The following is a 279680-nucleotide window of genomic DNA, read 5'->3' as shown; positions in this document are numbered from 1 at the left end:
TGATCCCGTCTCCCTTCTCCATTTACAAGCGTGCTGGATTCACCAGTGTGAGAGCACGGCAACACAAACTGAACACACCGTACTCAACGATACATCAAATGTATAGACAACACACACGCAACCCACAGTGCTTTGCATGCTACATTCACAGATCCAATGGAGCTCACGCTGTGATCAGAACTAGTGGTCGTGTTGTGGCGTGCACGAAGCGTGCACTGCCTTTCCTTATGCCACTACTGGCCTAAAGACAGTTGTATTTTGGATCACTAGGTTGAAAGGCTGCAGCGTTTCTACTCACATTAGGAGAGGAAAAGGAGGAGTGCTAAATGTGGTCACCTCATACACATCATGCATCTCTGGCTCGCTACCTTAAGCCTGAGGCTGCTGTCAGGTGCTGCGTGTCTGTAGGTCTTTGGTAAACCTACTGCAGCTTCGCTGGGATGCGGTTGGGATACAAACACTCCTGGCCATGGAACTGTGTCAGGCTCCAAATGTAGGCGGTACAGAAGCCAAATTTACAATCCAGCTGAGTGTAAAATAGCTGCCAAATACATAAAGCAACAGGCAATTGCTATCACACACCGCATGGATGCCTGAACTAATAACGAGATCACTAATTACGACTGTAAATGGATTATTTTCTGCAGTTATTGTTTTAGCTGCGATGTGATCAATCAGATTAGTTCTATAGCCGTATCTCCGGCTTTGTTGATGCCCCTTTAGCTGAACTTATAATTACATTATTTTTACTGGAAAGAAAGTAATGAAATCAAAGCAACAAATTAATATTTCACTCCAGAGGTAAATGTGCATTAGTTACAAACACAACATACAACCAACACGTCAACGACCAAACCGAAAAGATGATTTCAGGCTCTTTGGGACATTTTAAAAAGCACACTGATGATGATAGAAGAGGAATTGCTACGAGCAGGGATGCGGACTAGACTCCATCTGCATGATCTGGTCCAACATTGGCATTGTGACCGTGCTGTCCTTGGTGCTGAAAGACCGGTGTTCCTGGGCCCCCTCAGGTTCAGCCAAATCTGCATCAATCATTCAGCCACAGCACGAACAAACACCCGTCTTTATTTTCTGCACCACCTTAATGAGTAATGACTTAATAACAATGACTGAAGTACGCGACCATCAGCCAGTCCTTTTAAACTTCTACTGCCCAGAGCAGGAGCACTGACAAAGTTGTGACAGGAGATAATTACAGCTGAACTGGCAACTAGTAATTAACTTGAGATAATTCTCTTCTGAGGGAAATTTCTGCGAAACTCATTATAAAAATGAGAACTGTGGAAGTAACGAAGTGAAGCTTGTAGAAAATATTTAGCACCACTTATATTATAATCTAATCTCTCATCCTCCAGACGGTCATCACGTCCACTCATAAGGCGGTTATAGTCATTAAGTTTAAATAAAAGATGCAGCCTAATCAAGTAATAATGTTATGAAGAGAAGGTAACATAACTAGCATCAAAACAAAGACGGCTGTTTAAGGTGGAATACTGGTTCTGGAGGTCAGGATGTGGACAGGGACGTCAATCAGACAACATTAAAACTTTAACGTTAAATGAAATAGAAGCTCAAATACAGAGTTTTTGCATGAATATAAAAATTAACCTGGCTATGAACGGTCCGGCTACACGTACCCACCTAGCAATGATGTGTGATTGGGTAATGAAAGCTCACCGGTAACGACACAAGAATAAACTCCTGCGTTTCTTGGTGAACACACACATGTCCAGAAACACACTGCAGCCAGGATGCAGCAGTGGCTGGGGCACTGTAGTGTCAATAGGCAATAGAATATACCTATTTATGTCTTTGGAAAAGGGTTTTTTACTTCCAGAGGTGGTGAAGGGAACCATCTAATTTTACCAAAATGTAAAACTGTCTTTAAAAAAAAAATCTTTGTGACTAAAAGCTTTAAAGACTCCTTCCTAGCAAATGGATTTCTTTCAATTCAATACAGTGACTGAGGTACTAAACACGGACGCTTCTAAAACTACTGCTCAAACATGAACTTTTAGGACTGGACTTTATGCTTCATGATCGGTTTTGGGGTTGGTTTTTTTCCCATTTCCGTGTCACTGTACCATAAACTGTGTTGCTGAGTCTATTTATTGTCTATTTATTGAGAAGCACAACAAGCGTTCAACCGAGAGAGAGAGAGAGAGAGAGAGAGAGAGACGCTGGTCACCTGGTCAGTGGGAGTCAGGAACTCCAAGCCTCAACGCTGCGCTCTGCATATAATATAAATGGAAGAGAGGAAGCTGAGATGAATCATGGCTAAAGTTGCATTGATTTAACATTACTCCATTTCAACAGAGAATGACACTGTTTCATTCTACTCTCCGCAGGCCCAACAGATATAAAGAGAGGTTGCAGCAAGCAGAGCAGATTAAGAGGTAGCATTAATTCAAGAGGCTGCACACGCCAGTGAGCGCCGGGGTCAGGTGACCTGACAGCAGTCACAAGTCATGCATCTTGCTGTCCAGTGCCACCCGTTTACCCGGGAGTCCCACTACAATCCACAGGAATTCATTTTCATTCTATTTTTCTTACCTTCCTGCCTCATGTAATATTCAAAATGACAATTTGGTTTTCTTCTTAATTAAAGCCAAATTAAACATTTACCTCTGAAACATAACTGAGCGCACGAGGTATCAAGTGGCATCATGTTGTGTACGAAGGCCATATAAACCCCCCCCCCCCCCCCTCCCTATTCGACACTAAATAATACATTTCTTCCGTGCTTCTTAAAAATGTATTAATTGTTTCTCACAGTGAACACGGAGCCGTTTGTTGTCGAGGCAATTACAGCAGCTCCTCGGGAAAGGGGGGGGGGGGTGTATTGATCCGTGTCCTCTTTTTCCCACGCACTGCCATCAGTATGCAGGACCGTGACTGCAGGGCCACCACCTATCTGGAGAGCAGAACTCCACACTCACAAAAATGGGAGTGATTACCACGTACGCTGACAAGGACGGGCTTATTGTTTCATTATGGGATGGATGGATGGATGGATGACATCCTCCCAGAGCCGAGCGTCCAGCTTTTGCCATCCCAGCCCTCACAGTGGCGCAAAGTCAGTCATTTTCTTGCCACCCGAAATCAAACGTGTGACGTTATAATGGGAATGTTCTCACGTGGAATGTTATGATGTGCACACACCAGCACTGAGCAGCCAGTGCCGATAAAGAAGGAATAGAGGAGTCAGACATGGAAATGATGGAGGCAGATATCTTATCATGTTACAGCTACAAAGATGGGGGGGTGGAGACCGTGGCCCTCTCAGACCTGAAACAGTGCTGAGGCTGTAAAGATGGCTTGCTATTTATAGCCACACTTTTTTTTTTTTTTTTTTATTCAAGAAGGCTCTGCTGTTGTGCTTTCTCTCACGCCGGCGCTGCATCCCTCACCTCCTCTCTCCGCTTTACTGCGACGCTTCGCTTTAAATAGGTTCAACGCTGCAGTGTGAAGCTTCAGATGCATGAAGCCCAATCAATAGCGTGCACTAAATGGCATCTTCATTAAACGGCCAGTTAAGAACCACTGCTGTCTTTGCAGGATGTCAGCCTTATGTAAGCTGCCAGGTCCCCACCCCCCCCCCCCCCACTCACTCTCCTTCCTCTGTGACAACGTTGCGGAGTGACGTCTACCTCTCAGTGGCTTTCCATCAGCACCAGGCCACCTCCATCCTCCTCGCTCCCTCCTCCCACAGAGCGACGCAGTGGAAGGGAATTCCTCATTAGCTCAGCTTTAGCCTGACTAAAACCACTTTATGTCCATCTGCAAAACCTATAAATCCAATATCTTCATATGCAGGCAGGAGTTAGGATACTGCCACCTATTGATCTATTATTATTTATTTAATCATGCGTGATTATGAACTGGTCTATAAAAATCCAAAACAGTCCCACTTCCTCTCATTTCTGCAGCTTTTGCAACATAAATGTTACGCAGAGCACTAAAAGGTGCGAAACACGAGCCGCTAACGTCGCTGCAAACGCTTTCAAATGGAAGCAAAAATGGGGAAAATGATCGAAGCGCAGCTGCCGACCCGTTTGGAGCGGCACCAGGCAGACACGCAGACACTCACATGCAGCTGTAGTCAAAGTTCAGCTCTTCGGCCAAGTTGCCTCAGACGTCCCACAGATGGAACCGCTGCACGACCAGCAGCAACGGTGACAGACCCACACTCTCAACGTCTACCATCGACTGCAGAGTATAAATACCTCAGGTTAGGGATTAGCTCTGGCACTCTTTTAGCTCATTACACTTGCTCTTCATTCCTGTTCCTTTCTCGTCTGTAGGCACCAGCAGCCGTGTTGCGTTCATGGACCTCCTGAAATACGGCTGAAAACCTCTGAGGTCTTCTAAACGATGCTCTGACTCTGCGCTCGCTGCCTGGTTCCCCCTCGTTTATGCTATCAAGCCCACAGTTTGCGCGGCTCCTTCCTCCATCCCTCCCTTTCAAGTGGATTCTCTCTTGCGCACTCTCTCTCTCCTCCTCTCGCTATAATTGCAATGACGGCCAACCTAGTGCTCGCAAGGAGCCCAGCTGTTTAAATGGCCGCCAGGATCTGCCTGGATGTCAACAGCGGCGCAACAGCGAGGGTTCAAAGAAGTTCACAGCTGTCACAGTCGGCAAAACCATTCTTTCATGATACATTTGAGGGACCAGAAAGGACTCGTTCCAGGTTTTTTGGAGACAATCTGGGTGGGCAGGAGGGAGCAGAGCTAATGGAGGATCAAAAATAAAATGGGACACACTGAAGCAAAGAGTCGTGGAAAGAAATGAAAGCACCTCATTAGCGAGCAAAAAAAAAAAAAAGGAAAATCTTTATCCCACAAGACCCACATTTGCATCTTGCTCCTGCAGGAAGGAGCGTGCAGCCTCCTTATGGCAAACATTAGCTCAAAGCTGCAGTGGGGAAGAAGTCAAGAGTTCAGCATCAAAGGAAACGTGAGCAGGAAACCCCACACGTGAGATCATCCCGGGAGCCATCCAGCTCGGATAGCCACCGACCCTCGAACATGTTTCGGTTCTAACATATCGTCAATGTTGTTTATGCTGCTGTAGAACTGTGGGGGATATTCAGGCCTTTAAAGGCCCCTGAAATGCACAAAACACTCAACAAACTCATCAGAAAAGCCACAGCTGATGCTTTATGCCCCAGGACATAACGTGCACAGGAGTCAGATGCTCCACCGGCATCCAGGAGGTTTCCAGGACACTCACAAGCCGCGACGCCGCGTCCGTCCTCAATCTGCACGTATGTGGACCAGTCGATGCCCACGTCCGCCCCTGCTCGCACCGCTGGTCTCGCTAGCTCAGATTTGGGCATTTTAAGACGGCCGAAGTCTCAGTGAACCGGCACGGTTGGAAACTGAGAGCGTCTTGTGGCGACCACATGACCGGGGATGAGGGATGGCTCCCACTAATGCTCCCTAATGCCAACAGCTTTAGCCACCCCAGAACGGCCAGGTAGCCTCTTCCTCCAGAGGCTCAGAGCACAGCAGAGGGCTTTAAATGAGAGGATGGGGGGGGATCAGAGGCCAAAAATACTGGAGATTAGTGATTCGCGAGCGCGTCGGCCAAGTCAGCGAGAAGCGGTTGTGAACGCCCCTGGAGGACGGGAGCCGAGCAGCGGCTTCTGCCGGCCCAACAGGCAGCAACCAGAAGAACTGTCTTCCTTTCCGTTTGAACCATCGCGTAAAAGCACCCCGGGTCGGCGCCAGTCACAACCAAGCCGAGGAGAGCCGCATCCAATCCGAGAGCCCCGGTTTGTGGCTGCGCGTGCAGTCTCCTCCCTTCCGCTCTGATCAATAATTCACATCAAAGAGAGAATGAAAGAAAAGAGGAAGGAAGGAAGGGGGGGGGGGGTGAAACCCAGGGAAAAACCTGCGAGGAAGACACGAGGCGAAGGGGGAGCGGGGAGGACCGAGATGACTGCGGGGAGAAAAGGCAGAGGACACGAAGATGGAGAGCGAGGCAGCGGCAGCAGCACCCGGCGCCGTGTTCCGCCACCGCGCTATAAATAGCTCCTCAAATCACTCCACAACGGAAGGAGAGAAACACTCCAGCGCTGCGCTGCAGCGTCAGAGACGGAAGATGGCAGGAACAGAGCAGCAGCAACGCTGCCTTCCTTCGCCCGTCTACATATTTAACACGGAAATCCACCGACCTTTGACCTGGATGGTGGTCAGCGATGATCCCCATGAATAACGCACGGCGTGCTGTTGCTATAGCAATAGAGTCACGTTTTCCGTGTCGCGCGGCATAAAGGAGAGGAAAGGGAAGCACAGATGTGGCGGGGCGCTTCAAGTTTCTGTAGGTCAAAGTTCAGCTTTGGTGTGCAACAAGAGGCATTTTAATTACCCCCCCCCACACACACACACACACACACACAGGTGGCTCCAGGATGCACGTTGCCCCTGAACGTGGACTAAAGTTCATTTAAGTCGTAATAAATAAATGAAAGGAACGTATAGAGGAGCTGAATGCATGAGCGCTTCCCCTTTGGGCGGGTGAATGTGGAGACGGCGAGGGAAGCTCACGCCACCTGTCAATCAGGCGCCGTTCCGGCCGGCATGAGCACGCAGGTGTTTATTGAGCCTGCGACTGGTCCCACGCCGCTGCGGCCGGGGGGGCTATTTTAACATGGCAACGGCGTATACGCTGCATTTTATTTCAGGACCCCTCTCAAAACTTTCAAGGTCACTTTCCAGAGGCGGCGAAGAGCCCAACGGTGGGACGGGGAAGGCTGCAGGGGAGCCGGCCGTGGAGCGCCGGGGTTGGGAATGCTGGCCGACACGTGCATCAAAGAATCAAAGAAAACGTCCATCTGGAGTTTTTAAAATCCCAAACCCCCCCTCTCGCTGTGGCTACATCCCTCAGCATCCCTCCACGGAGGCGACGGCGGCGGAAACGAGGACGAGGTGCGTCACGACTGTTCAGACTGAAGTTGCGTAACGTCTGACTGAGGATGATTGGAAATCAAACGAAACAAGAAATTCCGATTTCGTGTCACTTGTGCAGCTGAGTCAGAACCACCGGGCGTGGGTCACCGATGTGGTTTTTCCCTGCAGGGAGAACGTAGTCAGAAAAAATCCAGTATTTCAAAAAGGGAGGGGGGGGGGCCACGCCATTTCTGAACAACGGCGGAGGGCACATGAAGAAGAGAGGACCTAGACGGTAACCCTGAGGAACGCCGGGCCAAACAAGCAATCCCCCCCCAGAACAGGGCAGGACGAGAAGCACCCCGGGAATCTTTAAGGACGGAGATCAAAACATTTGGGCTAAAGGAACCGTGGACCCGATAGAACCGGCGCCGCGTTCAAAAGCTCAACGGAGGCACTCCGCAGAAGATGGGCGCCACCCCCGCATGGTCAAAGACTCGCCGCTCGTGTGTCGGACTCCTCCGATCCTCGGGAACGTCCACGCGGGACAAATCCCACCTTCAAATGTGTCCTCACCCCACTTTCTACGGATAGTGATGCCGGTTCGGACGCAGCAGGTGTCGTAAAGGCGGCCGGCGCTCCGATCCCACCTGGCCCGACGACAATCCCAACATCTATTCCCAACTCAAGCGTGGAAATCTGGCGTTATTGCCACGGAAACAGGCTGGTCTGAGTCGAATCTGAAGACAAAAACATGGTCCACATCACGGATCTGGACTCTCGGGCACAATTCCCACCTGAATCACGCACAATACAGCCCCGGCCGTGCGTTTGGGTTGGTTTTTTAAATAGTTTGCCTCCATTTCGGACGCGCAAACCTCCAATAAATGGCTAATGGACCGCCACACTTCTCCAACCGTCCGATTCTCTCTCAAATCCACGCTGCTCTTCTCATTTCGAGCCACTTCAGTCACAAATCTGCTCGCCTGCTTTTAGGAGACCTTCCAAAACAAGGATCGGGCCAAATGAAGTCTTAGCGTGGCCATGTCGTGTCAAGCACGGGGAAACGTGGACTTTAAAGATGGTGTTCAGCGTTGCGTTAATAATCCGGATCCAACCAACGATCACTGGTCATCGATTGCAACTTACCTCGATTCTCACCGAACCGCTGGGCTTATGTGGCGAGCTCCTGCGGAGAAAAGCCTCAAATCGTGTCTGTGGGGAAAAGATCGTAAAATACTGAGACCTATAACTGGGCAACTGGGTGAAAATATTAGCTCGTCCATTCGCTAACAATAGCTAGCTCACGGCATTAGCTCGCCTTCTCTGGAGTATAATTAGCCACCTACGGCACCTAGCCACCTAGCTAAAGTTAGCCCGCTAGCTAGCCTTTTCTTTCTAGTGTACGTTTGCCATCCTACCGCAACAAAACATAACATTAAAATTTCAACGGGCTACTCAACAAAATACCTTACGTTTAGAATATGGCGAACCCCGCTGTAAACCTACAAAAGCGCTGTCAGGTCTTAAACTCAGGAGCGCAAAGTGATACTGTTAGCTAGCGCTCCGAATGACTTACCAATGCTAATATAATGGTGCTGCTAGCTTGAGACGGCTCGCCGCGACCCCGACTGTCAAAATAGCGCCGCGTGAGGGGAGAGCGCTCCGGACTTTAGCGACACATAACAGGGGCCGAAGAACAAGCGGCTCGGATCCGTGACAGGGGCCACAGCCACGCAGCGCCGCGCTGACGGCTAAACAGGCACAAATTAAAGAAAAAAAAAAAGAAACAAAACGCTATTCCCCCTTCTCGGCTCCGGCTTGGCTGTGTGTCGGCGTCACTTCAGCCCCCCCACCGACGGTTTACGTCAGCGGCGCAAACTTCTGATTCACCTCCTTCTCCTTGTGGTAAAACTGGTGATTCAGCAAAGGTCACTTCCCAAAAGTGTGCAAACGCATGCCAGTAAAACTGTTTTACTTCTCTCACATTTTACCCAATAACTCATTTGTGTGACGTCGCGCGCTGTGTTGCGCAACCGACGTGGCGAATAACGACAGCAAATTTCTGTCTTCCTGCTTGAGTTTCGACCCGATCTAATAACCAAATACTGGTTTTTGTGTGTGTGTGTGTGTTTTTTTTTGTGGGGGGGGTGTAATTTGCATACCTGAATATAATAATTAGTTTGCTGTAGTTTCTGTGACGCACCACATGTCGGCAGGCAAGTTCTTCAATATGGACGAAGGCATCTCAGACCTCCTTTTACTACTACTATAGTGGTAATAATAATAATGATAATAATAATAAAGATTTCTGCGCGTCTAATGTATTACAGACTGTAAAAATCTGTTGTTGCGTAACATGCATCGCGTTAAAATTGGATTGGGTCTGTGTCTGACTTCCTTGGTGTCCTGCGGACGCGCACTTCCAACGTTTAGAGAAGTTGCATTGCATTGCAAGTTGCATTGAAACGTGTTCAGTTGTGTAGTATTGATGAGGGGACACCACGGAGACGAGACTGCGCAGGCCAAGACGCGTCATTCCTGGACTCTGCACGCAGAGGAACCTCCTGTCTTCCGCCTCAGCCTCCTTAAAGTCGCTTACCAATGTTTTGTTCTATTAGGTTTTTGTTTTTTTTATTATTATTATTATCTCCCTCCTGTGCTGTGGACGTGACGGTACCTGTTGAAAAGGTTCTCCTCTGCCCCCGCCTAGTACCCGCCAGCACTTGTATATTTTCGGCTGTTAGTGTTTCCAAGGGTTCATGGAATGAGGTTTTCTCTGCAAATTCGTTAAGAGGCTCCGAATTTCAGCCTGAAATAGGGTGAAGTCGGGTTCCAACCCCGGCGCAGACCAGAGCGGCGATCCAAAAGCAAGAAATAGCACACTGGTTGCTTGTGACATTATTATTTGGACTCAGCATTAATCGCATCTTATCTGGACCCACGTGTGGGCCTTTTTTTGTACGTGTGACAAATGAGGGCTGACAGACAGATGCGCAGTCATTTTCGATGCCCCTGCGCTCATTGGTGCGTCCCTCTAACGTGTCACAAGTTTTGTTGGATTACCGCAGATATCTTCACCATCAGGAGGTGAAACTCCAGTCATTTCTCTCAACTCCTGCCTCCGAGGTGTCCGGCCGGAGCGAGGAGACCTGCGGCATTCACAAACCAACTTTTTGGTTTTAATAAAACGGGATTTGCGTCTTTTACTTCTCCGTTTGACGCACGCACGGCGCCAGCATGCGTCTGTTTACTCGCTCGCCCGTCTTTTTTCCTTTTTCCTTCCCCACTTTTCTGCTTTTGACGCAAATGCTCGTCAAAGGTCTGTGGGTCAGCGGCTCTCCGCGCTGCGCGTCCTGCGGCTTCCCGGCGTTGACGAAAGACGCGGAGGAAAAACTGATGATAGAAGTCGCCAAACAGCAACTTTTGGATAAACTGCACCTGAAAGAGAGACCGAACATCACTCAGGCTGTGCCCCGGGCGGCGCTCCTCACTGCGCTGCGCAAACTGCACTCGGGACGCGTCAGACCGAACAGAACTCTTGAACAAGAGAACAATTTATCAAAGAAAGACCAAAGCTACGAAATAGTCAGCTTTGCAGATATACGTAAGTCTTGAATTCATCTTTCTTACATTAGCTTTATGACACAAAACAGGGATTTGAGGCAGTTTTACGCACAACGTTCTCCAAATTCCGCTTTACGCACGAATGGGGTCACTGATAACGGCGCCGCGTTAAGCGTTTACGCCTGCTGTCCTGTCACATTTCTACATTTACTTTCAAAGCATCATTTAAAAAGGTCAAAATGTTCAACACGTTATGCATTTCTGCAACATTTATTCATCTGTGCTCCTGTTGTTGCCATGTATCCACAGACGAGGGAGACGGTGGCGCTCAGGCGAGCCTCGGCCTCGCCTTCCGGTTTCTGCAGGAAAGTGGCCAAAGCATTCAGGTCCTGCAGTCCTCTCTGTGGATCTATGCCCGTTCCTCTGAGAACCCTCACAGGGCCCCTCGTCTCACGGCCCAGGTCTTCCTCTCTGCTGATGGAGGGGCCTCGGGGTTGAACCGCACGCTGGTGATGGAGAAGATGTTGGAGGTTCACAAGGGCAACTGGCACACGTTCCCCATTACTCGCACCCTGCAGGCCTTCCTGGACAGCAACCAGCATCAGCTGCGACTGGAGGTCACCTGTGACGAGGACGGGAAGAATCTTTGCTCCCTGGACGGCCCCGCTGACTCACCCTACCAGCCCTTCCTGGTGGCCCAGGTGCGTCTCCGGGACAACCATTCCAAACACTTGGTCAGGAAGCGCTCCCTGCGCTGCGGCGACGACGTCACCGTGTGCTGCAAGCGAGAGTTCTACATCAAGTTCAAGGATATCCAGTGGCATGACTGGATCATCGCCCCTGAAGGGTACCACATGAACTACTGCATGGGTCAGTGCCCCCAGCACCTGTCCGGCTCCCCAGGTATAGCGTCCTCCTTCCACGCCACCATCTTCAGCCAGCTGAAAGTCAATGGCATCAACACAGCAGTTTCTTCCTGCTGCGTTCCCACCGAGCGTCGGCCGCTCTCCATGGTGTACTTCAACTCACAGCACAATATCGTCAAAACCGACGTCCCCGACATGATCGTGGAGTCCTGTGGATGCACATAGAGGGAGACGCCTGTATGAGGACACAAAAATCTAAAAGAAACCATTTCTCTGCGTTCTATAGCATGTTAGCGAGGTAGCATAGCCACACAATGAGAATTTTAACAGCACGATTTAGGATGTCTAACAGTCATAACGGCGAATGTCTTGAATTTAGATCCAACGCGAGTATTCATGAGGAGCGACTGCATGATTTAAGTTCTTGGAATGTTTTTTTTTCCTTCAGATTCTTCATGTCAGAAAGGCTAATGCAAAAAAACAAAAGAAACAGTGAAACCAGCTGATCAGGGAACCTAGTGCAGAACAATTCAGCGGACGCCTCCACAAATGTTCTGGGGTGTGTTTTTTTTTTGCATATTTAGGTTATTTATTTTGCTCTTCCGTGTAGGAAAGGTTTCAGGGTTTTCAGGGATATTTGTACATATTTGCACAGGACTTTTAAGACGGTGCGACACGCTTTTACGCCGCGTAATTAACTACTGTGGGGTCAAAGCGAGGCTTTTGCAACAGTTTCGCAGATTCTTGTGTTAGGGTGTGCCTTTGTTATTAACCCTTGGCAGCAGAGTGGACTTTTGACACTGGAGCCATGATTAAACAGAAAAAAGAGGATCTGTTTGCTCTGCAACACTACCTGTTCCAGTCATCTGATGAGGACTTGATACTGCTGAATGCTCTTTTAGACAGCTGTCGCCCTGCGGTCAGTGTTCCTCTGACAGGACCAGCCAGAAGCTGGGCTGGCCTCCGTGGTGACTGCCCCTGCATGTCCTCATCTGTTTAATCAGCATCTCTGCTCTGGCGCTGACACATGTCAGCGAATCAGTTGGGCAACATTGTCTTTGACAGTGGATGAACCTTAGGTCAGGTCTCAGCCATGTGCGCAAACATTTAGCTATTGCTTCATCCAGGTAATGTGAAGGTCTGCAAGGCTGGCAGGTCAGCAAGCGACGTGACGCTCATCCAGTCAGGGGAAATGTGGAAATCTTCCCTGCAGGGTTCGAGGCCACTTTTAACCCAAGTTTGGGTTGATTTTATTCGCATTGTTGTTTGTACTTCCACATCAGAGGCGCGACAGCCCGCAGCACCATAGGCTAAATTCCATGTTCCATTTTCAAGGCAGCAGTGTGAGCACATGCCTATAGTGCCATTACAGGTCTGGGGGAATTCTACAGGAATTCCCATCATGTTTCGGTTTTAAGCCGTGTCGAGTCAATGAGTTGACCTGAAACTGGAAGACGTTTGCAGCAAGGACTCAGTCTGGAGATTCGAACAGCATCACAAAGGCATTTACACACTTCCGACTCATCGTTTCATGTCAGAGAGGCATCGAGGGGCCGTCCTGATCGAGCACTTTATCGCCCCACTGTACGTTGCTTCTGCTCCTTCCTTCCTTTCTCTGAGAAACTGGAGCTTGACGTGACCAAACTCAGGCGAGCTCGGCCTGGAAAACGCGAGCGCACATCAAGAGAGTAAATGTGCCGCTGAACGGCCTGAGCTATTCGCGTGCGTGCACACGCAGGCTTTCTCTCTGCTGCAACGCCTAGTGGAGCTGTAGTCAAAGCTTGAATGGTGTGGCAATTTATTTTTTAAAATCACAATTACTGTCTATTTTTTATATGAAACTATATTTTATTGTGTCAAGCCAATGTACACTTCTAATGCTGGTTCAATATGTTGTATATTTTTGAGCGAATAAATAAACACTTTTTTTTGGATTGAGCCAAGTTTTCTTTGTGTCTAACCTCCGCAGGGATAAGGGGAACAAAACCCCAATCGTAAACATTTTGGAACAATTTCAAGTGCCATGTCATCAGATTACCTAATTCCAAATTGATCTGGCAGGAAATTCAACTTATCAGTCAAAGACCATGTTTGCTTTCACCGGTAGTGGAGGCGACTTTCTGGACTGTCTGTGTTTGTTTCTCCAGGCTCAGGTTCATTATAACATCATGCACAGCAAGGAAGGGTGGGGGAGGGCTGCAGGATAAATAATGTACGTCTGCAACCTCACACCCTCCAACATCAGCTGCTGCTGCACATTTACCTGGTGTAACCTTTAAAACGGTCCCAGCACGCGTCCCAATCATCTGTCATCAAATTCCAAGGCTTCACAAATCAGCCAAATGTTCGCGCAACACCCAATAAAATGACTATAATCTGTGTCTAAGGATGTCCTGAGACTTGATTTCTCATCCGTTGCTTCATTACAAAGTGTTTAACCACGTTCTTGTCCAGTGTTCTGCTGGACGGACACGTCAAGGTGGCATCAGCAGTACCGCATCCTGAAGTTTTGGGACCTGTGTCGTTATTTGTGGCTTCTGTCATCGATGTGGACCTTAGATATGGTTGCAACATGTTGACAGTCTGACCACTTTCATTTCAATAACTAATGACTTCATATTCATGGCTTGCTTTGGTGACATGTGGCGTCCATTTGATGCTGCAATATTTGCAGATTAGGATCATATCACCAAGAGAAGGACAGACTGAACCGCTTTAACAGAACATGTTAACTCTTTTAATTAAGTTGCCCAATTTAGGTTTAGGTTTAATATGTGAATCAGTCAGCTGGGACATATATCAGATACCTTTATTCCATCTCTACTGCAGGAGCCAACCAGTATCACTCTTACACAATTCTCAAACTGCATTTTCTTTTGTTTTAGGTGCAAAAAATAAACTTTTTTTAAAATCTGACAGGCCATCGGCAAATGCTACCTTCCATAATAATTCAATTCAATTTTAAGTCAATAAACTTGAGCTGCATGCAATAACAAAACAAGCCAAAAGCTATATTTATGAAAACCTAAAAATAAGATTGTTTCAATACAAAAGCAGCAAGTTTCTATACATCAGTATAGATTGTGACAACTACCGTAGTTATGTTGTTGCTTTCAATAGACTTTGTCCAAACCAGCTTAGCAAGTCATTTCAACAGCTCCAGAGTTTATAAAAGGACACTGGCAGTGGGACCACTCACTGACAGCAACACAGAAAGCAAACAATAAAGAAACTCAGAGAATAATTATTGACATCATATAAAAAGAAGAGAAAAGAAGAAGAAAGGGAAGCTACCCTACGAGGATGGGAAGGTAAGTTTTATGCTAGCTAACAAGAGAGTCTAAGCCCAAACATTGTGGCGGCTTTAGTTCGTCCACAGAGAAAACAATATCTTCCATGTGTGTTAGGATAGAAAGGTACGAATAAAGAGTTGACATGTGATTTCGATCTGTTACCACCACGATTGAATCTGGAAGAACTCTTAGCCGGTCTGTAAATCTAGAATGCACGGACACTCTTCTACAGAAGCCGTTTCTCTGGCCTTTTCACACTAGACATTGGTTATTACCTACCGCTGCTTCCAATACAAACCCAACAAAAACGGTAACTGTTTTTCTGAGTTTGATCTTAACATATGCATATTTTACTGTTGTCAGCTTTGACTCACTCCAGGTATCCAGCACCCCCTTCAGGAGGGAAGATAAACTGTCAGAAAAGGCCTGAATAGCAAAAGATTTTAGATTTTTTTTTGTTATAAGTATATGGTTATTAAACAATCTTTTTTTATATATATACTCTTGACCACAGAATCGCATCAGAACCAACAATTCTGATTTGGATATGGATATTTGGTTGTTAGTCAAGTCTAATTATTGACTGTTACCGTATAAGATTCTCAGCAATAGGTTTAGTAGCCAGTGTTAGCATGAAGCCCTGAAAGCAATACTTGAACAGGAAAAATGTTTGGTGAACCTTGCTCTTTGTATGCTCATTATCAACTATGTGACCGTAGGATCTGAATAAATAATAAAGTAATAGAAATTTACAATGCAAATGCATTTTTCCACGTGAACCTTTTCTCTCTCAGGATGCTCTGCAAACAGAACAGGCTCGAAGTAAAGCTCTGCACTCGGGATGGGATTGGAGCACACAGTTTAAGCATCAGGTGAGTGCAGCTTGACATCACAGAGCCAAAACACAAAATGAAAAGCAAATAGGTGACCTACTGTGGGAAAAATAAAAGCCTACTGACTGACTGATACACTGACACACTGACCCATAGACCCACTCTCTGCTTGTGCCACTAAAACCCTAATCCATCACTCCAGTCACAATCCCACAAATCCTAGGAAGGTTTAAGGTGACACACTGGGACTCGTCCCCTCCACTGTGTCACGACTGCTCTCACACTCTCACCTGTCCCTCACCACTCCTCAGGGCAAGTGGACACTATTGCTAGTTATCTGGAATAAGTCATCATGATTGTATTAATAGAAACATTAGTCATGAGGTGTCATATGGATGTGTAATTATGATGTCAGCAGTAGGTACATAAAGTCCACCTGATTTGCAGACATTTCTTCATACTCAACCTGGCCTTGGTCAGCTGAAATCTTTTGTGGACAGATCAAATCATTTAATTAAAAACTAGGCTGGCCCAGTTAACGCAATGTGCCTAGAATGTCCTGTACCCAAATAAAACGTTTTACATGCAACTGACCTCTGAGTTACTTCCACGCATATAGTCTCAGAATTTATTTATAAAGATTAGAACGGGATGTTCTGGATTTACAAAGTTATTTCTGTGGCATCATATCCAAATACCCTGGACCCTGTGATTTTCAGGAGGCTAGCATTGCTGAAAGGTCTCAAAGTGTGCTTGTTTAAAATGTCCCTTCTCTTGCTGTGGGATAAAAAAGTGGCAGGACTTTTATTGTTGTCTCTGCTCCAGTGTACGTGGTAATAGAGATAACATTTAAATCCGCAGGGTGATCCCATTACAACAGACCTAGTTACTGTTTATACCTCACTGCATTACATCAGAAGTCTTCAGTGACAGAACAACATCCGTCATTCACAATGTGACCTCAGGCCGAGCTTTAACACTTGACACTGTGTCCACCTTCAAAGGGGGCATTTCACTTCAATGAAGAGTTCTTTGACCTTGTCCAATACACTCTAAAACCGTTGGTGTTTTAAGTTACAAAAGAATAGAAAATGTAAAATGTCTATGTCCAATTAGAGTATTGTCTGGAACACAGATCAAAACTATATTTCAAATTATTTGTAAATGTTACTCTTTTGAAAAAGCTCTTAGAATATATCTTGTTTCAATTTCAGCATAAAGGGTCACAGTTACTGTCTGTTTTTTTTTTCAGACGTTCATTTTTGGCACCATAACTATAACTTTCTGCCACTTGGTGGCGATGTGTCCGTAATAGGCTTGAGGTTCACTACGTAGCTTTACTACAAAAAGAAATCCCATTAAAATGAACCCTAACTCGGGGATGTCGTGACACTCTATCATCCCGTTTGCACCCAAAAATTTGTCAAATCCAATACTGGAAGTTTCTGGAACAATGGGCAGAAAAATTTAAGATAAGTAAATTCAGGACCAATCAGTGTCTGTATTTTTATCGCATTTGTAAGTACCATATTGAAAGAAGTGCATGTCAAAGAACAGATGAGCAGCTTAGCCTAACCAAATGATACCATCTTCGTGTTGTATTCAGTCACTGTGGCCTACACAGTCAATGGTGCAAGCCATAACAGTGAAGTTACAATGGGGAACACTGAGTTTGTAACAATTTGACACTTGTAACAATTTGAAAAGCTGAACAACCCACGGGTGCTTGGAAATGCTCCCAAAATTAGCATTCACGTCAATTCAGCACACATCCCTCTGATTTTTAAGAAAAAAATCTGACCGTTGGGAAATAAGATGAAAAAGTTGCATCCCCAATGTAAATGGAATTGTCGCAGTGTTCCTTCTTTCTGCTCCTCGTGTTTCCATTGACGCCTTTACTGTAAAAACTTGCTTCAGAAAGTGTTTGTAACTCATTGGCTTGTTTCCAAATGTTTTAGGAGGAAAAATGGGGAGCATGCCAAACCAGAATATGCTCTTTAAGCAAAGGGGAAAAGTTTGTAGTTATAGTTAGGAATCCTGTGTCTATCCAAGCCTGTGCATGTTGCTAAACCTGTTTTATAAAAACCCTGTTGTTAGGAGGGAAGGAACATTTTGTAACTATGAACTTTGTCAGGAGTTATGGACAGTAATAGTGCAATGTCCTATTCAATTGACATACGCTTCAATCAAAAGGAAGGATTTCTGTATGTGCAAGCAGATATTGGTATTATTGCCTTCAATTAAAAGATTAAAAACACCTCTCCCCCGCTTTTTTTTTTAATATTCTTGGAAACCTGACTAATCTCAGCCTAGGGCATGTCAGAGTCGGTGCCTGAGAGTCTGGTTCAAACACATCAAAATATGCTCATTTGAAATTCCTAACACGAATATCAAAATGAATTGGATTGCTTTCAATCCACAAACAGTCTTATGCTGGTTTGACTATCACTTATGAGCTGAAAGATTTTACCTTGACGACAGAATTGTAAACAGTCCCAATAAGGACCGTTGCCAGGACGCAGATCAGCAATTTCTAGAATGAAATGTTAAAATCTACTGGGCTTAAATTCAAAAGCTACCAAACTTGAGAAGTGTCCCTTGTGTCTTTGTCATCAACCTTTCAGTGTAGCTGAGGTACATTTGTGTCTTTTGCATCTGAAGATCATTTCTGTTAGTGTTGGTAACAGGATCTTTGTTGGATACACACACCTGTTTGTGAGCAAGACTTCATGAAGTATCTGTGATATTATTTGCTCATGCACTTCCTTGGGTTCCATGGTTCTGGTCATTGGAGCCTTGGCAAAGCACCTTCCTTGTCGAATGTTTGGCACTGTTCAAGAAAAATAAAACATGCCTTGTCACCAATCGTATCTTTTAAGTCTTATCCTACTGAGTGACAGACAGAACTGGGTAATGTTTGCTGCTTAACAAGCCGGTTCATGTTGCGGCCTATGCTGCCAATCATGTGTTGCCATTGTGTCACGGTCTAAAACAGTCAAAAGAAATGACTGAACTGCAATATTTTTTCACATGTGCCAAATGAGAGCGACATCAAGCTGATGGGACTGTGTTCTCCAAACGCGCCTGTCATTTTGGTTTTCCCTTGTAGCAAGTTGCATGCTGTGAACCTGACTCTTGCGTGCAATTACGCATCATCAACTTTCTTACAATTATTTCAAGTATTGACAAGAATCCCGCTTCGGCTTCATCCAAACTTTGTTAAACTTTACTTGAACATTGTTACAGAACATCTTTGGACCCAGTGGAAGAATTGTGCTATCCAAGGATGTCATGTCTACTACCAGACATGGACATCCTGATTAAATATTTGGAAGCCATCACAAATGTGACTTTCAGATTCAGTCATACCCAGAGGTCCTAACCAAACACGCGCTTTCATGGCAACATTCTAACTTTCAAATGAACAAGGACGTAATTGGATGCTTTTGAGCAAGGATATACTTTCGGGTGGTTGATGAAGATTCCGACTTTTACTTGTTTTTGGGCAACCTCACAAAGAATCTAAAGGGTTATGGATATGATTCCCACTGTAAGGTATACAAAACCCTCCACAAACATAAGGAAGCTTTAGTAAGCAAGTTGCGTACATTCAGCTTTATACGAACATCCCTACCAAATACCCGGATACACGCTTACCAGAGTTTTTGGTTGTGGATACCTCTATCAAATAGTTGGAATCTTTATTGGGCAAGTTTGCTGCTTTCAGCTCTATATGGACATCCTTAACAATAATTTGGGGTGGGGGGATCACATATGATGCGTTTAGCTACTCGCAGAACTACTTACCAAATATTTGCACGCTATGGTATGATTATCCACCTTAAACTATAGCCAGACATTCTTACTTAAGGTATTGTGCAACTTTCAGCTATGCATAGGGACACAGTCATTCTAACTCTTGGAGACAAAACATTTTGAACCCAGTAATGGACAGGATTCCTACTTCAAATCTTTTGATTCCTAGTTGGGTTTAGGGTTACCGGTAGGGTTATGGTTCATTCGGTTGCAAGGAGGTTTCTTGTGCCTATAGCTGAAGTATTTGCTGTAGTAAAATGTGACCTTTACCAATGTGAACATCTGGAGAAACATGCAAACTCCTAAAAAGAAGCCATGGCCTCCTCAGAGCCACCATGCCTCCAGTTAATGCTGTCACTTTTTCTTTTTTAAAGAAACCGATAGTCTCTGTGGCCACAGGTGGGCAGTAGAGTGGAGCAGTAGGTGAAAAATCAACATACGATAATTACGCCCCAGTGCAAATGAAGCGATAAATGTATTCACAAATGGGATTCGCAAATTTACAAATTGTTGACAAATCCTGGAACATCTCTGACAAATATTCTGGGTTGTCAATCATTCTGAAAAATCCTGAAACATTTACATTGCAACTTGCATTAGGAACTGTTCATGCCGATAGCAGATAGATAGAAGATAGCATATATTATAAATAAAAATAATTTTTAAAAATAATAAAATTATATTATATATTATAAAGAGGACAGGGCAAATAATTTTCCACTGCTTCATACTAATTAATTTATTGGAAATTACATCCTGAAATGATTGACTTCTAGTCTGAGGTTACTATAACGATCTCCTCATGAATTTGTGGATGTTAATATCTTCGTGTGTAATATATTTAAATCGCCTTTAGAGGGATATAAAGGCCTTCAAAGGGTCAGTGGAATTTAATTTTAAATATAACTTAGGCATGACTATGAGCACTTCTACTTAAAATGATATGTACTTTCTTTCAACCCTGGGTGTACCCATGATGCAGCAGGAGCTTCCATCAAAACAGCTCAGGGAATTACTGTCACTTGTACTTGGGACTTACAAAACACAATTTCCTGTTCCTGTTGTGACCTAATTCTGTCAACAATCCATCCAATCAGATGATTATATGTCCTCTTCTACTGGAAGGCCTGCTCTCCCAAGTTCTTTAAAACAAATTAATGAATTGGCAAAGTCCATAGTGTCCTTAGTGATTTCTACTAATATATACTGATAAATAATTTCATAAAAGTCAGTTTACTGGCAGGATGAGGTACCTTTTATTAGCTTTTGTAATTTTTTTAAGCAAAAAAAGTTTTATTTTAGCAGGTTTTGACACATGGAGAATTAATCATTTCATATTCAGTTAATCTTATGATGGATTTTAATGACACCTTTAAAACAAAATGTGGTTCAATTAGATCAACACTGCATACATCCTGAGGAAATATACAAACACACAAAAAAATACAATACGATACTTAACTATTAAGTAAATACATACTCAAGGAGGTGTGCAATGTATGGTCTTCATTTCTGGTCAACACAGCAGCTTCTGCAAAGAAAATAATAAATAAAGACAGAAAATAATAACATCAGTGTACAAACATCAGTGCAATATTGAGAGGAAAATGTGGAAAAGCATATCCTATTTGACAAATACTGTATATATAGCACTCTCAACATCTGAACAGTCACATTCATCATAGACATTGAGGCTATTCAGACAAAAAAAAAAAAAACCCAACAGACTAGATATTATACCCCCATCTGTCTTCTTGTGTGGACTGTAGAGCCCTTTAGTGTGTCCAGGTGATTCTTGGTGATTTGCTGTGTGATGATATCAAGCTTGCATTGTGCTGCCCTCTGGTGGCTGTGACCAAACTAAACACACTGCTCGTTTTTCCTGGAACCCTCGAGAAAACATTTCTCTGCATTAAGATCTTAAACAAAAACCATTTTAAATAAGCACACACACACGCACACACGGAAAAATCAGCATGCAATATATCTGCACTACATTCTGGAATTTCAGCTATTCACAAATGATATGAACGCACTGTCTGGATCTAATCCAGGATATTCAAACTATTACCCACTGATAACACAAAACAAAATGTCTGTCAGGGAAAACTTTTCATATCATTGGTCTAATTACACAATCTGAATTCATAAAATTGATTAATCTGACCAGAAATCAATTGGAATGTCTTTGCACTAGTAAATTTACAATATTTTATTTTTTTAGAAAAAGCATACCGCCTGATAGAAGTATTCCAATTTGCATAATTATTTGAATAATTAAAGTATAAAAGGAAATAAAAAAATTATGCCTGACCTTTGCATATCTTTTTATATTATATTATATAATTCTGACACATTTTTACTTGTGACTCTACACCAAAAATCTACATTAAATCAATTATATGCATATGTTAAAATAAGACCAACAGATTAATACAGTTTGCTGTGCACTGTGCACATGTATTAGTTGCAAAAGCTGCAAAACATATATTTTTAACATGTTTATGACCAACAATTAAAAAGCAGTAATAATCTAAAATACTCCATCATTAGCTTCATCTGTAGTATTGCATTAAGTGCATTGCAATAAATATAGAAATTACAGATAGAAAACTATGGAACTTTTACCTGTCTTCTCTCCCTCTTGTGTGGCATCCAGTCTCACTGCTCGTATTGGCTCTCTATGCTGTGCAGGGCGTCTACCGGCACCCTTTTATGCGGTACCTGCAGCCCAGCTGAGACCCTGGGCCAATGAGGAGAAAATGTGCAAACTACCATCTGCAGTGGAAAAACAAATCCTGTAAAAGATTGTGTGGATTTTGCTGCATGAAGGAATGGTGTCCAGCTGCTCTGAGCCTCAGTGACAGATGCTTTCTTTCCCTGCTTGGCAAACGCTTGGTGCACATTCGCTTGTGTCCTCCAGTGCCTTTAAATAATCTAAACCCGGATATTCCTTCACTCATCTCATCTACTTTAAGGGTGAAAAAACTTTCTAATACTCTTGTCTCTATACACAACTGAAGGTGTTGCTTTATCAGTAATCTGACATTACAAGTCTATTATCAGAGATTGTTATGAGACAAAATGAAATTTATACTTTGGAAAGACAAGCAATAACCATTTCCTCTAAATGACTATGATTAAAGAACATTTTTTCTGATGACATGCAGATTAAGTAAAAATAAAAGTGTCTGAAATAAAGTGCCATATGCAGCCACCATGATCACTTCAGCTTTTACTCTGCTCTACCTGCAATAACTCTTAACTCGCACTAATCTCTGTAGCACTGTAAGCCCTCTATGAGCTTTGGATAGAGAGACATCTGTAACTTTTATTCCTGGGCCAATTAGTTTTCTTCTCCAAGCCTCATTAAGGAATTTGGTCTTTCTCTTTATCAAGATGCAGCAGAGAAATCCACAAAACAGTAACATGTGACTATTAAAGCAGATGCATACATTTGTCTATTGAGCTTATGTGCTCAGTGTGTTTGGCAGGAGGAAGCAACACTTATGGATAACAACAGTTAACAATTAGTTTTATTTCTATTACCACAGTGAATGCTTCAGTCCTATTCAAACAAATCCATCCATCTTTGACTTGTTGCATTTGAATAGCTTTGAAATAATTGTACTCATTTTCATATGGATTTATTTGGCTTTGCGCTTCAAACTTTCATTTTCAACACTATCCCAGACAGATTAAATCGTCAGTGTAAACGTGTAAATTACATACATGTGTTTTCTAATGAGATAAGGTAGACGAATATCTACACAAACCAGTCGTGAATGATCCTCTCAGAATGAGGCTTGATGCCATACTGATAATCCCCTTCCATTGATAAGATCACGTGAAGCCTGTGTTGGATTCCCTAAGTCAGATGGAACATATGGCTCCAGCATCTGTGGGCTCATCCCACATTTCTATCCTCGGCCAGTGGCTATCTTTGGACTAAAACCGCGACTTTCATTGACAAAATCTGTTTTAGCCATCGACCGTATGTTCTCAATGGGCTCCCGCTCCCTCGGTTCAGGTCACCAACTGTTCCGAATCAGCTTTCATTGTTGCTTCATGCCTGTGGATTTGTTACTGTCTGATACAGAAACAAATGCTGTCAGTAACAATATTTCCACCAACCAGCTGCATTTGGTGCATCGTGTGCGCACACACACACCCACACCCACACACACACACACACACACACACACACAATAACAATAGGTTGGCTGCTGTAAAGCAAGTGTTGTGAAAATTGTGCACATGTGAAGAAATCTATATTTTTGATGGTGGAATGGACTCCTGACAAAATCACTCCAAAAGAGCTTAACAGAACTAAACAGAACTTTTTATATCCGCCCTGCTTTTGAAGAAAGATATTTAAAATTCAACTCCATGTAACAAACACATATAAGTGTTAATGTTTTCTCTAGAAAATGCTAATGAAATAGAAAATGTAAATTCAAAACATTTCCTTGTCTGTGTGTGTGCGTGTGTGTGTGTGTGTGTGTGTGTGTGTGTGTGTGTGTGTGTGTGTGTGTGTGCGTGCGTGTGTGTGTGTGTGTGTGTGCCACAGCGGTTCTGCTCCAGGCCTTGAACTCCAGTCCGGGTTTTGGGGTTGATTTTTGATGGCAGGGCGCAACAATCTGCAGCATCCACACACGTATCCAGCCACACACGCTGTCCGGAGAGTGCTATGAAGTTACACCAATAAAGTAAACACTCACGCTTATAGATAGATTATCCCAATTACTGGATAAGAGGGGACTTTATATAGAGTCAGCCGTGCCCGTACGAGTAGTTTGAAATACCTTCATATAAAGATGTCTTTATATAACTTAATTACGGTGCTGTAATTGCGTTTGAATTCACGGACACGGGGAAAACGTTTAAGAACCGTGCGTGTGTACACCAGGGTGAGCGGATAGTGTGTCGCGCATGTTAACTTTGGGGAGAAAACTGAAGCAGCAAGATCCTTTTTTAAGAAAAACAAAAAGTGAACTTCCTGTTTCGGGGTGGTCCACACAGACTGGAGGAGAAAGGGAGGGAGAAAAAAGAAGGGGGTGCGCATTCCCACATTGGCTGTGCAGCCAGCTCCGGAGAGCTTTGCGGGACTCCACGGCCGAACATGGGGTTCACTTTTGTCACCGTTTGCGTAAAGTGACTCTAAAGAATAGAAGTCTATGGAGGAAGGAGCTTCTAAAGCGGGATAAAGTGTCGCCGTGTGCGTAAAGTTATCTCCATCCGTGTGCGTCCGCCGGTGTGAAAGAGGGGAGGCTTTTACTGGAAACTCAGACTTCCACACTCCTTGGACACGCTTGGCTCTTTCGGGGACTCTAAGACACAGAAAGCTTCATGCTGAATACTCCTTCATCGACCTGGGGTGAGTAATCCGGATGATTCGTCCTCTCTTTTGAAATCACGGACAGCATGTTTGGAAAGTTTGCTTGGTTACGTGGGTACAATCCTGTGCGGTTCAAAACGTGCAGTTGTGTTACTGAAGGCAGCAAAAGTTTTGTATGGATCCTCCAGGCAATCGTGCGTCATTGTGCGTCTCAACAATTTGCATAAAAGGTAGAAAAGCCTCAAAGGTCGCCGGCGTTTGTGGATTCCCTTCACTGGGCACCTCTTCGGCGCAAACGAGCGCTCGCCCCGTAGGTCGTTTCTGCACATTGTGAACTAAAGAAGGCGCTACGTTTGTATGGGATTAAACCGAATGTTCCGCTGGGATGATAAACCTCTATAGAAGCTTTCCTTTTACAGCTCTGACTACAGTTAAACATCACCTGGCACATCCGAGGAACTCTCATACAGCTGTTTCTTGTAAGCGCGAATACTTAAGATGCCAATATCTTTTCCAAATGTTGGTTTCAGTCAGGACACACACGCAGAAAAGACCATCGTTGACCGTTAAGTGAGGCTTTAAACCTGCGATAACTCAACATTCGTGTGTCTTTGCTCTCTGAGAAAACAAAACAGCACCACCATGAAACGCTCCATCGCTAATCCGTGATAGATTAGTGATTGATTATTGAATGTAATCTAATAAACCCAAGAAGAAGTAACTCTTGCTGTTAATGTGGGAAGATTAGGTTGCTTGTGTAGTGGCCCTGGACTGAAGAGTGTCAACACTACACTCAATAGAACAGTCAAACACTTGTATCCTCCAAAATGACAGTAAGAAGTGCTGGACACACACTCAGACATGCAGAAACTTCTTTAATAGTATTTAAACAGGCACTATCTATCTCTAACACACGCGGGAGCTTTTAAAACATTAAAGGTCAGACAATAACATTTAGGTGATCAACCAAATAAATGTAACATCAGTAAAAACCCTTTTAAATCAAACTGAACATTGAAATGTTCTGTGCAATTCTGCAGACTGAACAAGAAACAAACAAGGAGATATCAAATAAAATCCGTTAAGACAGAAACACCCAGACCCTTCTCAAGGTTTGGGGATGGGGGGGAGTTCAAGGGAGAAAAGTGCACTTGTCCTTTGGCCACGTGTGAAAAGCTCTACAGGGGAGCTTCCTTGCCCTCCCTGGTCTTTATCAAGTGTGTTAAGGCCAAAAGGCTCCTTAATGGGAATGCTCTTAAACAAATAGGCCTTACAGGAAGCAACCGTCCCACGAGTCAGTCACAGGAGAGGACTGATGGGAGCTGTCCCTGCCTCATCAGAGTGCTGATAAGTCTCTATCAGGGTGAATACAATTGAATTGAGCAGAATGTCCTCCTCCCATAGCAGCATAAACAAAGGTTAGTGGAGGGTTTTGGAGGTGATCTGCATATGCGACCTGGACTCCAGAGGCAAAAAATACAAAGAGTGATCCCATTTGTTGAGTAAGACGGCAAATATCTGTAGTTTTGCCAACAATGTCTCTGTGGATGACATCTCTGCGTTGGCACCAATGGCTGCCACCCAGTGGCAGGCAGCAACAAGTGGTGTGTTTTTGTCCAGATTCCATTTTGGTCCGCTCAGCAAGAAACATGTGTCACGTGATGCCTACAACACCCCCTCCTTCCCAATCCTCCCCCTCCTTCCACCTTCCAGCAAGAGGGAGGTGAGGAGGGGGAGAAGGACCACCCTCATTGGGATCACAGCCCCTCAATCAGGCCCTTTCACACCCTGTGAACCTGAAACAATCGGGGTTTAATAGCAGCTGTCTGCCTGTGCCGGCTCTGGTTGTAAACGTGGAGGCTCACAGCAGCGAGGCCCGTCGGCTTCGGACCGTAAAGGCGGGCCAGGATGCTCCGGAGGAGTCTTCGGCACAGGCCGACACAAGCGATCAGGTTTTCCTCGGCTTCTACTTTTGTTTTTCTTCATTCCTGCCATACGGCTCGCTCAGATCCGTGATGGCAGGGGAATTTCTGGAATTCCACTTTATTTGGCTTCACGGTTGGTTTTGGTTCAGTCTGTGCTGCTCACAAGATGCACAGGGCCGGATTTTAATTAAGAGGATTGCGCGTGAATGATTTGTGGGCACAGTTTTTACAGTTATCATCAAGGAGGCGAGCATTTTGCAACACATGTATCCACATACCGCAACAGCAGGCCCCAATTATCATCCAGGTCAGATATTTGTATTGACTGGGAGTATTTGCATAAGATCAAATTGCACTAGTGTGCTTCATTGTTTCTATCTCAATCCCACTTCCTAATGATATAACATTGAACCCAACAAGTGATGCTGAAATGAGGGTGAGTGACACCAGAGGGCAAAGGCATTAGGCCCTTTAAAGAAGCTTGAATTGAATTAACCAAAGGGCACAGACAAAAGAGAGAAATGCTCCAGTCATGGGAAATATTCAGAAAAATCATTGTTCGTGGTCATCGGGAACCTTCCCACCCTTTGGACAACATGATAGACAAATTGCAACATGGGAGATTAAAAGGAATAACCCGCTGAGACAATCAGTTTAAAGCAATAGAAAGATGGGTGGTCAACCGCCTTAGATGTCGGAGGAGAGACGTCCCAGCTGTCTCTGTAGGAGCACTGTTGTAAAAAGGATTTCTGATATTTAGATGATTCGGGAAAAATCCCTGGATACTTTTCAGGCACATCCTGGTCAGGATAAAGTTGAACAAAAACTTTTGCAAAAGCAAATAAATGTTGGGTTACCGCACTGTTAGTGTTGGGCAACCAACACACTTTGTTAAGGGTTTGAATTTAAAAAAAATCTTGATAGTCTGTATGAGCACAAAATCTCCACTCTCCCATGTAAATGTGAAATTCAAGCCGTCGTCCTGACCTCAGGCCAGGATTTATCAATCCGTTTGCCTCTTTGTCCCTTTAGTGATGACAGCATCTCCTCATCCAGAGGAGCTGCATGATTCCCCCACAACCTTTGAAACATTTTAACACAACAAAGTTACAGTTAATAAATGAATCGGAATATCGACCAGTACAGGTGGAGCAGGATCCAATCTAAAAAGGGATGCTAAATCTTGGGACTAAAGCATTATTGGTCTGTGTCTAATATGGATTCAAGCATGTGGTTGACAGTAAGAGGCGGGGTCTCTCCCTCCCCCATCACTCCCTCCTCCTCCTTTGAACCCCGGTGGCGGTTTTACGTTTGTGTGTGCGTGGAAAAAGCAGCTAGACGTGCAGTCTGCCAACTGTCGGCTCATGTGGTTAATATTAGAAATCAAACTGGTGCTAATAGGATGCAGGTGAGATTGGGAATCGCTTTCATATGCACAAACAACCCACAGTGATGCTTAATCATATCCCACTGGTACATTAGCAAACAACTGGCCCTCTTTTGGGGGGGGGGGGGGTTAACATTAGCATTAATCGTAGAGGAGTGAGAACTAATAGTTTTGATCATTTGGCACCGCTGGTTTGAACACGGAGACAAATGCCTTGCTTACAGGTGTTCGCTCAGAGTGTTTCCTGCCCGCTTGTGTGAGGTTCTTCGCTTGACTGTGTGTGTTCTCTGCCTGCGATGAGTCATGGCGCGCTGTCCTGTCGACAGGAAGAAAGTGCGGAGGAGGCAGTGTTTGTTACTCCACCGAGTTGCTATAGCCACAGCGCATTTGTTCGCCGCTATCCTCACTTTTAATCACAACGCAGCATGCAACAACCACGCCCACGCCACGTTTCTGTGACGTCTTCCATGACAGGTCTCGTGAATTCTGCCCCCCTTTGGGGCACTTTAGAGACGGCGCGCGAGGGCAACATCCAATCATTTTCATTGATTTCCTCTCCTTCGAAAGTGCACTTTTCCATTTCATCCTTATCTACAGAGGACAGACAGCACCATAACAGTTTTGTGTGTGACTCGGTTTGTGAGCAACTGTTACACATCACAGCTGGAATTAGTTTTTCCAACTTCCATGAACAAACAGGATGACAATTGAGAGTTGGGAGCTCAGATGAGACTCTGCAGAAGTGTGTTCATTGCGTGTGTTTATGATGAACCTCCTGGACAACTTCTTTTCTCCCAACATTGAGATAACTTATCAAGATGGCCTGGGAGATGACTGTGGGGGAAATTGTATGTCAACATTCCACTGTGATATGTTAAAAGGAAATTTCAAAATGCATAAATATGTTGCTGACACTGTCCCGTTTCAAGCCTTTAAGACCCTAATTCAATAAAACCTGAAGCAATATTTCTGGTTTAATGTTTTCCCATGAAATGGCTAATGAAATAGAAAATATAAATTCAAAATATTTAGTTGTCTGTATCTGTGTGTGTGTGTGTGTGTGTGTGTGTGTGTGTGTGTGTGTGTTACAAACCAAGTGTTAGCCAGTGTATGAACCTACCCACATTAGCTTTGTTGCTAAAACTGCCCGTTTGTGAGAAGAGAATAGTGTGGTCGTCGTACGTCTTATTTTTTGTAACTTCCCTTCTAAATGTTTCCAGTTTTGTACGCATCCATCATCTTTTTCAGCATCTCTGTTGTTTCTTGTGTTTCCGCCACTGGCGTCCTTTTTCTATTCCTGTGTCTCTGCTCTGTAAGTAAGTGACAGTGGTGAGAATCTATAGAGGTGTTGTGCTGCCATGTTAGCCAGATCAGATGCTATAACAGGAAGTGGCTCCCTGTGCATGGATGAGCGCAGTGACACACGCACATGACTTATTGCCACTGCTAGCCAAATGGAGGCCTTGCTGTCACCGATACACTGACACGAATCCGTTGCAGGTCAAAGGTTGCTGCAGTGCCCATCAAACAGGGCGTCATATTCATACTGACACGTGTGACACGACTGGGTATTTTGTGTCGAATTCAGGAAGAACTTTAGAGAAATTATTAGTTGCAGTTGTCTTATAGGAGAGTTCTTCTCTTTCATCCCACGTAGTCCAGCACAATAAAAGGAACCCAGTGGCGTAAATTGTGTTGAAGCAGAAAAGAATTCCCTTCTGGAGACATCAAACTAGCGGAAAGCTGTGCTTTGTGAGAGGTAATTTTGTTAAGTTTGTTTGAACAAATCTCCTTTTACAGTCGGAAAAAAAGAGAATCAGACAGAAAACACAGTTCCTCTGCATTTGCTTGATTCTTTTTGCTTTCTTCAAACTGTATTAAGCCTCAAGAAAAATAATGTTGCTGGCATGTCCTGAGAAAGACCTTTCCATTTTCATTAACAGTGGAATTTGTTGGAAAGGAAAGAAGGGCAGAACAGAGTGAAGGGTGAATGAGAGGAACATTTCATAGTGAGTGTGGAGGAGTGAGAGAGAGAGAGAGAGAGAGAAAGAGAGAGAGACATGCAGATTGTTTTAAATCCTCAGCGAGTCAGGCTCTCAAATTTATGCCCATGGGCTGCTTCTTGGGTGGGCTGCAGGGAGGAGCTGCAGCAGGGGAAAGTTGCCGGCTCCAGACTGCTCGCCTTGCTCTGGAGCTTGGCTCTTCCTGCTGGAACACATTTACAACTCAACCGTCCTGACTGGCTGACTGACTGCCTGGCCATATCGACTGTCTTAAATACTACTTGTTGAGAAAGTGACGCTGTCCTAGCATTAGATTTCAACAGGCCGTCCTGTTGGATGACGCCTCCCCGAGCCTGCGTTTTAAACCAGGGAGAAATCGCCTTATTTAAATCCAATGAGAACTAAAATGAAGAGGGCTGATTTCCTCCGAGGAGGAGTTTTTACTTGTGAAATAAGAGAGACGGTTCAAATCAGATAAGGCATAATATGACTCCTGTGTATGACGTGCAAGCAGCGGGTGTTTGTTTTTGCTCCGGACCCTTCCACAAGTCTCCCTGATGTTCAGGATGTAGGTGTTCTTTCGCAAACCAGAGTTCAAAGTCGAGTCCTTGCAATGATCATGCCGCTGTCAGACTGACATCCCAACTATTTTTGTTATCTGCTATGATCCAGACCAGAAAGTTGCAACTTAGAATATAAAAGAGACGTGGCACCAGCCTTAATGCTAACCTGCTTCTGTCATTGATAACGCTGGTCTGCCTCTCTCAAAGGTCACCAGGGCATTTAGGGTATTTCGATCCTTGGTAAAGGGTATTAAAATAACTAACGTGCACTGTCCCAGTTCTTAGCACCCTTTCGTTGGGTTAAGAAGAACAGTGGAAGAGCAGACTGCAGCATGGGTGGAGCTAGACACACCGCGGCCTGCTGATTGGTCAACAGCAAATCAGAATAAAGTAATTATTTACAATATTTTGCCTAATTAGAAAAAGCCATGGTTGTTTTCAGTTCCTACAGCAGATGGAAGGATCTCATCCTGCCAGGGTCGAGGTTTGGAGGCTTTCTTACTCAAAGCTGAACGGCAGAGGGGATTCTTTTGTATAAAAAAGAAAGTGACAGTTCTATGAAAGCGTCACACTCCAGGCATCCGTTTGAGTTTTTTTGTTCCTCACATCTCGTTGCGTTAAAACACTGAAAGGCCTTTTGAGCTTCGAGTTTCTCTCAACTTTGAGAACAGGGAGGTTGTCTCTGCCTCAGGACGGAATGCACAGCGAGGGGGTGACATCAGCGGCATGTAAATCAGCTCACTGAGGAGCCGTAATCTAAACTTCAAATTCAGAGGTTGGCTGCTTAGTTGGTTCACCACAATAATGCACACACGTTCACACACTCACATATACACACACACACGTGCCCATGTACGCATATGTTACACACTTGAACAATAAGAGGTCAGAAGGAAGCAAACAAGTAGCTGCTTTTTACATGAAAAGCGCTCATTTATCTATAGATTTAAATGTTTGTTAGGGGGCTTTAATTACGAAACAGTTTAGCTTTGAAGAGGGGAAAAAGTAAAACACGTGTTTCCTTTAAGTGAGAAACCTTTGAAAAGAACGGTCGCATGTGGGTGTATTCTTCCCCTGGAGTCCTGTTTCAATCCAGCCCATGTGTCTGGCTGCTTTGTGAGCTAATTCGCTCTGAAGGTATTACGGTTATTGGAAGGCTTGTAAACCATTAAGTCTTTATTTACAAGAGAAAGAAATGAGGGTCTGGAGAACTGCGCAGGGGCGAGCTGGGTCTTGGTACAGCCGCTGACCCCACTGTACGGCATCACGCTAGCTGAGCTTCTCAGCTGGCAGACCGAGCAGACATCTGGTGCTATTTGCTGCTAAACCCAGACCACTCCTCAATTACATAATTATGCCCATTAATTACATGGGACCGATCATCATTTCCTGTTTGCCAATAACGAACAAAGACTCAGAGACGCGCGTGTGTGTGTGTCTGTGTGTGTGTCTGTGTGTGTCTGTGTGCATGTGAAACATGAAACACGGCCCGCTGTATTTCAGAACAACCCAAGGTTAAAAAAAGCTTCGTCTATTTGCACTTTCGGCTTAATATTATATGTGTGTTCATCCAAAACCCACGTAAAACTTCATTTTCTTTTCTGGAGTCCAGTTTCAAGACAGAGGTAAGTGAAGTGGCCACGCAGCTGTGTGTGGGGAGACGCTGCTCTCCGCTGTTAAACTCTGGAGGCAGGCTGGTGTTTCTGCAGCCACTGTTTGTGACCACACACATTGGCTCCTCCAGGAGGAGACCTGGAGAAGTGACTCACCTACATGTGTTTCTCCACGGAGATGTAGGTGTGATGGCTTTCACACCGTGACGGCGCTCCTGCCCGCATGACGCGTTCACGCGCTTCAGAGAGAACAGAGAGAATCTCAGGACCGATGTACAAATGACTCACGAGTCTGTAATTATGGAGAATGCACCCAAGCCTGGACTTTAATTATGCAGAATTCAGCCCGGTTCAAGTCGCCCCTCCTCTCCAAACCACATTTTTGACCTTGCTATCCTGGCCTTAGGGCGTGTCATATACTGTATATACTCATATATATATATATATAAGATAGCTTAAAAAGGCAGTTACTTGCATATAATTAGCTGTCAGGAACCAGAAGGTGTGACGGCTAAATTACTCCAGTTCTGACGTGCAGAGTTGTAGACAGAGGAGGTAAAGCTCCAGCTGGAGGGACAGCGCAGGGAAAGCTTCAAGGCAGGATAGATTTGATTAGGTTGGATTAGGTTTGAGAAGACGACGCAAAGCGGTGTTCCTGGGGGTGCTCACGCTCTCACGTTCTCACGCTGGGAGCTGACCTGCTGCCGCACTCGGCAGGAGACAAATGTTGGAATGACAATGTGGCTGTCGCAGCTGTTGTTTTTTCAGATCCAGAGCTGTTGTCCTCCGCCTCCTGTTCCTCCTGTACTTTCTTTCTCCCGAATGCACCTGCTAGCAGCAGCGTGAGGGGAAAGTAATTGGGGGGGGGCACGTGTTATGGGAGCGAGAGAGAGAGTTTAGAGGTTTAGTTTCCTGGTCGTGGACAGTGGGGACGATCGTGGTACCACGCTGGGCATTTATGCTGAGGCTTATGGGACGAGACTCAGCTGAATACACAGAGGGTCGACGGGGATCCACGCTCACTTTTCTTTTCACACAGAGTCCAGCTCTGTGAGCTCGGGGCTGATCCAGATCAGCACAGCGTGGACGTGTCAGTAAGAAGAGAGAACGAATGAATGAAAAATGGCTGCGCTCTTCATCATGTTGTCTACATCTTTCTAGTTTTAATTATCACACTTATCACCCTGAAGAAGCCACATATTCAACTCCAACCACTCCCAAACTGAGAAGGAATATAGCCTAAATGTACAGCCCTCGCCTGCAGATGCACAAGAGTTCTTAATTAGTTCTCTATTCTTTACATTTTGTAAATCACCTGTATTGTTCTTTGTTATTTTACTGAAGCTCCTTCCACTTTAGGCACAAATATGCGCTGTTGTCCTGCTCTTGGAGGACCTGCTGAAGGCAGCTGCACGACACCATCAACCGTAGCGGTGGTGCATCTGCTGAGAAGCTGCCATAGGTTACAAATCTGCTCGGCTGTTTTTGGACAGGGGCAGGGTTATTTATCATCAGCATAGACATGACTGGATAATTGTCTAATTCAGGTCACCTATCACCTAATTAAGCCCTCTGTTGCCTCATTAGCTTCACTTGAGAATGGTTTTAAGTATTTCTCATGGAAAACTCTGTTTATTTCATCTGTTTTGAACAGTCATCTCACTTTCTGCCAATGACTGCTAATCCTGCCTCACTTTGCAGCAGGTTTTGACTTTTTCCGCCATTCTTTTCTCGTTATTTCTACTCAGGACGGGTCGGGCAGTTGTCCTACTGCAGCCATTTATTGGCCCTTATTAGCCAGCACCTGTAGTCCATTTAAAGCCCAGCCTTGCTGACCCGACAGATACAAACTGTCTTTAAGCGCTCGGCTCAGAGAGAAGAAGATAAACGTTTGGGAATTTACTGGACTGCAGATGGCAATCCATGGAGGTTCACAGACTGGAATGGTGAAACCAGCAGGACACGAATCGAGAGGGAATTTTATCAGTTCTTGTCTTCTCCTCCAGCTGGGGGCCAAAAAATCGTGGTGAGCATTTGTGTATCTGTCTGAATGTTACATGGTGGGCACCTCTCTTCGGCCATCAAAGGCGACTTTTGGCAGTACGCATGTGGCCATAATCTAACTGGAAACGAACCACTTTGAAGAACACTGGTTGTCTAGTGACAGGTTTGATCTGGATAAATAGCGTACCAAAATAGAGGCAATCATAAACATCACTTTAAAAGCTGCCTGAGGTTTGAATATTGATCCTCATTATAATCTTTGTCATTATATATATACGTGTGTGTGTGTGTCCTGTACTATATTATAGTAAAAGATGAGAACATATAAAATAGTCTAATGTGGAGAAATAACCCCATCTACATGCACCATTTCTGGACCTGGAATCTAAAATTCCAGTAATATATAAAAGATTATATTCAGACTATAGATTCTAGTTGCAGTTTCCAGCAATTTAAAACACCACAAACAATTTTTAATATTAAAGATAAATGCTTTAGTGGCATTCTTGGTTAGTTTTGATTAACGGTAAAGCCTATTCCCACTCTTTATGCTAAGATATACAACCCTATTTAGTAATTACAATACATACTTAATCTTCTTATCAGTCTTCTTATCTAAACTGCATGCCAGAAGGCAAATAAGGTGTTTCCTCATATACCTCTATCTCCATTAATTCTCTGTGGTACTCAAAAGTCAGAGAGGCTTATTTCCAATTTTAAATGACAACTGTAGTAAATCACTATTTTCCCTGGGTGGGTCATATCATTTTAAGTGTCCCTACATCGCCCTCTTTACCCCCAGTTTTGTGTGACTGCAGCTTCTTGTGTTATAGAGCCAGGCCTTGGGGCTGGGGGGGGCGTCTTTTAGCAACCTGCTGGATGTGTCACACATGCTGCAGCTTGTCAGTCTCAGTTTGGGAGCGTGTGATTGGGTCTCGGAGTGAGCGTCTGCATGTGAACGTCTCTGTTCTTGTGCAAGTCTGAGTGTGTTTAGATTTTTAGAGATAGCTGCGCTTCCTGTCTGTGGGTGGAGAATACTCGAGGACAGGATGAAAATTCACTCATGTGCGTTCTCAGGTTACCAAAACACAACTTTTGGAGTTTTATCTTGGGACTGGCAGCTGTAGATCAGCTACCGTCACTGTACATACAGGGTCACATTAGCTGTTAATGCAGTGGATTGTATGGTTGAGGGAATGCTTATATTTCATGAAAGTGAGGTGACAATAGCAGCAACTTTTACTTTCTGGATTAAAAAAAAAAAGTCCTGGTAAATCATGTGTTTTGCATTTCAATTTATAGTCTTGTTTCAAATATTTTTGTAACTTTTCATGAATTGTTATAGGCTCCGTGCTACTATTTAGCTCCGTTAGCTCCCATAGACCAGCTCTTATTCCACAGGCTCACTTTGAGCTGCTGCTTGGAAGAGGTTTTTCCAAATACGGTCAAAAGAACCTGGACATCGTTATGTATCCCTTTCTAATAGTTTCTGTTCATTTGCTCCATTTCCAATTTGATCACAACACAAAGTGAAGCTTGCGGAAATGAAATAAAGGCTGCAAGCGTGTTCCCCCCATCAGCATTCTACAGAACACAGAATTCTGGGTAATCAGGAAAGTCATATGACTCTACTAGGGGGAGATTTGGGTTGAGGGAAAGTATTTTTCTCCTGGCTGATATTAACTAAACACACTGAGGCTTTTTTGAAATACATGAAAATGATAACAGTTCCTATAGTTTTTAAAGTTATACTTTATAACATTCATATATATAGTCGATATGATAGCGGGCGATTCGCACTGGATGATCGTCTGCTGATTTTGTGTACTTGAGTAAAGCCGTCTATAAATTGCATATCTGTATGCACACACAAACCTCGGTATCGCTGGCTGCTGGTGGTGCGTCTGAGGAGTGTGGTTTACCACCATGTCATTGCCCGCATGGCCCTGTGTTGTCACCTGTGCACACAGAAACACACAGAATGAGGGTAAAACTGCCAAAAACCATGACCATGCATAAACACCATTACACACCAATGCAAGTGTGCCTGCAGGACAGTGTGCTAGTGATGTAAAGTAAATGGTATCCTTGGATCTTCACATATAGAGAGGCAGTGAGGTTTTAAAATGAGACATATTTATCAGTGATTTCTGGCCGATTCTGCGTAATAATGTGAAGGTTTTAAACCCGTGTGTTATGTAAATGACTACTGATGTCAGCTCTTTATTCTGGCCAGCAGGCCCCCGCTCACAAATGGCTGAACCCTAATGTTCAAGCCCCGTAATGGCCCCAAATCTCTCACTTTTACCAAAACAAATACAAAATCTCTTTCCAGTCGTTACCTCCTCACAGGCGTCTTCAGTCATGCTGCACATTAGCTAATGAATTTACCCATTCACTGGTCTGTGAATTCAACCGATCTGAACCGCTTTTGATGTGAGATATGTGCGACCACTGGATGCGATAATTAACCTCTCCCACTCTCCTCTCAGTAAACACATTGAAGAGCAAACGTTTTTTAACTTGGAGTGTTAGCGCCAGAGCTCTTCTGCTAACTGACCCGGTCCTCTGAAGTGCAGCACATAACAGGCGCCCACATTGGCTTTTGTCTGCAGGAGGGTCTTTACATAACCCACGTAACCAAGCACATTGTCTAGCAACCAGCCAGCTACTGAAGAGCCTTGTAAATGGCGGAGGGGGTCTGTGAGAGGAGGCCAGTAGCTGAGTTGAGAGGCAAGGGGAGCTAAGTTAGACCAACACTAAACATGAGTTTGTTAGCTTGATATTAAATGTAGGGAAGTAAGAGGCCCCTCAGAAGTAGAAGATCTAATCTTAAAAAATAATTTGAATATTTGAGTTTCAGTATTGATTTATCAAAGCTGCTATCAAACCTTTTTCAAGAAATGTATTTAAAAGGGAATTGGTTTTTAGTTTTTCAACACCCAATACGCTCCTGACCCAGCTCACAAAGCGCGGCCTTCTTCACCTAGTTCCCAGCCTTTGGGTCGGAGCCAGAATTCCCCTGCAACCGCCAGGATGTTGAGGTATATTTTCCCTCCCCTCTCCCAATGATTAGTTTTTTCAAGATGTTTTCTTTTGGCAGAAGAAAAATGTTTACACGTCTCCCTCATTGCACTGCCCAGATCACACCCAAAAGGCTTAAGATACGTGTAATGGCTGGAGGCATTTTCAAATAATTTCAGAGCGGAAAGGAGAAATTATCTGGATTATTATTATAGAGAATGAAGTCACTGTTACATGTTTGCAGCGGTTGGACTGTACCACAGCAAAAGTGCGGAGCGGTGGTAATCTCCAGACCATTCAAGTGTTAATAACTCTGAAGAAATGCCAATTACCCTGAAGCAGCTGTTGTTCAGTGGCAGGACAGCAGGCTCCCAATAATAGGTGCGTTTGACAGGGCGCCTCATTATCAGATCCACACTTCATCTTAGATCACATGATAATGACCCATTTATCACTGACACTTGATTCTGCTGTCATTCCTAACAGCTCCCTGCCAGGGCAGAGGAAGCTTTTACTGATGTCTGTGAAATGTTGCAATTGTTTCCCAATACACAAAGACAAGGTGTCCCAATGGCCCCTGTGTGAGTCCCCCAATGGCCCACAAGTTGCACCACTGAGGATTTTCTCTCCATTGTCACCCCCGCTGCAATCACGGGGTTTCTACCAGACTATGCGGGTGTGGGGGAGGTGAACGAGACTTGTGCCGATGCTTTTGAAAAGATGTGTGAAATAGGAGTACGGGTATTAAGCGTCTTGGCTCAGTTGGGGGTCTATTGTGCCAGAGGTTGAGTCCCCTACTGGCATCCATGATCTCTTCCATTGACATTGAAGCTTTGCTCCGCTCTCCGTTCCTCTTTTACTAAGTAGTCTCCCTCTTCTCGTCCCCTGCAGCCAGTGTGTGCTCATCTCCCACCTCCCATTTCACTGCTGGTGTCTGACTGGTGTTTGGCCAGGCCTAAACTGGCCCAGTTGTGAACCTATAAAGAATCTTTCTGGTTTCCCGCAGCCTTGACTGTGAATACAAATCATTAAATTCCTGCTCAATATTTTAAAATGTGCCAGATTCTAAATTTCATTACTTAGATGTATATTTGATCTTGCGGCACAACTTGAAGCCCTGACGAGGACATGTTAATATTGGTGATGGTACTCCAAGCTTCGATGAAATAAAAATTCCTTCCTGTTTACAATACACTAAGCACGTATTTATGTCTCTGTCCTTGTTTATTCTGAAGAATCCAGAGGGTTCTATTTTATTTCATATCACTGCTCAGCTATGTCCCATTGCTCTGGATTTGAAATGTATTTTTGCTTTTATGGAATCATTAATCATTGCAGTATCATCAAAAGTAATATTCCCCAGCTTAGCCCTGAAGGAAGAACATTTTAGCACAAGTAAAAGATAACCAGGAAAAGTTTTGATTTCCTGGTGTTTGTAGTTTGACATATTTGTTGTGTTATGTAATTTAAACCCTGCACTGTTGTGCAAGAAAAGCCTTTTTTCTGATAATTATTTTAGATTTCATTTACTGCATCAGCGTTTTTAAATGCCTGAAATTTTTATAGAGGTCATTTGTTGATGAAAATAATGATAACTATGAGCGTTTGTGGATTTTATGTTTTATAGCAATTAAAATGAGAGTAAGATTTGAAATATTTGTGAGGCTACGACAATCTGTTTGCATCTATGAAACATACGTTCCTTCTTTTGCTGCTTTCTCTGTAAGCATGTTTGAGACACATAGGGAATGTGTGTACATACACGTATTTGCACAGTATTATCCAACTTGTGTGAGGCCAACAGGAGTCACGCAATTGTCAATAGCCGAAGTCAATAAAAACCCAAAGTTGACAAAGAGAGAACAAACAGCTGCAGTTTGTTCAGGATTTCCTCACAACCGCTCCACAAGCACGACCAGAGAGGAACAGAGATGTTAGAGGGGAAGATGGGAGTCCTGACTACAGTAGGCCAAGCAATCATGCCTGAGTGTCATCGTTTAATGGTCCCGGTTAGCGTGGTGCACCTACAAACCCACGCAAATACAAAAATAGAGCTTTTAAAGAGTATTTAGATAAATGGTAAAAACCCTTTAAATCTACTCTGTTTTTAGACCAAGGTTACAAAGTTGCAGAAAAAGGATTTTTATTTCCTCTCAGTCCGTCTATTGTTGGTTTTATTATGTTGTAAAACCAGCAACATCCTTAAATCACTGTAGTCATGTTTACATAATCCGGCATCCAGAAGATCTTTGGCACAACTCCACCCTTGATCATCACCAGAACCAATACATAAATACATAAGTTGGTTGTGTCTACCAAAAAATGTTTTCAAAATGTTTTCACGGAATTGCTGGATGACCACAAAGTTCAGAGACAAATCACGAACAGCGTTGAAATAAAAGAGTCTCCTTAAATTGAGCTGTTTTTGGCCTCATTGGCGTGTTCTGACCTTCTACTTCACATACGTTACAATCGCTTCCTGTTCTGTCTTTGTGTGCTCTTTTTCTGGTTGTTGTGACAGATGTAGCATCACTTCTTCGCTACTTTGCTGAGGTATTCCCATTTAGTGCAGCACTCAATTAGGAAATGCGGGAAAGGGGAACAAAGACGCCGGTGTCCCCGCTGGACTGTCTTTCAGGATAAGCCAGCACAATAGCAGCGCAACAACAGAGCCCTTGTGTAAACAAAGTGTTCTTGAATGAAGGAGGCATTTAAAAATGATCGCTCTTCACAAACAACATGCGACCCTCCTCTCTCTGTCCTGCTGTCACCCTCCTCCCCCTCGTTCTTTAGCTTTCTCGCCCCCAGTGGCTGCCTCTCCATCCCCATTCCCTTTAAAGTTCATCTTCCTCGACTTTCAGTGCATTTTTTTGTCTTTCTTTTTTTTTCTTTAATTTTCGGTTATCTGGGTCCTTGTGGTGTATTGACGGATGCAGTGGTGATAAGCTGGAAATGGAAGTAAAATGGAGAGCCGCATAGATCTGAGGTGGAGAGTGCAGTGATTAAAATTCATCCCACGCTGCAAACAAAAAGAGGAATGAAAAAGAGGGAGAGAGCAGGAGAGGGTATTGGAGTGTGTGTGGTGGTGGTGGTATTTGGGGGGGTAAGCCTTCAAAGATCCCCGAACACCCCTAAAGACCACTACCGTCCCCTCTAAGGGACTGCATTTGAGTAACAGGGCCGTCATCCTCCAAGAGAACACAGATCAATGGAAGGGGTTCATGGATGGATGGAAAGATAGAGGTACAGAGAGGGGGGGCATCGAGTATTTAACATGCACTTTCCTCCCATGATTTGTAGAGGCAGCCTGAAAGGAGGGTCAACAATCGACTCAATTACAAGACAAACTTTCTAAGGGTGCTACACCAGCACTCAGCGTGGACCCTGCAGCTCTCGGCCAGGCTGGCAATTGTTATTTTTGCCCTCCCTTTTCTCTACTGGTAAATGTTTGCCCCTCTTCAGGTGCCCCCTGGCAGACGCAGGAACTCCAGCACCACGGATAGACTCCAGCCTTTTCAGCCCCTGAACGATTCCCTCTCCTTTCTCCATGAAGAGCCAGAGGGAGAGGGGGAATGAAGAGGCAGAAGAAGGACTAGGTGCCCTCTCTTTGTCAGGCTTTATGGCTGCTAATGAATAAAATTCATTCCCACAGCACAGGTGGCATTTTCTCTAATCCAATTCGGTCTGGCTCAAAACACAGATGAGATAAATCTCTTTAAGTTATGACTGGACAGAGCTTTTCTTTTTAAAAATGTACTTTAAAGAATGAAAATGTGGCACATAAAAGGCCAAGAGTTATTCAAACAAATCCACGACTGGCTACGCAAAGGGGAACATATTCATAGCTAGCCATAAAGTCTCTTCATCCTCCATCATTTTAGGATTGTAGCATCTTTAATTGAATCCGCTTCTTTTGCAACATTTGCTTATCATTACTCTGGGCATTAGTTACATTTAAGTCTTCCCTACATGTTGTTATAGTGTAGCACATGTAGCTGTTCACAAACCTCTTATAATGAAAGTCATGTAAGGATTTTACACAAATATTATGTCTAGCAGTTCACAATTTTGAGAAAATAAAAGTGAATCATCGGCATTTAGCTCTATAGGATGGATCAGTATGTTCCACTGTTGCACCTTACAACTGTATTTTCCATTTGAGTACATCCTCCATTCTTTCACACCTCAGGTGTTTTCCACTTGGAAATGTTGTGTCACTGAGGAAACCCCACACACACACAGACACACACAGGTTTGTTCTCACTGGTTGGCCACCAATGCCATGGGCCTTTCGTAGAACTGAATGTGATAGACAGGATATTATGATGGCATATATTTGGCAAAGCCAGTGCTGATATTATAAACAGGAGCCGCGTGTCCGCCAGGAACACCTGTGTTTCCTGTGCACAAATGACACTGACTTAATGAGGACTTGCGGGAGCGTTCAGCATTGTCCCGGTGACGCTCCATTGATAAGGTCAGACAATACAGTGAGGAATGAGATTCCAACAATAGGTCTCCAGTCCTTCCCTTCCCAGTCAAAAGGACTGGTGAACCATAGTGCCGCTCAAGGCTGTGCTCATATTCTCTCTCTCTCTCTCCTCTTTCTCTTCATTCTGTAACTTCTTTTCTCCCCTCGGCAGTCTCTGTCTTCCTCTCTCTTTCTGTCCCATCATCCATCCCTCTTTTCTAAAGGAGAGGGGAAAGCACGAATACCACACACACAGACTCTGAGTCGCCCGCTGCTCAACAACATAACTGCCGCCAGATTTTTTTTTTCCATCTTTTTTTTCCATCTCCAGTGAATCCCTCTGTGTCCCTCCCCTCTACACCGGAAACAGTGGAAAAGTCGTTCTCTCTGTCTGTCTGTCTGTCTGTCTGTCTGTCTGTCTGTCTCTCTGCCTGCCTTACAGTATTCCTTTGTGTCTAATAAAATCTATTGTGTCTTCTCAATAGTAACACCAGGCCGGTAATACTGCCGGGTCTCATTCATATATATCATAAACAAAATGAAAAAAAACATTGTGGAAAATTTTCAATGGGGGGGGGGGTTCCATACTACCTGGTGAGAGAAATAACGTGTTTGTATGCATGTGCGTCTTTAGAGCATGTGGATCCTCGCATGTATACAAATGAGCCCTGTGTATAATCTGGTTTTAAATCCTTGAGACTGAAGACACATTGAGATTGTGCATTTAAATGCATTTGTGTGTGTGTGTGTGTGTGTGTGTGTGTGTGTGTGTGTGTGTGCGCATCAGTGAGCACTGCACGGAGATACAGGCTGGAATTTAGGGCTGAGACCGGGTGAAAGGGAGCCCCTTCCTCCAGCGTCAGATAGGATCAGTGTTTACTTGCACCAATAGCAGAGAGTTCGAACGATTGCGAAACATCTCCGACACTTTTGTAAACAACATCGGGACGACAATCAAGTCTTCATTTGGAGTGTTTAAGGACATTTGAAGGACATTTTATATAGTACAGGGACGAGTCAAATCATAATTTATACATTTAACTTAATATTTCAATATGAAATTGTTCAACTTCAGAAAACTACTTAAATGTTTGGCACATGTTGATTCCTGTGAATCTCCCTTATTTAAAACAGGCAGATTTGGAGTGAAGTCTGATTTATACAGGCTTACAGATTATTCACACCCCTTGTGAATGTTCTCAATCCTTCCAGTTCACATTATTCTCTCCAGGTTGGAAAAAAGTGGTGACTGAAAGTATTGATTGGAAATATTTGAGTGACAGTTCTGGGGTCAGTTAGAAGTGTTGTTAGGTGTTGTTGTTGTGGTGCCACATGACACTTTGGTAAAATATGTGGCAAAACTGTGTTTGCTTAATGTGTGAGGTCAATTACAGAAACACGAGTTTGTAAAATAAATAATAGATTTATTGTTTCAGAATTATTGCATTCGGTTGTTGATGCAACTGCTTTCTGCTTGTGTGTGTGTGTGTGTGTGTGTGTGTTTACAACAATTATTTGCACATGTTTTAAACTTCTCAGTACTTTTCAGTTCACAACCAGCTGAGTTGTTGATTTGTTGCCTTTTAGTTATGTTAATCCCATTAAATTACAGTTCTGGTGGGAACTCTCTCTCTCTTACACACACGCACACAGATAATTATCTTGCTGGTGTAGATATGTAATTTGCTATCAAGAGGCGTACTGTTAAAAGATCATCCCTCTTGTTTGACTGTCTAGTTCCCAATTCTTTTCCAATCACCACTTTCATACGTTGGCTGTAATTTGGACATTCTGCGCACTTTCTCTGACATGAATGCACAGACATTAGTCTCCGCAATCTTTAAACGCTCACAGCCTTCTGGTGTGACCGCAGCATTAGAACTAGTGCATAGGGACGTCTGTCAGATAACAGCCCAGTAAACCAGCTGGAGAAATCACAGGATAAACGGAAATACGCAGTTGTTCTTTGTGTGCACGTGTCTGTGTATGTGTGTGTGTGTGTGTGTGCGCGCGCGCGCGCGTGTGTGTGTGTGTGGGTGCATGCATGCGTGAGTTGCCAGTTTTTGTTTAGTTTGTACGCTGCCTCTGACAGCATGTTAGCGTGCTGCCCTCAGAACCCAGCCGGGTCTTTCATTTAGTTTAGGACAAGAGTCTGTAAAGGTTTGTGTGTGTGTGTGTGCGTGTCACATGATAATCCCCAAAACATCAGATTCAGGACCCCGGCCAATCAAAAGCAAGCGCAGGCCCAGATGCCTCTGCCTTACCAACATCTGGGCGTGAAACAAAACGCCTGCTATTTATTAGTTATGAAGTCAGCAGCTGTGAGACGGACCACACAGGAGCGAGCCGCACGTTTCACTGTACGTCTCACTAACCCAAATAGCTGTTCTGTAATCTTTGCTGTGTAAATTGATGGTTGAGCACAAGCTGAATGAACAAAAGAATGAGATCTGAAAAGAAACAGCTGAGAGATGAAGATGTCATTTCAAAATAGTAGACTCCTGGAGGAGGAGGAGGAGGAGGAAGAGGGAGCGCCGGTCATGAAAAAGATGAAGGTATGAAGACGTGCAGAGGTGTATATACATCCGAAAGCAGGCAGATGCACACAAGTGCGCTGTTTAAGTCAAACAGCTGGGAAAAGGTTTGAGCCATTTTTCACCAGTGTGTTCAGCTGCTGGGATGTTTACATGTAGAGGAGAGTCGGAGGGATTTAGTGAAATGACAGATGCTGGAAGTCGTGTGTGTCTGATTGTCACGTTATGGTGTGTAGCTCTATGATCTGACCTGCTCTTGAAATGAAACCAGCCATGGAACGTTTGATGTGTGACAGCAAACAGGATGTTTGCAACACCAAGAGTCCATTAAAGTTGAACGCTGCTACTGATGTTAATAATATTGCACTAAAAAGAAAAGACATTGTAAAGGCAAAAGTGCAGCGATGATGAGCAAATGGACTTCTTCTGCTCTCTTTGTCCCAGTTCTTTGGGTTTCCTGTGGCTCCCGGAGCTCTTGCGTCTGTCTGGAGGCCCGCGGGCCTCATCTGCAGCCGTGGCTGTTTGGACTGAGTGCGCACACACACGCCTAACACAAACACACACATGCATAAACACATGAAAAACACCGTGTCATGTTGTGAAACGACACACACTCTCTCTCCTCCTCTATTCATCCTACTCTCATCGGTTTTCCGGCTCCTCTGTCTTTCTCGCTCCCCTCGCTCCACTTCCAGCTGTGTGAGGCAGCTCAGGAATATAAGTCGGAGCAGACAGGCTATAAATATCGTCTGCCCACCCAAGATTGTTAGGATCATTATTTGACTTGAAATCGCTGCGGTCTTTCTATAAACTGAACAAATGATTATCTGGTCTTTGTTTCCTGAACAAACCGTGTTTTCGGCGGTTAGCGGACAGCTCCGCTGGATTTCTGCTGTCCCTGCCGCTGATGTCAGACGCATGATTGACTGGGAAAAAGGATTCATGAGGGCTTGGTTTGTACTTGAGCTGCCAGACTGACAGCGTGGCCTCAAGAGTGGACAAAAGCCAGGAGAGAAAATGATGTAGGAGAGGAGCTGCGTGCGGTTGGATGGTGTTTAGCAGCTCTGGTGAAGGTAAAAACGAGTGCTGGGCTAAGTTTATAATGAAAAAGCTCCGGTTTTTTTTTCTTTCAAAAATTGGGGGTTGGGCTCCCAGTTGTTTATAGTAGGAGTCATTCGGAAAGCCGCCGTAGGTCTACAGCTGGGAGCCAGCTGTGTGAATCAACCTTTCTTCATCTGCTTTATCCAGGCCTCCATCCATTTCCTCCTCTTCCACCCCTCCTTAAAAGGGGTTCAAAGACATATATGTGGTCGGGGGATTAGCTATACAGCAGCTAATACACAGACACGCAAAGGTTCTGCAGAAAGAGTCGAAGAGCGGGGAAACACAGGGAGGAGAGGATGGTGTGTGGAAAAGAGAGAGAGAGAGGAGAGGGGATCCAGGAAACCACAGGTATGTGAGCTGTAGTAGGAGGGTGGGTGGCCTGAAGGGGAGACAGTGAAAAAATGAGATTGTGGAAAAGTTTTCTTGGCGGGGGGGGACTCTCCTGTTGACAGTTGTTGGTTGGATTTGTTGAACTGATAGCATTTTCTAAGGGTGAAACACACAGCTGATGTAAACATCAACACTGTCCACCCCCCCACCCCACCCCCCTTACTGATTAAACATCTGTAATAAACACAATGAAACGGCTGCAGCAGAAAAAGGTGGGGCCAAACAAATGACTCCAGTACATGAATGTAGTTTTGCACCGACTAAATCTTGTGCTCCAACTAATTATGGTTGTGTCTCAGCACCTCCTAGCCAGTCTGTCCAGCAGGGGGGGGGGGGGGGGGGGCAGCAAAAGGCTTTCCAGGCCATAGGTCTCAAGGGGAGGGATTAAAGGCACGTTTCCACTGCGGGACTTCCTGGTAAATACTCAGGGGAGTAACTTCTCACAAGAACCTGCGGGGCAGGACCCCTCAGTGACGTCACGTGTTTGATTGCCAGTTTCGAGGCTGAGGCTGATATTGAAAGAGAATTGAATTTCCTACAGTGATTGGAGTGCCAGAGTGGGGGGGGATGCCGTGATGTTTGGAGGGAAACAATTTGAAAACGCCAGTGAAAATGAATGTTGTGTGTTGTCTTCAGGGCTCATTTCCATTGTAAAATGATGCAGAATCTTTTGTTGTTCATGTGCCAGAGCATCACCGGCATTTGCAACAATAATAATGCTTGATTAGGTTTTGACTGCTCAACAGCCCCGATTTCTAAGAGTATTGTGGTTATTCCAGAAAAGCTTTTCTGCTGTGCTCAGTTTGTGCCGAGGCCCCTGCCCTCTCTGTCTGTAGCCGTGTTGGCGTGCTGCAGCCCAGCCCTCTAGTGCCCCCATGTCTGTCATCAGTCACTCTGACTGTGTAGCTACAAGGGATCAACATCTCATTCTGCCATTTCCACAAGGTGAGAACCTCAGCAGTGAGCCATCAGCACCGCAGCTTCTGCAGTCTTCACTTTACAGGCGATGGTGTTGACTCTATTAGCTCACAGCATTAGTCTGCAAGTTTGTTTGCAGGAGACTCGTGTCAGGGATTTTCTGTGAGCTCACAACGACTACAAATATAGCATTTCACTCATCAACCCAATAAATCTTATTTGTAAGGTTTTACCATTTCGATTAAATTAGGACTGGCTGTATTTCTACAGTATTTTCAAACTCAGCACCTTCATCCAACCAAAACCAGCACTACACTGAACAAGAACTTACGTCTTGATATTGCAGTTAAAGGTAGCGCTTCCCTAGCATAGTTGTAGCTGAACAGTTAGTTTGCAAGACTGTGAAGGATAAATTCATAGCGGAATGGCAAGTTATAGCAAAACAAGTAAAAAGAAGACAAGCTCATCAACATGGCTTAACGAAGCTGCAACTCACTTGATGACTTTTCGAACATGAACAGGGTTTAAAACCATAGGAAACATTTTTGAACATGACCATCCTCCCACATTGGAAACATCGTGATTTGGCCCGATTCAACAGCTATTAGAATCAGTTTTATTAATTGTAAATGAACAATCACTTTTTGTACGACATCCGATTTCATGAGATCAACCCTGCTGACAGCTGACAATAAGCTATGTGTGCATTTGTAGCCAAACCTGGTACTGCAATCACATTCAAAGTACAATCGAGCCTGGTACTGATGTGAATCCCACATCACTTGTCTGGGTAAAAGGGGCAAAAAACTCAGCGGAGGGTTAGTTGGGGGGAGAACAAGTAAGGAAAGGAGGAGCGTCTGTGTTGGGTGGAAGGGTTACAAAAACACAGGCAGAATCTAAAAACAAAGTTTACCACTGAAGGAAAACAACGGGGCTAGCAAAAGTCAGTGGGTGAGGAGAGAAAGAAAAAAAACGGAATAAAAAGCGAGGTAGTCTCGGCCTGTGGTTGGCCAGGGTCCCGGGTCCCGCCTTTTCGCTCCCTCCCTCCCTCTTTCCCTTGCGCTGTCTCCAGCCTTAACACAACAGAATCCCCCCACAAGCTCAGCCACATCAGGAACGGCTGGCTACATTATAGCTGCCATTATCGTCTCTCAAGTCATAACAGCCAGAGAACACCCACCTCGATGCAGCCCCGGCGGGAGGGGGAGGGGCGGGGAGCGCAGGAATGAGCCGAGAGACGGCGAGAGAGGGAATGGGGGAGCGAGAGGGTGGAGGCAATGGGGCAGAGAAGGAAGAAAGAGAGCTGAAGATAGACTTAAGAGATTGAGGACAGAAAAGACATGGGAGGAGGAAACTTGAGAAAGGGTGGGGGTGAAGGTCCCAGTGTCACATGGTGTTTATCTTGTTTAATAGGTTATTATGCAAACACAGAGCTGGAAACATGAACATATGAGGTGTGATTGCATTCCTGTCAGGAGTACAGGAGCAATGATGTCACTTAATGCTGCTTGTCCTGACTGTGGACTGTGGAGCGAGCTTGGGGGTGGACACGGATGAGCCCCAGTTTAGTGTTACTCCCCAGGGAGGACTGTAGAAGCAGAGGATCAGGACCTGGATCAGGCCTATTGTACGACCCGGCCACTGACCCGTGGAAATATCTCTAATTCCCTGTTGGATCCATCAGTGGGAGGAGGCTCGAAATGGCCAAACTGTAGAAGACTAAACAATGATGCTTTCTCTATACACAGCAAAATGAATCATCTGAGAGATATTAGGGGGGGAATATCATAATGCCAGCAAAGCCCAGCAGGAGAGACACAAGCAGTCTAGTTTTTGGTGTATTTGTGTAAACGCTCCCATGCTGTGAACTTCTCTGTGTTTTAGTGGCCAATAGACTTCTTTGTCTTTTGTTTCATAGTATGTCAAAGATAGGAAAGAAACGAGATGGCTCACTACTTTGGTACTTTTATCTAGAAAATAACTAGTTCAAAAACAATTTGATGTCTGTACCATCCCATGAAAACAGATTCCCTGGGAGTTAAGCTGAAGTCTTTCTGCCCGACTTGATTTTGTGATCAGTTATAACCAATAATCACCATCCATGTCTTAATTGTGGCTTCTGTGCTAATTGTGAATCAATCGTCTAATTGTCGGTTTGTGCATGTTACAACCTCCCATTTTTTAAATCTAAACAGCCACTAAAACCACCACTAATGTCTGTAACTGTCACTTTGATTGAGGTAAATTATATATTAACCTTTTTTTTATTTGTTTGTGTAATTAATGCTAGTACTGTGCTTTAAAGCACAAATGGCCCGGCTAATATTAGACACTTGCTCATACCAGAGTAAGTCTGCAGCAACAAATCTCCCTTGAGTTTTAAGCTCATCGGTTGTTGTTGAATGTTTGGGGGCTGAGTTGAATGGCCCTGTAAAAAAGTCAAAAAAAATATGAAAATATAATAATAATAATATTAAAATATATAAAGGACTGAGAGGAAACTAAGTCTTTGTAGTCATCCACAGTCAAAATCCCTTAGGCTTAAACATCTTTCACTCAGTGTTGCTTCTTTCCTTTCGGAGACAAAAAACATCCAAAAACTTGACTTTCGGGGTAGTTAAGGTTTCTCCAAGGCTGTGAGTTTCCCTTCATTGGTGACACCAGTCAGTGTAGGCATGTGAACCTGGAGCTGAAAGTGGCGGTTGTGCCTTGGTTTCTGCCCGGCTTGTTATGCCACCACGGTGGAGCCGAGTTGTTTAGCTTGTCATTTGATTGATGGTCTTGGGGTTTTTAATGTGCCTCAGCCCCAACCAGCTAAAACCAAGCTCCACAAAAATGACACAAGGGAAAAAAGTCCCTGAGTTTCTCACAAAACACTGGCCTAAAATAGTACAATGTCCCAAAACACCTGATCAAGAAGATTTATCATAGAAACTTGTCAAATCTGGCCAAAGACATAAATTCAGGATAGTTTATGTAGAATAAGGACATTTTAAATGCCAGCTATATTTTCTATCTATAACATCTATAAGATCCATAACACACACAACACTGCTCTGGTATCTTCTGGTACTCTCTCTCGCTCTCTCTCTCTCTCTCTCTCTCTCTTCTCTCTCTCTCTCTCTTCTCTCTCTCTCTCTCTCTCTCTCTCTCTCTCTCTCTCTCTCTCTCTCTCTCTCTCTTGCACACACATGTGTGTACTTCTATCTTTGTGGGGATTTTCAGAATGCATTTCCCATTCTCTAACGCTAACCATCACAACCAAATGACTAATCCTTGACCTAAACCTCTCCTGAACTTTAAATTAAGCCTGAACCTTAAATCCAAGTCTTAACCCTCAAACTGACCTTTATAGTCCCCCCACCCCAAATAAAATGGCCCCAAAAACTAACTTCCTAACTTCCCTAAAATGTCATCACTTGGCAATCTACCCTCCCTCGTAGCACGTTCAAGAACACACACGTGCATTCCATACTCATATGGTGGCTACAAGAATACTACACCACCCACTGGCAAGCCTGACATGGGTTTGTGTGTGTGTGTGTGTGTGTGTGTGTGGGTGTGTGTGTGTGTGTGTGTGTGTGTGTGTGTGTGTATGTGTGTGTGTGTGTGTGATGTTGTCTGACAGCCCCCTTCTTGGTATTTATTAGTTCTGGACAGCTGACGTGCTCAGCGAGATCTCTATTTAGCACTTCCGTCTGATTGTCATACACACATCCAAAGGCAGTGTTGGATGTGTGTAATTAGCCTCGGACCGCCCACGCCATTTAGCCACTCACTAACTTTTACATTCCAAATCCCCCCAGTGACTTGTCGGCTTAAATAGGTCCCTGCTGCCCTTTTAACACTTGTGCTACCGCATGACAGACCAGGCAAACCAGTTACACTCACATCACAATACTTTCACCAGCACGAAACAGGAGCTTTCCCAGTTTGGCCTTGGAGACAACAGAAACAGTGATGGGTTGTTTTGACTCCACCCGCATGTCAAGAACTTAAATAGCTACAACACACACATTTAAAGGATGTTGGACTTATAAATATTTAATTTTGCAGGTTAAGGCCCATCAACACCTTCAGGATTAAAGTGGTAGATTAATACTAAAACCTGATGATGGCAATTTGGAGGATGCTAAATAGTATAGACGAAAAGGAATGTGTATGAGTGTGTGGCGTGAAGCTATAATAAGCAAATGTTCTCAAAATCTCAGCTAGAATTACCTTCCACATGCACTCTTGCTGAGATCTCAGAGTTCTATACAAAAAGTTGCTTCGTCCATGTTTTACCCTTCATTTGTGTCACTAATGTCCCTTTAAAAGTTCTTTATTTTGCACTTTAAAGCCAAACCGAGACTGTCCTCTTCCGTCTATTTCCCCCTCAATACTCGGTTCAGGATGGGAAGGTGTGGCAGGTTTTGGGCGTCTGTCAGTGGAGTTCGAGGTCCATGACTCTGTTTAGAGAAGGAAGATTACTAGCAAGCCCGCTCTTTTTGTCCTGGGGTTTGGGATAATCTGTAGGAGTGTGTCGGGGCACATCAGAAGCATCACATGACCCGTTAAGTTGTAACAGTGGGTGAATGGAATGGACCAGTCCTTTAGAGGACAGTCAGACTGTAAAACAAACCAAACCAGATACACTATAGTGTATCTATAGTTAAAGGTTTTGATATTAATAACAGTCTACAATTCAGATGTAGTCTATTGAAATATGCACTAATCATTGCTTTTTCAATGTACCTTTTAAAACTCACCTTAAATATTACAAACATTTGATAAAAAAAAAAAAAAAATTCACCTTTACAGTGGCTTTACCTGGCATATCTGCTGTAGGTACTGCCAGCGAGTTATATGTATTAATAACAGTTTTAACATTCATTATCAACCCAAACCTGTTCCTAAGCTCTTATTAATAGTATATTTTCTATCCTTGCCATGCATGACTGGTTTCATATATTTGCATTTTGGGGCTGTTTGTTTTATTTGCTTTTCCGCCCTGTCTTGTTGTGTTGTTGTGTCAGGTTAACGGCCTAAAGGGGCGAGTTGTTCCTCGGAGCTCCAATGCCAGTGGACATGCAGCCACACCAGGGGCTGTATCACTACGACTCCTCGCCCGGCCAGCCCTCCAGAGGGTAAGACCAAAGCTGGCCCTAGCACAGTTGCATTTCACCTTGTACCTGACATGATGAAAGATGAAAGTAACATGATGAAATACACAAACCACATGAGAGTAAACTTGTCTGTGATTGTGTTCAGCATAATTTAAGTTAAGAATATTATTATTAATCATGGGGCTTTTTCTAAATGCAACAGTTATGTGCACTTCCACTCCAGTCTGATGTGAAATAGTTCCAGTTAGTCTTCCTCAGTAAGAGCCAACACTATATGATCCATTTTGATTAAATTAATGTTATTGATAAGAATCTCTCGGAAATTCCAGCAGTAACACAGCCACATAAAAGGTATTGCAGTTATCAGATGCACTATGATTGTAATGGACACAGAGCTGGCAAGCCCCCCCTCCCCATCCTGGCTGCCCCTCCTTCCTTCCCTCATGCCACCCAGGTTGCGGGTGGACTCGGCCTCTCTCTGACAGCTGCTAATTACAGGCTGACCAGGCCCCGCTGCGCTCTGCATGACTGCATCTCGCCCCGCTCAGGTTACCCAGAGAGAGGGAGAGACGGAGAATGACGGAGAGAAAGGTGGCTTGGCAGGACAGAGAAAGACGGGGGAGGGAGAGAGAGGAGATAGAAAGTGGCAGAAAGGACAGAGGGGGTGAGGGAGAGACAGAGAAAAAGAACAGAAGGGATGAATGGGAGAAGAGAAGGGGAGAAAGGAGGGCGAGCGGGAGGGAGGCATATTCAGGGGGAACCAGCACGGTGGATTAGAGGGAACAGATTAAGCTCCTGTGTGGAATACACGTTGTAGTGAAAGAATTAAAGAACTGAAAAGGCGTCTTAGGGGAAGGTGGGTACATGATATACTGGCCTTTCGGAGCAGAGCAGAAGGAACAGAGATCAGGGAGGGACAGTTTTTAGTGACACCAGTATGGCTGTGGAAAGGTCAGCAAATGCACAAAATGAAACTCATGAGAACTGGAAACTTCCAGGGCTGATTCCGCTTTCCATTCTTGAAGGGGAAACCCCTGAAGAGGGTGATTTATTCAGGTTAGACAAACACGGACGCTATACTCTATCTAGTGGTGAGAATCAGACATCACAGCCAGGCTGCGGAGACGAACCTTGTTTTATTAGCTAAGAATGAGTTTGGTACCCCAGACAGTTGAGCTGGTGATTCACTGGAGCTTTTTAATCAGTGACACCACTTACTGATATAGGATATCTGCTAAATACAGCCAATTAGTAATCAGCTATTGGTTCTCTTTATCAAGAGCTTGCACAACACTGCTTCAACAAAGACCTCTTTCTACACCACCTCTGTTTATTTAAACAGAACACGATGTGTCATAATGTCAGAATGTTGCTGAAGCACTTAAAATCACAGACATCTGTGTATACTTTTTACGTAATTGTTGCTTCTTTGATGTTTCTGCCTTTTGCAAAGGCAGGTTTTTATGAATTACACATTAAAATATGTTACTTATTACACGCAGCCTAGTCCCGTCAGACCAGTCTCCGTACAGTGATGTGTCCTCCCTGCGTGCACCATTTCTCAACGGCCTTCCTCAGGACTGCAGAACCATGTATAATCCTATGACGTCCAGCATGACTCATGGCTCAGGTCCAGGGATTGGCCTCTGTACGGATCAGTACATGAGGCCCCCTCAGGCCCTGCCGCCACACAGCATGATGGGACACAGAGGCATGCCTCCCCCCGAGGGTGAGTCATCTTTTATATCACCTTTATCCTATTATATACATCACCTTTAGAGCTGCTTCAGATTTTCTCATAATTGCATGTGCAAGATTAATCCTATCTTACCTTGAGAAAGACAAGAACATATTATCTTTGAAGCAAAACTTGAATTCACATGTAAATGTCGATATTTATAAGTGCTTCTACTCGCTGTAAGTAAAACATCTGCTATTTCTTTCCAACAGGGGGAAACAGCACCCCCTACTGTACCCAGAGCAACATGATGCCCTCTCATCATAACTTCTGCCAGGCTCAGGGGAACTCTGATCTGATTGGCTCGGGCGATGGTCAGCTGACACGACTCCATGTGTTGGACAAACACAAAATCCAAATCAACCTTGACCTCTTCCCATCTCCTGCTGTTTAGGCTCCAGGTTCTCTACGCCTCGGTCCATGTTGAAGCTGAGTAAAAAAAGAGCCCTGTCCATCTCGCCTCTGTCTGACGCCAGCGTGGACCTTCAGACAGTGATCCGGACCTCACCGAACTCGCTGGTGGCGTTTGTCAACTCTCGGGGTAACGCAAATGGTGCCAGTTCTTACGGCCATCTTTCTGTGGGCGCCATGAGGTGAGTATTGAAATATTTTTACTAATAGTCTAGTTTTTTGAAAATATCAACAAATGAATGGAGGACAGTGGAATCCTGAAGGTTCTAATTTGCATAAATCACCGTGAAATAAGAAGAAAACTCGAAATAATCCCACTTTCTTCTCCATCACAGCCCATCGCTTGGATATACAGGCAATATCAGTTGCCAGTCCAGGCAACAAGGTTCCATATATGGAGGAGGGGGAGTAACGCCTCTGGGTGGACACACACCAGGCCCTTGCCAAGGTTCCCGCTTACCTCCCCACAATCCCCGGCTGCATGCACCACCTAAGCACGGACATGTAAGGCTTTCCTCTGGTTCAATTTAGGAGGGAGAAAGGGACTCTCTGGGCCTAGGATAGCAAGAATTAAAACCTCTCTTAATGGTCTGGAGATGACAGGCATAATGAGGGCTGTATTTTGGTTTGCAGCTGAAGACCGAGCCTGGCTTAAGTGGTGTGATGGATGGCATGAACGTGAAGAGCCTGGAAGAGCGATCGGAGGGAGACGTGGCCAGTCCCTCTTCCACTGGCACTCAGGTATGCTCATAGTCTCACAAGTAGGTAGACCAAGTAAAAAGTACAGGCCTGGACCACTGGAGCAGTCAAAGTATATAACATGCTGTCCTGGTATTTGACCCAAATGGTCGGTGTATTCAGTGCTTTCCATGACTGTGTACACGTTTCTGTAGTTATTAAACAAAGGCTCTTATATGTCTGGTCAGGACCCTCTCCTGGGTCTCCTGGATGGCAGAGATGAGTTGGATAAGGAGGACGGGAAGACCGAACAAGAGGCCATCTATGAAACCAACTGCCACTGGGAGAGCTGCAACAAGGAGTTTGACACACAGGACCAGTTGGTTCATGTAAGAGACGCAGGCCATTCTAAAAAGATAGGCAAAGGAATTGTTTCTAACCACTCACTTTATCGTCATTGTTGGTCTCTCCCGTCTCACCGCCTCACAGCACATCAACAACGAACACATCCACGGAGAGAAGAAAGAGTTTGTGTGTCACTGGCAGGAATGCTCAAGGGAACAGAGGCCATTTAAAGCCCAGTACATGTTGGTGGTTCATATGCGCAGACACACGGGAGAGAAGCCACACAAGTGCACTGTGAGTGGGCGGCATGTCATCAAAACTGATATTTTAGTTCCTGCTCTCCTGTAGCTGCAGTGTTGCTGTAACAGTTTTTCTGCTGTAGTTCGAAGGCTGTAATAAGGCCTACTCTCGTCTGGAAAACCTGAAGACTCACCTGCGCTCTCACACTGGAGAGAAGCCGTACGTGTGTGAACACGAAGGCTGTAACAAAGCCTTCTCCAATGCTTCAGACCGGGCCAAACACCAGAACAGAACTCACTCCAATGAGGTACAACTATGAAAAAACATTCAGGATTTCTCCCTTCACCATTTGCTCATAATTAGGGCACCACTGGGACAACGTCAAATTTCTTAGGAAGTATAGCAGATTTGTTTTTTTCATAATTTATTGTTTTTTTAGAAAGTTGAAATTTTACATCGGGACAGTTTACTTACAACTCTTACCTCCTCAAATTAGACATCTGTCAGAGGTCAACGGGGTCAAACACAAAGAAAGGGGTGACTGTAAAATAGCCTGTCCTTGCATAATAAGACTTTAACTTTTCTTTGGTCTGTCAGCAACATTATGTCTAAAAGGCCAAAGAAAACAAAAGTCTTATTATGTGCGTCTCCTTTCAGAAGTGACTATAAAATTACTTAGTTGTTTTTGGTTATTTGGAGGACTTCTGTCATCCTTGGACTTTTAGGTGTAGCACAGCTCTATTACATAAAACTGACATATATTTATGAGATTTATAATGCATGAAGCATTTGAAAATACGGTTTGATATTTTAGGAAACCTTCACATCGTTTTCTATCCATAATTTTTTTTCATGGTTGATCTGAAGAAATCAACATTAAAAAACATGCACAGATGTTTCTTTGCTAATCACGATTCTATACATTGAATTTTCCCCCCTCACTGTTTCTCTTTTAAAGAAACCATATGTCTGTAAAATCCCCGGCTGTACGAAGCGCTACACAGATCCCAGTTCCTTGCGTAAACATGTGAAAACTGTACACGGCCCTGAAGCCCACATCACCAAAAAGCATCGTGGAGACATGGGGCCCCGACCTCCAGGTTCAGCCATGACTCCTGGAGGCCAGAGCTCAGAGCTTCTATTGGAGAAAGAGGAGACACGCAGAGATGACTGCAAACTGATGGCTCCAGAGACTTCTCTGGTGAGGGATCTACTGAACGTCTGTTTGAATAAAATAGTCTATGAATCATTTGCTTTATAGAGCGTCACAAACTTCAGATCTCTACCATTTAAAGGATTGATTGTTTCTAATAAATGATGGATGACAAAACATTTGGAAACTTTTCTTCAGAAGTCTCAGCCGAGCCCGGGCGGGCAGTCATCCTGCAGTAGCGAACGTTCTCCACTGGGGAGCGCCAACAACAACGACAGCGGAGTCGAGATGAACCTGAACGCAGCAGGCAGTCTGGAGGATCTGACGGCGCTGGAGGATGGAGTTGGGGGTGGAGGAGGAGGAGAATCGGCAAGCGCAGGGGGAACCATGGGAATGTCAGCGCAAGCTCTGAAGAGGCTCGAGAACTTGAAGATTGACAAACTGAAGCAGATCTGCAGGCCTTCCCCTCCTGCACGCTGTGGCAGTAACAAACTACCTGCACTTCCTGGTAGGCTTTATTATCAACCATGTAATTAACAGTAATAACAAGCTCAACATGGATATATGACTTTGACATGGTGTTCAAGACCAGTAAGCTTATTTAAAACATAAAAACAATACTAAATACACGGTGATAAGTTAATGCTGCAAAGATAAGTTTTAATACGCTACTTGATTTCTAGGTACAGGGGAAAACTTGGGAATGTGTGTACCTTCTCCGCTCCTCTCAAACCGGCGAGTCATGGAGCTTTCCAGTCATGAGTTAGGAGGCAACGCTTCAGCTGGCTGCTCTAATGACAGAAGGGGAAGTGGCACCAGCAGCCTGAGCTCTGCCTACACTGTCAGCCGTCGCTCCTCCATGGTGTCTCCTTACCTCTCCAGCCGGCGCTCCAGCGAGGTCTCACAGATGGGAGGAACAGCGGGGGGAGGATGCCACGTCTTTGGGTCCGAGCAGATTGTTGCAGATCCCCTCTCTCCTGAGACCAATCGTAGAGGAGCTCCATGTCCAGGAGCAGGATTACCTGGACTTTCAAATTTAACACCTGCCCAGCAGTACAACCTAAAGGCCAAATATGCGGCAGCTACCGGTGGACCACCTCCCACTCCTTTACCCAATATGGAGCAGATAGGTACCACTGCAAGAAGGGGGGGTGTTCTGAGTGAGTACCAGGGACAACCACTGCCTCCTTTCCTGACACAAGGTGGTCCCCGTAGGCACAGCGCCAACACGGAGTATGGTACCGGTGTTATCTACCCTCACCAGGCTCCAGGTAACAATACAAGACGAGCCAGTGACCCGGTTCGATCGGCAGCAGATCCTCAAGCTCTCCCCAAGCGTTTCAATAGCCTCAACAATGTCGCCCTCATGGGCCGAAGGAATGCCCTGCAGCATCGTGGCTCTGACACCAGTCTCTCCAGACACTTGTACTCCCCTCGCCCCCCTAGCATTACAGAGAACGTGATGATGGAGGCTATGAGTATGGATACCCACCTCACCCCTGTGGATTCAAGGGATCATTCCATGATGATGCCTCCTGGAGAGAGAAGTTTCATTGGTTACCAACATCAAGCCCACGGAGGCGGAGCTTCTCTTTCGAACCAGCTATCTCCAAGTCATGATTCCTTGAGCTGCCCTGACCAGGCTTACATGCACGGCTGCTATCAGAACCCAGGAGGGGATGTCACTTCCAAAGATGGAAATTCAATAGGCCAAGCAAGACCCCATCAGTCGGAGGGGATGACAAACACTCTCCTCCAACAGACGGAGTACAGTATGAGCACCTGCCAGCTCAGTCCCTCAGCTCCTCATTATCCCAGTATCAGTCAGAGCGGGAATGCTGGGGGTCGCTGGGGCAATAACCACAGTCAAATCCAATCTTCACCCCATGAGCTGCAGAGCCAGCAAGGAATGCAGTACACAGACGCAAGCTTGCAATCTCAACAGACACACTTTAACAATCAGCCAGGTCTCTACAATGGTCCAGGCGGGACCCACAAACTGGTCATCAAGCCCGAGCAGCAGTTTCACCCAGTGATGGGAGGCCGGGATGCCTGTCAAAGCGCTAAACTCCAGCAGCAGAGGATGCTCCTGCAGCAGACTCAGGGTTACCCCCAACAGACGGGTCAGGTCATGATGAGGAACTCCAGCAACTCCAGCTGTGGCTTTCCTGTGCAGAACCAGAACACGTTTGCCAGCGGAGGCAGCGTCAGCCTGGGTTGTGCTGGTAAAGCGCTCTCAGATGGACAGAGGTCAGAGACCCCCATGATGCAGGTGAAGGAGATGATGGTGAGGAGCTACGTCCAGTCCCAGCAAGCACTCATGTGGGAGCAACGGCAGGAACAACAGCAGCAAAGTGGAATAAAACCAGCTTTGTCTGATAATGTGGATCTGGCTGCCCAGACTGCAATGATCCAGCACAGTCCACAGCACCAGAACCAGAACCTTTACCCCAACCAACCTTATCCATCCTACCCCAATCAGAACATGATCATGAGCCCCCCAAGCCGGGGACCTAGTTCTGTCCCACCCAAAGACCAGCAGTTGACAGGTCTACAGGGCTCATGTTATGGTCAAGAAATGGCTCCCCGACCTCCTCAGGGTCGGAAACCTCTGAGCCGTCAGAACAGCCTGTCACAGGTGGGAGGAGTCTACATTGGCAGCTCGCCCCACCTCAGCCCTGTCCACTCTTCCAGCCCCAGACGAGGGGTCCGCCTTCCTCCTGTGCAGCATCCACAGCACCCACAAAACGAAATGTTCTCTCCTTCAAACAACAACAACCTATACTGTTCAGGTCAAGTGAACTTGGACAAAATCATTGATTCGCAGAACGGACCTTGTCTTAACCAGCAGCACGGTATGGGTTCTGGTCTGGATCCAACAAGTGATCCAAAGTCGGCCCCCCTGGGTCCCTATCCAGAATCCGGTCCCATCTCCAATGCCTTAGAAAACCTGGATCTGGATAACACTCGCATAGATTTCACCTCTATCATCGACGACGCTGAATCCTCCTCGTTCGGCCCGGTCAACAGTACCCTGCAGGGTCAACCTGGGTCTTCCCCTCAGGCCTCATCCCACCTCACTACCCCCCAGACCTCTATGAGCCTTACTGCCGGCTCTGGCCTGTCCAACATGGCTGTGGGTGATATGACATCCATGCTAACCTCTCTAGCTGGGGAAAATAAGTATCTCAACACACTGTCTTAGAAAGGACTGGACCATTTTTCTCCCAGACTAACCTATAGAACGACTTTATCCAGGTCCAACCAGGCATCTGTTTTCCCACAAACTCGCAACTTTCATTGTCTGGATGTCGTCCCCATACATCCCATAGGAGGCCCCCCAGTAAAAGAGAGAAGGATGCATGTAAATAGGTTAATATACATTTATATATGTTGTGTATAGGACATTGAGGTGGTGGACACGTCATCCCGGCCTTGTGAGGAACTGTCGGCATTCTGACATCCAGAGCTGAAGAATCAATTAAGTGCTTTTAGTGATGGCGAAAAAAAAGCTTCTCGGTGCTATGGAATATGAATTGACATTGTTGAGGATTTTGTCCTTGTAACGATCAACACACTCTTTTTTTGTGGCATATCAGTATTTCCACAAGTGCAGACTCAGACACACGCGCACGCGCGGCCTCCACCCATGGACACTCAGGGCTCGTCAGTGCTTGGATTTCTGCTGATCAGGTGCTACAGCATGGGTGTCAAAAATCACCCTTTCACCGGGTTCGACGCTCCCCGTGTTCACCTTAGGTGCGCCTGAAGCAGCTGCGGATTTCATCTTTCTTTTCTGGTTTCTAACAGCAGAACAGAAAAGGCCTTTTATGTTCCATGGTACGTGTTGCTTGTGGTGTAATGAGGGCATTAAGTTGTTGAATGAAACCCGAATCAACTGGCAATAGATGCCTGTTTGAGGTACATTTACACAGCGTTGGTGCACTTTGGCTCTAATCCCAAAGAGGAGTTGTTAGGGTTATTATTCAGGACAGGGATTAAGAAGTATTAAACAACATGTTTGTTTTTTTTCGAAGTACACTGAGGTACTTTGGTGCAACTGCTGAGCTGCAACATGCGGAAGAGGCTGCAGCTCCTGTAAGACAACACATTTCAGTGTGGCTTTGCACCGACAGTAGCGCTGCAATTGTTTCTGTCTCTTCTGACTTTTCACACGAAACTCTCTTTGATAGCAATAATGAATTTTTGGTATTTCTGGACTACTCATTCAAGAAGACAGCCGAGCACGGCTGAAGGCCACAATTTAAGCAATGCTGAATCACCTTCTGTGACACTTCAGGTTTCAATAAGGGCACCTGAGCTAGGACTCATTTCTTAAAGACTACACTACACCAAAGACAACGCAAAATGACTGAGAAAAAAGGATGCACAAATCGTCTACATTAACACATTAACACTAGCAACACAATGACTGATTCTGTGCTGTTCTTTAGAATGTACAATATAAGATGTGCTGTAAAAATGATCTCTTATATTAATTGTCTTTATGAATGCTGCCTTTCGTTTGTGTGTCTGTGTGCGTGTGTGTGTCTGTGTGTGTGTGTGTGTGTGGTTTTTTCATGACTTTCAACTCTCATTCTGACTTTTTGCTGGCAAAAGAATATCAACTTTAGCAACAGAAAGCTATAATAGTAGCATTAACTAATAGACAAAAGCCAAGTGTTATATTTTGTGTACAATTTTCTACATTTTTATACAAATGTGCTATATTTTACCAGTTTATGAATAAACACATTCAGAGAGATGGTTGCCGAATGTTTGTGAAATCATTGGCTGTGTTGTAAAGCGGTCTGGTTTTGTGTTTTATTGCAACACCCTGTTGCTACAAACACCAACTTGTCGGACTCCACATTATGAAAATATGATTCATAATAAGCGATTCGAACAAATTATCATGTGTCTTTGCTTGCCTGCTCGGTTAGGTTTGTTTTCGTGCATGTTGAGAAGGTGCAATGACCCATTTGATCCAATAGGTGTCACCAAAGCTCGTTTCGAGAACAGATCAAGATCTCTGTTCTGTATAATTTTCTTCCGTCCTTTTTTTAAATTCCGAAATCCTTTTCAGTCCAAACAAATGACATTTATCCACATCCCTATTTTTCCTACCTGCACTCATTCTTATAAACATGCATGAAAATGGCAGCAACAGAGATCCACATGGCAGCTACAGTAAACCATTAACAATGGCCACTCACACTGACGCGAGTGTTTGGACAGCAGAGGCCGAGGAGGAGAAACTACACAAATCTCGTTCATCAAATAAACTCCACGTGTCTTTCACAGAGTAATCTAGGAATGTTTGTAAATGTGTGGAGAAAAATGAATAGGGGCTGTTTGTAATGCGGTTTCAATGAGGCTGTGCAACACTTGAACTGGTTACTGTTGAGTATATTTGTGGACTGCAACATCACAGAATGAAGCCGCGCGATAGTAAAAAAGACAAAATACTGAAACAACTACTATCATCACTTTTATAACGTATTGTTTTTAGCCTTGCAAAGCTAGCGCTGCTGTAGGCCTGCATGATGAGTGCTACATGCAGATGATTTACGGCCAGTTTATGCAGTATTTTAAAATGGCCTCATCACTTTTTAAAGCAGCTGGATCATTTTGGCCCCTCGTGTTGTTGGATTGTACTGGTTTTGGTGTTATGGCACCGTAGATTCACAGCAGCCACCAGCCACAAACTGGCGGTGATGTTAAAGTTGACTCATTTGCTCCAAGGCGAGGGGGAAGTTCTCCTGATTTACAATCCGACATGCCCCCAGTTGTTATTTCAAACAATGCGTGAATCTCCACCGCTGAGTCAAACGGAATTTGGTTAGGACGAAGAAGAAAAAAAGCACATTTTCCGAAAGAGTGCTGCATTTGAAGAAGATTAGAAGTGGAAAAAAAATCAAAGGTTTTTCTCATCAGAGGTCAGTGAAAGAGAGAAAGAAAGAAAACACTGTTCTGACACATGAACCCTCCACTGCACACCTCAGATCTCCGGGTATTTAAACTACATTCCTGTTGAATGGCGGATGCAGAAAGTTGGACGACACCGACGCAAAGATCGTGTTATGGACTCTTCCCAGTGTGATCTCTGCTCCTCAGTGGAGTTACAAATGGAAATGCCAAAATAAGAACAGGGGTTTTCAAATGCAAAGAAGTGGGCAGAATAATGACTTTTCTCTTTTCTTGCCTCGCCATTCACACGGAGGCTTTTCTTTTCCTTTGTCACTCAGGTTGGCATATAATTAACTCCTGCTTAATATGCTGTTTAAGGGCTCTCCTCCCCATGCAAGAAGCTTTGAACCCATACACTGCAGTCAGGGACAAAACCCCAGTGGGACCGCTTCCTCCTCACTTTAACAACAAGACAGAGGAAAGTTCCACGCAGCAACGCATTTCTGGGTTCTTATTTCTCAGCACACGCTGCTACAGTGTGCACAAGTGTCACTTAACGCGATCTCGTCGCACGTCACATATCAAGGCTTCACATCAGGCTTCAGATCTTCAGACCAGCATTAAAGGTCGCATGAAGATGGTGAGTGTTCTGCAGAGAGAGAAAAGCAGCTCCCAGGACCTCTGAAGCACCTCTGCACCTCTGTGACCCTGGTCTGCACCAGCATTTATTGCCCCCTCAACACCGCTCGTCCTCCCTCCTTTCTCTCCATCCCAGCACAAAAAAAAGCCGTGATGACCCCTCTGTCCCCCTCTTTCTCTGGCCCGCTCCCTCCCCACCTCCAGGATGCTTTCTCTTCCAGAATCCATTAAGACACCCCCCCACCACCACCACCCCCCTTTAGTGGTGAACGGATGAAGAAATGAAAAGTGGAGGTGTGGTCCTAATTTTGTCTGTTTGTTAATAAATATTATTTGCTTGAATAAAATAACATCTGAGCAAACTCATATTGATCCAACCACATCAGAGAAGTTTCATGCAGTTTTCTGTTATTGACGTGCTTCATTCTGGCTTGTTTACTGCACTTTTGCAGCAGGTTTTATTCCCCGTGAAAGGTTATCCGCATTATCCCGCGGGGGGGCGTGGGAGCGCGTAAGAAAGCCAAGGTGGGGGTCCTGTGCGCCGCGTAAAAGTTTTGTTTCGGATGTTTTTTTCAGTTGCAAAACAGATTACGGTCCAGGTTGCAACACAAAGGAATGTCAATGCACCACTTCCTACAGGCGTTCAGAGGTGAATGGGCCGCTAGACGGGGGTCCTCTCCGGGGTACTAGAGCGCAGGTGTGACGCGCATATTACAGTCAAGCCATAAACGACGCGGGAGGGGGGCCGCGCACATACCTGCAGTCATTAACCTGGTGGCAGGATAAAGTTATCAAGTCATCATCAAAGTTGCTCACACGAAACAGCTGTTACCCTTATCTGATCGGACCTGGTCTGATAGTGAGTTTTCTCACTAATTGGAGCACAGTTGTTAAAATTGTAAAAAGAAATGATCCAATCCGACATTTGAATAAGCTAAGATGCGTTCGGTGCAACAGCATTAAAAATGTAAAAAAGTTTTTCCCTTCGGAGGAGGAGCAAAATCGGGAAAAGTGTATCGATCAGTGATTAGGGCGCTTTGGCAAAAGGCGAGAGGGCGACGCGCGTAAACGGTGCCAAGTGTGACCTCGAGGCCAACCTTTGCTGCTGACATCACTCCTCCTCAGCTCGGAGTCCCATCAAACACGGGAACGTCCCGCTGTGACTGAGGGCGATGCCTCATCACCATTCATTCTCCGGCAGTCACTCGGGACGAACGCGCAGACGCGCCGCGATCCTGGACAACTTTCGGCCGGTGGTTTTTTCGTCGTATTAAAGCGCGATGATGACAGAAGAAAGTCGCGGCAAGCGTAGGAAACAGGCGAACCCCCGGAGAAACCGAGGTAAGGAACCGCTGCAATTCTGCTTTTCTTATTTTATTTTGGAAGTTTGTAGGTGATGCGTGCCGATGCCGGAGCTGTGCAGACAGGATTGAACGCCCGCAGACAAACTTATCACTTGTTGCTTTTCACGGTTTTGTAAATTTCGCAACAAACGAGGATGCCAGAGATCATATTCACAACTTTGGTCAGGTTGGCATCCACGCGGATCGTTCTGCAGGCTCAACATCAAAAGTTTCCTCTAAGAATCTGCGGCCGCACTAAAGGAAATATCGTGGCCACTTTAAATGTAGCTGCAACTCACCAAAAGAGTCAACTCACCGGTGGAGCTCGGACACGCCAGCTTCAACACCGTGTCGCCTATTTAAGCATCTTAAATGTGAACATTTTTGGTTGATTAACTGCTCTGTAATGCCCTAAACGTCTTTAGAAGATTTCTGTGTTTGGTTTTATTGTTTCATTTTACAAAAACCAAACGTGGGCCAGAGGCCTCCTCAGACTAGGATGGAAACTCTTTCAATGAGTTTTATCACTGAAACAAATGTGAATAAATCATGTTTAAGAGTTAGTCCAGGTTAAACAAATGGACACGACGGCCTCTGGGTTGCTCAGCATTTTAAAAAAAATCAACTGTATTCGTGGGCATGTGGAATTAATGCTGTTAGATTTCTTTTCAAAATATTTTGATAATCTTACATGACATCAATAATCTTATCAAGAAGCTGAAAGCTTTATGACTTTACATCCTGATGCAGTGCTGACTGGGATGCCTGGGCATCATGTTGAATTTAAAAAGAAAAAAGGAAATCTGGGACTTTTTTCTTCATTGGTCTGATGTTTGTATGCAGATCTGAACTCAGAAACAGCAGCGCGTGCACAAACTTCTAAACATTTGTTCTTCCATCCTGCCAACGAGCGCCGAAAAGTTATGTCAGAAAGAACCCCCCCACCCCCCCTCCCCGAATCCGAACAAGCCCAAGTTTTACATGCTGGGTCTGACTCGGACGGTGACATCAAACCCTTAAAACCAAATTGGCTGAATAGTTTTAATACCGTCGGGGTGCGTGGGTCATTTCGGAGCAACCGCTGCTCCACATTCATCCACGAAGAATGGCCGAACGCCATCAGACTCCATGAACAAACAACCCATTTCCCTAAATGTAAACACAACCGTAAAGCCAATGTAAGCCACTCGGGGTTCTTCGCGTTGCTGTCAGTTTGCCCAGCTTTTGTCACCGAAAAAACCATGCGCGCGCACAAACATCGCCGGCTATTCTTAACTGACGAAAGCCACTGGGAAGCGTGCGGCGTGCTTGTTTGTCTCCGAGCTGACGCACGGCTGTCCTGAACATATTTACCCGGGGGGGCCTGCTTACTTATAGTTTCATAGTTTTGCTCTAAGTGTTTCCTCATTTTATTCCGAGAGGTGTGAAGCTCTGCAGGAGTGTCACCAGGGTGAGATCTACTCTGCCCGCCTAACAGTAACGGGTAGCTGAGTGTGCACACACACACACACACACACACACACACACACACACACACACACAGTCTCACCTTCTACTGTCATATTGCAGTTTGTCGACCAACTGCACTTTGTTTCACAAATTGGCACCATCGCACCGACGTGAAAGCTGTCAGCAGAAAGCTGCACCGCTCAGAAGGTCCCGCAAGCCTGAAACAGGAAAAGATTAACATCTCTGCACGTTTTCCCTGTTACTTCTACCAGCAAAGGTGTTTTTAAAGTGGCTGTAGTTGTAACAAAAAAACCAGAATGTGCGTCAGAATGTGCATCACAGCGTTTTCCCTCCTATATTTTTTTAGTGAAAAGGGCTGTGACAGAGTGTTGGATGTCACAGACGAGGGTCCTTTGGAGCTCCTCGGGATTTGGAATGCGCAGAGCTGCACGAGCAGGAGGTTAAATGCTGATAAAACCCGGATGAATTTGGCAGGCCGGGTTCGTTAGACAGTTTTCCCAACTGGGGAGAAAGAGGCGTAGCGTCGACAATATTTTTGCAGTCTCCCAGGCGCCTATTGATTAGGTGACTGTCTCCTCGCATAAAGCTGTCAATGCTAATCAATCAAAGCAGTGGAATTATTAGTTCTAATTCCTGTTAGACTGGAAAACCTCTCAGTTGGCAGGATGAATTTTGCCTGTTTGGATTTCCGACCTGTGCAGTGCGTGAGAGTTTGAGTTTCAAGGATTGTGAATTAATTTGCTGGTGTAATAGCCAAATGCTGCTCTCCCAAGCCAATTAAATCAAAGTTTTCTGACACCAATATCAAGAGGAATAATACTGGTTTTAATTTTCCCTCAGATAGTAATAAGTGCTTAATGCACACCAAGATCGCACAAGAAAACAGGAGACGATGTGAGTGTTTTCCTCAAAGATCGCAGCCATCGCTGTTGTACAAACAACTTTACTAAGAGATCGCTTCAGGTTTTTTGAAGCCATCAAACCAACTTTAACCACTTTGTCTCCAAATTCCCCCATTAGAGGAGGCTGCTGCGTATCTCTGCAGGCTCTCCTCTGCCTTCAGACTCAGCAGGTATTCTCACCAGGCCAGGCAGCTCGGAGTCATTCAAACCCTCAATCAAGCAGATCACCCCACCCCACACACATTTGGTCCCGTGCCTCATGCCCCCTTTTTTTGGAGGGGGGGGGGTTTCATCGAATTAATGTTAAGAGTGAACTTTCTCTATGTTTCCTTCAGTCCCTCCTTCTCATTTTTCTTCTTTTTTCAAGTGCCAATTTATTTCAACTCCTTTCCCCTTTTCTTCTTTCTCCTTCATTGATTTCCAAACCCCTGTCTTTGCGTGCAGCTGGGGCCCAGCTGTGTGTCTGTGACTGCATGTGTGTGTGCATACGTGTGTGCGTGTGCGGTTGTGTGGGTTTTTTCTGGCACGGTGCTGCCACACCGAACATAGCACACTGTACACAAAGGACTGGAGCGGCAGAAAAGCGAGGGAAAAAAGAAAGAGGGGAGAACAGGGAGGGAAAAATTTGGCAGGATAGGTGTACCCGGGCTGGGAGACGAGGGGCAGAGGCAGCCCTGACCGGCAGAGGCTCCGCAGGGACATTGCTGCGGCTCCTCGTGGGGCTACGGCTCCAGGCGTCGGAACCAGCAGATGGTGGGTGGGAGCAAAGGTGAGGAGCTCACTGAGCTGGGGGTGGGGGGTGGAGAGACGGGGACATGCTCTGAAGGGCTGGGACACAGATTTTGGGAACCACGCGCCCACAGAGTCCCAGATTTGTCCCACTCTGGTTCTCCACTATGTGTTTATGCCAAACATGCAGAGTCCTTTGATTGAGGACTTTTTCACATGTTAAATCTTTCACGGCTCGTGTGTCACCAGGGAGAAACTTTCAGAGAGCGTCCCGGCAGCTCGCTGCTCTGCTCCGCTCTCTCGTCAACACCATCATTCGATCCCAATTTTTCTTTTTCCCACTGCGACTTCCATCCCATGCGTTGCAACAAAATAAAGCAGTGTGCTTATGTAATTCAACGTTAGCAACAATAAGCAGTCAAATCTATCCTCGCTCCCTCACTGAGTCGCTCCTGCTGATGCATCAGTGTCCGGCAGCAGCATTGTGAGCACATGACCGAAGAGCGGAAATTACTTTCAAGCCTCACACCCTTTTAACTGTAATATAACGCTAATACCACACAGCTCATGAGGTGTGTGTGTGTGTGTGTGTGTGTGTAATTGTTCGTGCACATGTGCATGTCTGTAGGTGCGAAAAAACGAATAGTTATTTCTGTGGCTTCTCGCTCATTTATATTTTCAAAGGTGTTTTATCAGACGGAGACCCTCTCCAGAACTAGCAGGCCACGACGCCGCATCGGTGCCGACTCGGCTCTAAGACGTTCCACGTGCCGTCTTATTCCTGCTTTCCTTTGTCATTGCTTTGGCAAGACTTCTCACCGTTAAGTCTATTTGCGGCGCTTCCTTTTGTGCAGACGGCCTGGGTATTATGCCTTTGATTTCCTGCACATGTTTGACTGAAGAAAGAGGTTGAAAAACGATCCTCATACAGTCTCTCAGTCTCCCCAGTCTCCCCAGTCTCCCCAGTCTCCCCCAGTCTCCCCCTGTCTCCCCATGTCTCCCCCAGTCTCCCCCGTCTCCCCAGTCTCCCCCTGTCTCCCCCAGTCTCCCCCGTCTCCCCAGTCTCCCCCGTCTCCCCAGTCTCTCTCCACACTAGTTATAGATATGCAACCTTTTTTTTTCCTTCCCTAAATCGCACTTCAAATTAAATTTTTGAAACCTGCTTCAGCTGTCATGTGTTACAAGGCCCAGATGGGTGACAGAGGGTTGGGGAGAGGCAGGACATGAGATGTGGAGAGAGAGAGAGAGAGAGAGAGAAGCTGGGGCCGATCTTCTCCTCTGGACCAGTTTGTGCCAGTGTTTGCCAGTGGAGGAACTGGATCACACCACCAGATAATGATAAAGTGGCAGCACGTGTGCGTTGCAGAATAGGTTCTGATGGCCTCCGAGGACAGAAAAATTCAACATTTGTTTTTTCAGTTTGTTTTTCTTCTGCCATTTTCTTTATTCCCTGAAAAAAAACCAAAGCCCACACGTAAATGTCTTCCTCCAAGGAGCCATATCTCTGGGTTTCCCCTTTCCTCTTCGCTCTCTGCTATTCCTCCCTGGCCTTTAAAATTGGCATGTCCTCGAGTCCGATTCTCACCCCTTTTTTCTCACATCCGTGCTTCCCGCCTGCACGGAGAGGAGGACAACGCAGCAGAACGGAGGAGCTGAGAGCGGCTGTTAAAAGCCTCCACAGGCATCATTTATGAAGAACAATGAAGGAGTTCTTCCTCCGACAACACACAGGGGAGCGTGTTCGTGAGTGTGTCCGCTGGAATAATTCTTACCTTCTGGAAAGGTCGTGACAAATGTAAACGTAATCACTCCAGCATATCAGCAGCTCCTTTGTTCTGCTCCTCAGCCTCCGTCTCATCATTGCATCCCCGTCCAGTATGAAGATCAGACCCGTTGTTATGGTCACTCAGCAAGTCAACGGATGCAGATACTTATTTTGCTACATCGATACGTTTCAGTCAATCCTCTGTAATTTACACGGCAATTTACGATCATCAGGGTTTTGACTTTTTGCAACATAATTAAAATAAACAGTTTTGTCCAAATGTGCATGCAGGCCACCTCGTCTGACATGTAAATATGTACATGGTTATATATACATATATATATTTTAAAATGACCTTTATTAACCTTTATTTATACAGTACCCTTTAAAGGCTCAGGGTTTAAGGTGCTTCACTATTTAAATGCCAAAAGATTAATCATTGAGGAAGGTTGAGTATAAAATCGAAGGCCAGGTAGTCCTCAAAGGTTCTGTTGTGTGTGCTGCAGCTCAGAGCAATTGGCTCGTTCACGTCCATCCTCCAGGTGAGAGTCCAGCAGAATTTGGACTGGCAACAAGAAAAGCAAAGGTCGACTCCTCTTCCTTCTTGTACCTGTGATCACCTGGTACCAGCAACTTCATCTGACCTGCTCATCCCACTCTGCCCACACACACAGATAGTGCACACACACACACACACACACACACACACACACACACACACACACAGATAGTGCACAGGTACCTGGAAGGGAGTGTACATTCCATCACAGAGCAAACATGCTTCACTGGTTTTAGGCCCACCTATGACGGGTTTTTTTTGTTTTGTTTTTTTTTATTTATGCAGTGATCATGTGACTCCCCCTTCTCTCTGTGTGCCTGATGATTTCTCTGGCAACGTCCCACGATGGCTCATTTCTGCTTTGTCTCCAGCAGCTCCTTTTAGAGGCAGCACCGACACGTGCAGCAGTAAATCTGTTTGCTCGTTCCATCGTTCTATCTGCGCCGCATATGGACTTTCTGAAAAAGCCTTTATTGTAGTGGCTCGTGACTTTAAATTTAGCTTTTCAGGTTGTTTTTTTTTTTCACATCACCTTGAGCTCTCAGGCCTCAGACAGCAGGCAGATGTGGCGGAGATGCTGGCCGGCAGCTCGCGTTTTAAGATTGAAACAGTGTTCAGTAGCTCAGGTATGATGAGGAACAGGAGTAAAACTCCGGACATACTTTGCACTAGAAAGGAAGCGACGAAAATATAAATGTGTGAGACTTCTTATCTGTGTCATTTATCAGCACAGCAATCTCAGAGATAGCCTTATTTATCCTCCCTGAAAATATTTCACATGCTCGTTCGTCTGTGGGTATTGCAACATGGCAGCGAGGAAAGGAGCAGCGTCTTTTTAATTTTTTTTTCTCTGGAAGGCAGCATTTGTCTGCTAACGCTGCGGCCTCGTGGAAGCGGTCGTTAAAAAGGCCTAATAAGTTGGGAGGTGTTACAGGGCCCAGGTTCCATCCTCTGCTTCTCCTCCTTCCTTATCTCCTCTTTGAACCGTCTTTATCTGAACTCCTCCTCCCATCCGCATCTGCCTCTTTCCATTTTTATCCACCCCTCCCTTCTTCTCTCCCTCCATCTTCCCCTCCACACTTCCCCCAGCTCTATACGACTGCCATCAACACCCCCTCTCCCCACCCGCTGCCTTCTCCTCCTCCAGTGCGTCTCTCTTGTCCCACTGACACCACACACTGCTCCCATCCCCCGAAAACCACTTCAAACAGCCAGCACCATCAAAGCCCGCAGTCAGCCAGCCAGGCAGCCAGTTCAGCCAGCCAGCCAGCCCTTCTGCTTCGACTTAAAATTACTGTCGTCCCAGTCGCAAGGCTGCTTTCCTCTTCTGATACACATCAAAGATCCTCTTAAACTCCTGAAGTTCCCTTTTTAAATATTTCTTCTCGTTGAGTTTTTATATACATTATATCACTGGGTTTTGAGGGTTTTTTGGAACGCTCGCTCGCTCTGTAATGACATGCACACACTCTCTTGTGCAGTTCTGCTGCCTTTGCATTTTTATCCATGACTTTAATTAGTTTCTTTCTCAAGGCGTTGGTTCAGGCTTCACATGCGCAACACACATCCTCTCTGTGTGTGTCTTTCTCTCTCACTCTACCTCTCTCTGTTCCTCTTTCTCTCTCGCATGTGCACACATTTACTGTACATTAATTTCCTGGTGCCTTACCTTAACCGATTCACGCCATAACATGAAAGTTATAATATGAAATGAAAGTTTTTCACCCTAATCTGTGTGATTTTGCAAGCAAATGGAATCCAGTTTCCCACTTTGCGTAAACACAGGAATACACACACACACACACACACACACACACCCACATGCGCACGCACACACACACACGCACGCACACACACACACACACACACACACACACAGAAACATGCAGACTCTCTGTTCATGTCCAGTTTAATTTATCCGGTTAAATACCATAACTTTAACTTGACCTCAGTTCATACTTAAATTTTACTTTTCATTTTAAATCTGTTAGAAAGTCCTCACAGTATAAATGAAATCCAGCATGACTGAAACCCACACAGGCCCACACAATGGCTAACGTCTTCTCCCACTAAAAAAACAATTTAGTGCGTCTTCATTCGTGTCCGACTTTATTTCTTTACACGCCAAAAAGACGAAAAAGAAAACCTAGCAAGAGGGATGAAGAAGATAGTAGATTGCAGATGTGAAGAACAACTGAGAAAGGCACAGAAAATAAAAGCAGAGTGACACATTAGAAAGGCATCTCTTCTACAGTGTGTTTCAAAAGCATGGAGGTCACATGTGGTCGTCCATCAGTGGAGTTGGAGCGTGCAATACTCGCGTGTGCCACCGGAGGGCGCCCCATGACGTATTTTACCCATACAGGAACTTCCTGCCAAGTCTCATCCTGCGCCATCATAAATCAGAGGTTATTCTGATATATTGTTATTACAACCAATAATTTCCAATTTTACCGTGAGAGTTTAAGAGCAGCAGTTTGATGTTTTCTTTTTCTGACTATCAGGACAGAAAATGCCTTTAGTGGCAGGATTGAAGCTGTAAGAGCTGTCACAGCAGTAAATTGATGTTGCTGTGACTGTATAATGAATACCTTCACTCAGCTCAGATCTTTTATAACGTGGGTTCCTCGGAATTCTTCTATCTTGTGTTTCAAATTAGCTGTGTGTGGTTGTATGAAGACATTTTGGGCTTTAATGCCCTGCATTGTCTTCTCAAGGAGACCACATCTTGCAAAACACCTCTAACAGATCTTATAGGGATACCAGGCATATTTGTTTCACCCTCACAACAAATCTCCTGTGGCAAGTAAATGAAAGTTCTAAGTTGAGTTGAATTAACCATATCCCACATAGAAGTTTTATTTAGCATTAGCCCCTATAAAAAAAGAAAATCTATTAAAATAAAAACACTTCAGAACCTCTGCTGTGACAGAGAAAGTTTAATATTCAAAAGGAGCCTCTATTGTGTGGTTTCTTGCGCCGACGTAAGAAATAAAGAACCACATCAGAAAGCTGGAACGGCCCTTGAGCATTTTCATGTGTAAAGAAAAAGAGGGAAAACAAATTTGGAGGGGGGAGACGGGAGTATTTATAGAGTGGTGTGAGAGTCTTTGCAATGACAGGAGCCTAATGAAGTGCAGTTTTGGGTTTTGATTCACAGTGTGGTGAGTGTGTGGGTCTTTCCGCGACCGTGGCGGCATTCCAGAGCTGATCCCTCGCTACACGGCAAACCGGCGCGGGCCGCAGGAAGGAGGTGGAGGGCCGACCTCAAACGAGTCCTCCGCAAACTAGCAAAGCCTTGTCATCGGCATCAGCCCCGTTTTCTCGAAGGCGATGAGACCTGAAGGAACACCAAGAAATAAAAAAATTAGTTCCGTATAGAAATATTTGCACAGCCACCACAGTGGATTAAAAAAAGTCACCCAGCATGTTGCCGCTGTTGATAAAAGATGGATAAAGTTTGTATAATTCTTCCAGTTTGTAGCAAGAATAGGGTCATTTGAAATGTCTTACACATTAACACTGAAACGCTCTCACACTTTAGAGAAAAAAAAGAAACAGGGAAGTTCAGAATGATGACAGGCGCTTTTCTTTCCTTCTGTTTAACTTTAAGGTCAGTGGAACTTGTATGTTCGTGAGTTTACTTGATGAATAATGAGGAAGTGAGAAAGAATTAATAAATGACATGGCAGGGTGTAAGTCTCATACAGAAACAACTTAAAATCTAACAGCATAGATGCCACCGATTAGTGATCAAATCCTACAATGCCTAACCAGCATTTTTTATTATTTTGCTTTAATGTGGTGATAATTTGATGCGAAGAAGGAAGGCATCATGCTGCTTTGGAGGTAGAGGTAAACCAAGTTTTCTTTGTTTTTATGACTAAAGCTACTGTGATGGTCTACAGCACAGGTAGATGTGGATGCAAGCATGTGAGCAGCAGCAGGAAACCACCGAAAAAAAGAACCACAGAGGCTTTTTTTTTCACACCTAGTCTCCCACCCTCTCACTTCTACTGCGCGGAGAAAAACCCGATTAGCGCAAATTTCTGGTGTTATGCAGGAATTTCAGGTGCATTTTTAAGCCATTTATGGCTACATATGGGGCAACCATATTTCATTTCTAATTTGAGACATCTGTTTTAACCATATGTGAGTATGGGCGTGCGTGCATGTGTGTATTTGCCTGTGTGTCCCTGCAGTGGAGTGGCTCGCATTTGGTGTCACTTACATGGCATTTATGTCTCCTGGAACTGGTGTGGTATGATTACCAATGTAGTTTTCGGGCCCATTTCCTGTTTGTCTTTGCTGTCACTTCACCAGTTTTCTTCCTTTCTCTAAAATAAGCTTCTTGGTTGTTTGTCCTGTCCTCTATTTCATTCTGGACGAAACCCACATAAATCTCTTAAATTCTGACTTCCAAAGGAAAATAATCACTTATGGGAGAAGGTAAGACTCATTAATTTATAAGGCTTACTGCTCTTTCTTTTTTGAGTTTTTTGCATTTTTTTAAGTGTAACCTTAACCACACCATCTAACAGATGTGGTATTTTGTTTGGCTCAGTGGCGCGCCATGTTGATAGAAAATAACAGCTCGGCGCTGCTGGCCCGAGTCGATGTTCAGACGCCCGGGCCTGTTTCTCAGCATCTCGGTGTGTGTGTGTTTGATTTGATTCGCTGATGCTCCTGTGAAATCGTAGCGCGAGCCCCTGCTGCACGTGAGTAATGACAGTCGCTCCAGCGCACAGCCCCACCGAAACTGCAACTCGCTGACAAATCAGCACTGCAAGCGACATTTAGCGATGACCTCGGTGGTGTTTAACTCCCAAGCTGCCTCAGGACACTTGTGTTTCTGCATCCACGTGGGCTCGAATTGAGTCATTTTGAAAAGCCTCACGCTGTAAAAGTGAAATACTCAGACGCCGAGTGGGGCTCTGCCCGCCGCTGCTGCCACGCTTTTATCCTCGCAGGGGCCTTTATCAATACGCAGAAATTGACTTGATGTTTATTTGTTGACCTGATTGGTCTGTGTGCCTCGGCGGCGTATGATGTGCAGATGTTGGCCTTCTGCTTCGCATTCTCCTAATGAGCACGACTCAAAGGCACAGAGCTGTAACTGTTTTCTATCTCATACTTCAGATATTCACATGCTCTTTCTGTCCCCCCTACGCCCCTAAAACACACACACGCGCACACACACAGCTATTGTCATATATTCTTTTGGTGCTCATGATACCAATTGTGTTCCTTTCATGTGTGGGGGGGGGATTTTCCCTCTGCAGCGTGTACTGTTGCTGGAGGATTTGTGTCAGAGACAGTTTTATGCTCTCGCTCTCGCTCTCCGTCTCTCTCTTACTTTTCCCCTCCCTAATTGCTCCAGCCTTTGTCTTTGCGTGCCCCCTCTCCAGCTACCGCCCCCGCCTTGCTTTGCACCGCGTCCGTCATGCTACGCCATTGCCGCGCATCAGTCACACTCTACATTCGTCAACAGCCCGTTCCGCCACGAGAATGCTGTCACACACCGCGCCACACATCTAAGCGTTGCTTCCATCACACCAGCGTGACCTTTAGAAACCTCACTGCATTCACTCGTTCTGGCTTCCATTTTCTGATCAGTGTTATCAGACAAGAACAAGTTCGCACCTCCTCTCCTTTAGCCTCGGAAATGCCATAAAAGTAGAGCATCACATGAGCAACAAGCAGTTCAAATATTAAATATTTAAATTGACTTTCAAATGGAGAAAAGATATCTTATCAGCCATTATGACATCATGTGTTGGACGCTTGATCAGGAAAAACCTGATTTGTGCGTGGTCATCGCTGTCAGCTCAAATCCAACTGGGCTAAAGTTAGAAAGAAGCCTCACCCTGAGAGAGACTGCAGCTAAGATGAAGGGGATCAGGTGGGAGGTGTTTCTTCTTCGTTGCGGTCCTCTTCTGACTCATCGTGTGAATGTCATTCAGCAGCCAGCGCAGTCAGAGTTCTGTAGAACTGGCATGAGTACGTGGAGACAGGCCACCGCTGCAAACATGAGCGTGCCGGGCCGATGAATATGGACGCTCCGGGTCTCTCATAGGTACCGTAAAACTAGAACACACACATCTTCCTATACATGACTTTTATTGTTTCCTGTGTGTGTTTCTCTTTGTGTGCGTGTGTGTGTGTGTGTGTGTGTGTGTGTGTGTGTGTGTGTGTGTGTGTGTGTGTGCGCTGCTTTTCAGTGTTTCCTTATATTTAAAAAGTGTGAAATATTTACCTAAAGCACATTTGACATGCTGGTTTTGGTCATGATGTATTTTATTGCCAAATATGGCGGATGAAAGCGGTCTCACGCAAAACACTGTAGTCTTCCTTGTTTTGACTGTTGTGTGTCATGGAACATTATTCCCCCTTAAAGAGCTCAATTATTCTGGATCATCATAAAACAAGCTATCAAAGAAAAGAACAAAACATCAGGGCAAATACATGTAAGTGTGTGTTGGTTTGGAGGCAGACGCTTTTTTTTGTTGTCGTCGACACAAGTGTAACATTTTGGGTCATTTTCACTGAATCTTTTGGCTCTGATTCTGTTTGCTTTATTACTATCTGTTTGAAGGAAGGTTTCAGGTTTAAAAAGAGGTTATTTTAAAAATCAATAAATAAAAGGCAGGGCTACTATTTCTATTTTGCAGTTGGTATGTTCGTATATGGTTCGCCGCTTGTGTGGCGTCGCTATTGATTTTAATGTAGCTTAAATTGTAGAATTAATCGGAATAATCAAATTTATGCTGCATGGAAAACTGAGCTAGGCCTTGTTTGTTTCCGTTTAAAACCAACAGAAACAAACAAGGTAATTTCTAGTTAATTACTGCGTGTTTGCCATCCAGCCACATAATTACTGAGTTGTTACCGGATCACATGTGCGCATCATAAAATAAACTGCAGCCCTCCGTGTCACCGACTCGGATGCCCTCTGGGACCGAATTAAACGCCCAGACGACCCTGGCAGCCATGAGAGCCGAGATGATTGACACCTTTTTTTAAAATTGAATGTAATGTATAGTGGCTTTGGTGTGGGTTCACATTTTAATGTGGCTGTGGAAAAGAAATAAATCAGCGTTTCCATATGATGCGCATATGTGCTGAACTTATTCAAGCGCCCGTCTCTGTCTGGGAAAAATGACTGTGTAAATAATGTTGCTCGTTGGCCTCGGGTATCAAATGGCTTGCATCCTGTTCCACTGTCAGTTACGGGGGGTGGGAGAGAGGGGGGGCATCAGACTGAAGCTAGAGCTGAACGTAGCACCGCTGTCACACCTACAGACACGTCGGGCAGAAAGACAGACCCATCAGCATCGCCGAGCATGATGCAGCACGGCTTGGTTCTCTCTCTGGATATGAGTCACGGTCTTCCCACGTGTACGCTGTGCAGATGATACCAGTCGCCTCAGTTCTGTGGTGCTGTGTGCGTTGTTTTGCGCTCTTGTTTTACAGTCCACGACTTTATCACCTCCATTGTTCATCATTGTAGCTCCTCCGCTCCAGCATCAGAGAACCTAAGTGAAGAACGCAGTTGTACTGATAAAATAAAGGAATCGTAGGACTGAGAGTCCATTCCGGGACCGCTCTCACAGCAGGTTTATGAAACTTTATTCAAAGCAGGCCAAGAGCGCGTTTTTTGTTTTGTTTTGTTTTTTGCTCCAGGGTTCAAGGGTCAACCCCGTTGTTTAACTGCATCGCGGTTCACGTCCAATGACCAATTTCTCTCCCCACAGGTACCAGAGCAGGTCGGCGCGCAGCAGCCTGCTCGGCCCGTCTCTGGTGAATCAGCGCATTTTATTTTTATGGGGGTGTAATGAAACCGAGGCTACTGATACAGTCAGATACAGATTTAGGCCTATTTGTTAGGTGTGTGTCAGCACTGTAGGCAACTCTGTCCTTCCATTTGCCCTTTTCACTCACAGAGGAAGAGTGTGTGTTATCTGTGTGTGGGCGTATGGCTCAGACGAGGTGGAACAACTGCTAAAACATTTTGCATTTCTTATATCTTGATATCAATCTAAACAATCCAAAAAAGACAACAACCTCGGTGACTGGAAACTGATTTGAGAAACACATTCTTGGATTTTTGTGTTCCAATTTGAAATGTGAAACCTGAATTTTGGTGGACAGACGATGAAGAATCAGGAGGGGGTTGCACTTCGACCTTTATCAGAGAGTCGAGAGGAGTTTTCCCTCCGCGTGTTGGAGAAATGTTTGGCTGCTTCTGCTTTTCCTCCAGAGATGTGAACAAAGAGCGTGTTTGTCCTTTTAAACGGTCCTTAGTTGGTTGTGATTAGATATTGCCAATCACCAAGAGGGAAATTGAGAGGCTTCAAGAAAAGCTTTGGAAATCAGAGCCTACAGATGAAATCCTCAGCATGTGTTTGTGATTGTCATTTATTGTCTTTGCCATGGGAAAAAAGAAACGCGCCTCTCTTTGTTTAGCTCCAGCCTGGGCATAAAGGATACGCTTTAATTGCAATATGTTATTTATTTTTCCTCTCACTGATGCTAGATTATATATTCTATAGTGCACATGGGTTAAAAGCAGACCTTTCTGATCTGTTCCTTGAGCTTAGATACACCTACAGACAGCTTTACAGGAAAATTCTGGCCTCGGGAATGTTGTAATTCACAGCAACATATAGAACAATGTACAAAATAAGACATTTTTGCTTGTACCGCCGCTTCGTTGTTTTTTTTACTGCCAGTGTTCTCAAAATGAAAGCCACATTTCCACTTTTCACAAATGCCTACCGAGGACGACGTACTTTTGGGATTTGAATTTTCATGCTGGTGATTTATTTCCAGTTGCAGACATATATGTTGCATGTTACGTCTGCTTGTATCAATAAAAATCCACACAAAACCATAAAAATACGGCGCGAGGAAGAACACATTGAAGACATTCACATGTAGAGGACTCACAACCACAGGAAGCAAAGTGAAAACCAGTCACGAAACGGTGCCATATTTGTTGTCTGTATATTACATATACTGCAATAGGTGAAAGATATTGCCTTCAAACGTGTCTTCACCTCCTTAATAAATCTCTTTCCAGTTGACGCTGCTCAAGCAAGCTCACTGGGATCTGAGGGGGAGGATGAGGCTGGTCTGTGGAGCCTGGAGCTCCAGGATTGCCCGGAGAGCCTGGACAAGACGAGCTTGACACCCAGTGAGGGTACAGAGGAGCCCAGCAGCCCCACACGCTCCATGCAGCCGCTCAGCCCAGGCCACAGGAGCTACTGGGGACAGGCAGAACCAGAGGCATCGGAGGACTCCGCCACCCCATCTGCCACCGACAGGGAAGGAGACCAGGAACCAGCGAGGATGTACTGTAGGTTGATCCCAAATTCCCGATGCGATCTGTTAGAAAGATCAGCCAGCAAGGCAGCAAAGCAACACAAAATATGAGACAGCTGTGTGTCACAACTTTACTGTTTCTCTTGCCTGATGCAACACCTCTCTGGTTTCAGGATGCTTCTAGAAACACCTTCATATCAGCTCCTCCTGAAAGCATGCCTTCTCTGCAAGCTGTTCCTTTTTTTCCTGTTCTTCACTCTTCTCTTTGAAAAGACGCCCTTCTGAAAGCATGACAAAAGAAGTCATCCCACACAATGTCACAATATTTCCATACATCAAAGAGGTGACGTTACGGTACTGAAATCAGCGCTGCGCGACGCAAGACTTTCCCTTTTATTTAAGAGAGATCAAAGGCTGGCGCCCCTTGCCTACTAACAATCACTTAGCTCCCTCGCCTCGTGCGTTCTGGCCTTCCCTGACGAAGGCCGGCGCTCTTTTTACAACCCTCGGCCGCACAGGCTCTTTCCTTCAGCACGTTTTTTTTTTTAAAGTTTTAAATATGCCAACATCTGCAAACATTTGAAAAATCCTTCTCAAAGTGGAGCTGAGTGACTTGATTTGCGATAAGAGGCGCAGTTTCTTCTCCTCCGAGGCTTCGCCTGCTCGACAGCGCGCACGTTACAAAGAATATTCACTTCACATCTTGTCAACAGCTTCCCTGATCATGTTGTTTCATCTGTCAGTCTCCAGGTTCACCAGTGAGTTCTGTATGATCTGGATTTACGTCTCACCCTCCATTCCCACTCGTGCACACCCACATTACTACTCACATTATTACATATATGATGTCATGTTTCCACCATCTCTTTGCCCAGGTAAGAGCTCAGATTCCCAGAACGCCTTGGAGGACCTGGCCCACTATGAATTTCTGGCCCATCTAAGAAAGGCAGCTACCTCAGTCAGCCACTTGGACCATCTCAACCACAACGGTACAGCCGGGTACCACCCGGGGAGTACCGCCGATGACCTGCCACCAGCTATCTGGTCACCAGGAGCTCAGCATCACTCACCAGAAGAAACAGGTCAGGTGACTGTTAGAATAAAACACACAATAAATGTAATTTATTCATTATTTAGCAACTATGGTACATCAATGCTACTGACCACTTGTTCTGCTCATCACATTTTGTGTGAAATGTCTTTAAGGGCCTAGGAAATCAGATTGCTAAGACCTGTATGTCTGAAAATGTAACCTCTGTGTCAAATCAGTGTGTTTGTATTTAGTTACAAAATAGAAGAACAATAAAATGTATTTTCTGTTTAATGAGGAAGAGAGAAGGCAGTGGTGTTTTATTACATGTCTGGAGAGCATCTTAACATGCATGTGTGTTCTATTTATGACAATTTCTCCCTGGAATCCAGATGGGGTCACAAACAAACAGGCCTGTCCGTTCTGCCACAGGACGTACCTGCCGGGGGCCGCGTTCAGGGACCACATCAAGTACTGTCAGGTGAGGGACCACACGACCCCCTCCCTCCATATAGGACCCACTGTCAGGGTACCAGGGTGGGAAGCGGCGCTGCGTCTTACCTCATCTTAACAAAATTCAACAACAAACCAATTAAATGGAAACACGCACACAGCACATATCAGCCTGCATATTAGGACCAGTCCTTTAACCGATCAAAGCAGAGAGGCTGTGTCAGCTGATCAAACTGGAAACCCTGCTTTAAACTTGCCCTCGGGAATGTTGTGTGTATAATAAATCACAAAAAGAATCTCATTTTCCCAGAGTGCCATTGCCTTGGATCAATCCATGGAGACCAGGAAGTTCAAATGTCTGCAGTGTGGGAAGGCCTTCAAGTACAAACACCACCTCAAAGAGCATCTCCGTATCCACAGCGGTGAGACAAAATGACATCAAAACAGTTACCCATCAATTTGCTATCGCTTCCTTAACTGCAACCTTTACTTAACCTGTGGTACTGAAATTATACCCAATCGCATGTAATGACACGTTTCGATAATTTACAGCCGTATAATACTTACTAATGTGAGGAGCTCACACCCAAGCTGACCCTGTGTTCACCTTCTTTTTGAGGAATCCTCTCTGCGTGTCGCCCCCTTTAGGTGAGAAACCGTACGAGTGCTCCAACTGCAAGAAACGGTTCTCCCACTCCGGCTCCTACAGCTCACACCTGAGCAGCAAGAAGTGCCTGACTGGCGGAGGGAACACAGGAGGGGCCAGCAGTGTGTTTAACGGACACAGTCAAAGCTCCTACCAACACTTCTTTCCAAAATCTCCCTCTGCAGTCAACCAAAGAAACAATATCGACAACAATCCAGTCATGGATTCAGAGAACAATAACAATGGCAGGCCTTTGGTTCGAGTACTTGATGGACCTGTGAAGCTTTCACCCCAGGACCCCCACCGCCACTCGTTAGGCATCCCTAAGGCTTCAGATTTGGCACACATTTGGGACCCCTTGGCACAGCTCTCTATGCATGCTGGAATAAAAGGCACTACCTTGCTGCCTTATGTGATGCTGCAAGAGATGCTTCACAGAGAGGTGAAGAGAGATGAGAAGCTTGAGCGGGATGGAGGCGCAATGGAAGAAAGAAAGACCATTTACAATGGAAGGGGGCTGGACAAGAGCCGGGTGTCACCTGACAGAAGAGGTGCGGTGACCTCAGGAGAGACGGGGGTGATGTGCCGCTGGTGTTCGCAGCTCTTCCCAAATGCCGTTGTGCTCCTCCAGCACGAGCGCTACCTCTGTAAAATGAACCGGCAGGCTGCAGAGGTGCCCGATCATCCAGCTTTACTGCTCTCCAGAGCAGATGTCAGAATGGAGAACAGAAAGCCACCTGAAGTGACCCACAGCCTTCCTGGAAGCAACTCACCATTAAAGAAGCTCGGCTGGCCATCTCCCCAGCCACGACAAGCTAACCAGTCACACCAAGACAAGGGAAGCCCGGATCAACGAATCAACTGTTCGGAGCAGCCGTCACCTGGAAGAAGAAGGAGAGTTCCCTCTTCAGAACAGGGGTCCCCTCAGACCGGCAGCCCTTGGTCACAGAACGAACCTCTGGACCTCTCTCTGCCCAAACAACACTCAGACCAAGAGGAGAAAAGCCAAATTGGGAATGGCAACTCAGGTCTCGAAGAGAGAAGAGAGCTCAAGAGGCCAAGTCCCACAACGCTCCTGCCCGTCCACAACCACTCGGTCTACAGCGGGGCTGGCGCTCCAGTCTTTCCAGGTTCTATATACAACGGATTTCCACTCTTCAGCCAGTCGGGTTTGGGACTTTCTAGTCACGATGGAATCACAGCCATGCCGTTCAGTCCATCAGCTCATGGACGGGGCTTTCTACCTCCCATGGCTTACCTGATGGAGTCAGAGGCAGAGGCAGCATACAGCAGGATCCATCAGGATAGGCAAGCGTTCATGGTGAGTAAAGGCATCAAACCCAGCCAAAAGTAACAGTTAGGACTACAACAGAGCAGGAACGCTCCAGCACACTGATAAACCCAGTCCCTGTTGTTTCTGTAGGGTGAGGTGTTGAGCCGAGGAGCCGTGGACTACCTGTCTCTAATGGACGAAGGGCTAGATGGAGACGGAGGTCCAGGAAGGAAGCGGCTGAAGAAAACAGACGAGGGGCTTTACGCTTGCGACATATGTGAAAAAACCTTTCAGAAAAGCAGCTCTCTGCTCCGACACAAATACGAGCACACAGGTTCGAACCTTTGCTCATTACAGACAGGAAATGATGTAGAATAAAGAGGTTTAGGGCACCACTTTGGTCTTATCACATGTTGTAAATGTTCATATGGAGTCTCTGCAACAGATGTTCACGTAATGGGAAAATTAAGCATTTTTTTGAAAATAAATCTAAAGCGTACACCAAGTTTAACTACTGCTGAAGTCCTTAATATTTCTGTGCACACCCTTATTGGGTCTGTTTAATTCCCTTTAATTCCCTTGTTTTCAATACAGGCAAGCGCCCCCACGAGTGCAAGATCTGCAACAAGGCCTTTAAACATAAGCACCATCTGATCGAGCACAGCCGGCTGCACTCTGGGGAGAAGCCTTACCAATGTGACAAGTGTGGCAAACGATTCTCCCACTCCGGCTCCTACTCCCAGCACATGAACCACCGCTACGCCTACTGCAGCAAGGACCTGGACCCAGAGCAGGAGCACGAGGAGTTGCCCTTCAGCACAGGCCCAGGAGGCCTCCTGAGGAACCCCCTCACCGACACCATCCCTCATTCCTCGGAGGACACGCACACCCTAAACTCCTTCCTCAGTGATTCCAGCCTGGACGGAGCTACCGAAGCACTGAAGGAGGAGGAGGAAGGGGAATATAAGGAGGGAGGGGTCAGCGATGGTCAAGTGGAGGAGGCACTGGGTCCAGTAAAGGAACTGGGAGGACGGCATGTCCGAGAGCCCCCGTCAGGAGGAAACCAATCAGTAAATGAGAGAAACAGTTACAACGAAGGACAGTGCGTGGACGATGAAAAGAGAGATTTCTCAGACCGAGAGACTGAGGAGCAACTAGGAGAAGTGGACAAAAGTAAAATGAGTCTGGGTCCAAGCGATTTAACCAGAAATAAAATGTACAGATGAGCCAGGACAATGCAGACAAACACACATATATATATGTTTTTCTCATTACATTTTTTTTTCAACTCATAAAAAAGCACAGATTTGCCAAAAAAATCCACCCAGCCTTAAAGAGGAAACAGCCATACAATGAGGTTCATTTTTAATCCTTCAAAACCATTTTTACAGATAAATAATTTGCAATGTCTTTCATATTGCAGGAACTCTACAGCTATGCTTGCTGCTATAGCCGACACGGAGGCCTTTGCATTTCTACAGTCACCAGAATTCACTTTATTCTCTTAAAATTCAAAAACTTAATAATACAAAAAAAAACAAAATAATAAAAATCTACTTTAAAAAAAATCAACAAAGAAACCTTCCTGTAACACTTCAGGGTAAAATTCTACAGATTTAACAATCGTGATTTAACCACCACTATATTTCACTGTACAGTTTGAGTGAGTTTTATGTCCATGACAGGAAAGGAAAGCAACATTTTGAATACACACACACACACGCAGCTATTCTTCTCTACCATTTTTGTATTATTATTATTCATACTGTGAAATCACAAGGTTTCTTTTAGAGCAGTTTAGAGAGGAAGTAGTAAAAAGAGGAAGAACTGGGAGGTGGTTGCATATTTATTTCTTAAAAAACCTGTGGGCTGCACCTTTTTTCCACTTACTCTTGTCATTTCTGCATTTCTGGCAGGTTTGCAAGGAGCCAAAGATCGAGGCGTTAGTCCTAAGCTTGCACTGTCCACCTGTTTGTGCCATTACACAAGCGTTAAAAAAGCCACTGAACGTCTGATGGTTATTTTCCCACTATGTGCACATCTGCCACATCTGTTGAGGATCGCGCCAGAGTGTCGGCTTCCCTTTTTTTGATGTCTGAAGCACCTAAGATGACCTGGAGACAGGCAGCCTGGGTACAGTGAGATATAATGGTGGCTCCAGAAGTGTGACTAAGCTTGGAGCATTCGTGCATATCAGCATGCACCAAAGGTACTTCTTGGGTGTGTAGTCAGCGCCTACATGCATATGTGGCATGCTAATTGCCTCTCAATAGTGTGTTGAAAAGTGCGTTTTTTTAAAAAGGGAATCTTTTTTGTCAGATGTTGACTTAAAAAAACATTTTTTTTACTGGTGTCTTACTATGCAACTTGTAACAAGCTTTGCGTGTTTTTTTTTTTTGCATGTCTGTGGATATTTTTTTTAATTAAACTGTACATATGCGACACCTTGTATGTTACTGTTTTTCTCCCTCAAACTAAAAAATTCAAATATTTCTCAGTTTTGTCTGTTCTCTCTGATCTAATCTAAGTGTAGCCAAGGTAACCGGGTTCTTTTGAATCAGCATCAGATCAAATGTTAATTAGTCAGTTTTGTCCAAGCAGATATGCTGACGGACCCGTTTCGGTTCCCCTCCTCGGCTTGAAGATGAATGTCAGTCTGATTTGTTTGTGGCTTTGCTTGTTTGCATGATGACTCATCCCTTTGTTGTACCTGTAAACACAGTCATGCGCATGGCCGCGCCGTGCACAGGGCGAGGGTTATCTGTAACAGCATGCTGGGAGAACTGTGAACTACCCAGAGCATTAACAGAGGACGGAGTGTGATGTGGGTCAGAGATGTTTGGCTGCCCAGCAGCAGCAGCAGCATTTTATCGACCAGAACACCGACAAGGATGCTATGATGTTCTTTTTTTGGAGGGGGGTTACTACAGCCTTCTTGTCTAATTGTGGAAAGGAGTTTCCAGAGTCAGACAGCAACGTCAGCATCAGCATTTGCAACATGCTGCAACCTCTTTCGTAAGCAATCTCCAACGCGGGTGCTGAGCATATTTCGGTTTCCAGACCATCACATCTTCTCCCCCGTGTGAGATAAATGTTCATCCGGATCAGTAATGATGGGCGCTGTGTTCTGTTCGCACCTGGCCAAGGAAGACCCTTCCCCCTCAGTGATACCACCACATCCATCAACACGCTGTTCTTTTAAAGTGACTCATTTCCATAGAAGAAGCTGTAAAAATGATTTAAGACTCCGTAAGAAAGAAAGAAGGAACCATCACGCCAAGTCAAAACTAACTACAGCAATGTAATAACAGAAAAAAAACAGAGTAAAACCTCAACCAAAATGTTGTGTTGATCTCCCCGTTCATAAATTAATATATGTAAACAGCGTAAAGTAAGGGCGCATGCTCCAGGACACACATCTGCCTGAAAAACGGGAAAAAAAAGACCCAAACCAAACCGACCCAACAACAGGGAAACAGCAACACTGACTGAAGGATAAATACTCACATAAATTGTTATGGCTGTGTGCAGACATGCATTTGGTTCTGATCAACAAAGGCAGATCTCTGTCAGCAGAGGACGTTACCCAGGTACGACCCCTGAGACCTAGAACATGATGATCGTGTCTCTTCCCCCCCCCCCCCCCGCCACCCCGACAGGTTTTGCATTAATGACATGATAAAACCAAACTATAACGTTGACTGCGTGCCCTCATTCTTTGTTCCTTTTTCCTGTTCTCGTTCTTAAGCCAAAGCCACAGTCAATATAAACTTACCAAAGCTGCAGAGCAAGAAGGTTTTTGTTTTTTAATGTGATTCCAGTTCCTCTTATGTTGCCTTATTAAAAGCAGCGTTTGCACGGGTGGCTGGGGACACCTCCACCACACCTCCTCAAGCATTTTAACAACAAAACAAAAGGAAACATCAAATCTTAGTTCAGTCTTTTATTGCAGGAGAGTCAACAGGTCCGAGCGATACCGCGGCGACAAACTGCGCGTTTGAGTTCAGTTTGAGTTACAAGTTTGGGTCGCATAGAGTCACTGAGGTGCTACAAAGGTCATATATCACACACTATATACAAATGCATATTTTAACATAACCTAGGGGAGAATGTGCTATTAGAAATACGAGATAAAATCCAGACGCAGACAATGGCAGAAGTTCAAAGGTCCACACACTCGAAAGATCTACAGTATTTGGTACGAAGGAATATTTGTTAGCGCCTTGGCACATCCGTCCCATCACTGAATTCATGCTCTTATTTTATAGTTTCCTGTTGGACGGCATCTTTGAACACGATAAAAGTGGAGGTCGGGCACATTTGTTTTGTCCTCATTTGCATGTTTTAGAGTACACGCTGTCCCCTGACGGTGGGATGTGACCGTCCCTGAGGTGCACGTGCTTTCACAGTGACATGGCTCTGTTTCGTTTCAGTGATACGTTGTGGAATACATCCGTCCATCACTGATAAAATGACACAAATCAAACCAGACGAAGGAGATTTGACACATTTATGGCTTTTTATGTTTCCTTAAATATCCAAAAATCTAAAAGGTCAAGAAAACGTGTCCGTTTGGGCTGTAAAAGAAAATCACCTGGGACCAACCCAATTAATGCAGCTAATCCGGGTTTTTTGAAGTTCACACGATGATCGTTTGTCAGTCGTAGCAGCGTTCTGTCCCTTTTTTTGTTGCGAGCGCGCCACGAGGCAGCAGCAAAAGAGGACAAACGGCGCTCTGCTTGTACTTCAGTCTTGTCTGGAGGAGCGTATTTTTTCCCCAATTCAAGATCAGGACAGGCCTCTTTTCCCAAAGACGTGGTCAAACTCCTGGAGGATGAGCTCCACCGCTTGGTTCTGGTAAATCATGTTGACCGCCATGTTACCGTTGTCCCGCTCCGGACGCATTAGAGTGGGTCCGAACACGATGCCGATGTTCTGCGTGGTCATACGGTTGGAGTCTGAATGCTCCAACACTCTGCAGACCCACGGGACACAAACACAGAGAAAACGAGCTTAAACAACCAATGAAACCAGCACATTTGGGGATTTGGGAAGTATTTTGCTGCACATCGATGCACCCATTATATATACTGTATATATATACACACACAAAGTATTTTAATCTTTCTTGGGTATTTTCCTGAGGTTTCCTGAGATTTCTCCTGCCATATGATAATGTATTTAACGTATCTAATATGACGGTACTTACCGTAATAGATGACCTGTCTATTGTCTTTTGATCTGGACTTTAAATGTATTGACGTCATTACAGGCCTTCACGTATTAACGTTCTATCAAAACATCTTTTCTACTTCAATTTTTAATGTGATGGAAGATTCTGAATGTACTATTGAACCCGGAAGCAATGTAATTAAGGTTTGGCCCTGGAGGCTCTCCTGGGTGAGTTTAAAGCCAGAAACTGCGGTTCAAGGCCCCAGCGAAACAAATGAAGAATGTATAAGGTCCACTACTGCGGCTAGGACTGGGGAATTGGTCTGTGGGGTCTCCAAGGTAGTTTTCTCTGTCAACTGGACTGGGACTGGGAAACCCAGTCCAGTTGACAGAGAAAACTACCTTGGATACAATGACCTGGATGACTGAGAATTTACACAGACGTCTGTGGGGTCGCTTCAAAATAGGACATGCGTCTGTACTCCAGAGGACCCACCACTCATAGTGGGAGTCTGTCAGGAGTCCTGTCTGACGGAACAATAAACCAGCCTGGACTCTTCTCTGCAGCGTCACCGTTAAGTGCTAAGCTAATGCAAGTACCGTCCTAATGTGCCAGACAAAAATGCGAACATGAGGAATAACACACAGTGCCTAAATGTGAAATCAGCATGTTAACTTCACAGATATGCCAGCGTGTTTGTAAACTGGGGTCTGGTTTGAATTCCTGGTTGGGATCACGGGCATAAAGACGACTCCTAATTGCCTGTGCAGCTTTACTCTTGTGGTTGGCGAGTGACATCTTTATAATTCTTCCAAACTCGGGACTGTAACTAAAAGCATTTACATCCTCCAGCATATTGCTTCTGCATGTATGAACATGAGCAGCATTTAGATTTTTACAATCCAGATTTGTGCATGAATGTGCCAAATTCCATCTCCAATGTCCACCTATGTTGGGGTGTAGGAGCATGTGTGTGTATGATGGGGGGGGGGGGGACTCGGGAATGGATCGAAGCCATAGCATGAGGCATTCTTCTAAAAATGCCATTCCCACCAAACCACAGAAGCAGCTAGCAATTGCTCAAAACTTCCACATTAAAAAGAGATGAAGAAAAAAAAAATTTTAAAAAGGGAGAGAGAGAGGAAAAGCGAGAGAGCGAGGGAGAAAAGAGCGAGGTTCCAGTGGTGGCGGCGGTGGTGTTGGTATGCCTTCCAGCAGACAAACCACAGGGCTCCCAAGGGACCTTTGAGGCAAGGACAAGGGAAGAGGAAGAAGGAATATATGCAGAAAAAACATCAAGAAAAGGGGAGTAAAGGAGAAGGAAGAAGAAAGAAAACAAAGAACGGGTTGCAACGGGTGGGCAGGGAAAAAATAAATCTGGGAGAGAATGACGGCGAGATGAGTGTCCGCGGAGGGGAAACATAAGAAAGACATAAAGTTGATCAATTCGAAGGGCCCACCCCACCCTGGCACAAACATCGTCCTCAGAACATGAACGCTCACCCCTGTTGTGAAAGGAAAAACCATAGGCAGTAAAAAAGAACAGAGGGGGAAAAAAACACATTTTATGTACTGTACAGTAAAAGGAACTGGTTTCACAGAACATTCATCTTCATCCAGCCCTTTCATCTTCACAGGGACCCAAACTTAAACAGTGTGATCCTGGTACGTGCTACGAGCCAAAGAACCCCTGGCAGAAAATTCCTGACCATGAGGAGGGGAACAGCCCCCTCTTGTGGTTATATTTGGTTTTAGGTTTCGTTATTTTAACAGGAAAAGTTGTTAGGATTTCATTGGATCGGTTTTATTCCTCTACAGGGAGAAAAAAAATCTGCCATTTTAAGGCGAGACGAGCAGAAAAGCAGCGGAGGTGAACGCACGAGGGATTCACTGCCAACCCCTCACCGTTTGAGATGGCGACACATGAACTTCAACGTGTCGTGGTTCGGAGGAGGCATGTTGAGCACCAGACACTTCAGTCGATCCACTTTGTCCATGTAGTCCGACATCTCTACAAAACAAAACAGCAGACGCGTGGATGGATTAGATGGATTAGAAACACCCGTTTTTGCATTTTATCAACATCTGACTCATGTCCCATTTACTCAATCGCCTTTAAAAGCAGCAATGGAAAGCAAAAAGGTCAAACATTTGTCACCTTTGAATCAATACGAAGGGTTCCAAATTAAATACAATTCATTTCTGAAAGACTGATAAGGCTTGCTAGCGTTTCCCTTTATGTTATGGAGGTTGACAACATGTCTGATAACACCGTTTCCATACAAGCCTCTGAGCAAAGTGCAGCTAAAGTAAACACTGTGTTGTTTTGTATTCCTCTAAATCATCAACAGTAAATTACAACTTTGACAGTGTGTAATTATTCGTCTATTTCCTGTTTTGGAAGCGTCGCCTCTTTTTGCCGTGCATCTTCCATGATATATGCGTGTGGTGCCGTGAAGCTTACAAGAGGTGAAAGAAAAAACCTAGTAAACTTTTAAGATAATAAAGGAAACAGCATCTACCGCAGGCTGACATAGTGTGAACTCGCCCAAACGCAGAGAAGAGGGTGGGTGGAGGTCTGTCACCAGGCCAGGATGGGTTTGACTCAACAGCAGTGAGCAAAAGCGCAGTAAATAATGAGGGGAGATTTAAGATGTTTTCTGTGTGGTATCACGGTGGCGGTGTTGGCGCTTTGAGCCCGCCAGGGACTTTCCTCCGTGTCATCCCTCCTCGCTGGTCGTCTCCAGATTACAGAATCAAAACTGGACGCTTTACAAACACTTTTCACAGATGAAAACAGCGAGGCTTTTAGTTTAATGGCAGGACTTTGAGGCAGCCGTGAGCTGGAAACTCTGTCACCCTGCATGGAATAACACTCAAGCCCTCTGACTTAATGACATATAAAGCAGTCTGGATGGGGATGAAGACGTTCACTCACTGACTGTCTCCACGATGTCAGTGAAGAAGCCGAACGGCACCAGGGGCTCAGGTAGCTCACGGAAGAAAAGTTTTAAAGCTCCCGTGACGACGTGGATGTCCTCCCAGTCGCTCTGGTCCAAATTCAACTTTTCCTCTGGGAGGGAGAGAAAAATGGTTGATGCTGTGATACTGACACATCATGCGAAATACCGTCGGTAATGTGGAGTAAATAACTGAACAGGGTTCCTTGAAAAGGAAGGAGACACTTCATGTTAGAAATAGCCTTTAAATGAAATACAATCATCAATGTAACATAGTCTGACAGTGATGCCAGCAGGTGGGAGTGTCTTATAACACATAACATGTCTATTACATGTGTAATCTGTGTAAGGCTGTAAAAAACCTATAGATATATCCTGTATTCAAATTATTCTAACAACATAATGTTATAACAGTGGTTATTTAACCTGGGTTTCTATAGGATTGTATGTCTCCTATCTGGGAAAGCTCATCAGGAAACAGGCAGAACACACTGAGCAGCGCTGAAGATGAGCAGAGGAGAGCGTGTGACGGCGTGACGTGACGCGAAAGCTGGCGGCTGCAGCTCAGAGACGGAGACGCTCGCGGGGACAGGAAGAGCAGACAGAAGCTGTGAGCTTAGGAGGAGCTGATGCTCCGTTTCCTCCACTTGGTGGCAGCTGCGGGCTGCATTAGCGCGTTATTACATCAGAAAAGAGAAGGCGCACAAGCCGCGTGTACAGTCAGCCAGTGGCAGCACGGCCACGAGGAGCCGTCGACACCCGTGTGTGGGCGGGTCCTGACAAGGTTCTGGCGGGTTAAAGTAGGCGGGTTAAAGATAAACATTTAAAGCGACCCTGATCCGAGAGTCTACCTTGCACCAACTCTGCTGGGAACATGTATCTGCCGTCAGTGGTCACTGCCCGCTCTGCAAAAACAGACGTTCGGTGGAACATTTAGAGGTTTGGGGGCCTTTGTGCTCACTCAGTTATTATATGTAGCTGAGAAAAAGGCACCAGATGACATTTGTCTTGACTGAAAAGAAGAGTGAGCTATTAATAATATTTGGTTCTGACAGTTGGGAGAAGCCCTCCTGCCCTCCTTCCTTACCGTGGTTCACCAGGAAGCGTAGCTTCTGGATCACAGCCAGGTTCCCGGAGACCCTGTAGATGCCGTCACTGTCCAGTCCTGCAACACAGCACACAGAACCAGTTCCAGCTGATGCTCCTCTGGGTTGGCAGGGGGGTCTACGTAAGCTAGACTTCCAGACCCTGGTCCAGAGGCAGCCAGAGCCGATTTTGTTGTTTTCCTGCTCATCTTTTACACATTAATAATTAAGCGCACCCAGGACGTTTGCTTTAATTGCACCGGTTAGTTGGGGAGGATCACATCAGGCCCAGCGGCGAAGCTGAACTTCCTCCCAAAATTTTGTTTTATGATGATGACACTGAGTTTCTGCTTCTTTCCTGTTGCTTTCAGACCCAAAGTTGGAGCCAAATTAGGGGAAGTATTGATCAGTAACAACCTGCAGGCGCTAAAGCGAAAGGAAAACGCTGAATGGTGTTAAATCCTTAATAATGATTAATAAGACGTGCATGCGCTTATATCCATCCTGCAGTACTTTATACATGAGGTTTGTGCTTTGTCCTACCTGCTGTTGTGTTATTCCCTATTTTAAGTTAAAGTTGGATACAAAACTTATGCAGGTTTAATGTGATTTACTCATCGAAAAACAGACATTCCTCCCCGGTGTCTGCAAATCTCTGAAAAACTCACTAGGAATGTTTAATTTAATGCAGCTCTTCTGATCCAAAGTTTTTTCCATGTGTATTAAATATTTATTGGCAGTATTGTTTCTAAACAGCCCAAACAGGTCAATTTTCTCTCATTTAGATCTGTCTGCTGCTGGCAGAAACATCTCTTCTGATAAATTTTTATCATATTGTTTCTTTTGATGAGCCTCTGGGTGAGGATGGGTTTGTCCTATGTGTGTGTGTGAGTGTGTGTGTGTGTGTGTGCGTGTACCGTACCTCTCTTCTCCACGGCCTCTGTACAGAGTCTGACGAAGCGAGGGACAGTACTCCTCTCTCTCTCACAGAGCATCTCCAGGCGACAGCCAAACACCTGATCTGAAGGGTGATGACAGGAGGACAAACATGCGCGCATGCACACACACACACACACACACACACACACACACACACACACACACACACACACATTGTTTCTAAAGTCTATTTGAGGTAACAAATGATGTAAGAGCAACAACCTTACATTAATCTGTGAGATGTTCACGTTTATTCAGGAAGAAGACCTTCAACTCTAAGCAGAGGTGGAGGTGTGATGATGCAACCACCAACTGTACTTCAATGTATTTATAATAAAGGGCAAAAAGATCACATACATCCCTTCACTGTGAAGCACGCTTCCACTCCTTCTTACTGTTTTAGCGGTTTATTGCTCTGAAGACTGTGATGAACTTGAAAATGTTCCCCAGCAATCACATCTAATCACTCGTGGCTCATGTTTTTATTTAATATATTTCCGGTAGATCATTTGAAGTCTCAATATTTTGTTAGAAATCCATGTATGATGCCATCCTTTTAAACGTCTACTGTGCCTTGTGTTTTAGGCCTTATTTACAATCTTTCTGTAGGACCACAACTGCCAAAAAACAAACCAATCACAAGATTCAATATCACATCTTCACATTGAATACAACCCGTATTTTAACATCTCCTCTAAATCATAATAGGAATTTCCATTATCTGAGGTCAAAAGGCACATCCTCTCCATTGATCTGGCTTAGGGAAAAGCATTTCATTTCATTAAGCACAAAATGATTTGCACGTTTCTGTTTCTTTGCAATTTAAATTCTGCTGCTTTTATGAAAATATAAACACCGATTTGCTACGGCAGCTAATGAGCAAATGTCGCCCTCTGGTGGGAGTTTTACCAGTCCGGGTGGGAGGAGTTCTCATGGACTTATTTTCACTGTTCAAAGAAATGAGAGCAAGAATAAAAGAAGAACCTCCATCCATAAACTGAAATCATTGTGTTGCCTCTTCATTATTATTACATATTCCTCTCTAACTATTAAATGGAGACAATGTAAAAAAAAAAAAAAGAAGACCAAAGAGCAGATTCTCATTTCACCTTTTAGGAGACAATTTAAAAAAGTTGTCAAGCCAAAGTGTGTGTAAACCTGCATTAATTTGAAGAAACTCTTACTGAGCAAGCAAAGGGGATTGCGGCACACATTCGCTTGGGGACGAGGCAGCACCTCAGGATAAATGCTGAAATATCCTGACAGTCATCGCAGCTCAGCTGCAATTCGCTTTGATGATTCGAAGTGATTTCACTTGCCAGTAGAAGTCCAGTACAGTCTGAGCTGTGAAACTGGGTTTCCATGAAGATAACATCTAAAGGAAGAAAACACCCCCCTTCCCTCGTGGCACACCATCACATGAAGGGGGGCAGCATTGACAACGTTTCTCACCTTTAATGAGGCCCTTCTCCTGGAGCGCCTGCAGAGGAGGCCTCTTCATGATCAGCTTCTTCAGCCGGGTCTTTACCCGCTTCCTCTCTGTGTTCTCCAGGTTTGATGACGAGCGCGGGACTGCAGTGGGATGGGAGGGGGTGCGGGAAAGAAAGGAGGAGGAGGTCAGCGTCGGGTGTTTAGCCACGGGTCTGGACAGAAGATGAGCTGGGATGGTGGTGAGAATGAAAAGCGGGAGGGCCGGGCGGCGGCGTAAGTGAGACAGGACCGATGTAGGGATGATTTGCCACGGGGGATGTGTGAAAATATAAGTGGGCTGGATGGAGGAGAGGATAGACGAGAAGATGGAGGGATGTAAGAAGCCTGTGCAGAGGTTTAGAAAAAATGAGTGATGGCAACGATGGAATGAGAGGACAGAAGTAAACTGAGGGGCGGAGCGGGGGTGAAGTTATGTAACGTGGATTTGTGCCCGGTGGAGGTGAAGAAGTGATGAGAGGTGGGAGAGGACTTACGTGAGGTCTGCCTGTCGTCCTCATCTCCACTGTGCTCCAGCATCTCCACGCTGCCTGCTCGCCGCAGAGAGTACAGGAGGACATTGTCTAACGGATTCTCACGATCCTAAAAAGGAGATCATTTGTGTTTACTGCATTAGCTGCACCGAGGGGAAACATTATATAGTGCTTCTCATCTAATATTTGTTAAAAATTGATGTATGATGGTAATCGGCCATAAACGTGGTCTTCCTTTAAAATTGTCTCTGTCGTTGTTTAAATACAGATCTCTAAACTATCCTGTTGTGTCCTTCTCGTGTATCCAGAGGCAAGATGAAACATTTGGTCCTTTTCATTATACTTGAAGAAGAGTTGTTTAATATCTGCCAATGTCGCTGAAAGTAACTGCAATGGTTTTTATTTGTCCGCGTGTGTGTGTGTGTGTGTGTGTGTGTGTGTGTGTGTGTGTGTGCATCTCACCAGCCTGTCGATGACACTCTGGATGGTGTTGAACCATTCCCTGATCAGTGACTCCGTCTCCGACTGCAGCAGGAACTCGTTTCCCGTCACCGTCCGCAGCTACAACAAACATGCTGCCAAACTTTAGCGCGCGTGATGAGCTCCTGCTCCAAGGCAGTTCTTTTTAAACTTTGCAATTTTCAAATTTTCTTTAACTTGTTCTATTTTAACAGTAAAGTTAATCATAACATTCACGGTATCAATACAAATAATCAAGTACTGAACACTAAAACTGTCTATTAATATATTCAGGTTTCTTTTATCAATCTACTATTTGCATTTTCTTATATATACACTTATGTATTTATTTATGCTGTTCATACGATTCCAACCCTTCTACCTTGAAGACGTTCTTCTTGCTGGACAGGTCATTGGCCCAGTTTAGCTGTGCGCCCCTTAAATCCACGCTGCTCTCTGGGCGACTGTTTCCTGGTTTCTGGTTTCAATAAACACAACAATATTGATCCAGAAATAATGTCTGAGAATTTCTGTTGCGAAAATAATAATGATACTGTCACTGAAAACACAGAGAACTCTTACCCAGCTGGACGGCGTCTGTGATTTAGGGTCTTTAAAGAAAACCAAGCTGTTTCCCACTAAAACCACCCAGGACAGGCTCCAGTTCTTCCTATAATTAGCAAACAGGCACACGCTGCTCAGACAGCAGTTGCCTCAGCAAATATACTCAGCCTAAAAAAAGAATCTCATTTTAATCTTCAACAGGAGCAGCCTCGGGATGCCTCACCTCAGTTTCCGGCCTCCCTCTGCAATCTTTGTCTTGTTCAACAGCCCGGCTTTTTCCAGCTCCTGAGGATGAAAGAAAAAAAAAGAAAAAGACTTTAAATACCGATCACGCTGATGTTATCGCTCAGCGCCGCCGTAAACATATGGGGAGAGCGTCAAATGTCAGCAGTAATGTGCGGCAGAAAGCTTTTCCTCTGTGTAATGTGCTGCATCCTGAGCAAACCCATTTAATGGGACTGTTGCATCACTCCAGCGGGAGAGCTGCTCTGAGATCTCCCACTGTGGCGTGGCCTCGTTTACGGTGCAAGAGGAGAGAATTAATCCCAACAATGTCGTCTGAATACAGGTGAGATGAAAGCAGGGCTCAAATTCTATGATCTAATGGAGGTGGTTGCATAAATAACCTGTTTAAGACAACGTCAGGGTCATTGCAAGAGAGATCGCCATGGCTGCCCGTTCGGCTACAGCCGATCAGAGCGCAGAAAAGGAAGTGAAAATAAAGAAGAAAGCAACACTAGGTCTTAACCCCCAGATCTGTCAAGATAGTTTAGAGACCTACTGCCTCTCATGCAGGCAGAACACGACAAGTAAGAGTATGAACGCAAGCCAGAGCCCAGCGCTGACAGTGCCAGCACCATTCCAGCTCTTCTTATACACGTCCCAAAATAGCAAACTGCCCAAAGTTGCAGAGTTCTGAGTGCTGTTAGAGAAAGTTAAGGGTGCTTTGTTGATTGAACCAGAGACGGTTCAACTCGTCCATTATGGATGATGTATGAAAGGCTATTACTCCTCACACAAGCACGGAATACACAAACTATACAGTCTTGGCCCACGAGGGCCCAGGCAGCAGGAGAGTTTAAAGAAGTGGTTGCCTGCCTAGAGCTGCTGATTTATAAGGAATAGCAAAAGAATGTTGAATATTATCATTCCCAAAGAGGTGTGTTTGCTCACCGGTGTGCAGCCGTCGCTGTCTGGGGAGCTCTCCGGGGATGGCGGCTCCACCACAATGTTGGTCATGTTACAGGTGTAATCTCCGCTCTGTTCGACCACCTGAAAAGGCAGGAAGTCGAGTTAAACGGTGTTCAACAGTCCTGACTGTATGTTGATTTGTTGTTTGGTTCTTTTTGTGGATTTGTTCTGTGTCTGCCAGCTCCAAAGCCGTGCTTGGGGGACCAGTACCTTGCCATTCTCTGGCAGGAACATGGACTGGGAGTGACTGAGAGGCTGCCTGACACCATGCTGGGGATCAGAGTTATGGGAGCGAGGGACTGCACTGCTCAGCGCCACCGTGTTCAGGGTGTCGGAGGAGACGGCGCGCTGCATGCTCTTCACGGTCAAATACAGGAGGGATGTGCAGGTGAGCGGCGGAAGGTGGAATGAACAAAGAGAGGAGGAAACGCTGATTTATGGCATGCAAAACAGGCAGCAGTGGAACAATCACGTGTGCAGAGAGAACTGCAGAGCATTTTACGTTCTGCTGCTCTGCAGAAGTGCAACAAGCATATAAATAAACCCCCGCAAACAAGCAAGACAAAGCTCCAAAATAAAGCGTGACACTTTTTAATCATCTACCTTTTTATAAACTTCGCTAAAATTCCATAACATAATAGCAAAAATGCAGATAAAGTCTGTTTCATTGCGTCATACCAAAGAAACAAGTCAGGAAGTCTGAATACTGGCAAATTGTGCATTTTCATGATGTGATATTCAATACTTTTCCTGACTCCTGTAACCTAGTTTCTGCAGCCAGAGCGTAGATCCCTCCTATGTTCATTATCTAGGAGGATTAGCAATAACAGCCAAGTCTGCTGCTTTGCAGGGAGACGGGACGCCTTCACAAAGGCGCTGAACAATGTTCACCCACACCCTCGTTGTGATGCAACATCTTGCAGTAACAACTGCTTGGGTAACAGGCTTTCTTTTAACACCATGAGTACGATTTTACCATTTAATATGCATAAATGCTGATCGCTGGGAATCTAAAGAGCACAGCTGGCATTACTTTAATATATTCTGCAATAATACAGTGAAAATGCAGCTTTTGCAAATCTGAGAGGCTCAAGATCATTGATTTTCATGAGGAAAACTCCCTCTTCCAGAAAAAAGCCCTTTAAGCAGTTGTAAAACACTCTGGATCATTGTTCCAGAAAAGAATAAAATGATTAACCCTCTCCCTTAAACGAATATGCAGAACTTAGTCATGTTTATATGCATTTAACAGCAGCCCTGGTGTGGAGACTAGGTAGTAAACAAGTTTCCAGATTAACATGGTTTAATGGTCATTTAGAAAAGCAAACTGTTGTGAAAAGATCTGCAAATGATCAACAGAACTCATCTTCCATAAGAATTATCCTTACAAATATTACTACTACTAATAATAACAACAGTAATAATTATAATGCTGCTAATAATGGCACTTTACCGTTATGTGGTTTAAATGTGGATGCAAAATAAACAGGTAAGGTAGAGACATTGCAAGCAGGTGAAATTTTACCTGGTTCATCCTCCAGCCACTGTCAGTCCTTTGATAACTCCCAAACAGGAAGTCAGAAGAAAACTAAAGAGAATGAGAGAAAAAACAAACACAGGAAACACAATTATTATTTATGTTGCAAAATCAAGCGCAACCCTTTGCAATAGCATGTGACCTGCATTTATTAAAGAACGATTATTTCTAACAGTCTTCCCCCATTTTTCTGTAAAGAACAGCAGCAGTTTTACACCAAAATGAAAAGAAACAACCAACACAGGATGTGTGCATTTGAGATCAGGGACAACTGCAACACAGAAGCCACCACAAACGCTTTAAATCCTTTGACTCATCGCCAGACCACACGCAAAACACGAACATGCTTGCCACACGCTTGACATAGCAACGTGTGTGAGTTTGTGTCATTGTAAGGTCGACTCTCAACGAAAAGTCAAGAACATGAATAATTAGAATCAAACCCAGGCAGGTTATTCAGCGCCCGGTGCCAGAGATGACGTGCCAACAAAAGGTCACGCTGGAAGAAACTTAAAAAGGGAACTTACATCGACGCTCATCATCAACCAGCTGACGGGTCCAGCCTTTCTATTCCTTTCCCTGTTAAGTCCTCTGTTCCCTGTAGCTTCAGATCAGAGTATTTTCATTAACCCGCATTACAAGCTTCATCTCACCAGCTTCGATCACTCAATCGTACTTCCTCTTTCTAAAGGGAAGCTGGCCAGTGCCATAATGTCTCATGCAAAGCATCTGAAAGTAATCCCACCCTCATTTCACTCACCGTGACACATGAACTGCGATCAGATCTATTGTTTGTCAGCAAACATGGAAGCTAAAGTAAGAGCATCACACTCTTTATCCAGCATGCCATATTCAGCCACACATAAAATCACCAAACACTGAAGTGTGTCCAAAGCCTTTAAATAAGACTGTTTATGTCCTTGGGTATTACACCTTGAGCTCTAAAAAAGAAAGAGCTGAAAATGTAAAACTCATGACTATATTTGTACTGATAGTAAGTTGAGGGACTTTTTGGTCATAACTAAAAACTGAGCAGAGAAGAAAAGTGACTCATATGTCTCACTTATATTTTAAATCTACCAAAATGCAGATCTAAGTGCAAAAGGAGGTGTATCACGCAAACCAGTACTAGAATTAGTCACTATCAACTGACAGTTGTGCCTGAGGTCACAAAAAAACAGGAAGAAGTTGTTGAGTGGCGTAAGATTTTTCTATTATCACCGAATAGGAATGTGGAGACTACACCAAAACAGGCACTAAACACATGGCTCATTATTTCAGAGGCAGGCAGAATGCATTATACAGTATATCGCTGGTGATGTTCCTGTACAGGAGATGTAGGAAAGAACCAAATGTGACACATGTAGGTCAACAGAATGCATCTCCCACTGACAAGCAGGTATAGTTGCTTTGATCATGTTTTCTCTCTTTTTTTTTTTTGATGAGCAGCATTAAATTTAATACACTGATGCAACATTGAGGCAATGCAGTCCAGAGATGCAGAATGATCATCTCTGACACTCACTGGCCATTGCCTTTCCAGAGCGGTCCATCGCTGTCCGTCCGCTCAAAAGCTGCGGTTTCAAAAAAAACAAAAAAAAAAACAGCAGGAGTGTGAGTGCTGCAGCATCTGTTGATACGTTTTAGCAAGTGGTTTGAATCTAGCAGCGTTCGCAGTTTAAGAGTGTTTCCCGTGTTTAATGGCTTCTGCTCATCTGAATCAGACCAAGAGGCATTAACTTGTTATTCCCATCAGATTATCCAACCAAAAAAAACAACATTTGAGAGACAGCATGCGCCGGACGTCGTTAATAAACACAGGAACAGTCCGTTTGTAAGGACCTAAGCAACAATGAGGGTGCAATCCCCCATTTAATTTGGACACTGCTCAAATCTGGAATTTCTGGATTAAGAGTACACATCAGTGAATCCATATATTTAAAGATGAGCGTGTTTTTGTCTCGCTGTAGGCTTTCTGCCGCTTCGCTTGTGTTCACAGCTGCCGGGGCACAGCTGTCTGCACAACAGAAATCTGCTTGTTCTTAATAAAACTGATCACCGAAAATGTACCGCTCACATCGGGGACTCACAAGCACGCATCAAGAGACTTTTCAGTGCCTCTTTGTGAGAAGAAGATGTGGTGACAGGTGTAAGCGTTCACAAAAGAACATGACTTTACCTGTTTAAATAAAGTGGAAGTGTTAATCCCCACGGTTATTGACGAGAAAATACAACATATGTACTGACTTTATTTATCAGGGGTTAGAATGCAACAACATTTTATTCATGCAATGGTGCTTCTTTTATTCTCACACTTTGCTGCTGAAAACAAGAGATATGATCTCAAAATTCTGATTTTATAGCTTAAACTTACCCACTTCGGTGGGTTTGATATGGCAATAGGCGGCAAAGAAGAGCATAGCCTCCAGTGTAGCACACCAGAGAACACCATCAAAGCTCACACTGAAGAGAGATGAGCAATGGTAGGTGTGCGTAACAGGATCTCACCTTGTGCATGTTTCCCTTCCCTGCTTCAGGAAGTGGTAGCGAAAGGTGGTTGGTTTCTCTGGGGGACGTCTGTGTTTGTGCTGGACCGGCCTATCGTAGACAACATGCATGCGGTTGTTAAACCCACATTGAGTCAGTTTCAACATGAGGTGATGGGAAAGTGCAGCGGAGGTAAAATTACACTTTTACTGGGAATGCTGCTGCCGTCTCTGCCAAAGATGAAGACGATTCCAATAAAAATTCAGAGATCTGCACCTTAATCTAATGCAGCAACCCAGAGGTGCTTCTGTCTGGCTGTTTTGTAAACTTATCAAAAAAGATAAGGTAAAAAATGATGCACTTGCACTGGCAAACAAAAAGACTCAACACTAAATTAGGACATAACGGAAACAATCAGAACCATCAGTTATGCATAAAACCAGTGGGTGATACAGAATAATAAGAAGCTCTGATATGAAAAGTTGTTGTCAGATATGAGTTTCCAGCAATGAAAGTCATCATGAGTGCTGATGCTGTGAAAACAAGTGAATTTAAATTGGAATCACATTGTTGAAACCCATCAGTGCTAGCTGCATTACCTTGTTGGCGCTGCGTCCCCGAGCACGTCGAGGGGGTTTCCACGATCTCTCCTTGGTGATGCTGTTGACGTAAAAGCTTCTCCCTGTGGACGGGTCCAAGTACTGCTCCCACAGCTCCAGGACCTGATAGGGCTTTTGACCCGGAGCGGGGCTGGGAGGCTCGGGCTGAGACTGAGACTGACGCTTCTCCTGCTGCATCTCGGTGTAAAGAGGGGAGTCCTGCCAGGACAGCTGGGACAGATACGACTCTGTCGGGACCTATTAAAGTGGACGGAGGGACAAATGAGGTAATTAGGCACAAGCACCAAAGAGGCCCCTAAAACAGCTCATGGAAAAAGCGGCGACCAGTGAATGGCACTAGGTGTGTTTGTTATATTTGTTAATGGAAAGTAGACTCATGTGTTGTTCCAAAAACCAAATTATGAGTGTTAACAACTGTAACACATGTTTGTGAAGGTCACTGCAGGATTGTGCTTCATCCTAAATTAAGTATGGCTTTGATTAGTCCCTCAGACAGGGAAATGTAGAAGTAATGTACCGTAGGAATAATGGCAAAACAGTTCTTTGGAACTCACTGCACGATGAGAGGACAAACAAGAAAATCCCAACTTTCACTACAGAAAAACAAGTCCGGATTAAGATGAGCTTACTGAAATGTTTCGAATCAATCAGTCAGAGAAGACGAAAGCAGCAGCTTCACACGTCAAATCCAATTAAATTAATTGAAAAGTTATGTATGGAAGATCATCCTTCCAGGAAAACACAAAAGAGTCATGATTCATGAATTGACCGATTGACGAGCTGGCTGATCCCTGCTGCCTAATACATGGTTCAGACAATGATCGTGAGAACGCGGTGAACGTGTGTGTCTGCGTACAAACAGCAAACTCACTCACTCACTCACTCACTCACTCACTCACTCACTCACACTCACTCACTCACTCACTCACTCACAGATTTTCTAGCATTTTTACGCACCCCTTTTCCCTGTGCCCTTCCACAGGCTGAAAACATGCACACTAGTTTGAAACGGAAATTGCCTCTAGGTGTGAGTAAGCGAGCGGCGTGTGTGTGTGTGTGTGTGTGTCACATGATTAACTGGTGATTTGTCCAAGCCTTTTTCCCAAATCTGCCGAGTGACGGCTGGGATAGACTATCAAACAACCTAATTGAGAACATGTGGTTGATGGATGGACGGACGGACGGACGGACGGATGGATTACACTGCACAAATTAAGAAAGTATATGACTTTATACATACAGCTTTGCAAGCATGTGTGTTATTAACTCCAGGGGGCAGCACCAATTTCCTCGTTTTTAACATTTTAGTTTATCTAATGTTCCTTTCTAATGTTTCTAACATCACAACTACATGACCATAACCTAAATCTATCACCAACACACAAACACACCAGAGGAAATTACACTTTATCTCAAAATTCCTCATCAAACTGGACATTAAAAGTGAATGTTGATCGTATAAATCTGCCATAAAACATGGAGAGTTATGACCCAAATGTGACTGTAATAATCCTTCTTACTGGCATTAAAGGGTTGAACAGGGAGAGGGGGTGGGGTGGAGGGCAGTCATTTTCATCATTTTTAGCACAGCCTGCCAATGTCAAAAATAGCCCCATGCTCACATGGTACAAAACGCCTTTGGAAGGAGCTGGATGGGAGTTTCCTTCAGCTGATCTATCCTTTTTCTCATTTCGCTCGTGTAATCCCCTTTGATGTAATAAGGAGGCGCCTTGACGTCATGACAATGTGAACTTGATTGCTGCTTTAGAAGGATTACTAAGGTCGGGTACAGATTAGATACAACTTCTGCTGGTATGACTGAGACACAGATATTTTTTATTTTTAAATTTGTAAATCAACAACACAGAGAAAAAAATAGTTAATCTTGGATCTGTGTGACACTCACAACCACCTTATTTCACCCCTCAGCACTAAAATATGCACAGGTTCATAGGAGACTCTAAATTCGCTCAATTTGAACTAAATGTGAGTGAATGGTGTGTGTGTGTGTGTTTCTGTTTGTTTGCGCTGTGATGGACTGGTGACTGTTCCCTTGTGAAAATAATCGCTGGTTCCTAGAAAAAAGATGGATGAATGGACAGTTGGGTTGGACCATGTTTCCGCCATTTTCATACATGTCTCTCATTCATGCACAAATGTCCATGTTTGACTGGGACCCTTTAACATAATGTAAGCAGGTCTATGGTCCAACTTTGTCTGTAGATCTCATTTTCTGTCTTTTAACAAGGGTTACTAATTATAGCGACAGCAGCGACACCACCCCCTGGTGGTGTAACTGCTACCTATTGAAAACCTGTAGGCCTCTGCCTACCTGCAGATGATTGTTCTTCCTGGATGTTCCCAGCATGTCCCACTGGCTACACGACTTCTTGGGCATCCTGTGGTTGACGTGACTGCCGAAGCCCCCGCCCACCTCGTCGTACGGGTTCTCCATCACGTTTTCGGGGAGGTTGCTGGAGCTCTGGCTCCGAGTGATCATGGGGACCACCCTGGGGTTCCGCGGTATTGTTTGGGATGTGAAGGCTTCAGCCGACCCAGGGACCGCGAGGTGGCCAGAGGGGGTACTAGGAGAGTTGGGCGTGAACGTAAATCCAGAGAGGGGCAGGGTCTGGAGGCAGGCTCCACCTGCGCTGGTGTGGTCAGGGAAGGCACTGTTGGAGTTGAGGTTTTCCATGGAGCGATAAATGAATTTGTTCACTAGAAAAGGGAAGGTAAAATAGATCAGTAATTCGATTTTTTCAACTTGTTTCAATGACAGCACTGTGTACATTTTAGGATTCGTTCCACATTTATACAGTTTTTATAAAGCAGAAACGCGTCACCTTGATGCTGCTGATTGCAAGTGGTCGTTGGGCTGGGAGAGAGCGACACCCTTGGCAAAATTCTGAGGTTGGAGTTCAGCGACGCAGACATGACCAGGCGCTTGGGCGAGGGTATGGGTGCTATGGACACCTCGGTCACATATGTTGCAGGGACATACAATGGCTTTGCTTTGCTGGCTGCGCCAATCCTTCGCACCTGTCAAAGATTTTTGAGATTTCAAATGTATTGCCTTTAATATTAATTATTGTATGGATGTAATAACACTTCTGATGGTGTCGTAGGGATATTGGGGATAGGAATTGCCAGGAATCGTCTGACAACAGACAAAATCAAAATCTAATAGGTTTGATGACTTAACCCAATCGAAAATGTAAAATGCCTTTCAGGTAATGGAAACAAAGGATGAACCTTTATCTCACCTGCCACCAGTCAGCATTAGTCTTTTTCAGGAGAATAAACCGCTCTCCCTCCCTGATGCAGACCTGCCGTCCATCATTCGCCCTGTAGTTGTAGTCATACTGGGCCTCCAAAACCACTGTACGGCTGGGGACGCCGCAAACTGCAATCCCACTGGACGACTCTGCGGGAGCTGCAGCCGGCTGCTGGTGTCCCACAGAGCGCCGCCAGGACCCTGAGAGCATGACTTCAAACGGTCCAGTTCAGCAAGATGTGCAGGGAGTAGGCTGACAGTGGACACTGGTGATACTGGTGGAGTTAGCAGCAGGAAGGTGAGGCAGGAGCCAGGCCAGGGCCATGCTCTGCAGAGAGATAATGAGGGAGAGAGATTAGCTTTCAAAGAATTGTCACAGAGATGTGTGCAGCTGCAGTCACAATCTTGGTTGTGTCCTTGGTTGATTGCACAATTGATTGCATATCACTCATAAAAGACGGGCTTAATGGAGGTAGGCTCATGGGTGGTTGTTCCCAATAACAGATATGAATGAGGCGAAAACGTTACTGTAGCTATTTATACAACACTTTTCGAGTGTGCTTTCATCCTCGCAGAACCAAGAGACACGTGTTAGTGAATAACTCATGTGTCTGGAGGAGAGCTGTGTACCCAAAATAGCATCTGACTCCATCTCTCCACCTGAGCCTTCACCCTCAAGCTAAACCCCTGCTGTAGCCAGGCAAGACCCGTTTACATAACATCATATCAACATTTCTGCGATGGGACCCTTCCACAATACGCGCCTACGCAAGTACGAGAATGCAAACCCACACTTTGGTGATTGACAACAGTTGTAAAGTCACAGTCGCAGCCCACAGTTTATAATCTGGGTGAGAATGATAATGTAAATAATTGTTTCTTACTCTTGATACAACTGAGGACGTATAGCAGCAGGTATGGCATGACCTGATATCAAAGGGCGAACAAGGGAGAGTTTAATACTGTAAATACAGAGGGCAATCAGAAAACAATAGGATGGATGGATGGATGGAGCTGTGCACCACATGAAAGCCATGGAAGGTTTAGGGCTTTTATAATCCTACTGTGAATCTGTGACCTCCCACAGAGAGAATTAGAGTAAAATCCCCCTGGTACCAACATATGGGCAGTGTGACAGCCACAGTAGCTGGTGGTAGCTGGTGTTTTCCAACTATGACGCCAGTTCATCATTATTGTATCGCCATAAACGCCTCCCATCAATAATAACATCCAAGTGAAGGCATAATTCACATACATTTCACGATGTTCAGCATTTACGGCCCATCCTTTTAGCACAGGCTCAATACTGCAGTCCTGTAGAATCTGCACTAACATAAGCCTGCGGAATTTGTATAAGGACCTAATGCGTAAATATGTGGGATTTGCAAAGGATGTAGGGCAAATATCAAATACTACAGGGAGCAACCTGATTAAGTACTTGCTACACAGGAAGGTATTCACAGCTGAAGTGGATACCAGCCAGGAACAAATGCTCTTCTCTCATCAAGGCTCTATCTCCACTTTTCTTCCTTGGCTGGTTTGGCTGAATAGTGCAGGGCTGTACAATATAACAGATCATCTTATGTTTTGCATTTTTCTTGTCCGCCCACAGGTGGCTAAACCCTACAAGAGTGGAAAAAAAAAAACAGGAAACTGCATACACATATTTAGGTTCAACCACAGTTTGGGTCATATCCGCTTTAACTCACTATTTGTTTTCCCGGCATGAAACACTTTAGTCAGTGCATTAGAAACGACAGCAGAAGAGGAAGTTATGCTGGCATTCTCTTTTATCAGTGGCATTGAGTTATTAATATATAGTGTCAGGCAGAGGTTGACAAAAGAAAATCCAATAGTCCCCATTCAGGTTTATACAGCAGCTTCTCTACTACTGTATGCATAGTATGCATACAAGTGACTGCTCAGATGCTTCATCTAACTCCACAATATTAGACAGTTCTGAGTTCATTTCTTTCAACCACAGACTGTGTTACATGCAAAGTCACCTGCAAACATACATGCAGGCGAGAATATTGGTTCATGTAAGCTACTACAAAAAGCGTTTAATAGCCAGTAGGTTATGTCTGTAATATAATATCATTAGTAGATAATCAGTTGTAATCATATGTTTTGACAGCATTAGCGAGAAAATGAGGCCAGCCTGTGTTTCTCTTTTGAAGTCAGATGGTAGTGCAGAGGGTATTGGCGTCACACAACATACAGAGAGGGCCATATGGTGTGTACTGGCACCCTGTCCTGGCTGATGAGAGGCAATGTGGCTCCATACTCAATTCAATTAGAATAATGCAGAAACAATGGAAGAACCAATGTAATTCAAATGTAAAAACAACCACAGGAAGTGTGAAAAATGCAGAGCAAACTTTCTGATTCTATCTGCCTGTGATGAGAGCCTACACACCAAGTGAGAACAATAGCAACTCACCTGGTCCTGAAGCCAAACTGTCTCTAATGTACATCAGCCAGGTCAGCTGCTCGCTTTCCTTTTGGCTATATGTGTGCATCCCTTAGATTAACCTAAAAAATAAAGAAGTATATAAGAAAGTTCTTGAAATTGCCTCCAGCTTGACAGGTGAAGAGCAAATAGTGAAAGGTGGGGCAAAGTACTGTATGAACAGCAGCAGAAGCTAGCAACTCCCTTCTGCAGAAAATATCTCTTGCTTTCTCTCCATTGCACACTCACTTAATCCTGAGCAGCAGAGTGATCCTCCCTCCACTTACTGAACCCCCGTCAACCCTGCATTTCCACATTTATCCAGCATTTTGCCTGGGAGATAAAAGCAGTGAAACTGGCAGAGCAGGAGCATCAGCTGGCTCGCACACACGGATGCGAATGAAGCATATTCAAACCACAGAAACTGCGTGGACGGACATGTGAGCCAACTAAACAAACGCAACCAGCAGCTCAGGTTATTGACTGGGCGATTGATCCATGCACAGAGCTGATCAACAGCGGCAGTAAACATCACAAATCCAAGCAGATGCACAAATCCACTGAGGGTACACAAAGCAGAGGACAGTGTGTACATTAAATCCATCCAGCCCCAGATAATGTGTCCCCTAATTACATTTAACTCCAGTGACAGGCCCACAAATCATGCTCATGCAAGGTGAAACATCCAAGTGAAAAAATAATTCAGAGCATAATTTGTTCCATTCTTAGCAGCTAGCACAAGGATTTATTTTAAAGGTTGCATGCAACTTTTCTATGTGTTGTTACTCCAGCGTGTAAAACAAACAAACAGAACAAAAAGGCAAAAACATAAAGTACAGAGTTTAACTGATGCATCTAGGCCAAAAAGGAGACGCTGGTCTGTGATGTTTTCTGGTCTGTGATGTAATAGGTCAGCAGGAAAAGGTGTGACGCCTGTAAAACCACCAAACTGAGTTAGAAACGCCAAAAAACCACCTCCCATCAGTGCATGCAGACCCAACATAAACAAAAAAACATAAAACGAGACCTCCGACTCGCTCCCACTATCTGCACTGTTGCAACTGTACGTCAATAAGTCCAAACTGCAATACGATGACATCGTACAGATCCACGTGAATGGCGCGCAGAAATTTTATCCATATTCATTGCACACGTTTGAAGTGGAACGAGGGCGCCTTTAATAATCATGGCTACATGGTCTTCAAAGAAGCTGAGACACGGGGAAGAGGAGGATAGAGAATGAGAGGCTTCAAAGGCTTTTGGCCTGCACTCCCACATCAGGACACGTGATAAGCAGACACACACACCCACACGCACATTTGCACGAAAACCGTGCTGTATTTACATATGAATGCCTATATGCAAAGGCTTTGTTAGAAATTCACCATATGCTACAATACTTTCCAGTAACTTCAGATTCACGAGTGTAAATGAGTTCAATTCAGCAGGATCAATGGTTTTAGTGTGTGTATGAGACTAAATGGGTTATCTGAAGTCATTAATTAGTTGAGTCAGATGAATTCAGTGGGGTGAAATATTGACTTGGGGATCCATGGTAGGTGGAAAACAATGGCAGCTTCTTTAGGAGAAGAAGGTCAAAAATAAAATCTCTGATGATTCGCATTAATTCCTTCCAGTTCAATAACAGGATCTTGCATGTGTAGATTCCATGCAGACATTTTCTTTCTCCAAACTATGAAGCAACTCGTAGCATATGAGATGCGTGCATTCACATTTTACTTTAGATCATAAATCTTACCAAGTTACAAGAATCCACACCCCCAAATAAAAGGCTCTCTTAGTTCAAACATTTTTGTCTGAATCAGCTCACACTTGATGGCTGATGATCAGTTGGGGGTAGACATGTGAAGAAACACTCACTTTGTAAGTGAATGTACAGTTAAAACTGCTACTGCTGATGTCTCTCCATATGAGAAACATGCCTTAAGCCAAAACAGTCTTTCATCCTCCCAAAGCCATGCATTATTGATGATCAGACGAGAGAAAGACTCTGAAACACAGTGGTTCCCAGTGTGACGGCTGGTAGCCCGTGTGTGCGTGTTTGTGTGTCGGTGTATGGGTATGTTAGACTGTATAAAACTTAATGGGTGGATTTGAATTGATCCAGTTAGATCTATGAATCAGCACAGAGCGGACCACGGCTATGCAGCAGCTACTGGTGCATTGGGCCGTGCACTCCCCTCTCATTTTGACAGCAGTCTGTGACTGGCTGCCATTTGAAGCTCCGCTTCTGAAGTCTATTATTTGTCCTGTTTTGTGCATAACATCGTTTCACATGATGCCATAATTTCGAGCCTTTGCTGACGCAACACTGGTGTTTAGAATAAGCCCTGCAGCGTGCATCGACAAATAACAAACTTCACTCGTTCACTTTTAATGTTCAAGTTCTAATTTCACACAATTCAATATAAACAGGAAACCAGGCAGACCAGTTTGGCAAAATAGTGCGAGATTGCTCGGGGCACACTCTCATTACTTGAAAGAATTTATTCATGCATCATATTCTTAATTAGCTGCTGCACGAAAGGTGAAAAACACACTGCTTTTAGTATACTTCCAGTTAAATCGCAATGAGCTTGTTTTTACCGGAGAAATCAGCTTATGTCAAATGCCTCCTTTTTTCCCAATAAGTAGCTTGTCTTATGTATAGGAAATACAATATTGCTCATTGTTCCAGGGCATAAATCATATGCTGCAATTAAATTGCAGGAATTTCCGGCACAATAGTTGTGTCGTGCATGCAGTCTCCTCATAGCAAAAGGTGCCAGGGTTTGAGTTTATTCCTTTGTGAGAAGTTTGCTCCCTCTGAATGTGAGTGCCTGAGTGAAACTAGGTGGTAACAGATGATGGATGGATGGATGGATGGATGGATGGATGGATGGATGGATGGATGGATGGATGGAAAAATAAAGACTTAATGATATAACCATGCAATCCATGCTTAATTCTACAAAAAGAAAGACTCTATTGGAAAAAACACAAACCTTTCCAGGAGGCAGGGGAGAAAAATAAAAAAAATACATTCCATTCTGGATAAATCTACCCAAAGCATGTGGAATGGTGTGTTGTGGTCTCATGGGAGCGAAGCTTTATGCTTTAAAACCAGAGAAGCATTGTGATTTTGCATCTTTCACTTGTATTTTTTCATTTGAGGAACATCACAAAGATCAGGAAACTATTGACACGCCATGATGCTGAAAAGTTAGTCCATGCATTTGTTACTTCCAGGCTGGACTATTGTAATTCTTTATTATCAGGGTGTCCAAACAGCTCTTTCAGAAGCCTCCAGTTGATCCAAAATGCTGCAGAGTTCTGACAGGTATTGACAAAAGAGATCACATGACTCCTGTACTGGCGTCTCTTCATTGGCTGCCCATTAAATCTAGAATCATTTTCGAAACCCTTCTTCTGACCTACAAGGTCCTCAGAGGCCTAGCTCCATCCTACCTGGAGGAGCTAGTGATACCTTACCAGCTCAATAAACCGCTCCGCTCTCAGAATGCTGGTCTACTTGTGGTTCCCAGAGTCTCTAGGGGTAGAATGGGGGGCCGAGCATTTAGCTACCAGGGCCCCCTGCTGTGGAACCAGCTCCCTGTCCAGGTACGGGAGGCCGACTCCATCGCTACTTTTAAGATTAGGCTTAAAACCTCCCTCTTTGAAAAAGCTTATTGTCAGTAATTCTGTAGTTCGAGTTATTATCTTAGACATGATTATCCTATTTATTAGGTTAACATCTTAGTTATGCTGCTATAGGCTGAGGCTGCCGGGGTCCAGAAACACAATCACCTGAAATACCTCTGTCACCCTGCTGGGTCATGGCTGCCTCTCCCCTCCCCTCCCCTAAAGCTGAAATCATGAGAAACACATATTTCTGAACTATATTCCTGAAATATTGAACATGAGAGACTAACTACAACAGAGAATCCCAAAATAAAGCTTCATTCTCTGGCTGGGCTCACTGGACTGTTGCTGAGGCTGTGGGAATGTGCGGCCTATTGATGTTTCTAATGAAGAGCACTGAGCTCCATTGATCCACTGGGGATGAGAGCGGACTGTCAAAAGCTATCAAGCAAGTCAAAGACCCACTTTCCACCCCGTGTAGCTCGAGCCGGCGTGATACTGCATGGGCTGAAGAAGGAGCTGCTGCACCTCCTCAGGCGAAACGCTCGTGTGCAGCTACACTACTGATGCCACTGTGGGGTCAAGAAAGACAAAAATTACAGGTGTCAAGTGTTGCTGAAATACTTCGTTGTGATATATTTAGGTATTTATGGTGTAATGATGTTGACTGGGGGTGCCCTAGCTTTTGCATGACACTGATTTTCCTCAAGACTTTAATTTTATAAGTCTGTTTCTCTCCTCTTTCTGCTCTTCTCCTCTCTCTTCTTTACCCATCTGTCCATCAACAGGCAGCCCCCCATGTAAGCTTGGACTTCCAGTTAAAAGGTTCCTGCTAAAAGGTCAGGCTCTGGGTGTCTATAGAAGACAATCTAGATGGTAGAAGTTGTTATTTAAATAAAGTTGAACTGAATTTTTGAATATAATTATTAAATGGACCTGTAAGTCTGAAATGTTTATCATGAACTTAAAATGTTATTATGTTTATCTGGATGTGATATTTATCTGCTGTTTATATTGTTGATCCTATGGGCAAATTTCAACTATGCGACACTAATCATTGTTGAGACACTTAAGGTAAATGGAAGATTAATGGATTAAAAGAGAGCACATATGCACATGTAGCTGGAGCTCTTGTAGAGTACAGCACAATAGTTGTGACACGTGAGGCGGATTTCAAAGAGACTACACAGGAAGCAAATCAGAAGATGGAACTCGGCTTGCTGATTAAACGATAAAGTCCTGGAAAGCAGCCATTGTCCTGGAGCATTACTGTTCCTTCCTAACAAATCCATCCAGTTCATGACAATGTATTAAGCCATGTAGGTTGAGAACTGGGCTGAGAAGTGGAAGGTTCGTGGTTCAAGACCTGGAGTGGACAAAAAGGGGAAAGAGTAAGGGAAGGTGCCAGAAAACCTTCACAGCAACGCTGAGGTGCCCTTGAACAAGATACTGACCCCCAATTGCTCACAGAGGGCCCTGTGATGAGCTGACGACTCATCCAGGGGTGCACCCTATCTTTGCCCACATGCAGCTGGGATAGGCTGCAGCACCCTCCCCGTGAGCCCAAAAGAGTTCTAGTGGTCACAGAGAAGTGATTTACTGAAGCAGTTCAACCCACCATATGTAACATTTACACCACCATCCATCCGTCCAATCATCATTCCATCTATGTCTAGTCCCTAATCATGGTAATTGGGGGGTCCTGTACTAGCTTGTACCTGTGTAGCTAAGGCTAACACAAAAAAAGCAAGCTGATTTGGTGCTAGTTGGGTGACATTAGATTGTTGCCTGGATTAATTATCCCGAGTTAACCTAACGTGTCATGACAAGCTTACTCCTCAAGTGTTAATAGCTAGGTTTTTGCCTCTCTGCTAGCTGTAGTGTGGATAAAGCTAAGGGGTTGTGGCCAGTCTTGTTCAATAACCGATTACGGCCTATTTTCCCTTTCCATCAGTATGTCTACAGCTGTCACCTCCACCAAAGGTTCAGACCAGCTAAGGAGGATGCATCCCGCCAGTGTCCCACATCATGTGGTGATTCCGTCTCTGGCGGGGACCCTCACCCAATAATCAATTTAGAAAGAGAACATTACCCTGGTCATCTGTTCACTAGGGGGAGCTCAATCTCCTCTTTGACTCTACCATCACGGATACACGTCACCCAAGAGCAATGTAATGGGCTCACTGGCACAGCGGGTGGAGCAGTGGTGCGCCACACCTTCGGTTGTTGGTTACAAACTACAATTTAAATGAAATGAAGTGTCAGCTAAGGTCCTGGAGGAAGAGATTCTGACGTCATAAAACAAACAAGCAAACAGACCAGTTCCTGATACTTCCTCATTCCAAGAAAGGAAAGCTCATTCCTGCGATCTCTTTTGGACCTTCATGTATTGAAGGAATTCTTGGTTTAAGACAATGTAACTAGGCCATGCGTTGTTCTCTTTGTCTCTCAGAAAAACACCCATTGCCCACTGTTCTTCTCCCTTCCAGATGGGAGCACGCCACTAGGTGTCGATGCTCTGGTCCACCCATGGCTAAATGTAGTGGTGTATGCCTTGAGTAAAGGAGCAGGGATCGTCACTAATTTGGGTTGGTCCTTGGTTATTTTCCACACACTGAATACTACCGATTCTTGCAGGGATCTTCTTTCTCAGGCATGAGGCGAGATATACCCCATACACCCAGACCGTTGTTATCTGTGGGCCAAGGATGTAAGAGGTTCAACTTGAATGCAACGTAGGATAGGGTATAGAGGAACTATTCCTTTTATGCAATGTTAGCTTGTCATTTGAGTTTTGGTAATAAGTCTCTAGTGCAACACCCTTTGGTCAGTTGGTTAATGAAGGCAGCCCGTCGAAGTTGGTGCCATGGTGGTATTTGTTGCTGGTTCTGGATGACCTTTTGAACCATCCATTTTGAACAACCGTTGAGGTTAAAATGTATTTTGATTAATATTGCTTTGCTTTTGGCTTTAACTACTGCAAAACAAGTGAATGAATTACAGGCTTTCTTCATCCTGCTTGTTTTTGTTGGCCACTGGACAGGCCAAGACTTTCCTACAGCCTAATCCAGCGTTTGTTTCAGCCTCTACCATTCTCCTCGTAAAAGGACAAGTGGCTTCGTACCCCGTGCCATGTTCGGGCTCTGGGGTTGTATGTTGGTAGAACAGCTGGGTTCAGGAGGACTGATCAGTTGTTTGTTTCCTGTGCTACTCCTCTTAAGGGTAACCCCTTTGTCCCATCAAAAGCTGTGCAGACTCTTTCTCTTGCTTACAGATGTAGGGGCGTTCAACCTCCTTTAGGCGTGAGTGCTCAATCTACCAGGAGCATGGCCCCTTGAAGGGCCTTATTCAGAGGGCTGTTGGTCAGGATATTTGCACAGCGGCAAGTTGGGGTACGCCTCACACATCTGTGTGCTTTTATAGCCTTGACCTTGTTCGTCAGGTTTCGCTGATCTATTGTAAAGGTCTCTGGTTTGTTGTTAGTGGTCAAGGCATCAGAGATTCGGTGCAAAAATAGGGAGCGGGCTATATGTTCCATAGTAAAACACGGAATACACTTAGACAGACAACACAAAGTTAATTGGATAATTGATGGTTCTTGATAACAGAGTGAGATGTTTCACCAACATCGGAGGAATGAAAGAACCCTGGTTAGAATGAGTAAAGAGGAGTCAGTCAGATTGATATTAAAAGTGGGAGTGGGCTCAACCAGTCTGTCAGGAATAGACAAGATGTCACAGGAGCTCGTGTAGATAAACATGCCCAAGTGCTTTCCCATAATGACAAATCTCCCTCTTAGATGTAAAAGTCTAAAACCTAATTCCATTTACAGTTTTCTCAACAAACAATAGAGCAATGTTTAATTTGAGAGGAAAATATTGATGACCAATAGACCCACAAGACTTAAATATTGTCCCCAGTTCAGTGACACAAATGCTATTCTGCTACAGTAATGTTCTGGCAACATAAGAATGAATGTGTAAATACTGGCCACTAAGATGTTCATAAAAGCAAAAAAGGACAAGTGCAAAACTTACTACAGCACAATAAACTAACTAGTAACAGCTCCTGAAGCAGAACATGTCCATCTTCTTTGTTTCTATTGCATCCATGTCAGCGCCGCTCACTAGCAATTACAGTGAACTTGTAACTCCCTGCTAATACTGCACATGGTACAGGGCACTTTTAATCATGTTGCAACTGGGGAATAATCTTTCAAGCATGTGTCGTCAAAGGTTGGCAAAAAGGGGAGCAAATCTCCTGCTTTGCATGGACTTAAGAAAGATTATGAAACACCAAAAATGAACCGCGTCAGTCAAACTGTTTCCATCACAGCCTGTGGTTAACCTGTTCATGCTATACCAGCGAAGCATATCTAGACCAAGTTTGCAGCTGCTTTCCACTGTATTGTGTAATAAGTGATTCTTGTCAAACAGCCATTTAAAAGTAGTTTAACAGATTTGAATGGGTCATGACAACATAGAACAATACATAATACAATGATCAAAACATTCCTGAAAGCAGACATATATGCAGACAGGAGGCTTAACAGGAAACTGTTAAAAAGTGGTTTTATTTGAAGTGCATGAGTATGGCTCTGCTGGTGGCTGAAAGTACGGCTACACATGGTTTGACATTGTAGAAAAATAATCATCTTTAGAAAGAAAAAAACATACTGAGCACAGAACTTCTGAATTTTGAAATTCATAATTTGGATATCAACAGTAGTGTTGAACTTTTGACACCAGCTCACAATATTCTATGAATGTGTGAATTAGGCCATTAAAAATCTTTAGATAGATTGATTGATTTGCACATACCACATAGTATAAAATCCGTTATACGAGTTGTCTATGACGGAGCAATTTGTTTAAGTGAATGTTGCACCTTGCAAAATAACTACATTTTAAATATACTGTATATACTTGCAACAACACTTGATTCAAGCATTGTAAAAGAACTACCAGCAACGCCTTTAAAATACGATAAGTCTGTTGTTATTCTGATATTTCATGTGAATATGAACGCGTTATAAACATCTAATAATTGATCCATCCTCTTCTTACGAACCAGGTAAATAACACTCACCTTGCAATGGCGTAATTAAATGATCGGAATTGCAGAAAGAGCCTCGTGAGCGTCTTCTGTCGTCATGAGAGTAAAAAATTGATGAGTTCACATAATTCAAGGAAGGGATGCACAGAGTGAGAACTTGGCCGTGCACTTTGCAAAATTCACAATCACGCATGAGCAGAAAGCTTCTCACTCAGCCGACCTCCGACCGTTTTAGGTGGAATTAAAAAAAATCGCTCTTGTTGTGGTACTTTAGTGATTTTTGATTGGCTACAATCATCCAATAAGGTTTTTTTATTCAGCCAATGAACTCGCCGAAGAGTCAGTGAGGCCGTGCGCGTGCTTATCATTTTGGCGTCGTCCGAATGGACAACACACATCACAAAAGCAAGTTTCCGCCCCTCGGTCTAATACAGTAGAACAAAGCGACTCAACCCTAATGCCGTAAACAAGAATGCGCTCAGGATCACTAGATGGGAAATGTAGTTTATTTTGGCGATGGCTTTCGTTTCAATAAAGGGCAAAATCACTTCTGTAAAACTACATCGTCCGCATTTACGACAGAAGCGGCGCCGCTTGCATCAGCGCATGGAAGCCACACACCGGGAAAGTTTCTGTCAGTAGCTGCTTGTCTTCTAATGAGTTAAACTACTTCTGTCATTAGATACAGTCCATAGAACAGGTTTAGCGGCGGTATATCCAGCGACCAAATGAAGCTCTTCGTAAGCGAAGGCAACCCCCACTGCCTGAAGGTGCTGGCTGCTCTGGAGGAGACTGGAGTTAAATGTGACGTTCAGTATGTCAGCCACGAAGGTAAGAAACCATGGTCAGCATTTGTGCAAGATTCGGGGTTTTGCACACACGTCTCTTCGTAAATGTTAATTATTTAGTTTGTGTTTACCTTTGCTGTTATAAAAGAGGCTAACCTTAGTGTAGTATTGCGTGTTCAGGTGAACCCAATGTTAGAATCACTCTTCATTGAAGTGATCAACTGTTGGACTATTCTGTGTTTGAGAAGCAACTGGAAAACTGTTGCAATGCTTATTATGCGCTGCCTTTTTGTGTACAGCTTCAGGTATCATTTGATTTTACATGAACATAGTTGCTAGGGTTTGGTTTTCTTTTAATAACTTGTGAGCAGTTCCTTAAGAATGGGGTGTGTTTTAAAGACAGTCATATCTTTTCTGATCTAATATATAATGTTGATATTGCTGCCCAGCTGGTGCAGCTGCAGCCAGGCACTATTATCTGCGTGTCTATATTCATCACAAAGGCAGACTCCCTGTGTTGGCATGGTTCGGTGACTTTTCTATGTTTCAAGTGATATATTGCGTCTGTGCATGTAACTGTGGAGGAGTGTTCATGATCAGGTCAGAAGATGTCTTGAAAATTAAAACCTGGCTTTTCTCATGTCTTCTGTGCACTTTATTCAAGTAAATTTACCATTTACCATTGAAACACAGAATGTGAACACAAGTTTATCCTTCCAAGCATTTGAAGAGTTGTGTGTTATTACAGATCTCTAAAGACAAATGTTTTATAGTAATGGGAACCTCTGTGCTCATTGAAAAGAATTGTATCTCCTGTCTTGAAACTCAGCAAACAGATTACTTATGAATAACTTGGTTTTTATTTCTTCCACAGAAAGAGTGGTGCCTTTCATTAGCCGTCCCGTGTTGCCAGCGCTTCTCCCTCCTACCGGACCGCACCTCTTTAGTTCTAATGCAATTTGCAGGTGTGTAGATTTGATTTTATATTTACTTTTACTTTTATATTCTTTGAATGCCACTGCCATGTTAGTTTGAGCACAGGCTGCACAATAACAATCCCATTTGAAATGACTGCTATAATGAATGAGCTGTACAGCATAGAGAATGTTAAGTTGCATGTATGCATGTTGAGTTTGCAAATATCCTTATATACTTGTTTTTCTTTCATTTTCCATATCTAAAAAAAACAGTTATCTGTTTGAAGTTGGTGGAAAAGACTGCAGTGACCTATGCAATCAGTGGCTTGAATGGGAGACCACAGAACTTCAGGTAAAAGCCACATTAAAGAGCAATAAACACATGAAGGATGGCAATTTAAATGATTACATTTAGCTAGGGCAATTAAAATAGGCCAAAGAGTAATGGAATGAATAAATTGAGCAGTGGTTTTTTTTACATTTTATTTTCACAGCCAACGTTGCTACAGGCCCTCCACATGGCAGTGGTGCTTGAAAAAGGATCAGAAGTGTCCAAGGTCCTCCAGGGACCCCTGAACTACTTGGACCAAAGCTTGAGCAAACAGAACACAGCATACCTAACCGGGGTACAGCATCAGCATCTATATTATTCGGTCAAAAGTTTAGGAAGCTCCTTATGGATGCTAAGCTCTGCTTAATTAAGCATCTGAGCTACATCAACCCCCTCAGGCAAAACTACTTTTTCCTCTTTCTTTTGCTATTTTTAGCTCCTGATCACGCAAGTGTTGCACATTAATGTTTAATTACCTATCCGTAGAGGAGGTCCCCAGAATTGCCTGGGGGGGGGTCATGGGGTTTCAGTCCTCACTGTCAATTTTTCCACTACAGAAGTCAGCTGCATCTGACAACTTGTGCAAAATGTGTGAAGGGTTTTGGTGCCTCATGTGGTTTGAAGAAGCTCTGATGAACTCAATAGGACTAGTTTTGCATTTGCATGTTAGATGTGTCATCTTATGTGACCCCAGCAATGAAAACAGTACAAATATAAAAAGGATGGCCACTTGTTCGCACAAAAATACTGTTCATTAAATTGCAGGAAACTCTTTCCGTTGCTGATATTGTGATGTGGGCTGCACTTTATCCAATTTTGTCTGGCTCGTCAACAATACTGGGTAAGTGCAAAAACTTATTCCTGGATATATTTACAGAAAGTCTTTTAATTTTAATTCATCCCAACCGATGTGTCACGTTCTGCTGCAGTAACAAATCGCTTTAATTTTGAAGGTGAAAGGAATTCTGTAAAGGCTTGGTTTGAGCGCGGGGCTAAGCTGCAGAGCATCCAGTCTGCTGCCCAGAAAGTGCTGCAGGGAAAAGGCCTGCAGGGCATGAAGACATTCTTGCAGAGGCAGCCCAACCCTCAGAGCAAAGAGATACAGACATGCACCAGCAGTCCTGCTGAGGTATTGGATAGATCAAGAAATATTAGTTTTAAAGCACTCGTAGAGCATTTCTAAGAGCATGTAGAGATCTCCAGTCAAAGCGATGCTGTTGCAAAGCTTGAATTCACCTCATTTGAATGATTTGAGACTCTCTTGCAAAGCAAAGAAGCATCTGTGCAGCAACTGTTCACTGACAGCAACGTGCAACTTGTTTGAAATGTATGTCGGTCAATTAGGTTCGAGATCAAATACTGCACAATTAAACGTAAAATGAGCTGTATTTTATAGCACCTACAGTCATACTCAACAGAAGACATTTATTTATGCATTTAGTGCATCACCACCTGATTATGAATTGCCATGAGTAATAAATTGCTTATTTTATTTCACACTTATTCTGTTGCCTTTAACTTTCAAGCATTCATCAAAATAGGTGACATCACCATTAGTGGGAAAACTGAATTTAATATAAGAGAAATGGCAACATCCTGAGATTTGCTCTTTAAATATTTGTGCAGGCTGAAGAAAGTGAGCGAGTGGTGTCAGAAGAGGAGATGGAGGCAGCTGCTCTCACATGGAGTAAAGAGTTACAGGACTGGCCTTTACCTGAAGACAGACAGCACCCCATGTGAGTCCCTCACACTGGCATTTCCCACTCTAGTGCTCTGAATGAAGAGGTAAATAAAACATAGGATAGTCTTGACATTAAAACCTTTCTGTTAATTTTTCATCAGCTTGCCACAGGAGGACAAGAAAAACATTCTTGTGACCAGTGCTCTGCCATACGTCAACAATGTCCCTCATTTGGGCAACATCATCGGCTGTGTCCTCAGCGCCGATGTCTTCAGCAGGTAGAAGAATCACGCTGTCTCTTTACTACAAAATAGTTTTGTCATTACAAAAATGCTCTTTGAGCGTCTTGCTTTTTGTATGGGATCTTTATCTAATCGTAATCTAACCTAATCTTGTGCGTTACTGTCTCAGGTACAGTCGACTGCGCGGCTGGAATGTCCTGTTTGTGTGCGGGACAGACGAGTACGGCACGGCTACAGAGAACAAGGCCATAGAGGAGGGTCTGACGCCACAGGAGATCTGTGACAAGTACCATGCCATTCACTCCGCCATCTACAAGTGGTTCCAGATTGACTTTGACTTCTTTGGAAGAACCACCACTGAGAAGCAGACAGTGTAATGTGTAGTATTTTCTTTTCTGGTAGTAGATGCATAATCTGCTGTTACGTGAGATTTTTGATCTTGGTATGTTTGGGGTTAAGTGTGCTGATACTGACCAGCTTTGGTTTGAAATGGGCACGTTTTCAGTCAATTACTCTCCAGTTACGCAACATGGGATTACTATAATCTTCCAGTAGACACTAGTGTGGATGTCTAGCCATCTGAACCACATATTCCACCTACTTAATCTCAGATTATTGGACTACATGTTAGTTCTTCCCATTTTCTGTTGAATAATGTCGGTGAAATGAAGCAAGAGTGTATCAAAACCTGTCAGCTTCAATTCAAACCCTTGTTTTTTAACCATTTAATTGACTTTACCCTCTGTAATCTTCCACAGGATAGCCCAGGATATTTTCTGGCGCCTGCACAAGAATAATTTTCTCCTGGAAGACACAGTGGAGCAGCTGCGTTGTGAAAACTGCCAGCGCTTCCTTGCTGACCGCTTCGTTGAAGGAATCTGTCCCCACTGTGCGTACCCCGAGGCCCGTGGTGACCAGTGCGACAAATGTGGCCGACTCATCAATGCTGTTGAGCTGAAGGTGAGCTCATCCATCCATCCATCCATCCATCCATCCATCCATCCATCCATCCATCCATCCATCCATCCATCCATCCATCCATCCATTCAATATAGTTTTTTTTGTAAATATACTGACTCTTAAAGCTAGACTATATTTTTTCTGTAAAAGACTTGTTTTTGGTTGAAACAATGAATAAACGCATAACAAAAGCTGTTATAGATTTGAAATACAGTTTGATGTAGTCTGATTATTGTTTTTAAACCGTTTTCCTCTGCAGGAGCCCCAGTGTAAGATCTGCAGAAAGACTCCCATCATCTGCTCTTCAAAACATCTGTTCTTGGACCTGCCTAAAGTAAGAGTTTAGCCAATGTTGCACTTTACTTGGTTGCATTTTCTGCATTTTAACTTGAGCTTTAGGAATAAAGAGACTTGGTTCATTTTGAAAGTGAAACCATCAAGAGTGGAAGACGTCTTTGTTCTGTGTACGTTTCAGCTTGAGATCCAGTTGGAGCAGTGGTTGGACAAGTCGACCAGCACAGGAGACTGGACAGCAAACGCCAAACAGATCACTCGCTCCTGGCTGCGAGATGGACTCAAGCCCCGCTGCATCACTAGGGACCTGAAGTGGGGAACTCCAGTACCTCATCCCGACTTTAAAGAAAAGGTCTGCTGCTGCTAACTATAAGACTGCAGATATAACTGAAAGGGTCCAATGGAATACCCTCCTACTGAGCTGGGAGACTTTAGTTATTGTGTTTAAGTGTGAAATGATGTTTGTGACTTTTATTTTATCTAATGAATTATGCATTGAATGCTAATTCGATTTCTTTCTGCAGGTGTTCTATGTGTGGTTTGATGCCCCCATTGGTTATCTGTCTATCACTGCCAACTACACCGACAAGTGGGAGAAGTGGTGGAAGAATCCTCCTCAGGTGACCTATCTCAATCACATTTATGACTGGTCTCCATCTGGTACATCTGGTAATGTATTTGATGTTACGCCGATTCTTCGTTTCAAGCTGGAAATGTGCTAATTTGCTAGTTGGTTCATTGATGCGAAGTTCAATCTTTTTTACATCTTTATCACTGTGAATGAATCATTTTCATGTGAATGCCAGGAGTGTGTGTGTGTTTGTGGGTGCATGTGTGTGAGAGAGGGAGAGAAATAGGGGTTGGGGTGAGCTGATAAGTCCTCTTTGAACTGGATGATCTCATGATGATCTAATATGATGTCATCCTTACGCTGCACTGTTGCTTCTGCGCCACCAGGTGGAGCTGTACAACTTTATGGCCAAGGACAACGTGCCATTCCACAGTGTGGTGTTCCCCTGCTCCCTGCTGGGTGCTCAGGACAACTACACACTGGTCAACCATCTTGTTGCCACAGGTGATACTGGCCTCTGCCCCGAGTTGATAATGGATCAAAATATACACACTCACTATTTTGCCATCTCCATCTATGCCATGATGTAACTTTTCCACAGAATATCTGAATTACGAGGACACAAAGTTCTCAAAGAGTCGCGGTGTGGGCGTGTTTGGAGATATGGCCAAGGAGACAGACATCCCGTGCGACGTGTGGCGCTTCTACCTGCTCTACGTGCGTCCAGAAGGACAGGATTCATCTTTCTCCTGGGCTGACCTGGCAACAAAGAATAACTCTGAGCTGCTAAACAATCTGGGCAATTTTATCAACAGGTTGGACATTGTTCCAGATTTATACTCTATACTTATTCTTATAAAAGCTGTCTGAAGTCTCTGTATTAGGCCTCGTCAAGTTTTACTTGTACGCGTACAGGAAAAAGTCATCCAGGCCAATTAACTACTCGTTTTTCCGATTGTTTCACTCAGGGAAAACAAAGTCTGTCAGAGCAGTAACTATTACGAGAGACACCCTACTTTTCTAAATGTGTTTGGGATGGTGTAATTTAGCCTCAATTACATTGCCTGAAATGATTTTTAAAACGTCGGGGTTAAATTCCACATCAAAGATTTTTCTCTGCAGCTTTTTTTTCAGGGTACCTTGATCTTAAAGTTGGTCCCAGGCAGCGACGTTGATGCCTAATTGGTTTGAAAATAACTTTCAGTTTGCATCCAGCCTAAGGTGTTGGCTGCTAGAACTGATGCTGCGTCTGAAAAGGAATTTTGTCCTCGCCCGGGTCCAGATAAATTGAATCACTGCATCATTAGCAACTGTGTGTCAACCTCAAGCAGCTTCTTTAAAATCATAAATAATTCTGGCCTGTGGTGTGCGGCTAATTGCTATGCTGTAGAGATTGAGTGTCACCTTGACAACCCCAATCAGGGAACTGTTAATATTTACAAATGGCCAAACGGCACAGACACAGTAGAGTTGTTCATCAAATGTCCCAGCATCATTCAAATTGGACGTAAAAGACTAAAATGCGCACATGCACTCCTAGAATCAGAAATGTTCACACTGAAGAGCCTCCTGACTTACACATAGAATTCATAAAAATATCTTAAAGAACAACAACTGTACACTGTTCTGTCTGTTTACAGAGTTTTATTAAAAGTGCCAACATTATTTATAATTAATGAGCAATTAGCAAGCCAGGCATCTGTGTCATGTTTCTCTGGCACGATCCCCACGTGTTTCCCTGACCCTCTGTTTCAACCCGCGTCGCCTCTCTCCCCCTCAGAGCCGGCATGTTTGTCACCAAGTTCTTTGAAGGCTGTGTGCCTGCGATGGTGCTGCAGCAGGAAGATAAAAAGCTTCTGGCTCTGGTGGCCTGGGAGCTGCAGCAGTACATCCAGCTCATGGACAAAGTCAAGTAAGGTTCCTAATTCTGTCCAAAGGTTCATGCAGGGCTTTCAACATTGGTTTGAATGTAATTAAGAGGGTGGCATGATTAAATGTATTATTTAGGCTCGTTACATTATTAGAATCAATTAACACAATTTTATAATTTTGCTCTACTCAACATCTTAATATTAAAAGTACCATAGGGCTGCTTCTGTAAAGGACTGTATTATAGGTTGAACTTGCTTGTCATTTGATTCCATTTTTTTCCAAATATTTCATCAGAATCCGTGATTCTCTGAAACACATCCTCAACATCTCTCGCCATGGCAACCAGTACATTCAGGTCAACGAACCCTGGAAGAATATAAAGGCAGGAGACGCGGAAAGGTGATTTGCCCTTATCCGGTTCACTGTCGTCCGTACCTTTTTTGTAGTTTTATTCCCAATTACAGGAAGTTAATTTTTACTAAAAGAAAATGAAGTGATTACAATCTGGTGATATCCAAATGTATGCATTTAGATTAGAAACCTGAGCCCCTGACAGATCTCTGTCGCCCAACTACAGGCAGCGTGCAGGCACGGTGACGGGGGTGTCTGTTAATATCGCCTGCTTGCTGTCGGTGATGCTGTATCCGTACATGCCCACGACCAGCCAAACCATCAGGGATCAACTCAACTGCCCCCAGTCTGTCATCGGTACAATGCTGCGAGGCAACGGCAACTTTGTGTGCGCCCTGGGCGCCGGCCACCGCGTTGGCGCGGTGAGTATGACCCCGAACGCCACCTGTGTGTGGATCGCGGGTGACACAATACGAGTGCAACAGTCCGTCAATGTGTCACAATCATGAGGATGTTTTAGTCCAGTAAACATACGTCTAAGAATGATAACTTAAACCGCAAACACCGCTCAGGCCAACTGTCCCTTCAGGCTGAAGAGTGTGTGAGTGTGTGTGTGTGTACAGGAAGCTATAAATCCTTCAGTCTCACGGCCTGCCATAATTTGACAAGTGGGTTCTGTACAGCCCCATTAATGTACACACTTTTTCTGATGAATTACATCTCCATAAATTTCTCATGACAGTTATCTATTATACACTTGTATCATCTTCATTCTAGCAAGACCAAAAGTGCCTCCAGGGTAATTATCCTGCTACACTGGCCTGAAGCTGCTTTCATCTACTAACCTTTTTAGATATTTCTGCTTTCATTTTATTTTTTTTAAATGTGTCTGTTATTCCCAGGTCAGTCCGTTGTTCCAGAAATTGGAGGGGGACCAGATTGAGGCTTTGAAGAAGCGATTTAGCGGCCAGCAGGTATTTGATAATTATGATATCCAGGGGTTTATGCAGCGCTTCAGTCAGTTTCTGAATAATAAAATAAAAAAGAATCGACGATGCCCGACCGTCCACAGCCCTGTCAGACTGCAATCATCAATAGGAAATTGTACTATGGTTTTATCTGCGTTTCTGAAACATGCAGAGAAAACGAAGAATGCTTAAATTATGTATAATGCTTCCATAATGTAGAGAAAAATAATCCCTCTCTAAACCTCCTCTTCAACCGCCCGCCTCTAGCCTGAAGAAGAACCACCTAAAAAAAAGGTATCGTTTGGTAATTATGTGTGTGCCGTCACACTAATGTTGTCAGAGTAGATTACCGCACGCCTTCCACTAACGCCAGCACTTCGTCCAACCGTTTTTATTTTTATCCATCCCCACGTGTGACTCGCTGTCCATCACCCGCTGTAATAAATCCTGTTGACGTTTGTGAGTGAGAAGTGTTGTCTGAAATTAAATAAGTCGTCTTCGTAAATAAAAACCATCCAAAAGCTTCGAGTCATCTGTCTGTTTCCACCCACAGACGACAGCTCAGAAGGTTGCCAGCAGTGAGGCTGCCACCGCGCCAGCTCCTGCCGCCGAGGCGACGGCGGCGGCGGCGGCGGACCCAGAACGAGCCAAGCAGCTGTCGCAGGCTGTGGTCGAACAGGTGAGATCGCTGAGGGCCACAAGATTCCTCTCTTGGAAGTATTTTGGTATTTATTTTTAAAACCAAAAATCCAATCGAGTGAATGAAATTAGCAGCGGGTGAAATTCACACCGTTTATTTTAACGGCGATATTTTAAGAAAGGGTAACCTTGTATAATTTGTTTCTTTGGATCCTACAAACCTCCATTTTTAAAAAAATATATTTTGCTAACCCTTTTCCAAACATTGCACGGACATTGAAATTGCTGTCTTAAAAAAAAAAAAAACTTACTTCCTTTCAAAGTTTTAAACCCTTTTCATATTAAAACTTGTCCCTCTTTTTGTCACAGGGAGAGAAGGTTCGAAACCTCAAAGCCCAGAAGGCAGAGAAGGCACTGATCACAGCAGAGGTGACCCTCCTGTTGGACCTTAAGAAACAGCTGGTTCTGGCCGAGGGGAAGACCCCAGAGCCTGCACCTCAAAAGGGCAAGAAGAAGTGAGTCGGGAAGGAGAGGGCAGAAAAAAAAGAAAAGCAGAATCATGCAGGGAAGAATAGATCGGGGTGTGATGCTGGAGAATGGGAACAAGATGTACACTAACTCAGAGATGAGGGTATTAGCTTAAGGCAAAGCCGTGACAGGATCTAAGACAATGTGGTATTGGCAACGAGCACTAATGAAATGCTGGATAGGCCAACGGGGGGAACGAAAACACACAAAGGCAGAGTCAAATGAATACAGCTACAGAATAGAGGGATTTTTCCAAATCCCTCCACCAAAAGAAAGTGATATTATACTCTGCCTGTGATGAAGCCAGCATACTGTGTTCACTTTTAAGGGTGTTGCTCATTTAAACAGGTTTTTACCTCTTCCATATTCTCTTCAACTGTCTTCACTACGTTTACTCTACTGATCCATAAAACCAGAATATTTAACACACTGATCAATCTCCTCAGTTACCTGTTGGATTACTTCTGTTAACCAGGCTTTTTTTGGGAGTGGGAGGGGTCAATAAAGGAAATCAAAGACAGGAAATTACGCATTTTCTTTTATTGCAAATTAAGGATTACAATGAAAGATAAAATGACATGTTAAAATACATGTAAGATGCCATCAGTGGCATAAGCCATGCATATTTTACAATTTTGGGCACTACAATGAGAAAATGGGCATATTATATACACTTAATTGAACTGTATGTATATATATTACAGTAGTATATAAAAATAGTAAATTGGTTTAGAACAGTATAGTTCTGCCACAAATTTCTCCGACATAGAAAAGGTCATCTCAGAAAGTATAGCCAGCTCCTACATAATTTCTCTAAATGCACGCACACACACACACACAAGCTAAGGTTATATAAAAGTAAGAAAGGGTGTGAATGCACAAAATGATGACCAGTACTCACACTAAACTGGGCACTTTCAGACATTTTCCTGAGCTCCTAAACTCTCCACAGGTTGGGGCAAATAATCTCTACTAGCTGGATTGCAGCCCTTAACGAAGGAGTTACAATTATTGCAAAAAATGGTGGGAATAGATGACCGTGAGATGAACTCTCAGAATCAAGCTCTCCTGTGACTAACTCACAAACCATCAACTGCTCAGAACGTTTTTCTGCCCGTCTAATGTGGTAAAACGGACGACCTCTTCAAAATTGGGTGAAACATTCGTCACCGCCATCGCGCATCATTCTCTTCCTACTCCTTCACACGTGCTGTGTCTTTTTGCCGCAATGCTGTTGCAGCTCCTCCCTGTGCCTTTTCTCATCTTGACTTTCATCACTTTCTGACTTCTTGCCTTCCAAATCCCTCATTCTTGCCGAAATCCACCTTATTTGCAGAATACGTCTTTGGTTCTCTAACCTTTTCTGAATAAGAGGTATTTCTTGACCATCACATTACATCTTTCCCCACCATTATCTTTTTAAAATCCTAATTCTGTGCGACCTGTCACCTTTTACTTCTGTCTCCCTCCCCTCATTTTCTGGTGTTAACTAGTCTCTCTATCAGGGCTCTACGCGTCCTCTGTACCTCCTCTCCCAGCCTTTCGATCTCAGCTTTCAGACGCTCATTCTGCTCCGTCAGCTCCTGCACCTTCCTCTCGTTCTCCTGCTCTCGTTCTTTGCGACTCTTTTTGGCTGACGTGTAGGAGGAGGACGTACGTTGGGTAGAGGCAAAAGAGGACAAGGCACTGTTGGCGCTCTCGCTGGTGATTCTCTTGCGTTTGCCCAAGCGGTAGGATGGACACACCGAGGGAGAAGAGACAGGCGAGGACGGGGAAGAACAATTCTGGGATGGCGACTGGGAAGAGGAGGAGGAGCAGGACGGAGAGTCGGGGACGCAGGGCAGGTCCTCCTCGCTGGCGGATGGGGACGCGGGTTGGGCGTTAACAGCCTGGTGGTGTTGATGGTGGAAGTAGTAGCCACTGCCGATCACTGCTCCACTTGAATCCACCATTCCGACTCCTCCTTCACTCAGCAATTCAAAGAACTCGGGAGGCAGTAGATCACCACCGCCTCCTGTAGATCTGTCGACATCTCGCCCGCTCTCGGCCTCCACCCGTCGCTCTTCTGCCACAGCCGGACTCATGCAGGAGGAGGAGGAAGAGGAGGAGGAAGAAGTGTGATGCACAGGCTGAGCGTTGTGGGTCTCCTCTGTTGTCCTCTGCACGCCTTCGCCCCACGTCTGGGTGCCATCCGTCAGCCACGTCAGAGAACAACTCTCCAGAACATCCAGAAATTCCGGCTCCTTCTGTTGAAACATACCCGAAATGTTCAAATGCGTCTTCAAATGTAACCAAACACTTCACGTGTCCACCTCAACTTTGAAATAATGCCGCTGACCTCGGTGCACGTAGGGGCTCGCGCCACTTTTGCCCCTCCTGCATCGGAGCCCAGAATATCCTGCAGGTCCTCATACCACGCCTCCAACTCTGCACCACACAAAGGCCCCACACCAGGGGGGTACGGCGGGGGCAGGTGTAGCCACTCGGCAGTCATCTCGCCAATCAGTCACAACTCAAAGGTACACGGCCACACAGTTCACACTGGACCTGAGGAGAGGGGGCAACCACGAGAGGCAATGAATAATAGTGCACGATAGACATGTTACAAGGCTGACGTTGGAGAAAAACCCTGCCTTCTGTTCTGGAAGAGGCTTCTGAAAACCACTACATGCCTCATTACTAAAATGACAAGAGAAACCTGTAGTTTCTCCTTTAGACCCTCGTCCAAAGTAAAATATATTGTCATTTCATCAAGTAAAACAACAGAATCACAGAGACACTAGGAAACATTTAAACCCATCAGCTATAAATCCAAACGTACCTTTTTAAAACAGTCTCTGTTAATCAAGTTTGCAAATTGGTTTGAAATTGCTCGTCCCAATCCTGAAAGAGAAATCAAAGATCCATGTTAGTTGAAACCATTTTTTCCACTGAATCGTGCAATCAAAATGATGGAGCAGCAAAAAGAGAACAAAGGGGTTTTTTGGATTAAAGATTAATGACAACTGGGGCCTTATCAAATCTGGAAAAACCACGTCAATTGCAAGGAACTGTCAACGCGTTTACAACCATGGAGAAAATAAGATTTTCACTTAATTCTCGTAAACAAAAGAGCAGGCTCTCCTATTGCGCCCCCTGCGGTCAAAACACGCCAAGATCGATAAACATGCACGTGTCTATCAATCTTTCGACTCCGATACTCAGTTCTTCGTCGATTTGCGGGTTTATACGTGTCAAATAAACCGATTTTCAAGTCGAGCCATCGTGCTACCTAAAATACGGACTGTCATTTGGATCATCAACTGCTGGGCTAAAACGCGTTATCAGCACTCACTTGAATATGAAATCGTTTTATTTCTTTATGAAAACCCCGTTGGAATATTAATACTAAGCCAATATGCTGGAAACCCTTTAAGTTGTGCTACATGTCAACTTTGAGCCAAGACAATTACGTCATGGAAATGGAAGTCCAGCAGGAGGAATGGGCGAAACAAAAGACGACCTACAGAGGGGATAAGAGTGGACTGCGGGGAGAAAACAACCGAAATGTCCATTCATTCGCTGTCAAAGTTTCCGCTGTGGCGTGTTTGACAAATGTAGGACTGAGAGGTCGAGCTGTCAAACGGAATAAAGACATGTCGAGGCAATGGTCGTGCTCGTCAGACGGAGATCGGACCGGACTCAAGTCGAGAAAGTGATCAAAAAGCGCCTCACTTTTCAATTTATTCTATCGGAGGGGTTTTAATAGAAAGCAATAGGAAAATAATTGTCTTATAAATGGTTGACACGCGCAGGAGCCGAAACCTTCAAAGTTTTAAGGTTTAACTTTGGACCATTGACAACTTGTCAAATAAAACAGAAACTAAGGTGGATTCAAAAGCCTATGTTAATGACATGCAACATAAGTATTAATGTATCTATTAAAACAATACTTATATTTGCTTAAAAGAGAAATTCCACGACAGCTGACCGCTACGTGAAATGTAAAAAAGAATTTACAAACGAGAAGTTTCACTCACCTTTTTCCTTCGATTCGTTCGCCTTCTGGACTGTCTTGAGTTAGAATGTTGATATTTCAGTAAAAAATTGTGATAGCTCATGTTAACCATTGTTCACTCTTGACGTCTGAATGTGATTTTTATGGAAACTCCCGGCGCTGTCTTATATAGAATGACAATTCAACCGAACTATGGATGTGAAGGTAGGTTTTTCACCCTTGATAGGGACGGCTTGCTGAAAATCCGTCTGACCAATCAGAATAGTCAAATTAATATATTTTCCTTGACAACATCCAATAGACTGTCGTGAAATGGGGAGTGGGCGGGGCTCAGAGGTCGTCCCGCCTCGGTGTTTTCTACCTCTACAGCTCGTATAGTTTGTACGAGCAGCAATTGTGATGCAGTCATAAGACGGCCAGGACGAATTTGGGGCGTATGGGAGTCACATGAAAGGAATGATGCAATGCTTGGCAACCAATTTCTAGCTGGGGATAACACCAGCAGAATCAGAACATGTTTTATTAAACAGTGTTGGCTCTAACTAAAATCTAAAAATATACATATATGCATGGATATGTAATGTCGAAGAATTAGATTGTTCCCGCCACAGAAAAAAAGCTGAATCGACTTATCTCGCGAGTCGTTTTAATTGCAATTAAGATGTTATTTATATTTACAGTAACGTCATTGTTGGTGATTCAAGATCCGCGCATTTTTAACCTTTGTTGAAAAGTGCTTCATTGAAGTTGGCGACCTCTATCGCGGCATGGAGAAAAATAAGTCCACGCCTTGAAATGGAACCTTGGCCATACTGCCGGAGCAGGTGTTTGTTATGTAGGACGACGAAGACGCCCACGTGAACAGTTGTGTCGTATTCTCATTCATTTCATAGCGCGCGCTCTGGCGCTGCTCCGCGAGATATGAAAACACGCTCGGGTCGGCTGGGTGGATCTGGGATCAGTTTGTGGGCATTGTTATTAGTCTTTTATTCAAAATAATTAAAAATATGTATTCATAAATATGTATTCGGTAAAACAGGCTAATGTAATAAGATGTCGGGGTTTATATAGACTACTATCCAGTAACACGCTAAAAGCAAACATTTAAAAAAAGGCAGGTTCACGATTGTTCATATGCTATTTAAAGCACATTTATTTACGAAAAACAACATTTAAAATGACAAAAAGGATAAACGCGTGTCTGTTATTGTAACTCTTAACTCAGTGCTCTTGTGTTGTGAGAGCTGATCAACACATCGTTGTATGTATATGAGATGGAAAGTTCACGTGCGTGATGCAGTTTACAAGGAAGAGACACCGTTCAGGAAGTTCAGCAAGGTCACGCGTTGTCTCGCGGATACTATAGCTTTGTGACAGAAGACGTCCATCACTGAGGTAAACAACAACAAGAAAACCAAAACACGCTCCATCCATCCCAGACTACACACACACACACACACACCACGCTGTTTTCCATGCTCAGCGTGCGCGGCTCCACATGCACAGCCCCATAGCAACAGCGCCAAGCAGCGAATAGAAAGGCCAAATACTGTCTCTAAGAGCCGGGTTAAAGCGCTGCAGGAAGCGCCGCGCACACGTCACGACTTGAGTGGCTGTTGCTGAGTAGTTCTGCATACTTTCTCTGCGCCTCCCCCTCCTCCCCCAGCTCCCCCCAGCTCCCCCACCTCCCCCAGCTCCCCCCAGCTCCCCCCAGCTCCCCCACCTCCCCATCCCTGCCGTCTGTTTGTTCTGTCGGAGCCGTCGTCTGCGCCCTGTTCAATGAAACACTGTTTACCCTCCACACAGGCTGCGGGCTGCCTCTTCTTATTGTTTAAGTGTGTCCAGAAACGGCTGGACTCTTTGGCTGATTTGGTTTTTGTTTTTTTCTTGTCATTTCCAATAACTCGAAAAGTTACAACCAAACCATGTAAATGATCTCTGGATTATTATACCACTGGATATGCTGCTGTTTTCTTCTTTGGTTTTTTTGACAACTGCTCCTGTTGTTAGGTTTTTGCTGACTTTTCACTCCAGATAAAGTAAATACACACACACACACACACACACAAACAAACACACACACACACACATACTTCTATTGGTGGTTGACCTTCTAAAAAATATCATACACAATACTATATCGCTTTTTATAAACATGTATAATTTAATCACAACTTATTAACGATTTAACTAGTTGATGTTTAAATTTGTAGAAATGACACCTTTCTTTGACAAATCACTTGGTTTAGATAAACAAAAACGTCGATGAATGGCTTCTTTATTTTTATCGCAACTAAATCACTTGAGGATGTTGTTTTCCTTTGTATTAGAGGCATAAAGGATTTCTGTCCTGACCATGTGCCCTTGGTCAAATCTCCACACCCAGTCCTCACACACACACACACACACACACACACACACACCACACACACACACACACACGCACACACACCAGCTGTCGGAATACTTCCCTCCACTGAACTCATACAGCTGTTAACATGATGATACAGTAAATCATTTCCAGATCTTTAGTTTTTTTCTTTGTTTTTCCTCATCTTAAAAATACCATTTAAAACAGCTTAAAAATAAATGGCAGTGTGTGTGTTTGTGTGTGAAGTCAAAACCAGTTCTGAGCCGTGAAGACAGCGATACCGATGTCAAATTAAGCAAGCCCAGGCCAACAGTCCTTTGTTACCCACCAACCGCCCGTGTGTGTGTGTGTGTGTGTGTGAGAGAGAGAGAGAGAGACTCCGTCAGGAGGCTTCACGTCTGTCTTCTCCTCTAACGTTCAACATTCACACGGATCCACTCCAAAAATCCCCCCCCCACACTGACGTCCAAATGTTGCCTCCACTTCTCTCAGAGCTTTAGGAGGACTTTGCAGACAATCTTGTTACAATGTTAAATCCCTCCGAACTTTCTGTATGTTGAACCTATACTCGTCACAAAGCCTTGGTTCTGCCCCACGACAGGCACGGAAAAAATGTGATAAAAAGCTCAAGATCCCTTTTTATAAAATGGAAAAAAGTGCTCTGGTTTTAGATAATCAGATAAAACACAATAAGCATTTCCATCTCCAAATATGTGTGTGATTGAGTTACTACTTTAACACAAGGGGCTTTGGAAATTCAACATTTTAGATTATAAAATTACAGTTATTATTAAGATGAAAGAAGATAAATTGTGACAAGTCATGAAAGAAAAACAATTTAATAATTGCTCTTGTGGGCCCAGATTACTTCTAGCAGTTAAGAAAAGCTGTGGTGGTGGTGGTGGGGGGGGGGGGGGGGTGTAAAACAGGAATAAAAAAAAAAGAAGAGATTGTAAAGTGTTGAACTTTAAAAGGCTGTCTGAATTGGTGGGTGGACAGGCAGCCAGACCCTCACTTCACCCTTTTCCTCCCTACCTCTTATTTATATAAAAGCAGGAGAAGTCTTTTCTGAGGGATCAGTTCTGCCTGAAGCTGCTCTGTTCAACCCAAACAATCAAATATTTCCTTTGTCCTGCGGTGCGAAGGAGCAGAGAACTGAAGGTTAAAAAAAGAAGAAGTTTTGTTTGATTTATTTTCCTATTTTTGTCCACACAGTGGGGCAGCATTGATGTGAGCTGCTGTAAAGATGGTGGAGCTGGGCTGGTCCAATTCTGGTCCATCAGGAATAGAAGCTTAGAGTGTACGCCGTCATATACAGTTCACAGTTACGTCATCCGGCTGGGGCTTTCCCTTCTAAGGTGGATCTATGGCTCCAGTTCCCTGAACTTGATATGTTCTCACCCAGTACCGTTCTGATGTTCTCTCGGTACCAGATTCAGTCAAATCCCGGTTAAATTCACAGACTGAGTAACTCCAGTTTAACGTTATACCAAACCGTGCTCCCTGAACTTCAGTGCACGATGTCTGGATGACTCAACAGAAAGATGAACTTTAAACTTTCCCCTTTGCATCTGATACAGTGACACCAAACGTTATTGCACTCAATGACCCCAGAAATATTCTGTGATAGTTTAAGGAGATTCCTTTACTAAATACTAAATGGGACTGTCTGGAATGTGAAAGTTAATACATACATTAGACTAAATAATTTGACATCATTTAAAAAGAGATTTAATGAAAATTTACTTCCAGGGTCAGATATATACATGACCAGCTTTATTGTAGTGTGTGAAGCTATTGATACTTTGCTGCCATCTAGTGTTCATCAGTAGACCCGCAACGTCCGTCTTTAAAAAATTACAAACCATCATTTTAATATGCGCTTGCATGGCTGTAATAACATGTCAGTTCTGTTTAATAGCAGTTCGAGGTCGATGACAACAATGTCTGTCATCCAGTCATCCTCATGTCCTGTCTTCCTTGTTCAGACGTGTCTGCAAGTGCCCAAACAATTACAACATCCCTTTGAATGGTTTTGTTAATGGGTTTCAAATCACTACAGGAGTATATTTTCTTTTCTTTTCAATGGGTTGACAATTAGCTCTGCAAATAAGAGGCCAGGTTTTATTTGATTTTGTTTTATTGTTTTTTGTGTGACCACATATGAACAGTACAGCTGACTTGTATGCGATGTCAAAGCAGATAAAAGTCTCAACCGTGGTGTCTGCTCTCAGTCATAATATTATAGTTACAAGCGACTGAGCGTGAAGAAACAATGGCGAGCATATTTACAAGGGTCCCATCAGTGACATGTCCCCCTGGTCAGTCCTGCTACAACATCATGAGACAATAGACCGCGACATCATGAAAGAACAATCCGTCAAATCCAATACAACCATCATGTGACCGGACTTCTAAAGGCAAAACAAATATTAAAGGTTCCATGGAAAAGTGGGGATTTCTACCATTTAATACAATTATAAAAACAATCCAGTCTAAAAGTCAGAAATCTTAACTGTCATTAATGGAGCCGTGCATTCGTTGAGCAGTTTGATGCAAGTGAAGGAAAGAAAGAAAGAAGGGTGGACAAGGACATTTGGTCACTTTTGATGTTTTTTTTATGATTTCCAACCTTCTAAACATTCCACTTGGTGAAAAAAAAAGGCAGAAGCAAAATAGAGAGCAACAGAGGAATGGAGACCACAGGTTCAAAGCGTACGCGTCCCTTTGTTGCTCTCTACATTTTGTCCATGTCCTCCAGGCTGTTGGAGGACAACTCTGCCCTCTTTATTTAGAAACCTTCTTCATTCTCTCATCTAGAGCAGAAAAGTTCTCTTCTATAGCGAGCAGGTTTTCCTTCATTGTCTGCTGAACCTGGTGGGGATAACAAGTGAAATATGACCGCTAAGAAGCTAAATGAGTGCAGATCGTTAACAGCTACGAGGCCAGCAAGTATGATGGGATGAAGAACCACAAAGGCTGATTTTGTTTTTGAAATGTCAGAATTCTGCATTTCTCTAAATGGCTTCTCAGTGTGACAGACGCCACTCAGCACATGAGCCACTAGTGGAAAATTAAAATCTAAATTTTAAACCCGCTCCGTTCCTCCAGCTCATTTATTAAAACTTTGAATTTCCCATCTGGGCTGAGGTCATGACCACCAAAACCATCCTGCGCTGTTTGTTTGTTTTTTCCCCCCCATAGAAGGATTTTACTACCAATATATCTTTGATAATGTAGAAAAAATAAGAATGATTGAAAACGGGAGACCAAAGTTCACAGAGAAATCTATTTCTATTAAAACACAGTATAATGTTACTGCTTGTGTCATCTGGCTGTGGAAGCAGCGTGATGCTGGACGTCCTACCTGTGTTAGCAGGGTGTTGTTGTCCTTCAGAGAGTTGTTGATCATCTGTTGAGTGGTGTCCAGGTGGGTCAGCAGCTGGCCAAACTGCATGGCTACCAGACAGACAGACAGACGGACAGAGCGACTGAGCATTGTGGTGTGTAATTTGCAGTCTTGTCTCTGCTCAGGGCTTAACTGATAACAGAGACAGGAGCCATCATAAGAGATACCAAATTGTCTTTTGTACAGTTTTTACTTGCTTTTGTCAGTGCAGAAGGATCAGAAGAGAAATAAAGCCAGCGCTGCTGCGCCGTGCTGAAGAGAGACAGCTAACGGCGCCGCGTGACAGATTGGTGCAGAGAGGCCGAATGATAAACGACTTCTGAGCTCTGGGGATATTTGATCAATACAATCTGCTTTCATGTGTTAAAAAATAAAAAGATGATAACCTGATATGCACGTATCGTGCATCTCTTCCTCCCCAAGGCTGCATTTTGCACTCAGTAAAGACAGATTCATTCTAATTGCGTTATCATTTAGGGGCTCTGGAGTGAGGATTTTTTGTACTGCTGTGACAGAATGACAACGTTTTGCCTAATTCTATTATCCACTTGACATCCGTTTCAGCTTAGAATCTATCATTCAATCTTCACATACAGATGATCCAAAGATTTCGAAAATGCCGATTACAGGACAAGAATAAATTGGGAGCGCAGCTACTGTGATCTGGGTTCATGCTCTATATTGTCCTACATATTCTGAATATTAAAATATAAGTAACCCCCCCAATGACCTACATACATCCTCTCCTTGAACTCTCATGGGCATTTGAGGCGTCATGGTCTGCAACAATGCTCAGGTATGTGATGCATGTCAAAGAGGCAGGATCCAAATTTCCCAGCAGAACATTGCTTAATGTTCTTAATGCCTACTGGCCTGGGAACGCTTTTGAACTGCACAACACAGCACAAGAGCTGCAGTTCTGAAGATGCTCTGACCCAGTTGTTTAGCCAACACCTTCCTCTTGCCCAGTTTCCCTACTTTAACAACTTGGTTACCTTGCTCGTGCAGCTCCTTGACAGCAACAAGCCTCTGCACCACCTGAGGCACAGAGGTCGACATGGCATCCCACTTCTGCACCACATCATACAGCTGTGACACCTAAAAGGGTACACGTATAATTTAAATCATCACGTTGAATGTGTTTATTTTAGCTAAAATTATAGAAGAACAATTTTGTGATCATTGTATTTTTATGTAAAAAAAGAGAAGAAAAAAAAGTCCTAATTTTTGGTTGTCAGCAACCACATAACAAGTGTGTTGCAATATTCAATAATATCAGTGCATGCAGTTTTAAAATAATGAATTAATACATTATAAGGTCAGTTAAGCACTTTTTTTTTTAAACCAATCCTTCAAAATAGCTAAATACTGCCCCCTACGGGCGATAACACTCAACACTTTAGCTCAATTCACAGGTAAATACTCTTGCAAAGTGCTAAATCATCAATAGACAGAAATAAGATACTGCCAACATTTACCAACTTCCTTTGACAGCTACAACCAAGCAGCTGCAGTATTACATTTAACTATAATATTCTCTAATACATGCAAATATATCTCATTCTTGATATCAGTTATCCGGGCGAGAGGGCTCCCTTTCATTTTTGAAGCAATTTCCCAGTTGATAACTAGATTCTACACAGACTGTTGGATGCACAGGAGTTACCAACCTTATTCTGTGTTTCAGCATCCTCAATAGCTGCCTTGTGTTTAGCAATCTCATTCATTTTTCCAAGGACACTCTAAATGGAAGGGGAGAAACTCTTAGAGAAAGACTAACAATTCAACGAGACATTGAGATATCTAAAAGAAAAACAGTCAAACATTCCAACTTTACTATGCATTTAATTAAAAAGGCAGATACCCTTCGTGTGACTGTGCATGCCTTAACAAGTAAAGGATGTCAAGGCTTCCATCCTTATTATGTCGCTCGAATACTGCTAAATATTCTTATAGTCTAAAGTCATCAGATACATTTTTCAGCAACTCTAAATACGTCTACGTACTGGTTGCCCTGGTTTTTCTGACTTGTGGGCTGTTTTCAGCAAGGTAAAGGTTAATGAGGCTGCAGTAAAACAACGCAGAAATGCTGAAGGATGGTCTGATCCAACAACGTTGTGGACTGTCAGAGCCAGACTCAGCCATGCACGCAACGAAAGGTCATTCACTTCTGATTCCCACAAAAGCTGATAGCATTTTAGCAGGTTTGAAGAAGATTTAAGGGGAAATAACAGTGTTGAGCCTTAATCATAGAGATGGTGCTGAGATGGTCGTCAAAGGTGCATTACCCAAATGTGCATAGGTAATTTAAATAGCATTTATTTACCCCATGGTTCAATGAATTCATTTATTAAAAAGTAAAAACTGACGACTGTTAAAACAAATTTGGATAGCAGACTCAGACAAGGTAATGGGGGGGGGGGGGGGGGAACTACCCACAGTCCTCTTGTTTCACAGAAAGAAAATCACCAATTCAAGCTAGTGTGTCACTAAAATGATGTGAAAAGAGCGTTACCTGCAACCTGGCCTCCACTTGATCAAGCATAGTAGAGTCCAGGGCACTGACCCGTGCCTGCAGGAGTTCTATAGTGTCCTGAAACAAACACACACACACACACACACACACACATTAGACTTTACAATCTTCAGCAACTGACAAACTGGTGTGCTCTTTGCAGCATGTCCGACTTCCCCAGTGACACTAGACAGAGACTTCTAGACAGAGACATTCTGGGGCGTTCCTTCTTACCATCAAACTTGCTCCTTGTACACCAGTGCTCAAAGGTCCCTGCAAATGTAAACACAGCCAATCTGAGACAAAGACTTTCCCTACACACCACACCGATGATAGATTTACAAGTCTGCTTTGTGAAAGATTAAGAAGATTGCTGTGTGTTTTCTTTGAAGGATGCGCACCTGTTTGTCTGATCCAGAGCCAACTGCAATCTCCAGCTCTGCGAGACGCTTCTCCAGCTCTGCGATCTACAGAGACACAGAAAACACGGCTGGCAGTGACAACAACGCTCCCCCGGACCCGCACACGCATCCACACGCATCCACACGCATCCACACGCCTTTCTCCCTTTCCTTCATTCGTGATTCAAACATTTCTCTCATGAGATGAAAAGACATGACAGCAACCGCATGCATGTGAAATCAGCCGAGACGTTCATCCTGCACACCTTGGCAGACTCGGTGAATTTCTCCTGTTCTGGTCTGCTGTGTAGTTCGTACAGCACCACTCCGTCCGGACCTTTAGCAGGCGCTGGCTTGCCGTCTCCGGGAGCGCCGCTCCGGCTGCCCTTGGCCGCTTCCAGCTGGGTGAGCAGACGCCTGCAGGCAACAAGGAAAAGAAGTCAGGAGGATCAACGCATCAGTGTGTTCAACACCGTAATCAGCCTCAGGTACGGCTGCAGACTGATTCTTTGTTGGCTCTGTTGCTGAACTTGCAGCCTTTTCAATATTGGCTGTTCTCCCACTATTTCTTTTCACATTTTAATCAATTCCCTTCTGTTTTACATCAGAGAAATATTCTCTATATCCTGCAGCACCTCTCCAGTTGGTTCCTGAATTTTTGCCATTGCAGCAGAATCATGCAAGCAATAAATGCCAATTCTACTGTGTTGTCCTTGTTATTCCACATCCTCTATATGTAGCTGGAAAGCTCAGTCAAATTACCTCCAATTGCCTTCCCTCTGTCTTACTATCAATCTTCAGTAATTGTGCTGCCTGATAGCGCAGCTTATCAACTGCACTAAATGAGAGTTCATTTTCCACTTGCGTTTCTAGTCAAGCAGGCAGTAACGTCGCTGTCGCAAGTCGATGTTCTGTGAGCAAGACAGTTGCTCCATTTCCTTTAACCCGTTTATGCAAATCAAAACTGAAGATGGAAATGTAAAATTAGACATTCATTAAAGCATCACTATTGAGAGATGCTTTTGACAAACGCAAAAAGATTCTGACAGTTCCATTGTCTTCATTGAGGACTGCTTCCAACTATAGTCTGTAGCAGACACACAACTATTTTGTAATGCAGCTAGTGTGGTTTTTCTACTCTAAAATCTATTTGGAGGTCCAAGCTTTTCCACCTTTGAGAGACATTTGGCAGTTTTAAAGTGGATGAAGCCAGTATGGAGATACGAAAGGGTGATCCTATAATATCCTATATGTTCCAAAGTTCCACCAACAACACGGATATTTGCCATTAACCAGCAAGTTACACAAAGCTTGAGTTAGACTTGACTAATTACTGAACGAGCAGATGTGGAGTTCTTACGCTGCGTTATGTGTAACTCTTCAACAAGTGCTGCCTAGTAACTAGAATCACTGCAGAATGTGACCTCCTGTGATCCAAAGACCTCTTTCTGATTCTGTGTGTGTGTGTGTGTGTGGTGTGTGTGTGTGTGTGTGTGTGTGTGTGTGTGTGTGTGTGTGTGTGTGTGTGTGTGTGTGTGTGAAAAGAGCCATTGTCTGCCAGCTCCCTCATCGTCGCGTCTCACCTGGCCAGAGCGCCATCTGGGTCGGCCAGGTTGATGTGTGCCTGTGGCCCCAACAGTGAGTCCAGATGGGCAGAAACCAGCTGCTGTTTGAGTTGGGCTGCCTGCTGGGCCAGGACCACCGGGGTCAGCCGTTCCTCTGCGTTGCATTCCTTTGTTGCGGTCTGAAAGCAGAATGGCAGGTGAGGAACTCAGTGTTACACAGCAACAACAACAAAACACGGGTCAATAAAGCACGAATAAAAAAAAAAACAACAGCCTGGAGTGTAACCATCATGGTTAGTGATCATGTTTAGTATTTCCTCTCTCTAATTGTCCTCTTGGAAAAGGGACAAATATGCTAAGACACCCTTAATATCCAACCGTCAACTCACCTGGATGGCATCGACTTCCTGAGTGAGTTCCTGGATTTCGTTCACCAGACGTTGGTACTTCTGCTGTGGGGTCTCTTTTACGCCACAACCTTCTCCGAGCTAAGCAAAGATAAAGGAAATGGCACTGATATCACACATATACTGTTGTGCTGTGCTACTGACAATAGCTCAGAAATAGTCCTTCACTCAAATGAAATCTGAGATTCTTGAATGCAGATAAAAGACAAAATGAATGTACTAACAATTTCAAAGTCTCCAGACTCATAGCCCACCCTTCGGCTTCTGCTGATGCGGTCTGAGAAGTCTGTAAATAGGATAGTCATGTGTTAGGGGTTTATATAAACAGTTTTGGGCAAACCTGAAAATAACCGACTTTAATTTCAGCAATAGTAATACAGCTCCACCAAAAAAAAAAAAGGACAAACCAAGCTACATGTTTGCAGGTGGTACTGACCGAGTCCTTTGGTGTTGACGTGCTTGTCCTTGAACTTGTCGTAGGCTGCATTGGGGTTGACCACAATCCTCTCCACGCTGTCGCTGCAGAGCTCCTCCTGTGGTTCAAACGTGGCTGTTAGATAGAATCAAGACAAAGACTCTCCAAACACAGCAAATGGGCCCTTTCTTACTGACCCAGTCAACAAAATGCAAACTGATCAACACGCTCGTAAAATACAAAAGACGACACATGGTCAACGGCCTTAATGTGTTAAGGAAAAAAGTGTAGCAATTAAATCATGTTGTGTTTATTACTAAGGAATTAGTCACAGAAGCTGCTGATTAATGATAAAAATAAAGTACACTAAAGATGTATTGAGACCTGATTAGTGATTAAAAGCATTGAAACAGACATCCATGCAGCCAAGTCAACTATGGTAAAATCAAAACTACGTGACACAGGATGACAGAACCAACACTTAGATCCATAAACTGTCTTCTAGATTTCCAAATTATAGCTGTTCAATTAGTGGTTGTCAGCAGCACAAACAATACGGCTCATTTGGGATGAATTTGATGACGACCAGATTGAAATGAAAACACCAGTATCACATGTAAACAGATGAGTCTGAGCACACATTAAAAACAGAAAACACGCGCACACACGCACACACACACACCACAAGGATTTTTTCTACAGATGTAGGGAACAGGAGCGATGAGGAGGAGTCAGGTAGTTAGTTAGGCTCTTACCAGCTCCTTGGGTTTCCAAAGAGAGTTAGAGAGAGTTAACGGAGGAGCAGGGGAGAGAAAAGAGTCAGGGGGGAGAGAGAGACAAGACAGATTAATATGGTTATCACATGCCATGCACGCAACAGGAACATTCAGCTGGGGTTGGGAAAGTTAACAAGAGAAAGCAGTGTTCTGAGACTGGCTTCTTCAGAATCCTCCAGACACGCTGGTCAAATGCCTCAATGATGGCAGTTCTCTCTCCTCTCCCCCACTTTTGTTACATTGGAGGGCAATGATCTGGTTCACTTCTGCCGTGACCAACAACTTCAAAACAATAAAACGGCACAAAACATGGAACACTCTGGGCGAAGCAACTTTCTCAACTCTTCACTTGGCATCGAACTTATCTCTGGCTGCAATCCTCTGGGAGAGTTTTACAAAGCAATCATGCATTAATATGACATTTAGCATATGTAAAACAATTCTTAGAGCATGACAGTTTGAGAATGATGAGATAACCAAACCAGGAGCAAGAAAAAGATGGGATTAAAGAGCGTCTGAAACCCACATTATTCCCTTAGAATCGCAAGTAGGAAGAAGAGACTCAGTAATATTCACTTCCAAAGAATCAAAACAGATGAATTACAGGAGGTGTTTGCAACTCTGTTCAATCCATTCCTCAATTCTTCATTCCCCATGACAGAGGCAGGAAAAAAAGAAAATACTGACTTTCAAACGCATGCATTTAAGAGGTGTGGCGTTCAGCTCGGAGAGTAAAACAGAGCCAGTCTTACTTGTACAAACTAGGTTCCGGGCAGGGATGGGAAAGGGGAAAAACAAGGTGGGACACAAGGAAGGGAAAATGCTGATTAGGACTCAGCTGATCAGTGAACAGCCTGGAAACATTCAGTTTTATTACTGGACCAGAACTCCTTCATGGTACCTGCAGTCACTGGGTTTGGATGACAGCTTATCAATATTAGAATACAGTGAAAAGAGAGGTTTTAGAACTCCTGCCTCGCTTAAAACACACAGAACATATTTATTAGGCCATGATCTTTATAATAGATCTATTTTCTCTAATGGCATAAGCGTCTTCAATGGTTTTCTATTTACAGATATCAAACGGAAGACTTAAATAGTACCATTGAAATGACCCCTGTGATAAATATCAATGAGGTGTCAATTCACCTAACCTGGAATGACTAAAGCATATTTCCACTGTCAAAATTGTAATAGCTGCCATTCAGTTAACAGGATTCTGCCCATCAGTGTAAACACTTGTTAGCTACTTGTGCTAGCTGAATACGGATGCTAACTATAGAACTTTGAGTCAAAAAAAGCAACCACTTACCGACTCAAACTGAGCTTGGTCATCTTCTGGAAGGTCTCCTGTCTCATACACGTCCGGCTCGTTAAAAGCCTATTAAAGGATACCAAGAACAATACAACATGAAAATTAAGCTTTGTATGGCCAACGCCCCGGCCTGTGCCACAATTGATACTGGGTGGCAAGTTTCTCGAAAAACAACTACCAAACTAAAATGTACATACAATTAGAGATTAGTCGAAGAATCGCGATTCGCAACTGTATAAGAATGAAAACCTCTATGCATAAATTGTATTAAAAGAGAGCGTGGTTAGCTAAATTAGCCGCTAGAGCCTGAAGCTAACGCTGTCAAACACAAATTGCTCGGTGGTGTGTCTACTTACAATTCCTGGTAGATTTGCGTATTTAGGATCGGCCATTGTCAACCAGAGGTTAAATCCAGATCCGCAACCAACTAAATGTAAAAGCCTTTCTTAAATTTCGCAACTTGTCGATACGTCGGAGTAAATTATAACAAAAGATACAGTTCGCTGGTCAAGACCGGCAGAGCGCTACAGTCTGAGATACTCTGCTGGAGTCTGACAGGGAGTGTGCTTGTTTTTATCCAAAGCGAAAGGCGAATGAGCGGTGATATGTTTGTTACACCAATAGGAGTGTCTCCGCTCCACAAAATGTTGTAAAACAAACGTACTCGGATGAGCGCATCACTTCTGCGCATGCGTAACGCCTGGCCAATACGAATCCTGGTCTTTATAGTCTTACATTTGCGTCTGAGTTTTTTTTTCAACGATCACCCCGCGATCACATTTGCGTATTTAACATAATCATTTTATGGAAGAAAATGCATAGTTATTTCGTTAGGGAAATATGCACATTAGTTTAGTTGAAATGCAGCATCATGTCACACGGTGGCGCTAAAGGCTCATAATTGCACCGCTCCCTTCACTTGCAAAAGCTCGTCAAATAAGTAAAGTATTAATTGGGATCTTTGCTGAAACATTTTTATTAAATCCAAGACTTGTTGTAATAAGCTTACATAAAATAGCAGTAAACAAGCAGATCCAGCAAAATCAAACAATTGATTGACCACTTTTTTGAAATCTAGAAATAAAATATCCAGCAAAATAATTAGAATTAGGGAAAAAGTGGTTAATAGATGACTGGATGGAAAATAGATTGAATGCATTGTTGAGGGGAGAAGGAGCAGCACTGTTTTAGAGTTCTAGGTATCTTTTATCATGCATTCACAAATCAGGACCTTGAAGGTTGGAAAGAAAGTGGTATTCTTCCAAAATACAAGGCTACATCTAGCCTGAAAAGGACAGTCTGTTCCCTCATATAATGGCTCTCTGAAAGGGTAAGGCTTCCTTTCAGAACTGCGAACGTATGTACCCCTGCAACAGACTGGAAAGCCCTGGATTTCAAGGTTAACCTATATTAATGTGACCATACTACTCGATCCAGACACATTAGCAACTTCTACGCCTCTCTTCCATCCTCTCCTTTATCTCTAATATTCTTGAGACACTGGCGGTGATGCAATAACATGATCGCCTGGAGAGAAACTGTTTGATATGTTTCAGTCAGCATTTCTGATGTCTGATGTTGTTAACGCCACTTTTTACTCTGAGTTTGTGCTTCTCTTGTTCTTTCTCTCTCTCAGCCACACTCTGTACTGGCCTCTGAACCCCACTGACGACCTTAGATTGACCTCTTGCTCCGCCTGACTGGCCATCATCGGGAGGGTCCTTCAGTGTGAGCTTGGTCCTGCTCAGTTTCTTCCTGGAGGTTTTATTTTTTTTTAAATGATTATTTTTGTGCCCCTGTTGCTTGGTGGCTTCCTCTAGAGCACTTTTAGGTGATTTCTATTGCAGTCGATGCTGTATAAATAAAGTTATTTTATGTCAGGCAGGTCTTAATAAAAATACTCCTGGGGGGCAATTAAAGGCAGGATTTCATTTCAACGTCAATTGGTCATCTCGCTGATCTCTCTTGGTCAATATCTTGATCTATATGGAGTACTCACTCCAGAACATTGATGCCATGGCACAAATGACTGCGCTTTGGTGTTCACGTGATTGTTTGGATGACATGATTACATTGTTATAAATCAGGTGGACATTAGAAAACGCAAAACCAAAACAAGTCACACAAAATGCCACTTTGAGTGTGAGATAAACAGCACCGATGGGAACTTTTCCCTGGTCACCCAGTGCAGTGCAGTCGCATGGATGTGGAGTCGCGGCTCTATCTCGGTCCCAGTGCCCGGCGGTGCTGATGGGAGCAACGAGGTCGAGCACGCCCCGCCTCCAGAGAGAGAGAGAGAGAGAGAGAGATGCGAAGCATGCTGCTGAGGGACCTGCAGCTTCTCTAGACAGTCTTCCCGGCTGGACCACTCTGGATTACACTCTCCATTCACAACTCTCCGTCTCTTCTTGGACCTGCAGACCAACTGCACCCGAGTTTGCACTACCTCTCTCTTTCTCCTCCTTTCCTTTCCCTTCCCATCTCTTTCATTTATTTGATGGCAGTCTGTCCATTGATTCCTCCACCGTCAGCATCGCTCCGCGTGTGATGGTTCCAGCCCGCGTTCAGGTGCTTTACGCGAAGGGGAATTTATTTTTTGACAGTCACAGATAAAGAAAGCTCCAGCCCTTTGAAAGCACGTCCACAATTTGTTTCCCAGCATGGCTGATGCTAACGCGGAATGCAATATCAAGGTGTTCTGTCGATTTCGGCCACTGAACAAGCATGAAATTAGCCGCGGAGACAAGTTTCTGCCAATATTCCAGAGAGAGGACACTGTCATCTTCGCGGTGAGTTATTTCTAACTAGCTGGATCTTTTCACCCCTATAGATCGAAGCAGAGCTGCTGTTGCACTCTTCCTCGCACACGTGAAGCCCGGGAGGCTCCAGATTCTGGGCTCCAATTAATCAGATCTGACCAATCTGATCCCGAATGTCGGCGATAATCTCAACAGCAGCTTGAATCATTTAGGTTTTTACTGTCAGGAAGAAGCAGCAGCAGAGCTTGATGTCATTTAAGAGGAAATAGACCATAAAATCAAATCAATGGACCATCAACCAATATTGGCAGAATCATTGCTTTTGATTTGAAATGCAGCCCTTCATGTTCCAACCCTGTGATGAAGGAGACAATATTGGGATGGAAAATGTGAAAAAGAGATTTTGCATACTGACCCCTCCTTTTGGATTTTTTTCTGTTGGTTGGCTGGGTTTAGTGTGCTTCTTCATAATAATTCTTTTTTTTCTTCCTGCAGCCAGCATCAAATGCACTGTTGATCCATTAACTGCTGAAAATTTGCAGTCCCTTTTAGCTTTTGTTGCACACCAGATGGATTTTAGGAGTGGCTATAGGGGCTCCTGATAATTACCACCAATGTTTCAGGCGATGCAATGAGAATGAAGCGAGTTATGGAGCGTTCCTCTGGTTTACTGTAGGAGATTGCAGAGCTCTAAATGTGATTGTGTTTGTTAAGACCATGTGGATGACACACACGCCAGCACACAGACACACAGGAATGTGAGGCGGCATTATTGGGTGTAGGATTGCACAACCGCCTTGTAAATCCTGCCCGTATCAGCAGCACATCCTCCATAAGCAGATTAAACACTGATTATTGTTTTGACAGTGTTTGTGGGAAAAGCCACGCTATCACTGCCGCCTGGAAACCTTCTCTAGCAACTCTTGTAATGTCTTCCAGCAGGCAGCAGCGGAATGAAGAATTCACCCACCACCACAGCATGAAGATGCTGTTTTTGACTCACGCTCCTAAATAATGTATTTTATGTCCTGTTTGGGTTATTTATTGTGTCAGGCTGAGGCAAAGCGAGCCTCATTGAATTATCAAAATAATCAGTAACAGCATAATCTGTCGAAGGGGGAAGATAACATATGCTCTCTGCTTCCTACACTTGAGAGCAGGAACCTTCCAACCTGATATGTGAGAACAATCCTCATCCCTATGAATATTCATTATTTCTTTCCATGACTATTTCTCAGGTTCCATCCGTTCAGACGACTGTAATCACAAAAGCAAGTGCGCAGTTTTCGTTTTTGTGAAGTAAGAGAGGTTTTATTCAAAGTGCGCAGGCCTGTTGGGAGTGTAAATTCGGAGCCTGTTGCGTTCCTTTCTGGATGTGCGAATTGAAATTGTTCGGCCATTAGATTTAATCGATTTTAAACATCAGTCAGACAGGCGAGCAGGGCAGCCTGCGGGGCCTCTGTTGATAAAATATGTTGACATATTGGCAGCGCCGACGGTCCCGCAGTTATCTGCTCCACCCAGAAGTTGATTGACAGGGGCCGCGGTTTAAGTCAGCGATTGACCGTGCAGGCGGAATCTCACCAGCGGTTAGGAGCGATTAAAGATTAGCACCGTGGCTTTGAGCCGACGCCTGTTTGAGTGTTTTCCAGGCAGACTCCAAACATGAAGATTCATGGTCACAGTCAAAGGCAGCTCCAGTGAAACTTGAGATGCTGGAACTGCAATTTGCTTTGTGAGACCTCTTCATTGATCTCCTTCCCCTCAGGTCTGAAATGCTGCTTCCAAATTCATTTTGCTTAGTTTATTTGTGGGAAATGTAAACAGCTCCCAGCAGATACAGCGAAAGATACAGCTAATGCATGGGTATTACTATTTTTTTTAAAAATATATCAATTGCAGTGTTGACAGAAAAGGCAGTGGTTTCTGCTGTTAGAGTACTCGTAGATTCTGACCCAATCCTATTATTATTGCAACAAGCAGCTGTTTTGGTCCCCCATCGGTCCTGAGGGACCCATGCGGCCTTTTAGCTGCTAAAAGCGCCAGTGTGGACAGACACAGCATATGCCTGCCTCCTATTTAGTGCTAGACAGGTACTCCACAGTGAGTTAATGAGAGCCTTTTACACTCAAGAAAAGCCTTCCATGTCTCATCAGCAGCATGAAGTGGCGAGGATAAGAAAAAAAAGCCAGTCAATTGTCCCTGAGAGGCTGGATCATAAAAGAAAAATATCTTAAAATGAACAGGGAATACATACCTCTTTGGAGGATATACAGACCTTTTTTTGACAGATAATGACTATAGATACTACAGATAATAACTGCTGTGAACGGCCTCTGTAGCGCTGAGAAATAAGAGCAATCTGAAGAAACCTCACATGTGGATGGGCTCCTTCACCTCTCTCTACAGACTTTATATATGCATTTAGATATAACCGCCCACATACATATTACTATTGTGTTCATGTCAAATGCATGAACGCCCACCTGTCATCTCAACACTCTGTAGTGTGACACTTTAAAATAATGTAATGTCACAGGGGACAGATTGCTTCTCTAATACCTGCGGCAGGAGTTATAATCATAAAAGAAATCGGACTTTGGACGCAGTTCCATGCATAAATAAATAATCATTGCCACTGCAGGGGCAGCAGGATATGGAATTTTCTATTTCCTGCTGCAGGCGATGTGCGCCAGATATCACCACGCACGTGTGCGTCGTTCCAGCGGCAGCGGGGTTTGGGTGAGGGACCTGACCAACGAGAGCAGGACCGGACCGGTGGAGTGAGACTCACATACAAGGAAGAGGAAGGTCTCTCGTTTGTGTTGGTCATTATGCTGTCAGGCTCAAACTGGAGGTGTGAGTACGTCTTTCGGCGGATGTATGACGAGTGGTTCTTTTTGGCCGCCCTGACCCCTGACCTGTCGGGGGTTGCGTGAAGCTGTAAGACTTTATGTGCTTTAAGCTACAATCATCGGCTCGCAGGGCACACGTGTTACAGGCTGTCTGCCCGCAGCCTAATTGATACTTGTGTATGAAGAGTTATTGATTCTCAATTTCTCATTTTTTGCACACCATTTGTTATCGTATGGATTTCCTTTTTCCTGTATGCCTACAAAGCCCCTGGAGAAACACAGGCTGCTGTTTTCACAGGTTGATGCGTCTTATTTCCAGGAATAATAAAGGATTAAAACAATCCTGTCAAAAGGTTCAATATGTCATGCCAAAGGCCATACTTTTCAGCATTGCTCCGCTTCATCTTTTTCTTTTTTTTGTTGCTGAGACTTAAAATACAATCACGTGATGTGCTGCTCTGGCAGAAAATACGAACGATAATGTCATTAAAAATTCACAGCAGTTGCGGCTGTGCTCATTGGAGGGCACTTTCTCTTCATTCACTTCATTCGTTGCCAAGGTGCAGAGGCATATAAAATATCTAAGGGTGGGTAAATTGCCACGGATGAAAATTTTTCTCCTTTTTCTATTTATAGTTGCACAGGAACCACTAGGTCCATTCTCAAGGATGCTACTTTGTGGTCCGCAGGGATCCCTTCATCTCTGGTTGGGGGGATGCTGGCTTTAATTCTATCACTGCAGCGTGCACACCCTATCCAATTAGGCAGCATAATGGGATTGCTGTGTAGGGTCAAGATCTGCACCGTTAGACTCAAGAAGCAACTGTATGCACTCGGCTGAGGCCTCATCTGCTCCTCCTTCTGTCCCTGTCTGTCTATTTTGATTTTTTTCCATTCCGTGCCCCCACCCCCACCCCCCTCCCCCGGTGCATTTCTTCATGTCATATTTTTGTAGCAGTAATTATTCTGCTACTTGTTTTCTCATGACTCAGCTGTAAATTTCAGGATGATGTGATGAATGGCTCAGTTTAATCTGTCAACTCATCACCTTAATTAATGGCTCCTAGTAGGTTCTGCTGATGGTGGTAGTCTGTGTGTGTGTGCTTGCACGCGTGTGGGGGGGTGGGTTTCTTGTCAGCAGGAATCCAAACCGTCTAACCTGTTATATAACTCCTGTTTCCCCTAATATTAACATTACACTGACCCCATTCGCAGCAGCAGTCACACTCGGCAGCTTTTCCTGCCAGTTCCTTCTGCTCGTCTTTATTTTTATGCGGCATGCACGCGCGCCAGGGTTAGATAAGCATGTGCCAAACTGTCAACATTTTTGCCCGTCCACGTTGTTTCCATTCCGACAGCAATGGGCTGTGTCTGCCGTGCATTTTGGCTCCGGGGAGTGTTAATGAAGCATCTTCTCTTCATTAGCCACAGCTCTGCCTATGATGCCGCCTGGTCCCCCATGTCTGCCCTTGGCGTCTGCGGGTAGTGCATCGTGACTAAACGTGCATGTTCACACACGTGCGCGCACATGCCAGGACCCCTGAGCAACTCCTGCTAATTTAGAATGGTAATAAGACAGCTTGGAAGTCCCAAAGAGACCCAAGCTTTCCTGCCCTTCTTCTATTCCCATGAATTAGTTACAATTTAGTTTATTGATCTGACACTCGAGGAAATTGACATCCACCTCTAGGTCACTGTTTTTTTCCCGTCTTAGAGGATCAGTGTTTTTAAATGTACAGCACTATTTTGGTTGTTGGTCAAATTAATCGTTTTTATTGGCTTTTTAGAGCATTTCATGAATAAAATCTCTGCAAATGGTTTCATTTTATCTTTGCGCAGACAGGGACTGCTCCCATCCCAGAATTTATAGAGCACTTTATCCTCAACAATGTTACTGACATTTGATGTTTGTTTTTTTTAACACAATTTTCTTGTTTTCACACAGGTCATTTCATGCACAAGAGAAAACCACTTTCAACTGGATTTTAACCCAAAAATAAATGAATAATTTCTCCCTGCTTGCTTTTCCTAGAGTTTCCCTTTACATTTAAGGGTTCATAGTTCATCAAGGAGCATCCATTTAGTCTTTAGATTTTTATGGCATCTGCCATTCTGTTCTGTTCTTATTTCTAATTTATTATTGATTATCTGGCCCATGCAGTTAATAACAGGACTGATAGGCTGCATCTCCCTGGCATGTAAGAGCTTTCTCTGTCAGTTAGGCACCTAAGGGAGCAGCTGGGGGGGGGGGGGGGGGGGGGGGGTCACTTGAAGATATGACCAGGACAGCATATATCCTCTTATCCTCTGCTTTATCCTATAATGGTACAGCTCTCCTTCTCACCTTGTGACATTTGCGATTATGTCCCGATTAAGTCTCTTTTGAAATTCATACTTGAATTTGAATATGTTGCCAAGGAAGCGTCTTCCCACATAAAAGCAGAAGGATTCAAGCACATTTGAGTGACATATTCTTGTAACCATGCTTTGACTTTCTCCATTTACTCTTATATAAATTCATAGAGATCATAACGCCACATAGTGCACTCACTGTAGCTTGGATTATGCACCTTTAGATGAACGGAATAATCTGAATGGGGCTATTTTTCTTTTTCTTAAGGTAAACATGTCACCTGAAAAAGAGAAGAGCTTTCCTTTTCATCAAATACTGAGGATGTTTGGCACAGAGCTGCTGTCAGGGTCCTCTGAGAATTAAATTTGGCTGGATTTACCTTAAGCAGATTGCTTTAAATGCAAGTGGTTGTGGGTAATGGCTTCCTGTACTTAATACCTGAGATATTTCCTTTGAAATAAAATATTCCCCTTGAGACTAAGGACTCTCTGTCCTCCACGCCCAAGCTGGGCTCTTAGGCATCGTCGAAACCAGAACTCCAGCTCTCTGCTCTAGCCTCAGGTTGCTGAACACATTTCATGTTGGACAACTAAACTCTCCATGTTGATCACAGTTTGATATAGTGTTACTATGAATCTGCAACACTGACAACTTGAAAGCGAGTGAAGGAGGGAGCCTGGATATAATGTGACATTGCCGGCCGGCACTGGAACAGTCCAAGTGTCACTTAGGTGACAAGCCGTCTTTGTCATCGCTGACAAGTGTTTTCCTCTCCTTCCCCATGTTTCCATCTCTATTCCTCCCCGTCTGTGCAGCGGAGTCTGCCGTGCTTCCCTGCCTGAAATGTATCTCCTCCGCAGAAGCTTGTTTTGAACACAGAATAAAGAGAACGCTTATGTCCCTGCAGACACAAGTTGTTTATAAAATACTCTAACATCATTATTAATATTTGACCGCTTTCCCTGCAACAATGCTCAAACATTTCTGTTGAAAGCCTCTTTTATAATGTGTAATCCACTTTAATATCCCAAATCCTCATCATATTTTCAAGCTAATCTGGTGGTTGCACATCACATGTGGATCACTTGCTAGATTTGTAATGCCCCAACTCATCTAAATTGGCTGTCCAGTCAACAATAAACAGACAAAAAGCACCAAATAGCATTTATTGATACATTTTGTGAATCCGGGCGATTCCCAACGTTTTAATGCAGCCCTGTTGCCTCGCATCACCGTTGGGTTCTTCATCTCCTGCAGATGAAAGTATTCATGGTCCCCAAGTCAGCTCATGTGGGTTTGCTGCCAAAGGCTACATCATTTGACACTCGACACAGCATGTTTAATATTTTTGTTAAAGGCAAAAACTTAGGCCGCAGCCATGAATGCTCAGGTAATATATTGGACCTTTTAGTTTACAATAGTGGCTTGCCGTGTAATTATTTTCAAACGAAATAATGAACTTTGCAAAAAAAGAGAGAACATTTTGGCTTGGCGCCAGCGTTGCAAATGAGGCTAAATTGCAAAGTGTCTTGAGTCACGTTGCAGAAACGCAATTTTGCCAGTTTTTGTGTAACCTGCCCCTTCCATTAGATTTTGTAAGCACTTAAACATTACAGGTTAATGAGTAAATTCTACTGCGGCTGGGTTATTGAAGAGCTGCAGGGATACTCTGAGTCTTTTCTTAAATTTTCCTGAGAATGGAATAATAGAATTTCCCCAAATGTTGAACCCTTTAATCCCCCATGAGCTTAATCTTCTCCTACTCCCGGAGCTCACCATTCAGCCCTACAGCCAAAACCGTGCTTTATTTTAAAACTTCTGAGAACATTGCTGGCCACAACAGCAGACAGTTTTTCTTTCTCTCATTAATAAGTCTCAAAAAACAAAAGAAAACCCCACTGTGCACCAACGACTCAGCACCAAATGGTGGAGAGAGCCAGTCTGTGAACGCAAACAAGGCTGCAGCAGCAGAAGTGAAGTCCCTGTTGGTTTGAGGGAGTTTAAACACAGAGATGAAAATCTGAATACTGTTTTTCAGTTCACCATATACATACAAGACTATAAATGAATACATCAGATTCAAAAAACTATTTTGATTTTATTAAAGGCAACAGGTGCCCTCTGCTCACTTCCAGAGGTTCCAAGTTTCTCGCTCTTGAGTGGAGCGAGATTTGCTGTGATTTCCTGCCTGCTGCCTCCATCCTTTTGTGGTGAATCTCTCAGGCAGTCATTCTCTATCTCAGCTTCATCAAATAGAGTCAGAAGGAGCTCCTTTTTTCTATCGCTCCACTAATTTCCATCGAAGGTTTGATGTTGCTCTTCTTTTCCAGTCTGAAGCCTGAATCGCCCCCTTCCTTCTGTTTTCCTGCTCCTCGCTCTCCTGCTCCTCTCGGTAAATTATGCACGACGTTCCCCTTCGATGGAAGACTAATTGCTTCAAATCTATCTGTGAATCTTTGAAGGAAAAACTACTCGACTGAGGGAGACGGATGTAATTGCGGAGTGCAGTAATGAGTGTTAACGCTCTAATGTTCTGGCTTAAATATTTGTGAGTAGAGAAGTAACACACATTCCAGGGAATGCTGTAATACAGTATGTGGAAAATAGCTGCAACACAACTCAGAAATACTGCCACCCCCTCCCTGGGATCTCAGCGCTCAGTTGTCGCCGAGACGATTTGTCCCGAAGGCAGTCAGGACAAATTTTGTGTGACTGGAGGTTTTGCTGTTTGGGCTTCTCTGTTCTTGATAACAATCACTAATGGCGTCATTATCTTAGCTTGACAACGGCGGCATCATCAGCATGAACTGCTTCTTCTTGTGTGCAAGGAGGAGATTTATTTTGAAATATAGAGGCTGGCAATGACACTCCCACGCAATGTTTGATTAGAAAGAAAACACGGCCCTCTTCTTCTTTCCCACCTCTGCCGTCAATCTGTACCGCCTCTCACATCAACGCCACTGCAGAGGAGCTGTGGAGCAGAAAATGAGCAGCCGCCTGCCAGTCAGCCCCCCCACCAAACACGTAGGAGGAGGAAGAACACGTGGAGGATCTTATCATCTTGTCCAGCTCTGCTTTATAAAATGTTTGGCTATATATCTCCTTGCTAGTGGGTGAGATGATGTGATATGGAGCTGGATGGAGAGGAAGGCTGTGAAAGGAATGAAACCTCTCTAATTGCGTACCGGCGCATGCCAGAAAGACGGCGAGCAGAGTTAGGTATATGGAACCTCGATGGACGCTGAGATAATGGTGCCTGATAGGTTTTATTTCAGGAGCAGATATAGCAGCAGGTATGAGCTTTGTGTGACTTTGAGGATATTACAGTGGGAGAAGGTTTGTGGGTGACCTGACACTGCAAAGTAAAGGGTAAGGGGAAAGGGTTTAAATTTCATAAGGGCACGTGTCAGGATGAAATGGTCACTATTTTCCTATTTCACACAAAATATATAGAAAAGAATATAATAGAAGAGGCAAGTTTGCGGAATTACATAAAGATGCTTTAATGTTGAACTTATGTGTGTACATTTGTGAACATTACACTCGTTTTTAAAGGTTAAGTAGGACTTTAAGGCAGCATCTCTTTTTGGCTTTGAGTCCTGTTCTCGGTTGGAAGACCTCCATCTGAATTCAAAAGCTGCTGCTTCACCTCTCTTACTCGCCCCGTTTTGCATTCTCGCAATATCATTTTCTTGTCCTCACTTTTCCCTCTGTTCTCTGCCGTCTGTTATTTATTGCTCATGGTTGACGAAATTACTTCATTTTTCAACTATCATCCTTTCTCTGTGCTGATTACAGGTTGTTATTCACTCACCCTTTATCAGGCAATTTTAACGCATTAAATAATTCTTCCAATACATCCTATGTTACCTTTTTAATTTTCTCTTTTGCCAGTCTGTTACTCAGCATCTCTTATAACTGCATGTCTAAAACACGTAGGTCCACTATGCCCCAGGTCTCCCAGCATTCCCCGGAATGGTGTGCCCAACTTTACATGCATCTATTGAACTAAATTGACTAACCCCGGAAGATTAGGCAGAGAAATGGACCAGCATTGCTGTTTAGAACATTTATGCTATTATCATGTTTACACAGCACAGGGGATTAGTGCACTAACAGTGGAGCCAATAGAACAAATGTTTAGCAAGGGCTTATTTTTCAGCCACCAAATATAACTGATTCATTTTATTCAGCCCATTGATGAGTAAATCATAATTACGCTCACCCTCTTCTCCTTGCATGCGCAGATCTACAAGCTATAATGTTGCAAATGTCTTGTTGGAATTGGCCATAATGAGAACGGATGGAAGAGCTTTTTTGTACCTGTAATTACAACTAAACCATTCTGAATAAATGGACAGTAAATACAAAATCTCCAAACTATCCCCCACTTTCGATCTCTTATCTTATGTAAAGCTGGAAGTGTGAGCCCCTTGGAGGTGGGTTTTGACTCGCCATCTTACATTAATGCTGCCTGATTTCCTTCTAAAGCTCTTGGGAAATGACAAATTGCATCAGGCCTTTGTAGGTCTCTTTTATAAAGTAGGTTAGAATAGAAGCGCTTAGCTCTCAGAGAAAAACACCCGAAGTCTCTCCACTGACTGCACTGACCGGTTTTCATTTGTCTTTTCTGTTTGCCGTAGCAATATTTTGGTCATTGGACTTGATCGGGTCCTCTAAATAATAGAAAATTGATTTTAAACACCTCGAATGTTAAAAAAATATACTGGTATTATTGCCGTGGCTCATATGAATAACCCCAAACTTAATTTGTTCCCTTTGGTTTCTCATCTCGAAATGCTGGCTTTCATTATTCATCACCATTTTGTTACTGATTCTTTACAAAATATGCACAATGGGGCGGATGTGAATGCTCGGCACAGATGGAAAGTGTTGTGTTCTGACAGATATGTAAAAGCAAAATTTTCCAAATGCGCTTTGAAATCCTTGACAACATAATGAATGTGTTTGGAAACAGAAAGAGAATTTGATAAGATGCAAGACGATGTAGGAAAATGAGGCATTGAGATTGATAATTCAGCTAATGCTGTATTTATGTGCACAGGGGTTTTGTGTTTAAGTTGTTGTTGAATGTATTATTTAAAGGGATGAGAGCACGTTATACTTGGAGGTGCAGGGGATTATGGGTGTATTTTATCTCACGCTGCTGGTGCAGACAGATAATCATGGTTTAGACCATCCCCCTGCAATGTATGACTTCAAATGTTCTGACTTAAATGTCATTTTCCTGGCGGCAGATTATAGAAGACCGTAAAGCCTTAGAAGTGTGAATGGCAGCAACATTGGAACCACTGTAAAATATTGTGACGACTCACCCACCACATGTAGCAGCTTTTTACTGCAGCTCTGATTTCCATCACTTATGCACATGCTTAAATAGCTTTGCTTCCCCCAGTTTTGAAATGAGTGAAAAACTAGTATGGATATACAAGCTGGTGCTTTAACCGACAATACATCCCTCTGGACAACAGTAAAGCTCTTACTTTGGCAGTGAAAGTGGGTTTTAAGAGTAGTTCAGAGACCATTATTGTGAGGCCACAAGATAAAAATACCTTTTTACAGACTAGAATGCCATTTAGAGCCTTTTTAAGGTTAATAATGAATAAGGATCCCAAGTTGAGCACCATATCTGGTTATAAACAATTTTGAGAACAAGACTTAAATTCTGATTGTTGCACCGTGACCGCAGATCTGCCCCTTTAAAAATCATCCATCCATCTTCTACCCCCTACATCCCTTCGCACTGCTACTACGGTCAATTCACTTATCCTCCAAATGCATGTCTTTGGACTGTGAGAGGCAGCTGGAGTACCAGGAGAGAACCCAAGCACATATGAGGAGGACCTGGAGCCTTCTTCCTACGAGGCGACAGTGATAACAACAGCAGCTCTGTAACACAGAAAATTTAATTCAGCTCAATTTATTTCAACTCAGTTCAGTTCATATTGCTTCAGAAATAAAATACTGTATTGAGACACTTTACAGGACCCAGAGCCCTCAATGTGTGTAGTGGTGGCAAGGAAAGGCTCTGTTTTAATAGGAAAGAACCTTGAGCAGAACCCAGCACAGGAGAGGAGAAAACACTATCCAAATCAACCAAATAATCCATACATGCGTTACATAAACCTGATCTAAACAAGGGTACACAGAGTACCACAGGATAGATGAAAGATTAACAATGGATTAAAGACTAGTTTAAACCAGCAAAGAAATGATTATAGAGGCTTAATGGGTTTACACTGATCATCCATTTATTATTATGGGAAGAGAGAAAGAACTGATTCTGCATCAGTTGGTACATCTGTGTTTGTTGATGTGATGTATAATTATATGAGCTACAATCAGCAGGTCAGAAATGGTAGCTGTAAATAATGAGTGTTGGGGAGGCTGGTGAAGCCAGGATCATAGAAGAGAGCCCCACCAGGTCAAAATCACGGAGCTCCGGGGTAATGACGCGCTGCACACTAGAACCATGTGACTACATGCAAGGTGACAGACAGGAGAGTGGAGTATATGTGCCTGGTGCATCATGGGAAATCAGCCAACAGCATAAATGTATAAGAGCCCAACTAAGTCATGGTTCATGGTTACCTGAGCCAGCTTTACATGAAAGCGTTATCACAGGGGAGAGTTTCTAGGTTAGCCTTTAAATGATGGATGAATCCAAACTGGGATTACACAGAAAAGGAGATGGGAAAGCGAATGCTCTGCCTCCTGTTCTACTTTTTTTTAGAATAGAATAGATCTTTATCGAAAGCCAAAGGGCAAAATGCAAAAACTTTAAGGATTACCCAAATGAAGCAGTTTGGACAACTGATTAACAGTGAATTACAGTTGTCCAGCCTTGAAGTGACAAAAACGCACAATTGATCTGTTTTTTCCCAGAATGTTTGGAATTTTGACACTATTACATCAGTGAAAGAAGACTCCTCTTTTCTTTTATGTTTTTTCTAAAGGATGTCTCATAGTCAAACTTTGAATGTCTTCCTGGCACAAATCTCTGGATGGAAAACATAGTGCACCTCTCATGTAGTCAGAGTTACTAAAATCAATGTGCTGCTAAAAATGATCAGGTTAAACATGCTTGTGAATTGTCTGTGTTATATAATCGAGAGCTTATCTTCTTATTGTTGCATATTGTAACCAGAGCTATGGGTGGGAACTGTTGCTAGGTACCATCTTCACTGTGTTACTGAATATGCTGCTGTGAGGGAATGTGCAATAAATCAGATGTCACTGGTGTGTGTTAATCGAGTGTTAATGCCGGCCTGGGTGTCAAATATCCATACACCAGCACCAGCATGGGTTGTGGGATGTGTTCATTGATGCCCAGTCCTGTATTTGCTAGAAAAAAAATGAACAAAAATTCCATTCAGTCAACTTTTTTACTGTCTAAAATACATTGTCTGGTTTTGGGTCATTGACTTCCTCTTGCAGTCTCTGCATTTTTACTCGTCGGCTTTATTTCCATCCTCCACTCCATCACTTTACGCTACAACTCCTCCAGTGCAGCCTCTAATGGCTTCACCCTAGACCCTCTCTGTCTCTCTGTCTCTGTCTTTCTCTCTCTCTCTGCTTATCTCACTTCATGTCCTCGAGGTCACCCGGAATTTTGCCGAATGCTTCATGCTGCACTGCACTCATTCAAATCTCCCATTGTCTGTAAAACACACAGAATTTCGAGTCCCACTCGTGATGCGCACCTTTCAGAAATTACAGCTGTGGCTCCTTTTGTGATATATGGACTGTTTTTCAGTCACAGATGGTGACAGGATCTCTAAATTATGCGCACAGCGTGTAAAAAATATTAATGGGACGCTTTATAGTGACACAGCCAGCACATACTCAGACTCACGCACACCCAAGTATCATTTAAAGGTCTACTTTGCTGTTTGCAGGGGAAGCCATACGTTTTCGACCGGGTATTTCCCACCAACACCACCCAGGAAGAGGTCTACAACACTTCAGCTAAGCAGATTGTCAGAGGTGAGTTACAGATTTAGCTTGTGTACAAGATATATGAAAATATACCCCTTAGGAACACTTGCTTATCCTTATATTTCCTGTAAAGTTTACATTTGTGAGCTGTGAGACATGTACTGCTGTGCAGTTTTGTGCATGACCTCCAGCTAAGGCCAAGGTCCCGGGTTCAGCACATAATTGCAGATTACAATGGTCAGAATTGGTGTATCCACATCAAACGGCACAAATAGCCTTGAGAATCGAGTCTTCCTTTTTCATTTGCTCCTCCCCTTATCTCTAATCCCTTCTCACCCCTGTTAAGGCTTTTTTGTACCACCTACAAAGTGTGTATGTGAACTACCATTGAACTAGTTTTATATGAAGCCTGAAGAGTTTTTCAAGGTGAAAAAGATTACTCTGTAGTTTGAAAGGAAGGAAAATGGCAAGAAAGGATGAACTGCATCGCGGGCTTGCGAAATTTCAAAGGGATTTAGCAAAGTTAAGGAATGAGATGAACCATGAGATTTGAAAGTGTCTGGGAGAAATCTTTCCCGCTGACTGTTCACTCCTTTTCTTTTGCTGAGTTTTTCTTAGCCCTTGTCAGTGTTGTGCTCTTGACCTTGTCTCACACCTTTGTTCTTTTCCTCTGAAATTTTCAGTGAGGTGTTTCTGCTGTCTCTAGTCATTTTTCCACCTCATTTACAATACTGACTTTCACTCTGCATGTGTACTTGTGTGTTTTTAACACTAACCACGTCGGCCGTCCATTTCACCATGATGCTTTTATGGTCTCGTCTGGTCGCTCCTGGCAGATCAATTGGAGAAATATCGTATTTATGCTCACTTTATATTTTTTGGAGTGACTCCTAGTGGGTATAGGACTCTGGGTAGGTGTTATTTATTGTGCAGAGGTTGCTCTCTAAGCTGTGCACAGTGTTTTTGGTGGATACAGGCTTTGGGGGCCCTGCCTGATCGATCTGTTTGACTAAAGGTCAAAAGTGTTTGTCATGGCCCGGTTTCTCCTCTGTCACTGTTTTTTGTTCAGACGTGGGTCTGTCGAGCTGTTAATAAAGATGAACGACAGAGATTGCCCCAAAAACAGGAAAATAGAACTTCCAGCTCTCTGGTGACAGGATACACGCTGCCCCCTCCTTTTCTTTCTGATGGAAGTCAAGGCAGATATTATAGAACATCTTACCAAGCTAGTGTACATTCCTGCATTTTTAGTTGTGTTTGGGTTTCATAAAATGGCCAACGCTGACCTGTCCCTTGTGATGGGACAGGTCCTTGACATGAATCCGCCTCACTTCCTTGTTATATGGTGCCAAAATTGCAAGATGGTGCCAAAATTACAAGATTCAGTGGCTTCTGTAGTGACTAATGACAGCTCTTCATCATCATTTGATGTCAACAATTTACCAGTTTTAAACTATTTTCCTCTTTTGCCCTTAGATGTACTGGGTGGATACAACGGGACCATATTTGCTTATGGCCAGACCGCCTCGGGAAAAACACATACCATGGAGGTATAGTACATTGATACTATATGATTGAAAAGGTCAACTTATTGCGTGGCAGACAGAGATATATATAGAGTAGACTAGCGTTACATCGTCACAGCAGCTCCCGACTTCCCTTTAATTGCCATCTTTCTTCACAAGGCTTTTGTAGGAACAAGCCTCTTTTAGAAGCGTCTTTGGGGAACAGCCTCGTTCCTTTTTCAGTATTCCTATACTTAAGGCATTTATGCTACTTTCCCCTCTTTCCGCTTTGTTCTCTTAGGGGAACCTTCACGATTCCCAAGGGATGGGAATCATCCCCCGGATCTCAGAAGACATCTTTGAACACATATTTGCCATGGATGAGAACCTAGAATTCCACATAAAGGTTGGTCTCAACTGCCTCATTTGTCATTTGCTGCAGCTGGAGCACAGGGTTGTATTCAGTTCAAATAGTCAAAAGTTTAGAGTGGAGGTGTGGCGGATGGGAGGGGATAGCTCTTCAAACTTCTGATTTTGGAGAATAAAAGTTAGAAGTTATCCCTGCTGAGGCTGCTGACGGCAGCAGCAAAGCGTCTTGGGTCACTACATCTCAATAGAAGCTCTAAAAGCTAAAAAATGGTTTAAAAAACTGAAGCTATCTCTGCCCCTGGTTTATTCTTGCACCAATGTGTCGATCACGGCCAGCTAAAGCTTGAAAAGGCCATGTATATACAAGAATAAGCCCACAGCATTTTTTACATTTCTCTTTTTATTGCCAGTCTTCTAGTAGAGGATAAAGCATGATTAAAAATGAGCCTGCGCCAAACAGCGCAGCATCAGCGACAACCTTTACATCCCATCATTCCCTCTCTCCTTTATCCCCACCTTTTTATGTCAACATGCAGGTCTCCTACTTTGAAATCTACATGGACAAAATCCGGGACCTGCTAGATGGTACGTATGTGCAGCCTCATCTGGATCTGTAAATACAATCTCATGGGGTGTCTTTAGCTGTTTCCGCCCAGAGAACATGGTCAGAACAGAGTAACTATTGATTTAAACAAAGAACAGCAAGACAACTGAAAGGGAATTCAGAATGCAGTTAACTTTAATTACATCAGCAACGATGCCTGAAATAAATTAGTTATAAAAAGTAAACAGTAGTCATTGGCAACCTAAGCACCAGATATTATACAATCAGCTTCTGTTAATGATGAATACAATTAGAAGAATAAAGAAGAACCTCTACATTGCAGCTGGTGGTTATATCACCAGGATACAGTTTAATATAAGCCACAGCTATAATGGAAAGTCAAGGCAGCGTTCACTATGATTACATCTTTAAATGGTGCCACGGCAACGATAAAACCGGTCTATTTGTATGCAGTGAAGCAGTTGAGGAACATTTAGACTAACAATACCGTTCGTGACAAAAAAGTGAGATGAATTTGAGGCAGGGCACAGAACGCTCTATGGAGACGCCGTCACAGTGCAGGAACTGGGATGATGAAAAAAGTAATAATTCGGGACAATTTCCCTGCTGCAACCTGGAGAAATGCGATCACAGTTGACTGGCTATTCAAAAGCAGGCAATGGTGTTCATGAATAGCTCCGGTTCTACTGGTAGCAGAGCCATCATCCTCATGGTGGGGGGATCCAAAGAAAATGAATTTCGAGCATATTTAAAAACAAATGGACATTGGTCTGGTAACAGTGCAATTTAAATTGTGTTTAATAATTCATGCACCCACAAGATGTCTGACCCCCCCCCACTCTCCACAGTGACAAAAACCAATCTGTCAGTGCATGAAGACAAATACAGAGTTCCATATGTGAAGGTGAGTCATCGGCACTGCGGCCTGATTCTCTTTGACGTTGGGCCTCAGCATTACAGATTGTTGCATGCAGCGCAGATTCGATAGATTAGTGCAGATTTGCACCCGTAACCTGCAGGGAATGTGCATATATGGAAGGTTTTGTGCAGCCTAATGCAGCGCGTTGTGTATATTTAGGTACAGATGTTTGTTTGTTTTCCTGGGAATGAATGAGTGTTTGTGCTTTGTTTTTAATAAGGGCTGCACGGAGCGATTTGTCACGAGCCCCGAGGAAGTTATGGATGTGATAGATGAGGGCAAGGTGAACCGCCATGTTGCCGTTACCAGTGAGTCATGCTTGTTGGTTCTGCAGATTTCTGCTCTCACCCATTATTTTTGGGTTTGTTTTTTTATTTCTTTGATCGCAGTTCAACTCTTCTAAGGTGCAAGGGTGAGAAACATAAGCTGTGAAGTCAACTAATTTGTTCAAGGAGTGTTAATGGGCTGCTTGTCTCTCCCCCCTTCTCCTCAAGACATGAATGAGCACAGTTCCCGAAGTCACAGCATCTTTCTGATAAACATCAAGCAAGAAAACGTGGAGACGGAGCAGAAGTTGTGTGGAAAGCTCTACCTCGTCGACCTCGCCGGCAGCGAAAAGGTAAACTGCTTTTTATTTCTTTATGGATATTTAAATTCACTGCCAGCGCCAAGGCTTAAAATAAAACAGTTCAATAAAAGGAATTTGGAGCTAAACTGGAATTTTTCCCTTAATTAATATTCGAGTGTGAGTGTAAGAATTAAAACCGCCCACATTGAACATTTCAGTGGAAAAAACTGGCTTCTCGCGTTCTATTGGATGTGGACTTGTTGCCTTTGTGACGCAGTGACTCAAGCTCTGATAAAGAGCTCGATGCCAATCTAATTCTCCAGATCCCAAATCAGAGAACTTCCTCACCTCAAATCCACTCCCAGAGGACAGGTGTCCAAGTCTGGGAGCCAAGGCTGGGAGCCAAGGCTGGTTACCTGCGGGGTCTCCCCAGATCTTCATGCTAAATTCGATGTATATCAACGCTAGTTTCCATCTCTGCGGGTTGGGAATATTTCCTCACAAATATTATTTTCCTTTGTTTTGGGTAGCTTTTAGAGCAAGTTTTCAGTCCATATCATTAAACAGAGTGACCAAGAGCTTCTGCTTCTCCTCTCTGAAGAATTTAAACCTGAGTCGTCTCGCCTCATTATGCTGCGCCTGCAAAGGCTCGCGCTCTGTAGGTCGCCTCTAAAAGGCAGATAAAACCCCACATCGGAACAGCAGCCATCTTCTGCGGTCAATGTAACGCAGATACGCAATTAAATGTGCTCAGAGCAAAACGGTAACAGAGTGTTGACAGAAGCTGGCATCCTTGGGTTGCAACAAAGCGCTGATGCTGTATCTTTAAGTGTGGGTCATCCCTGCGGGGGAGGGAAGAAAGGAGGAAACGGTTCGAACACAACTTCTTAGATGTTTCAGCTTAACATTGTTTAACAGGAGGTCCTTGGATGCAGCGGAGGGCTTTGATATCAACTTGCTCTCATCTATAATTAAGCACGTCATTATCTAACCGTAAATAATTACATCCCAGAACGACCATGTGTCTGTTGTGCCTCTCCAATTAAAATGTAATGCCTTGCATCTCCAAACCAGCCTATGTGTACAAGCTGTTTATGGCTACTGCAATCACAACAACACCTGAAATGCTCTTTTTATATGCTTATGCTCTCCCGGAAGGATACGGGCTCACTGAGGAGATAATCCATTTTGGTGGCACTAATTGGGTTTACTTGGATGTGCTGAGTTTCTCGGCAGGTGTTGAGGATTTTACTGGAACGAACGGTAGAATTTCAAGAAAATTGGATGTTAATTTACCGCATGTTCAAAGCTTTATGTTCCAGACGTGCGAAATCGGTTAATGTGCGATGGTAGCACAAGGACTAGTAATAAAACTAGAATATTGGTTTAAAGAAGAATTCAAAAATTCAACGACACTGCTCTAGTGAACCTAAAAAAGTCGAGTTTTCAGTTCAAGGAGTTGCATATTAACATTTCTCTGACTAATTGCTCTTATGTGTGTGTATCTGTGTCAGGTCAGTAAGACAGGTGCAGAGGGAGCAGTCCTGGATGAGGCCAAAAACATCAACAAGTCTCTGTCAGCCCTGGGAAACGTGATCTCAGCCTTGGCTGAGGGAACGGTACGGTGGAGCCATGCTTCCCTCCTCTAGCGTGTCGTATAGCGGCGCAAAGCTTTTCCTGTAGGATCTTTGTTTTGAACAGATGTCTGATACATCCTTCAAAGCAACATTTTTAGCAAACGGGCCAGCGTGCAGCCACAGTGACATTATTCTCCCTCCCCTGAATGTTGTGGATAATGCATAAAAGTATTTTGGATATAACCTTTTATGACTGTAGGTCTTCTGAATCTGAATAAGCTGTCACGCACAAATCTCATAAAAAGACAAGAAAATATTAGATTGATGGTAGATTGAACCCATGCGGTGGATAAACTTAATCCCAGGCTTTTACTGAATCCTCACATATTGATATTCAGTTTTAAAACTGGATGAGATGAATCCTACAGGGACACGGTTGCTAGATTTGGTCCCCTCGCCCGTCAGCTACAAATTGTTACAGTGTGAGAGTTGAATAAACCAATAAAATTGGCCGGTCTGATTGGCAAGTTTTCATTGATGCAACAGTTCTCCTCAATCTTTTAATCCTCTTTTTGTGCCGTGCTGACCATCACTGCGTCCTTTTCTCTCCCCCTCAGAAATCCCACGTGCCGTACCGTGACAGCAAAATGACCCGCATCTTGCAGGACTCTCTGGGTGGGAACTGCCGCACCACCATGTTCATCTGTTGCTCTCCCTCCAGCTACAATGACGTGGAGAGCAAATCCACCTTGATGTTCGGCCAACGGCAAGTCGCAAAATGGTCACTGACTGCTGCAGGATCGATTATTTTCTCTGTTTAGGCTCTGATTTAGGCTCAGTGTTTAGCCTACTGCAGGTGCATTACATAAGTGATCCCTCTGTGGTGACAGGACCTTAAATATTACTGCTTGTCTTGCTAGCGTCAGGGAATTAATTAGCGTTTTCTTAGTGGAGTGTGAAATGAAGTCGTAGTCGCTAATTCAAAATTCACAGCCAGAGTTAAGTGCAGCAGCCGTAGCGGCATAAATGTTTCAGCTCTGATGGTGCGGATTTACGTCATCCTTGAGCAATAATTTATAGCCCCACGTTAGAACCTCGTGGTTTTTAACATCTCATGGTAAATATGTTTTAGGAGGTTTCCTGTTTGGATTTTGTTTTAAACAAAGAGACAGATATTCCTCCTTTTCCATGGTCCACCAAACACAGCTGGCACAGATCCCATTTACATGGAAATTAATGAGGTGCAGGCCATTTTCATTGAGCAGCCACGGCTGAAATATGGTTTCTGACAGTCTGATTCTCTCCTCTTTTTGCTCTTTTGTCATTTCCTGCATCTTGCCTCATCCCCATCCTCTCATTTCCACTCCACCCGTGTTCCTCCCCCACCTCCCTCCAATTAGAGCCAAGACCATTCGAAACACTGTCACGGTGAACTTGGAGCTGACCGCCGAGCAGTGGAAGAAGAAATATGAGAAAGAAAAGGAGAAGAACAGGTCAATGAAGGATACCATTCAGAGGCTGGAGGCTGAGCTGGAGCAGTGGAGAAGTGGTAATACTCCCACCATTATCAGACTGGTCCCCAAAAAGAGGAGAATAGAAGAGAAGGGAATGAGAAAAACGGTTGCACAGCCTTATTTTTACTTTAAGCTGTATTATAACACCTTAATTAACACCACAGGTTAAAATAATTCATATAGTTATGAAAAATATTGTAAATTTCAGGGAAAAAATAAACTAGCTGTTGTTTTCTTTGAAGGATATTTGCGGAAAAATAGGATTTAAGTAAAGCAGCAAATGTCAAGAGACGCCAGACGGTCCCTCATAAAACCAGGCACAGTCTCCTTGTTCCAGTCATTGTTCATGCATGGAGGAGCACTTACTGCCCATATTGAGATATTAACAGCCCGATTCCCAGAGGACATTGTTTTCCGTCTGTGTGTGGATTTAAACTCCCTTGGTATCATCAAGACACACGCAAGCGGTGAAGCAGCCAGACAAGCTGGCTGGTCTCAGGCCCCAAACACTCATGACATCCTTTTTTGGGCTGTTGCATTTATGTCATTCAGACTTTCACGCTTTGTCTAATGACTGCACTCACATTGTGCTGAGGCAGGAAATATCGGAGGCTTTATTTGATTAATCCCCGTGCGTTAATACTTCACTGATCCTCTCACACCCGAGCACATGCATGTGCATAAACCTGTGCACACTTGCTCCCACATCTCTCCGCATACATCCTCTCCTGCCAGGCTGGAGCCGGCTTTAAATGCCGATCCTCTTGATTGCAGTGATTGGCTGACATTTAAGCTTTGTAATGAATCCCACCGCGCGTTCCTCTTTCTTTGTCCTCAGTGATCGAGCTGAATTTTAAAACTGCCCTAACACGTCATTATTGAGCACCTATCAGCGGAATCGATTCCTGGTCTTGCACCATTCCCCTCAGTTATTCTCTGAACAGCACAATCGCCACTGTCTCATCTCAGCATCTCCTCTTTTGTTCTGAGTCTCTCTCGCAATTTAGAGGTTGTAATTCCCTAATGGATCATTTTGACAATACTGTTACCCCTGTTCACCCCTCAGTGCCCCCTTATAACTTACTCTCCCCAAGTCAGCGCTCCCTTAATAATTATCGTTGACCTCCACCTCAGACAGATTATTTGTCTCTTCAGTTCAGAACGACCCACATGGTTTCCTCCTGAGGCCACTGTGTTTGCACATTGTGTTGCATTTGGATTCAGCAGCCTTTATTGATTTAAAAATCTCTAAAAGTCACATTGTGCACATTTTATTTGCAGTGTTGCAGTTATGCATGCAGTTGCAAGTGTTAAATGTTACAGGATATCAACAGTATCAGCTCCTCATTGTGATTAATGAGACTGATGCCGCCTGAGGGCCGCCTGAGGGCAAGAATCAAGCTCTGCTTCCACTAATACTTCAGCCAGTCCAGGCTGCTCTCTCTCCGTTCTCCACCACATTAGATGCTTGTGCTCGTGCACAATTAGCCTACTCAAACCACTTTACTGCCTTCAGGGTCAAATTCTTCATCAAATGAAGCAGGCTGAAAAACGCCGGTCACCTGAAAGATACAGTACATCTGCTGTTGAAGCGGAAGATGATTATAGTACCAAAAAGATTTAAATCCAGTATATAAATATATTCATAAGTAAGAGAAGGGCCCATGTTTAAGGATAACATGCCTTAGTTACTGATCCTGTGATGTATCATAATTAAAAATGTCACTTAAACTCCTCTGTTGTGCTGCTTCAGGTGAGGATGTTGTGCTGGAGCGGCTGCAGTCAGAATCACAGGAGGACCCCCTGGTGTCAGGTGAATCGGAGGAGCCGCTCCTCGACATCTGCAGCCCCTGCAGCTCTTGTTCGTTGGCCTCCTCCATAGTGGTTCACATCTCCGAGGAGGAGCGGCAGAAATACGAGGAGGAGATCCGCAAGCTCTACAAACAGCTGGACGATAAGGTGAGGAACGGAGGACTGTTTGTGAACATGAACGCACATCTGCATGCACACACATTACACGAGTTCATGGAGCGAAACGCGCATGCATTATTTATGTTAATGAATTCAAGATCAGCTTCATAATTTAGTCCCTCTATGTAGATGGAATTCATCAAAAGCAGGCATCTGCTGTGCTCCATAAAGCTAGATTTTCGGCAGATTTTACTGTTTAATTTAGTTAACTATGTGCGCTGCATCTGTGTTGTGACTAATATTTACCATGATTTTGATAAAACACCTTTGTTATTTTCCACATGCACACATCTATGGAAATTTATGCTAATTGGGATGCTAATTATCCATATTCCTCCTCTGATTTTGCAGCATTTTTGTTGATCATTGTTTACTACACACTATATACGTGTTGGCGCCAAGAAGGAGCTCATTATAAAAATCTGCTTGATTAATTGGCGATTGCACAGGAAGTGTTTTCATAAATGAATCTTTATTAATCTCTCAACCTAAAATAAACCACTATGCATCCTACACAAAATAACAATATATATTAAACATATATTTACATGGGGCTAATTTTTCAGTGATCCATGATGAAGTTAATGTGCCGCCTGTGTGTGCTTTCACTTGGATAAATTTCATTGGAGGATACAGAGCAGCAAAAACCACCAAAAAAGAAAATCCACACCAATTATGATATTAAAATAAACAATAAAAATAACACAAAATACCAGGAAACTGAGTTTTATAGATTGCTCCTTCATATGGAAACTTACCAAATATCAATTTTTAGCATCAGAGCTCAGAACCTCTGAAGCTGAAAGTGAAACCAAAAGTAAACGAGTTGACAATGTGGACTTTACCAGTTTGGGTAAGACGCCACGCTGCAAATGAACTGCTGCTATACCATGTGTCTCTGTTTCACCCAAGGATGACGAGATCAACCACCAGAGCCAGATGGTTGAGAAGCTGAAGGAGCAGATGCTCAAGCAGGAGGAGGTACGAGAACTCTGCTGTACAGCATTGGGCGGTTTGACTGAGTGGCAGACAGTATCGCTGCAATCCCAAATACAGAAACTGAGAGTAATAATAGAATACTGTCTAGCTTCTGAAACAAAGGCATTTGCAAGTAGTTCTGTGTAAACAACCTCTAGAAATTAGAATTCCACAAAAAAGGAAATGCAATCCAGCCCTTTGTAGCACTGTACTGTTGCTGCCTGGTGATTGTACGAGTGGTATAAACAACTCTGTGCTGCTCAGTAATTGGTTGGCGGTACAGAGGGATTTGGTGGAGAGATCGTTACAGCCATTATGTAAACATTGACAGTATAGATTCTGCTGTTCTCTGTTCCCTCCCTCAGCTCCTGGCCTCATCCCGCGGTGACAGCGAGCGGGTGCAGTCGGAGCTCTGCAGGCTGCAGACCGAGAACGATTCGGCCAAGACCGAGGTGAAGGAAGTTCTCCAGGCCCTGGAGGAGCTGGCGCTCAACTATGACCAGAAGAGCCTGGAGGTGGAGGAGAAGAGCGTCCAGAACAAGCTGCTGGCTGAAGAGCTTGCTAAGAAAATGGTGGGTTTGAAGAGAAAAATGGGAACCAGAGTCAGAGCAGCAAAAGAATGTGAAGAAATACATAAGGAATCAAGTCAAATTGAAACTGGCTGAAAGAAAATGTAACAGACTTCAAACTGCTGAATGGAAAAAATGTTAACAAGAAAATGCGGATAATTGCAGATATAAACATTTAAAAGTCAGAACGATGAAAGATCAGTGCGAGTTAATGCTATTAACCTGAAACAACTCATCATAAATGCTCTACAGCCAGAAGCATTTGCTTTATAGCTTGATGCTTTTTGCTGTTTCACACTGAGGTTCGGTGCCAGCTGCAGCTGCAGGAATCAGCTGTATGGAATTCAGTCGGATTTGCCAGCGTCTGTACATTTTACTTGCTCATTTTCTCTTTTTGTATTGTGCAGCGCTGCTTCCTAGGCGTATCCAACTGATTGCAGCTGGCGTTTGAGTTGCAAAAGTCCCAGTTTTGTTATTTAGGTTGATCTTAAAATGTGTCTCTCCAGATACACGAGCTCTGAGGGCTCAGTTTGTTCAAGGGGCATTATTCACCTTCTGACAGTCTCCTCAGCGTTACACGCCCATTTTAACAAGCTGGAGCTGTCTGTCTTGTTCAGATGCTGCAGTTACCGGAAGATTCGACATCTAAGCATTTATCAAGTTGACTTAAGTCAGCCGAAAGGATGTTTTTCCTCTCCGTCCTCACAGCTCACCTTCACATTTGTGCTGCCGTGATCTCTGAGCCGCTGACCTCCCACAGAATCCTCCAGAGGATGCTGCTGCCAGGCGCTGACATTATGTGATTGTGCAGGAATCACACCGCGCTGAAAAACCTCCATCACTCCAGCCTGTCGCGCCTCTTTTCAGCCTTTTTGATTCTTAATTCTGCTGCGTCGTGGCTGTCGAATTCCTGTGTGGAGTTTTGACATGTTCTGCTCTGATAGCACCAAAAGCAGAACAGATGATTTTGAAACGGCGCAGTGGTGTATAATTCATCAACGCTCCCTAACTCACCTCTGCACCTGGGAACAGGGGGCCGTGCCATTGCTCCTGGTCCCTGCCCTTTATTCTCTTCTTTTAGCACCATCCATCATCCATCCATCTATTCTGTGTCAGTGTTCATCATTAACTTTGTCTTTTTTCCAATGTTTTTCCTACTGTCCTCCGTCCTCAATTAGCTTCATTCATGGATTTTATCTATTTTTATCTATTTCAATATTTACAACCGCTGTTCACCCAGTTGACATGTTGGCACAGATGGGGCCTGGAAATTGATCAAACATCTCAAGGTGCAAGCAGGAAATGATGGAGCCTTCTCTAAAGGAGAGTGTGTAATCAAAAGGCTTAGCGATGCGTTAACTTGCCTGATGATTCAGTGTGACGGTAACTAAAACACACCTTTAAAAATAGAACTCAAGTGCGTAATTCATGCCACACAATAAAGCAGCCTGAGTTTCTGTAGCACCATATTTATTCAAAAAAAGACACGACCAGACAGGATCGTGTCAGAGGTGTCAGAGGAGTCAATATTTATGTAACGTTTGCATGAAATGAAAACATCAAAGTTGGCATCTGTGTCATTTGGGAAGAAAGTGATGACAGGAATTTAAGTCAGGAATGAATCCTATGGTACATATTTGCCTGCAACTGCAAAGGTTTTTCATGTGTTTTGGGTAGTTTGCATGCAGGCGTGGCTGGTTGAACTGAATGTGAAAGATGATCATTGATTTCACAGTAATGAAACAAACCTGGAAAAGTTGATGAACGGTGACTCACAATCACTTTAACCCCTGGGTATAATGCTGCATCTCTAATTATGTTGCAGAATATACACAAGTCCTATTATTGTTGAATAATTTCGTCAGCAGGGACCTCTGTCTCTCTCTTTCTATCTTGAAAACTACCTTACTCATCCAGGGGGAACCGAGGTGGTCAAAACAGATGAAAATTATGCTGAATTTGATTTACAACAAACAACAACTGATGACTCTAATGTGTAAATTCTGCCGGGGACAATTTTAGCTAATCAAAACATTACACACTCGTTACGGCTCATTCTTCAATGCCGCACAAATAAATTCAGATTCAAAAGCCAATGTTGGCATTAAAAAGGTAGAATGTGGGGAAAAGTGTGCGTTGTATTAATGTCCACGATGGCTTTAGATTCTGCCTCTCGAAAAAAAAGGGAGAAGGATAAAATGAACTCCCCCATTTACTCTTTCTTGACGCTTTCATCCCACATCAGCAAGCCCTCAGACCCTCTCTCAGTACTATATTGATTTCTAATTTACTGGCCATTATATTTTGCCGCTTGGGTTCCTCGGTTGAGGTTGGGTTAGTGTCTCACAGGTTAAATGACTTTCCCTCTCAGTGCTCTTTGCTATACATTTTGGCCCCTCATTACTCACCCCTGTTGCATCCCGTCGGCCTGTATTTTCTCTCTTTTTCATCTTCTTTCCTCCCCTCCCTTTTCTTCTCGTATCCTCTGTGCACGCAGACGCACCTCGTGGCTTTGGAGGTGGAGCTGTCCCGTATCCAGGAAGTGAGCAGCCACCAAAGGAAACGCATCGCTGAGATTCTCAATGGGATGATGAGGGACCTGAGTGAGTTCAGCACCATTGTTGGAAACAGAGACATCAAGCTGGTGAGTGGGGAAAGAGTGACACTCATGCACTTCACGCAGTTTGGCGCTCCAGGCATTGAAAATCATTCAATAGAATACTACAACTCTCAGTTTGGTTATCTTTGAAAATGGATTTTGATCACACGGTAGTTTGTTGTGACATCAAGGTATATTTGCAAAGGAGTTTGGCAAAACATGACAAAAGATGCTCTCAAACATAGAATAAAGCAATGAAGCATCCATGACAGGAACCGTATTTGGGTTAAGCAATCAGCACAGCCCCCAGAAGGGCACATCCATGAGCACAAATGGCCCGGAGGCGTGCTCTATCCCCCAGCATCGCGTCAGTAAAGGTGGAGGAGATACCGGCAGACAAGCCAGTTTACCAGGACAGGTGGAAGAGGCCGTAGGAAAGAGACAACCCCGCAGTCTGGAGATGTCGTAGAGAACATTGTGCTGCCTGTAACAGCCTCCAGCGTGAATGGTGTCTCAGTGACGGTTTTCCAGATAGCCTGATTGCTGTTGGGTCGGAGGATGAGGTTCTACCATCCACTGTTAAACCGGGTGCTGAAGCATGCTTTTTTATCCACTTCCACTTTTATCCCTTTCCTTTACGATTCTCAATCCAGTCATCAGTGGATTCATTTTTAATCCAATTAGTCCATCTTACATTACTTTGTTTTCACCAAATTACACTTTGGTTTTAATAAATATTTCTCTCATGGAGATCTAGGACGTGTGATGTCAGTGCTTTCATTACAGTTTCTCTGATCACTCATATGTGGCGCAAAGGCTGATGGGCTATTGGATATCTGCAGAGTTTGACTAAAGCCTTGAAGTATGACAAAAGTCAGATAGAATACAAGATTCAACATCTCTTGCATTGCATAGATCAGACCCCCCCCCCCCACACCCCCACCACCCCCTCCCAAATCTACATTCAATCTTAACAACGTTTCTGCTGACCTCTCACTCTTCCTCCTACTCATTCGTCTCCAGCCTGTGGAGATCACCGGCGCGATCGAGGAGGAGTTCACCGTCGCCCGTCTCTACATCAACAAGATAAAGTCAGAGGTGAAATCCATGGTGAAGCGCTGCCACCACCTGGAAGCCCTTCAGACGGAGTGTCACCGCAAGATGGAGGAGACAGGCAGAGAGCTGTCTTCATGTCACCTGCTCATTTCACAGGTGTGGTGCAGCGAGGGAAGGGGAGTATCGATGGAGAAATCAGCACATTTTGCACTGTTTTCAGCATCACTCTCAAGAACTTAGTGTCAATTTTAATTACCACTTAAATCCCCTTCATTTGGAATCTTGAATCATGGTACTTTTTGCTAGCTGTTTGCATTGTATTAATTCGCCTAATTTACAAATGAGCCTATTTACTTCAGACTAGATTATATTTTCTCTTCCTCTAAGAGGACTCCTCTTCATCAGCCTGATGCGTCTGCAATGCCGCATTTTCACTTTCAGCACGAGGCAAAGACTCGCTCACTGACTGAGTACACGCAGAATTTGGAGCTGAAGAAAAGGCGCTTGGAGGAAAGCTACGACTCCCTGAGTGAGGAGCTGGCCAAATTACAAGCACAAGGTAGAACAATGAACAATAGAATCATCAGACTTCTTTCTAGTGTCAGAAGTACAGCAGTGACTTTCACAAGATTTTATGTCACAACAGTAAGATTCAGATGAATCAGATGAGAGATCCCTTAAAGGGAGGTCAAAGCATTTGATAGCCTCTGTTGGTGGGCTGCAGCAGCAAGGAAAGGAGCCACTCTTACCCTTATTATTGGAGACAGGAAACTGGAAAGAAGTTAAAATGAAATAAAATTCTCCTAGGCCAGAATCCTTTAAAGATAGTTTACACAAAGAACAGTTCAATAAACATTGTGACCAATGTGATTACAGAGGAGAATTGTTTTTTTTAGTGCTGATAATAAAATCGTTGACATATTTTCAAGGTCACCCAAGGAAGAAAGAGCATTTATTCACTATTTAACATAAAGTAAAAATATTGAAATGCTCCTATTGGCAAAGCAGATGATTTATGGGTCGACGTACGCAGGTGCTGGAGCAGATCCGCTCAATAGCTTTCAATAGAGATGTTGAAATTAAAACCTGCAGCTCTAAAGATTTCTTATATTCAGATTCTGTTGACTGAACAGCAATAGCGCCGTCACCTTTTTACCCCAGGGTTAGCATTTTACACCCACCAAACTGCAGACTGTAGACGCCAGTTTCAATTCCAAAACTAGGGTTTACATGAGAAAATGGCATTTCAGCTGACTATAACAGAATGTCAGTGCATTTCATTTCCACTTCACAAGGACTGATAGAAGGTGACTCCTCACTTGCAGCTCTTTTCAGGTTTCAACAGACAGTTTCAGAATGGAAATGTTGAAAAAAAAACCCGAAATAAAACAGAAAAAAAATCCACTCAGTGGCTCCTTACAGGCTCGTAAACACCTCATGGCACCGGCAGGAATATATGAATAATAGATTACATTTTAAATTTAAATTAATTGAATGAATTTATTTTGAATTAAAGTAACTCCTCGTCTACTGAGTCCGATTAACTCATACTGAAGTCCCTTTTCCCTGATGTATTGATTAACCTGTTGCTTTAAAGGCAGGTAAATCAATTTCAGACATACTGTTGTCTGGATCCAGTCAGTCCTTTGGTCATTAAAGAAGAGGATTAATACAGAGAGCAGCAGGTCGTATCGATCCCACAGTTTGATATGAGGTGGGGAGCTTGTTAATTTAATTATGAGATGCCAGGAACAGCACTGTGTTAACAGCTGATCACATTAGCGTGGCACAAAAGCCGCCATTGTCAGTTATAGATAACGCTACACCCAAGGCACCGCTCAGAACACACTGACCTCGCTGTCAGGAGTAAGGTCACACACACCTCTTTTCATTTTAGGGACACACTCTGCTTGGTTGTGCTGCTCCATTTCTGTTTCATGTTCTGTGTGTGTGTGTGTTTGTGTGTGATTTTGGGTGTTTAGAGACCATGTCGGAGCTAACAAGGGGAAAGAATCATTCAGCTGTCCAAGAATCATGTGATATAAAGGTAATTATGGCTGCAGATCAATTTATTTGAATTCCTTTATCACACCAGCTCATCACTGATCAATGTCGGAGTGTGTTGAGATTTGAGTTTTGTTTGATAAAGACTCAGGAAGGACAAGATCAAAATAAACACACAGAAGACAGATCTGAGCATTATATCCAAGCTAATAGTGTCTACAGAGGAAGATTAATGGGCCAGTGAGAGGAGGTTTATAGAGTTTACTTTTGTGAAAATGTCTCACTGGTTATATCACCATGGAAACACATTACCTGGTCCGCTTATTATCCTTCCCTGTGAGATGCTTTGAAAGCTAACTGTAGGGAACATTCGTGTGAAACAATGACACTTCACTTTAAACTGTAAATTATTCTTTTTTAATAGTAGTGTCATTTTCACATATATTATTATTATTTGCTGCTATTTTATACAGTTAAATGATGGTGTGTTGATTTTTTAGGGAGGAGCAAGCTTGTGCATGGAGGGTGGAAGGTTCAAAACAAGGGGTCAAAGTTCAGTGGTGAAAAGTTTGCCCCCTCATCAGTGGATCAGATTAACCAAGCTTAATAGAAGCACGATAATAAGAATAGAGCTGGTTTAGAAGCAGAAGGAATCATGGCTGCGTCTATTTTTAAATGATTTTTTGGTGTGGATGCACCGGAATGATCAGAGTGATCAGAGGGTTACGGGTTCATCGAGGTTGGAAATATACAGCTCTCGTCATTTGCTCGTGCACACGTTTGTTTCGTCTGTGAGTGACTGACATGCTCGTCTCCCACCTCGGGGTGCTCTCAGCATCCAGGCCCATGTGGGTCTGCACGCCCGCAGGTGCACCGGTGTGTGCAAACGTATACGCTTGTTGTTTCTTCATTTTGTTTTCCTCTTTGTTCCCACTTCCGGGTACCCCCTCTCTCTCTCTCTCTCTCATTCCACATGCACTCCTTTCTCTTGCCATCTTCATGTCTGCACCTCAGAGGGCTCTGGAGCAGCAGATGGAGTCGCACCGTGAGGCTCACAGCAAACAGCTTGGCCGCCTGCGAGACGAGATCAATGAGAAGCGGAAGATCATTGACGACTTAACTGAGTCAGTACTTCATTGTAATTCCTCACCTGTTCTGACACAGATTAGTCAGTCCACTCCTCACTGTGTGTGTGTGAGTCAAGACAATTACTGGTGTATGTCCAATAAAGCTTTAACCAAGGTGAAGGAGGTGGAGCTTTTTTCTTTCTATTGCCCTGTTTGGAATAGTTTTGGCTGTGTCTGTCACGTTAACATTGTAATGTATTTACAAAAGAGCTAACAGCTGTGGTCTTCCCCCTGTGGCGGATGTCTGTGGCTCTAATCTGTAATGCAACTGTATCCATACAAGCCAACTAGAAAGGCTGCATTGATGGATACACAGTCATGGTAGCTGGGTTCTGAACTCCAATTCTAGCTGCAGGAGGGTCTTAAACCCGAGTGTGTGGGTCTTATATGGTGTGCAAACTGCTTCAGGAAGACAGAGTCAAGCTGCTGTTGCTGCTGAACCGCACAGTGGAAAAGCCACCCTGCTTGCTGTGCGAAGTATCTGCAGAGGAGTTTAGACCAACTTCTTCAGGGATTAAAGTACGCCTGGCGGTTGGTCTAGAGCTGTCTGGAGCCCCTCAAGTTTGCCAAACAGTAAAAGAAAAAGCTCAGGCTGTCGGTATTTAACCCTACTTTCATGAACACTGGCTGTGCTTTTAATTGTTGAACTGTCTTGTTTTGATCCCAGCTGTAACCAGGAGCAGCGGCTGGAGCTGGAGCAGCTGCGCTCTGACTACGAACACCTCAGGACGCAAGAGCGTCACAAGAGCCGACAGCTGGAGGATTTGACGTGAGTCTTGGCCACATTTCAAACGTTTCTCCACGTGGAGGCCTGATGCCTAGCTGCCTGTTTACCTTGGTGGCTCACTGTCATTCCTTCCTGTTTTTGACTTGGTGACTGTCAGATAATACGAGCGAACATAAGGCTAACCTGCTTAGAACTCTAGTATCAGACGAGCGGGCAGCTGGCTGCCGCCGCACATCTCTGCAATGACCCTTTCCGAGCATTGCATCAGCTATGCAGATAACTGCTCGCAATCTGGGCAGCGGAGATTGTTGTGCATTCCTTATCCCACAAGTGTGAAGAAATGCACCTTTCTAGGACTCCCTCCATTTGTTGAACTGATCATCGTCCTGTGCGCTCGCAGATATCTCCATGAGCGACATGAGCAGTCAAAGCAGGACCTCAAAGGACTGGAAGAAACTGTGGTAAGATGATGTTTACACTTCATTTGGCACTCTCTGAATCCAGTAATGCCCCAATTACAGCAGACATGATTTTAAATGTCCTGCTCCCTCTCCCTCTCCCTCTCGCCTTGTGATATCGAAGGCTCGCGAGCTCCACACCCTCCACAGCCTTCGCAAGCTTTTCGTTCAAGACCTCTCCATTCGAGTTAGAAAAGTAAGCCGCACCTTCCCGACGCCCGGCTCGGCTATTTTAACAATGTTTAAGCGAAAAATCTTCTCCACTGTTTTATCAACAGAGCGCGGGGATGGAGCCAGATGACAGCGTAGGGTACATCACCCAGAAACAAAAGATTTTCTTTCTTGAAAACAACCTGGAGCAGCTCACGAAAGTTCACAAGCAGGTAGCAACACAGAAGGCTTCATAAGCAAGTTGTTGGCAGAGGAGGACTGTGGTGGGGGAAAATTGTCCCAGCTGGATGTATAAGAGAGGTATAAAAGAGCAGACTAAATTAAAATGCAGAGCACTGTGCTTCCTTGTACTCAATCTTCTCAGCAGAGTTTACGCCAATCTAGAGCAGCAGGTGAAGTCAAGCCGAGCTCCCTTCAGGGAATAGGAAGCAGCGCAGGATAAAAAAGTTATTCGCATCCTGATAAACAATGAATTCAGCTTGGCGGTTCACACCAAAAACTCCCCCTTCCCCTCTCCCGCGCATGCTTGGAAAGATTAAACCCACGCATGGACAACATCTGTCTTCAATATTCATGGACTGGCTACAGCAGGGGGCTTTGGCGGTGGTGTCGCAAAGCGGGCCGCTGGCTCGTAGGCTCGCGCTGGCAGATTGGTTTCGCGGCGTAGCAGTTTGTCAGAGGAGAAACCAATCGTCAGTTGGCTGCTGGAGACTCCATCCAATCCACCACATGCTGATATTGTAGGTAACAAGTTGGAAGCCATGGCCATAAATCATTGAGCCCCCGGTGGAATGTGATAAAGCTGGAAACAGAGCAGTGATGGTAGATATGAGTGTCTCAGCTCCTGTGCAGTGAGGCAAAAAAGTGCTTGGACACAAGGGTTGGTGTATTAGCATCAGCCTGTATTAGCTTTTGCGCTAACTCAGCATATTTTTTAAGGATTTCTCTGTAGCATGCTAAGCATGTATTGATATAGTGTAAATCAGGATAATGTATGTCATTGTTTTAAGCATGTGCTCTGCAACCTAAAATACATAGGGTGCCTTTTTCAGAGCAAAGCAAATATTAAGGAACTAAGTGCTGCAGGTTGGATCGTAATTTTAGTCTCGCTGGCAGGAGATAAATCAGTTCCCACGGTTTGGTTTTTTAGCCTTGGCCACCAATCTGCTTCAAAAGTGCAACGAAGACTAAGTGCTCATACTGCAGAACAAGCCTTCTTCCCAAAAAGCCCAAAAAACAAATCAGTGAAACTGAGATTTGTTAACACATTCTATTTAGAAAGTATATAAAGAGCCCCATACCATAGTTGTTTATGGCGAATGCCCGTATGACATGGTTAGAAAATCATTATCAGTCACATGTACTAACATGTGTGTTTGACAGCTGGTACACGACAATGCGGATCTGAGATGTGAGCTCCCGAAACTGGAGAAACGTCTGCGGACCACCGCCGAACGGGTCAAGGCCCTGGAGGGCGCCCTGAAGGAGGCGAAGGAGGGAGCCATGCAGGATCGGCACCGCTACCAGCAGGAAGTGGAGCGCATTAAAGATGTGATGAGGGCTCGCTATCCTTTCCGTCGACCCCACGCTGCACAGATCGGTACGCCGCTGTGCACAGACGCAGCTTTTCCAAAGGAACCGTGGCCTACGTGTCACGGGGGTGCATGTTTCATTTATCCGCCTTCTCATTTTACGAACAAGAATTTGACATCAATTAGTGAGAAAGCTACACATAATTGTCAGTGCATTAATGTCCAATAAAGCCTAAATAAAAGCGCTCGCGCCGGAATGGGTTATGAAAGAATACTATTTATTCCATTTATTCGCTGCAACTCTAAAATATGAGAATTGAGCTACTACTTAAAAATTAAGGGGGGATAATGGATGTGGAGCTGTATACTAGTGTAAGAAAATTGGTTATTGATGCAAGTAGTTCTAAAATAATGATTTTCTTATCAGGATAAGACAGAGGAGACATGAAGGTCTATACTGAGGTCCAGCTGAAATCAGATTTAATCCTTTAGCTGTTCCAGCTTTAGCACTTGAAGGGGATTTAGATAGCAATGAAATAATTAAATGGAGGCTTTTATTTGAATAAGAATCCCAGCACTCAAATGCATGTGCATTTTGACTGCTCCCATTCACAAATATTCAATTTTAGGATGTTTTGAATATTACTCTGGAGATGTGTTGACATTCCCGGTTTAAACACACTTGACTGCGACTGATGTCAAAGAGCTGCGATGGAGGAGCTGTTGTGAAGTGCTATTTGGAGCACAGCAGAAACCAGGTTTTTTGTGCTGTCACATAAGTGTTTAAACCCCACATGGAAACAGAACGCTTTGTTTTCATTTTAGCTGTTTGAGTTCAAATCAAGCAGCGGGGGGTATTTTACTTTTTTATCTAGGACTGAGATATTTCAAATTAAGAGCATTGCATTTTAAACACTTGGTTTCTTCCTTGATAATCTAATTTGGTCAAAATAATTTAATATTTTCTGCTCAGATGGGTTTATTTTTGAATCTTTCACCCTCAGCCAAACCTGTCCGTCCTGGCCACTTCCCAGCGTTCTCTCCTGCCAACCCCTGTTTCCTCCGAGGCTACAGCGATCACCCCATTGCCTTCTACGAAGCCGGTTTCCACAGCAGAAAAAAGCAGGTGGCGCCAGCTCCCACATCACCGGAGGGTCCTTCCAGGTTAAATGAGACCAACGGCAACCAGGAGAGCTCAGACGAAACCACCGGGTCCCACGAGTACGACTCTCAGGACGACGTTCAAGACAACACGTGAGTATTCGTTTAAATGTGTGATGGAAATGATCATTTGGAGCGATTCCATCTCATCTTCCCATCCCATCCCGTCCCCATTCCCATCTCAGGCTGTGACCAATAGCTGTAACAGGAGTCAACTGCTGGACAGGACATTGATTTATTACCTTTTGTTTAGTTTAGTGTTGCCTTCTTTCAGTCGTTTCAATAAGCAGCTCAGTGTAGAAAGAGAGATCTCGAATCTTTGGAAGTGTGAAAAAACACGTTTTTTTTTTTTTTTTGCTGCTTGCAGGCTTCCAGCTGAAACACAGAGTCAAGCCGATCAGTGCACCGCTGAGTTCCTCGATTCCGAAAACGGTGAGCCTTGATCAGATGAAGCCCATTTACATGGTGGGACGTAATGTGAGCCAGATTAGCGGGCAAATTTTCTTTTTCACACGGCCGTTATTGGTTTTTTTACACATCTCAGAGAGCGGCGGCTGTAAAACTGTGACTGCCCCTTTTGAAAGCACAAACAATGGCATCTGTTTTTTACGCTGTGTCCTTGCTTTTATAGTCCTGTAATTGACTCAGCCTGCAGGCTTGAACTGACCAGTGATGCTCGAGGGGGACAGCTCCAACATCTCTGGCGATAAATTTGTCATCCGCCGTCTGTCATTCTGTGGGTCCGGCTGGATGTTGTCTCTGATCATCACAGGATGACGCTGTTACACTCGAGGAGGCTCTGTCTGCTCCCATCAGACTCTGGAGGAGAAAGATTAGGCTGCTGCTGTCATTACTCAGACACAGAACGTGTCCACCTCAGCCGGAGGAAGCGATGGTGACAATCGTAGAGTTAAGGGTCGAGGCCCACGCCTCTTTGCTTCTCTGGCCATATCGATAAACGTCAGTCAGCGCGTCGCTCTGCCGGCAGCTGCCTGCTTTGCATCAGCAGATGAGCCCTGAGCCTCGACGAACCCGCTAGGACCGGCGGCGTTTCACACGTTCCTGAAATATTCGCATGCAGGCAGATTTCCATTGTGCCAGTTTGATTTTGACAGCTCTTTCTCAAATATGGCAAGTGGCATTTTGGAATCCAGCGCCTGCTGCCTGTGATGCGTCCCGGAGTCTGACTTTCCCCCTCATGGTCCGTCAGCAGCAATTTTCACTCTGGGACATTACTCAACTAAGAGATGTGAATTTTAATGAGCTCTCCGAGGAACATATCCAACAGACTCTTTTTTTTCCTCCACTAGTTTCCGTTATTGGAGTTTAGCCTTGACACAGCACAGATAAGGCTTCTCCCAGCCTTTGTCTTTTCTTTTTAAATTAAAATGCCTGAAGAATCCAGTGAAGCTCAGGTTCCCTTCAGCAAAGCCGCCCCATCAAAATGAACTTTTCATTACCGCACTAACACATTCAAAGAGGTCAAATACGTTTTTTTTCTCAGTTCATTATGAAGGAAGAGCCGAGAAGACACATGAATGTTGTGGGAGGGGAAGGTTTTCAGGTGGTATTTGGTGCTGTTGTCCTTGTCTTTAGCATTTTGAAAGCTCTTGTGAATAAGAGGAAGTTCAGTGTCCTCTGTGTGAGGGGGCCCAGCTTCAGGTGTTGGGCGGGGGGGGCTCATCACTTTTACAGTTTTACTTTTGCCTAATCGTCACAACATTTAGCGGGCACAATGACCGTCACCACATCTTCTCAAGTATGTATAATTCAGCTAATTCACCATTCAACTCATGTGGCTTTGAGCTGCGGAACTCGTGTCGCGATAAGATGCAGCAATAGGACCGCAGTTTGTACTTCAGTCATCAATGAGCAGGCACGAACGCGCCGTGCAGCTGCTCGTTCCAAAGTCATCCATCTTTCCTGCTGCTTTTGGCCTGTTTGTGCTTCTGAGCCGTCCTCTGTTTTCCACACCAACACGCTCCCCCTACTCACCGTGCACCTGTCATCCTCCTTATGCACCTCTCTCTGTCTGCAGGGAACGCCACAGATATCAATGACAACAGGTAAGACCGACAACCGCCCGCTGCTTTTGTCGACCACGTCAGTTTTCTACAGCTAGATTAATTCCCTCTGCCGTCATCAGCTTGCATGTGTACATGAGATCCCTCATTTTTTTTTGGAAAGCCCATTTGCTGCCTTCCCCTCGCCGCTGTATGTCTGCACCCGCCTTTGCCGTCGCCTCCGCCGTGTTTGGCAACAGTGATAAATGTGGCGACGAGGCGGCTGGCGTCCCTCCCCAGCACGCATTTAAATGTGAATTCTGTGTCTAGAACCACTGTCTGTGACAATCAGGACCCAGCCAAACTCTACGGCGTGCAGACAGGGGTGTTAAACAGCTATTAGCTCCAAACAGGTATGGAAAGAGGATTTCTGTCCCTCCTGTACGTAACATATGAATTAAAATAGTTTAATTTTAATCAGAGAGAGCTCAGTTGTGGTTATTTGTGTAGTGTTGTGTTGCAAAGTGATGAAACTGTATTTAAAACTGACTGTATGTACAAAGAATGTTCAGGCTGAGGGTCTCCAGCTCTGACCACAGAAGCTATCAGCCAGAACCGCTTTGACAAAAGAATTAACAATAGCGGCGCACGTCCAGAAGCGCACATCCTGCAGCACAACCAGGAGTGAAGCAGACACTGACTTGATTAATTAATTAAGTAGAATTAATGGGAAAGGACATAATTAGATGTTGACACAGTGACCATAGCGTTTCATTACTGCGCCGTGATGGACGCCACACCGACGCCGTTATACAACACCAGAGGCCCTTATCTGTTGCCAGTGGTAACAACTTCATTTGTGGCGTTGTAAATATTTGCTCCAAGAGTTTCACAACTCATTTCTTTTTGACTAATGTGAGGGATCAGCTCTGCGTGATTTTGTTTTGTTTCAGTGCGTTTTTAGTTTTTAAATCCCCAAATTTACCTGTATCAACAACTGGAGGGAAGATAACGACTACTTAATCCCACTGTTTTGTCCATCACTCATTTAAGTTTTCAGAACAAGCTAATTTACAGCGCTAATTGATTTTTATGAAATCATGTTGTTGTTGTCACCTGTATCCATGTCTGTTAGATGGTGAACGTTCTGTTGCTCAGAGCTGGAGATTCTTAGTTCCTTTAAAGTGTATATTTGGGCTCAGACTTCTCCCTGGAAGTCACTCCCTGTGATGACTGCACAATGAAAATGCATTGATTTGTTTTCCTCTGGCAATATCAACATGACTCACTGGCAGTTGTCTCCTGCTCTCTGCAATTTCTGGCCCACTCTCCGTCAGAAGTATCTGACTTCGGCTCTTCTCTTGTCTCTCTACTTCTCTCTCTCTCTCTTTCTCAGGCAGACATTCTTTTATTCTGCATGCAGCTGACCACTCTTCGTCCAGTCTTTCCTCCCCCATCCTTCTCCTTTTCCTCTCCTCTGCTTGCTCTTCTCCGGTCCCTCTTTCCTCCTTGTGTACTGCTGTGGAGTGTATATGGGTATTAGTAGGATCCCCGGCACGCACTGCATCTCAGATCCCTGGTCTGGCAGCTTTACACCCAGGCTGCCGCACGCACGCCACCCGTCACCACAGACAGAAAGGTGGGGGTAATTGGGTGCAGTACTTCAAAGAACCGCCAGGATGCGCTATTTTTCTCAGTTAGGAAGTTACTAAGGATTATCGTTCGACTTGCATATGTAGCTGAAAAATCAACATGGAAACTGTGAAATCTGTATTTACACACTCGATCGTGCATGTTTGATGGTCACTTTTGGTCTACAGTGTTTGATGAAGAAAGAAAAAAGTTACTGAGGCAACAAATGTTGAAATGTTTTAGCCTATAAACGCCAGTTCAGGGGAGCCTGGATAGAGGGGCTGAAGATTAGTCTAAAAAATTGTGTTTATTAGACTGTACAAGTTTAAATTCTTTGGTATAACTTATTTTTTAAAAATAATGATGCCTCTTTAAAAACCACATTTGATTTTGTCTATTTCACACTGCAAATGTTTAGTGAGCATTTGGTGACTGAAGGCGTCACGACTGACTTTCTTCACTATGTGATTACTATGGACACACCATTTCACATTACTGCAGAATCTAAAGAAAACCTGTGGAGAAAAGTCCCTAAAAAGTCCCTGTTATATTCCATTTATGAAGTCCCGAGGCCCTTCCTGGGTGTGTCTCTTGCCGTTTGAGGAATCAGAAATTAACCTACCGGTATATAAATGTAGCTTCTCTTTTCTGACCGGTCTCAAATGAGAAAATGTAGAGAAGTTCTTTATTATAGTACCTCAAATTGATGCTCACATGTTCAGTGACGACCACAGGGTTGGAACATCTGCCCTGTGCTGGTGTTTAGTGGACTGAAAACCTTCACCTGAAAGCCACGGTGCCATCGTAAAGACAATTTCAATCTTATCCTCTCAGACGTCTGCCTGTCGGGGACCGATATTTAACCTCTGTCATGCCAACGCAGAAAAGAAATGGCAGGGTGATTATTTAAAAAAAAAGAGCGTAGCAACTATTTTTATAATGCTAGTTACAGTTGAAAATAAACTATATATTAATATAATTTGCTCTATTTTTAATTGTTTTTGTTGGCTATTTTTAATTTTATCGCTGTTGTTGAATGTGGAGCGGATCGACGTGTACGTATCGTGCACTGCCGTAGTTCTGGAATTATGTCACAGAACGACTGTGTGCTCATGGGCTGCTGCCTTTCTGATGTGAGCCTGACAAAATGGTGGTTTTGCAGACCACGTCACACAGAATGAGGTCATAAGCAGAGGTTACCGTCGGCCATACGGAGCTGATAACCACCCTGACTTATCGCTCCGACACACTCTCAGATATAATGGCTCATCATGCAGTGAGGATTTGAACCTTCAACCCCTGAACAGTGACAGTATGACATGTCCTGTCCTTTTTTTATATGTCTGAGCAGATAACTTGCATGACTGTACGCTGACAGTAAATTCACACCTCGCGCTCACGCTTGGTGTTGACCTCCAGATCAGCCAGTCAGGGGGAGAGTGTGAAGAGTGTTAAGTGTGTATCGCAAGTGTGTATCGTGTATCGCTTCAGCTTACAGCCTTAAGAGATTTTAGGGTATCTTGGGTTTTTATGCAAATATATACTTTGTACTTTAATTACACTACAATCACTACTCATTGATAACCACCAGCAGATTGGTCACAAAATGGGCACCAGAGGAGCAAAAAGCTCATCAGATTACACTTTACATCCTTTAATGACTTTTTTTATGGCATTTTATAGCAGGATTTTTGCTCTGGTTTTCTTTATTAGGTTTAATTCCAAAATACTGAGGATTCATCTGCTTTTATTATCAATGTGTGCGGAATGCGTTTTTGGGGTTTTCTGTTTTTATGCATCCCATAAAACTGAATACAGGTCTTATTTAGGTTCCAATAGGCTGTAAGCTGAAGTGCTGTGAGCAGATGTCCAGATTGTAGCGGCTAATCAAGAAAACAGGATTTCGTCACATTATTTTGTCTATGCTGCTGTTCCAGTTTCCTCTTCAGTCACTCCAAAGGGTAAAATAAGTCATTGAACTCACCTTTATCAGTGCAGCCATGCGTGTTTACTTAACCTATAGAAACCATGAATTGAATGATGTTTTCTTTTCCTCTACCATGCACTGTGGTTGTAAATGTTTGATGGTTGTTGGGTTTATTTTCAGTCTGACGGGAAAAAAAATCTTTAAATAATTGTTACCAATTTGAAAATATTCTGGTGAGTCAAACATCTTGTGTGAAACTGTAGCCTAATTATGCAAAACTAAAAGAGCAGCAATGTGGTTCATAAAAAGAGGAACACAGAAGCGAAATGTCTGTTGGTTTTATGTGTTGATTTGTTTTTGGTGTGTGATTTAGTGCATGCAGTACTTCATCTGTAGCCGCCGTTATTATCTCATGAATCTCCAATAAAGGTAGTCATGTGTACGTATTATTGTTTTGGGCTTGTTGCTAATCGCGTGGCGATTCTTTCCATCTCATTACATTAAAGCAGACAGAAATAGTGTCTTTCATTCCCACATAATGTCTTGTCAGTATCTTTATTTTTCATTGTTTCCTCTCTTACTGAATAGGGAAACCTGAGCAATATAGATGTGCATCAACATTAATCTTATATTAATGTTTTTGTATAAATGGCTGAGTGACAATCTCCTGAAACGTAAAAAAAAGAAAGAAGTAAGGCATCTGCCCAGTTAAACACCGACTACCAACCCGCCCAACCTACCACACACACACACTCACTCTTGATTGAACTTCTATCTTTGTGAAGAATTTATTGACATAAGACATTGTGCAGCCCCTGACCATGACCTTAACCTTCACTAGGAAACCTCAAGTTCTAACCTCAAATCCAGGGTTGAACCCTGTCCTATCCTGAGGTAGAAGGCCTGAGTGATCCACTGATCACCAGTCGATTGACCCCTTCATCAAGTTCACTGAGGGTTCATTGATCCAGGCTTTGTTTTTAAACAACCACTCTATCCCCAACCATTTACCCTGAGAGGCCCTGCATGGACAGTCTGCCCTGGACCACAGGGTAAGCAGCCTCAGCAGGGAGGACATTCCCCAGGACTCCGGGATGCAAACTGACCAGGCCCCCGAGCCAACTACACTTGACAAGGGGTGGCGGCTCCGTTGAGCTCCTCTTGGATAATTACCTAATGATTCTAAAGTTATTTAATGATTTGAAAAAGTACTCTTAGATAATTAGAGGCTTTGAAAAAATTGGAGTGAAAAGAGCAACAGAAAACATCCACCACCAGTGATATTGAGTCAAAACAGATCAATTAGTTACAGTGGGCCAAATGAGGACCAGGCAGGTCGTTGCCCCACTTCCAATGTCTGTATTTCACATACATTTTAATTTAATATGTGTAAAACTACAGCATAAATATGTCTCATTTGTCTTTATTTCACTTTAGATTTAGAGTTTTTATTAATGAATGCATAATTAGAGGGTTTTTTTAAGGTAACAGTGGTTTGATGCAGCGTTATCCAATACCATGGCATCAGTGAACAATGGGAAATTAATCCTGACATGGACAGAACATGAAAAAATAGAAAATCCAACCTGGAATCTTCCTGATTGTGCTGATTTTAGCTGAGTCCAACAGCTCTAAATGCCACAAATATCCCACCTACTGGTCCCGCGTCCCACTGGTTCGAGAAAATTTTGAAGACAAAATACTTCTTTTGGAACATTTAGTGCCAGGACATAAAAGTGCCTCATTAAAGGTGATCTCATGTGTCCCAACGGTGGAGGGGGGTTGGGAAGAGTCCTGCCAGGAGCCCAAGAGAGCAAAGTGCAAATCGGCAGATGACGAAAGGAGAGGACAGAGATCAGAAGAACCGTGACACACACCTATCTAACCACACATTAAAGAGCTCTCAGGCTGCTCACCTCAACACAACCTGGCAGTGTCACGCCTGCGGACTGCTGACGGAGCTCAAGGCTGAAGACTAAGTGAGTACAATCTCATTCATGGCTCGTTCACTTCAATCTGACGCGAGGTGCAGATGTGCGAAATGAAATCAGGGAGATTCAGTTACAGAGGATGGAAAACTTTCATTCCTTTTTCATTCAGGCAGAAAAGGTTTCCCAGAATGGAACAGAAACTTCATTAGGTGTGTTAATTAAAGTTGCATGTGTCGCGTCAATACTCCTGCTGTGAGTGACTCCTATTGATTCAATTAAAACTTCAAATCAATAGAATTGGAGGTGACGAAAAGCTCCCCAAAGACAACAGAAATGTTGTTTGGTCCCCTCACCTGTAAGCTATTTATAGATGCTTTACTTTCTGTTTTCATCTCAAACATAGTTGAGCTTTATTAAAATAGTCCCTAAAATATTAGTTGATCTCATCAAATTGACATCTGAGATGATCAACACACACACAGCACAGACAATAGAACGAGGTCACTCTAGAAATGAAAGAGTTGTCTTTGTGTGTATGTGTGTGTTTGTGTGTGAACTTCTGCGGGGTCATTTCGATTGGCCTTATCGCGTATTTACGTTATTTAACTTGAACTAGAGTGACTGCTGATAATACTCAGTATGGGAAGGCGCTGCAGGAACCCACAATTCAGAATCTCCGCCCCACATGTTTCTGCATTCAGAGCAGGGTTTGTGTGGTTCTATTACAGTTGAAATGTAAAAAAAAACCTTCATCACCGGAGTTTTATTAGTCATTTTATTTTGTCTCCATGATTTTAAACATTCCTGTTATTTCCTCCTTAAGTGTCTTTGTTTGAAGCTGTATTTAATACAACTATAAAGATAAAGTTCTGGGTCTTGATCCAGCAGGAACCATGAGGTCTGTGGGGTCTCCCAGCGTAGTGACCCGCCGGAACGTTAAAGCTCATTCAAACCAGATCTCTGGTAAGCTCGTTTACGTCTCAGCTGCTGTTTTTAAAGCTGCTGCTTCATCACAGCATGAACGTTCCATTTCAGTTTGTAGCCGCTTGAATTGTTCTCCTCTTTTTGCAGGGGTGAATGATAATTCTGTGCAGGAGGAGGACCTAAAGCTGTGGCAGAAACACGCACAGGTGACCCTTTAACCCTTCTCACACTCTCCCTGCTCAACATGATTCATTTAGGAACACGTGTAGGTGATGAGGATTAAAATTACCCTTACGTTGTTTCCTCCTGCAGGAGTTGAAGGTGAAGGTTTTGGAACAGGTTCAGGATCAGCTCAGCGACCTGTTAGACAAAGCTCTGATTGAAAACGTTCCACCTTTTTACCAAAAGCAGCCAGCAGCTAATGGAACAACAACACACCCATCATCCAGGTCAGGAGGAGGCCACAGTTACTGTCATTGTTGTTGTTTGCTGCCATGCATTTTCCTCCTATTAACGCCATTAAAATGTTTGTGTCCATTATGATGCCACTCTAGATCCCAGAGAATGGACGACGGCAAAGTTTTTATGGCCAGGCCGTCAGTTTTGGAGTAAGTGGGACGAAAAATATGAAATTCATTCCTGCAACTGCATTTTCAAGCCCAATATATGTGCAAATTAATTTGAATAAATTAGGTTAAAAAAAATCAATATCTAATAATAAATTGCAAGCACAATAGTTAATTATACTATAGTTATAATATTTTTCTGTACGTTTCATAAAATTGAAAGATCCTACCTCTGCCTCTATCATTTTAAAGGCAGTGGCACTCAACATCCAGTTATATGTAATATTTATGACTGAGATGACTTGCTGTTGCGTGTATTTGTGGATTATAGATTATAAAAACCATTAATGCACTGAAATGATGCAACCTAATTATTTACTCTATGTTCTCCTTTATTAGCGAACTGTTTGAGATCAGCCACATCAGGACCATCTACCACATGTTCATAGCTGTGCTGCTCATCTTCTTTCTGAGCACGTTGACTGTGGACTACATTGACCAGGGCAGGTCAGTGTGTGTGTGTGTGTGTGTGTGTGTGTGTGTGTGTGTGTGTGTGTGTGTGTGCTACATACTGTACCAAATCCTTTTTCTACTTGAAAAAGTGGGACTTTTTGGGGAAGTGAGGACATTTTGGCTGGTCTTCACTACTTGAAAGGACAGGTTGATGCTTAAGACTTGATTTTTAAGGTTGGGGCTAGAGTTGGATTTAGGTTAGGGTTAGGGTTTTGGTAGTTCTGGTTCGTGTAACGGGCTGGGCAATGCATTATTCTTGTTGAAGTCCTCACAAAGATAGAAGTGCAAGGCTGTGTGTATTTGAGGATTATACTTGGAATGCCTATTACTGCTAATTAAGTTCAAAAAGACCACAATTAATAATGTTCTTATTCATAATTAGCTTCTGCTCGCTCGTGTATCATTCTCAGGTTGGTCCTGGAGTTCGACCTCCTGTTCTACGCCTTTGGCAACCTGGGCACCGTCACCTGGGCTTGGATCATCATGTTTGCCTACACCCTCCTGGTTCCCTACTATGCCATGCGGCTCTGGGGGTCTCTGTACCACACCTTCCCCTCTAAGCTGGGGCTGTCTCTCAGCACAGGTCTGCTTCTGTCAGCAGTGCAGATCTGTGTCCTGGGACAGTTCCCCGTGCACGTGGTTGTACAGTACCAGCTGCCACCGGCCTCCAGATTCATTGTGATACTAGAACAGGTCAGTGTGATTATGTCTGTCTGTTCCAGTTCTTTTCAAGTTTGTTCCTCACTGCGTGTGTTGTCATAGCAACGATTAAAAACAAAAGCAAACATGGACATGGAAACATTTACAACTGAGGAAGTATAAGGAAGAATATGTATTCTATTGAAATATAATGGTCCATCGAGACCATGAAACAAGGTCCACGGGGAATTATTTTGATTTGAAATCAGCTGTAGTTTACGCTCAGCTGACGAAACCTGTTCTCCGAGGAAGCCTTTAGACCCTACGCTCATGTTTGTTTGATTAAAAGAAATAGGCAAACAAATGAATGAAACATCACGGTGTTGACAGGCGCAAACGCAGAAACACAGACTGTGTCAACAGCACTTTCGCAACGGTGTCAAGTGTTATTACTGACTGACTCGCAGTTATTAATTATTCATATCGAGCATGTGATATTCCCTCAGATCCGATTTGTGATGAAGAGCTACTCATTCATAAGAGAGACGGCTCCTCTTGTGATGAACAATCCACCAAAGGAAGGTACTGGACACTTCTGATGGCAGATAATCTGGGCTCAGAACTGGATCGCTCACCTGTGTGTGTGTGTGTGTTTGTTTGTTTTAAGGAGAAAATCCCAGATTCCCAACACTGTCCAGCTATCTGTACTTCCTCTTCTGCCCAACGTTGATCTACAGGGAATCATATCCCCGGTAGGATATCTTGGACCCCCCCCCCCTCCCATGTGCACGATTTATTGTGTTTATTAGTTAATCCCAATAACCTGTTGACCCAAACCGGAGTCGATTTCATGGCAGGATGTGAGAAAAAATTGGGCCTTTCGTTCCAAACCTGAGATGCAATTAGAGGCACCTCAGCAGAGATAAAAATTAAGATCTGGTAAAACACAAATAACGGTTGGGATCCATAGCGACGGGCGCTCAGCAGCCGATCTGTCACTGTCATGGCTTCCTGGCAGTGCAACGCTGTTGATGACAAGTGCAGGTTTATGATGGCGCCGCGGTCGATGGCCTACGTGCATGAAACAATAACCTGTTCTGTCCCTTTGTTTCAGGAATTCCCACATAAGGTGGAACTATGTTTTTGTGACAGTGGGCATGGTAAGATCATAGTTTTATCTGTCAAGATTACATAAGAGAAGGTCAATGCAGGTCACCGGCTGAGAACATATGAGCCAGATGTTTTTGTGTTTTTTTCTGACTCTCTTTTACTGGTGCTCAATTTTAGATCTTTGGATGTTTGTTTTATGGCTACTTCGTCCTGGTCCGCCTGTGCGTGCCCGTCTTCCGGCCCGAGACAAACCAGCCGTTCACTAAAAGATCGATGGTTTTGGCTGTGTTTAATTCAATATTACCAGGTATTCCCAGGCAGACCTTCCATAACCTTGTATCTGCTTCTATAAAACTGCCTCATTTGCATGAGTCGTCAGTCTCAGTGAATAGAAAATGGGTCTCCGGTGTTTTCAAGTGTGTGACGCTCCCTCAGCAGCCCTCTGTTGACGTGTGTGTTGCAGGAATCATGCTCCTCCTGTTGTGCTTCTTTGCCTTCCTGCATTGCTGGCTCAACCTCTTCGCCGAGCTGCTGCAGTTCGCCGACAGGATGTTTTATAAGGTGCGTGGATTGGCTGTGGACACACTATCGTGCATCAGTGGCGACCACTTATTGATCCCCTGTGATGGACATTTGCTGTTACCAGTACAGCTGCTCCAATCTCTGTTAACGCGACACTTATTCAGTGGCATAGCTGATAAATAATTTAGTTTTCATGCAAACAGTTAATTTTGCAATCAAGGAGTCACTGGATTGTTGTGCTGGATGATTGTAAAGCAACTTTAAAGATTTCACATCACACCCACAGGAGAAGTTTGTCTTCTTGTCCTTATGCTAAGCTAATTTGCCTTCAGGTTTAGCACAGTGAGGTTTAAGAGTGGCTGAAGCATGTTGTCAGAAAGGTCGGCCTCTTCCCTAAAAACTAAACTGTCATCAGGACCATATTTGTTCATATGTTGAAAGAGTCTGACTTGTTTTGTTTTGTTGCAATATTGGGAAAAAGTAACCCTGAGGCCGACTTTTTAACCTCTTCAGTAACTTTATTTAATCAGCTCTAGATACTTGTTAAATATTATCTGCTTCTTTTTAACTTGAAAAACAAAGTCTTGGGACCCAGTTTTGTTTTTCTGCTTCCTTTCCCATTTTGGCCCCTCACTTATTTCTTCTTCTTTTCCTCCCCGGTGGATTTTTGCAGGACTGGTGGAACTCAACATCGTTCACCAACTACTACCGCACTTGGAATGTGGTGGTTCACGACTGGCTCTTTTACTACGGATACCGAGACTTTCTGTGGGTGAGCAGATTGGTGGCCAACTGGAACCTGCAGAAATAACAGGCACATCCGCCAAGCGGCTCCTGCTCGCTTCAGGATCACTGACGCTACAGTTGTAGTCGCTTAACTCGGATGTTATTTCTATAAATGCCTGCTGATGGAGCTAACTGGATAATTATGGGTTGGCTGTTACACAAGTAGACACCCAGGAGCTCCCAAAGGTTCTGATAAATCCATGGGTGCATATTTGATGCAGAAGGCTTTAATAAATCATTTATTTTACTCAACGGTGTATTTGCAACACAGATTTGCAACAGTTACACAGTTGGACTCACATGACAAGTGTGTTGTTATGGTAACTGTGTCAATAGTAGTGTCCTGATCTGTGAAGCCGACCCTCTCCTGGTCTTTGTTTAATCCCTCCAGCTGTCCAAGAGGAAATTCAGAACAGCTGCCATGCTCTCCGTCTTCATCGTGTCCGCTATCGTCCACGAGTACGCCCTGTCCATGGGCTTCGGCTTCTTCTACCCAGTCATGTTCTGCCTGTTTGCTGTGTTCGGAGGTGAGCCAACAGTCGAAATGATCCAGTCAGCGCTTCCAGATTTCACTTTAACAGTGCATCAGCATATAAGTAGGGCTTTTCTCCAGTACATTCACGTAGTTTTTTTATTTTTGGGAGAAAAGTGTGACAGAAATAAGCTGAAGATATTTGTAATTTAGCTTTAAGTATAGGAATTACTAGTAGATTACACAGCAGGTTTCCTGATATTAACCTCAGGAAAATGACACTTAACATCAGAAACCTGTTGACATTTGAGCTTCTAAAAGGAGTTTTACACGCTCCGATATAAACTGCATGTTCCTCCATGGTTTTTTCCATCACCAGTGGTGTTCAACTTCACTCTGAACGACAAGCGCCAGAGCCCCGTGTTCAACGTCATCATGTGGGCGTGTCTGTTCGTCGGCCAGGGCGTCCAGGTGTGTCTCTACTGTCAGGAGTGGTACGCCCAGACCCGCTGCCCTCGCACAGGGGTATGTACTCAACCCGCGCCAAGGCTTTGATGACAGTAGAATCACTGAAAATAATCCCAACAGCACTGCCAAGCCTAGGAAAAACAGGAAAAACTCATCTGTGCGCCATCGGAGTATTACGCAATCGGCGCCAGAGGACTCTGACGTCATTCGACTTTCACTGTTTTATCATCCTGGATTTGTTTTCCGCGTCCTTTTCCGCTCGCTCACAAGCATCTGTCATCACTTGTGACAAAACTTGTTATAGATGCGGGAACACACTCACGCACCCCCGCGATGGCGAAATGAGTTAACCCAGAAACCCGGCCAGCATCTGAAATCCCAGATGTGAGGGCTTTGCACGACAGATGCGTGCACATACTTAACACACTTATTCCACTATCATCTACTGAATCTCTGCGTATCTTCCAGCTCAAACACACTCTCACATGCACTAACTCAGATAGATGTTGTCTAAAAACAGGAGCGCCATCCATGAATTGTGATTATTACATGATAATGAACGGATGAAAATGAATGAGTAGATCACAGGCGCTACGAGGATGACGAGTGTGACGTGTGATGTGATGTGATGCAAAGTGATTTACACTAATACCCACTCCTCTTTCATCCCAGCAGAACAGTTTCCTGGAGTTGGTGACGCCCCGCTCTTGGTCCTGCAATTGAACCAACTCACCAGAACTCTGTAGAAAACAACTTAAATTTGAAAATGGTAAAGTTACTGTAATTAACTCACACTTTTCTTAAGTAACAACAGAACTCCACATTGATGCAACCCTTCATTCAGCCACTGGATTTGTTGATGGGAATTTGCTGGGAATTTGCCAAGGAAGCTGTTTTCCCCATTAGATTTGATGCTCAGCGTGTACTGTATATATATATATATCTATGACTCGTTAAAAAGACTTAAATTCTTTCAAATGTCTGTAGTTTGCTGGATGCTCTGTATATTGCATTTTTAACTTTGCTGTATTTATAATAAAGCTGTCTTAAATTGATGCAATTTGTGTTGTGTTGTGTGTGTGTGGGTGAGGGGGAGCTTGTACAAGTTTTATATATTTGAGGGTTTATTTGCAACTGGGTGGGATGTCAGTCAGGTTCAACACACTCAACGTCTTATCTGCGCCACGTCCCTGGGAATTCATACCGGGAGGAGACTAACAGCCAGGGTAATTGTTTGCATTAGTGATGTAAAGCTTTCTGTTCTGATACTCTAATACCACAGAGGTTCTGAGGCACAGCACAGGAAATGGAGAAAAATGAGAGCCATATCCAGCAAATTTACTGAGTTGGGCTTTATCTCTCCTCTCCCATATTAAAAAGTACTACAAGGGTCCAAAATCAAAGCCAGTGACCTGATTATGCCACCCATCACCTTGGACTTGCACTACATTTCGGTCTGTGTTATTAAAGGCTCTGATTAGACCCCAGAGCTATATTTTATAAGGTTTGCCTCAGTCAAGGCAGATTCATGTGTCATGGCTGCTCTTGTCTTTCCAACTGTCTTGTCCAGTACAGGCCATGCCTCGGCTTATCATGCATGTACTGTTGCATACATTATACAGACAATACTCAGCACAATAGTTGACCCTTATACTCCGAAATTTCACCCTTACAAATCTATCTGCACAGAGGATTGTGGGTAAATAGGCTGAAACTGCTATTTTTAAATAGTGAAAATAGGATGAAATGCAGGTTATCTTGCATTCTTGACTTCCTGCATTCAACCTTTGGATTTAAAGTTACTGTAGAATAACAATGCATATGGTATAGGGCTTGGGTTTATGGACTGCATCAGGATAGTTTCAGTCATCCAGGAGCAAAAAATCTGCTAAAAAATAAAATATATATTTAGTGCAGATTTGATTTAGAACAATGGAGAGAAAGAGATAACTGGTGATTGAACATGCAGATAAGCTACATCATCCTACTCTCATAACAGAGCGGTCTTATGTTTTGTCCAGATTTAAATGTTTCTGACAGGTGTCAGCCAATCCTTAAGAACCTCTTTAAAAATGGCAAATCAGGAACCATATTAAGTGTCTATTTGATATCAAACGCTGCAGTGTGATCAAAAAAGCTGTCTCGAAAACTTAATTTCTAAAGGTCGAAGGTAGTCTTGAGGGGAAACTCAAAGCTTTGCTGGGCTGACACTGACAGGGAAAACAAACCACAGAATTATAAAAACGTTAGAAAAAATAAGGTCTGCCGCAGCAGCTCCTCTTTCTCCCGAGGCTCCTGGGATGAACCAATTTAGAAAATATTTGATATTTATCTTGGCTGAAGATAGTTTGGAATAATAATTCAAAAACAGACTCAAGACAGAGTGGTTTATTGGTTTGTCAACTGGCAGTTCTGCCAAAGCACCATAGGAACCAAACTGAACAATAACCCACCTTTGTGTATGTCAACAGCGATGCATTCAGGAACAGTGGTCTTAAAGCAGGAGTAAATGTTCCAAACAAAATAAAATCCTCATAAATGGGTTTAACACAAGCACAAATTAGACAGCAGCTTTTGTAAATTACATTCCCTGTTTTTTTTTTTTCTAACAGCGGGTTACAGCTAAGGTTGAAATAATGGGTTGGGGGGGGGGGGGGGGCAAAGACAGGGATTAGAGATGAACGCACAGATACTGTCCTCCATCCCAAATGGCAGTGTGGCCGCGCGCACGTGCATTGGTGTGCTGCGTGTCTGCGTGAGAGATTGTGGGTACATCATTACATCAAATCAGCTTTGAGTGGTTGATCTGGAAAAAAGTGGCTCAGGATGGAAGCAGAGCTGTGATTTTATTCCGTAAAGTCCGCGGATGACCCCGATAATCGGGGTTTAGTGGGCGCAGGTTAGCTAGGACATGTGGATTAAAGGGACTGGTGCACTGGAAACCAGCAAGGATGGACAGTAAAAGGCTGACAGAGGGTCCAGAAAGACGGGGGAACATCCCAGCAACCGACTCTCAACGATTACTCGATAAGGAAAAGCTCCTGGGACAAGAAACCTCTGCGTATTCCTCTCGCATGGAGATAGAACTCTAAGCGCGCAGATGCAGCAAATCTGCCCAACAGATTTCTGCAGAGTACCGGTGGGGGCAATAAGCCCTGGCAGCAGGGGCATGTGGTAAACTGTGATGCTAAACCTCTGGGTCATGTGACCGCATCACCAAGAGGATGTTCCACCTCAGGAAAGAGCGCCTGTGCAACGGCTGTTTCCCTCTTACTCATTCCAATGACTGATGCTCTGTCATAGTGCATTTTTCACCCTTCTCACTTGATAAAAGGAGACATCAATTACACACAAATAAAAAATAGTCAATTCAGGAACAACAAGACTGTTCAACTGGTCTAAAAAAGTCTTTGACGTGTACCAGAGGGCTCTTGGTTTCATTTTAGTCCAGGTTTGAAATGGAATCGTTGTGGAATCATAAAACACTGTTACAGCATTGTTACACAAAGTAGGTAAAAATAAAACAGCTGAACTCCAGACAGCATTTACATATTTACGCTTCAGTGCAATCAGGAACATCTCATTCTGTCTTAGCTGAATGTAAACAGTTCCAGGGAGGAGGGCAGATGCTGCACGTGCTCGGTGGTGGAGGCTCAACCATGCAACGACAGCAAAGAAGAATAACGAAAAACATGCGTTCTGAGGAAGGACAGCTGTACCACCCGGCAGCGGCAGGAGAATAGCAGACGTGGAAATACTGTCTTTACATCCAGCTTTGTTAAAATACACACTCAAAAGGTTCCTGGGACCTTCGACTGTGAGAGGATCAACCCATGTCAGGCCTAAAGGGACGATTAAAAGGATTGGTTAACCTAACAATGTAAACAGGAAGCTAAACAGATATGGCTGACTGGGTGGCTGTTTCAATCCAGGTTATCACATTTTGCCGGTGTGTGATGCTGCCATGATTAGCACGATGCTCTTAGAGAAAGTTTAGATTTAAAAAAAAACAAAACAACAACAGCGTACAAAAAAAAAATTAAAATTTGGCATTGAATGTTAAAGAGTCTAACCACAGAATGATCCTGACTAGTAATCCTTGGCTGTCGCCGTCCGGTCTTCTGCGCTGCTTTTTGTGCCTCTTTACAAACCTTCTGCGGCGCCGGGTGTCTACTTCCGAGTGCGTTGCCTCGCCAGACGCTTCATGAAGCAACAGGTAACAGCCGCGATGATGACGATGCCCACAAACAAGGCAGAGGACACCCCGACAACCAGGGGGATGAGGAGCAGGTCAGCAACTGGAGAGGGAACCCAGAGAGGCATGTTGAAGGTTTTAGAGGCAGAACGTGTGGTGAATTGTGCTTTTATCAGCTTATATTGCAGCTTAGCAATATCCAGGAACAACTTCCTAAAGTCTCAAAAAGCCGCAGTGTTTTGCCTCCAGGCCTGCTGTTTCATATCCAAATAACAGTTGCTAACGACGATGGAGCTGTGCAACAGCCAGTGCTGTTTCCAAGCAACGGCCAACTTTGTCAACAGCATTTTATCTTTATGAATGAGGCAACAATATGACTATGTAAACATGCTTATCCTGCGGCAGGCCTTTACACCAAACATTATAAAAGCAGAATACTTTTATTGGATTATTGCTTAAAGACGCGACATTTTTTATCCTGAATTAATGCTTATAAATTTTACTCTGTATCTGCGTCGTGATAAGCTGCTAACACGTCTCAGGCGGCTAGCGCCAGTCAGCCTACTCCGGGGTCAGAAACGTCTGCTGGTTTCCAGTACCAACATCAGGATTTATCTTTCCAGGCAGTTCTGTGCCAAACAAAACTGAAGCGTACTGCTCAGTGGAAAAGTGGCTTAAGCATAACCACATTATTCACAGTCAAGTATTTTGTGGTATGTGTTGAATATTTAAACGCCAACAGAGAGAGACTGACCTACAAAAGACACATATCGACCCAAAGCAAACTTCATTTAATATGTTATAAAATGAGTTTATCGTCTGAAAGGATTTAATACATTTGCAGGATGAATACAGGAGAAACTTTGCTAGTTTTCATATCATATAAGACTAAAAGGTTAAATGTGGTGTCATGACAACACGTACCTCTGGCGTACAGGTAAACCGTCACTTTATTTGACTCCGCTCTGGCCCCAGTGTTGTACCAGCCTCCGTGTGGGTCCTGTCCCCACGCCTCAGCATGACAAGCGTACAGGCCCTGATCCTCCATGGTGGCGGTATGCACCCTCAGCCTGTAGCCGACGGTGGTCAGGCGGTCGACGCTCACCTCGCCGCTGCTGTTGGCGTAGGTCTTTGCGACACCGTCGTACATGAGCGTGGCTATCACTGTCGGTTCCGCTTCCTCGGAGGACTCGGGGGAGACGCTGGGGGCCGGGCCGCCTCTCGTTTTCGTGACTGGCATTGGCCACCGCAGCCACTGGACCTGCACCTGGGCGGGGCCTGTGGTCGTCACGGTGGCGTTGCAGATCAAGGTGACGGTGCTGCCTCTTTTTAAAAGGGGGCCCCGTGGGAGCTGCGCCCTCGCTGAAACGAGCACGTCTGTGGGAGGAAATGGCACAGTAGGACATTAGATCATAGAAGCTAAACAGAACACGAGGGACCGTGGAAGCTGTAAGATGTGTACGTAACGTTTTATACACGATTAAAAAGTTCAGACATCATTTTTCAGCTCAACCAGCCTTTCCAGGCCTCATTTAGAAATTGTTTGATATATTCATACCAATATGATCTTTGAACACCAACCCAGAGAAAACCCACCGCTCATTAACCACACCGATTATTTTCTCAATATGCCACTTTATGTCAACTTATTCATCAACTAAACAGCCAAAGTTTGAACAGGTTGGTCTCAACTTATATTCAGAGTGCTGAGAATAATCAATCCATTAAAGAAATCTGATGCCAGAGTAGTCAGATGTTGTCAATGGAGTACACAATGATTAATAAATTATTCATCTGTTATTCATTTTATTTTAAGGACGTGTTGTAAAGAGTTTGAGTGCTAGTAAATTTGACTTCAGCTCCTCCACTGCCTGCCTTCACCTTTGCTCTTGAGGTTGACGATGACTCCCTCAGACCTCTGGGTGAGTGTTGCCGGAGTGGAACTGCCAGGGTTTCTTCTGCCAGCGTACACGCTCACCACACAACGATACACCCCTGAGTCTAAGGGCTGCGCCGAGAACAACTTCAGAGAGTATGTCCCCTCGCTCAATTTCTCCATGGAGCCCCCCATGGACCGACTGAGGTCGTCCCCCCAGGTTACGACGCCGTCTGGGCTCAGCTGGGCCACCTCCACCTTCATTAAAAACACAAATTTTCAGTGAATGGTTTGCACTTGTGTGATATGTGTGGTGCAGGTTCTTAAAAAAAGGTGTGGATACACAGATTAGCATTGGTTGCTTGAATGGCCGCAATATGGAAAAATATGATTTTAAATATCTGATCTCTGACATCAATATGTAATGAATCATTTAAAACAAGAATAAAACGAATGTCTGCACTCATGCACCTCCACTCCATCGCTGCTCACAGATCCCCTCCTCATCCACTGAACCAGCAGGCCCGAGCTGACTTCAGACGGCAGGCCCTGCACCTCACAGGTAAGGATGAGAGGCGACCCGACCTGCAGGGTCACCTCGCCGCTGGGTGAGGACTTTACGCTGAGGGACTCCGCTGTGAAAAGAGAAGCAGGGGGTTACAACTAAAAAGACAATCTCCGAACCAGCCAGATTGGGGACTTGACAGGAAGTGACATATTGTGAGCCGTAATTCTGTGAGAAAGCTGGATGGTTGATTACACCCTTAATGGAGAGATAAAATGGATTAATGCTGCTCACAATCACATTTGCACGGTCATATTCCGCTGATGGGACGCACTTACATCAGCGGGGGCGTGTCGGCACAGTCAGAAGATGAGGGTAGAAGCTTGAGGGCAGATAAATGTTTCCAACTGTGTTTGGTCAAACAAAAATGTTTCCATTGTTGCAAGACAGACAGCTCTGCCCAACAAGAGGCCCATTATTCACCTCGGGAGAAAGGGGACGGCTCTGACTACTGTATTAGTCACCTAGCAAAGGTCCCATCTCACAGGAATAAACTGTACTTGTTTAAGAGTGTTGGGTAAAAGCAACACAATCTGGAAAACAGAGTTTCTGTAAAAAGGTGATTTTTCTGTGGTTTCATTTTAGATTTATGGCTGTTGCCCTACAGAGAAGCGCCATTTGAAACTTTATCCTGAGAACTATACCGACATCAGTCTGACACAAAGAATGTCTTTGTAAGCTACAAGAGGCCAAAGTGGGACAAACGATGACTTTAACTTTAAATATGTAAACAAGAGCTTAGCAAAAGCTCTTTAAAATGTGACAGGAGCCTAGAAGAAGAGCAGCAGGCAGCTGTCTGCTGAGCTACTGTCAGACGCCACCAGCTCCTCATGCTCCTCAGACTGTCAGAAGATGTCCGCTGGACACCACGAGACATTATCCTTCGTTTACGTGGGAAAATAGATATGTACAAAGGTTGTTTTTTTTTAGATGAGACGGCTTGTTTTTGGTTCCAATAATCCTGGCCAAGGCCTGGCTGACAAAGGTAGGAAACTGATTTGAGCTGCAAACAGAAGCCAAACTTAATGCCGTGCCATTTCTCACCCAGCTGCCGGACAGTCAGATTGCCAATTTCCATAGTCCTCTGGGCAATCTTCTGCCACGATCGGTCCGGGTCCCTGATCCACTGCGAGGCCTCACAGAAATACGAGCCCGCGTCATCCGGCTGCAACACTTTCATCCGCATCACATACATGCCCAGTCCGGCCTCTCCGTTCCTCTTCTCCAGCGTGATCTCGCCGCCGTCATACCGCTTCCGGTACGAGCGTCCCGGAACAACACTGAGCATCTTGTCGATGGAGATGATCTCCCTGACCGTGCTGACCTCTTCTGCTGCTCCGCTCGCCGTACTCTCGCCGCCGCCACGCTTCCCAAACATGATGGACACATGAGTGAGCTGCTCTGACTGGATGCCGGCTGAGCAGCTCAGCGTTAATTCGGTTCCCTCGGGCACCGGCTGGCTCGTGAGGGAACGGGAATAGCTGATCTGGAGTGTGTCTGGTATCACTGAGGGTGGACAGACAATTATATTACAGACAACACAAACCACACATCTTACACATGTAGCTTTAGTTTAAGAATAAACCACAGTGGATTGTAGTTTTTAGCTTGACTTTATAAGGTGTGTGTTGCTTCACAATAGCGTTCTCCCTCGCTGATGTCACAACCAGCCCCCCCAGTAACTTGGCAGCGCAGTTCAGTTTGCTCCCCGATTCAGCAAGAATAAAACTTAAAATCTTTGTGTTTGTTGGCAAAGCGAAAGAAAAAGTTTAATTTCTCTCTTCTCGGAGTTGGCTCAGCTGGAAATGAGCGCATGCTGAGAATAAATCGCTCACATTACAGTCGAATCACAAATCTCTCGCCAGGATTTCATATTATACATTTTTTCTGCCCTTGGGTTGATCTCTGCACGAGCACATTTGGTGGAAGTGACTTATAAATCAATAAATATTCATGGAGCTTCATGGAGTGATGAAAAAGCAGGCTGCATCGAGTAGAAAAGGCTTTTAACTATTGTGTTCTGGAATGAAGCCTTTTCCGATATTCTATATTCCAAACATGGAAGTTATTTAAAGTATTGATTTAATGATAGGTAGATGGTGTTGTTATTTTCTCAAATAGCCTTTTTTTAATACCAAAGATGGCTCAGGCTGCAGTGGACCAGAACAGGAAGGTCCTGGGTTTAAGATGAAGTATCAAAGGGGACACGACCTGGCCCCCGACCGATTCCTCCTCCAGATCAGAAGCACCATCCTGTTTGTTGTTGCTCACCAGAGTAGAGACAATTTGGTGTAATGTCTCACTCTTTGTTCGATACAACATAAGCAACAGCCTAAAGCTGTCCATCCATACAGATCATCATTCTCCGGCCAGTGAAGGCTCTTCTATTGCTCCTTGTGCTCACTTGGTAACTAAAATTGATTTTTTTTATGTTCAAATGTTAGAAATGGCACCCATTTGGTAACGAGTTTTGCTAATTTCCACAATATTCTTAAAAAAGTCAATCTAAAGTCTCAGCCAAACGAGTCCTTTGGGATCACATTCCTCCAAATGAATGTGAAACTTTCCAACTCGCCATAACAGTTCAGGGTCCCTCTCAGAGACAAGCCGCTCCGTTCAGCAAACGTATCAAGGCTGGACTTTCTGCTACGCAGTCATCAGAACACAGCCTGGACCGGGCACATGCAGGTCGGGCCACAATCAACCCAATCTAGTAATCCAGAGCCACCACGGGGACAGCTGACAAGACAGAGAGGCTGGAATCGAACCCAAAACCTTCGCTGAACGGCTAAATCCCCGCTTCTTTGGGTTTAACCTTAGTGTGTAGGTTCTTGGTTGCGACACAAGGTCATGTGACACAGCGAGCGATGAGAAGGAAACCTCAAATCTGACTAAAATGTGCCCCAATTAGCACCATGACTAGTACAAAAGCTCCATTACATTGTGGGAAAATGTGTTTGTAGCTGTCATAGATCTAAGTGCTTGTAACTTGCTCTAATGCCAGTAAGGCTAAAGAAAAAGGCTCTTCTCTGTCTGCGAGGATCAGACCCCAGATCGGTCTCTCACTCTGGGCTGAGACGACCAGAGAAATCTGTCGGATCTCAGCTCGGCTAAGCGGAGCATGATGAGCTACGGCCCGTCTGCAGCTACTCGCTCATGATTAGAGGATCAGAATAGGGAGAGGGGAGGGGGGGGGCCGTCACGACTGTGGTTTAAAAACATGCACAGTTCACCACAAAATCGTAAGAAACCTAGTAGGAGTGCGGGCACCCCCAACTATGAACTTCTCTCAGCACGGGTGTTCACCTGTAACCATGGTTACTTCACAAATATTTAAATCACATATGTACCTTTGACAGTCACGATGGCGCTGTAGTTTCCCTGGTAGGTGCTGTCTGTGCTGGGTGTGTAACACTCGTACTTCCCCTGATCTTCAGACCGGAGCCTCTGGATGACCAGCCGGATCTTATCGCCCGAGTCCCTCTCCACCCGCACCTCGCCGCTTTTCACCCGGGGCTGAAACGGAGCGTAAGGGAAGCCCTTGTCTCTGGTGGACACCACGCCCATCTGCCTCCCCAAGGAATCGTCTCTGTACAGAAACCACTCGAAGTCCTGCGTGCGGGGGCCTTCGTACCCCGAGACGGAACAGGGCAGGGCGAGGGGGAAGCCTGCAACGCGGTACAAGGGTCCGACTGGAACCGCTACGTCCCGACACTCGGCGATCTGGAGCGCTGCAAAAACAAACAAAAAAGAGCGACAGAGTGAGGGATAGCGAGTCGAGGTTGCACTGACAAGTTCCTGTGGGTCACTTTAATCACAGGAAGTTTGATGCAACGGTCAATATTCTGAGCTGATGACTGGCTAACAAGGAATCAATACATTAAATAGCTCAGGAGAATAAAGGCAAATAGCAGGGAAGGTTCAAATACAGCTAATGGAGGTGCACTCAGGGAAATTTGATTAGAGTTAGAAAACACGTTCAGGTTTAAAAGCAACAATAGAACACGCAGATACTTGTTGTGGTGCAAAATATAATCAGCTCAAATTGTTCAATAAATGACTGAGAGGCATTTCAATGCTCAATATAACCCATTTCTTTTAAAAGGGAAGCTCAGACAAGCACAGCAGGTGGTTAACTTCTCCCTGAAACTGGCCTAAAGTTCTGAAAGTTTAATAAAGGACGCCGCTGTCGACTTTTATTCCTGCCGTTTGGGCAGTGAACACTGTGTGACAGGGGCAGGAGATGATGTGTCCAAACTAAAAGAATTCAAACAGAAACTCAGTGGCTGTTTAACAGGAATCCGAGGATATTCAGCAGTGCAGAAATACTCTGCGTGGCGGCCTCGGGCGGTCTGGGGTCAAGCATCGCTGTTTCATGCTTATTGTCTGGCAGCCTTTCCCATTTATCCTAGAAACTCCCAAAGAACCGAAACGATGATCTAAATACCGAAACCTTTTTTTAAGCTGCGACAGTGAGTCAATCACATGCTGATAACAAGAGGTGGAAGATAACCTGCTGCATCATTAGGACAAAGAAAACAAGCTCTGACATGAGGCAACAACAGCCGTATAATTACAAGGAAAAAGGAGCTGTAATAACAATTTTAATACACTTTAAAGACCATTAATAATCAGAGTGAGTCGCTTCCATATGTATTGACATAAACTCTAAACAATGCAATCCCTGTGATGGGAAGACAGCTAAAAACAAATCTGAATTAGGCATCGAGCAACACGTCTGTTTAATGCCACGTAAAGTTAATGGCTACCGGTACTTGCTCAACTAGAAATACTAGATAGGCGTCTGCTGGCACTCCCGTAGGTGTGTGTGTGTGTGTGTGCCTAAAACAACGGGAGCTTTCTCACAGGCTGAACTACAGCCTCGTAACACCACGCACATAGATAATGACATGGGAGACTAGCATGAAGCTTAAGCGGATCAAGTCCTAATTAACACCGTGCCCAGACTGATAGGACAGGGGGACACTACAGCCTGTGACAATACTCCATTCTGTCTGGATTAAACACTGGCAAACAAGGAGGGAGACCCAATTTTCCTGGTCCAAAACAGCTGACTGAGTCACAACTAATGCTGTTACTGGGCATTATTCACAATAATTAGGAATATTGGGAAAAGGCAGATTAAAACATTTCATGGGCTTCCCGTCCATTTGCTGTTCAATACAACCACGGGAAAAAGAGTGATTAATAACTGTTTCACATGCTGATAATTTAGTTATGTGGAACTCTGTTGAAACAGTGCAAAGTGTGGTCAAACTGGGGCAAAAAACTGGTGCAGAGCCCTCAAACCACTGAGGAGATCATTTGATTTTGACTTCCTGGATGCCATTGGTGTCCAGTCTGAGTAGTCACAAATGTTTCTGTAACATTACAAATTCAGCATGAGTAAACCTTCACCGATTTGTGGAGTGCTATCATGTTTGGAGACATAAAGTATGATTTTAGGTGATAATACAGAACAGAAATACTGTCACTTAAGGCAAAAATAAGAATTTGCAGAAATAAAAGAAGGTGGAACCTCCAGTTGGAGACAAGAAAATTCATGATAGGTTGCAACTAAAAAAATTAACTTGTTACTTAGGTGTCAGTCAACACAACTTGTCTCGAGTTGGGAGTTGAAGCACAACAGCTCAAGAAAAACCCTGGATTTGCCTCAACGCTTCAATACAACAGAAAAACATCATCCCGCGCTGCAGGGTGACCATTAAAATGGCTGCAGACGTATAACGCGCAAGTGCACGCTGCAGAGACTGCATTAACCCGCCGACGTGCAGCAGTTAGAAACAATCATGCAAATACATCCCTGCATGACAGATGGCGGTTTAAGTCGCTGTGTGCAGAACAAACAGGTACGCAGCCCGGCTGCACTCACCCCAGCACAGCAACACACATAACGCCGCTTTCATCGAAGCCATCACGGTCCTTATCTCCCCCCGCGATGTCCAGATGGATTAGAATGACTCGGATTTCTGTCTCCGCGCTCCTCTGCAACCATAGTTCATCCCACCGTGGCGACCGAGTGTCTGTGGAGGTAGACAATGAAATTGGGGGGCTGTAACCGTACTAATAGGGAGGTAACCGTCAGGTTACTGCAAGTGGGTCAAACTGTGTTTATAAATCAATATGGTTGAGAAAAATGTCCCACCTTTTACCCACGATCCGTCCCATCTTCAACACAACGAGGGCACAAAAATGTTCCGGTTTTCTTTTAGATTGCGTCGCCTCATTCCAAACGCCGCGGACGGCATCTCAGGGTGCGTGGGTGCGTGCACGCGAGTCTGTGCGGGACAGGACAGCAGGGCGGGGCATGCATGCAAAGGACAATCGGACTGGTGCCATTGGTCAACAGAAGGACGGGGACATTTTTGACCAATAATAACACGGAATTCTGAAGCGCTTGAAATACTTATGCCGGACCGCAAGGGGGCGGTAGAACGGCGCTTAATTCCCGACCGACTGTCCAAGAGAAGAGGGCAGAAGAAGTATAGCAGCGTTTATGTAGATTTTATTTTGAAATATTACTTTAGCATAATAAAACAAACACCTATCACTCTGGAAGTAGTAAAATAATGTGTTAAAAGAAAATATGTACAGTATCAAACTATTTTACTCTAAAACAGAATATTAGTTAATAGTTTTTGCTGTTTGGTGCTATATTTATTGGAACACACACACACACACACACACACACACACACACACACACACACACACACATATATATATATATATTATATATATATATATATATATATGAGGAAGTGGCTGACATTGAGGAAGTGGCTGATATCAAAAAAATATGCCAGTGGCTGACAAAGGCCGGGCTGAAAGACAGCACAGAGGCACTAATCATGGCTGCACAAGAACAGGCCCTGACAACCAGCCTGACATAGTGGTGGTGGATAAACACCGGAAGACAGTGGTGGTGATAGATGCAGCAATCCCGAGTGATAGCAACATAAGGAAGAAGGAACACGAGAAGCTGGAGAAGTACCAAGGGCTGAAGGAGGAGATGGAGAGAATGTGGGGCAAGAAGGCAACAGTGGTCCCAGTGGTGATCGGGACACTAGGGGCAGTAACACCCAACCTGAGTAGATGGCTCCAACAGATACCAGGAACCACATCAGAGATCGCTGTCCAGAACAGCGCAGTCCTAGGAACAACTAAGATCCTGTGCAGAACCCTCAGACTCCCAGGCCTCTGGTAAAGGACCTGAGTCTGAAGGAAGGAGGCACCGCCCAGGAGGGGTGAGGAAGAGATTTTTTTTAATATATATATATATATATACAGTATATTGCATCTATTCCACGTGTAAAAATACATAATCCCCAGTATTTTTTTAGTAATGTGCTTTTGAACATCTAAACAGCCAGCTTAAACGCGTCTTGATACAAATTATTTAATTGTATAAGTATATATTTGTATTTTTGTGGGTTTATAATGCCATTGTGGGATTGTGCCAAGTACCCAGGTACATGCACAGATGTCATTCATGCGTGAATAATGTAATATGGGGTGATTAAGAGAGTTAGCCACAAGGTGGCGACAACAAGTTGCTGGACCGAGAGGGCTCCATATTTGGTATACATATATAACATATGTATGTCATATGTTCACGATGAACCAGCACAGTTAGTAACAACAGCAAAAAGTTACATCCTTTCTGCTTATAGTAATAAATGATTGTACTAATAACTATGCATTCTTATCATTAGCTATTTTTATGCTGTGAATTATGTCACATTTTTCTGATGTTTCTTCAGTAACATTGTTAATAAGCATTAATTAAACAGCCAAAAATGCTTTGATCATCATGGAATGTTTTCTTTTTTTGCCTTTCCCTGAAAGGAAACACTGCAACACTTTTTTTAAATAATATAATACAATCATCAGTTGAGTGTGTCAGGGTAAGATATATCTAATAAATCTAATTGCATTGGATGGATATTCATTGCTATTCCTAAAGAGTAAGCCATCAGGACATACATCCTTTCCTTCCCTCCTCTCTCCTCCCCTCCTCACATGGAAACATGGATGACTTCACAGTGTGGCATGGCAGCAAGAGAGGGGAAGTCATTAGGGTATTCTGGGTTAACAAGGCGGCGAGCAGGATATGCAGACTTCAGCAAGAGCCTGCAGCAGCACTGAGGGATGGCACTCATGCAGAGTAAACTTCCTCGGCTGTATGGCTTTCACTCCATCGTGATGGTTTTTTTGGACAGTCAGACTGAGATGTCGTCAGGTCTATTACCACTGAAATCAATCTGCAAAAAGCGTAATGGAGCCCTGCCCTGTTAATCAGAAATGTGTTTGCGTATGACATGAACTCCAAATCCAAAAGTCAAATCCTATCATATTTTATACTCTCAGATGAAGGATTAATGCTGTTTTGTAAAAGCGGTTCTTGTCAGTGAGCTGAGGAAAAAACTACAGGGCAAATTTCAACTGTGACCGGACTCTAACTGTCTTTAGGTATGAGCGAGTTAGTAAACCGTGTGTGTCTCCTGTGGTGGACTGGACCAGGGTGTATTTTTGCCTAACCAAACTGCTGGGATGGACTCCAGCACCCCCAGAATAAAGAAGCAGTAAACACAACGTGGGTGGAAATGTCATATTTGTCACTTTTCCCTCTAAAAATGGTTGCATCCTCAAATTTATGTTCCTACTGGGCCACTGCTTTTAATTCAAACCTCACACATTAACGTCCTGCCAAAGGTTCAGTTAGCAGCAATACGATAAAATGCCTTTTTCTTTTTCTCTATACTAATTTATATCCATTTATTTTTTTATTTTTGGATGGGGGGGGGGGGGGGGGGCCTAGATGACGCCGATTCCTATTTTACTGTGAGGCAGAACTGTGAAATAAAATCATCAACTACTGAATCTGTAAGTCTACCAACTCAGACCGTGACTCAGCTATATTACGTTGCTGGCACCTTCCTACCCTTCCTTACGCGAGGACTCCCACTCCGTTTCTTTTAAGTCCACTATAGACTAAACCGTGACCTGCTGTTTGAGTCTGCCTCTAATTAGTTTCTACTTCCAAAGTCAAGCAAACACCCCTGCTGCCATTGGTGGGACGTCAGGAATGCCATCAACGAGATTCACGTGGCATCGAATCCTCGTTTGAGGACGGCACCTTTTTGGTTTTTATGTTCGTATTTTATATGGACTTCACCTCTGTCTGCAGTTTTAGGGCATTGCTAGGCAACATAAGGAGCAGCAGCAGAGACACATGCATGTACAGCAAATGTGCTCCTGACAGGATATTAATAAATGTCTCTCTTATGGCTGTTTGGCTTAGAAGGTTTCCTCTCTTTATTACAGAATGCGAGAGCGATGTTTAGTTTAGTATTTAACCGCACTGCCTGACATCTTTTGGACACAGTTTGAGATTGGAAATGTGTGAGGTTGATCAGTCCGTTTTTCTTGGAAGTAGACCTTTTGGTTTTTTAAATGGCTCCCTTACATCGGATTTTCTCTCTCTCTCTTGCAAGCATGCGCACGCACACAAACACAAACACACACACACACACACTCGTACAGCTATCTTTGTGGGGTATTCCCACTGATTTTATTTTATATTCAATCACTTAAGACCAACCAATTTATGCATAACCTCAATTCATACCTTATCCTTTAAGTCTTTACCCTGAAATTTAATGACACATTTGTGGAGCTCAGCGTTTTGGCCCCACAGTGGTGGTCAGACCTCACAGTTTGAGTGAACTCTCTAGGTTATGTCCCATAAATTGCTCATGAGCAAATGAGATAGTTATTCTTAAATCTTCCGAGACAACCAATCTCCTGTTTTCACATATTTAAAAAGTCTGTCTCTTAAATCAGAAACATTCTGAGGGAGAACTGCATGTAAAGATTATTTCTTTTCCATGAAATAATCCCCATGTGGTCTTAAAATGGCTGAGATGTAATTCTAAATCTTGTGGGCATCTACGAATATGCTAATTTAGCGCCACTCTGGCTCACCATCAGCCCACTCTATGTCACTCAGTGGCAGAGTCTAGCTTTGCAGATTCACTGTTTTATCCAAAAGCTCTTCTTCTTCAGAACCCAGTGAAGTGATTTAATTCAACTTATCGGCATGCAGAATTTGCTTCCTGCACTTTACAATACAGGTAAGCCTGTTCGTGTGTGTATGTGTCTTCTGGTTGCCACAAAGAGAAATAGAAAGTCTATTGGATCATTTGAGAAGTGACACAGAGAGGAGAGAAGTGGAGGGATTGGAGGGCAGGGGGAGGCCACAGCAGCAGAGGGACAGTCTGTCAGTGGGGGAATTGGAAACATCTGCAGTGGTCTGACTGCTGGTCTTCCCCCTGCTGCCTCATGTAGACAGTTGCACACAACAAAGATATGAGCTGGGCCGCAAAGGGTGTTCCAGCCGACTGTGAGGGTGACGATACATCTGCCATCTTTTATGGAAGAAAGATGGTGGCCATGGTTGCGTGTTGTTAAGGTTTCGAAATCTGTTATTTAAAGGTGCAACCAGTCTGAATAAAACCCACAATGTTGCACTAAGGAGTGGAAAGGTGACATTTGGCACAGTTACATCATTGAGCACAAACCAAATAGGTCGACACGCTGCTGGACTCCTGAGTCTTGAAAAATAAGCTCCTTTTCCGCCAGCATTTCCAGGAAAAAGCCAGGAATATTTCATCCGACCACTTCTTGTAGCTTTTCTTCTTTTTCTCCATTTTCAAATGACTGAAACACAAACAAAGTGTGTCCCAACAATCAGCCAGGCCCTCCTAGGTTCCATTTTTCAGGGACAGTTTGGGGTTGGGGAAAATGTTTTTGAACAGGTAATATAAGTGGAAACTCTTCGTGATTTTTCAAAATCTCTAAAGTTCCTGTGGAGGAAAAGAGGCGATATAGTGACATGCTGATAATGTTTATTCAACAGACCGAGTAAAGAGCAAAATTCAATAGTTGTGGTACTCAGTCAAAGTAGACAACCCAATATTTACGTACTTTCTATGCAGAGATCTTAGCCATGCGTCGCCATCGAGGGTGGAAAGCAAAACCCTGCAGGAGGCCTATTTGAATATTAAAGACTCCAAACTCCATCTGGAAGTGTGTGAAAATAGTCCCGCTGAACAGGAGCATACATGTCATCCTCCTTAATTCTGTCAACCATGACCAAGAGTGGAAGCTTAAATTATCAACAAGCTAACCAAAGTTGCCATTGTGTGTGAGTTGACGCCTCCAATGTTGCGGCCTGCATGTTGCCCACCTGTTTCCAGATCTTGTGTTTGCCCTGCGTGCACTTGCACAATTAGGACCACAACTGGAGCGTGTGCAGCGTTTAGAATCAGGGCCCTCAAGCGAGAGAGTGTAAGTAGCATCAGTGTGGTGACCATGGCGGTGGTTAGAGGAGGAGGAAGAGGAGGAAGAGGAGGGGGTCGGACAAAGTTAGACAGACGCCAGCCTTGGTTTGGAGCAGAGCCTGAGGAAGAACTGTGACTGAGAAATGGTGGCGGGGTTGGAGATAGGGGGGGGGGGCTGTATGAGCGATGAATAAATGGAAAGAGGCCACGGCCGTGATGAGATGTGAAGACTACGGATGTAGAGAGGAGGGCGAAAAAAGAAAAAAACCAAAATGAGCTCGCTTCTGGAAGGGATGCTGGGACTGTGGGGGGTGGGGTTGAGGAAGAAGAGGAGTAGGAAGTGGGGGGGCTGCTGCTCATTTACCAGCGCGAGATTGGAGCCTCAGTGGCTTGCTCGCATTCAACCACACTCGGGCTTTGATGAGGGCTGGATCCTCAAGCTCAATCAGTCCCACATGAGTCCAACTGAGAGAGCGAGTGGGAGACAGACAGAACTGAGAGACAGAGAGCGAGACGGAGGGGGCGGAAGGCATAAAAGCACTGAAGGAGGGATGGAAGACAGGAAGGAGAAAAGAGACAGGAAACAGTAGATGTACAGAACATAAGGAAAGGAGGCGGAGTGATGGCCAGAGGGAAAGAAAAGCAATAAAGAAGCCAACGTCAGGATATGGCTAAATGGACGCTCACAAAGAGCCACAGAGAACCAGTTTGGGACTTTCCCTTTGAAAAACAAACTACTGTCCGGAGCGAGACTGTTTTCATAATGCATAAATATTTAAGTGGATACATGAGTCACCGTGAGTGGATTTATGCAGGGAAAACTCAGAGGCTTGTGACCGTGCATACACAATCGCACAAGTGCGGCTTTGCATGCTTCTGACCGTGTTGCTTATTTGTATGTGCGTCTGCGAGTTAAAGGAAAAAACAAGTTGAACTCTGAACTCTCTGTTTAATGTCACGTGCTGCAGCTGCGATGGCAGCCGGGTGTGTGTGTTCGTGCATAAGCGTGCTGCGCTTATCCAGACTCTCCCACATGTATCAGAACTTCAAAACTCAAAGATCACACACACACACACACACACACACACACACACACACACACACACACACACACACACAAACTCACCAGTCTGCCAATAATTCATTATATAAATCTGTCTGTCTGTCTGTCTGTCTGTCTGTCTGTCTGTCTGTCTGTCTGTCTGCCTGCCTGCCTGCCTGCCTGCCTGCCTGCCTGCCTGTCTGTCTGCCTGCCTGCCTGCCTGCTGTCTGCCTGCCTGCCTGCCTGCCATTACGCGTGCTGTCTGATCGAGTGTTAAAGATTTCAGTAGTTTTGGAAAGCACCGCACAGCGTGAGGTGGAATCGCTGTTGGCAGACCTCTGAAATGAAGTCAACTCATCCATTTTCTCAGCCACTCTGAGCGGGCATGTGTGTCAGCGCGCGCGTGCGCATGTCTCTGACTGATCAGGTGACATGTGGCGTGGCGTCACTGGCGTGGATGAATGTGGCAGCGTTTAGCGGTTCTCCTGAAGCTCAGGTCTCTCACTCGCTCGCTCTGTCTTTTCCTTTCTCCTTTGCTCTTTCAACACCACATCAGCACCAGCGGACCACAGGATCATTACCCAATTACTGTGTCTCTACCAGAGACAGGATTAAACTTACCACCCCCATCTGCCTTCTCCATTCTCCTTTCTTATGGATAGCTTTCTGCGGGAAGCAATTAATGTCAGCAGCTGCGAGGAGCCTCAAATGGCAACTGTTTAATTAGTAGCAAGGCTGATTTGGCCCAGTATGGACCATGAAATGTGTAACAGCATGGACTGTCCTGAAGAAACCTGCAGCCAAATATGTTCCACTTCTGTAACGGCAGAACGGAGGATCCCTACAGATGTAATTACATCCATGGCATAAAAGTGGATGATGTTATCTGGACAATAACCTAAAGGCTGGCTGTAACTCTACACTCTCCAGTAGAATCCCCTTTACCCCTTGGCAGAGATGGAGCACTGAGGTTACTTTATTGGTTTCCCTAATTGGTGCCAGTTTCCATTTTCATTTCCAAAAACTACAGTGGCGTACAGCGCTGCATGTGTGTGTGCGTGTGCGCGCCTATGTGAGGGAGACACTGAGAGAGACACGGAGGCAGCTGAGAGACGCTGCATGTGTAAACATATGCAGCAACTCTGTGATGACTGTTTGTCCCGTGTTCTGTTTATGTGTGTATAATGAGTCAGCACTGATTGGCCAAGTTGATGTGGTCAACAACGGAGGCAGTGGGAGCACTTAACAGGAGCAGTATCAGTGGAAAAGAACCTCTCGGGGAGCACGGGGGGCTTGGAGGTGGGGGTGGTGGTTGCAGGGTTGGATGGATGGATGGATGGATGGATGGATGGATGGATGGATGGATGGATGGCTGGCTGGGGGCAGCACCTCAAGGGGGCACAAGTGCACATCGTGCCTCCAATTGTGGGAGTAAATTACACCAAAATACACGGAAACTGACCACAGCTGAGCACAAAAGCCACTGTGACAGAGGGGCAGAAGGGAGAGAGAGAGAGAGAAAGAAAAAAGAGAATGCTTCAGATATATATAAACACACGTGCAGGGGCTGCAGGAAAAGTAAACAGGGTAGAGAAATTTCCTTGGCCGTCTAAATGCATCAGTGGAGACAGCAAGTATGAGAAGATGAACAACAGGATGCTGGTATATTTTAGACATTTACGAGGACAAACCGGGACATGATCGAAGTTAAAGTAATGTGGAGGTGCTGCCACGTATTGAGTGGATCAAGGCTAAGTAACCTCACCCACTGTGACCCATTATTCAGCAGCTCTTCCCTGTAAATGTGATAATTATATGCTGTCTCATTCAGAACAGAACAAATATACAAACCCTCTTGCTTCTGTTTAGTATCCCAGTAAGTCAGTTGTTACTCTGTTATAAACCTAATTAACAGCCACGCTTTTGCTCCCGCATTTACCCTATGAGTGCATCAGTTAAAGTTTTAATTCTGAGGGTATTGACATAAATCATTTTTGGAAATGTAACATAAAATAAAAATATATTTGTATTTATCTATAAGTCATTTGAGAGGTGTACTTGGACTTGTGTACTCAATTATGTGTCGTAGACTTGCGTGATTGTGTAGGCGCGCAAGCATCCACGTGTGTGCTCCTCTGCATGTGTGTGTGTGCATTGGCGGAAAAAAAATGTAAAAAAGCACTATTGTGTAGCGCAAGCCACGGGGGCCTCTTTCTCCCCCATCCACCACAACAAAGAGCAATTAAACGCCGCTGCCTTGCCAGCTGAGGAGCCAACCGCCGGCCGCACTTCCACAAACAGGCAGATCTGTATAAAACCAAAGGGGAGAAGCAATAAAGGCCAACCTACCGGCAGCGACACCCCCCACCCAATGCTCTGATGATTTAAACCAGAAGGTGACTGGCTGCCTGGCTTCACCCTATCACTCACTACCGGGCGTTTTCAAGCCGTGCTGCCTCACATGCAAACGTTCCGTGGCTGCGATGTGTCACTGCATTTGGCCACATGCAAGAAGTTCCATTCATCCGTTTTGTGTTAAGTAGAGTCTTAGTTGGGACTGGAGTCTATCTCAGACAGGTCACCAGCCCACAGGACTCACTCACTCACTCACTCACTCACTCACTCACTCACTCACTCACTCACTCACTCACTCACTCACTCACTCACTCACTCACTCACTCACTCTATAGTCACCAATCAACATAGTGTGCATGTTTTTAGCCTGTGGGAGGAAACTAGAGTGCTTGAGAAATGCAAGGCCTTTGAAAATGAAACGTTTTGTCACTGAGGAGGTTATTGAATGATTTTAGGTCATCAAAACATAATTTCACTCAATCAATCATTCATTTATGCACACTGCGCTTGAATGTTCTGCTGGGTCTGTTGCTGTATGGGAGGGTTTTATTGACCAGCAGGAGATCCTTTCTCAACCTTTCCTCTATCCAGTGAAACAGAGGAAATTGAAATGCCTACTGCAGTATAATGGCTTCTTATGATCTCCAATTTTTGTTTCCAGCTCTGTAGTGCATTGGTGCGATCCCTGCACACTTCCTGTCAAAGTTTCCTGAATCCAGACACCGAGCCTCGAAAACGCTCCAAAAACTGTGTATAAATTCAGTGTCCAAATGCGAATGATTGATTACTCCTCGATCCTTTTCGCACACACTTGTTGTCTTGGGTCTCAATTCTCTGTGACCCCGGCAGAGGGCAGGAGCACAGGGACCAACCCTGAAGCGGCAGTGAACCTGGCCTCGGCGTAGCCCAACCCTCATCCTGGTTTTAGCGTGGGCCGCATCGCGGTGTCTATGGTCAGGCAGCCTGGAGCCCTTGGGCGCTGGCAAGGGGTGCGGGCGTCCGGGAGGGGCCCCCTCAAAAGCCATCTACAAGGGGCCACACCCACACGGCCATTACGGTGGAGGCTGTTCGAGGCTTCTCCTGAGGCCGCCTTCCATTTTTAGAGCAGCAGCACAGTAGACCACATGCTGTGGCTTCAGGCAAGTGGAGGGAAGGAAGATTTCATCTTTATTTTCAGTCAAAGAGCCATGGACTTTGGAAGAATTTTGACATTTGCTCTCCAGTGAATTCAATGTGAGACATGATCTGCTCGCCCTAATTAAAACTCCAGTCTTTATTTCTGATTAAAGGTCCCTCTCAGCTGATATTGTCAGAGACAGGCCAATTTTGTGATATCTATAGACTACAAATACCACATCTCAGGACCATAAATCGTTTGTATTATCCCCTCCTCCTGGAAATCATGAATTAATACATGAACCAAAAGTATAAATTTACCACATCTTGGGATTTGATCCAGCCTTGTTCAGGAGTGCATGTGGGTGATGCCTTGGGTGGTCTTAACGGACTTGCACTTCCTCTTGCACACACGTGTGGCTAGACTCTTTTGTTTTGATTTAAGAGGTTTTAGGTTCTAACTAATAAACTCTCCTTTAAGTATGGTATGCTTATTTTACCTTCAGTGTCATTCTATTCCTGTACCATTTGCCCAGCCCGCTCCTCTCGCCATTTTTCGATGAATTTTTTTCTTTTCCGGCTCCAGTCCACTGAACAAACCTCGTGCATCTGTTGAGCTGCTACTTTGGCAGTTTTGAAGCCTCCTTTAATCCACAACCCCGTTAACCTAACCCTGTCTTGATCCCCCTCTCTCCTCTTGATCTGCATCATCAAGCGCCCACATCAGTCTCTTCTGAGAAAGAGGAAGCACGAGTCAGGAACGCTTCACGTCTGTTCTGTCGACGGGGGCATTCTGAAACTCTAGACGGTCATCCATCTACAGCACCGACAAACTCATTCAAAAGATATTATCCCTTTCCGTCGGCACAATATGGATCTTATAGCTGAACAAATGTTCCAGTCCTCCAAACCACTTTTTTAACGGCACTAGGATGTCAAATATAAAGCTTTGAACAATCCGGTAGATGCTGGGTCACCACAAAGCTAAAGTGGGCCTAATAAGAAAAAATAAAGAAGCTCTAGAAACACTTATCTGGTTACACTACACACCATCAAAGTGTCCTATATTTTGTGAGTCTTTTGTTTAAATAACTTTTAAATATTAAAAAAAAAACTTACCAGAGTGTGACTTCATTAGCTTTCCAAGCAAAATATTTGAAAAAAACGAGTTTTTTCAAATAAAAATAAGTGAAATTAATTTACATATAAGTTTCTTAACACAAAAATTAACATAAAAGTTTAGTAACACAAACTAAAAATGCTCATGAGCATTTAAACCATGACCTGACAAATTTGTAGTATTTCCTGTGGCAATATTATGTCACACAGAACAGTAAAGGACTTTTGTAAAACTGAATGCTACTTTAGACCAGAAACAATTATTCTATTTCTAGTTAATGCACATGTAATAAATTAAAAAGTGGAAATTCAATTAATTAATTAAAATAACTACAATATGGATGTTTAACCCAGAGTTGAATTCTGGTGAATTCAGTGAAAAAAGCAGATCTGAGAGGGGAGTTCATTAAATAAAAGAGAACGGAAGTCATTTCCCAAGTGTGGCTCAGCAGAGAAGACTGCTGGTGGCACACACGCGACACATGGAACAGATCACACGACGGTCGGATTTGCCTTTACGAAATAAAGCAGCCCGAAATAAGAAAACCTCACTTTACTCCTTTTAAAAAACCTTACCCTCATTTTGGCAAGGATCCACAAAGAAGTAATGAGCTCCCACCCAAACCTCAGCACCAGCTGGGTCAGGGTCTGGGGGAGCTGACTACACGTGTGTAAACCATCCGCAGGGAAGGGAAGGGAAGGGAAGGGAAGGGAAGGGAAGGAAGGGAAGGGAAGGGAGGGAAGGGAGGGAAGGGAAGGGAGGGAAGGGAAGGGAAGGGTAGGGTAGGGTGGTGGGCTGCCTATACCGTAAGCATGGCAGTGGTCTGCGAAATCATTAAGAGCTGTCATGGCTGCAGAATGGAGGGATGAAAGGGTTGATGGCAGAATCAAATGCATGTACATTTGATTGATTTTATAGTCATGGAAGAGGTGTTTGATTTATAGGTTTATGCTAGACTGCTGTGATTGACAGCTGTCCCACACGTAAAAAGTCATATTTTGCCAATTGAGAACAAGAAATTCAGCCTCTTATACTCGTTGCGGTTCTGTTCCTTAACATTTCTGCACATTTAGTGTCAATATATGAAAAAGCCATCTCATTTCAGCATTGTCAATTTAAGGATGTTTGATATTTCCTGTCAGGTGGGACATGTCCTCTATTTAATTTGAATCTGTTTCACAACCTTCCCTCCATTTTTTACACAAAAGGAAAGATAATTAAGAATCTGTATTTCATCAACTCTGTTATTTCATGAAACCTGTGATTTCTGCAGGATAATTTGACACTCTAAAGAGTCAAAATCTATAAAAAGTCCAAATTCAACTTACAATGGGCCTCTGGCAGCCTAAATATCCACTGATGATGTGACTTTTTTCCAAGTTTTCTGTCTTTGTTGTGTGTGGCTAATGTGATTTTCTCAGCGGGGGAAAGGAAAGAAATATAAAACTGTTTTTTGGTGAAAGATATTTATTTCGCGAGGAGTTTAGATTCAGTGTACAAACACAAAAAGATGAGGTGCAACTACAAAGGCAAAGAACTGGTGGGAGCCGCTCAAAACAAAGAGAGAAACTCAACTGAAGGAGAACTCCCCAAAACCAAAATGAAGAAAACCAAAAAATGAAAATAAATCTCTTAGTAAAAGGCTCTCTTATGACAGGAATCTAAACCCAGTCATGGCGGGAAAAGAGCATCCTTGCGTTTTCTTCTCGAAAATAATTCCCTATTTCATGATGTTTGCTCAGCAGACTCGGGTCGTCAAACTCGTGTCAGGACGAGTCCACGAGGAGCACAAGTGTCTAAGGCCTGAATATTTCACATACGTGTCCACACTGGGACGTCCTTCTGATCGGGTCACCTAAAAGAGTCGTGAAGGCGCCGTGATGATTGTCTGGTTTGTGTTTCCTGACTGACAGAGTCAGACTTAAGTGGTGCGGTTATTTTGGTCACCATTGTCGGCATCTCCCGTCTTTTCTTTGAGCCGGGAGGTAACGTGGCATTCAAGTACAGTTCGAAGTTTAAATGAACTCGCTAAAAATAAAATGTTGGTATCTGAAAGAGAAACAATGCTATCAAACACGTCTGCCGTCGGGAAGACAAATTTCAGACCAATTCTTTAAGATCATGAGTAAAATCAATGTCCGACCTAATTGCATAACTTTGCATTTAAGCAGCACCCACAGGAAAAGCCTAAATGTTTAATAAAAGAATAATCATTAAAACAATTTCATGATTTAATGGTAAGCAACGATGAAAGCAATATATAGTAAAGAGCTCCGGTATGGAGGACAAAGTGGGTGAGTGAAAGCTTTGGTTTTGCGATGATTTCCTGGCTTGAATCAGAGTTTCAGGCTCATGTCGCACCAACAAAAGATTGCAAAAACGAACTATGTAATAGCCAAATAAGTCAAACTGTTCCTCCAGATTCACCATCCAAATAGTTTACCAGAAGCCCTCCGATGGAGCTGAACCACACACAGTAGAAGAAGCCAACCACCGGAGGCCGATTTACATAACAAGCGTCTTGACTCCATGGATGTTGCTTCAAACGCGACCTTCCACTAAAAAGCGTTGCACTCTGCAAAAAATCCCTGTCATTTCCCCAAGTATGTATAAAGAAATATTGAAACAGACTGTCATTGCGCCATCCAGAGCAATTGCATGTGTGACGCCTGTTGGGGTCATTAGGTGGCCACAGGTCTCCTCTACAGACGGGGAGATTACAGGCCAGATGTCGACTTGTATACAGCAAGAAGGCGGTGGACTGGGATTTGTTTGGAAGTGGATGGACTTCTGTGTTTCCAGAGCTGATACTTGCATGTAATAGCGTGTAAGATAAACACGCACGAAGGATGTTGAGTAACCGTGACGATGCTACGGTAGGACAGAGCAGGAGCGGCTCTGCGTCATCCTGCAAATGGTAAAATTCCTCCTAAAGAAAAACAGTGAGTGTCCCCAGCGCCGTGTGGGATTGCGTCTGACATGTGCGGTCGCTGAGACATCGCAGCGGGATGGAATAAACTGCACTTTGCTGGGGACGTCAGGAGCCGAGTGATGTTGAAACAATAATAACGAATAAATTTTTTTTTTTTTTGAATGATTTTGCATTTGTGTAGGGAAAACTTTACTTTCTCTTTAATGCGATTACCGCCGTGTCTGGAGAGTGAATGTGCTGTATCCACTGCTTTAAACACAGTCTGTTGGTGGTTGCATTAGTCAAAACCACCAACATGCCCCAAAGTAGAGACAGACCGCTCATGCCAGTCAGGTCATTTTATTAAAATCATGCTGTCCCTCTTTCAGATCCAGCCCAAACAGGCCTTCGGAGCCTCCCGTCCGATGCCGCAATTTGGAGAAACAACAGCAGCGCAGATAAACATGATACGCGCCCTGTTTTCTTGCAGTCACTCTGTCTATACGTCTGTTATCCCCCACTTCTCTCGCTCTCTCATTTTCCGTTGACAAGCTCGCTGAATCTTTGACCACACAGCCTGGAAAAATAGCACGGAGTCATGCTGCAAAGCGAGCCTACCCCTGACCCCGATTCCCTCTCACCACATTTCCATCAGCAGCAAAATAAAACACATCTAATCATTTCGATTTTCCCCCTTCGTAACAGTATTATTAACATTGTTAATTTTTTGAGGGCTACAGCCCAGAGGGGAATGTCACGGGAAAGGCATTATGGCGAGATCCTGCGTTGATCCGTCATCAAACACGCTCGCTCGCTCGCCGTAACGACCTAACGATACCGAGACAAAACCGTCAACGTTGAGGCATTAAAACCCGAAAGTCACGTCAACATATAGAGGAAGTTCCATGAAGTTCAACTGCTTTGGTTACTGCTTTTTTTCCCCTTCTCGATATGCTTTTACTTGACCACTTGTCTGGCAACGCTTCCAGTCCTTTTTCAAGAAAGAACGGCTGCTGGATGAACTTGTACAAAAGTGCAGAAAAGGAAACAATTGAAGCGTAGCATAGGCTGAATGTTCAACCTGTGGAAGCACACTGGGATGAGCTCGTGTTATCAGTAAGTAACAATCCCAGACTTGATTTCAGACTTGGAGGATGAACTTCCTGCTTTAAGAGAATTATGGGTTTTCAATAATTAAGAGTCCAAATTAGATTAGAAAAACAGATCAGATTACTTTTCACTGTTTTGACCCCGTGAGCTGAAGCAAAGGATCAAACAGCAGAGAGCCAAAGACTAAAGTTAGAACAATGGAATTTGATTGTTTATTTCATTTGAACGTTGTTGCTTATGCAACGTAGAATACAATCGGCCAAGTACCGTGTATAGTGAAATACAGAGTTATACAAGAGTAAAAAGCTGGTCGCTGCCTACGAATGTGGAACTCCACAAAAGTATTGTTTCTTCACTCCGTCTCGCTGGGAGTGGCGCTCTTTTTCTGAATAACCAGAGGAATCTTTGCCAGCGCCAAAGTTACCATGACTAGAAAAATTGACCACCGCTGAACAGGAGTTGGTTGAGACAATCAATAGGATGTAAAGAAGACTTAGGGGGAAACCCAAAGCCTTCTTTACATTTACCTTATTTTTTTACATTTATAATTCTTTACATTTTCATTAATTTCTTTAGATTGATTATTCACACATGGAATAAGGACTAAAGTTATAAACAGGTTCATTATAATTTCCAAACTTTTCCAGGTTCAGAGATATGACAGTGTTTATTAATGTCTTTGTGGTGGTGGAATTTGGTTTTCTCACTAAAAAATTGCATTTGTTTAGAACTAAAGCAAACCGATCACATTTTTAACTACCTTTGTTTTTGCCAGATGTGAGTCTTGTGGAAGAATTTTGCATTTTTAACCACAATTAATGCAGTCAGTTGTACATCAATGAAGACTTTGCCGTGATCCTTTTTCCTGAGAAGATAGTTGATCTATGCATCCAGACTGGTCTCTGTATTTAAAATGCTCAGGATATCTTCAAATACCAAACATTTGCTGTCTAATAAAGATCTAGTGAAGTTACATTACGACAGTACACTTCAGGATCAGTCCAGTCTTCTATAAGGTTGCCACGGACCTCGTAGATCTCAGCACCAGAGATTCTTTCAATCAGCAATTTGAATCAAACTCCAAATTGGGAGATGAGATAAAATGAGGTAAAATACCACCATTGAAACATTGTGCTGCCATAGCAACCTAAATGGGAGCAGATGCATGACATATGCACAGGAGCATTGTCAAGTTTTATTCTGCAATTATTTGCTGTTTGTCAATCAACACACTGTGAAAAAGCTTCATATTTGCCATTTTTTGCATGTGCTAATGAGTTAGCAACAGAAATCCCTGAAACTAATACATGTGACAACTATCCATAAGAAGCATGTAATCAGTGCTGGGACACATAATTGTGCCCACCCAGCGCCCCAGTGTTCATCAAGCCTGCAGGAACCTACTGCAGGAACACAGAAACCCAAACCACATTGAGCAGAAAATAGTAAATAGAGCAGAGAAAGCTTTTTGAAGAGGCTGTAAAGAGTTTAACGTATTCTCTAATTAAAGATTTCACTTGCTATCTTTTGAAGAGACCTGTAAATGGGAACATGGCAAGGTTTTAGAGTAGTACAAGTCCTCTAAAAAATGGGGGAAAGCAATCCATGGGGTGGATGGAGTGCTCACGCTCATTCCCCTAAACAAAGTATAAAAGATAAAACACTGATTCACTTTAGGAAGAGAAGGAAGAGTTCACGCAACAGCACCCAGCCATGTGTCAAACCATGCCCCAGGTGGGAGGGAGAGGAAAGGCCACATTTTTCAAATATAAAACCCTTTTTCTTCAGGTTTACATGACCGCGAGCCTGGGGTGTGACAGCGATGGCAGCGGCCTTTGTTCCTCTCCTCGCAGGTCTTCTGGGATAAGAAAATAAAGCGCTGAAGGTCAGTTGGAGAGCAGACTGCCAAATATAGCCGCTGTGTTCCTGTGAGGGCCAGACTCTCCAGAACGACAAGCCCAACTCTGGCCGTGCCCTGTAATTGAGGAGAAAATAAGGACAGAAATTATATGTTTATTTTTGACAACAATTTTAATCTTCTGTGCTCCCCGTCAAGGAACGAGACGCCCACAAAAGTCGCTGAGAATCCGTCCCACTGAGACTGAAAGTTCTACTATTTCAAAATGAACCTGATGGATCTGCCAGGTTCTGCCAGTTTAGCTCAGTGTTATCTGTATTGGGCCAATCTTATCAGTTTTGATATCAGTGTTGTTTGACATCAACAACCTGCTCTTGACTGTCTCTGATGTCTGTGAACGCTACATCTAAAATGGCTAAAAATGCTGCTACGATCGAAATGTGCCCATAAAAACTGCTAAATGTTTTGTCACATTCTATTGCCGAAAATAAGGAGTCCGAAGGGAAAAAAAAAATCTCTGGCCGAATATTTTCCGAGGAACCAGTTTTAAGAATATTGTGATTTTGTTTTTTCAAAGCACATACCATATGGCAACATCTCTGGATATTGTTTTATACTGTATACATGAGTACATGCTCTTGTTTTAGACAACAAATGTGAAAGAAAATCGGCATTTAAAAAAGGAAAACCACCAAACTTTGATAGCCTCGACTCTAATTTCTCCCTTCTTTTAAAAACTAAACTAACTACATCATTGCGCCTCCTCGCCGCGCCGCGTTAATGCGTAATCTAGATCCACTTTATTGGAAGCAATAATCTCTTCTTTATTTTATTTAACGAGTCGGTCCTTTTCCTCAGCGCTCGTCTCTGCAAAACAGTCCCTTTAACCATCACAGTTAACGTCTAAAAAGGCAGTTAAATGCATTTGAGTATATTGGAAACAGAGGGAGAGGGTTGAAACCAGAATAATAAAGTTTCGGATGGAAACCACAGACTCCCTCAGCTTAATTTTTTTTATATATATAATTTATGTGGCGCAGGCCGAGGCTGTACATGCTAGTTCTTTATTTTTCCTCCCTCACAGGAAGACTGGGTTTTCACTTCTTATTTACAGAAATGACTATATTAGCGGGGAATATAATTTACAGCGCGCTCGTTATGAAGAGCTCCAACGACGTTAACCGTCTTTCTCCCCCCTTAGACTGCAGTCCGCTAATCCCAATGGAAAAAAAATAATGCCGGTGAAATTGAAATAATGTCAGCGTGCTGAGTGATGAGTAACCCATTCATGCATACACGTTGAAAAAAAAAAGGAATCGGCACAATGCGCTCGGGTTGGTGGGATGTCCCCTTCGCCATCCACCAATCTCCATCCACGCTCCTCCATTTCTGGGTTTTTATTGCCTCTTAGCAAGTCTTCAAAGAGCCCCCCGAGCCTGTAATTAGGGGGCGGGCTCTCGGGGCCTCAAAACACTTCCCCGCGTTGGCCCAACTTCTCCCAAAGTGTCCCGGGACTCTGAGCTGCGCTTCTCCCTCTCCCCTTCACTTCCTTTGGATTTTGTTTTCTCAGGGATGGCCGCATCTATTCTGGAGGTAGGGAATATAATTGTAAGTATTCTTTCATTCCTTCTTTCAAACTTTTAAAAAACCCTATAAGGTGAATTGCAATTACAGTAATTAAGGGGAGAGATAAGGCGACTTAAATTGAGCTGCTGACAGATTTTGTTTGAGCACAACGCAGCTTTGCCTTTTGCCTTAATGACATAAAGACTTCACCCAGGAGCCAAAAGAAAATTGGAATTTGATAACATGATATCTGGCACAGACACCAGGGGCTGGTTAGTGGTTGGAGGAAGGACTCCACAAGGATTGTAAGTGATAGACCTAAAGCTATGTGATGAAAAATGTTTAAAATTATTTAAAAAAGAAAAAAGAAAAAAAAAGCCAGGCGAACCAGGGGCTTGTGGTAAGAAAAGGAGAAAACCACTAATAACCTCTGAATGGGGTCTGAATGGAAACATCATGGGTAATAACCTTAAAATGATGATAATGTTTACATCATGGGCCAGGAATAAAATGTAAAGGATCGATTGTGAGGGGAAGTTCACATCACAATAATAAATTGCACTCTGATGAAGTTCTTTTAAATAAAATTCATTCTGAAGCACCCTGGCTCACACATAGAACGATCTTATATTGTGGCTTCTCCCTTATTAAAAACATTAATGCTCCAAAAAAATAAATAAGTAAAATGACAAGTTTAAAAAAGTTTGTCATATCCCTTAATAGTATAACTGGGGCACAGGTACAGTATATGATTGCACATGTTTATGAGATCGAGTCTACGAAAACGAAGCTTTACAGCCGACTTGAAACGACAAAACCAGGGAATTTCCTCCCCTGCAAAGCAAAGCAGAACCTTAGCGGGTGTAAACAGTCCCTTCCTGAAACTGCTCTGACTGCTCTGAAAACAGAGAGCAAGAAAAACCAGCGGTGGCCGTCAAACGTGTTTTTTATTAGGGCTGACACCGACAGGAGCAGCAGCAAGCGCCCATTTCCTGCCGACCTTCTCATTTGTTGCCTCTTGTCTCCTCCTCCTCCTGCAGGAAGATGCACGCTATGGCTCCAGTCCTCTGGCTATGTTAACTGCTACCTGTAACAAGTTCGGCAGTACAAGCCCCGTCAGGGATTCAGCTACACCTGGGAAAACCGGCAGCGCTATTCCAGTAAAAAAGCCCTACACTATGACCTCCGACCTCCAGGCGGCAAAGAATGGACGCGCCGCAGACGGCAGTGGCTTGGCGGACTCCTACACTGGCTCCTTCACCGCAGCTGGAGGAGGAGGCAGCGGGCTGCTTACCCCCACTGGAAGCCCCCCTCCTTCAGGCGGAGGGTACACTACAGAATACCACCCTTTCTCACACTCCTTCCAGACCTCTGGCTCCCAGGACCCTTCGCTTTTAGTGTCGAAGGCCCACGCAACAGCCGACTGCCTCACCAGTGTCTACACCTCACTGGACATGACGCACCCTTACGGCTCCTGGTATAAAGCCGGTATCCACCCTGGCATCACTGCCGCGCCAGCTAACGCCACGTCTTCCTGGTGGGACGTCCACCCCAACTCCAATTGGCTGTCAGCTACACAGCCCCAGTCAGACGGAGGTCTCCAGGCTTCGCTCCAGCCTGTCGCTCCCCAGGCCTCGCTGAGCCCGCAGCTGCCCAGCTACAGCACCGACTTTACGCAACTCAACCCAGCCCCTTATCCTTCTGTGGGACTGGGCTCCTCCTCACACCTCCTCCAGCCCTCCCAGCACATGCTGCCCCAGGACATGTACAAGCCCAAGCCTGTGGCAAGCACAGGGTTGATGGAGAGTCCCATGGGCCTGAAGCCTGCCAGAGGATCAGGGGGCTACAGCGGAGGAGGCGCACCCACCAGGTCTTCATGTGACTGCCCCAACTGCCAGGAGCTAGAAAGACTGGGGGCCTCGGCTGCATCCCTGAGGAAGAAACCGGTCCACAGCTGCCACATCCCCGGCTGCGGGAAGGTGTACGGCAAGGCCTCGCACCTCAAAGCCCACCTGCGCTGGCACACCGGCGAGCGGCCTTTCGTTTGCAACTGGCTGTTTTGCGGAAAGCGGTTCACCCGCTCGGACGAACTGGAGAGGCATGTGCGCACCCACACGCGGGAGAAGAAGTTCACCTGTCTGCTGTGCAACAAGCGTTTCACTCGCAGCGACCACCTCTCAAAGCACCAGAAGACCCATGCAGATTCTGCCATGCAGGGCAAGGCCGTGGCCGTGGAGGGCGAGACGGACCCTCGGAGCGAGGAGACCTCCGAGCTCAACAGCAGCGCCGTGCCCACCAATCCTGTGGCCGACCAGATTGCTGGCGGAGAGGAGAAGACCAGCACGCCCAACGGAGTGGAGAACAGCAGTGGGCTGTTGGAGATCTGACTGTAGATGTTCAACATGGAGGGCTCATAATTAGTGGTGACAAAATTCACCTTTAAATTAAAAAGACACTATTTTCGGCTACAAGCTATACGAAAGGACACCAAGTGGTGTTTGAGAGACTTGATAAATGACTGAGTACGATGCAGGTAGCGCTCACTTCTCTTTGTCTGGACCACAAACACAAACAAAGCGTGCACATGTGCACACATTTACATATAAATATGAGCGAACAAAACAATGACACAACATTCAGTAATGTACACACAGAAAGGAGGATGAGAACTGTGCAAGAACATACACATCAGCACTCTCTCATCACACATATGCACACACACGCACACATGCACACGCATACACACTTAGCCTATACACATTTTCTGCCTTTCAAATGAAGCAAACCACTGGGGAAATTTAATCTGCAGAAGCAGAAGGAAAAGAGCTCCGAAGCCACAAAAGGAAAGTACAGTAGTTTCAGAAGGAAACTTATGGTTAGAAAGATGAAGAAGGAGCATCGCATGCAGAGAAAAATCTGATTTACCGCTGAACTCTGATACTTATTCATTACTCTTGAAACAATCAGCCTTATTGCTTCTTGTTGCCAAAGACATTTTGATGTAAAAGGCTTTTTAAAAAAAAATTCATTTCACTTTTGTTTGCTTCTCATGTCTAATTTAATTACATATTTACATAAATAATCTAATTTATGTCTTAAATTATATAGTGCCTTGCATTCTGCAGGAAATATGATACCTGAAAATAATGCAAGGTGGTTGAAGCTGGCCAAAACAAAGATAATAAAGCATTAAATTAAGTTTTTTTTCTTATTTATTAGTTACTTTGGATGTTGGGAATATGTTTTAAAGATTTATTTATAGATCTTGACGTTAGCTGTTCATATAAACTATTTCTGTCTAATCTGTTAATTGTAAAGTCTTCCACAACTGGCAAAGCAATAGTTCACCTCTTATCCTAGTTTGTACATACTATATATTTACAACAGTATGTAGATATTCTTAGGTGTGCTATTTTTCTACTTGTTTAAAATGCATTGTTTTTTCCCCTAAATTTTTTTCCATCTTTTCATGTCAAACAAGAAGATCTTCACAATGACTCGGTCAAAGAAACAAGCAAGAGCTTCCTTTTTTTGGGAGGGGGGGATGGTTGTGAAACCAGTGTATAAAAGAGCATTGAAACGAACCTGACAGAAGGTAAACGTGTAAATTTGTCATGTTGTCGTGACATATTTGGTGCTTTTACAAGTAAAGACATTTGAAAAGGATTTTATTTGCCGGTGTTTTTCTTTGTACCACCATCTCTGCACACTTTATCCCCGCCTGCTCACTCACCGACGTTCTTCATATCTTATTATATTTCCATCTTGTCACAGCTAACCAAATAGTTTCATTATCTTCTGCAGTGCAAACAAAGCGGTGCACTGATGTGAGGTCTCAAATCTGCACAATGACCCCCTTTCAGGGAGCCACTGTAGTTACACTCAAGACAATTACTCCACTCTCCGGCTTGAGAGGGGCAATTACTGAGAGCGATGCGCAGGCAGAGTTTGAGGAGAGGAGAGATTAGGATGGGGGCTGCAGTTCTCTTGTTTATTGAGTAGGGTGGGCAAACAAAAGACGTCACTTAAGGAAGGATGCTGGACCAACGACGTGAGGCCGTAATGGACTCTGGCAGCCTGTGGCAGTTCTGGCCTGTCAAACGCCGGTAATGTCGAATGACATTTTCGGTGTTTGTGCAAGTCGCGACCTGTTGCGAAGTTTCCAGTCAAATCCTGGAAAAGCTATACTGCAGACTCATAAAAATACTTGAGATGGGTGGACTCGCCGTTAAAAAGGAGATAGCCTCGGGAATGAAAGCTATAGCACGCGTCCCCTCCAAGAGGATATAAACAGAGTGGATCTGTATTAGGATTGTTATCATCGGCAAGAAGCAAAGTGCTCAAAACTAATTCTTCATTATAACATTGTTGTTGGGGACATTTCTGGAGATGAGAGTTCCTTCTCCCTGAGGAGGTACATCGGGATCCCCATGAAGCTCACGACTCCCCTGTTATAACATTTACACTTCCCAGGCTGCATGGTTCCAATTTAGGGCTTCTAATGAGCTGTAGTTGAGGTCAATTTATATGAAACATCCCGGGGCCGACTCTGTCATCAGAGGCCGACATGTTTATGGTGGTCTGAAGTGGGCGCGTGGTCGAGTCCACGACATAAAAGGCAAGCGGTTGGGGGCGGGGGGCTCTGGCTAGGGTGTGTCAGGCCGGTGGGTGAGGGTGGGGTCGGAGGGGTTAAGAAGATGGTCAGCGGCTGCTGTTACTGGTGCTGTCTGGAGTATGAAAATACACTCCCTCAGCAGCGGTGGTGGCGCACTGCAGCCGTAACTTTATTTTTACTTGTTTTCTTTAGAAAGCCAGGAAACATTAAGTGTCGCTTTAAGTCAGGTCATAAAAAGAAAAATATACACAGAGTGACACAAGCAGGGCAGGAGAAGATGCTGGGAAATCTGTTCCGTGTGCTTTGCCCATATGTGCCACTGTGCTGCTTTAACAGGATCAAATGGCTGAATTAGTTGGGGCAAAGAAGGTTATTCCAGAAGATCCCGGACACACCTGTTAAAGTCGTCCAAACTAGCTCAAACTAAGATTTAATGTTCATTTGAGCTGTGATTAGTTAGACTCAGGAAGTGGGCACCAAAATTGATCAAAATGGAGTTAGAGTGTAAAAAGCACCTAAAGTGCACATTTTTAGAAAATATGCCTCACTTTAAAATTCCACATCTTAAGTAGTATTTTGGAGGTGGAAGAGACTATTATTACTGAAGGTGCTGCTGATCTAGATCATTCGGGATCTTCATAAAACTGACACTCACACTTCCTGATAATCAATACTGTGGATAAATGGCATGTTCTCTGCAGTTTTCAAATGAAATAAAAACAAAACAAAAAAATTAGGGGCAATAGAATAGCAGTCTTAAAATGTCAGTTGGTCTGAGATCTGATAGCAGGACCGTTTACCCTGGTCTGGGACTGTGAGAAGTGACTGCGCACCGACTGTAATGCTAATGATGCTCCCTTTCCTGTCATTATCTGGTCTTAACTGAGTAGTTAAGGAAAACAGTGGTGTGTGATGGGACATAGCCACAGGCACCGGTGGGGGGCTGCTAAACCTTATCAACGAACATCGGATGGGTACAGGCACTGGGGGCTGTGTTAGGGCAGGACAATAGCACAGGTGTCTGCAGGTGTGGCTGGATGTCTATGGAAGAATGGGAGGATGCCCAGAGGCTCAGCAGTCAGGTCACAAGTAAAAACAAGATAATGCCTTTTGTAGTCAAGAGAAACGGCAGAGTGACCCGAGTCAACCACAACGTGACCTGATGAGCACAGGAGGAGGTGGTGGAAGAAGAAAACATCACAGATAACAAAAGTCAGGAGGTAAAAAGGTCACGCTCGCCTCCACAGGTGTTCTTGTGGATTGACAATAAACCTACATGTAATCCAACGTTTTACCCAGCTGACACGGCAGCAGCCTCAGTTTGCTGCCAGAAACAGCCGAGTTTACAGGAAGGCCTGTCTCACTCAGCGCACCAAATGCAGCAGAGAATGAGGCATTATGTTTACGGGAACTGTGGGAGCCATGTGGGTAAGTCCGTGCCCCTTAAAAGAAATACAAATATTTAATGGCTTCCGAATGACAAATGACTTCCAGTGGAAAATTTAATAAATTTCACATCAACTCAAGATGGTTGTAATTCATTTAACACAATAGCAGCTGCTTCATTTCCAACATCCCTTTTTTTTCCTAAATATGGGACAATTTTAACTCATTACTTTGGATTTTTGAAAAACTCCTGATGGTTGAACAAACACTAAAAATTAGGGACCCTTTAGCTTTAATTTTCAGACTCATAAATGGCTATTTCATCCTTAAAATGCTTCCTATGCTGACTGAGAAGTGATGCCAACACATACTTGTATGCTTTTGTCATGCCACAGGTACATCCTTGCATGTTTTAAGTGCATGAAATGATTCAAAAGAGACAGTGCGGGATAAGGAGTGGTGAATAATGAGTTGAAACCAAAACTCCCAATGAGAAAAAGCTAGAGAAAACACAATGAGAGAGAGGGGAGAGAGGGAGAGAGAGGAGGGGAATGGAGGAAGAGAGATGCCACTAAAAGCATGGCGGTAAGTGAGAAATGAGAGGGCGGCCAAATAGCGAATGCATCTGGATTCGGATCAACTGAACGAGGAAACTTAAGAAGGAAAATGTGTCAGGGAGGAAGGATGGAGTTGAGAGAGACAGTAAGACAGAGAGGGAGAGAGAGAAATGCAAAAAGAGAAGTGAGTGATTTGGGTTGGAAGTGGGTTAACAGGGATCCAGGGTTGGCAGCATGTTGGTGGAGGAGTGTGGTGGTTCAGAAGTCCTCCAGCGCGAGGCGCCAGTGTGTCCGGCGGGGGCCCTGACCATGAGCTACCTCACCCCCCCAGAGCCACAGCCACAAACCCCTTCTCCCCTCCACCCTTCACCACCAGCAACCATCACCCATCCAACCCAAACCCCACTGGCAGGCAGCGCTTCGCTGAAGCTGCTGCTGTTTATTTAATATTCTGAAGAAATTGAAATATCCTTTTGGGTGAAGCGCATGCATACACAATTACAGCGCGCGCGCGCGCACACACACACTCACACACACTCAGGCATGCATGGCGGCATACACTCACACACATCACCACCACAATATATAAATAAATAAGGCAGAGTAAAAACATTCGCTTGGTCAGGGGCCAAAAGCAGAGTTGGAGAAACTCCTTTTAAAAAAATATATTGAAAAAAAATGGTGTTTTCAGAACACTAGAGGGAGGAGTGTGACCGCCTGGCGTGCACGCTGACCGAGGAGGCAGTGTTTCATGAGGGGGGGGGGGGGGGGGGGAAAGAGAGGGAGGGGGGAGAAAGAGAGGGAGGGGGGAGAAAGAGAGGGAGGGGGGGATGGCGGCACTAACAACGTGTCAGACGAGAGATCAAAAAATGGCTCTCTTGCTGGTAGTGAAATGACAATCTTATCGTCATGCAAAGAAACGGCACAACACCACTACGAAAATGAACTTTGCGACTGTGTGTGGTCCCCGTGTGAGAGTATGAGGTGTTAAATGGAACACACACAGGCAGGCCCAGCCTTCACGGTGACGGCCATTCCCGCAGCTGAAACCTGTGGTTCAACTCTGACCTTAACTCGCCATTCGATTCCTCCCCTACCCTCGAGTTTTTCACCCTGAAATTTAAAGATAAAGCTGCGGGGCCCGCATCTCTTTGCCCCAGGATAATGGTCAGACCTCACAAAATGAATGAATAATATAACTTGGCGCTCCATCTGGACGCACACACACACACACACGCACACACACACACACACACACACACACACACACCACACACACACACACACACACACACACACACACACACACTAACACAGAGAGAGAGACTCTGGTGATTAAAAAACAATTCCTCCAGACAGAAATCCCTTAAACAGCCTCTGGTTTTGAGCTTCATGATATCCCCCTTCTGTCTCCTCTCCCCCTCAGCAGCCACCAACCGCTGCTGCTGCCAAAAATAACACAGGAGCGCCACTCGAGCCTGTGCCTCACCACAGCACAAGTTGGCCGCAAGAGAAGGATCAAAACACACACAAAAAAGGAAACACATTATATTGTGGAGGGGGGGGGGGCAGTCATACAGCTCCACGCTTGAAGATATGTACTGATGATTTTGGCAAGCAAAGAACCACACGCTCATAAAGCATCCCGCCAGGACGGGGGGGGGGGGGGGGGGGGGGGGGGGGGGGGGAGGAAAGTGCGTATGGGTGCGCGTCTACGCGCAAGCACTCGTTGGATGGACTGCGACTGCTGAAATTGCATTCATTTCTGATCTCATTCTGTCAGTGATTCGACCACAGGCTCAGTGAAGCACTTACATTATCATGTTATGGGTCAATAAATTAGAGCCTTCGTTGACAAATGACAGCCCGGTGAACAAAGCAAATTAGTGCTGAAAACATGACTAATGAGCAGGAAGGGTATGCTGAGGGGCTCATATAAATCACGGGAATCTGATTGCAGCTTTAGGAGCGCAAATAGGAAAGAACTTAACTCATTGTTCACTTTGTATTACGCTTGGCACCGCCGGCTTCCACAGCGACACGCCAACGACCGAAACCATCAGAGTCCGAGCCTTACTTTAACAGGGGCCAACGTCGATTTACAAGCAAACCATGCAGAGATTGCCCGCCGAACCACAGAAATAAAGGAAATGATGGAAAGGTGGAAAATGTACTGAAATATTTTATAGCGGTCCTGGCACCAAAAGTTGGTTCAAAACTGCCTCGTTTAGACGAAAAAACCTTTACCATTCATAGTCTCTTTTTTGAGAGAAAAGAGATCATCCTAAGTACTCAAAGTTATGTTGCGGTCAATATATCCCAACCTGCACTGTGTAAATGGATATTTCAAATAGAATCGCAGTAGCTTTTCTTATTATTTTATTTATGATTTCAGTGTAATTTTAATACACGCTACGATTTGTACGTTTTGGCTTTTAAAAAAACAACAAAAACAACTCAATTTCTTTTAGACTTTTTGAGATTGTCTAGATGTCATAATGGATTAGGCTAGCTCCGGGGTGCAAAACTAAATAAAACACCTTGGTTTTATCATTAACACTATTCGAGCGGTTGTATAGGACAAAAAAGGTCTGGGAATATTTGTCTATTTTTCACTTTATTTCCGTGCTCCTGTAGTTCAGTGGATGACTGATGTCATTTAAGTGGCGCAACCTAACGCTGCAGAATCTGCGCAGATTACTGACCTTTTGCCTCCCTCTGCTGGACACTCTTGGTCATAATTGTGATTTGTAGTCGGTGTCCTGGCGGCAGGTCAATTCTCCTATTTAAATTAGTTGTTCATTCCTTCATTTATTACAAGTGACTGAACAATCTCATTTGGGTAAATAAAAAAGAGAAGATAGAGACTAACATAATTCAATTGAGTTAGTAATAAGACGTATTTCCATCAAAACAAACGATTATTCTGCGGGCCAATGAAAACGCAGAGGTCGTGGAGGCCTAACTACGTCATATTTGTGCGTCGAAAACATCAGGCTTCTGTCGGAGCTGATGGGGTCTTTGGTCTGCTCTTCGGGTGTTGTTGCTTCATTGTTTGACTGAAAAATATCGTCAAATGAAATCAAGTGTCTGTCTTGGTCGGGGGGTTAACAATCCGAAACCGATCTGGTCTGTCTGTGTGAAATAGGGAATGAACGACGAGACAGCATCGGACAGCTGGAAGAGAAACTCCGGGTGCTCCAGGTGCGGTTTCGAGGAAGCTAAGCTAGTGTAATGTTAGCTTAGCGGCTAAATATGGGCTCATTTAATATAATATCCTTTTATATCCCATCTCCCATCTCATCTTATTAGTTTTTTCTTTAGAGCCAACACAGCGACATCACTGAAAACGAGATAGCTCTAATAATTCCTTATTTTAATAACTACTACTTAACTATTCTAGTATTGCTGGTTGTAATCATATAGACTTTGGTTAAAATAATTTTTAACATTTGTACCTAGGCAAACAAATTTGCAAAACGTCTTACCTTTAATGTGTTCTGACTCGATAAATACAAATAAATAATTGAATCGAATGTAGATATGGACAGCCTCCCTTGTTTATGTTGAATGTGCATAATCATAAAAACCTTTCATGGGTACAAGTTCGTACCACTGGAAAAAGAGCAAAATCCCTAAAGCAGAGTTTCATTGAATGAGGACTTAGGGACCTTTTAAAGTTGTAAGCACTTTTATTTTGAAAATGTATTTCGTGACTACTGTCGTAAAGATCATTGTCAATATTAATGACAGATATGCGACTGTCAAATATCGTTTTTACGGGGTAGAGTGACATTTTCTTTACAGATACAGAACAGTATGGCAATTATTGGTTAAGATAAAACCTACAAAGAATGTTTATGCAGTAGTCAAACATTTTAATGAGTATTGAGTTTTACAAGTACAATAAACTACACATTGTTATAGCTGAATTGTCCCTGTTGAAATCCTCTTAGTATTGAGCAAATGCTGGCTGTGAATCCCGGAAAGACACCTATCAGTCTGCTGCAGGAGTATGGAACGCGGATAGGTAAGACCCCAGTGTACGACCTGCTGAAGGCCGAGGGACAGGCCCATCAGCCCAACTTTACATTCCGCGTCGCTGTCGGGGAGATCAACTGCACTGGCCAGGGGCCCAGCAAGAAGGCAGCCAAGCACAAAGCAGCTGAGGCTGCTCTAAAGATGCTTAAGGGAGGCCTCGGAGGCCCTGCTGGATTTAGTGTTGGGGCAGACGGATTTGTTGAGGTCGACGTTTCTACGGATGGGGACAGGTATATCTGTGTATTATGTGTTCTTGCCTCTCCTTTTCTTTACACTCCGAATGAGGTTGGACTGTGCGTTATTTATGAGTTCCTCTTTTATGTGTTTGTCTCAGCTCCCAGTCAGAGATGAAGACCTCAGGCAGTTCACAGCAGACCGAATGTAACCCCGTTGGAGCTCTGCAGGTAAATAACTTGTGCATCCCAATGTTTGGGTTGGCAGTTTTTTATTTTTGGATTGTCATTCTCAGTGTGTGTTTAGCTATAGCTGTGTAATTGTTTTTACGTTATTACTTGGCTCTGTTTATTTGGTCAGGAGTTGGTGGTGCAGAAAGGGTGGCGCTTGCCAGAGTACACAGTCACCCAGGAGTCTGGGCCTGCACATCGTAAAGAGTTCACAATGACCTGCAGAGTGGAGAGATTCGTAGAAATTGGTAAAATGCATTGAGTTTGTGTCGCAAAATGATGCCGCACAAACCTTTTCCCATCAATACAGCGAAATGACTGTGTTGACCTCCATTATTCCACATCATTATTTTGTTGACGCCGTAAATATTCATGCCCAGTTACAGCTCAGTTCTTACTCAGCCTCCGTTTCCATTTCAGGAAGCGGAACCTCGAAGAAACTAGCCAAGAGGAACGCAGCAGCTAAAATGTTATCGCGTATACACGATGTCCCGGTGGACCTGAGGACCAGCAACGATGCTGAAGCAGAAGATGATACCTTCAACATGGTGAGTAACCAGTTCAGAAGAGCTCATTAGCTTCCTGCTGTGCACGTCGTTTACAACAGGACAGGCAGAACGATGCTCCGGTAATTTATAAATGCCTTGCCGTCATTTTTAACAGCACGTTATGAATTCCTTTAACCGTCTTTATTGCTGCTGCCCACACAGCACACGGGGAGCAGGGCCGAGTCCGGGAAAAGTAAAAGCTTCAGCTGCACGTGGGACTCTCTGCGGAACTCTGCTGGGGAGAAGATCCTCCAGCTTCGCAGCCACCCTCTGGGCATTCCCACTGACTCCAACTTCTGCTCTCTGCTGAGCGACTTGTCCTTGGAGCAGCGCTTTGATGTCAGCTACCTGGATCTAGGTGAGTTGAGGGGCAGCGGCGGGTTGACCACGTGTAAATATCGAAAAGCATTGGAAGGAAAACAATTGTGCTTCCTTCTTGTTTTAGAGGAGCGCAGTCTGAGCGGCCTGTGTCAGTGTCTCGTGGAACTGTCCACCCAGCCAATCACAGTCTGCCACGGCTGCGCTTCGAGTACGGACGCCGCCAGAGCCAGCGCAGCCCACAATGCACTGCAGTACCTCAAAATCATGGCGGGAGGAAAGTGATGTTATCTACCTGAGCTTATACTCACCATTCCACAATGTGGTAATGAACCTCTGGAAGAAGGAAGCACTTTTCTGACGGAATTCGCACGACGTCAATTACCTCAGATTAATTTTTTAAATCTTTTTTTGAAACCCCCTGAACTTTTATTTGCTCACATTTATTACCGACTCGCAAAGCCAATCGCAGGCCCTGCTCAGAGTCGTTAAGTTCCCCAAAAACTGCAGACAAATTCTAGATATGAAACGTGGAAAAGGGAACGGAGCTTTTTATCAATTGGACTGTGGATTCGACATGTTCTGCGTTGCATTTGATCCCTATTGACAATAATCAAAGTGTGCAGACTCAGGGACAGAAACAATGATGGCAACTGACCCCAGAGGAGATTTCCTTTAAAGACTGCCACAGTTCTATGAATTTTTGGAATGTTGCCTAAATTGAAACCCTAAAACCTCAAACAGGCATGCGCAACGCTCGGAATGGGCCCTGAAGAGTTGAATTTGGACATTTTTTCCCTGACGCTCTGGATTAGTCAGGCAAAACTCGGATGAGCTGAAATAAGTTTTACACTTTCCCCTATATCCAGTACACATGAAGCTAAGTAATGATTGTCAGTCGTTATTGTGGGACATTTTATAAGGTGTCGCACATGTCTGTCGGAACATATGGATGTTTTTTTTTTAAACATACAGAAAGCATCTGTTAAAAACAATGGGTAAAAGGTTTGTGAATACTCTTTAACAGATCAGCACGATTGAGATCACGAATGGTTTAAATGACTTTTAATGATTAACTTTATTGACACCATGTATGTGTTTGGGATGTGTATCTGTGTATTGTATTTTCCATATGAAATTGGTTTGGTTTCTAATAAAACTTGACTGCCAAATGTTACCCTGACTTGAATTGCTGTTCTAATGGTCTAATTATAAGCTCACCAAGATGTTAGGATAAATTTATAGTTCCATTTGTTTTATTTTTTTAATCACTGTGTGCTTTTAATGTGCTTACTATTGTTCTTATTCTTGTTCTTACTCTTGTTCGCTGCTGAAGTCTGATCCAAAGCTGTGATGCTCTGGTTACTTGTCCAAGGTGGGATAGGCTCCCGCCAAACCCCAAACATTACTGCAAAAAGCAGTAGAAGATGGACAAAATCTTCCATTAAGCAAAATATTCCTGGTGCTAAAAGGGAGATCTCTTCTTCTGTTAGAGCCTTGATGAGCTGATTTCGTCCTCCGCGTACCCGCTGCTGTCTGAGTGAGTGCTGTCACCATGGTCCACTTCTGCAGAAACACAGGGACCTTTAGCTACATGTGCTGCATCTTTGGACCTAAAAGACGGATGATCTGATCCAACATGTCTGACCTCAATACAACACTTATTTTTTTTTGCTGATATGGTGTGTAAACAGCAGTGTGATGCTGCTATAACAGCTAACTGCTAACTGTTGACAAATTATACATAACACTTTAAGAACTGTTAAAACTGTGTGTGTGTGTGTGTGGGGGGGTATTTTCTCACTATCTTCACAGTTTTCAAATTCTAAAAAACGAACTCCTGTCACAGACAAGTAGACCGACGTAGCATAAGACATGCAGGCATCCTGATGGCATCACTCACTTTAAACATATATGCAACATTGTGAGCTTCTATTATTTTACATATTATTCTACAAAAAACTAAATAAATGTACATTTTTACTGCATTGACTAGCCTACCATAGTAATGGCCTTCTTTGGACGGCGGGGATGTTTCTTGTGTTCTTTCTAAACATCTGAAATCATCTTCTCCAGCACTGTGCACCTATGGAGACAACATATCTGAAGTCATCACGTGTCTGTTTTTGACTCTTTTACTTCCCACATCTTTTAATTTAGTTTATTTGCACACCTTTATTTGCACTTCTTTGTTTGTATTGCTTAACTTCGTGCCAAAAAACGTAACAATTTCCGTGTTCCTATTTTAGATAGATGTGTGTGTACAGTACACACATATATATACACAGAGGAAGAGAGAATGTCAATAGATTTCTAATATAGTCTTTTAAAATTGTTAAATATTTTATGTACTGTAGAGCAGATTGTTTTGATATATTTTTTTGCCATCTTATTGTAAAAGTTACAATGTACATAGAATGCACGTTATTTTTAAATGAATAGCATACCTCCTCAAGCTCAAAGGAATTCACTTTTTGCAGGTTACTGGAGATGGACCCATGGTTCTGGTGGGCCGGAGAAGGTTGGGTTGGATTGTCCTGGTCGTGTTCAGAGACGACGTTCGGCATAAACGAAGGGAAAGATGATGCGTCTTTGCGTCTGGCAGAGCAGATACAAGAGGCCGTGTTTGGTTTTGGCCTGCAGCAGGAGAGAGGCTCCTCTGGGGCCGCCGTGGCGGCTGGTGTCCCAGTCGGCTCGAGCTTTTGCTGACATAAAGGACACTGATTGTCTCCCCTGTCCACTGTTTCTAACGACAGAGACGTTCTTGCACCTTGAGTCTTGTTGTCAACACCAACTGCTTTGTTAGAATTTCCATCCACCACAGCGTTTTTATTGTTAGTGTAGCAACTTTTAGGTCGACTGTGAAGAGTATCCGAGGCCAAATGCACATCTGCAGTTGAATTAATCCTATTAGATTCTCCCAAATTGAGATTCTTCGCCACCCTAGGCTGGACCGTCTCCTGGTCAAGCTCTCCAACATCAGAAAGACTGCACCTTTTTTTGGGAGATGGCTGCGGAGACGTGGATTCTGATCCTCGCGGGGAGCCTGTGTAGAGGCACATTTTGGAGACGGTGTCCTTTAACCTCTCAACCGGAGAGCGCGGCTCGCTGCGGATGCTGCTTCTGAAGCGTTCCATCTTCTCCACAGGAGAGGAGTAGAACGTAAACTCTGGCGGGGCCAGTTTTTGTAGCGGAGTGCGCGACACGTGAGAGTAGAGTGAGTAGAAAGCGTTGGCCATCGCTGTGAGCACCTGCACCTGCCGGAAACGACCTGAAAGACGCCAAGAAAAAGGTCATGTGCTAACCCTGCAATCTTCTCAGGAGTGGGATTTTAAAGAATGCCTTACTAGCAAGGGTGAGGCTGGGGTCTTCATCTCGTATACGCTGTAGCTGAGACTCCAGAAAGCCTCGGAAGTTGATACCCTTAGCCTCGGAGGGAAATGTGAAGAAACGGGAAGGGATGCGGATGTTGAACTGCGGCTCGTCATAGCCAAAACCCAGCTCAAACAGCGTCTCCTCGGGGTCCTCTGCATACAGACGCAGGACGTCCAACACGCTGCCGTGCATGTGAGGAAAACACTTTTTAACACTATTGATCTCAACTGAATGTGGGTAATCAGCCATGTGTTATTCTTCATTGTGAAAAGAGCTGTAAATGCTTTACGATGACAAAAGATACCAATAAATAAAGAAATGCTTTAAGATGACAAAAAAGACACGAATAAATATATGTGAAAATCTTTCTATAGATAAAACATTATATAGAAATAGAAGGAGAAAAAGAAAAGTAGTGGGGACCCCATGCTGTAATATTAGTAATGACAATATTAATAATAATAAATATCAATAGTGTCACCTCACCTTATCCTACTGTTAGAAGTGGAGGAGGAGAGGCAGCTGGACGCCGTGCTGTAGCCCATATTCACCGCTGGCAGACATAAGGCCTGACGAGGAGTACTGGTGACGAGAGGCCAATGTTAAAGCCTCTGAATACCATGAAAGATAATCCACATTCTTAAGAATGCGCCTTAATCATAGTACACATAACACCTCAGAATGGCAACAAAAACCTTTCTGCTGACAGTTCAAACACAATGCCTCTATGGTTTATATTACGCCGTTAAAAGGAAGACCTGGTGAAGAGCGTGTGATGACTTTGTGTGGAGGAATGACCCAGCGCGATACTCGATGGTCTGCAGAGGAGTGAGGACAGAGAATGACAATATAACTGTCATTTAAATAGAGCCAAACATGACTATAACCAAATAAGTCAGCTAATCATGCAATAAATGAGGGAAATCTTCTGCAGTCTCTGAACCGGTCAGGCAATAAAAGTTAAAGTCAACACACCTAAAGCCTAAAACTGCAGTCATAAATTTAAGCAAGAGAAAAGAGATAGGCCTCTCACCCAGATGCAGAAAGAATCTCTCCGCCATTCAATATAGACGCTGAAACAGAGGAAAACATGCTGAAATCTTCATTTGTATTCATCCCCTTTTTCAGGTCTTCAGACAACCTTCTAACCCTACTGTGATACACGCAATACCAGAGCTCTTAATCTCACGGAAGTCACCATTTCAAGTTTTCTTACCTACCTGCTCTGTAGTGTCAGCACCAGTAATAAAAGTTGGTATATGGTCAATTAGTGCTCTCACAGAACTCCAGTAATGTCAAATAACAAGCATCCATCAGTGTGAGAAGTCGTGTTCTGATCAGTCAGAAAGGTAAGTCACTCAAGCGTTTGCTCTCCTGGTCACATGACCATCTTTAAACATCAAAACATGCAAATACAACACTCAGAAATAAACTTACCATCAGCACCAAGACTCAGCTCAGTGTCAAAGTGTTCGGCTTTCAGCGCAGACTCTGAAGACAGGACACACGGATGTGCTTAAATGTAAGTGTATTTCAGCTTTTTGAATTTGTTTTAATGCTTAATAAATCGTTAAAATCAACTCAAACCAGACACACAAGCCCAAATAATGGTCTGCAGTACAGGACATTCATCATTTTATTAGGGTCACAGAATCTTCACATATCAACCTCCCTTTGAGGGAATCTTTAATCAAAATGTTTCCCGTGTCGTAGTCATGCAAAGGTGGAGTTGATGTGCAACCAGTATGACAACTGCATCGCTCTCATCGTTGCCATTCAAACTCACCGAAACTCAGGCGACTTAAGTTTTCCGAGGTGACCTCTGACCTGTGAGACATAACACAATAAGCAACACATGAACGCAGCATATCAGTAAGTAGTATTTGCATGTGTGTTCTGTAAAATAATCAATGGAATTTGCATAGATTGCCTGCAGCGGTCAAGCGACAGGGCATGACTGTTAAACTGTGTTTAGCTGTTTTTATAATAAGCCCTGAAACCCTTTTGCTGTGTCAACGCCAGCACGTCGATCTTGATCTGGACATCATAGAGTTTATAGAACTTGTAAAAGTGTAGCGTCATTTCCCCCCATGCACTTCCTGACTTGGGTGGTGTTTAGATCCTTCTTTTGATTGCTGATAAAGTATTCTTAAAGTAGCAATTGCAGTTTTCATTTTAAAATTATTTTGCTTATTCTAGTTTTATGGAACGTCTAAAACTTTGTAATTGCTGATAGTTGCAATGAAAACCTTTTCTTCCTTTTGCAGATTACATTTTAAAAAAAAATGCTGCGGCTAACAAACCACATGATCTTCCTGGAACACACGGCTTCACAGACTTTCCACTTTCTGCTCTTCTAAATGAAGCCGTTTCCATTGACATCTCAGCCTTTACATCAAAAACACAAATAAAAAACAGAGGTAAAGGTAAAGGACTTACCCACAACTTAAGAGCCAGTTCTCAATCTTTCCACTGATGCATCCTGTGGGGGGGAAAAACAAGAAAAATTCAACACTGACGCTTTGCAATAACATTCAACACACCTGTTGAATGTTATTAATAGTCTATGTAATCTTTTCACCACACTGCAAATATAACAATAAAAACTGGGTCAAATGAAGCTTTACCCAGAAACCTGTTATAACCTAACATTTAGAATCTAATACTGTAGCATAAGTGGTCAGTCGGATTCTCGTTGATTCTGACTGGTAACAGGAAGATGTGCACTCATGTCAAACGCTGCCGTTGGGGCATAATGCTGCCACTTGGACAGCATCGTCTCATTTATGTCTGTCAGGTGTGAGAACCAAAACCACAGTAGTAAACATCCACATTAAAAAGTCATGTTGTATCCAGGCTGTTGTGGTTATGTCCTCGACAACAGCCATATTAGGCTGTATTAAAGTTGTCAGATGCCGGCTTCACTGCTGGCATAAAAGGCTAATGTCTATTTGTATTGCTGCATATCTTTGCAGCCAAATGTGGTTTCCTTCCCTGAATGATGATGAATATTCAGCTTTGTAAAGAACTCCTACTGGAGGTTGTGACTTCTCTGTACCTGAAAAGCCGCTGACGCAGCTCTACTTTCTCTTCCAGGTTGCTTTAAACCTGTAAATATTAACTTTTATCATGCGCGGCTGAAGGGTATTCATACTCTCACCATCAGAAAACACGTCGTCGTCAACCGTGGAGGCCGACGAGAGGCTGCACAGTCGTCCCGGGGAGTCCCGTTCCTCCAGAGTGAGCCATTGTCGGCTGCTGTTGATCCAGGCTCGCCGCCTCACTGCAGATGATGGACTCTCCATCATTTCAGTTCACAGACAGCTGGAAAACAGGGAGGGTTGATTAAATGTTAAACCAGTCAATATGTAATCATCACCTTTACTAAATCATCATTGTGCAAACACAAGTGACACTTCCATGTTGTCTGTGTAGCTTCTCAATCATCCAGGTCATCATATCCAAGGTAGTTTTCTCTGTCAACTGGACTGTGTTTCGTCTCTGTGAAGACGTTTCGCCTTCTCCTTTAGGTGTAGGTGGACTGCTGAGTCCTGGCCTGAAGAGGTGGCGCGTCTGTGTTGTGCCATTCTTCTGTGGAGAGGTTGCTTGGTTTCCCCAATGTACAGTTCCTTGCATTCCTCCTGACACTGTACAGCATAAACAACATTACTTTGTGTTTTGGTGTCTTGTCCTAATGGACACCCCCTAAAGGGATCAATAAAGTACTCTGATTCTAATTCTGATGTACTAACCTCTGTCTGAGAGTGTTGCTGGGTTTGAACTGAACTGGTATGTCGTGTTTCTGGAGGATCCTCCTAAACTTCTCAGAGACAGATGGGGGATCGAGACGCTGTGGCGTTTGTTTCTCTCCTCCTCTCCTTTGCTGGGGTCTCGTTTTCTTTAGGTCTTGGTGAAGGCCCAGTCTGGGTAGCCACATGTTTTTGTCTTAATGTGGTCCTGTTCCTTCTTCCTGCCTTGGGATGTGGTGGGTATTTCTCTGGCCCGGTGTTGGAGAGTTCTGATCACTCCCAACTTGTGTTCCAGTGGGTGGTGAGAGTCAAACTGGAGGTACTGGTCGGTATGTGTAGGTTTTCTGTAGACTTCGATGGTGAGATTTCTGTCCTCAGTGATCTTGACTGCGCAGTCCAGACAGGCCAGACTGTTTCCTTTTACATCTTCCCAGGTGAATTTTACATGCTCGTCTGTTTTGTTTTGGTGATTTGATTTGTTTTAATTGGAAGCGTTCTCAAATCTGAAAAAGCCTTCTGGATAGAAGGCGAAACGTCTTCACAGAGAAGAAACACAATCCAATTGACAGAGAAAACTACCTTGGATACACTTCCATGTTGGGTTCCTCAGAAAACCCCCTTCTACTTATTTTGTCCGCGGTCACAAACAACATTCAACATGTCATACAGGCATACATTGCATCCAATTTCCCGTTGGCTGTGTACAATGTCTAATTTCCTGAGGTCAACAACTCATAAAAGCATATAAATTTATAGTATAACTTGATATGTATCACAAAGAGCAGGCTATGAATACACAATGAGATATCTCCTCAGTGGATCAGTAAATGATATTTTAAATGCCATAAATGTGGTCCACACATGTCACCCTTTATAGACTAGACGTTACTGCTGTACTGCTGATCATTTTTGTAATATAGCTCAGGATTACTCCGGTTACTTTGACTGATAAATCCAAATCGGCGGTAAGTTGCGCCTGATACATTTGAACCTTAAACCACACTTTGTCCATAAGTGCTGTTAGAGTATAAGAGCTCTTATTACCCTCATAGGTGCAGGTTTCTGTTCTGTCACTGGCGCCCTTCTTTCATTTCCTGTTGTTGCAGGCTCGAGTGCGTCAACTATCTTCGATTGTGAGATATATGTTTTTTTTTTTTTAAAAGGCTAAATCTCACCGTATCTAGACTTTTCTCTCCTTTCTCCCCACTCATTTACTTGCTATTAAAACTTGCTGGCCGCATCCCCCTGATTGGCGTCACAACTGCGGCTGGATGTGCGTGTGATGAGGTGTGAGCGGACCGATAGGAAGTGACTTTGCAGCAAATGTAATTTATCAGCAGCAGCAGCAGCAGCAGCAGCAGAGGGTGCAACCCGCCGGAAAATTCAATCAATTTAATTACATTTTAAAAGAAAGTTAAAATGAACTGAGCATTTAATTACACGACATCTCCTAATCCGTGCAATCAGTCATGAGTCAGGTTGCCAGGTTGTGGTTGGACAGGTTTGTCCTCTGGAGCCATATAGTCTAATATACTCGTTATATTCCGTTTATTCGACTTAAGGAACCTTTCTACATCAACATAATGCGAGTTATACAAACACTTTTATTGCAATAATAATTCACACACTAAATGCACCTTAAGCTTGACTTGACAAAACATTTTGACTCACTATTCCAGAATACTGGACAGCAGCTGGACCCAGCCCACATTGAATAATTGTGCTGATTATATCAAATTTGTTAGAGTCAGTGCGTGCTTGCTGCCAGATGGCGTGCACGGACTAATAAAGAGAGACGAGTGATGGCCTTGGGTCGGTGCTGCCTCTGAGCCCGGACTCCACCTTCTGCCCTGTTTACATGGGCACATGTGCTTCTTCACTGACAAGCCCCTCGCACATCCCAGTTTCAAAAAAACCCTCCCACCCAAGAGCCATTTTCTCCTCCCAGCATGTTCGCAGCCAGTGTGAGCTTTCAGTGACATGGTGATTCTTCTGCTCCGGGACCGACGCCTCCCGCCTCCGAGCTGTTTCCCAGCCCACATGGCGCCACCAGGGAGTGGCCAGCGGCCACGGAGGCAAGACTTAACTTCCAAGAACGCCTTCCTGGAAAAAGCGGTCAAAACAAGACATAGATATTATTGTTTTACACTGCCGAACGACAGCAGAATATAAAATTAGTGAAAACCATCTGCATTACGCAAACATATATACTAAAGGCGCATTTTGAGCGGAAAACAGATAACCACACGTCAATCATACTCAGTGAAACAACCTACCGTGCTTGGTCCCGCCCATTTTCGACCTTAGGTCCAATTGCATTGGCTGCTTCATTCTGAGTGCGAGAAACGAACTTTTCTATTGGAGAAAATTAGAACTCCATCGCAAGTAGTTCCCAGAGGGGTGCGCTTTTTTCGTCAACGTCGAGCAATAGCGGTGTAAAGACGCAAATACGTTTCAATGAGAAAATGCACCAAAATGTGTCGCAGCTTTACTGTGTTCATATAAATAACCAAAAGTGGCCTATATTGTTGGTTTTTGACTTTGTGACAGGATTCTTTATAAGTTAAAATGTGGCTTGATGCTTAACCAAACCACTTTCAGTTTAATCGTCTTCGACTTCTTAGTTGATTTGGGCGATTATTATTCGTTATTCATACATAGGCAAGGTATCCCCTAAGAGCGCAAATTCCTGCAATTTTTTTACAAGGGTGTTTTATGTTATGTTATTTTACATTGTGGCGTTGAGGAGGGTTGAAGTGCTGGCGGCTACGTGGAAAGGATACGCGGGCCCATAAATCGAACGCACCTGTGTTTCTCCTTCATAGGGGGAGCCCATCAAGTTTCTGTGAAGTTGTGAAAAGTTGTCAACTCGAAAAAAGACCAGAGAAACTCCTCCCGTCTTGAAATTATGAGCAGTAAGTGAACTTTTTTAAAATTCAGAGGCATGTTGGGGGCGCAGCATTAACTCTACTGCCCAACACAGAAACTTGTTTTTAGAATTTAATCACTGTTATAAGCATGATATTATATACTTTGGCTAATTTCTCAAGCTGTTTTAAGTACATGACTATTTAACTGCTAATTGTCGGTACTTAGCTAACAACATTTAGCCAACAAGGCTAGCCAAGCTTTTCACGGTAATGGAACTTCGCTTTATAACTTGCATTGATATTTGCACATTGGGTGATTTTAATTTACGGTGGAGTTGGTGACGATGTGTCCAGGGTTCTGAGTTTGAAACGGTGTCCATGTCTACCGCCAGTGCGTAACATTAGCATTTTTCCATAACAGCGATGGGTTACTGTTAGCTTAGCTTAGTCAAGTCGCTAGCTAGTTTGAGCACTTCTACCAGAGATTTGAATGTCTCCTTTCATCTGCTTGATTTCCAACACAGTACGGATCTTTGATAGTTGACCTGTCGTGAAGGCGGCCACGCATGTGTGTGTGTACGCATTTATATTTATATTTGTCGCATCACTTTTGTGTTGATTTTTGACGTTTACAAGGTTTGACAGTGCGCCCGTTTAGCCAGAACTTCGTGACAATGGTAAGTCATCTTACGAACTCCTCTTTCCCCGTAGATCAGCAGCAAGGTGAAATGGCCGCTTTGGAGAGCGGTGGAGGCTTCAATCAAAAGCGGAATACAAACTCACAAGTAGGTTAACCGACGGACTCGGCGCTTTTTCTTTAATCTAAATGGATTACTGTCAACCAGGAAACATTAACCAACAGCCGCTGATACAGTTGTGTGCTCCCCGATCAGTTTCACTGTGTAATTTCCGTGTGTGAGCTCCTTTTTTTTTGGCGGATTGTTGATTTTCCTGTGCGGAGCACATGTCACTGGGGTGGGGAATGGGCAGGTAAATTTCACCCACACGGGGTGTTCCCATCAAACCCCGGCACTTCATGAGCATTTTGCTCAGCCCATTTGGCTGGCCTTGGAGGGGGTGGCTAAGCTACTGTGTCAGTTTATAGGGCAAAATAAAGTGTGGGAGGGGAGATGGGTGGGTTTGGGGGGAGGGGAAGGCGATCCCGCGGCTGCTGCTTTAGAAAAAAAATGCGGTCCCTCCCATAGTCTCCCACCCTTCTTCCCTCTGGACCAGCCTCACATCGGGACTTTATGATGTAAAATAGGCCTAACCAGCCACTGCTGTGCAAAGTAGTCGCACAAAAGAGCGCGTTGCTTGTTGTAATTACTCAGCAGTGAGTTCCAGCCGTAATTCTACAATGCAAGTTTCCCTTCTTCCAGGACTCGCAGCAGCCGTCTCCCCTCGCCTTGCTGGCAGCGACGTGCAGCCGAATCGACACTCCAGGAGAGAGCGATTCCCCTTCAGACCAGCAAAACCAGCAGCAACAGCTCGAGCTAAACCAGGGTGCTTTTACCTCAAATTCCAACGGCTGGCAAGTTATCCCCTTAAACATTCAAGCGTCTTCGGGTGCCAACACCGCCACCACCGACTCCTCGGCAGTGATGGCGGGCGGGGACGCGGGAAAGAGCAGACAGCTGCTGTCGCCATCAGCGGCTGTTGGAAGCACTCAGGGACAACAGCACCAGCCACAGCAATATGTCGTAGCTCAGGCTCCATCCATGCCCGGTCAGCAGGTTCTCACCACCATATCGGGTGTGATGCCCAATATTCAGTACCAGGTTATTCCCCAGTTCCAGACGATAGATGGTCAGCCACTGCAGTTGGCACATGCTCAGCAGGAGTCTGCCGTTCCTGCAGCCGCGGCTCCAGGACAGCAGTTTCAAATCGTATCCTCTCCTAATGGGCAGCAGCTCATAGCCGCCACAAACAGAGCTGGCACCGCAGGAAACATCATAACAATGCCCAGTCTCATTCAGGGGGCCATTCCCATTCAGAATATCAGCTTAGGAAATGGCATGCTCAAAAACCAACCCCAGTTCCTGGCAAATATGCCAGTGTCTCTCAATGGAAACATCACCTTGTTGCCCATCAGTACGGCAACTGGCGGCACAGGGGCAGATACAAACGGGGGCGATACTGCCCGAAACCAAGTTACGCAGCAGCAGCAGCCGGTGTCTTCGACCGGCTCGACAGGATACGTGACGAGTGTGTCTACCGCACAGACTGCCACTTCTTATGGATTGACCCAAACGCAGAACAGCAATGGTGTGATGACCTTTCAGCAGAACACAGCAAATTTGGGAGTCCCAATACAGCCTGAGAGCAGAGAAGGGCAGCCGCAACAGCAGATCCTCATCCAGCCTCAGCAGGTCATCCAAGGCGGGGCCACCCTCCAGCCGATCCAGGCCGGCACCGTTGCGACCGCCGGCGGTCAGGTATTCGCTGCTCCTACAATTAGCCAGGAAGGGCTTCAGAACCTTCAGATCATGCCCAACACGGGCTCCATCCTGCTGCACACCGTGGGCCCCAACGGTCAGGTGAGCTGGCAGACCATTCAGATCCAGAATCCCGCAGGACCGCAGATCACACTGGCTCCGGTGCAGACTCTGCCGCAGCTCGGCCAGGCTCAAGGAGCCGCTGCAGCCGCGGGGGTCTCTGTTAACGCAGTGCAGATCCCAGGCATCCAGACCATAAATCTCAACACTCTTGGAGGTTCTGGGCTGCAGCTGCAGACCGTTCCCATCACCCTCGCCAATACAGCAGGTCAGTCTGTTTGGAGAGTTCTTTTTTTTACTCATTGGTGCCACTAGGAACATTTGAATTAGATGGTTTATTTTGTTTAACATGTCATATGAATAAGTTAAAGACAATCTGACAATTATTATAATCCCCCACCCCAAGTTAATTCCTGTGAACTATTTGCTCGAAATTTTCCCTCCAGATATTTGCTCTTAAATGCAAATCATCCTGTATCTGGGGATTAATCTGCTTGCTCATTGTGTTTGCTGTTTACTGGTTTTACCAGTTGTTGGCTCAGCAGCTCTATGACTCTCTGCACCTGTGTGTGTGTGCGTGCATGTGTTGTGCGTGCATGTTTTGCCTGGGGTTAACGCCTCTTCCATGATCACTTAGCACTACTGTGTGTGTCATATGTGGGTGTAACTTGTAATCACATATGGACTCTTTGGCTCTTGGCTTTCTTTCCCATTTATATTGTATTATATTTTATTTGCATTCTCACTTTAAATACACTCCTGGTGTGAGCTGGATGTTTGAAAACTTTCTTGGATCAGAAACTGTGTCATTTGTTAAATAAAAGGCCTCAACTACTTCTAACAGTTGAGTATTTTGCTCTCTTGTACCTGCAGGCGACCAAAACCTCCATAGTGGTGGAGACACTTTGGATGATGGCACAGCTATAGACGAGGGGGATATGAGCCCACCTCCTCAAGGAAGACGCAACCGTCGGGAAGCCTGCACGTGCCCATTCTGCAAGGACGGAGAAGGACGGTATGCTGCTGCACTAACTTCCTGCCTCTGCCTTTAACACACAACTGTTCTGCACCATGAAGCCTTTTTAAGAGTCCAGAGCTACTGTATTTACACGACCATAAGGCGCCCTGTATCAAAAGGCACAGTCTCAGTTATGGGTGCTATTTCTGTATTTAAAACATAAAAACATACACAAGGCGCACCGTATCATTGGGCGCATGCTGAAACATACAGTAAAAAATGACAAGGGAAGTAAAACAGTGAGTTTTGACACATTTATTGAACAAAATATTCATTCTTCCGCCACAAAACCATCAAACATTTCATCTTCTGTTTCTGAATTAAACAGCTGCGCTATTTCAATGTCCAACATCCCGAATTCCTCTTCTTAATCATCTGAATCAGACTCACCGACCGGTTCCGCTTCAGCGTTGATTTTGTGAAAGCTCTTACAATACATGAAGACGGTATTATAGCCCATGCGTCTACAATCCACCCGCATATGGTGGCATAACTTGCCCGCCGCTGCCTCATAGATGTGGCTGGGCGCCGTTATCTTGTCGCGGCAGTAGGTGCGGAAGATGGCCGCCCTCTCCTGGTAGTCCGCGGGCAGCCGCTGCGCAACAGTTTTCCTCGCGCGTATGGAGAGATGCCGCCGCCTCATAAAGCGAAAACACTAAGATTGCTCGATTGCCATTTTCAGCCGCATATTCGATGGCCTGCAGTTTAAAGTAAGCCTCATTCATATAGGTCTCGCTTGACCGGCGCCATTTTAAGGGATCCTTACGCGTTGGTGTCGCTAATCGATTGGCGGAGCGTTTACCGTAGTGCACCTACCAAAGGCACACAGCACACACAAGGCGCTCCATATTAGAAGGCGCACCGTCGATTTTTGAGAAAATCTCAGTGTTTTAGGTGCGCCTTATGGTCTTAAAAAACGGTACAAATGACCTTTAAGCCACGTCGTTGCCTTCTGTGCATCCATATCTTAATCTTTAGGTCATCATGCAGTGACCTCCCACAACTCTGTAATTGAGATTTTTCCTTTTTGACTTTAGTGACCCGACTAAAAAGAAGCAGCACATATGTCACATCTCCGGCTGTGGAAAGATATACGGCAAGACATCGCATTTGAGGGCTCACCTGCGCTGGCACACGGGCGAGCGGCCCTTCGTCTGCAGCTGGTCCTTTTGCGGCAAGCGCTTCACACGTTCAGATGAGCTCCAGCGCCACAAGAGGACGCACACAGGTGACACCCACGATCTAGGCTGACATTTTGGTGACGGCCATGTCGTCGATGCCCCTGGACTGATTGTCTCTCGTGCGGTTTCAGGTGAAAAAAGGTTTGCGTGTCCAGAGTGCCCCAAACGTTTCATGCGCAGCGATCATCTCTCCAAGCACATCAAGACCCACACGAATAAGAAGGTACCGGCGGCCTCCGCAAGTGGCATCGCCGGCTCCTCCGACCCCACTGCCGTCGGGACAAAAGTGGAACAGGGAGCAGGAGCGGCTTCGGATCAACACACCATCGTCACCATGGAAACCTTATCAGCAGAGAGCATAGCACGGCTAGCCAGCAGCGGGCTCAACATGATGCAGGTGGACCTTCACCCAATGAACGGTAACAGCTACTAAGAGACGGTAGAGGGTTGGTGTAAAGGAGCTTCAGGAGAGATGGTTACACACAACGGACGATGTTAAATGAGAGAATAGAGTCAGAAGGATGGATTTTTCGTCTCCCGCTAGATGGAGGACACCAGTGGCATTTAAAGGATGGGGATGGAGTAAAATGTTAGGCTAGAGAAATGTCTTATTTCCTCTAAATGGAAATGGCTACACTAACATTGAGAAGATTAAATCGTAATTGATGATGGGATTGCAGTAGATCACCAGGATTGGCACACTTGACATAAACGGAGGCTGAGAGCTTCACGACCTGTCCTTCTTTATCTCAGGTGTCTCCTCTCAAACTGGGCTGCTGTATCGAATGTGTCCTTGAGGCTTATTGGCCCACATAGCCCAGTTTTCTTTAATTCAGCCCTATATTTGAAATAATGAACAGCAAGTATTGGATTCACTTCTATGGCTTGGTTTAGGAAAATGCTATTTTTCCAGACCAATAATCCCAGAATGATTTACTGCTCACCTATTAGTAGGAAATAATATATAAGGTCACAGCGAGGTGGGAGCTTATAAGCACTAATATCAGGCCGCTGAAATCCTGAGAATGACCCTTTAGCCCAGGGGGTTGAACAAACCCAGTCCTTGAGAGCCGAGTCCAGCTGGCTTTTCTGTGGTACCGGTCAGAAACGTCTCCCAGTGGGATCCAAAGGGCGAGGGTTCCTGCCCGGTAGAGCAAAAGCCCGGCTGGGTTGCAGACCTGAAGGACTGGCTCTGGACAGCCCTGCTCTAACCTCTTATGTAGGTACACTTTCAAGCCATCATGCTTTGATGTTTATCATGGCAAAAATATTGGTTCTATGTATTTTCTTTTTTTGGTAATGTAATTTCTAAATTTGACTTGGGCTTACGCATTTGAAAGACATTGCCTTTCAGTTGTATGAACCTCATGTACAATCACATTATTACTTTTATATGTATGTAGATTAAATGTGTAAACAAATGCAGTCTGTTCAGTCCAGATATTCCCTCTAAATTGTTTTGTTATTCTGCTCCTCTGAAACTGTTCATTTCTTTCTGTGGAGGTGTTTCTTCTTGAAGCAGCATTGATCAGGATGGAGCATTTCTTTCCTGATGTCCAGACAGCACAAATGTCAGCTCAAAGCCAAAGGTTCATGCACACTTTAGGAAGCACAACTGCAAAATCTCTGTTTATCAAACTCAAATCTGATTGTAACGTTCAGCTCAAGGTGTAAAGTTCACAACCTGTTCCAAAAAGATGCTTCTTAAATATATATTTTTCCATGAGGGAAGTTTTTTTTCCCCCCTCAAAATACAAGTTGCTGAAACTCCTTTGAGACTTCACTCACCTACTTATTCAACAAGTGCTCTTATTTGTCTGTCAGTTTTAAATAAGGGATTTTTATATTGTATGTACACAACTACAAATGCCATCAGCTGGATTAAAATCAAATGTCTCATTTCTTTGTAAACTTGGATAAACCGCTTTATTCATTTAAAAATCACCGCTTGTCTCAATTTTGTTGAACCTCGAAGCACGTGGAACATTTAAACCCGTCCTCACATGTCTACGCCCTCCTCGCTCTTCAGCTTGTTGCGAAGGCTGTAAAGAGAAACTACATTTGAAGGAAATGCTGGGAAAATATTTAGCTAGAAACGAGCGTCCCCGCACACCTGAGGAGGTAGGAGTGGACGTCGGAGAAGCCGTGGTACTGAGCCAGGGGGAAGAGGATACCCGTCGGGCAGCGGCCGTCACGCTGGCGGCAGAAGCTGCAGTTGCAGATGCCACGGCAGGGAGGACACTTCCACTCCTGGAGAGAGAGACAAAATTACACACACATCGTTTTTAAAGGGGCAAAACGGCGAGCTGATAGAATGTGTGATGTGATATATATATATATTTTTTTAAATTGTTCAAGGATAAAAACACAGTCCACCGCCTTTGTTCGGATTAAATGTGGTTAAATTGGAAGAGTTTTAGGCTACTAAACTCATAATATTTTAAATCAGGAAACTTGGTTTTCCCTCCACTTCCTGCTGCTGTCCACAGGTAAACCACGTGTGTTGCCCTGACAACAATACACAAGCAATCTCAATCAGGAATTTAACATTGTAGATATTAAACACTACTAAATATATATTGTTGGCTCATGTCCCACCTAAACCAAAATTAGCAGGTGATATAAACCCAGGGAGAGTTGCCAGGCTTCCACTCCAGTGTTTTAAAGGTGAACTTTGCTGCTTATGCAACCAGAGTTCAACATTTACTGAGAGAAATCTGTCGGCGGCTGGGAAATGACCTTAACAATAGAGTTTAAACGCACAGAAAGAGGGAAATCTGTGTGCGCAGTGTTGGTTTCAGTCATCTCACCGGATCAATTAGCGCCTTCCTGACGTCCTCCCCGTATCTGTTCCTCAGACACGGTCCGCAGAACTGCCCCTGGATCCCCCGACAGTCAGCGCTTCGGCAGCACGTCTTGGTGTCCACCGTCTTCTGACGGCACTGGTGGCAGGTGGAACCCTGGAGGCAGCGAGAAACAAATTGGTTCCGGTTCATTCGTTGTTTTTAAACTAAATGCGCTGCTGGTTTGGAAACTGAACAATACTGGGGCGACTGGCTCCCAACTCACTATGGCGCTGTTGTAGACTTTGTCAGTCATGTTGTCCGCCACCAGCTGGATGTCGTCCTCAGTGATGTCCTCCACAGGACGGATCACGTGAGGCTTGGACCGATTCGGCCGCGGCGTGCCTTGGCGCCGGGGAGTTCGACGGACCTGCAAGGCAACTTGTTTGTATAAGAAGGCAGGAAAAGGTTTTTCCCCACCGTCCCTCACAAGTGGAAAGTGACCTCCAGCAGCTCCTCCTCCAAGCTCAGCTCCAGTTCTTCATCTTTCGGCGTCGACTGAGACTCAGCTCCTCCCATAGAGCGGGTCAGTCGGCGAGACGCCCGCTCTGGATTCCTCCTGGCCTCTCCTCCCAAACGCGGCGGCCGCTGCGCACAGTTGAGCAGAGCACCTCAGCACATGCACCTGTTTGCTTGTCGCAGTGTCTGAACGCTAATGACGGAGCTCACAGAACCCTTCTCCTTTGTCTTCTGCTTGGCCTCTTGTTTTCTCAACAGGCCTGCACCTCCTGGCATCTTCTGCAGGTCTGCCATCAGCTGGGCCAACTGAAAGAGACCGACACCATGTGGACACCCGGATTCAGCTACTTTAGTAACTCTGAACACTTTCCAGCCAAATCTGCACGGTTGGCAGCATATTCAACATTAAAAAAGGATAATTGGACTAATCTTGATTTAATAAAAAAAAAAAAACAAAACTTCTGTCTGTTTTTGATAGAGTTTTAAAGTAAGGGCTGATTGGTCATGTGCTCTCCCCCCTCCTTATTTTGCCCTGTTCTTTTATAAATGCACAAAAAAAGGCAGTTTACCATCGCTTTATTGGCTTTGATGTTCTGTTCTCTCCTGCTCAGGAAAGAATCTGGCACGTCCAACGCACAGTCAGATCCATGATCCTCAGGAGGAGACGGAAGGGTCACCGGTGTGTCCACAAGTTCACCTTTGAACTTAAGATGTCTCACTCCCTTTGTCTGACGGGCGTGCTGGACCTCCTCCTTCACTTTGCTCTTCTTCTTGTCCTTTACCTCATCTTCGTCTTCCTCCTCTTCCGCAGGCTGCTGGGTGGAGCGGAGAGCCACCCTTAATCTGAAGGTGAAGGCACCTGGTGTGGGTCTTGGCTGCTTGGGGGACAGGTCAGGCTCAGCTTCATCATCATCTTCATCTGCTGAATTCTGAAGAGATATTAAAAGATGCCTTTTTTTTTTTTTAAATGCTTGAAAAGTAACACTCAGATGTTGTTATTTAACAGTAGTTGCCCATAGATGCTTCGTCAATGTATTGTATCCGTACTTTAAAGCGACATAAACCTCCATTTTTGAAAAGGTAAACATAGATTTATAATCCTTTAACGAGTCATCTGTATTTATACTGGTGAGAGCGCATTGCGATCAATGATCATGCTGCCATAAAAAAACACTATTTTGTTACCACTGTGGTGCTGAGTTTTACCACATTTAAGAGAGACATTACCTACCCAGTGATCTCCAATTTCACTGTCAGAAAATCCGTAAAAAGTTTGTTCATTTTCAGAGTCGTCAGCAAACACTTCGGCTACAGCTAGCTTCTTAGCCTTGGACCGCTCCCCTTCCTAAAGTTTGGATTAAAACACAAAAGGCTGACTATACGGTTTACTGCTTATTAGCATTGACTACGACGTAATTAACCTCTGTTACCATGTTAAACTTGATGATCGTGAATGGTGAAGAGTAATCCTGAAAGTTAATTGTAGGTCAGCGTGGTCCACCTGCGCCACATAGGCTAATAAGGAATGGGTACGCGTGGTTCATGACCCAAGTCAGCACGCCTGAGAGAGAAAAGCAAAGAAACTCTACTTTTTCGTGACTCCGCCCTCAGGGGACACGCTGTGCAAGTAATGCTCGTCTTAGTCAAGGTTTGGAAAAAAATAAATTAATAGTTTTCTTAAGTGAAGCAAAAACATCATAATTCAGGTAAAGGTATCTCAACTTTGATTAAATCTTTATACTTACTCAAACTCATTTCCAATCGTTACTGTTAAGGATGCAAACATCCTGATTTTAATGCAACCCGTTGCAATGTTTTTTTCTCAACCCGTGTTCTAATTTTCCTCTTAAACATTGTGAATCTCGATTCCATTTTGGAATTTCTTACTGGCATTTTGATTGTGTGTTCACCACAATAATATTCAAACGCAAATTCAACTTAAAAACAAACAAAAAACAAACCTAGGCACACATACATTTTAATAGACGCCTACATGCTGTGTGCCATACTAGTGCTCCAGAGATGCCACAAGAGGGAGCCAGAAGGTCAGGATCCAATATTTACTGCTTCATTTATTAGATTCATTCTTTCAAATATTTCCTCTCCCTGTTCTGTAATGGTTTGTCGTGTACTCAGTTGTATTAGAATTATTATTTTTGTACAGCAGACAGAGTGTGTTGTTCATGCAGGTGTGCATCAGTGGGAGTGTTGCTGGAAAATGTGGGGAAACTCCTCTCACATTCCCAGGACTGATAACCATTCACTTGAGATGGGTCTAAATTTCTGTTCCCAGAGTCACCATGATCCTGCAACAGTTGCTGACTTTAGCTGTGGGTGAGTACATTCACTATTCAAAGATCAAATATCACAGGATTTTTGTAAATAATCTGCATGCTTGACTTTAAATGTAACAGTGTGAGTGTTTCTATTTAGGATTGGGGCATGAATAATGCAGTCATCGTGTTTTTAACAGTGACACTTTTGACTTTAAGGAATACTTAGGCTTTAGTTAAAAGGTCCCAATTTAATCATGAAACGATGTATCAGATAAATGCTTTTGTACATGGATGACAACATTTTTGTGTGGGACATTAAGACATCGCTCAACCACAAGGTCGAACCCTCCTTAAATGTTTTTATCATTAATGTCTTGTGTGCTGAAAGATATATAGTTTACCCCAAATTAAAACATTTCCATTTTTCTAACTGGAGGGTTTTTGTGGGTTGTTTTTTTTGAGGGGTTTTATCAGTGTGGGTCTTCTCTATTATTTGGAAGGCTACACAGATTTAAAGAATGCTCAAGTGGGTCTGACTGAAGGACTCTTTAACAAAGTTAATAATCTATCAGTAATAATACTGACCCATTGAAGCACAAATCATGAATCCGGTATTCAGTCCTTTGCCAGTGGCTGTTCCTCCTCTGTCTTCCTCAACAGAATGCATCCTAATAAGTGTCTCCAGTCAATCTTCTCCACAGCAGAGACGCTGTGCGTACCATGTGACTGACAAGGGGGACGTGTACACAACTGCTGGCAATGTGAGCGGGTCGGTGCAGCTCTGCAAGAACACCCAGTGCTGTGTTGGCTACTACGTGGTGATCGATGGCCGGCCCAAGGCTGACGTTCTCGGTGAGGAGATACAAACAAGGACGGCTGGATTACATTCAAAAGGAATGTCTGTGCATCCTCGCTGTTGATTTCTTCTGTTGCAGCTTGTGATAAAGTGGAGAAGCGCTGCACAGACACAACCTGCAAGGCCCAGGTGTTCCGGAATGTCCGCACCTTCAAGTGCGTTTGCAACACGGACCTGTGCAACAGCAACGTCACCTGGAGCCAAAACGCACATGACGAGTCTCAACACGCCAGCTCCTATTACAAAGGTGTCGCGCCACATCTGCGCCACGTGCTCTGCGCTCCTGAGAAATCATTAGGAGCCTTTCTTTGTGGTTCTGGCATGATGTTCATGGAAAAACCTCAATAAATAAATAAAATTCCAAAAATCAATCCAGTCTCTCGGAATCATGGCACAGCTCCCCAAATGGGAGTACGACGCCTCCCGGTGGAAGGCTGCAGTAAAAGAATCAGCTCCTCTTTCCATATTCTTGATAACACTCAAACTGGAATGTACTCCTCCAGAAAGGAAAGACTAATTCTACATTAAATTCATTCCAATGTTACCAAACAAATTATTTTGTATTAGAAATCCCCCCCAAATGGAAAGATTACCGGTACTTTCCAAGCTAAGACCATATGTTTTCTACTGTGCTTTTTAAAACATTATTAATCATTTGTCATTTATGGTGCTTTTAGATGAAACCATGACAACCGCTCTCATTTCGATTGGAATCTTGCTCGCCCTCGGCCTCCTGATTGTTGCCATCCAGTCCAGAAACTTCTTCACGGTGAAAAGTAAGTAGAAAAGATACATTGTTCTTTATCAAACAGATTTTGTATCACAAAAAACATCCCCCGCATTTTGAAGCCACCATTCACCCTTTTTGTAAATGTAGTTTGACCTTGGATCCCTCTATTCACTCAGCTGAACTGACCTTGGCGTTTATCTCTGCTCTGACACTCCTTTGTGCTTCCATCCTTTCTGTGTGACTCTTCAAACACATTTCTCTTCGCTCCTCAGTCAGCCTCTTTAATTTAAAGCACCCTTTAAGTCATATCATTTCAAGTGAAGCCTTTTCCCATCTGCTCTCTCCATTTGAGATAAGAATTCAAGGTCTCTTGACACTTATGACTTCTCGTTGCTGCGCTCCCACCGAAAAAAGGAGCCTTCTGACATTGACGCTACAGACGTTGAGCTGCAGCAGGTGAGAAGGTGAACGAAATTCTGGTGAATGACATCACCACTGCTTTCATCTCAGTGTTGTACATCTGCAGGTTTTGTGCCGTGGGAATTTTGCAACGGTTTGGCTTGGGACACACCAGGAATCCAGAGTAGCCGTGAAGGTTTTCCCTGCAAGCTGCAAACGCAAATTTACTGCAGAGAAGGAAATTTACGAGCTCCCGCTAATGAGGCACGGTGGAATCGTCCATTTCCTGGGAACAGCGAGGAAGCCTTGTGGAGACAGCTGGCTCATTGTCCTGCAACTTGCTGAAAATGTAAGTTGTGAGCCGTCGTTCTGCTGAGTGGTGAGAAGAACCGAGATACAGGGGGGACGGAAAGTCTTCACACCCTCAGAAACCTTGTGTCATGGTGATGTCTCGTGTCAAAATGAAAAGAAAAAAAAAATTTCCCACCTCATCAATCCACATTCTACAGCCCAAATCCGGAATTTATGAATTTTCCCACAAATTAATGAAAAAAAGGGAAAACTGCATCATTAAATGAACATAAGTATTCACACTCATGTGGGTCAGTCAGGTGCTCCCTATTTCTTTTGATCAGCTTTGAGATGGTCCCACATCTTCATCAGAGTCCAGCTGTGTTGAATTAAATGGACTGAAGCTGACTTTTAAAGCACACCTCTCTGAATAAGGCCTTAGAGTTTGTTCTGCAAGCCAGAGAACTGCCTGAAGAGCTCAGAGACAGCAGTAGCAAGACACAGATGTGGACAAGACTAGGGGGAAAAATCTGCTTCATTTACTGTTTCTAAGAGCTCAGCGGTCTTCCTTATTCCCATATGGAACAGGACTTTTCTTACTGCTGGTTGGCAGCACCACAACACACCAAAAACAGAGCTGTGAGTAATTATTCAGCCTTTTTCGTGTGTCTTCCAATGAGTAAATTCAGGATTTGTCAGGTTCCGCTGTACCCACAGCTTCAACAAGAGAGGAAAGGAAAAGCAGAAAGAAGGATGTTTTCTATCAGTACTCTACATTATTCAAAGCAACAGAAGCGCGTACCTGCCCCTCTTCTGTAACGTTAGTTGTTACCCAGTGTTCTGCATTTCTCTGGTCCGGCATGTTCTCATTGACATAAACATCTGCCTTTATTTCTTGATTCCAGGGTTCTCTCCGCACGTTCTTGTGTGAAAACTCCGTTGACTGGACGTCATCACTGAAGTTATGCCTCTCTTTGTCCCAGGGGCTAGCCTATCTTCACTCTGACCTCCATAGACACGGTGTGTGTGTGTGTGTGTGTGTGTGTGTGTTGTGTGTGTGTGTGTGTGTGTGTGTGTGTGTGTGTGTGTGTGTGTGTGTGTGTGTGTGTGTGTGTGTATTGTATCTGTTCTGAACTTGGCACGGTTGTAAGGATTTACAATACATAAGCAAGGAACTCTCAGCTCAGTTCTGATGCTAACCACACAAGGCAATCTTGTTTGAGAAACTTTGCTATCCTTTGCCGCACGTTTTCTTGCAGATGCACACAAACCACCTGTGGCTCACGGCGACCTGAGCAGCTCCAACGTGCTTGTGAGAGCCGATGGCGCCTGCGTCCTGTGCGATTTCGGATGTTCCGCCATCCTGCATTCTTTTTCAGGATGTCACAGACAGAGCAACACAACGAGCCCGTTGGTGAGCAGAGACGTCGCGCCTAAAACACGCGTGAAAACCATCGCTCGGGCAATTGTGTGCGTTTTTCTGCTTTGGCCGTAAAACACAATGTGCAAAACGTGCAGCTCTTGACTCTAACTACAGAACCTCGTTCAGTGGGGCACGTTGCGCTACATGTCCCCTGAGCTCCTGGAAGGCTCTGTCCATCTTCACAACAAATGGTATCTGATGCACGCCGACGTCTACTCTCTGGCACTGCTGCTGTGGGAGATCTGGATGTGTTGCTCTGATTTCAGTCACGGTACAGTGAGCAGCAATGTGCAGGTGCTGTGCAGCAGGCAGGACATTTCCCCCAGTGTTTGTTTTTCTGATCCTGTTTACAGGCGGTGATGCTCCTCCACGGCATCAGTTGCCATATGAATCTGAGCTGGGAGCCAATGTCTCCATAGAGAGCCTCATTTTGCGAGTGTGTCACATGGGCATGAGACCTTACATACCGCAACACTGGGAAGCGCTGTCACAGGTAGTCCTAAATATAATATCCATGCAGTTCATGTTTTGTTACTCAACTCAACTCTTTTATAACTCGCAGGGGTCTGCCTTGGAGGAGATTCTGACAGATTCTTGGGACTCTGAACCAGATGCTCGTCTGTCTGCTCAGTGCGTTGCAGACAGACTGGTCTCTCTTCAGTCTTACCATAATGTACCTGTTAAGCACCTGAAAGCTTCTATTTGTGTGGCAACTGCTTAGCTGTATCCATTTGATCCTCTGCTACACCTTATTTGTGTATTTCTTAGAATATCTTTTATGTTCTCGAAGTATAATTTTACTTTAACAAGTTTTGTGCCTGGTTTCTATTTTTTTTTAACTGGCATCTATTACTAAGTCTGCCAACATACATTAAAACCACTCAAAAACATCTATTTCCTGTGCACCATCTCCACAGGTACCACCAACAGGAAACAAACAACAACCCATGGGGTGAGGTGTGAGCTAGAGGTTTTGATGCATCAACAATCAGCAGTGCAACACACTAAAGGCTATGACAATGAATAAGGTCTTTAATTTCAAGGCCTCTAATTGCCTTGTGGAATTACCACAGATGGTAACCAGAAACTGGACAGGACAGTGTTAAACACAGCTGTTTTCAAACGACAAAAAGATGCTGTTCTTAAACTGGCCACGAGATGGCGACTCTAATAATTTTCGTCAACCCTCAAAGATAGACTCGTCAGTCTGTTGGAGACTCGGTTGAGAAGGGAGGGTTGTGGGTTCAAGGCCCGGTGCGGACAAAGCATTGGAAGGCGTTCCAGTAGTACGGGATGGTGCCAGAACGCCTTCAGAGCACTGCCGAGGTACCCATGAGCAAGGGACCGAACCCACAAATGCTCACTCATCCAGGTGTAACCTGCCTTCACCCTCCCCAGGACCCCAAAAGGAATAAAGAAGTCAAGAAAATGCAAAAACGCCTTGATCTGTGCTCATCATATCAGCTCTGTTTACCACCCCACCCAACACATTTACAATCGGCAACTGTGTTGTTATCATGCCACTTTATGTGTACATACAGCAATAAACATTGAATGATAAAGAGTGTGTATGTGTGTGTGTGTGTGTGGGGGGGGGGGGGTTGTCAGTCAGGCTGTGTACTGGTTTCCTACTGAAATATAGAACAAAATGAGGGGGGATTATAGTTATAAGGGGCAAGTGTGTCACAGACTTTAACCCTTATAAACAATAATAAACCTGCGTTATTTATATCCAAGTAAATAAATACAATAGACGAACAAATTTCCATGATGTAATGGGGTGGAAGTGAGTGAGTCATGTGTTTCACAATAGAGGGAGTAGGTTTAAGGGTGACTAAGACCAACATTTCCTTCAGGATAAACTGGATTTTCTTTCGCCAATATGCGCCCACATGCGTAACTGTGGGCGTGGCCTCGCAGCGAAGTGCGGAAGAGAAGGAGGAAGCTCAGAATTCCTGTCAAACTTCACCAAAGCAGCGACCAGGTGAGTGTCTAAACGTCTAGACTTATGACGTTCGAAGCTGTTATACAGAATTAACTTATTAACTTCACTATTTAACGATGTCAGACATCGTGTTGAATATACCGAATATATACACACACACACCACACACACACACACATAGCTTATGGATGTGTGTACATAAATTCAAATATATGTAAGTCCAGATCAAATAAAAAGAACTGTGTGCTATATATTTATAGAAAATAAGGTTAAATAATATTTAAGAGCAACAGTAATATTATTTAACATTTCCAATTATAATAAATTTGCATATTTTTCATGTTCTGTATACATGTTCTGTGTTCTGGATTCTTGCTTGAAGAAAGAAATGTGGCCAAATCAAGGTAAGATATTACACATATATACACATATATACAGTATACACCTTTGCATTGAGTATAGTATAGTATAGTATAGTATAGTATAGTATAGTATAGTATAGTATAGTACAGTGCTCCAAGTCTTGGAGTGTTCATTTGTACCTCTTTTTGCTTCAGGTCCTCCACCACCACCACCAATGAACCCAATAAACCCTGCCTACCCCCCTGGGTACAGCCTTGCACCTCCCTATGCATCCTACCCTGCTCCACCTCCACCTCCACCTATGTACCCAGCATATCCACCCTATACGGTGCAATACCCACCTGGTATGAAACCACCAGCCATGGGAAATGGTGTCTGTCCAGGACCACTGCCTTACAATGCTCTGCCACATCATCCTTATCCGGGGGCTCCATGTGGATATCCTAGAGCCCCTCCTCCAGGCGTTTATCCTGGTCCATACCATCACTCTCCAAAATGGGGTCACCACCATAAAGGTCATCATCACTCTATGGTTAATCCTGCCTCTGGAGCATTAACGGGAGGACTGATGACAATGGGAATGGGGCTGGTCGGATACAAAGTCAACAAAAAGCTTAGGAAGAAGATGAAGAAAGCACATAAGGGTCACAAGTACATGCATCACATGTACGGCAAGGTAGGACTTTTTTATTTAAATAAAAACCTATGCTACATGAAGAGTTGTTGACTATTTGTCTACACATTGGAAATTCTCCTCTGCTTCCTCCACAGTACTCGAGCAGCAGCAGCAGTGACTCAGACTGAGTCCATCCCTGCAAGACGAGCTCACCCGAAGAAAACCCCTTTAATTATTGAATACTTTAGCATGGTCCTATATGTGATGCTAGGACTTTAACTACACAGTTTCCTTGTTTGTTTTTGACTCTTTACGTGGACCTGACATCTGAGTGTCTGCCAGTGCATCAGTGCAACAGGCAGAGTGATGCAGGCGTGCACTCAGAAGCTGATGGCTTCACCCGACACCCGACAGCCATTAGATACTAGACGTGCCCGGACCATCAAGCCCATCTTTGTTCGAAACGCAACTCTTTGCACTGACGTGACACAAGTTGAGATGAGATTTTGACATTTTATTTGCAGCGTTGCCTTTACATGTGGAGTTTTATGTTGGGTTTAAATAGTTTTAGCTGTTTTATCAGTCCCTTGCCCTGTATTTCACTTAGAATTTGGTCAACAATCGTTGTTTTATATGTATTTTCTTAATAAATTGAGATTGATGATCAACCTGCATGTAGCACAAGGCTTCATTCTGATTTTCATTTCTTTTACCCAGTGAAAAAAATTGATCAGTACAACACCAAATACAACAGATTCCAACTCAAGCACAGACACACAAATAGTTCCAAGGATTCAGAGTGCAAAAATGTTGCAAATCTAGAATAAATGGGGCACAGTTAGCAACCAGTGGCCTTGAGAGTGTTGAGTGTTTATAACTTTCAAAATTAACTTGGAATCACGAAAAAAAAATCATTATGGGTAAATGTCAGGATGTGGCTGCTGCCTGCCCAACCACCGCTTGCTCCTGCTCCTGCTCCCACTCCCTTCCCAGATCCTTATTACCTTCATGTGATGCACCCGTTTGCCTGCCCTGACAGATTTCCTGGTACGATCTGATATTAAAGCTTTTGAAAATCACCATTCTTTGTTTTTGTCTCTATTCCACATTGGAGTCCTACTGTAGTTTGTTCATGACAGTCAACCTCACATGCACGGGGGAGAATCTTTGGCCCCCAAAGGGTGCCGGTGCAGATTTTAGAAGCCTGAGAGCTGGAGTAGATTTCAGTGGTGGTAAAGTTCCAGAGTCCATTAATAGGTCGAAGTAGTCATGGAAATCTGTCATTATTGCTACGTTCTGCAACAGGATTGGACATACGGAAATATGATGGTCTGCCACAGTTGGGGGTAGATGTTGAAGATGCTAAAGGGCACATGTTAAAGGTGCCACCATCTTCAAGTGGGCGCCAGTGTCCATGTTTGCAGGGCGCACGTTTTTTGTGTTTAGATGATTTCATTAGTCCGCCTCCTTCTGAGCTGCCTTCGGTTTCTTCACTCGTCTGGGTTTCAGCTGTCTTTGTAGCTTTGCGCTTCAGACTCATACAATCTTTGGAATCGCTCAGGCTAGTCAAATATCACAAATATTTGTTTAATCCGACAGTCAAATGCTTTAGACGTTTATTTCATCTACTAAAACACTTTCAAGTCGTCCCATCAGTGGTCGTTCAGGTGGGTCATTGTGATGATGGGATGCTTCAGAGCTTGACTGGCAGTAATTCGTTGACTCCGATTGACAAGTAGCAGCTGTTTAATGAGGCGTGTAAATAATTTAACGTCCTTGTATCCGGGTTCGGACTCGTCTTCAAACAACTGGAGTTAGAAATGAACTGAGTTCATTCGGAGACGATAAACACGCTCTTAGAAGAGATGTTCATGATCTCAAATTCCCCTGCGGTCTAAAACATGCAGGGTTTTTTTTTTTTTTTTTTTACGTTTTTTTTATTTCTGCAGAACAGAAACTGTTTTCAGCCTGTTTCTGTCACTCAGTCCTCTTCAGTCTTTAGAAACCTTCACTGCAATGATTTAAACAAGTGGCTAAAGGTTCAGAATGACCAAAACCTGGACTAGAGATGGATGCAGTAGATCCTAGTGATGCTTGTGTTGCAGCTACAGTACAGACGAGCAGGAGGAGGGTGAATCCGACATTGCCGTGGTTCATCTCAAGTGCTTGATCAGCTGAGCTGCAGATCTGTTCATCTGGGTTCTTCCATCCAAAACCTCGTCCATGTGAACCTCAAGGCTAATATACAAGGGTAATTAAAATCTGTTGATTAAAAAAAAGGGTGCTAGTCCGTATTTATTCCCGTCATAGGACATAAAACTATTATCTGATCGTCAGCTATTCCATGATCTGGGATAAGCCCCCACTACTGACCAGCAGGGGGACCAGTGTGGGCTCAGAGCCGCAGACCAAACCGGCTGGAAACAGTTTCTTTTCTGTGGAAACAAACCAACAAAAATTTAAATAAATAATAAAGTAAATAAATAAATCAAACTAAACAGATGGGCACGAGGCCAGAAAGGAGTCATGCAGCCATTGGAAGGTCAGTCTGGAACCAAAAATCCACGGGACAAATAAAGAAGGTTAATAATGATGAGTTCTCAATAGACTATTAAAACAACTGATGAGTATGTGCATATATATGAAAAGAAGTCACAATGGAAATAAAGCAAAAGCTTGAATTTGTCCGATCTAAGGGATAAAAATGTGGACAGGTCTCGGCATCACCGGACATCCAGCAACACCCGCAGACACACGCAGCTTCTACAGCTTTAACGGCCACTTTTGAATGAAGATGGCGATCTTTAAAGGCACATCTCCACCTCATGACTAGCGGAATAGTCGTTGGATAGACTGAAATGGATTAAAACAGGGCTGTTCGGGACCGGCTCCCTGTTGTTGCCAGGCCAACGCTGTCCTTCTGTCTTTTGGACTCACTGCTCGGTCCTTCGGGACCAGTTCTAATGTTCGGCGTTTGCTCCTCTCAGATGACGCAGCGAACGCGGATGTTTTACAGTATTTCCCATTCATTTGCCACCATTAAAAAAACAAACAAAAAACAGCATTGTTATTATGATCATCCGCAATTTAACATAATCTTTTAATGTTAATATCAAATCAGGCATCGTTCACATCATTTCAGCTGCGTTTTAAGCATGGAGGTGATGATTATAGAGGAATTCAAGGTCAGGATTTTAGTTTTAGGTGTGACGAAACGAAAGCGAAACCGTCCGAGGAGCCTTTAAATACCGGTTTCCGCAACAGGGCACGGACAGAACAGAGAAGCTGAGGAGACGCCCGAGACTCTTCTGACTGAGGTACGTGCTGTGTTGGGAGCCTGATGGTGTGGACTTGATGGGTTTCAGTAGGACAGGGAAGTTTTATTCATTTACTTTAGCTTATTATTTATTTAGCGCTTTCTTTCTTTCTTTCTTTCTTTCTTTCTTTCTTTCTTTCTTTCTTTCTTTCTTTCTTTCGTCACCGTATCTTCTTCCGTATCTATCTATAATTATAGATTCTAGGTTATTAGGATGTGAGTCTCACACCACTTCTGGTGAATAGAAACCCACCGAGCTGTCAGTACTCTCCGCGTCCAGCAGAGGGCGCGATAACTTCCAGATGAGTCAAGCTATTGTTGATGGCGTTTGTTACAATTTTAAACTTCAAACTCAACTTATTACGTGTGATTGTTTTCTAATTTGACTTAATTTTAGAAAGGACAACAGTTCATATATTCAGGCATAATACTACAATTGGGATAAAAATTTTACTATGGCAGTTTCCTACACACATACATACACTTTTAACAGCTGTTTTCAGGTAATCATAAACATAGATTTTTCAGGTTGAGACTGATGGCAGCCCTATTTTTTATTCATCAATGGAATTATACAAACATTTATGTTTTCAATTTTTCTTGTCCATTATTATTATAAGAAAGCTCTGAAGGTTAAGTCAGGACAAGCCTGGCCTTCCCCAGCAATAGGATCAAAGGTCAACATGAGGCTCTAGGGATCTGCTGGACTAACTCTTGTTCACGTTACGTATCCTCTACTACAATCTTTTCATCTACTGATACTCTGTTATCTGTACATCTGATATTACCTAACCTAAATTTGACACAATTCAACAATTAAACACTACTAACTCTTTACTTTCCCTCGAGTTGTAAATAACCCCCCCCCCCATTGGGTTCTGACCGATAGCCCACCCGGATCTTGTTAATCAGACCAAATCCAACCTCTCTTTACAAGCATCTTGATTCTTTAACCATAATCCACCAATGATGACCCTCAAACATCCTGTTTATAAAATGATGGCTACCTTCTTTTCCTGTACAGATCACTGAAAATGGAGAAAAGAGGACCACAACAAGGTAACTACAGTGCAAAATGCAATGTAAACTTAAGTTATAGGAAGTCGTGCTCATGTCTGATATAATTTATTCATTTTTTCCCAGATCCCGATACCGGCCAAAGTAAAACTCCTGGTAAAGACTGGAGAAGACATAGGAGTCAGAACAGAAACAGAGCAGCGGGGACAGATGGCGGAGGACCAGACGAGGTGAACCTGAGAGGAAGAAGAGCAGAGTCAGAAAATGGCAGTGAAAAGTGGGTGGGAAAACCAAGACCAAGAGGTGACTGGGGGGCAAGAGGGGCAGCTAGAAGGCAAAGCACAGAGGGCAGAAGAGATGTTGGAAGACAGCCAGGAGAGGTCACAGCAAGAGGAGGAGCTCAAGGGGGCAGCAGGGGCAGAGCTAGAGGAGGGGCACAGTGGAGGAAAGATGAGGTGAGAATGGAGAGGAGAGGAAGAGGGGATCAAAAATATGATGCTGGAAATAGAAATCCAGGGACTTTAGGCGCAGCTAGGTCAGCGCAGGGCCCTGGACTGGGCTATAAAAAACTGGAAGAACTATCCAAACAAGACCCATCTGTAGTGGCACTCTCTCTGACAAACCACCCGGCCCTGGAAGATGTCCTGAAGGAGAGCAAAATGAGGAAGGAGCTCATCGAACTGCTGTGTCTGGTGATGAGTAATGCCTTCAGGTCGAGGGCAGACAGAGCCACCCTGCTGCACTTGGCTGGCATCACCAAGGACTCGAATTTCTTTCGCATAGTCTTGCCTTACTACCTGGCAGACATGGATTCAGAGCGCAACTGTACACGCAGGACGCAATACCCAGAACACATGGGAAACATCTTGACCATTATGTCAGAGGTAAGCAGAAGCTGTGAATGAAAGAGCCAATTAGCCCCAATTGTTAACAAGTTCAATACTCAAACCATGGATTTTTGTTACTCCCACTCAGTAAAATGGAGACTTACTTGTGGAATCTGCAGAAATATCAGCGGATGTAATGATACTGATATGTGATTAATATTTGTAGGTCCTCAGTATGTATCCTGCTAGCACCGTCCAGGTGGTGAGACTGATACTGACGCAGTTTCAAGCTTCCATCGACGGCCTGAAAGAATCAGGGGTAGAAATCAAGCCTCAAATAGAGAAGAACTTGGAGAATCTGCAGCTTCTCATGAAACACCTTCAGCAGAGATCCAGGGAGGGTACCCTGAGATCGGACAGGGACCCTTATGCTCTCTTACACAACATGGGTGCTGACCCAGGTAAAACTGCTTTTTGTTTGTATCAATTCAGCATGATGTCCCACTTTTCCAATGTCAAATATTAAAAGACCAAACGCTGTGTCCCCGGCGCAGGAGACCAGCAAGATTTCAGGATCATACCCATCTACCCCACACCTGAGGAGTTCCACCAGGACCAGCGACCCTTCCTCCGACCCAACCTCACCTCCCAGCGCTACACGAGCACCCACATCTACCTTGACACGCACTTCCGTCTACTCAGAGAGGACTTTGTGCGCCCGCTCCGTGATGGTATCCAGCAAATTCTTCACAGCCAGGAGAATGCGGGAGCGAGAGGTCAACTTCTGAGGACACAGCGCTTCGACGACATCAGAGTCTATTTTAACACGCAAGTGCGTTTGCCCACTTGCACCACCACTGGAATTGCCCACACAGTGGAGTTCGACACTCAGCCACTTCAGGTGACTATAAAGATGGACGTGTGAGCCAACATATTGGGCTTTTATCTAATGTCTGTATTAAACGTACTAAAAAATTCATTAAAACACCCTTTGTTTGTTTTTACAGTTTGTGCGGTGGGAGAACTCAAAGAGGCTGATCTACGGGTCACTGGTCTGTCTGTCTTGTGATAATTTCCAGACCTTCTTGTTTGCCACTGTGTCAGCTCGAGATCCCAAACAGCTTCAGAAGGGACTCGTCCAGGTGAAATTCACCGAAGAGAGCAGACTGAAGTTGGCCAGATACCAGGTGGGAGCAGCAACGTTCCTGTAATCAAGCCGGTTTCTAAATGCACAATTTATCAACAGTTCTTCTTGTAACAGATTGAAAATAGGAAAATTTGTCGATAAAACTTATTTTCCTTCACAGAAAGATCAAATTTTCCTGATGGTTGAGACCACGGCCTATTTTGAAGCCTATCAGTATGTTCTCCAAGGCTTAAAGGAGCTGGAGGAGGACAATCTGCCCTTTCAGAGGTAGGAATATTTTTCCCTTTGCCACAAAGGATGAACAGTTTTTATGTGTGGTGTCATCCCAAAGCAGCTTCAGAATGGGTTCACGATGACACTCGGTGAATATTAGAGCCTCAGATGTTTAAGCCTCATCATGATTCATCTGTTGTGGGTACTGAGCCAGGGTCTTTTCTGTCACCGGGGCTTTTAACATGCAGTTTTCATAGGGGTGGGTTTCCTGGAGTTCTCCTCAGCTCCCCCAGAAATCCAAAAGCGCACACCTTAGATCAGAGACTCTAAATTACCCCTAGGTGTGTGTGACTTTGTAGTTGTCTTGCCTACAAGAAATACCTGTAATGAATAGACAAACAATTTTGCCATAAAATACTGCAGTATTTGTATAACTATGTTACCCCATCCATGCTAGGTACATCGTGGAATGCAATGGCGATGTCCAACCCCCTGCTTATCTGGAAGGAGGAGATCTTTACGATCTGAGTTGCATTGCTGACCCTCAGCATAAGCAGACTCTGCCACGCTTTCACAGCCTGAATAAAGGGGCTTGGCCCAGAAAGGAGAGGCTGGGTCTGGACGAGTCCCAGATGGAAGCCTTCCAGCTGGCCATCACCAAGGAGCTGGCCATCATACAGGGTCCTCCCGGCACCGGTGAGGTCTTGAGAAGGATGGTTTTGGATGTTTCCAAGTGAAAAGCAGGTTTCCATCTTCCAACTCTGCTTCTTCCAAATGCTCAGGGAAAACCTACGTGGGGCTCAAGATCGCACAGGCTCTGTTGACCAATCAGGATCTTTGGAAAGCCAACAACGCGCCCATGTTGGTGGTGTGTTACACTAATCATGCCCTGGATCAGTTCCTGGAAGGTAATCATTGATCTCATCTCATCAACAGTAAAATCCCAATCCTTGGGACTTGGTTGTGAAATCAGTTGTGTTCACCTGTGCATTTAAGGTATTCATAGCTTCTTGGAAAGGGACATCGTGAGAATAGGCAGCCGCAGTAACAGTGAGATCCTGAAGCAGTTTAATCTGAGGGAGCTGACCTCCTCCAGGGGCTTTAGGCATTCACTCCCGGGTCACCTGCGCCACGCATACAATGATGTGAGCTTTGAATAACACCAGTATTTTACTTTCGGTGCAACCTTTAGTTAAGGCGTGCACATGTGATTCTACAGTGGTTTGTTTTCTTTTAAACAGGTTTACAGGCAGCTGTGTGATGAGGAAAAGGACCTTCAGTATCAGAGTCAGACACTGGAGTGCTCCATGAAAGGTGTCCTACATAAACACTTCTTGAGGAATTTCATCCTACACAGGCACTGGGAAAACCTGTGTCGCCCTCCTATGATAGTAAGTTGGAGTTCATGTAAGAGATAATGCTATTTCTGCATGACTGAACACTAGATGTTAAATATTCAATATAAATATTCACTTCTATTTATTTATTTATTTTAAACACGAGGCCTTTTTTCAGCGGAAAAAGTTTGACGCCATCCTGGAGTGGTTAGGTTTGGGTTCCACTTCCTTCCACAAGAGGGAGACAGAGGACGAAAATGAAGCTGAAGGTAACGCTCTGAATAATTGGCATTGAAATATTATGCTCCCCACCTGCTTTTTAAAGTTGATTCCCCTTTTAATTTATAGTTCACATAATTAATGAATGAAGCATAAATCCTTAAAGTCGTTTTTTTCCACCATGATCTCACATTCTCTATTATATCTCTTTTATATTTTGCATGCTGATGTGGACATATTGTGGTCAATGAACTTTTCTTGTTTTACTATTTAAAACTTAGGTGCATTGATTAAAGTGTGTGTGTGTGTGTGTGTGTGTGTGTGGGGGTGTGTTTTTAAAACCAAAAAGGAACAAACAACTTTTCTGATATTTTAGAAATGGAGGTGGTGAAATCTGTGGCGGTAGAGCACCATGACCTGATTGCTATCACAGAGGAAGCAGATCTGATTCAGTTGGAGCGGATCATTGATGACTCTGATCCCAGAGAAGCTGGACATGGCAGCGAAAATAAAGATGACGTGAGGATGTTGGAAGAAATGATGCTGGTTATGAACATGGATAACAATGAGATACAGCAGGAAAGCGATGCAGAATGGAAGGTAAATTCCTAAGCAGATTAAAATAATTCTTATGTAATATTGTAAAATGTATAAGTTAGTAGCTTAGCATTCTCTATTAATATCAGAGGAAACCTGAGGCTGTTGGAAGTCTTAAATACTCACTGAATATTAACAGCTAGCCATAAAAATTGCATCTTTTTAATAAAATATCTTTTATTCTACATTTGTTAAAAAAAAACCTTAAACCACTGGCATTTTGTAGGTTAAAAGGTTTTAATATTCTTGTAAACAACAATGTATGAATGTTGATCTCTGCCTTATCTGTACAGATACAACCGAATCAGAAGAGAAAGATGAAGAACAGAATCAGGAAAGAGCTTAACAAGACCTCAGCCATGACTGAAGAAGAGGAAAGAGCTGTTGATAACATTTGGATTCTAAGTCTGCCAGACAGGTGGAGACTTTATCGGTAGGTATGCATCTTACTCACTTGGTTAGCACCATCAAGTTTGGCTACATTTCTTTCATATCGGTTCTGCTGTGTTTGAAGTCCAACTCCATAATGAAGTCTGATAAATACCATGAAAATTCCTAAAGCTCATCTGTAGTAGGAGGTATAAGCACTATAAAAGTAACAACAGAACGTAAACTCCAGTTTGCTTCTTAAAAATTATTTGTAAAACTGAATCCAGTGGAAAAAAGACAACAAAACAATCTTCTCTTTTATTTATTATTTAGCTGCCAAATGCAGTAAAATATGTAACAGAATGTTTATGTCTGCTGGAAATAATGTGTCTGAGTGCATGCCTGTAATTGAGTCAGCCGTGGCACTGCTTTAGTCTCATTCATTTATTCTCTACTTGCAGTTTGTGGGTGGCACGATGCAAAGCAGAAGCTCGCACCAGAATCGTTCAGTTAGAAGCGCAGTATCAGAACACTGTGGAACGACTGGCTGATGTAAAACGGCACGAGGACCTCTGTGTACTCAAAAAAGCCAGGGTACGCTCAAAATTCATACGAAGCCACCTTCAAAACAACCAACACCCCATTTAATCCTCACCTGCTGGACATTGTTGTTATTGCTATTGTCCTGCTCTTTGCAAATATGAGATTGTTATTAACAATAACCAATATTGCCAATAAGAGTAATGTTAATCAATGCCAGCCATTCTGGCACGTGTTTGCTTGGATTCTCATCATTTTAAGTGAATCTCTCAGGTTATCGGCATGACAACAACAGGGGCGGCCAAGTACAGAAGTGTCCTGCAGGAGGTCAAGCCCCCTGTGGTGATTGTGGAGGAGGCTGCAGAAGTGCTGGAGGCCCACACCATCACCACGCTGAGCCAAGCCTGCAAACACCTCATCCTCATTGGAGATCATCAGCAGGTACGAAGTGACACAGGCTGGAGGACACTGGGAGCACTGGTGTGTTTTTACCAAGCCATTATTCTGCATCTGAACCCACCGCCACCTACTCTATATCCACATGTGTGAATGTCCAGTTGAAGACAAACTGCTCTGATGTTATTGGGGTGTTCTTCAATCCCAGGGTTGATGTGGAACCCAGAAGAAATCTGTGGTTTGCATTCAACAGTGCACTTCTCTTTGCCCACCTCTGGCATTACACAGTCACACACACGTGCACGCTTTCCCCACATGTTTGTAGACACACGGAGACAGAGGGCGTTTGTATTCTCTGGATCCCTAAATGTCCCCTGTTGACACATTGTCCCAAAACTCATCACTGACTGTTACAAGATGCTGCCTCTCCTTTAACGTGATGAGGATGGAAATGCAACTGTTTTGGACTGGAACTTAAAGGTTTTTTTGTTTTTTTTTCTCGTCGCCCTTTTAGTTACGCCCCAGTGCCACAGTTTATGATCTTGCTAAGAACTTCAGCTTGGAAATGTCCATGTTTGAGAGACTGGTGAAGATGGGGCTCCCTTATGTCAGACTCAACTACCAGGTGCGTATGTCTGCATAGATATTACCAGTTAGACCAGTTGGTGAATTTGACCTGATACGTCTCTGCATCTGTAAGTGATACATTCATTTGTTTTCAGCATCGTATGAGGCCAGAAATTGCCACTCTCCTAACTCCACACATATATACAGAACTGGAAAACCATCCCTCTGTGTTTGAATATGACAACATCAAGGTGTGTTGTGTGCTGGATTGGCTTTTTTTAACCAGTGGCAATCCTTTCAGCCAGGTTTGCTTAGAACCTATTTTAAGATTTGCTGTTTTAACTTACAGGGCCTTAATACCAATGTATTCTTTGTGGAGCACAACCACAGAGAGGAGGAGATTAAAGACGGAAAAAGCCACCAGAACAGGCACGAAGCCACATATGTGGTTGCTCTCTGCCGCTATCTCCTCCTACAGGACTATCAACCACACCAAATCACAATCCTCACCACCTATACTGGCCAGCTCTACTGTCTGCGCAACCTCATGCCCGCCAAACAGTTCACAGGGGTCAAGGTTCATGTGGTGGACAAGTACCAGGGTGAGGAGAACGATATTATTCTGTTGTCTCTGGTCCGCAGCAACCCTGAAGGCAAAGTTGGGTTTTTGAGCATTCCAAATCGCGTCTGCGTCGCCTTGTCCCGCGCCAAGAAAGGCCTTTACTGTATCGGTGACAGTGCAATGCTGAAACAAGTCAAACTGTGGAGTGACATCTTCCACACCTTGAGGGAAAAGAACCAGATCGGGAATGCTCTGACCTTGTGCTGTCAGAATCATCCCGATCGGAAAGTCACAGCCTCCTGTGCCAAAGACTTTGAACAAGCCCCTGAGGGGGGCTGCACTCAACCGTGCGAATTCCGATTGGATTGCGGCCACGTTTGCACAAGAGTTTGCCACCCTTACGACCCCGAGCACAAGAAATACAAGTGTCCCAAGAAGTGCCCGAAGATTTTATGTACTCTGGGACACAAGTGTCCACTTCTGTGCTACAGAGAATGCCCAGAGAAGTGCCCAGTGGGTGTTGAAAAGATCATACCCCAGTGTCAGCACAAACAGATGGTTCCTTGCCACCAGGACCCCAACGAATTTAAATGCCAGGAACCTTGTCAGAAGCTGCTGGACTGTGGGCATTTATGCAATTCACTGTGTGGGGAAGAGTGCACGAGCAAGTGCAAAGTGAATATTATCTTGAAGCTGCGTTGTGGCCATACCCAGAAAGCTGCCTGTTTCTACACAACGCAGGAGGAGGGGCCTGTTTGTCGCAGCCCTTGTACGCAGCAGCTAAAATGTGGGCATGCATGTCCAGGCACATGTGGCCGGTGTCACCAGGGTCGGTTTCATATGTCCTGTTCTCACCAGTGCGACCGTCTCCTGATCTGCTCTCACAAGTGCAAGGTGCCTTGCAATCGCAACTGCCCGCCATGCCAGCAGCCCTGTCAGAACCGCTGCATACACAGCAAATGCATGTTGCCGTGCTGGCAGCCCTGCACACCCTGTATTGAGCCGTGCATTTGGCAGTGCCCCCACCAAAGCTGCACCAAGCTTTGCCATGAGCCATGTGATCGTCCTCCCTGCACCCAGCCCTGCAGCAAGGCGCTACCCTGCGGCCACCCGTGCATTGGTCTGTGTGGAGACCCGTGTCCAACCAAATGTCGCGTCTGCAACTACAATGAAGTCACAGAGGTTTTCTTTGGCACCGAGGAGGACCCCGAGGCGTCCTTCATCCAGCTCGAAGACTGCGGCCACATCATCGAGCACTCAGCCATGGACATTTACATGGGGGTGGATGGCCACTCTCAAATAAATGGCGGAGAGGAGGTGGCCATAAAACTGAAAGAGTGTCCCAAATGTCGAACTCCAATCCGCAAAAATCGACGCTACGGCTCTCACATCAACAGGTGCCTGGCTGAGATCGAAATGGTAAAGCAGAAGATTCACGGAAATCTGCTGGATATGGAAGAGCAAAGGGCGGCGCTTCAAAAACAATGGGGCGAACAAATTTCCACCCTTGAATTAGATATGCCAGCAGAATATATAAAGATTGAAAAGCACCTGGGGGATAAATATCACACAGCAAATGACCTGTGGAGTCTGGAAAATAAGATGGATTTCCTTATTAGATTTGCAAAGCTAAGGAACATCCTAGAAGGGCTGATGTTACCCGAGCAGACCTTCACATCCAAAGCGTTGGAGCAGTTTAAAAGCTGGCTCGATGGCACGCAGCAAAGATTCACAGAACAGCAGGTCTTTGATTTGAAGAGAGAGCTGCAGAGATTAATTCTCCTGACTGAACTTGAAGCTCGATGTTCTAAGGCCGAAAAGAGAGGAGAAAGCCAGAGAATCCAGGCTGAGGTGCAAACCGTAAGAGAGGTGCTGGAGAAAAACGGCCAATTCACCGAGCTGGACGAAAGCAGGGCGGAAGATGCCATGAAGGACCTAGACAGTCTGCTTCCATCCTCGGGCCTGGGTATCACTGAGGAGGAGAGGAACATGATCGTCTCCACCATGAAAATGGCCCCTGGACACTGGTATAAATGTCCCAACGGCCACGTCTATGTCATCACCGAGTGCGGAGGCGCCATGGAGAGTCGCCAATGCCCCGATTGCAGCGCCACTATTGGCGGCGCTAGTCACAGGCTGGCGAGCGGAAACAACGTTGCCACGGAGATGGATGGATCCCAGCACCCCGCCTGGTCTGAAAATAACAACCTTCTCAACTACGATGACCTTAACATCTGAAAAAGAGGGAAATCCTGTCACACATTGTTCTTTGACTATTGTGATTGCTCAGTGGCAAAAAGTTAAGTTGAAGTACTCAAATTTCTGAATATGTTTTTGCATTAAAACTGCACTGTAGAGATTTAGGTGGCTTTCGCTTAACATGGTGAACATTTCTTCTCAGAAATATGTGTCAGTCAAAAGTGATTGTCAGTAACTGTGAAATAATTTCAAGAGCTCCAGTCAACCTTATCCTTTCCGTTTCAACATCGTTAGACTCTGAATCACTGAAAGACTAGAGATGAAAACACCTCGTGTTTAATCCAAATAAAGAGTTTCACATCCTGCTATCCACGCCCATGTTTATTTGTCATCCTCTTTCTTCTTGGTGGAGCACCAAAGTCGCCGATGGCCTTGAATCCATGTAAGAGGATCTTAAAGCCTATTCTGAATTTGACTTCTTGGACAGGAGCAGACCTTCCCTGTCCCTCAGCTGCACATCTTTGGACAGTGGGAACAAACTGATGTGCCCAGAGAGAAACCATGCGGGTCCAAGGAGAACAAACTGTCACACAGAAAAGCCCCCCTGCTTAGAAACATAAGCGTCGTTTATCAATCCATTTACTGTCACACCAAATTCTACATTCCCCAGTTAACTGAGTCCTGCTCAGAAAAGACAAGTTAGCTCACAGGAGACCACCAGATGAAGAAAATGGACACTGACAGCCCCAAAAAAGAGGCAAGTAGTAGAAATATTCTGAGATTACTATTACAGCACCTTTTATGGGCCAAACCACCCGAATCAGCATTCCTGTCTCGTTGCCTCTCTGCTCACTGATGCAGGAGTTCAAAACGCATTTGACCGCACAGATGCTGATGTTTTCCCCTCACAGCAGCGAAAGTTAGAAAATAAAAAGTATAAGGAGTGAATTCTAAGCAGGAGGTTATTGTATTGCATATGGGGCCTGTTTTTGTACACCGGGGTTAATCAGATTTAATTTAAATTTAATTCACCTCTATGCCTGGAGCGTCCTGCAGGGCGCTGAAAAAGAGCTTTGCAATTTATTCTGCCTAACGTTTGCTGGCAACAAGAGCGCGAGACAAAAATAAATATGATGATATTAAACAAACAGGAGGTGCTGTCTGATGCTCAGCGCCTGTCAGGATGTGATATATATTGATTGAAGTAATTTGGAAATGCAGAAGAAAGTTAGTGGAGCAATTTAGTGTAGAAATGATTGAGGCCTGAAACCTGATCTTCACGCTGTGCTCATTTATACTTCATGGGTTTCCTGTGTAAAATCAGTAGTTTTCCCTCTGTGGGCTTAATAATGTTGACTTCTTGTTCTTCTTCTGGAGAGCACACACACACACACACACACACGCACACACACACGCACGCACACACACACACACACACACACACGATCCGTTTTGGTTATGTCTCAGTTTTTGTTTTATTGGTGGTCCAAAACCAAACCAAAAGTTTACCAAACGACCCTTAAACAGTCCTTTGACGTTGTGAGGACCAGCCACAAAGTCCTCACTTTGCTAGTAAGCCATTCAATAAATATGCATTGTTTGTAAATGCCTACATCCTGTCTAAAACATCCATGCAGCAGTCCAAACAGCTCCCAGTGGTAGATCCATTTGGTGGCTTGTCTCCATGTTTGCTCAAGTGTTGATCGTGCTGTGAGTCCCAAAATACATCAGACCATCCCTGACAACCTGCGCGCACACACAGGAGAGTCCCACCAGGGTTGACAACGTCATTGCTCCAGCGTCACCACACACACACACACACACACACACACACACACACACACACACACACACACACACACACACACACACACACACACACAGCCAATGAATTTGTAAATACTGTAAATACTGGCAGAAACAGACAACCTGATATTAAATTTATTTTAAGCGTTGAGAAGTTCAAAGCGGTAATGCTGTTCTTCTACAGTAGGGGGCAGTGTAACACCGTTTATAATAGCTGCAAAAGTTACTCAGTTTTCTTCTTTTCTATTGAATTAAAAAAAATAGATTCTTCGCACACACTAAAACAAATACTATATTGCGAAGAAGTCTGGTAGGGATTGCAATAATGCTTTAATGTTTGTTTTCTTCCAGTATAAATTTTATATGAGCTTTGAGAACATAATCTCGTTTATAAGACGTGCCCACAACGGAAAACTAATGTCTGGATGTATGCAGTGTGACTTTTTATACGTCGAATTTGAAGAACGTAGAAGCCTCAGAATTTTATTTTGGCGTTCCACTACAGCCGGCATTAGTTTCCACTTGAGAAAACAAATGTTACAGCAGAGAAGAACTTTGAAAAGGTGCCTATTTTTATTTACTGGTTGCATCCTTGACCTAAACTGAGAGATAGACAGAAATATACACATATATTGAGAGAGAGAGAGAAAGAGAGAGAGAGAGGAAGATGGAGAGGTGAAGAAGTGAAGGGCATGTACAGCAGGAAAATGAGTAATATCGTCTCATCTATCATGTCGAGAAGCTTTAAAATATGTTTATTTTTATTTTAAACATACACTGCCTAGACACACACACACAGACAGACACACACGCACGCGTGCGCACACACACAGACACACTGTACATTGCATTCATTATGTTCTGTAACTGATAAGACTGTGGATGAAACAGTCTTCTGACCCATATGTGCGTTGCTGCCCTGTGGAGGTGTGACGGCAGCGATTGGA

At 44.1% G+C, this 279680-nt stretch overlaps 18 protein-coding genes and 3 long non-coding RNA genes across 49 annotated transcripts; 14 read left to right on the top strand and 7 right to left on the bottom strand.

Moving 5' to 3' along the window:
• The first annotated feature begins 9418 nt into the window (after positions 1–9418).
• Positions 9419–13289, top strand: LOC130523898 (inhibin beta B chain). Its single transcript, XM_057029503.1, has 2 exons — positions 9419–10525; positions 10795–13289. Exons 1-2 carry the CDS (start codon positions 10159–10161, stop codon positions 11574–11576), a joined length of 1149 nt encoding a protein of 382 aa, XP_056885483.1. The 5' UTR covers positions 9419–10158; the 3' UTR covers positions 11577–13289.
• Positions 13290–23984: 10695 nt separating this feature from the next.
• On the top strand, positions 23985–61016 carry gli1 (GLI family zinc finger 1). Of its 3 annotated transcripts, none has more exons than XM_057030540.1 (14): positions 23985–24670; positions 40613–40746; positions 51586–51696; positions 53178–53404; positions 53626–53727; positions 53808–54006; positions 54160–54328; positions 54458–54565; positions 54751–54891; positions 54992–55141; positions 55230–55394; positions 56046–56288; positions 56439–56748; positions 56924–61016. In XM_057030540.1, exons 3-14 carry the CDS (start codon positions 51626–51628, stop codon positions 59443–59445), a joined length of 4407 nt encoding a protein of 1468 aa, XP_056886520.1. In that variant the 5' UTR covers positions 23985–24670; positions 40613–40746; positions 51586–51625; the 3' UTR covers positions 59446–61016. The 3 variants fall into 3 exon arrangements, with proteins under 3 accessions (XP_056886520.1, XP_056886517.1, XP_056886518.1); XM_057030538.1 differs by lacking the exon at positions 23985–24670 and adding an exon at positions 33834–34148; XM_057030537.1 differs by lacking the exon at positions 40613–40746.
• A 2902-nt stretch (positions 61017–63918) lies between these two features.
• LOC130524485 (zinc finger E-box-binding homeobox 2-like) lies at positions 63919–84775 on the top strand. Of its 8 annotated transcripts, none has more exons than XM_057030673.1 (9): positions 73272–73412; positions 75521–75633; positions 78640–78915; positions 79757–79963; positions 80304–80392; positions 80675–80786; positions 81013–82331; positions 82434–82617; positions 82878–84775. In XM_057030673.1, the coding sequence occupies exons 3-9, from the start codon at positions 78792–78794 to the stop codon at positions 83507–83509; spliced, it is 2667 nt and encodes an 888-aa protein (XP_056886653.1). In that variant the 5' UTR covers positions 73272–73412; positions 75521–75633; positions 78640–78791; the 3' UTR covers positions 83510–84775. The 8 variants fall into 8 exon arrangements, with proteins under 8 accessions (XP_056886649.1, XP_056886651.1, XP_056886650.1 ...); XM_057030674.1 differs by having other exon boundaries at positions 73394–73412; positions 75524–75633; XM_057030669.1 differs by lacking the exons at positions 73272–73412; positions 75521–75633 and adding an exon at positions 63919–64130.
• Positions 78773–85871, bottom strand: LOC130524486 (uncharacterized). The gene is made up of 3 exons (XR_008950153.1): positions 85791–85871; positions 79041–79162; positions 78773–78944 (listed from the first exon to the last, which is right to left on the bottom strand). It is a non-coding gene; the product is annotated as an uncharacterized LOC130524486 (long non-coding RNA).
• A 340-nt stretch (positions 85872–86211) lies between these two features.
• arhgap9 (Rho GTPase activating protein 9) lies at positions 86212–115918 on the bottom strand. 4 transcript variants are annotated; one of them, XM_057030034.1, is made up of 22 exons: positions 115716–115913; positions 106977–107068; positions 104523–104861; positions 104103–104298; positions 103592–103977; positions 101239–101496; positions 100661–100750; positions 98141–98203; positions 96826–96972; positions 96598–96696; positions 95648–95709; positions 95443–95530; positions 95243–95338; positions 94864–94962; positions 94405–94510; positions 93893–94012; positions 92424–92522; positions 91504–91581; positions 91268–91321; positions 90395–90529; positions 89362–89467; positions 86212–87258 (listed from the first exon to the last, which is right to left on the bottom strand). In XM_057030034.1, exons 3-22 carry the CDS (start codon positions 104742–104744, stop codon positions 87072–87074), a joined length of 2691 nt encoding a protein of 896 aa, XP_056886014.1. In that variant the 5' UTR covers positions 104745–104861; positions 106977–107068; positions 115716–115913; the 3' UTR covers positions 86212–87071. The 4 variants fall into 4 exon arrangements, with proteins under 4 accessions (XP_056886014.1, XP_056886015.1, XP_056886016.1 ...); XM_057030035.1 differs by lacking the exon at positions 106977–107068 and having other exon boundaries at positions 115716–115918; XM_057030036.1 differs by lacking the exon at positions 91268–91321.
• Positions 115919–116269: 351 nt separating this feature from the next.
• mars1 (methionyl-tRNA synthetase 1) lies at positions 116270–126349 on the top strand. Of its 2 annotated transcripts, XM_057030180.1 has the most exons (22): positions 116270–116513; positions 117345–117435; positions 117661–117739; positions 117882–118013; positions 118484–118559; positions 118672–118847; positions 119345–119454; positions 119561–119677; positions 119811–120014; positions 120400–120601; positions 120861–120935; positions 121077–121247; positions 121420–121515; positions 121853–121970; positions 122068–122281; positions 123247–123378; positions 123633–123737; positions 123916–124111; positions 124592–124663; positions 124925–124951; positions 125211–125336; positions 125666–126349. In XM_057030180.1, the coding sequence occupies exons 1-22, from the start codon at positions 116411–116413 to the stop codon at positions 125813–125815; spliced, it is 2772 nt and encodes a 923-aa protein (XP_056886160.1). In that variant the 5' UTR covers positions 116270–116410; the 3' UTR covers positions 125816–126349. The 2 variants fall into 2 exon arrangements, with proteins under 2 accessions (XP_056886160.1, XP_056886161.1); XM_057030181.1 differs by lacking the exon at positions 124925–124951.
• On the bottom strand, positions 126350–130001 carry ddit3 (DNA-damage-inducible transcript 3). Its single transcript, XM_057030182.1, has 4 exons — positions 129844–130001; positions 128646–128707; positions 128163–128371; positions 126350–128070 (listed from the first exon to the last, which is right to left on the bottom strand). The coding sequence occupies exons 3-4, from the start codon at positions 128316–128318 to the stop codon at positions 127297–127299; spliced, it is 930 nt and encodes a 309-aa protein (XP_056886162.1). The 5' UTR covers positions 128319–128371; positions 128646–128707; positions 129844–130001; the 3' UTR covers positions 126350–127296.
• A 4313-nt stretch (positions 130002–134314) lies between these two features.
• On the bottom strand, positions 134315–143565 carry dctn2 (dynactin 2 (p50)). Its single transcript, XM_057030523.1, has 14 exons — positions 143352–143565; positions 142993–143061; positions 140926–141022; positions 140714–140775; positions 140472–140570; positions 140101–140261; positions 138784–138934; positions 138518–138583; positions 138351–138389; positions 138117–138194; positions 137272–137343; positions 136597–136699; positions 135560–135651; positions 134315–135066 (listed from the first exon to the last, which is right to left on the bottom strand). Exons 1-14 carry the CDS (start codon positions 143385–143387, stop codon positions 134980–134982), a joined length of 1212 nt encoding a protein of 403 aa, XP_056886503.1. The 5' UTR covers positions 143388–143565; the 3' UTR covers positions 134315–134979.
• Positions 143566–145299: 1734 nt separating this feature from the next.
• On the top strand, positions 145300–186299 carry kif5ab (kinesin family member 5A, b). 2 transcript variants are annotated; one of them, XM_057029441.1, is made up of 29 exons: positions 145300–145784; positions 158882–158969; positions 160398–160471; positions 160728–160832; positions 161332–161380; positions 162209–162264; positions 162500–162587; positions 162774–162898; positions 164362–164466; positions 165042–165190; positions 165825–165973; positions 167692–167897; positions 168822–168890; positions 169253–169459; positions 171954–172100; positions 173079–173267; positions 173553–173670; positions 175094–175158; positions 176130–176239; positions 176910–177011; positions 177370–177430; positions 177552–177623; positions 177706–177810; positions 178982–179198; positions 180135–180384; positions 180659–180723; positions 182330–182357; positions 182625–182707; positions 183691–186299. In XM_057029441.1, exons 1-28 carry the CDS (start codon positions 145656–145658, stop codon positions 182695–182697), a joined length of 3201 nt encoding a protein of 1066 aa, XP_056885421.1. In that variant the 5' UTR covers positions 145300–145655; the 3' UTR covers positions 182698–182707; positions 183691–186299. The 2 variants fall into 2 exon arrangements, with proteins under 2 accessions (XP_056885421.1, XP_056885422.1); XM_057029442.1 differs by lacking the exon at positions 145300–145784 and adding an exon at positions 154181–154255.
• LOC130523856 (uncharacterized) lies at positions 145812–152146 on the top strand. 2 transcript variants are annotated; one of them, XR_008950026.1, is made up of 4 exons: positions 145812–147522; positions 148399–148613; positions 150035–150176; positions 150555–152146. It is a non-coding gene; the product is annotated as an uncharacterized LOC130523856 (long non-coding RNA). The 2 variants fall into 2 exon arrangements; XR_008950027.1 differs by lacking the exon at positions 150035–150176 and having other exon boundaries at positions 145815–147522.
• Positions 186300–186425: 126 nt separating the features above from the next.
• On the top strand, positions 186426–194844 carry soat2 (sterol O-acyltransferase 2). Of its 3 annotated transcripts, none has more exons than XM_057029445.1 (16): positions 186426–187832; positions 188673–188747; positions 188856–188914; positions 189021–189157; positions 189263–189316; positions 189674–189781; positions 190198–190480; positions 190933–191008; positions 191094–191178; positions 191541–191586; positions 191714–191843; positions 192000–192097; positions 192732–192830; positions 193236–193371; positions 193696–193841; positions 194457–194844. In XM_057029445.1, exons 2-16 carry the CDS (start codon positions 188678–188680, stop codon positions 194505–194507), a joined length of 1578 nt encoding a protein of 525 aa, XP_056885425.1. In that variant the 5' UTR covers positions 186426–187832; positions 188673–188677; the 3' UTR covers positions 194508–194844. The 3 variants fall into 3 exon arrangements, with proteins under 3 accessions (XP_056885425.1, XP_056885424.1, XP_056885426.1); XM_057029444.1 differs by having other exon boundaries at positions 188670–188747; XM_057029446.1 differs by having other exon boundaries at positions 186922–187832; positions 188670–188747; positions 194460–194844.
• Positions 194845–196157: 1313 nt separating this feature from the next.
• On the bottom strand, positions 196158–206747 carry igsf8 (immunoglobulin superfamily, member 8). Its single transcript, XM_057029443.1, has 8 exons — positions 206587–206747; positions 206314–206464; positions 203771–204151; positions 201465–201926; positions 200327–200490; positions 199861–200113; positions 198904–199356; positions 196158–198082 (listed from the first exon to the last, which is right to left on the bottom strand). The coding sequence occupies exons 2-8, from the start codon at positions 206354–206356 to the stop codon at positions 197955–197957; spliced, it is 1884 nt and encodes a 627-aa protein (XP_056885423.1). The 5' UTR covers positions 206357–206464; positions 206587–206747; the 3' UTR covers positions 196158–197954.
• A 15457-nt stretch (positions 206748–222204) lies between these two features.
• sp7 (Sp7 transcription factor) lies at positions 222205–228523 on the top strand. The gene is made up of 2 exons (XM_057031299.1): positions 222205–224905; positions 225904–228523. Exons 1-2 carry the CDS (start codon positions 224870–224872, stop codon positions 227248–227250), a joined length of 1383 nt encoding a protein of 460 aa, XP_056887279.1. The 5' UTR covers positions 222205–224869; the 3' UTR covers positions 227251–228523.
• Positions 228524–234399: 5876 nt separating this feature from the next.
• On the top strand, positions 234400–237909 carry tarbp2 (TAR (HIV) RNA binding protein 2). Its single transcript, XM_057029356.1, has 7 exons — positions 234400–234625; positions 235378–235692; positions 235797–235866; positions 235997–236114; positions 236287–236414; positions 236577–236772; positions 236860–237909. Exons 1-7 carry the CDS (start codon positions 234573–234575, stop codon positions 237015–237017), a joined length of 1038 nt encoding a protein of 345 aa, XP_056885336.1. The 5' UTR covers positions 234400–234572; the 3' UTR covers positions 237018–237909.
• Positions 237781–245150, bottom strand: tespa1 (thymocyte expressed, positive selection associated 1). The gene is made up of 12 exons (XM_057029344.1): positions 244901–245150; positions 243268–243431; positions 242547–242589; positions 241894–241934; positions 241545–241598; positions 241141–241180; positions 240866–240925; positions 240594–240689; positions 240080–240288; positions 239180–240003; positions 238734–238818; positions 237781–238298 (listed from the first exon to the last, which is right to left on the bottom strand). The coding sequence occupies exons 2-12, from the start codon at positions 243413–243415 to the stop codon at positions 238222–238224; spliced, it is 1677 nt and encodes a 558-aa protein (XP_056885324.1). The 5' UTR covers positions 243416–243431; positions 244901–245150; the 3' UTR covers positions 237781–238221.
• Positions 241643–243337, top strand: LOC130523801 (uncharacterized). The gene is made up of 3 exons (XR_008950019.1): positions 241643–241979; positions 242375–242527; positions 243204–243337. It is a non-coding gene; the product is annotated as an uncharacterized LOC130523801 (long non-coding RNA).
• Positions 245151–246621: 1471 nt separating the features above from the next.
• Positions 246622–253364, top strand: sp1 (sp1 transcription factor). Of its 2 annotated transcripts, none has more exons than XM_057029342.1 (6): positions 246622–246771; positions 247438–247511; positions 248106–249489; positions 250095–250236; positions 251277–251467; positions 251552–253364. In XM_057029342.1, the coding sequence occupies exons 1-6, from the start codon at positions 246765–246767 to the stop codon at positions 251851–251853; spliced, it is 2100 nt and encodes a 699-aa protein (XP_056885322.1). In that variant the 5' UTR covers positions 246622–246764; the 3' UTR covers positions 251854–253364. The 2 variants fall into 2 exon arrangements, with proteins under 2 accessions (XP_056885322.1, XP_056885323.1); XM_057029343.1 differs by lacking the exon at positions 246622–246771 and adding an exon at positions 246778–246993.
• LOC130523799 (cell division cycle-associated protein 7-like) lies at positions 253320–256292 on the bottom strand. Of its 3 annotated transcripts, none has more exons than XM_057029352.1 (9): positions 256153–256292; positions 255954–256067; positions 255292–255651; positions 254933–255028; positions 254708–254851; positions 254490–254633; positions 254231–254380; positions 253534–253670; positions 253320–253462 (listed from the first exon to the last, which is right to left on the bottom strand). In XM_057029352.1, exons 1-9 carry the CDS (start codon positions 256153–256155, stop codon positions 253420–253422), a joined length of 1191 nt encoding a protein of 396 aa, XP_056885332.1. In that variant the 5' UTR covers positions 256156–256292; the 3' UTR covers positions 253320–253419. The 3 variants fall into 3 exon arrangements, with proteins under 3 accessions (XP_056885332.1, XP_056885333.1, XP_056885334.1); XM_057029353.1 differs by having other exon boundaries at positions 255292–255641; positions 255950–256067; positions 256153–256283; XM_057029354.1 differs by lacking the exon at positions 255954–256067 and having other exon boundaries at positions 256153–256170.
• Positions 255737–262259, top strand: LOC130523798 (anti-Muellerian hormone type-2 receptor-like). 7 transcript variants are annotated; one of them, XM_057029350.1, is made up of 13 exons: positions 255737–255802; positions 257016–257056; positions 257659–257850; positions 257934–258101; positions 258532–258630; positions 258937–259040; positions 259111–259332; positions 260180–260294; positions 260534–260688; positions 260812–260968; positions 261051–261190; positions 261260–261327; positions 261615–262259. In XM_057029350.1, the coding sequence occupies exons 1-13, from the start codon at positions 255753–255755 to the stop codon at positions 261658–261660; spliced, it is 1557 nt and encodes a 518-aa protein (XP_056885330.1). In that variant the 5' UTR covers positions 255737–255752; the 3' UTR covers positions 261661–262259. The 7 variants fall into 7 exon arrangements, 6 of the variants coding, with proteins under 6 accessions (XP_056885330.1, XP_056885327.1, XP_056885331.1 ...); XM_057029347.1 differs by having other exon boundaries at positions 260824–260968; positions 261260–262259; XM_057029351.1 differs by lacking the exon at positions 261260–261327.
• Positions 262260–262588: 329 nt separating this feature from the next.
• On the top strand, positions 262589–264305 carry LOC130524621 (proline-rich protein 13-like). 2 transcript variants are annotated; one of them, XM_057030902.1, is made up of 4 exons: positions 262589–262681; positions 263025–263046; positions 263200–263681; positions 263777–264305. In XM_057030902.1, exons 2-4 carry the CDS (start codon positions 263031–263033, stop codon positions 263807–263809), a joined length of 531 nt encoding a protein of 176 aa, XP_056886882.1. In that variant the 5' UTR covers positions 262589–262681; positions 263025–263030; the 3' UTR covers positions 263810–264305. The 2 variants fall into 2 exon arrangements, with proteins under 2 accessions (XP_056886882.1, XP_056886881.1); XM_057030901.1 differs by lacking the exon at positions 262589–262681 and having other exon boundaries at positions 262823–263046.
• Positions 264306–266919: 2614 nt separating this feature from the next.
• znfx1 (zinc finger, NFX1-type containing 1) lies at positions 266920–277295 on the top strand. Of its 2 annotated transcripts, none has more exons than XM_057030178.1 (19): positions 266920–266938; positions 267962–267996; positions 268081–268838; positions 269008–269242; positions 269336–269682; positions 269789–269968; positions 270089–270195; positions 270599–270837; positions 270924–271049; positions 271138–271286; positions 271383–271532; positions 271657–271747; positions 272074–272297; positions 272588–272727; positions 273125–273257; positions 273477–273644; positions 274114–274224; positions 274322–274417; positions 274516–277295. In XM_057030178.1, the coding sequence occupies exons 2-19, from the start codon at positions 267972–267974 to the stop codon at positions 276964–276966; spliced, it is 5730 nt and encodes a 1909-aa protein (XP_056886158.1). In that variant the 5' UTR covers positions 266920–266938; positions 267962–267971; the 3' UTR covers positions 276967–277295. The 2 variants fall into 2 exon arrangements, with proteins under 2 accessions (XP_056886158.1, XP_056886157.1); XM_057030177.1 differs by having other exon boundaries at positions 271645–271747.
• Positions 277296–279680: the final 2385 nt, after the last annotated feature.

This window comes from Takifugu flavidus, chromosome 4 (assembly GCF_003711565.1).
Source record: "Takifugu flavidus isolate HTHZ2018 chromosome 4, ASM371156v2, whole genome shotgun sequence".
Lineage (NCBI taxonomy): Eukaryota > Metazoa > Chordata > Actinopteri > Tetraodontiformes > Tetraodontidae > Takifugu > Takifugu flavidus.
This window is presented reverse-complemented; position numbering and strand designations above follow the sequence as displayed.

Coding starts and splice junctions, on each gene's coding strand:
- sp7 (XM_057031299.1), top strand. CDS start 224,870: ATGGCCGCATCTATTCTGGAGGTAGGGAATATAATT. Junction 224,906..225,903: donor TGGAGGTAGGGAATATAATT/GTAAGTATTCTT, acceptor CTCCTCCTGCAG/GAAGATGCACGCTATGGCTC.
- LOC130523799 (XM_057029352.1), bottom strand. Junction 254,381..254,489: donor AAGTCTACAACAGCGCCATA/GTGAGTTGGGAG, acceptor CGCTGCCTCCAG/GGTTCCACCTGCCACCAGTG. Junction 253,671..254,230: donor GGAAGGCGCTAATTGATCCG/GTGAGATGACTG, acceptor CTCTCTCTCCAG/GAGTGGAAGTGTCCTCCCTG.
- igsf8 (XM_057029443.1), bottom strand. CDS start 206,356: ATGGCTTCGATGAAAGCGGCGTTATGTGTGTTGCTGTGCTGGG. Junction 201,927..203,770: donor CGCCATCGTGACTGTCAAAG/GTACATATGTGA, acceptor GTCCACCCTCAG/TGATACCAGACACACTCCAG. Junction 199,357..199,860: donor CGTCAACCTCAAGAGCAAAG/GTGAAGGCAGGC, acceptor TTCCTCCCACAG/ACGTGCTCGTTTCAGCGAGG.
- sp1 (XM_057029342.1), top strand. Junction 250,237..251,276: donor TGCAAGGACGGAGAAGGACG/GTATGCTGCTGC, acceptor TTTTGACTTTAG/TGACCCGACTAAAAAGAAGC. Junction 251,468..251,551: donor CCACAAGAGGACGCACACAG/GTGACACCCACG, acceptor GTGCGGTTTCAG/GTGAAAAAAGGTTTGCGTGT.
- tespa1 (XM_057029344.1), bottom strand. CDS start 243,415: ATGATGGAGAGTCCATCATCTGCAGTGAGGCGGCGAGCCTGGATCAAC. Junction 242,590..243,267: donor CGACGACGTGTTTTCTGATG/GTGAGAGTATGA, acceptor TCCCCCCCACAG/GATGCATCAGTGGAAAGATT. Junction 240,004..240,079: donor CCCCAGCCTCACCCTTGCTA/GTAAGGCATTCT, acceptor GGCGTCTTTCAG/GTCGTTTCCGGCAGGTGCAG.
- dctn2 (XM_057030523.1), bottom strand. CDS start 143,387: ATGGCCGATCCTAAATACGCAAATCTACCAGGAATT. Junction 138,584..138,783: donor AATTCACCGAGTCTGCCAAG/GTGTGCAGGATG, acceptor GTGTCTCTGTAG/ATCGCAGAGCTGGAGAAGCG. Junction 136,700..137,271: donor ATGCTGAAACACAGAATAAG/GTTGGTAACTCC, acceptor GTACCCTTTTAG/GTGTCACAGCTGTATGATGT.
- gli1 (XM_057030537.1), top strand. CDS start 51,626: ATGCCAGTGGACATGCAGCCACACCAGGGGCTGTATCACTACGACTCC. Junction 54,007..54,159: donor CTTTCTGTGGGCGCCATGAG/GTGAGTATTGAA, acceptor TCTCCATCACAG/CCCATCGCTTGGATATACAG. Junction 54,329..54,457: donor CACCACCTAAGCACGGACAT/GTAAGGCTTTCC, acceptor TTTGGTTTGCAG/CTGAAGACCGAGCCTGGCTT.
- arhgap9 (XM_057030035.1), bottom strand. CDS start 104,744: ATGCTCTCAGGGTCCTGGCGGCGCTCTGTGGGACACCAGCAGCCGGCT. Junction 103,978..104,102: donor TTGCAATCAGCAGCATCAAG/GTGACGCGTTTC, acceptor TCCCTTTTCTAG/TGAACAAATTCATTTATCGC. Junction 91,322..91,503: donor ACGCTTCCTGGTGAACCACG/GTAAGGAAGGAG, acceptor CTGTTTTTGCAG/AGCGGGCAGTGACCACTGAC.
- znfx1 (XM_057030177.1), top strand. CDS start 267,972: ATGGAGAAAAGAGGACCACAACAAG. Junction 271,533..271,644: donor TGTGTCGCCCTCCTATGATA/GTAAGTTGGAGT, acceptor TTTAAACACGAG/GCCTTTTTTCAGCGGAAAAA. Junction 274,418..274,515: donor TTGAATATGACAACATCAAG/GTGTGTTGTGTG, acceptor TTTAACTTACAG/GGCCTTAATACCAATGTATT.
- mars1 (XM_057030180.1), top strand. CDS start 116,411: ATGAAGCTCTTCGTAAGCGAAGGCAACCCCCACTGCCTGAAGGTGCTG. Junction 118,848..119,344: donor GCACCAGCAGTCCTGCTGAG/GTATTGGATAGA, acceptor ATATTTGTGCAG/GCTGAAGAAAGTGAGCGAGT. Junction 124,112..124,591: donor CCGGCCACCGCGTTGGCGCG/GTGAGTATGACC, acceptor TGTTATTCCCAG/GTCAGTCCGTTGTTCCAGAA.
- tarbp2 (XM_057029356.1), top strand. CDS start 234,573: ATGAACGACGAGACAGCATCGGACAGCTGGAAGAGAAACTCCGGGTGC. Junction 234,626..235,377: donor AGAAACTCCGGGTGCTCCAG/GTGCGGTTTCGA, acceptor AAATCCTCTTAG/TATTGAGCAAATGCTGGCTG. Junction 235,693..235,796: donor GTTTCTACGGATGGGGACAG/GTATATCTGTGT, acceptor TGTTTGTCTCAG/CTCCCAGTCAGAGATGAAGA.
- LOC130524621 (XM_057030901.1), top strand. CDS start 262,995: ATGTTCTGTGTTCTGGATTCTTGCTTGAAGAAAGAAATGTGGCCAAAT. Junction 263,047..263,199: donor AGAAATGTGGCCAAATCAAG/GTAAGATATTAC, acceptor TTTTTGCTTCAG/GTCCTCCACCACCACCACCA. Junction 263,682..263,776: donor TGCATCACATGTACGGCAAG/GTAGGACTTTTT, acceptor CTTCCTCCACAG/TACTCGAGCAGCAGCAGCAG.
- LOC130524485 (XM_057030668.1), top strand. CDS start 75,931: ATGGAACATTATTCCCCCTTAAAGAGCTCAATTATTCTGGATCATCAT. Junction 76,025..78,639: donor AAACATCAGGGCAAATACAT/GTAAGTGTGTGT, acceptor ATCTCTTTCCAG/TTGACGCTGCTCAAGCAAGC. Junction 80,393..80,674: donor ACCACATCAAGTACTGTCAG/GTGAGGGACCAC, acceptor TCATTTTCCCAG/AGTGCCATTGCCTTGGATCA.
- kif5ab (XM_057029441.1), top strand. CDS start 145,656: ATGGCTGATGCTAACGCGGAATGCAATATCAAGGTGTTCTGTCGATTT. Junction 158,970..160,397: donor AGCTAAGCAGATTGTCAGAG/GTGAGTTACAGA, acceptor TTTTGCCCTTAG/ATGTACTGGGTGGATACAAC. Junction 175,159..176,129: donor AAGAATCATGTGATATAAAG/GTAATTATGGCT, acceptor TCTGCACCTCAG/AGGGCTCTGGAGCAGCAGAT.
- soat2 (XM_057029445.1), top strand. CDS start 188,678: ATGAGGTCTGTGGGGTCTCCCAGCGTAGTGACCCGCCGGAACGTTAAA. Junction 190,481..190,932: donor TCATTGTGATACTAGAACAG/GTCAGTGTGATT, acceptor ATATTCCCTCAG/ATCCGATTTGTGATGAAGAG. Junction 191,844..191,999: donor GTTTAATTCAATATTACCAG/GTATTCCCAGGC, acceptor TGTGTGTTGCAG/GAATCATGCTCCTCCTGTTG.
- LOC130523798 (XM_057029346.1), top strand. CDS start 255,753: ATGTATTGTATCCGTACTTTAAAGCGACATAAACCTCCATTTTTGAAA. Junction 260,689..260,811: donor GCAACACAACGAGCCCGTTG/GTGAGCAGAGAC, acceptor CTCTAACTACAG/AACCTCGTTCAGTGGGGCAC. Junction 260,969..261,050: donor TTGCTCTGATTTCAGTCACG/GTACAGTGAGCA, acceptor TCCTGTTTACAG/GCGGTGATGCTCCTCCACGG.
- ddit3 (XM_057030182.1), bottom strand. CDS start 128,318: ATGACTGCCGAGTGGCTACACCTGCCCCCGCCGTACCCCCCTGGTGTG. Junction 128,071..128,162: donor GAGCCCCTACGTGCACCGAG/GTCAGCGGCATT, acceptor ATGTTTCAACAG/AAGGAGCCGGAATTTCTGGA.
- LOC130523898 (XM_057029503.1), top strand. CDS start 10,159: ATGCGTCTGTTTACTCGCTCGCCCGTCTTTTTTCCTTTTTCCTTCCCC. Junction 10,526..10,794: donor AGTCAGCTTTGCAGATATAC/GTAAGTCTTGAA, acceptor ATGTATCCACAG/ACGAGGGAGACGGTGGCGCT.